The following is a 247,442-nucleotide window of genomic DNA, read 5'->3' as shown; positions in this document are numbered from 1 at the left end:
TTTTTTATTATCGGTTCTGTGAGCCCTTGGTGGGCATGGCAGGGAAAGAGATACTGCAAACCCTCCCCACCCCACCTGGGGCCAGCCAGAGGTGGCATTTAACGCTCTCCAAACCACCACCCACCACCGTTCTCCAGAACCTGTAATAACCTACTGGATTTCACCCCTGGTCCAACCCCCTGCTCACGCAGGAGACCTGAACTAGGGATACGAACCCCGAGTCGCTGACTTTTCTTTCTGATTGACAAGAGCAGCGTCTTAGCCTCTGAGCCACCTAGCCAGGCAAAAGGGATTAAAAGCCTTAAACCGGATTAAAAATGCTGCAACGGAAGTCTTAGGTCTCCTCCTTCAGTGCCGTCATAACTGAATGGTCACTAAACAAGGTCTACCCGTATGGAATAGCCTGTTAAAGGGTACCCATTCAGCCTTCCTTGCTGAAGGGGACAATCCGCATGGCTGCCAATTTCTGTGCCAGTGCTTCTCAGAGCGACCTTCCCATCATGGCCAACTTCCTGTCCATCCTTCTTAGTCATCCCCCTCAACTTCCTTGTGCAGGGACCTTCTTGGCATGGCGAGCTTCCTGTCCGGTCATTGCGGCCATCCCCTGGTTCCTTTGGGGAAAAATAATCACCATCATGGTCAACTTCCTGTCCATCCTTCTTAGTCATCCCCCCACCCCAACAATTATTGAGATTAATAGGGCAACGGGAGGCCCAGGGATGGCAATGCAGGCACAGAAGAAGGAATCCTGCTTCAAAAGCCTTAGACTGAGTTATAAAGGCCTGTGATAGCTTCAATGCTTATCGCTAAGGGACAGAAATCTGTGCCATCCTGTGGTCCAAACAGGTATAGCAGCCACAAAAAGAAATCTTTTTAATAGCATTTAAATTTATTGTTCGGTATCTTTATTATGAAAACATTATTAACATTCATAGGGCAATAGGAGGCCCATGTGCTGCAACACTATGATAGCTTCAATAGATGCAGAATTACAATCTTAAAATGCCATTGAAAAGGTTTCTTTTTGTGGCTGTAATACCTGCTTGGACCACAGGACGGCACGGTTTTCTGTCTCTTAGAAAGGCTTATCATGGCTTCCATGTCAATGCTCTGGGGAAAAAAAGAAATCAATCTTTTGGATATAGCCCAACCTACCAAAAAGAGGGATGCGGCGGCTCAAATATTCAAATAATTTAACAACCAGTTCTCTGCCCTAATGATTTCTTCCAGCAACCAGTTCACCAAACTGCTCAGAAAGTTAACAACCGGTTCTCCTTAAGTGGTGCGAACTAGCTGAATCCCACTGCTGTTAAGATGCTGAACTTGTCGATTGAAACGTCAGCAGTTCAGCGGTTCGAATCCCTAGCGCCGCATAACAGGGTAAGCTACCGTTACTTGTCTCAGCTTCTGCCAACCTAGCAGTTCAAAAGCACGTAAAAAAATGCAAATAGAAAAGTAGGAACTACCTTTGCTGGGAAGGTAACAGCATTCCGTGCGCCTTTGGCATTTAGTCATGCTGGCCACATGTCCATGGAGATGCTGGCTCTTTGGCTTTGAAACAGAGATGAGCACCGACCCCTAGAGTCAGGAATGACTAGCACATATGTGCAAGGGGAACCTTTATCTTTACCTTACCCAAAAAACGATTATAAAAGCTAGACTAGAAATAAAAATTAAAACAAGCAAGAAAATGGTAAGAGAACTTCTATCTGATCTTGACGAATATAAATCACCATGACCTGACAGATTACATCCCAGACTTCTGAATGAGCTGGCAGATGTTATCTCAGAACCACTCTACCATAGCTTTAAAAAATCCCAGAGCACCAGGAAAGTACCTGAGGATTGGAAAATGGCTGATATGGTTTCGATCTTGAAGAAAAGAAAAAAGACAAACCCAGGATGCTATAGACCAATCAGCCTATACGTCAATACCTGGGAAGATCCTAGAAAAGATAATCCAAAATTAGATCTGTGAACGTCTAGAAACAAATAAACTTACAGCTCTAGGAGTTGGCATGTGTTTGTTACAAACAGATCATGCCAATCCAATCTACTAAATAGTAGACCAGTGAAACGCTTTAGATATACTAGATATCAGTAAGGCATTTGACAAAGTAGACCACAACCTATTTCTTGGTAAACTAGAAAAATGTGGAATAACAGTACACCACCAGGTGGATTTGTAGCTGGCTGACAAACCATACTCAACGAGTAGCTCTTAATGGTACTACATCCACATGGAGAGAAGTAAGCAGTGGGGTACCACAAGGCTCCATGTTAGGTCCAGTACTATTCAATATCTCCATTAATGACCTAATTAATGGAGGGGAACTCATCAAGTTTGCAGATGACACTAAACTTGAAGGAATAGCCAACACCCCAGGAGACAAACTCAGGATCCAAAAAAATCTTGACAGACTTGAATAATGAGCCCTAGCCAACAAATTGAATTTTAATGTGGAGGAAAGGAAAGTTTTACATTTAGGTATAAACCCAAATTAGGCGAGATCTGGCTCAAAAACAGTAACTGTGAGAGGGACCCTGGAGTCATAGTGGAGGATCGCTGTGTGCAGCAGCAGTCAAAAAATCAAATTCAATCCTGGGTTGTATAAACAGAGGCATAAAATCAAAATCACGTGAAGTATTAGTGGCGCTTTATAGTAAGGCCACAATTTTGGTCACCGCACTACAAAAAAGATGTTGAGACTTTGGAAAAAATGCAGAGAAGAGCAACTAAGATTATTAAAGGCCTGAAGACTCAAACATATGAAGAATGATTGCTGGATTTTGGTTTGGCTAGTTAGAGAAAAGAAGGACTTGGGGTGTCATTACAGCAGCATTCCAGTATTTGAGGGGCTGCAACAGAAACGAGAGGGCCACTCTATTCTCCAAAGCACCAGAACGCAAGACAAGAAACAATGGATGGAAACTAATCAAGGAGAGATGCAACCTGGAATCGAGGAGAAGCTTCCTAACAGTGAGACAATTAACCAGTGGAACAGCTTGCCACCAGAAGTTGTGGGTGCTTCATCACTGGAGGTTTTTCAGAAGAGACTGGACAGCCACCTGTCTGAAATGGTTATGGTCTGCTGCTTGAGCAGGTGGCTGGACTAGAAGACCTCCAAGGTCCCTTCCAGCTCTATTCTAGTGTAATAACCTTAAAATCCCATTAAAATGGTTTCTCCCCCCTCCCCCCCCCCGCAACTTTTGGAGCTGCAATTCCTACTTTGACCAAAGGAGGACACTGTTTTCTGTCCCTTATTCAGGCCATCATAGTCATTTTTAACTCGATCTAAGGCTTTTGAAACAGATTTCCATCTTCTGTGTCTGCTCTGGAGCCCCTAGGTCTCCTGTTGCCCTATTAATACTAATGTCATTTAATAATGAAGATACAGAATAAGAAACTTAAAAATCCAATGAAAAAGGTTTATTTTGTTTTGTGGCTGCTCTTCCTGTTTTGACCACAGGGGAGCACTATTTTCTGTCCCTTAGCATTAGGGATGCTAAATGCAGTGGCTCAGTGGCCAAGACGCTGATCTTGTCGATCGAAAGGTAGGCAGTTCAGCAGTTCGAATTCCTGGTGCCGCGTAATGGGGTGAGCTCCCATTACTTGTCCCAGTTTCTGCCAAGCTAGCAGTTCAAAAGCACCTAAAAATGTAAGTAGAAAAAATAGGGACCACTTTTGGTGGGAAGGTAACAGCAAAGATGCCTTTGGCATTTAGTCATGCTGGCCACATGACCATGGAGACGTCTTTGGACAGCGCTGGCTCTTCGGCTTTGAAACGGAGATGAGCACCGCCCCCTAGAGTCGGGAATGACTAGCACATATGTGCGAGGGGAATCTTTCCCTTTACCTTTTTAGCATTAGCATTCAAGCCATCATAGGCATTTTTAACTGTGGTTAAGGCTACTGAAGCAGGTGTCCCTCTTCTGTGGCTGTGTTGCAGTCCCTTGAGCCTCCGGTTGCCCTGTTAATATTAATAACAGTAATAATAAAGATGGTGAATGATAACTGTAAAATCCCATTAAAAACTTAGAAGCAGAAGCAAGTAGATGCAGAAGCAGAAGGACAGAAGAAGACACATGGAAGCAGAAGCAGAAAAATGGAAGAAGAGAGAAGCAGAAAGACAGTCTAAGGTCCCAAAATGTACTTGAGTCACCACAATGCCAAGGAGAAAGACTCAAGACTAGGCTTGCAAAAAGAAGCAGATTTTATTTATGGCCAAAAACAAAATACTGGGTGGGACTATATCCAGAACATACAGATATAATGCAGGTGAGGAAATAAGGTCATCTTTTTATTCCCTCAGAGACATCAGCTTAGTACCCAATTCTGTCCCGCTGGCCCCTGCCCTCCTTGTAGCCCTGCATTGGATGTGCAACAAGTAGCAGGGGGCTGAGTGCCTAGCAACCCCGCTTCTTGAGATATCACCAGGGGCAGAGAGGTACAGAAAAACAAGATAACACAAAGGTGAGATCACTGGCAGAAGCAAATGGCAGAGGCAATTCTAATTCTTAGCAAAGCAATTCTTACAGAAGCAAAACAGCAAGTCAAACCAATTCTATTGACTCTACTATTATGTTCCACTAATTCTACCTGTTCTATTATTATGATGATGTCCCTTCAACAGAAACAGAAAGAACAAGAAGAACAAAGATGAATAACAGTAACAGAGTTGGAAGGGACCTTGGATGTCATCTAGTCCAATCCTTGATCATGTAGGAGACTTATACTAGGGATTTGAAGTGCCGAACTGCCAAACTTTCTGATCAACAAGCTCAGCGTCTTAGCCACTGAGCCACCTAGCCTGGTTTATGGAAGGAGAAGCAAACAAAAAAGATCAAAGCAGAAGATGAAAAGCAGAAGACAGAATCAGGAAAAGTAGGAGAAGAAAAAAGCAGCAGCTGCATGTCTATGGAGATTTACACACACACACACACACACACACACACACACACACACACACACACACACACACACACATCCAGCAGAGCTGAAAAAACTTATTGGATGAGAAGAAAAACATCTTTGAAGAAATACCAGAAAGTCCAGTTGCCTCTTGGAAAAAAAAGCACTTTTGGGACCAGCAGAAGCAAAAGAACACAGATAGAAGATAGAAGCAGAAGAAGATAGAAGCAGAAGCAGCAGATAGAAGCCAAAGCAGAAGACAGATATGGAGGAGAAGCAGAAGGAGGAATGTGCTACTGTTTGTCATGGGAAACAAAGATATTGCCTCACTCCGCTTTCCGTAGGTGATTTGAACCACGCTGATCTGGATTAAAGTTTTTTGTTCAGACGTGGCTTGCATTTAATAAAGGAACTTGTGCTGCTAAACCATCCCTTTTCTACCTGTAAAGCAGTGGTGAAATCCTACCGGCAAACTGATAGTGATAAAAGCTACCGGTTCAGGCGAACCGGTAGTAAAATAAAAAGCTACCGGTTGGTCCGAACCAATATTTCCAACAATCAACTGTGCTGTGCAATTTAAAATTGATAGAAAGCAGGAAATCGTGCTTTCTAGTGAATCTAAATTGCGCAGCACAGCTCTTTCCCCCCTCGCTGTTCTATTTACCTTCCCAAGTCTCCTTTTTCCAAGCACAGTGCACATTTGGCGCATACTGTGAATGCACACATGTGTAGCATGCATTCAGTGTGGACTGTGTATGCGCACATGCAGCTTGCATTTGGCACGCACTGCACATATGCACATAATGCACACTTGGTGTGCACCGCGCATGAGCGGGCAGCAAACTGGTGGCAAACCGGGAAAAATTTCACCACTGCTGTAAAGTTTCTGTTGAGTAGTGGGCGGAGTGAAGAGGCAGAGATCATTGTGTGACTTCAGCTCTTTTTGTTACAAGGAAACTCCAGCAAAGCCTGTCTGGCAGCTTGCCCTTTTATAGTGGCTGCCAGGCGGATTGGCCAATCAGGTTAAACTATTCTTCCTGCCTGGATGGCGGACCTGAGTAAAGCCTTCCTTTCTTCAGCTTCACTCTATGTTTACTGAGTATGCAACCGTTTCTTTCCCAACTGGATAATGGCAATGATTTCTTTCCAATGCTTTGCCTTCAGCAATGGTGCAATATAACTCAGGGGGAAAACAGGGGCCAGATTGCATGAGAATGTATCCAAGTCAGGGGTGAAATCCAGCAGGTTCTGATAGGTTCTAGAGAACCAGTAGCGGAAATTTTGAGTAGTTTGGAGAACTGGCAAATACCACCTCTGGCTGGCCCCAGAGTGGGGAGGGAATGGAGATTTTGCAGCATTCTTCCCTTGCCACACCCACCAAGCCACGCCCACCAAGCCATACCATGCCCACCAAGCCATGCTCACAGAACAGGTAGTAAAAAAATTTGGATTTCACCACTGGTCCGAGTCCCTTCCTGGAACCAAGCCTTAAACCGCTTTTCTCTTCTTGGCACCTTATTCTACACTCTCTCTGTGCTTTGGCCCAAGGGAACAGGCTTTGCGAAATAAAATTGATTCTTCCTCACTGTAATGCAGTTTGCCCAGCTCTCCTACTGTTAAAAACTTTCCTTACTCGAGAAGTAAAATGGTTCAAAATGGTTGCCTTAGACTTCTGCTCCTTCACCTCTAACCCGAAGGGTCCTTGGTGGTAGCAGGAGGTCATTTGACAGCTGCCTCTGTGGTATTTTGATCAGTCCCTCCAAATAACTCAGCGTTTTGAAGACTTACAATTATGTCTCCAGAATGAATCATAAGCGACTTTTAAGTGGCCATGTTGACTTTCAGAATTGTAGTATTTATTCTGAAGTTGTCTTGTCTTAAGATAAGGCCCTCTCCCATTCATATGGGTCAATATTAAAGGGGGGGGAATGGTATTGCCATAGGTCTATACTATAGGCCACCCAACCAAACAGAGGAAGTAGATGAACTTTTTGCTAGTCAGCTAACTAAGGTATGTAAGAAGCACATCACAGTAGTAACGGGGGATTTTAACTACCCTGACATCAACTGGGAGACAAACTTTGCACCAAGTGGAAGATCCAACAGGTTTTTAACAAACCTAGCAGAAAACTTTGTTTCCCAAAAAGTAGAGAAGGGAACAAGGGGATCAGCCATATTGGACTTAATTCTCACTAACAGAGATGAAATGATAGAAGGTGCTGAAGCTACAGGAACCTTGGGGGCAAGTGATCATGCAATACTGGAATTCAACATTATGCAAACACGTAGTAAAACAAAGTCAAACTAGAGTCTTGGACTTTAAGGGAGCTAATTTCAATAAACATAGAGAGAGTTTAAGAAGGATTCCATGGATGAGAGTCCTCAAGGGGAAAACAACTCAAGAAGCTTGGGAAATTTTGAAAAGTGAGATTATAAAAGCCCAGTCTAACACAATACCAATGAAGAAGAAAAATAATAAATCTCAAAAGAAACCAGCATGGATGCATAAAGAACTATCTGACAAATTGAAAGACAAAAAGGACAAGTATAAAAAGTGGAAAAAGGGGCAAATAACTAAGGCAGAATATCAGCAAATAGCCCGAGCCTGTAAAGATGAAGTGAGGAAAGCTAAGGCTCACAATGAACAAAGGCTAGCGACAAAAGTAAAAAATAACAAAAAAAGCTTCTTCCAACATGTTAAAAACAAGAAAAAAGTCAAGGAAACAATTGGCCCATTGCTGGGAGAAAGTGGCAAGAAGGTGACAAGCAACAGGGAGAAAGCAGATCTACTTAACTCATTTTTTGCATCTGTCTTTACACAAAAGGAAAAAACAATCCAACCTATCAAAAACAGCACCACAAAAAACAGATTAGGAACACAAGTTAAAATAGGGAAGAAAATGGTAAGTGAACACCTGTCTACCCTAGATGAGTTCAAATCACCAGGACCGGATGGATTACACCCCAAGGTTCTGAAGGAACTGGCAGACGAGATCTCAGAACCACTGAACTATATCTTTCAAAGATCCTGGAGCACAGGGGAACTGCCAGAGGACTGGAAAAGAGCTGATGTAGTTCCCATCTTCAAAAAAGGAAAAAAAAACAGATCCAGGAAACTACAGACCTATCAGCCTGACCTCAATACCGGGGAAGATTCTGGAAAAGATAATCAAGCAACGAATCACCGAACACCTAGAAGCAAACAAAGTAATAACCAAAAGCCAACATGGGTTTGTCAAAAACAGATCATGCCAGACTAATCTCATTGCATTCTTTGACAAAATGACAAAATTAGTGGACCAGAAGAATGCTGTCGATATAATTTACTTGGAGTTCAGTAAAGCATTTGATAAAGTAGACCATAACCTACTACTAGAAAAAGTAGAAAAATGTGGGTTATCACCACCAGATGGATTCATAACTGGCTGACCAACTGCACTCAACGTGTAGTCCTCAATGGAACTACATCAGGGGTGACCGGATTGGACTGGCTTGCGCGATCCGGTAGTGATGGCAGCTGCTGGTTCAGAGGACCGGTAGCAAAAATCCCTGGCCCTGCCCCCCTGCCTCTGCTGAGCCCCACCATCAGCAGAGGGTTTTTTTTTTACTTTTAAAAGAAGGTTTTGCTTCAGCTGAAGCATGCCTTTGAAAGTAAAAAAAAGCTTCTTCTTTTTTTTCATAAAAAAGTTTTACTTTTACAATCATATCAAACAGCTCATCCAATGTACAGTTATATACAATTAGTCGGGCTTGCCCAGTCACCCCCCCCTTTTTAACACTCTTCCCTCTTCTACCTTCTTCTACTTTCCAGACCTTCCTCTCCTTCTCTTATCTACATCCTCCTCCTCCACCCTACACCTTCCTTCTCCCTCTTCTACCCCCTTCCTTCCTCTTCTCCTCTTTCCTACCTCCTACTCTCTCCTCTTTTCTCCCTCCCCACCGTTCTAAAATGGTAACTGGGCAGACCCGACCCTACATTAATTATATTTATACATCTTCAATAATCCCTGAACATTAACCATCACTCCATCCTCTACCTCAACCCCCAATTCCCTCCCCTTACCCCCACCCCCACCCCGACTTCCCAGAACAAAATGCAGGGTATCAAAACTAACAATCATAATCCAAAATAATTCCTAAATTATAATCTCTAGTCACTCCACACATAATCACACTCTCAATTCCCCTCTCCTTCAGAAATATATCTAATACAAAATATTTCCTAAATTTACTCATATGCTATTCGATATTTTTTTATCTGATACTTATTTTGAATATAATCAATCCACATTTTCCATTCTAAAATATATTTTTCTTGTGTATAGTCTTTCAAGTAAGCAGAAATTTTTGCCATTTCTGCCAGATTTGATACTTTGAGTGTCCATTCTTCAATTGTAGGTAATTCTTCTTTCTTCCAATATTGAGCAATCAAAAGTCTCGCGGCTGTTATTAAGTTCAAAATCAATTTAGTCTCTATAGCTGTACAATCCATAATTATTCCTAGTAGAAAGAACTGTGGAGTAAACTTAATCTTCTTTTTCAAAATATTCTGCATGATCCACCATACTTTAATCCAAAATGCTTTAACTTTTTTACAAGTCCACCATATATGGTAATAAGTGGCATCTTCACAATCGCATCTCCAACATTTAGCCTGTACATTAGGATACATACATGACAACTTTTTGGGGTCTAAATGCCATCTATAAAACATCTTATAAAAATTTTCTCTCATATTTTGCGCTTGTGTAAATTTAACATTCCTCACCCAAATTCTTTCCCAAGTTTCCAACGTTATTGGTTGCTGAAAATTTTGTGCCCACTTAATCATACAATCCTTGTAAAAAAAAAGCTTTTGAGGATCCCGCCCCTCAGCTAAGATTGGCAGAGCCTTTAAACTGAAAAAAAAATATTAAAGGCTACTCTGGGGATCTCACCTGAGTTCCTCATCAGCAGAACCTTAAAAAACATGTTTTCTGTAGAAAACATGTAGAAAACCTCCTTTTAAGAAAGTCTAAGCCACTTACCTGATTACTGATCGACCTCATGGCTTTTTTCCCAGCCGGGAAGCCCCAGTTTCGCTTTTAGCACCAGACAGAACTAATCTAATTTAGCTAATCTATTTCATCACTGAGTGATTAATGCTGTCTGGCTTTCCTGGCTAAGGAACTCCGGGAATTGAAGTCCACAATAAAATAAAATAAAATATTTGCGCAGCTTTCTGAGATTTGGTGTGTTTCTGTAGTGTTTCACTCTAACTACACAAACACACAAAATCTCAGAAAGCTGTATGTGGTATTTTTGTGTGTGTTTGTGTGTATGTGTCAGTTGTGTTGTGTGTGTGTAAAGTGTGAAAGTTGGTTTTTGAGTTTTTGTGGCTGTGTGAAGTGTGAAGTGCAGCTGCTTTTACACTGTGTGTGAGTCAGTTGTGTTGTGTTGTGTTGTGTGTGTGTAAAGTGTGAAAGTTGGTTTTTGGTACCTCTTATTGTTTTTTATACTTTGTTTTTTATTTTTATTATTTATTGTTATTGGCCACACCCACCCACCCATCTGATCACCAAGCCACGCCCACCAATTAAGCCATGCCCACAGAACCGGTAGAGAAAATTTTTAGATTTCACCCCTGAACTACATCCACATGGAGGGAAGTATGCAGTGGAGTACCCCAAGGCTCTGTTTTAGGCCCAGTACTCTTCAACATCTCCATCAATGACTTGGACAAGGGGATAGATGGGGAACTCATCAAATTTGCAGATGACACCAAGCTGGCAGGAATAGCCAACACTCCAGAAGATAGGCTCAAGTTACAGAAAGATCTTGACAGACTTGAACATTCGGCGCTATCTAACAAAATGAAATTCAATGGTGAAAAAAGTAAGGTTCTATATTTAGGCAAAAAGAACAAAATGCACAGGTATCGTATATGTGGTACCTTGCTCAATAGTAGCAACTGTGAGACGGATCTTGGAGTCCTAGTGGACAACCATTTAGATATGAGCCAGCAGTGTGCAGCAGCTGCCAAAAAAGCCAACACAGAAATTAAATTATTATTATTATTATTATTGTTGTTGTTGTTGTTGTTATTGTTGCCACTTTATAATGCCTTGGTAAGGCCACACTTGGAATATTGCATTCAGTTTTGGTCGCCACGATGTAAAAAAGATGTTGAGACTCTAGAAAGAGTGCAGAGAAGAGCAACAAAGATGATTAGGGGACTGGAGGCTGGTGTTTCAATATCTCAGGGGCTGCCACAAAGAAGAGGGAGTCAAACTATTCTCCAAAGCACCTGAGGGTAGAACAAGAAGCAATGGGTGGAAACTAATCAAGGAGAGAAGCAACTTAGAACTAAGGAGAAATTTCCTGACAGTTAGAACAATGAATAAGTGAAACACCTTGCCTGCAGAAGTTGTAGATGCTCCAACACTGAAAATGTTAAGAAAATGTTGGATAACTATTTGTCTGAAATGGTGTAGGGTTTCCTGCCTGGGCAGGGGGTTGGACTAGAAAGCCTCCAAAGTCCCTTCCAACTCTGTTGTTGTTGTTGTTGTTGTTGTTATATGTGTAGTTTGAATGAAATTTATACAGCAAGAGGAAGTTACTTTTTATTGTTTGAAAGGTTTTCAGGGTTATTTTTGTGTTGTTGTTGTTAGTCGTGAAGTCGTGTCTGACTCAACATGACTCCATGGACAATGTTCCTCCAGGACTTCCTGTCCTCTACCATCCTCTGGAGTCCATTAAAGCTCACGGCCAACTGCTTCAGTGACTCCATGCAGCCATCTCATTCTCTGCGGTCCCCTTCTTTTGCCCCAATCGTTCCCAGCATCAGGCTCTTATCCAGTGAGTCCTTCCTTCTCATTAAGTGGCCAAAGTATTTGAGTTTCATTTCAGGATCTGGCCTTCTAAAGAGCAGTCAGGATTGATCTCCTCTAGGACTGACCGGTTTGATTGCCTTGCAGTCCAAGGGACTTGCAGGAATCTTCTCCAGCACCAGAGTTCAAAGGCCTCAATTCTTTGGCGCTCAGACTTCCTTATGGTCCAACTTTTCTTCTTCTTCTTCTTCTATTTATTTGTCACAACAATATACATAAGCATCACACAAAAAGATTATATAGTATATAAACATATATATGAGGAAATATAAGGAGGTATAAGCATATATATATATATAAGAAGAAAAAAAGAAAAAAGAAAAAAATAGGACAGGAATGGTAGGCAAGTTTGTGCTCTTATGCACGCCCCTTATGGTCCTCTTAGGAATGGGGTGAGGTCAATAGTAGAAAAGTTTTGGTTAAAGCTTTTGGGATAATGGGAAGAGACCACAGAGTCAGGTAAAGTGTTCCAAGTACTGATGATTGTGTTACAGAAGTCATATATTCTGCAATCTAGATTAAAGCAGTTAACATTAAGTTTAAGTCTATTGGTTGCTCTTGTATTATTGCAATTAAAGCTTTCACAGCCATACTTTCACAGCCATACTTTCACAAAAGTATGAAAAAAAGTATGAAAGCCATACTTTCACAGCCATACATTGCAACTGAGAAAACCATAGCCTTAACTATATGCACTTTTGTTGGCAGGGTGATATTATTTTTGTAGGATATCTAAAAAGGTAACATGGTACCCAATGAGGCACAACGTTGACTACTATGTGAGCTCAAATTAAAAAGGAAAAGTGAGACGGATGAAAAATGCTGAAACAGGGAAACTCTGATGACCTGGAACTGAGGGCCACCCTTCCCCCTGTCCTGCTATCTGTACCCTAACCCTCACCCCCATCTCTCCCAATTGAGGCTTTGGCCAAAGTCCTTGAGAAACTTCCCTTCTAAGGTGGACCTGGCTCCTCCATGGTGCTGGCTGTTGTTCTTAAAACTCGACCGTATCTGGTGAAAATTCCTAACACCCTAATCCCTCACCTACTTTGGAAGTCTTGATCTGCAGTGTGGCCATTCTCTCTCCGTTCCAAGCTCTTCCTTGGTCCTAACTCTCTTTGGTGCTGGTATGATGCCACAGCAGGCCAGATCCAAGTAGAGGTTGTTCCTGCCACTGGAGAGATGATATGACTTCCACCCAGCGGTGAAATCCAGCTGGATCTATCCAGCTCATGCAAACCAGTAGGGCCGGCGGTGGGAGGCTCCGTCCACCCACCGGGACATCATTATCTCCCGTTTTTGACCCTCTGCACATGTGCAGAAGAGGCGTGCAAGCTCACATTTCTGAACCGGTATCGAAGATAAGTGCATTTCACCACTGCTCCCACCCACCCTGTTGGATGCCACAGATGGATGGGCATCATCAGCAGTGAAATCTACTTACATTCACTACCAGTTCAGAAATGGGAGTGCACAGGAGCAAGCCACTTCTGCACATGTGCAGAGGGTAAAAAACGGGATATAATGACATCCCAGCAGGTGGGCAGAGCCCCCCGCCACAGGCACTACCGGTTCACGAGAGCCGAATAGATCTGGCCAGATTTCACCACTGGGCATCATGTGGCATTCTATGCAGGGCATCAGAAGAATGTGTTGACAGTCCCATGCCATTTTGGCTAAATGGTGCAATGGCAGGATTCCACCAATTGCTGGTCAATCCTGTACAAATGCCAGCTGAGAGCAAACCTCCAAGAAACCATTTCCGGATGGGAGGAGAGGGTTTGGGGTAAGTCTTATTGTAAACCTTAACACCCAAATAACAAATCTCCACACAGAAAGCAACTGGAAGTGTTTGGCACTTGTGTGAGGCAGAACACACTCCACACCTACACCCATCGGGTAGTGAGACAGTTTCCTAAAAGCCATCCGATGCAGCTGGGTGCCCATGATGTAATCTGAGCCTGTCTGGAGCGCGGCAGAAGCAGGGGGTGCCGGGCGCTCACCACGTGCCACCTCCGCTCTGAAGATTTGATGAAATGCCCCTATTATGATCCAGAGATCCGTGGAGCAAAGCAAGCAGACACCTGATCCTCTTGAGCCTCCCAGAGTCCAGGGCTGCAGTTCTGCCTAATCTCCGTCTCCGGCCTCTCTGGAAAGCCACCTTGGGGACCGAGGAAGCCATGGCTCACTGCGGGGGGTGCAGAAATGGGTAACAAGCAGACCATCTTCACCCAAGAACAGCTGGATGCCTATCAGGTACCCAGTTTCTTTCCATCTCTCTCTCTCTTTCTCTCTCTCTCCCTCCCTCTCTCTCCCTCTCTCTTTCTCTCTCTGTCTCTGTCTCTCTCTTCCCTCCTTCTCCCTCTCTCTCCCTCTCTCTGTCTCTATTTCTGTCTCTCTCCCCTCCCTCCCTCTGTCTCTCCCTCTCTTTCTCTCTCCCCCTCCCTCCCTCTCTCTCTCCTGCTGTGTTTTTCAGAGGGGAGGGGAGGAAAGTTGCTGCTCCTTGTGAAGGGAACTTCTTCTCAAGGTGGAGTGAACAGGGGAATTGGGAGGGCAGGTGGGCAGGGATGAGGGGGAATTTCAAGACTTCATGCAGGGAAAATGGGGGGGGGGAGAGAGGAATCCTGTCAATTGGTAATACCCTGTTTTCCCCAAAATAAGACATCCCCTGATAACAAGCCCAATTGGGCTTTTGAGCGCATAGCAATAAGGTCAAGCGCTTAGTTCAGGGTTCAAAAAAATATAAGACAGGGTCTTATTTTCAGGGAAACAAGGTAGATGATGCAAAATTGCCCAGCATCGAGGGATCCTATGCTTGCTGGCTCTCATGCTCCTGTTTCATGTTGCTTTCATCTTTCAGGATGTCACGTTTTTCACAAGGAAAGAAATCCTGAGGTGAGACCTGCGGCTGCCCTGCAAATTCCTAGACCCAAGGGGAGAAAGTTTTTTCGAAGGGTTGGGATAGAAGAGGCAGGTTTTTTTGACTTGCTCCCCCAAGTCGAAAGGAGGGGAGCCCTCTTAGTCTAGTTGTGAAGGGAAGATTGCCAAGGCTTGGCAGCTTCTCCTTAGGCTGGCACCCACACAGAGCTCAACAGGCGAACCAATAAATGCCAATGTGTATCTGTTCGGAAGGGAGCCCCCTCCAAATTCGGCATCCTTTCCTCCAAGCCAAAGTTTGCAGGATTACCACCACAGTTTAAAAGCAATGCAATGTTACAACATCGTTTTTGACCATAGATTGATTAGGCGCCCGACCCCTGCTCCCTACAAAGGCCCTCCCTTCCGTGGATCATGAGTTCTTGCAAGAGGGCAGGACCCCAGGGACATTGCTCAGGACATCCAAGGGAAGAGCGCTTTCTTTAGATGAAAGCTACTCTCCGTCACAATTTGTAGGACAAGCTGTGGCCAAGGGACGCAGCTGGGGAAAAGCCTGCCGTTCGTGAAACCTAAGCATGAGCCCGTTTTCATCTCTGGGATGGGAGCCAAGGCCATAACTGTACCATGAACAAGCCATGCATTATTGATGGGGAAAGGAGGCTCTTCGAAACATGGGCTTCCTTCTGCTCTTCCTCTAACTGACCAAGGCTGTCCAAATGAAAAGAGGGCCCTCTCCCCTCCCGCAAGAATGGCTCTGACAAAGAGGCCCCCCAAGGGAATACCTCTCCTCTTGCCAGCCTCCTATTGTAGGAAATGCCCCGTTGCTACTTTTTCGCCACTTCGGCCCAGTGGTGAAATCCAATTTTTTTTACTAATGGTTCTGTGGGCATGGCTTGGTGGGTGTGGGAGGGAAAGGAAATGGCAAAAACTCCATTCCCACCCCACTCTGGGGCCAGCCAGAGGTGGTATTTGCCGGTTTTCCAAACTACTCAAAATTTCCACTACTGATTCTCCAGAACCTGTCAGGACCTGCTGGATTTCACCCCTGCTTCGGCTCCACAAAGTCCCACATTCCAGGGACCGATAGCAAATAAAAAAAGGGAGCCCACCCCGCGAACTGTGAAAGGAAGCAACATGCTTGAATCAAAACTGAAAGCGTTTTTGGCAGCGCTAGCAGCAGCCAGGTGAGGCTGACCAAGCATTCCCTCGGACCAGCCTTGGAAACTGGAATTCATCCTTTATCCCAGGGGTCCCCAACCTGTGGGCCATGGCCCACTACTGGACCATGGCATTTTCGCAATCAGGCCATGTGAGCAGCCAGCTGGGGAGCACGCATGTGCACACGCACACAGCCCCATGCGCGCAAGGGTTGTGGGGGCTCACAGCCAGTGGTGGGATTCAGCCAGTTCGCACCACTTCGGGAGAACCGGTTGTTAACTTTCTGAGCAGTTTGGCAAACTGGCTGTTGGAAGAAATCATTAGGGCAGAGAACCGGTTGTTAAATTACTTGAATCCCACCACTGCTCACAGCCCCACTTGTGAGAGCGTCATGGGTGCTTCGGACCTCATGAGAGCATCACAGGCACTTGCGGCCCTACTCGCAGGAGCAATGGGAGAGCAGTGTTGTAACTTCGCCCCACCATTTATGTTCCTCTTCTGGGGGCAAGAAAGGGCAAAAGGAGGCACCCAGGGATGGGCTTCAAAAATTTTAGCAAGGGGTTCTCTGCCCAGTTGCTGGATGAGTGTGGCCATGGTGGGCAGGGCCTAGTTGGCCTCCTGCACCACGGCGGAGGAGGGGAATTTGGCCGAGCCTCCAGTAGGGCAAAAACAGCCTCCCCAGGTTCCGGAGGCCCTCCCAAACTTCTGGTAGGCATCCAAAACTGGCCTTGTGGGGACTCCTGGGAGGGGAGGGGAGGGGTGGGCAGAGCCAGCCAGGAGTGGAATTTGGGGGTTCTCCAAACTGCACAGAATCTTACCTAGAGGTTCTCCCGAACCCCTGCGAACCCCCAGCATCCCATCCCTGGAGGCATCCCACTCAGGCCCCACACCCGGAATTTGCAGAGCCAAAATTCAGCTTCCAAAAAATATTGTAACGGAACCATTTTTCTGGTGGCAATAAAAGTGGCCAGTTCGGAGGCAGTTCGGAGGCTATTGAATTTGTCCTTCCAGATTGACAAATGTCAATCAGTTGGGGTTTGTTTGGCTACAACTCAGTGCTTGATTTCAGACCCACCTGAGACCTTTTGAGTTGGAGAGATGGGTGGGAGAATGTCTCCTGGGTATCAGATTCAAGAGTTCATAGTGAAGGAATGTATTGACAAGTTGCATGAAATTGCATGAAGTTTTTCTTAATATGGTAATAAATCTGTTCCTGGGATGAGGGGGAGGAATCCTTCTGGGGCCATATGGGCCAAATAAATGAGATGATAATAGATGACGTAGATTGGGGGGAAAGGGCTGACAAATAAGAGCCTCAGAGCAACATCTATCGGACAAACCCAAAGGACTCCAATGTACCAATCTGGGATGCAGGATCTGATCCCATGTTGATATACCTATGGGTCTGTCATGGTGAATAGGGGAATAAAATTTTAGCTTGCATCAACAAGATACAACTCAGAGGAGGTCCCATTTTTCTCCTAGTCCAAGGGCTAAGCTGGAGAACTAAACTTCACGATGGAATATTGAGGGAATTAGGTGTACCTAGTCTAACCAAGAGGAGGACTAAGGGTGACATGATAGCAGTCTTCCAATATTTGAAGGGGGGATGTCACAGAGAGGAGAGGGGGTCAACCTATCCTCCAAAGAACTTGAGAGAAGGACAAGAGGTAATGGGTGGAGGTTTTCAAGAGAAGACGGGACAACTGTTTATCTGGTATGGTGTAAGGCAGGGGTTAGCAACTTGCAGCTCTGGAGCTGCATGTGGCTCTTTCACCCCTCTGCTGTGGCTCCCTGTCGCTCAAAATATGTGTCACAACCACCAATGTGTGACACCCACTGGCTCGTGATTTATTGAGCTTTTCAACCCCCGGTAGGCCAACCAAGGATAAATCCAAGAAAAGAAAAGTTTCAGAAGAAAACAGAATATTTAATTCAACTACATATGCTAGTTTTGTGGCCGCTCAAGAAATAGTTGGGCACAGGAAGGGTTTTGATGGCTCCTGGTGTTTTGTTTTCTGTGGGAAACGGGTCCAAATGGCTCTTTGAAATTACAGATCCCTGATATAAGGTCTCCTGTGTGAACAGAGGGCTGGATTAGAAGACTTCCAAGGTCTTCCCTTCTGGCCCTAGGACTCAATGACTCTAAGTTCACATATGTCCACACATACACACACATACACAAGCCAGATGACAGTTAAAGTGCATCCAACTGTGATTCAGGAAAATTCACTTTCATGCAAAGATGGGTTCCATCGTGGCTGATGAAGCAGCATTTTGAGGCAACAGAAAGGTGGGATACAAAGATGCCTCTGGCAGACTTCCTGAAGGAGGGTCTTAATTTAAAGAAAATGCTACATCCTGGAATTCAGAACCTGGAATAAAGTTGCAGAATAAAACTTGTGAGAAGAGCAGCAATTTAAGAGTGGATCTACTGCTCAAAGAGCCAGCTCGGCCTAGCGCTGAAGCCTCCCAGGCTAGAAACCAGGATACAGGGAGTTCTAGTCCCACTTCAGGCAGGACAGCTGGCTGGGTGACTTTGGGCCAGTCCCTCTTTCTCACCACACAGGTGGGAAAACTGGGAGAAGGAAGGAATCTACACGAGTTCCTCGCCTTGAGTGATTTATCAAAATAACACGGATGGGACAGGGGTGAAATTCAGCCGGTTTTATCTGGCTAGGGTGAACTGGTGGCAGTATTTATTTAATTAATTAATTTATTTTTGTCACACAGTATATATAAGCATAAGCATGAAATAATTATACAATATATAAGCATATATATGAGTATGAGTATGTAATAACTATATTAATTGGATATAACGAAAGGAAACAATAGTATAGGAACGGTAGGCACTCTTGTGCTCTTATGCACGCCCCTTACAGACCTCTTAGGAATGGGGTGAGGTCAATGGTAGATAGTTTTTGATTGAAGCTTTGGGGATTTTGAGAAGAGACCACAGAGTCAGGTAGTGTGTTCCAAGCATTAATAACTGTTACTGAAGTCATATTTTCTGCAATCAAGATTGGAGCGGTTAACATTAAGCTTAAATCTATTGTGTGCTTGTGTATCGTTGCAATTGAAGCTAAAGTAGTCTTTGACAGGAAGGACATTGTAATAGATGATTCTATGAGTTAAACTCAGGTCATGTCGAAGGCGGCGTAGGTAGCTGCAGGAGGCTCCGCCCGCCCATGCGGACATCATGATGACACTTTTTTGTGACAATTTTAAGCCTCTGGGTTTTGCACACGTGCAAACTGGTAAGGAAGGTAAGTGAATTTCAATCCGAGGGTGGGATATAAATGAACAAATGAACCCCAACCAGGGGTGCCAGAGCAGCCGACATCCGCAGTGTTGCTAAGCCTAAGGGTTCCCTTAGGGTGGTGATGCTTTGCAAGCCTCGTACCAGCCGGGAAGCTTCCCTGGTGCAGGGCAGCATTCCTTGGCAGCCCAAGAAGCATCCTCTCTTCTTGGCTGAAAGCAGGCGCCCCATGGCCAGGCCTGGGCCTGCCAACCAAGACGGAAACCTTTCCTCTGCTTCTTTCCTCGCAGGCTGTTTGACAAGTACCGTGACTTGGCGCCCCAGTTAGTGCCACAAGACTACACCAGGAAGCCCAGCGTGAAGCTCCCGTATGAGCTCATTGCCAGCATGCCGGAGCTCAAGGTACGGTGATGGTTGGGAGCAGGGTCTTCTCTGCAGGGAGGGTGGCCAGTTTGGGCCTGTGCATGCTGGGACACACACGTGGGGGTGGGTGGAAGGAGGCAGGACATCCAGGGCTGGTCCTGCCTGGCGGGGGGTGGGGAGGAGAACGTTTCTGCGGGCTTTAGGCCTCGGTGCCTGGATATCACCAAGGGGTTTGCAAGCAATCCCCCCCAGGAGGATTTAGAGCAGAGTGAAAGCCTCTGTGTGTGTGTGTGTGTGTGCGCGCATGTGTGTGTGTGTGTGTGTGTGTGTGCATCCGCTGCTGTGAGAAATGGAGTCCATCCCTAACCCTTAAGTCAGCCAAGACTGCAAATATCCCCTCGTGGCAGTGGTGAAATCTGAACTGGTTTGCTACCAGTTCACTGGCCGCGTGTGCGCCGTGCACCAAAAGGAGATTTGGGAAGGTAAGTAGAAGAGTGCACGGGGCGGGGGGAGTTTATCAGTTGTGGCACACAATTGTGAGAACCTTTTAAAAAACTTTTTAAAAGCATTTTTTTTACTACCGGTTCAGGCGAATAGGTAGTAAAAAATTGCTTTTAAAAAGGTTTAAAAAGGCTCTGACGATTGCGCGGCACAGCTGTGATCATCGGAGCCTCTTTTTTTTATTATTATTTTAAAGTATTTTTTACTACCTATTTGCCCAAACCGATAGTAAAAAAATGCTTAAAAAGTAAAAAAAAAAAAGTCAAACAATCAGCTGAGCGACGCATGATCGTCAGAACTTTTTAAAAACTTTTTAAAGCATTTTTAACTACTAGTTCTGGAGAACTAGTAGTAAAAAAATGCTGGGTCCACGAGGAGTTTCAGGGAAAACGGGTAGGAACTCTTCTCCTCAGGCTAGAGAAGGAGGAAGAATCACCTTCTCCTACTCTGGGCACAGAATAGCCTTGGCTTCCAGAGCTATGCAGATACTCCAACCCTGGAAGAAAAGGCAGGCAGAGGCTCCTGTCAATCGCCGCTTGGAAGGGGCTTTTGCAGTGGGGGGGTTATCTCTGGCTTCTTCCCCTCTGGAGCAATCAAAGCCAATTCTGGATTCCTTTGGCCTCGACTCAGGTTCAAAATCAACACAGGCCACTTGCGGCTAAGGGAACCAGGCATGTGGGGAGAAGGGGAGAAGGCTCAGGTAGGTGGCTGTCATCCTGCCAGCAGGAAGCGATTCTCCACGGCACTTGAGGGCAGGATCAGAAGCAATGGGTGGAAGCTCATCAGAGGGCGATTCAGCCTGGCATTCAGAAGTATTTTCCCATAGTCCATGGAATAGTTGTGGGTGCTCCATCACTGGAGGTTTTCAAGAAAAGATTGGGCCACCATTTGTCCAGGAAGCTACAAGGTCTCTCGCCTTCGGGAGGGGATCAGACTAGAAGACCTCCAAAGTCTCTTACGGGCCTATATTATGATTCTACACCTTCTCTCCCCCTCCCCTGCAGGACAATCCCTTCCGCCAGCGCATAGCCGAGGTCTTCTCTGAGGACGGGGAAGGCAACATGACCTTGGACGACTTTTTGGACATGTTCTCAGTCATGAGCGAAATGGCACCGCGTGACCTCAAGGCCTATTACGCCTTCAAAATCTATGGTGAGCAGGCAAGTGCCGGAGTGGGGAGGGGCGGGGGTGAGTGCAATCCACAGGGAGGAACCACGGGACAATCAGAGGGAGGCAGAAAGCTGCAGCTGCCGTGTTCGTCCCTCCTTTATTAGCACCACCAAGGACACTGAGGTCTCCAGCCAGGCACATTGGGCTAATGAACTAGAACTCCCGGGGCCCCTTTCTTTTCTTTGTGGGGCAGGGGGAAGGACCAGCCATTGCCAAGAGGCACACCTGCAGCAGAGGGGAAAAAAGAAGAGAGCAGGCCAGGGGTCCAAGGCTCCTTCCTTTGCCAGAAGCTACTGAGGGTTTAAGAGCAGGGTGGTAGTCACTTACCTTTGCTATCGGTTTGCAAATGTGAGCGGATGCACGGAGCGTCAAAAACAGGACATGATGATGTCTGGGTGGGTGGGCAAAGCCTCCCGCAGCTGCCGCTACAGGTTTACAGAATACCACCACTGGTTTACAGGGAAGTCATTCAGATCCCTCCACCCGCACCGGCTCCCTGTCCTCTGCCGGGAAGCTTTCAGGGCTGGGAATCCCTATGCCCTTGCACGGTGCCATTCCTAGAAGAAAGGCCTTCTTCATTCCCCCTTCCTCTTGAGCCGGCCTCATTTCCATGGGGCTGGCTGCAGAGCTGGGGAGAAGCCGGGCAGGGGCAAACTGCTGACAGGCTGAGCTGTGAGCGACCAGCCTTCCTTTTGGAGGTGCTCCATGGAGGCTCAGCTGCCCATCCCGTGTGTGTGTGTGTGTGTGTGCGCGCGCGTGTGTGTGACTGTCAATCTTTTTCTTCCAAAGCCCCTTGTTTGGGGCCGGCTGAATCTGGATCTTGGATGCTCCATCTTCCAGAGGAGAATTCCCCAACCTTTCCAGGTTGGGGGCCTGGAGCGGGGGGGGGAGGGGGTGAACTGGGGACATGAGTGGGACTATGTATGCGGGCACTGGCGCGTGCCCCAGCCATCCCACCCAGTGGCCCGGTTGCAAAAGGACCGTGGCCCAGTAGTGGGCTGCGGACCAACAGGTAAGGGCCTCCTGTTACAGATGACAGCAACAGCCCTCTCTTTCCATCCATGGAGGTCGGGGGCCAAGGGTGAGCAAAGGGAGACTCTCCTCTGGCTGTCACTAAGCGTTGCAGGGGCTCCTTCAGCAGACTTTAATGACGACAACTACATCTGCAAGTCTGACCTGGAGAAGACAGTCAACAAGCTGACCCGCAAAGAGCTGACCCCGGAGGAGGTCAGCCTGGTGTGCAACAAAGTGATCGATGAAGCTGACTTGGACAATGATGGCCGGCTCTCTCTGGAAGACTTCCAGCACATGATTGTGAGAGCGCCCGACTTCCTCAGGTCAGGGGGGTCTTCTTTCTGCACCAGCCTGTCTCTTCCCCTCCCCCCCCAGTGAGGAAGCCAGTCCTGGGCGAGACCCTCCCTTCAAACCAGCTGGGAAACCCGGCTTTCGTTGAACAACCTCCCAGAACTCCATGAAGGATTTGGCTCGGGAGGAAGCCTCGAGGGCTGCAGTGGTTTCAGGCCAGTGCCAGCTGAGCCAAAGCTTTTTTCACGGGCAAAACTGTCATACACCACACACCAGTGGTGAAATGCAATTACCTTTGCTACTGGTTCAGGCGTTAGAGCGCATGTGCCTCTTCTGCGCATGCAGAGGGTCAAAAACGGGATGTAATGACATCCTAGTGGGTGGGCAGAGCCTCCCGCCGCTGGTGCTACTAGTTCGCACGAGCCAGACAGATCCAGCCAGATTTCACCGCTGCCACACAGCGACTTCTGTGCAAAATGCTACCAACCAAGGCACTAGCAATTTCTCTCCACTCCATTTGGGGGTGGGATCCCCCTGAAGAGGCAGGAGACTAATGGGGGTTCTGGGAGGTGAAGTCCAAGGGGCTGGAAGCTGCCAGGCTGGGCAAAAGCCTGGAATAAGTGGCTTTGGGCAAAAGTTTTGTGATAGAGGTTTTGATTAACACTTCTGACTGCTCTTCTCACAGAAGCTCCCAAGTAAATTGTGGTTTGTTTGTTTGTTTGTTTAACAGCACCTTTCATATTCGAATCTGATCAGAAAACCTGACAGGCTCTCAAAATGATGAACATCATCAATATGTCTCCCCTTCTTTCCGATGCTGAGCTGAAGCTGCAGCGGGTGACACCTGCCACTCACTTGGATCCCTTTCAAGCCATCCAGACCCACATGATGGCCAGAGGGAAACAAATGCTCCAAAGAGGAGAAGGAGGACCTTCCCTCTTAAATACCAATTATGAAATGGGAATGGATAATTTTTTTAACAGTAGGAGGATGTTTGATTTTGTTTTTATAAGTCAGAATTCTTATCGATTTGCTTTGCTTGTGGAAGGAGCCAAACCATTCCAGACCTTGGGGAACCACGTCAGGGCAGCAGCAACTGCTACAGGCTGAGATCGCTCGGTGCATTATGGACTCCGGTGTATTAGGGGCAACGGTGCCAGACTCAACTCTCACACCCTGGGCTGAGCGCAGGCCATTACTGGAACTAACCAAATGACCCTGAAGTGGATGTTCCCCATTGGGGACAGGGGCAGGGTTCCTTACTGGAGATCGATTGAAGCCTCATGCCTCAGAAGAAAACTGCCAGCCCACTTCGGCTCTTCCAGGCTGTGAAATAAAGAACCTGATTGGACACTAAAAAAATCTGGGATGGTCTGCATTCAACTATATTTCATCGCATGAAAACGAAGATAAAAGTGTCCATCCTTGTTTTCAATCCTGTTCTTTTTTTTTCCCCCAATTTTTTTTAAATTTTCCATAATATTTCCAACAATTTAACCAGTGTACAATACATTCAATTATCCAACATTTATTCCTATCCATAAATTGTACTCAATCAGGCCTGCCCAATCACCACTCCCTTCCTTAAAGCTTTCTACCCTTCTCTACCTTCTTTTACTTTCTCCATCTTCCTCCACCTCACTTTCCTACTTCCTCTCCTCCTTCCCACTTCTCATTTCCACCCTTTCTGACCCTCTCACTTCCCCTCCTTCTTCTCCCCCTACTACCTACCTACCTACTTTCTTCCTTCTCTCTTCTCCTCTCTCCCTGCCCTTTCCCTTCTGGAGTGCTTGCTGAGCAGGCCCGGCTTTGCACAATTCCAACTTAATTAATTATTCAATTATTCATGTACATTGGCAAGCAATCAATTTATAATCTTCCCCCTTCCCCCCCTTTCCCCTCCCTCCCCCAAGACTTCCCAGAACAAAATACAGGGTATTGTATCTAACCAACATAATCTAAAATATAACATAAGACATAATCCTCAATCCTTTCACACCTTCCCACTATCAATTCCCTTCTTTCTTAAATTTACTAATACAAAACAAATCCTAACTTCACTCAAAAGCTAATTGGTATTTTTTAATCTGATACTTATTTTGAATATAATCAATCCACTTTCTCCATTCCAAAATATATTTTTCTTGTGTATAATCTTTCAAGTAGGCAGAAATTTTTGCCATTTCTGCTAAATTGGATACTTTACTAATCCATTCTCCAATTGTAGGTAATTCTTTCTTCCAATATTGTGCAATCAATAATCTCACGGCAGTTATTAAGTTCAAAATCAATTTAGTCTCTATAACTGTACAGTCCGAAATTATTCCTAATAAGAAAAACTGTGGAGTAAACTTAATCTTCTTTTTCAAAATATTCTGCATGATCCACCATATTTTAATCCAAAAACTTTTTTACAGGTCCACCATATATGATAATAAGTAGCATCCTCACAATCACATCTCCAACATTTTGCTTTCACATTTGGATACATACAGGACAATTTTTTCGGATCTAAATGCCACCTGTTCTTCTTTTTTGGGGGGGATGTTTTTGCATCAACTGTCCACCTTTCTTCCTAGGCCTGTGCACCTTAAAAGTCCTCCGTCCCTGTTCCCTGTCTTGAGTGATGCTCCTACCCATTTTTAAGGGATGGGGTCTCATAATGTCACCTTCCTCTTGTCCCTAACTCGCTGCATGACTGACCTAGAGGTCTTCGGTCGTCCTGAGATGTGACCCCAAACTTTCCCTAGGGACAATCTGGGATACTCCAATGAAGAACCTGAGGATGAATGACTGGGGGAGGGGGGCTCTGCACGAGTCCTGCTGGCCATCAGAACTTGTGCAGCCTCTCCCTCTGCTCACTGAGCCCGCCCGGTGGCTGTATGGCATAGACTGCAGTCTGAGTTCAAAGTAATTTACTCTTTTCTGTTAACAATGCCCTAAAGTGGGGGCTATTGTCGGCCACCAGAGATCATCTGTGCAGCATGGTCAACCGTATAACACCCCCCCCCCGGATTTTAAACCACCCTTTTAACCCAGTATCTATGCACTTGCAATCAGAATCTATCCTGGCATTTCACTTATCAACACAGAAACTGCCACCCAGAAAATTGGACACCTTTATTCATTTGTTAGCTAAACTCTGCAAAAACAACCAGAAGAGGTGGAAATGCCTGAACAAAGTGCTCAGCTCAGCATCTGCAATTTGCAGTGAGGAAGGGGAAGTCCACATGAGAGCTGACTTGGTGCCACGGAGCACCTGGTGGACAGGGAAAGTGCCAGACCAGAACCTGGGAGGTCTAGGCGCACCTGAGTCACAGGCATGGGAGTTCGCTGGGTGCCTCTGGGCCGCTCCTTCCTCGCAGAGTTTGGGTGGGGAGGGGGGAGAGGACTGAACGAGGGAGAGAAGTAGCAACAGCCATTTCTTGTTGGTTGATGTGCTTCAGTGGTGGGATTCTATCGGTTCTACCTGGTTCAAGAGAACCGGTAGCAACGGTGGGAGGCTCCACCCACCCACCCCCGGATGTCATCACGGACGCTCTGTGCATGTGCAGAGGTATCGCACGTGCTCACAATTCCGAACTGGTATCGAAGGTAGGTGAATACCATTACTGATGTGCTTGTTTTGAAAGAGTTTCTTGGATGTGCCGAGTCCATCCATAACTCAAGATTCAGAAGAATCTTGACAGATTTGGGCCCTGGGCCCAGCAGATGCAGCTGATTGGAGAGGAAAGGAAGGTCCTGCAGGAAAGCCCCCCCCCAAAATGCCTACATGCAAATTAGGGGGTGTAAGACTCAAGAGCACTAACTGCGAGTGGGGGTCTGTGCCTCACAGAGGAAAACCACTTAAGGAGGGGCCAACAATGAGCGGCAGTTACCAAACAAGCCACTGGCAGACCTGGGCTGCACCAACTGAGGAACAGAGTCGAGATTGCGAGACATAAAGATACTGCTTCATATGGCACTCGTGAAGCCATGCTTGCAATACTGCAGGCAGTTGTGGTCACCACGGTAGGAAAAAGACACAGTGACCCTAGGAAGCATAATTAACCAGGCATCTGCCTCCCAGAGCTGGAGGTTTTCAAAAATAGACTGGACAAACAGAATCAGAATAGAGCTGGAAGGGATCTTGGAGGCCTTGGAGGCCTTCTAGTCCAGCCCCCTGCTCCAGCAGGAGACTCCATATCATTTCAGACAAATGATTGTCCAGTCCCTTCTTCTTCTTTTTTTTTTATTCAAAACGTTTTACAAAAAAATTTTTCCCCCCTTTCCCCCCCAACCCCCCTCCCTTCACTAATCCCTCCCCCCTCCCCCCTGACTTCCCGGATGAAGCACAAGGTATAGTTAAAAATAAAACAAACATATGCTAAGAAAATTTTCCCCCAAAACTATTATACCAATTTTCCCTCTCTAGCTCTGACTTCCTCCTAACATAACCAAAATCCTTCAGGAGAAAAAACAAAAAAAATAATAATTAACAATTAACAGTAACAAAATATATAAATCAATAGAACAAATTAATCCTAACGTATTTAAAACCAACTAAAGCATAAAAATCCAATCCAATTCAAAGAATATCTCCCTTATAGCTTCTATAACCATATAATTTCCCCCCCAGGTCTTTCTTACATAGGCTGTTTCAAAAATATTCTATTCAAAATACAATACAACACATTATAAAATTTCAATACCGAGAATTACAGTAGCTACTCAAATTTAGTCCTTCCTCGTCAAAATCCAGTATAAATCCAAATACCTAGTCTTTTATGATAGATATAAAACATATAATCAACCCATTTCTTCCAGATCTTCCTTACATATTGTCTTTCAGGGACAGTAATATTTTTGTCTGTTAATAATTCAAAACAACCTCGTATCAAGGATAATACTTTTGTCTCTTGCCATTTTTTTTGATGCATTAATCTCTGTGTTTCCTTCATTACTCCTTTTGAAAAGTCAGTCACGATATTGCCTAATAGTTCCTTATGTCCAAAAATCCACAAATTACTACCATATATTCCATCAGTCCAAAGAGAGAATTCTTGGAAAGCATTAAGCCTATAAATTTTTTCGGTTTGGGAGACAGCCTCCTGTAACACAAATTCTGACATTTCATCCAAACTATTTAAAGGAAACTTCTTTACATCAACTTGTTTCTTCACGATCATATCTTCATATTTATCCACTTTTGTTTGTATCTCCTCCATTGCATTTAAATCCTGATCACACTGGTTAATTTCCTCCAAGCCTTGATCCAAAAAGTCCCCATTTTTTATCAGTTCGTATTTTTAAATAATTAAATACATTTTTTCTGTGTAATCCTGTATAAAGTCACGAATCCATTCTTCTGAAAGAAACTTCATGGCAAAGTTCTTGCTGAAAATCCCCTTATAAAATACTTAAACAACGTAATATAATCCAACAATCCACAATCTAACACAATAAGATGAAGTCTCCATTCAGTTTCAATTTCACAGCAAGGCTATCGGTCTATTTGCAGTTAGTCTCAAACGCCATTTTAAAAGAAGGAAAAAAATTTTTTTTTCTCTCTTTAAAAAAAGGAGGAAGTCAGGAAATCAACAATACTTGCAAACCAGTAATTGTTCACTGATGCTTCTTCCATCTGCTTATAGAAATCCACAAAAGGAATCAATTGTTAGCAGAACTTGGACACCTTCCTCTTTTCCTGCTTTTGCAGGAGACGCGCTGGATACTGGAGATAGGAGGAATTCAATGGGATTCAACCTTTCGGGACTTTGCATAACAAAAACAAAGCCCCTAGGGGAATCTACCACTCTCCCCCCTGCTCTTTCCCCTGCTCTCTCAACCAAAGAGGAAAAATTAAGTCAGGAACAGCTGTTCCTAGCTGTTTACACCGGCTTTTACCATATCCAGTGCGGAGTGCCATAAATTAGCACTCAGCGAGAAAGGTGGCGCCAATACGGAAGTCCCCTGTCCAGTCCCTTCTTAAAAACCTCCAGTGATGGAGCAACCGCAACTTCTAGTGGCAAGCAGTTCTATTGGTTAATTGCCTTTGATGTTAAGAAGTTTCTCCTCTTCTGCCTGCAACGGGGGGTTGGACTAGAAGGCCTCTGAGCAGTGGTGGGGTTCAAGTAATTTAACAACCGGTTCTCTGCCCTAATGATTTTTTCCAACAACCAGTTCACCAAACTGCTCAGAAAGTTAACAACCGGTTCTCCCGAAGTGGTGCAAACTGGCTAAATCCCACCACTGCCTCTGAGGCTCCTTCCAGCCCCAAGATCCCGTGTTGTGCCTTCAGCCGATTGATTACAAAGTCTTCACACTGCAATGGGCTTTTGGTGTGAGTTCCACAAAGAAGGAAAATGCGAGAGAGAGAGAGAGAGAGAGAGAGAGAGAGAGAGATTCCTTCCGCTCCTAGCCAGAACCTGGGTGGCACCCTGACCTGCTAAGACCTGCCTTGCTTTTCTCCAGGAATGTCAAAAATCCCTGCCCTGGGCAGGGCCAAGACTGAGGTATCCCCCAGATCCTGATCAACCTTAACATGGAATGGATTGCACGCTGGGCCTCGTGACCAAGCCCAGCCCAAGAGGGGGTAGAGAAATGCCTTTTTGGCAGCGGAGGAGAAAACCCAGCTGCTGGCATCGGAGGCAGGTCTGCCAGTGGTGGGTGGGTCCTCAGGAGGAGGAGGAGGAGGAGGAGGCTGTTCTGTGTCAAGTCAGCATTTCCCAGTGACCCTTTGAGCCCAGATCTAAGCTCCCAGTCCTCCCTAGGGAAGGACAGGCTGTTTTTCCTTCTGGAGAATCAGCAGAAGGGAACTTCCACCAGTCAGCATGAAGCTTTTGGGCACCTCCTGCGTCTTTCTTCTTGGGGTTATGATGCTCCCCAAAGCAGGTAGGTCTCGTGCCCCACCTCCCTTTGGAAGGGAGAAGTCTTGAGAGTTGTTGTGGGAGGAGGGAGACTCATCCCACAGGACCCTCAGATTAAACCTCTCTCCCTTCACCCAGAGAGAGAGGAGCCTCTGCAGGAGAAGGCAGGACTCCTGCCTCCCCCCTACACACACACACACACACACACACACACACACACACACACACACACACACACCTTTTGCCACTCCAGGGCAAGGAGGGAGAGGACTGCTGGGAAGACTCATCATCTGAAAGACCTGGGAGGGACCTTGAGCCAGGCTCCTTAAGGGAAGTTGCTGTCTTTGTTGCTGCCGATAGGACAGGTGCCCCAGATCAAGGGTGGAGGGAGAAGGGGGCAGAGGAGGGGGGGCAGAAGGGGCTGCCAAGAGATCCCATTCAGTCTCTCTGGAGGAGCAAGCCACATCTGTGGCTTTTCCCTCCCAAATGTTTTCCATGGTTTGCAAGAGAGGAACTGTGGTGCTGCCTGTGCCGAAGGGACTGGAAACGGGGGCTGGCTACCAGAAGGGAGAATTCACTGTGGAAACTTTCCATGGAATGAAGGAAAGATGAAAGGCACAGAATCGAGCTTGGACAAACATCTTGAGCAGCCCCTTCAATGCCCCTGAGGAACAAGGCACCAGATTGGTTACTGTCCAAATCCAGATGCCAATGCAGAGAAGGAAACACCTGCTGTGGCTCTTAAAGCAGCCCAACAGTTTCGCCATTATCCGCTTCAACATACTGGTTTGGTCGAATGGCGAAGCTCTCAGGCAAAATATTGGGAAACTGAGTTCAAGTCCCACCCGAAGCACGAAAGCCAGTTAGGGGCCTTTGGGCCGGGCCCTCCCTCTCAGTCTGCCGCACCCAAGGGATCCCACTCAGAACAAAGCAGGCCCTGTCCTGGCAGGGAAGATACCAGGAAGGGGAAAAAAAAACCTGTTTGCCATGTATGGGGATTATTTGCCTGTCCTTTCTTTTGCTTCAGTGTGACTAAACAAATATTGTGTCAGTCGTTTGAGGTTTTGCCAAAGTAAGAAGTGTGATCCTGTGGAGGCGAGCTCCATTTTTCCACCTCGATCCTTCGGTGTCAAGAAAGTGGGGCCCTGACCAAAGGGGAAGTTGAGACTTTCATAGAGGTTAAGGATTACAAAGTGCAGACCAGTGGTGAAATACAGCCAGTTCTATCCGGTTCAGGTGAACCAGTAGCGCTGGCGATGGGAGGCTCTACCCACACACCCAGATATCATCACATCCCATTTTTGATGCTCTGTGCATGTGCAGAGATGTTGGTCATGAGCGAAGCGACTGCGCACGCACCCTCTCATTTGTGAACCGGTAGCAAAGATAAATGGATTTCACTCCTGGTGCAAATTCCAGGAATCTGGCTGGCTGGCTTCTTTGTGGGAAACTGGGTGGGTCTTCGTCCATTTACCTAGGATCGTGTCAAAGGGCCCTTTCAGTAGGACAGCTGAGCTAGGGGCTTCCCCCTCTCCGCTTCCTGTGTACTGTGTGCCAAACTCCCGCTTTGGCAAAAAAAGGTGGCCTAAGAAGTAAGTAGAACAGAGCAGGGTGGGACAGCTGTGCTGTGCGATTTAGGTTAGCTAGAAAATAGGATTTCCTACTGTCTAGTGAATATAAATTGCACGGCACAGCTGATTGTCGCAAATACCGGTTCAGTTGAACTAGTAGCATTTCGTTACAACCGGTTTGCCCGAACTGGTAGCTTTTATTACTATTGGTAGGATTTCACCCCTGAGTGGGTGTCTGATGGGATACAAACTGATAGGTCTGGAAATAGATTCCTCCTGCTGGTAATCTTAACCAAATCCTGGGCGACAGTAGAGAACTGCCACCTCCCACATTCCTTTCATGTGTGTCAAAACCAATACCTGGAATATTATTTCGGTTCCAGGATGGAGGTGAATATGACTGAAAGGTTGCAAGGAGCAGAGAGCCAATGCCTGGAAATATTTCTCAGAAATGACCAACTGCGACCCCTGGACATAAGTCAGGTTTTTAGACTGATGATAAGAGTTATTGTTCCATGTGTCTGTTTCCCACCTAGGAGCCCAAGCCTCCTGCTCGAGTCATTGTGGGGACTTCCTAGCTGCCTGTTCATGCCATGCAACCTGTGAGAACCTGGGAAGTTGCTGTCCTGATTATTGGAACTTCTGCGTGAAGATCTCACCCTCCTCTGGCACCCTGCTTGGCGGGAAAGATTTCACTCTCCTAAATGTGACTTTTGAGACAGGCGTCCCCGTGACATGCAGGTGAGGCCAGGAAAAGCATTTCGCAGTGGGACGTCATGGGGGAAAAGTTCAGAACTTTACTTGTGCAAAAGCCACCTAGTTTTCTTATCCTTATCCTAAAAAGTTCCTTCAGCGATTCTAAGCCGGAACTGATGTCATTAATTAGAAGATACCATATTTTTCAGAATATAAGATGCACCTTTTTCCCCAAAAAAAGAGGTTGAAAATCTGGTTGCGTCTTATACTCCAAATGTAGCCCTGCCCAGCTTCTCAAACGGATATTTCAGAGGCTGAAAAAAAAATCAGAAATGGAGCTTCAGAAAAAAAGCCCCGAACAGAGCTTCAGAAGCTTTTTTTCTGAAGCTCTGTTTTGGAGGCTTTCAGAGGCAGAAAAAAAAGCAAAAAAAAGCAAGGCACAGAGCTCACAACCAAGGAACCTGTTGCTAAAATTCACCTCTGGGAACAGCTGATTGGGGGTATTCAGGGAGGCCAATCCACCTGCCAATCAGCTATTTTCTTCTTTTCCTCCCCAAAAACTAAGGCGCGTCTTATACTCCGGTGCACTCTGAAAAATACGGTTATTACTGTATTTTTTGGACTATAAGATGGACCTGACTATAAGACACACCTAAATTTAGAAGAGGAAATCAACAAAAAAAAGTTTTTGGCCTCCACGTGCCCCATTTTTGGGCCTTTTCCAGCCTTTATCAAGCCCATTTTCAAGGCTTTTTTCTCCAAATTTTCTAGGCCTTTTTTGGCTCATTTTAAAGGCTTTTTGGTCCATTTTTGAGGCTTTTTTCTGCCTGTTTTCTTTTTTCCGCCCCGAAAATGAGCCAGAAAAGCCTTGAAAATGGGCCAAAAAAGCCTCAAAAATGGGCCAAAAAAGCATAGAAAACAGGCAGAAAAAAGCCTTGAAAATGGGCTGAAAATAGGCTGGAAAAGGCCAATAAAAGGCCTGAAAAAACAGGGCGTGCTGAGGCCAAAAAATGGCTGGCGGGTGAGCAGAGCTTTGGCAATATTCAGTCTATAAGACGCACTGACATTTTCAACCCCTTTTGGGAAGAAGTTCTTGCAACTACCAGTTCGGCGAACCAGATGTAAAATTAACATCCAGTTCGCCCAAACAGGTCTGAACCAGCTGAATCCCACCCCTGCGGAGCACCCCATAATTCCAAGAGCCAGGCTATTCCTCAGCAGGATATCTATCACTGGAGGCTTTTAAGAAGAGACTGGAAAGTCACTTGTCTGAAATGGTATAGGATTGTGATGGTGAACCTATAGTATGGGTGCCATAGGTGGCATGCAGCTCTCTCTCTGCTGGCATACAAGCCATTGCCCCAGTTCAGCTCCACTGGCCAGCTGGTCTTCAGGTCTCTGTTATGTATGCGGGGGGTGGTGGTGCATGTGCAGGAGGTGTGCAAATTGTATTGTGGGGGTTCGGGTGTGCACTTACGCATGCGAGCAGGGGGCTGGACTAGTAGACCTCCAAGGTCCCTTCCAGCTCTATTCGGATTCTGATTCAAGGCTGGGAAATTACTCCTCACTTCAAGTCTGTTCCTCTTTTGGGTAAAATTTCCATTTGCTAGTTCTCTCTTCCCTCTCAATATTAACATCTTGGATGGCCTTTCTTGACCTCTTGTGGGGATCTCCCGAGATCAAGGCCAAGCCAGATCCAAAGTCCTCCTGGCGGTTGACACCTCTGAGTCGCTGCATTCGGATCCAGCTGCAGCTTCTGCCAGGTCTTCTGATCCTCAGGGCTTGGGAGGTTTTGTTTTTTGTTTTTGATGTTTTTCTTGCTTTAATTGAACCATTGTACTCAGGTATGTAAGCTATTCAGTATCGGTTGTGATTGGATCAGCAGATAAGCCTAATAAAACAATAAATGGTAACAGCTGCCAGCCCCCTCACTACCCACCCCCGCCTTGCTCCTTCCCAGGCTAGGCCCCTCCACCAAGGAACAACACCAAGTGCCAAACTGTAGGAAGAGCAACCCAGTCTGGCCTGTCTCCTTCCCAGAGGAAGGGCTGTGTCAGGTTCCAAGTAACACCCCTAATGAAATCAAACTCCAAGGCTTGCAATTCCTCAAAGCTAACTTTTATTAGAGATGTCATATTGGCACATCTAGGAAAACCTGAATCTGAGAGCTTCTGGGTTTTCTTCACCCAAAAGAAAGTTCAAGACCTTGCCCACTTCTCCCACATGTCCAGCCCTGCTCCTATCAGTTCCTTCACGTACAGAAGACAACCTCCACTTTTTTCTCAGCCCAGCTGTCGAACACATGGCCTTGAACTCTTCTGCAAAGTTTTATTATGGCTAATTCTACTTAACTCATGCAATCCCCCCTCCCAACTTCCCACGGTAGGATTGTGGCAGGCCTGGATCCTGAAGGCACCAAGGTAATATGGCTTCCAGGCCTGACAGTAACCTCCTCCTAACCACCACCACCCCCTCAAACAATCCTCCCTGGGAACCTGGCTGAAAGTGCTGGCTAGGGAAGGAGCCAAATCCCTGTAAAACAGCCAGGGGGATGCCGTGGTCCAGGGAGATGCTGCGGCTGATGGGATTGAAATCTTCAGAGCGGTTGGGCCGCTCCCCAGCCGGGGGTCATCCCAAAAGCAGGACACAGAATGGGCCTTTTAAATCATCCTAGGCACGGACGATTTAGCCAGGTGGGACCTGAACCCCTGAGTGGAGAGGTTGTCCCCGCAGACATTTCTCCCAAAGGAGCCCCAGACGAAACATGGGGCAGATCACACCCTCCTGTTGGACTCCTCCCTGGAAGGGCCCAAACTCCAAGAGGTTAAATCCCAGATCTCAATAGGAGATAAGAAATAATGTTTGGAAACTAACCAAAGAGAGAAGCAGCCTGGAATTAAGGGGAAACTTCCTAACAGTGAGGACAATGAACCTGTGGAACAGCTTGCCACCAGAAATCTTGGGCACTCCATCATTGGAGGTTTTTAAGAAGAGACTAGGTTCTCCCACTTGAGCAGGGGGATGGACTAGAAGACCTCAAAGGTCCCTTCCAGCTCTATTCTAGTCTGAGAATATATTCCGCTTCTATTCTCCTTCACCAAGAAGCCACAAATTGGCTGAAGGAGGGGTGGGGGGAGACCCTTCAGAAGTCACTGAGTGCCACCGACTAGCCGTGCTTCAGCTCCTCTGGGAAACGGCTGCCAGAGACCCTTTCAGTACATTTGGGGATGAACCTCTGAATGAGACCACAGTGGCAGGGGTGATATTCAACTTACCTGTGCTACCAGATTGCAAATGTGAGCCCTCATGTGCGATACCTCTGCGCATGCGCAGAGCATCAAAAATGGGATGTGATGACATCTGGGTGGGTGGGCGGAGCCTCCCACAGCCACTGCTACCGGTTCGCCCAAACTGGATAGAACCGGCTGAATACCACCACTGCACGGTGGCCTTTCTGACTGAACCAGGCAGGAAGAGCTAAATGCAAGGCTGCTACATCAACTGCATCAAGGTTGACGTATCAGCCTTCCATCTTTCCCAGGTCGGTAAAATTAGGACCCAGATTGTTGTGGGCAATGATGCTGATTCTCTAAACCGCTTAGAGAGGGCTCTAAAAGCACTGTGAAGCGGTATATAAGTCTAAAGGCTATTGCTATCTTGCAAATCTAAAACTGTGATCTTGCTTCCCTCTGCTGTGGGATTGGGCTCAGGAGAAGGCCGCAGTCCTTATCCAGGCTGACCCTGGCATGGTTGAAACTTAGGCTGTCAGATAGCAAAAACCCATGATGGCCAAAGCCGTAGAAATGCTCCCTCTCCCAAAGACAGGCAGAGCGGGAGGGCTCCAGACGTGGTGGGGATGGAGGGGCGGTTTGGAGAAAAGGGGCTTCTCTCTCTTATGGCACTCCAGGGAACATTCTGGGACAAGCCAAACCTGCCAGAGGGGTCCACCTGGGACCAAGAGGCTGCTGGGGCAAAACTTCAAAATACAAGGAAGAGCAGCTTTTCAATTGAGTCCTGAGGAAAAGTGCTGGAGAGAATTCAAGACTGAGGGTGTTTCAAAAATACCACAAGGCAGGAATTCTCAAACTTTGCGATGCCATGACCAACAAAAATAAGAAATGAACTTGATGTGACACCCCTTTGCATGAACACTCTCAATTACTAGATGCCCTACCAAAAATCCTAGCTAGTGCATTTGTGCTGAACCCTCCAAAAAAGGAAGAAAAGACAGGAAGGAAATAAAGCCCCACAGACTAAACTCTTGTGCAGCGCCCACCAGTGGTAGCCACCTCCAGCCAAAACCAGTCCCGGAAATTTCCTCCTTCTACTGGGTAGCTGGGAAGAAGGGATGTATTGGCAGAATCCAAAACTGGAGGCCACATCCTTCCCCAACCACCATGGAGATGGCCTTGAGGGCCCTAGGCAGCCTTCTCCGTGCTTTTGTTTTGTTGCAAAAACAAGACTTCCCGAGCTCTTGACCTCAAGGAACAGAAATTACAACATGGAAAGTTTTTGTGTCAGAAGAGCTGGATAAGAAATCAACACAGCTGCCCAGCGGTGCTGGTGGGACCATAAAATAGATGATGATGGTGATGGTGATGGTGATGATGGGAAGGAGGAGGAGGAGGAGGAGGAGGAGGAGGTGGTTGTAGGCTTATCTTTTCAGAGGTTTTACCAGTATATAAGGAACAAAAAGGTAAAGGCCAGTGTGTAGTGGAGTTTAATGTATGGCTAAAGGAGTGGTGTAAAAGGGAAGACTTTGGTTTTATTAGTCATGATGTCTGCAACTGGTCCAATGAAAAACTGTACAAAAAAGATGGATTGCATCCATCAAAAAAAGGACCGAGTTACTTAGCAATACATTCACAGATTTTCTGGATAAACATTTAAAGTGAACAGTGGGGACAGAGAATTAATTGATACAGAAAATTTCTGTCCCTAGCAATCCAAAATTAATAGGGTTATCAGTGCATGTAACATAGATGTCTGTGTGGGTAAGATTATCAGCCCTGCTATCAAGCAAAACCAAGCATTTAATAGTGAGTGCCATACCATATGCACTAGTCAAACAGGTTGCAAGAAAGTAGGGGCAGTCAGGCACATCACAGGTTATGTAGACAGTAAACACAAGGTCAATCAAAATGGACTCAAATGTCTATACACCAATGCACAGAGTATGAGGAATAAACAAGGTGATTTAGAAATTCAAGTAAATGAGGACAGATATGATATTGTTGCCATTACGAAAACTTGATGGGATGAAACCATGTCAGCCTCCTCTCTTCAATCTCCAACTATTGTTTAAGTGTTTTTATTACTTAGTAGAGTGCTTAGCTGTTTTATTACCTTGTTAAGTGTTTATGATCTTTTTCAATGTTTTATTGCTACTTTGCTGTCATGCATGATTAATGGGGTTGGGGCTCTTTAAGAGTGTCGGCTGTCATTTGAGAAGAGGAAGGACTCATAGATTCAAATTGTCAGACTTGCGAAGCCAGCAATGGACTCTGCATACCAGACCGAAAGATAACACCAGAAGAAGAACCCCACGTGACTCATAAGGGGAAAGGCATTGGCCTAGATCTGTCTGACCTTTGAAGGGAGGAGGGATGAATGAGGAGAAATGTATCTGTAAGCCACACCTAGCTTTTCTTCTATTGCAATCAGAAGTGCTCAGTAAAAGTACCTTTCTCTATAATCAAATGGAGTCAGGGTTTTCCTTTCTTGAGCATTGATCGGAGGCAATCTGACATTAAGCTAGAACTCACACTATGTCAGCCAACCAGGAACCTACTGAGGGGGCTGATAAAAAATATATACTGAGCAAGAATCCAACCCTTGAAAGCAAAGTGGGGGAGGAGGAAGGCATGACTGCAGCATTGCTCCTTTCACAGTATGAAGAGACTTCCTCCACGTGGCTGGAGAAATTACAGATAGAGGAGAGGCAAGAAGAGGCCAAATGGTTGATGGGTGTTAGCCGATTTCCAGAGCCGGGGGAGCTTCCATCTGGAGTTACAAGACGAAAGAAAAAGGAGAAACTCTCCGACTGGCAGCATGAGCAGAGAATTAAAGACGAGCTTCAAATTGCTGAGGCAGTAAGACTGTATCGAAATGCAATTGAGAGGCAAGAGGCTCATGAGAAGTATGAATTCCCTGTCCAGATTTCCTGGGGGGGGGAGAAGAAGAAGGAGCAGCATTGGGAGCCACCGGAGGGGCGGCCGATAGCGGAGAGGTTCTGGAGGAACGAGAGCAAGAAGTACGTTCCCCTGGGGCTGCAGATTCCGATGGAGACCAGAGGCCCCCTGCTGGGCAAATGTTGCCACGCAGAAGGAAAAAACCAAAATTTCCCCCAATACCCAGGAAATTTGATGGCGACCCTAAGGAACTGGCGCTATTATTTCTGGCCTTGGTAAACAATCACATGGAGGATTGGGGTGAGGACTACTGGTCAGAGGCAGCTCAAGCGAGGAGCGTGACCCAGGTCTTGGGTGGAAGGGCAGCCACCTGGTTTGTGTTCCTGCATAATGAGGACTCCCCGCTCCTGAAAAAATATAACCATTTCATGGCTGCCTTAAGAATAAGATTTGAGGACCCTCTGGTGGAGCAGAAGGCCAAGATTCGGATGAGATCCATCAGACAGGGGAGGAGACCAGTGGCCGACTATACCCAAGAGTTTCGTGATTTGGTGCCCCTCATGAGGGGGTGGTCAGAAGTGGCTCTTTTGGACATATATAAGGATGGCCTAAACGGGGATCTATACGCGCTGTGCAGGGCACGAGCTTCTCCTATGACCCTGTATGACTGGTTTACCCTGGCAGCAGAGAAGGAGATCGAGTTCGCCAAGGATTGAAACCGGAGCGAGCGCACCTGGAAGCAGAACCCAACCCAATTCCAAAAAGGTCCCCCAAGGGCTCCTGCTGCATCAGAAGGCAGGAGGCAGAAATCCACTGCATGCTTCAGATGTGGTAAGGAAGACCACAGAGCTGCCGACTGCCAACTCAAGTTGGCACCTAAGACGACCCCTGGTGGCAGAAAAGGAGCAGTAATACCAGCATTCAAGACGCGAGAGGCCGCAAAAAGGGGAGCGGATGTCATCAAGAGTGCTCCTCCCATCCAGGAAGAGCTGGGGACTCCGACCACTTCTGAGAACAGCGAGTCTACTTCCGAATCCGATGAAGATCTTCTGGTGAGTTGGAAAGGGGGCCACCTGATGATCCCAATTAAATTGCATGTCCCATCCTTGGGAGCACAGGGGGAAATGCTAGCCCTCAGGATGTACCAGGTGTGTCATCAGCCCCAAGGTGGTGGAGAGGATGGAACTAAAATTAAAAACCTTGAGTAGGCCCATCGCCTTTTGCCAGTTAGATGGGTCAGTGGCGGGGAGAGGCCCCACCCATTTTATAACGGAACCAATAGAGATTATCATAGGAGATCATTGAGAGACCCCGAACTTTATCGTGACACCGGGAATGGACCAACCAGTTTTGCTGGGACTGTCTTGGCTCTGGAAGTGGAACCCACGAATAAACTGGAAGATGGGGGTTCTGCGCTTCCGCTTCAAGTTGCAGAACGCGGGGAAAAGAGTTGCCAAAGTAGAAAAGCCTGCATCGACCAAATTATTGGGGTCTGTGACGGAGTGACTAGAGAGCAAGGAAAAGATTCCTAAAGAGTACTGGGACCAGTACTGGGAGTACATTTTGTTGCCTCCTCTTTGGAAAAAAAAATGGTTTAGTTATATATATAAAGAAGGATATATCAGCAAAATTAATTGAGGTGGATAAGCAAGGAAGATACATTGCTATTGAACTTTTGTTGGAGGGAAAGAAGACATTATTAATAGGAGTTTATGCTCCGAATCAACAACAAGAAATTTTTTTCAAGTTTTTACATAAAAGAATAGTATTTTGGGATTATAAATCATATATATTAATGGGTGATTGGAATGGTGTGTTGGATACTCAAAAAGACAAAAAAAGTTTAAGGAAGATATCAAGCCAGGCGAAATTACCAAAGGCTTTTTTTGAAATGATGGAGGACTTGGAATTAAGAGATATTTGGAGAGAACATAATACAGAAGAGAGGGATTTTACCTACTTTTCTGACAGGCACCAATCATTTTCGAGGATTGATTTTATTTTGATTACTAATGATTTGTATTCTAGAGTGAAGAAGACTAAGATTTGTTCAAGAACTCTATCTGATCATAGTCCGGTTTGATGGATTGAATTTGATTGGGAAAAGGAGGCTAGGAGATCATGGAGGTTGAATGAGAATTTGTTTAAATATGAACAAAATGTAAATGAATGTAAAAAGCAAATGAAAGAATTTTTTATTATGAATATGAAAAAAGAGACATCTATAGAGATGATTTGGGATGCCAGCAAGGCTTATATAAGAGGAAATCTTATACAAATGAATATTAAATACAAAAATAAATTGCAGAAAAAGAAAAAGGAATTGGAAGAGGAAATTAAAAAGAAAGAACAATTATTAATAAATAGCCCAGGAAATAGTAAAATAAAAGAATCAATAAATATATTAAGAGGTCAGTTTAATATGTTGATGGCAGATCAAGTAGCAATTAATTTACAATATGTAAAACATAATACGTTTAATAATGCCAATAAGCCAGGAAGATGGCTTGCCTATTTAATAAGGAAAAAACAGAAATCACGAACGATTGATAAAATAGAATATAGGGTAAGGAAGTTTATCAAAAGAACTTGATTAAAAAAGCATTTTTAGAGTATTATAGTAAGTTATATACTAGGGATATGATTGATGATACAGAGATAGAAAGATATTTACAACAACAAAATATTTGTGAGCTTAGAGAAAATCAAAGAGAAGAACTGAATCAATTAATTACTTCAGAGGAAATTTTGTTAGCAATTAAGCAACTTAAAATCGGTAAAGCACCAGGTACAGATGGTTTAACAGCTGTTTATTATAAAAATTTACAAAATGAGATGGTTGAACCACTTAAAGAGTTATTTAATAAAATTCAAATGGGAGGAGATGTTCCCCCTTCATGGAGGACAGCCTTTATTTCGTTAATACCGAAGGAAGATCGAGATGGTATTAAAGCAGAGAATTATAGGCCTATATCATGACATGACAAAATGACAAAATTAGTAGACCAGAGGAATGCTGTCGATATAATTTACTTGGACTTCAGTAAAGCATTTGATAAAGTAGACCATAACCTACTACTAGATAAAGTAGAAAAATGTGGGTTAGACAGCAGCACCACCAGATGGATTCGTAACTGGCTGACCAACCGCACTCAACGTGTAGTCCTCAACGGAACTACATCCACATGGAGGGAAGTATGCAGTGGAGTACCCCAAGGCTCTGTTTTAGGCCCAATACTCTTCAACATCTTCATCAATGACTTGGACGAGGGGATAATGGGGAACTCATCAAATTTGCAGATGACACCAAGCTGGCAGGAATAGCCAACACTCCAGAAGATAGGCTCAAATTACAGAAAGATCTTGACAAACTTGAACATTGGGCGCTATCTAACAAAATGAAATTCAACAGTGAAAAAAGTAAGATTCTACATTTAGGCAAAAAAACCAAAATGCACCAGTACCGTATATGTGGTACCTTGCTCAATAGTAGTACCTGTGAGAGGGATCTTGGAGTCCTAGTGGATAACCATTTAGATATGAGCCAGCAGTGTGCAGCAGCTGCTAAAAAAGCCAACACAGTTCTGGGCTGCATAAACAGAGGGATAAAATCAAGATCACGTGAAGTGTTAGTGCCACTTTATAATGCCTTGGTAAGGCCACACTTGGAATATTGCATCCAGTTTTGGTCTCCACGATGTAAAAAAGATGTTGAGACTCTAGAAAGAGTGCAGAGAAGAGCAACAAAGATGATTAGAGGACTGGAGGCTAAAACATATGAAGAACGGTTGCAGGAACTGGGTATGTCTAGTTTAATAAAAAGAAGGACTAGGGGAGACATGATAGCTGTGTTCCAATATCTCAGGGGTTGCCACAAAGAAGAGGGAGTCGGGCTGTTCTCCAAAGCACCTGAGGGTAGAACAAGAAGCAATGGGTGGAAACTGATCAAAGAAAGAAGCAACTTAGAACTAAGGACAAATTTCCTGACAGTTAGAACAATTAATAAGTGGAACGACTTGCCTGCAGAAGTTGTGAATGCTCCAACACTGGAAATTTTTAAGAAAATGTTGGATAACCATCTGACTGAGATGGTGTAGGGTTCCTGCCTAGGCAGGGGGTTGGACTAGAAGGCCTCCAAGGTCCCTTCCAACTCTGTTGTTATGTTATGTTATGTTATGTTATGTTATGTTATGTTATGTTATGTTATCACTTTTAAATACTGATTACAAGATATTTACCAAGATACTTGCTAATAGATTAATGCCAGTGATGAATCAAATAATTCATAATGATCAGTCAGGATTTATTAAGGGTAGGCAGATGAGATATAATGTGAGGCAAATCGTAAATTTATTTGAATATTTGGAATGAAACAACCAAGTCTCAGCGGCATTCCTTTTTTTGGATGCTGAAAAAGCTTTTGATAGATTGGATTGGCAGTTTTTGTTTAAAGTAATAGAAAAAATGCAATTTGGGGATTATTTTATCCATGCAATTAAAGCAATATATCAGAAGAAAACAGCACAAATAATAGTAAATGGTGGGTTAACAGAAACTTTTAAAATTGGGAAAGGGATGAGACAGGGATGTCCCCTGTCCCCATTACTTTTTATTTTAACTTTAGAAATTCTTCTGAATAAAATACGTGGTTCCGATCGAATAAAGGGAATTAGAGTTAAACATCAAGATTACAGATTAAGAGCTTTTGCAGATGACTTGGTTGTTACTGTATCTCAACCAATATACTCAGCTACTGGTTTAAAAGATATAATTGGTCAGTATGGCAAAGTATCTGGATTTAAGGTGAATCAGCAAAAGACAAAGATGATAACTAAAAATATGAATATACAACAAAAAGAAGAGTTAGAAAGAACTACAGGTTTTGAAATTGTTAAAAAGGTTAAATATTTAGGAATATATATTACAGCTTCAAATGTTAAATTATACAAAAATAATTATGAGGTATTGTGGCAGAAGGTATGGAAAGAAATGGAGAGTTGGAAGAAGTTACAACTATCTTTCTTGGGAAGAATAGCAGCTATAAAAATGAATGTTTTGCCCAGGTTTTTATTTTTGTTTCAAATGATACCGGTGCTTAAGAATGATATTAAATTACAGGAATGGCAAAAGGGGATTAATAAATTTGTATGGATGGGCAAAAAACCAAGAATAAAATTAAAAATAATGCAGGATACAAGGGAAAGGGGGGGTCTTAAAATGCCTAACTTAAAATTGTATTATGAAGCAGTTGTCTTATCATTAATTACTGATTGGATTAATTTAACTGAGGAAAGAATTTGGGTGAGGAATGTTAAATTTACACAAGCGCAAAATATGAGAGAAAATTTTTATAAGATGTTTTATAGATGGCATTTAGACCCCAAAAAATTGTCATGTATGTATCCTAATGTACAGACTAAATGCTGGAGATGTGATTGTGAAGATGCTACTTATTATCATATATGGTGGACTTGCAAAAAAGTTAAAGCATTTTGGATTAAAGTATGGTGGATCATGCAGAATATTTTGAAAAAGAAGATTAAGTTTACCCCGCAGTTCTTTTTACTAGGAATAATTATGGACTACACAGCCATAGAGACTAAATTGATTCTGAATTTAATAACAGCCGCAAGACTTTTGATTGCTCAATATTGGAAGAAAGAAGAATTACCTACAATTGAAGAATGGACTCTTAAAGTATCAAATCTGGCAGAAATGGCAAAAATCTCTGCTTACTTGAAAGACTATACACAAGAAAAATATATTTTAGAATGGAAAATGTGGATTGATTATATTCAAAATAAGTATCAGATAAAAAAATATCAAATAGCATATGAGTAAATTTAGGAAATAATTTGTATTAGATATATTTTTGAAGGAGAGGGGGTCTTAAAATGCCTAATTTAAAATTGTATTATGAAGCAGTTGTTTTATCATTAATTACTGATTGGTTTAATTTAACAGAGGACAGTATTATGAATATAGAAGGTTATGGTTTGTTATATGGGTGGCATGCCTATTTATTATATGATAAGAAAGTTGATAAAATATTTAAAAATAATATAATTAGAAATGCATTATTGAGGGTTTGGAGGAAATATCAATATAAATTAGATGGAATGATTCCAATATGGGCAATCCGAGACACATGATAAAAAATATAAATATATATCAAAAGATGGAGGTAGTTACCTATAAAGAACTCCTTTGTATGGAAAAGGGGGAATTACAATTAAAATCCAGAGAAAAGAAGGGGGAAGAAGGGAAAAATTATACATGGTTTCAATATGGACAATTACAAGCTAGATGGAAATTAGATCAAAAAATAGGTGTTAAGCAAACTGAGGATAATTTGTTAAAACAAATGAGAGATCAAGGTCAACAGCATATTAAGAGGTTGTATAATATATTAATAGAAATAGACTCAGAGACTGAATTGGTTAAGGATTGTATGATTAAGTGGGCACAAAATTTTCAGCGACCAGTAATGTTGGAAACTTGGGAAAGAATTTGGGTGAGGAATGTTAAATTTACACAAGTGCAAAATATGAGAGAAAATTTTTATAAGATGTTTTATAGATGGCATTTAGACCCCAAAAAGTTGTCATGTATGTATCCTAATGTACAGGCTAAATGCTGGAGATGTGATTGTGAAGATGCTACTTATTATCATATATGGTGGACTTGCAAAAAAGTTAAAGCATTTTGGATTAAAGTATGGTGGATCATGCAGAATATTTTGAAAAAGAAGATTAAGTTTACCCCGCAGTTCTTTTTACTAGGAATAATTATGGATTGTACAGCTATAGAGACTAAATTGATTCTGAATTTAATAACAGCCGCATAAGACTTTTGATTGCTCAATATTGGAAGAAAGAAGAATTACCTACAATTGAAGAATGGACTTAAAGTATCAAATCTGGCAGAAATGGCAAAAATCTCTGCTTACTTGAAAGACTATACACAAGAAAATATATTTTAGAATGGAAAATGTGGATTGATTATATTCAAAAAGTATCAGATAAAAAATATCAAATAGCATATGAGTAAATTTAGGAATAATTTGTATTAGATATATTTTTGAAGGAGAGAATTGAGAGTGTGAATAAGCTGGAGAGACTAGAGATTATAATTTAGGAATTATTTTAGATTATGATTTTTTGATACCTGCATTTTGTTCTGGGAAGTCGGGTGGGGGTGGGGAAGGGAATTGGGGTTGAGGTTAGTGATGGAGTGATGGTTAATGTACAGGATTATTGAAGATGTATAAATATAATTAATGTAGGGTCGGTCTGACCAGTTGCCATTTTAGAACGGTGGGGAGGGAAAAGAGAGAGTAGGAGGTAGGAAAGAGGAGAAGAGGAAGGAAGAGGTAGAAGAGGAGAAGAGTGTAGGGTGGAGGAGGAGAGGAGGTAGATAAGAGAAGGAGAGGAAGGTTTGGAAAGTAAAAGAAGGTAGAAGAGGAAGAAGGTTAAAAGGGGTGACAAGCCGACTAATTGTATATAACTGTACATTGGATGAATTATTTGATAAGATTGTAAAATAAAACTTTTTATAAAAAAAAAAAAAACAAAAAATATCTAAATCTTATTTTGAACCAAGCTCAGTCCTTGAGACATGATCTATTTTAAAGAACTACTGTTAGATAGCAGAATGCTCATTATCTATTTACGATGGAAGATTGATGTATTATGAGATTTCCAGCAGCAAATCTTGATTTCATAGGTGAACATGGCCATTTTAGACATCTTGGTTTGAGGACATAATGTTAGGCATGTGGTGGCATTTTGGTTCTGAGGCCAAGATGATTTAGCTGACTCTTGGTTAGCTAGAACATCTAACAAGGAGGCTTTTTGTTTCATCACTGGTGGATTTCTGATTTCCATCTGCAGCAATAACATAGATCCAGAATAATGGCGCCATAAACGCGGCGGCAGTGACAAATTGTAAGGTATTACGTTGGCTTTATCTGACCACTGTCTCATTCCTCAGGACGGATGATTCTACTTTATGTCATCTTAGCGGTCAGCAACAGGAGGATATTATTGTACCAACTATTGAAGGATTGATTTGGACCTCTTTCTGTTTCCTGGATCATCTACTAGATTTATTTCAACTATTGTGGGTTTGACATTTCAGCCCCTTTCTCCGTCTGTGATGAGGACAGGACAAGTGGCTAAGTCATCCTAGAACTGTTTAACATCTATGCTGCTTGGGATGTACACTTTCTGCTGTCTTGAACTTGACATTCTCATGAGATATTCTAACATTATAACTGCGGGTTCCTAGCAGGAATGGCCTGTTATCGATACCTATAAGGGTTTTGGGACCCAGAGAGGTGGCATGCTCAAGAAGAATGTATGGTTTTAAATAGATTTTAAAAAGGGTTTTGGGAGGACAAGACGGGTGGGGGAGAACCTGGGAGGATCCAGCCCCGCAGTTCGCTGGCATTACTACATCTGGTCTGAAGGCAGGGGAGGGGTTTGTTCCAGGACTAGAGGGTGGTTCAATCTGTACGGTAAGTGGGAGAGGCAGATATGGAGGGGGCCAGAGTTTGAGCACGTGTGATGTTAAAAGCGATCATTGCTTTAGTATGCCTGGGCGGCCATGATCCTCAGAGCCTGATCTTGATGTTATGTAATGCCCGTCCGTGGAAAGTGATCTGTGATCTTATTCAGGGGAGTCCGGACCTTATGGGCACACGGAGACCTGTTGGGGCCAGTGCCTTGATTTGCCAGGTTTCCGAGCATTCCATCAGCCGAGGCCCATAGGGTGGAGGGTGGTGTCATTAAAGAAGATGAGCTGGGCCACTGTTCCTCAGATTGCTGTGAATTTTTTTATGTGAGGTAAAATAGGAATCAGTTGGGCTTGTTGATCACGCACTGGCTCCTTGCTGCGTGACCACAGCCCTGCCCGAGCTGTGGAGTTATTTGCACTGTGTTGAGACCCCAAACTTATGTGGGGATTTCAACTGCCATCAGCTGCTTATCATCGACTGCAGCTCGAGTTCCAGGCCATGAGGCCTTGACGATAGAGTAAATGATGGCCCCACGCACATGGGGAGGCACGCTGGACCTGATTTATATCTCTGGTCAGTGGTTAAATGATCTGATACTAGACGATTTAGTAACAGAACCAATGTCATGGTCTGATCATTTTCTCCTTCGCCTAGACTTCCAACCGCCACCACCGCAGGGAGACGGAGCCTATGGTTCCCCCAGGCGCCTGATGGACCCTGAGAGGTTCCTGACGGAGCTTGGGCCATTCCTGAGGATCTGGCCCACGACTGAGGAACTAGTTGCGGCCTGGGAACAGGCCGTGCTGGGCCTGGACCGCGGCCTCTGTTTCTGACCCGCGCAGAGATCTCGACCGCCCTTGGTTCTCCGAGGCTGAGAGAGATGAAATGGAGAAGATGCCTAGAGATACTTGGAGTCCAGCTGTTGATCGACACTAGTTAGGTCCTATTCTAGGACCTACCTAGTGGCAATGAGGAGGCGGGCCCCTATGCCACCCTCATTGCGCCGGCAGATAACCGCCGCCCCCTGTGGTGACCCGCCTCCTTCATCAGGAGGTGCGGATGACCCTTGCAGGGACGCCGAGGAGTTTAGTGGTTATCTATAACAAAATCGCTCAGCGGGATGGTCTGGACCAAATTGGGATGATCCAAGCGAGAGAGGCACGCCTTGTTGAGCCTGTTTGGGATGGGTTTGACCCTGTGGCTCCCGAGGACGTGACAGGTTGTTGGGAGGCTCACCACTACATGTTTATTGGATCCGTGTCCTTCCTGGCTGGTGCTGGCTACTCAGGAGGTGACACGAGGCTGGCTCCAGAGGATTATAAATGCTTCTTTGTTGGAAGGGTTTTCCTGCCTTGAAAGAGGCGGTGGTGAGACCCTCCTTAAGAAGCCCTCTTGACCCAGCTATTTTGGGAAACTATCGTCTCCAACCTTCGCTTTGTTGCAAGGTTGTAGAGAGTGCGCCAGCTACCTGGAAGAATCCGTCTATCTAGACCTGCTCCAGTCCGCTTCCGACCCGGTTACAGCACGGAGACAGCTTTGGTCGCATTGGTGGATGATCTCTGAGGGCCAGGACAGGGGTTATTCCTCTGCCCTGGTCCTATTAGACCTCTCAGCGGCTTTTGATACCATCGACCATGGTATCTGCTGCGGCTGGGGATTGGGAGTGGGAGGCACCGCATCGGTGGTTCTCCTCCTATCTCTCGACCGTCGCAGACGGTGTTGACAGGGGGCAGAGGTCGAGGGCCCTCACTTGTGGGTGCCAGGGGGATTCTCTCGCCTTCTGTTCAACATCTACATGAAGCCGCTGGGTGAGATCATCAGTGGCTTTGGGGTGAAGTACCATCAGTACGCTGATGACACTCAGCTGTACTTCTCCACCCCAGGTCACCCCAATGAAGTTGTCGTTGTCCCGTGTTGGAAGCCGACGGGTCTGGATGGGGAGAAACAGGCTCAAGCTCAATCCTCCAAGACGGAGTGGCTGTGGATGCCGACCCGATTCAGTCAGCTGCAGCCGCAGCTGACTGTTGGAGGCAGTTATTGGCCCCAAAGGATAGGGTGCAACTTAGGTGTCCTCCTGGATGAGCGGGCTTGAAGACCATTTGACGGCCGCCTCCAGGGGGCCTTCCACCAGGTCCGCCTGGTTCGCAGTTGCGCCTTCCTTGATCGGGATGCCTTGTGCACAGTCACTCATGCACTTACCTCTCGCTGGATTATTGTAATGCTCTCACATGGGCTCCCCTAAGGTGCACCAAGGCTTCAGCTAGTCCAGAATGCAGCTGCGTGATAGAGGGAGGTCTCACTCCATGTAACACCTCCTGCAGACTGCACTGGCTGCCTGTCGCTGGTGCACTTTAAGGTTTTGGTTATGACCTTTAAAGCGCCCATGGCTTAGGGCCTGGGTACTTACGGGACCGCCTACTGTTACCATATGCCTCCCACCGACCCGCACGCCTCACAGAGAGGGACTTCTCAGGGTGCCGCCCGCCAACAATGTCGCTGGCGGCCCCAGGAAGGTCCTTCTGTGGGGCTCCACACTCTGGAACGAACTTCCCCGGTTTACGCCAAATACCTGACCTTCGAGACCTTTCGCCATGACTGAAGACATCTTTTATTCAAGGGGACTGGCTTAAATTTTATGGATTGTATAGTTTTATTATTAATTTTAAACGGGGTTTTAATTTCTATATATTTTAAAATTTTAGGCAAAGTATAATAAGTTTTTTAATTTTGCATTTTATAGATTATTGTCTTGTCTGTTTTTATCTGCCTGTACACCGCCCTGAGTCCTTTGGGAGAAGGGCGGTATAAAAATCAAATAAATGAAATGAAAATGAATGAAAGTAAAAGAAGGTAGAAGAGGGAAGAGTGTTAAAAAGGGGGGTGGTGACTGGGCAAGCCTGACTAATTATATATAACTGTACATTGAATGAGTTGTTTGACATGATTGTAAAAATAAAACTTTTTTATGAAAATAAAAGGAGTACTGGGACCTGTGGGAGGTTTTTAGCGAGAAGGCCTCGGACGTGCTACCCCTCCCCCCATAGGCCTACGGACTGTGCCATAGAAATCCTTCCAGGAGTAAAGCTCTCGAAACTGAAATCCTACCCCATGACACAAAAGGAACTAGGAGAGTTGCAGAACTTTATAGACAAGAATTTGGAGTGAGGATTCATTCAACCAAGTAGCGGCTCCAGTGATGTTCCAAGAGAAGAAAGATGGCACCTATCGTCTGATAGTGGACCACAGAAATTTAAGCAGTGTGTGAGTAGAAAACGTATACCCCATACCACTAATGAAGGATATGTTGGCCCATTTGGCAAAGGGGAAGTTCTTCACAAAATTGGACTTACGAGAAGCCTACTACAGAGTGCGCATAAAGGAAGGGGACAAGTGGAAAACTGCTTTCAATTGTCCCCTTGGCTGCTTCCAATTTCGAGTGCTCCCTTTTGGACTGCAAGGGGCCCCTGTGATGTTCATGCAATTGATAAATGAGGTGCTCCTTGAACATTTCTTTAACGGGGTTCTGGTTTATCTTAATGACATCCTTATCTACACAGAGACAATGGACGAACATGTGAAACTAGTAAGAGCAGTACTCAAAAAATTACTAGCCGCAGAACTTTATGCAAAACTGTGAATTTCATCAAATGAAAATCGATTACTTGGGATACCGTATATCCTCTGAAGGTTTGGAAATGGATCCTGCGAAAGTCCAAGCAGTACTAGAGTGGGCACCCCCTCGCACCCGCAAACAGTTGCAGAGTTTCTTGGATTTTGCCAATTTCTTTTTTTTTTCCAAATTTTTTTTATTTTCCATAATATTTCCAACAATTTAACCAGTGTACAATATATTCAATTATCCAACATTTATTCCTCCCTATAAATTGTACTCAATCGGGCCTGCCCAGTCACCACTCCCTTCCTTAAAGCTTTCTACCCTTCTCTACTTTCTCCATCTTCCTCCACCTCACTTTCCTACTTCCTCTCCTCCTTCTCACTTCCACCCTTTTTGACCCTCTCACTTCCCCTCCTTCTTCTCCCCCTACTACCTACCTACCTACTTTCTTCCTTCTCTCTTCTCCTCTCTCCCTACCCTTTCCCTTCTGGAGTGTTTGCTGAGCAGGCCCGACTTTGCACCATTCCAACTTAATTAATTCTTCAATTATTCATGTACATTGGCAATCAATCAATTTATAATTTTCCCCCTTCTCCCCCTTTCCCCTCCCCCCCAAGACTTCCCAGAACAAAATACAGGGTATTATATCTAACAAACATAATCTAAAATATAACATAAGACATAATCCTCAGTCCTTTCATACCTTCCCACTATCAATTCCCTTCTTTCTTAAATTTACTAATACAAAACAAATCCTAACTTCACTCAAAAGCTAATTGGTATTTTTTAATCTGATACTTATTTTGAATATAATCAATCCACTTTCTCCATTCCAAAATATATTTTTCTTGTGTATAATCTTTCAAGCAGGCAGAAATTTTTGCCATTTCTGCTAAATTGGATACTTTATTAGTCCATTCTCCAATTGTAGGTAAGTCTTCTTTCTTCCAATATTGTGCAATCAATAATCTCGCGGCAGTTATTATGTTCAAAATCAATTTAGTCTCTATAACTGTATACTCTGAAATTATTCCTAATAAAAAAAACTGTGGAGTAAACTTAATCTTCTTTTTCAAAATATTCTGCATGATCCACCATATTTTAATCCAAAAAGCTTTAACTTTTTTACAGGTCCACCATACATGATAATAAGTAGTATCCTCACAATCACATCTCCAACATTTTGCTTTCACATTTGGATACATACACGACAATTTTTTCGGATCTAAATGACTGCTCCTTCCTTTTAATTTCCTCTTCCACGTCCTTTCGCTTTTTCTGCAATCTATTTCTGTATTTATTATTCATATCCAATAAAATTACCCTCATATAGGCCTTACTTGCATCCCAAACTATCTCTATAGGTGTCCCCTTATCCATATTCAGAGAAAAAAAATCCTTCGTTTGTTTTTTACATTCTTTTACATTTTGTTCATATTTAAACATTTTCATTCATCCTCCACAACCTCCTGGCCTCCTTTTCTCGATCAAGTTCAATCCAAACTGGACTATGATCAGACAAAGTTCTGGAACAAATTTTAGTCTTTTTCACTCTGGAAAACAAATCATTAGTAATTAAAATAAAATCAATCCTAGAAAATGATTGGTGTCTGTCAGAAAAAAAGGTAAAATCTCGCTCTTCCTCATTACGTTCTTGCCATACATCTCTCAATTCTAAATCTTCCATCATATCAAAGAAGGCCTTTGGCAATTTGACATGACTTGAAATATCTCTAAGACTTCTTTTGTCTTTCTGAATATCCATCACTCCATTCCAATCACCCATTAATATATTAGTTTTATAATCCCAAAATGCAATTCTTTTGTGTAAAAACTTATAAAACTTCTCTTGTTGTTGATTTGGCGCATAAACTCCTATTAAAAGTATCTTTTTTCACCCCTCCAATAAGGGTTCAATGGCAATATATCTTCCTTTATTATCTGCCTCTATTAATGTTGCTGATAAATTACTCTTTATATAAACAACTAGTCCATTCTTCTTTTCTGTAGCAGATGCAACAAAATGTGTTCCCAATCTTGAATTTATCAAATATTTCTGGTCTAATGTTCTAATATGTGTTTCTTGTAAACATACAATGTCATTTTTAAATTGCTTCAAATAATGAAATATCTTTCTTCTCTTTTGTGGTGAGTTTAATCCATTAACATTCCATGATAAAAGTCTAATTGCCATTATCAGCGATCGGAAACTTTTGAAGCACCAGCCGCAAATCATATCTTTCTTTGGGCCTTGCTCCTCCCACTGTTTTTGTCTTGGCAGTAGCAGATCGAGCCTGTTGAACCTTTTCTTCTTGTTCCTTGCGTTTGGCAGCTGCTCTTGTCATCCTTGGCTTTTTTGGAATCTCTGATCCCGTCTTAGACACATCCAACACTTGTAAAAAGTTTTCTTCCATTACTATCACTTCTTTTTCTTTAATTTCACCTTCCTTTCTCCTACCATCCAGAAATGGTGGACTTCCAGCTTTAAGCACATAAGCATAAAACTCTCATGCTTTGCCAACTGTATTAAAACGATGTGCTTTCCCTTCATAGTAAACTATTATACCAGTTGGAATGTCCCATCTGTACTCAATCTAATGTTTTTTAAGTTCATTCACCAAAAAGGCAAATTCCTTCCTACCTCTCAACATTTTTGGAGGAATTTCCTTTAGTATTAAAATATCTTGACCAGCCACTTGAATCTTGTCTCCTTTAAAAGAAGCTTGTAAAATCTCATTTCTCACTGTTCTAGTAGTAAAATAAATGACAATGTCTCTCGGAAGATTTCTTTGTCTTGCTATCCAGGAATTCACATGATAAATTTTGTCAATATGAAAAGCCACATCTACTGGACAAACTGCCAAAATCTCTGCAAAGGCCTCAGAAAAAATTTGCTTCAAATTCTCTTGTTTATTCTCTTTTAGGCCCCATAATCTTAAAGCAAATTCTATGGCTCTATATTGTACCAAAACAATTTCATCATCTGCTTTATCCATTTTACTTTGAGCTTCCTCAATCTTATTTTCCAATTTTAAATTAACTTTCTTTATTTCTTCTACTTCCTCCTCCAATAAAATCACATTTGATGCCAAACCCTGTACAGCTGACACCAAACCTTCCTTAACTTCTTTATTTCCAATTTGAATTTCTAACATCTGTTTTTTCATCTCTGACATTTCTTCTGTAATTAATTTAAACTTATCTTCTATCTGAGAAGTTTGCAAATTCATAGCATCATTAAGGGATTATCTCATAAAGTCTTTCAAATTATCCTGTAATGCTTCCAAATTTAGTGATTTTGTATCCGCTGTATGTGCTGGAGAAACTCCCAGTGTAGCTGTTCCTGGGGTTTTTGTTACAGTTGTTTTTAATTGTTTTGCCGCCATCTCTTAAAAAGTTTCTCTTTAACTTAATGTTACTTATAAATCTTCTAAGTCTTTTAAAGAAACAGTCTCAATGTCTCTTCCCCCTTCTCGTTACGTTTTAAAAAGTCTCCAGCAATTCCTCAGCAATACACAGCTAGCAGTGAGAGTTCTAACACTTTTGTTTTCAGCTCGTTAACTCGTTAAAGAACAGCCGCCATTTTCACTTTGAAGTCAGCTCCAAAACTTAGAAAAAAATAACAGGGAATTGATTTATTTACTTGCTTTTGTAGTTAGAGTTCTCCCATTTCTGTTCAGTCCGGTATTTTCATCTATAAACTAAAATCGATCCCGGTGTTGGTCACGGCAATTAAATCTGCCGAAGCAGGAAAAAAGACCCGGATCTGGAGCGCTTTGGAGTTCTGAGGGAGCTTAACCCTTCGAACCCACTGGTGTCTTCCAGGGGTTCTAGGGAAGCTCTACCTCTGCCCCTTTTGCTCACCTCCTCTTCTTCGCCCGAACCGCTGGGCAGCTAATTGTCACTGTCCTAACAGTTCAACATGATCCAGAGGTTGGCAATCAGAAAGATCGCATCCATTGCCGGTGGAGCCAATCGAAAGTCTCCGGGTTTTGCCAATTTTTTTTTTTTATATATAAATAATTTTTATTTCCATTTTGCAACATCATATTTATGTACAAACTATTATCCATCATTAATCATTAAATTTTTATTTATTACTGATTCAGGCCTGCCCGATTGCCACTTCCTTTCTTCACAACCTCCCTCTCTACCCTCTACTACTTTCCCATCCATCCTCATCTCCTTCACTTTACTACTTCGTCTCCTCCTTCTCCACTCCTCCCTTCTTCCACCCTATCTAACCTTCTTATTCCCTTCCTCCTTCTCTACTCATTCCTACCTACTTTCTTCCCTCCTTCTACTCCTCTCTCCTTTTCTTCCTGAAATGGCAGTCGAGCATCCTCAATATCATTTAAAAATTTTTAATTTCATATCTTCAAAAATTACTGTACATTAATAATCAATCCATGTATCATTTCCCCCCCTCCTCCTTTCCCCCAGACTTCCCAGAGCAAATACCGGTTTTATGACCAACAATCACAAACTAACGTATACAAAATATACATAACCTCCCACCTTTAAAAATTTAAAACTTTAGATCCCCTCACAATAAAAATAAAAAGATAGGAAAGAATAATAAAAAAAAAAAGAAAAGAAGAGAAGCAATACCAACTTCACATATTACTTCTTCTTACAGTCCATTTTTAAAATTAATCCATCTTCTCAAATTCAATTTTTTTTTCCACTTGTATATTCCTTCAAATTTCATAAGTCCATTTCTCAAATTACTGTCCATCGTCTCGAGCTCAAATTTTTATCACTTATATATTTCTTCAATTGCCATAACATTTAATGTCCGTTCTTCTTACAGTCCATTTTAAAAATTAGTCCATCTTCTAAAGTTCAATTTTTTTTCAGCCATTTGTATATTCCTTCAAATTTCATAAGTCCATTTCTTAATTTACAATCCAGCTTCTCAAATTCAAATTTTCATCACTTATATATTTCTTCAATTGTCATAAGATTTAATATCCAATCTTCCAATACTACTCCATCAATCAAATATCATTTCAAATAAAATCTCTCAAATATAGTATTTCCAGCTTAACTTCATAACTTTTACTGTCTATAAACGTCATTTAAAACAAATAATCATTTAAACTACATCCACAGTATAACAGTAAGCAGTTAAAATCATTACATCCACATTATCTAAATTCATAAATTTCACTTTCCATCCTTCACAATTGAACAATATCATCCCATAAATTTATACCATACGAATAGCAAATAACAAAAATCCTATAATTTATATCCTAAACAAATCAATTCCAAAAATTAACCATAATCATCATGTTCACATCTTTTTTTTTGTTTACATTTATCTTAAACATTCCTCCCCTCTCCCATTCTATTTTCCATCATTTCCAAACCAATTAACTTAGCATCTAACAACAAAGGATTCCCACTCTTTAAAACATTAATATAAAAATGTCTCACTTTCATAACTGAATTAAGAAAATACTTTCTGCCTCTAAAATTCACTGACAAACCCATTGGGACTTCCCATCTAAAATATATCTGATGTTTCTTAAACTCATCCACTAAAAAAAGCAAATTCTCTTCTCTTTCTTAACATTTTAGGAGGAATTTCCTTCATCATTTTTATATCTTGTCCCGATATTTGGAATTTATTTTTATAAAAGGCTTGCAAAATTTCATACCTAACCTTTTTAGTTGTAAAATAAATAACCACATCCCTCGGTACTCTATTTTGTCTTGCCCACCAAGAATTAACACGATAAATTCTTTCAATATTAGTCTCAAAATCTTCTGGCTCCACACCCTTTATCTGAGCAAAGGCTTGTGTAAAAATCTCCTTTAAATTTTCCTTCCTATTTTGTTTCAACCCCCTCACCCTTATAGCATATTCCATTAATCTATATTGTAATATTACTCTTTCTTCATCTGCCTATCTACCTTGCCTGTATATCTTCCATCTTATTATCTAAGTTCCAATTGTTTTGATTTTTGAGTTCTATTTTCCTTTGGAACTCTAAATTAGCTTTATTAATTTCTGCAAGATCATCCTCCATCTGAATACAAGAGCTCAATATTTGCGCAATTGCATCCTTTACCATTTCATTTCCTCTTCTGCTCTTCCACCACTTCCTTAAAATCCAACATCTCTTTCTCTATTTCATCAAATTTTGATCTATTTCTAAAAATGACTCTCCAAAAACTCCTGTAAAGAATTTCTTAATTTTTTAATTTCTTCTTTTAATTTTGAATCTGAGCTGAAGAAATTTCAAAGTTTTAATGACTTTTGGCACTATTTGCTTAAAAGCCATTTTAAAAATAATATATATATAAGCATAATGGACCAAGAAGAAAAAAAATTCAAAAGAAAATTCAAAAACTTTTCTTCTAAATCACTATAATCCCAAAGAAGAAGAAAAATATAAATCAGATTCTGTTTCTTCCATTTAATCATTCCATATATCTTCTATTTTAAACACTAGCTGTTAGCTTTAACTCGCTTTCACACACATTCCACAAAACGCCATTTGCTTTCTTCTCTCCTATCTTCGAGCAAATATATCCTCAGGGGCTTAAAATCTTCTTACAAACAAGTGTTAAAACTCCAGTTTCTCCGTCCATGTTACAGTCCATCATAAATCAATTCCAGTGGAAATTGGACGTTTGTCCGCCATAAAGGCAGAAGCCTCAGCCAGGAGCTTATCAGGCTATGGAAGGAGAACTTTTTTTTTATTGAAAGAGTTTTAAAACAAAACATTTTCCCCTTTCCCCTCCCAAAAACCCTTCCCCTCCCTCCCCCGGCTTCCGGTCAATCACAAGGTATTGTTATACATAAACCAAACATAGAATAAAATTTCCCTTCCAATCCAAATAACCACATCCAAAGCTTTTCATCTCCCAATCCCCTCCCCATTACATAAAATAACTTCCTAATTATTCAAAGGCAATCTGATATTTCTTAATCTGATATCTGTTTTGTAGATAATCAATCCATTTTTTCCATTCAATTAAATATCTTTCCTGCGTATTGTCTTTCAAAAAAGCTGAGATTTTAGCCATCTCAGCCAAATTAGTGACTTTCAATATCCATTCTTCTATTGTAGGTACTTATTTCTTCCAGTATTGTCCAATCAACAGTCTTGCTGCTGTTATTAAATTCAGAATCAATTTAGTCTCAATCCCTGTACAATCCGTTATAATTCCCAAAAGGAAAAATTGTGGCAGGAACTTTATCTTCTTCTTCAGGACATTTTGAATAATCCACCAAATTCTTATCCAAAAGACCTTAATTTTCTTGCAAGTCCACCAAATATGAAAATATGTAGCGTCATCACAATCACACCTCCAACATTTCGCTTGGATATTAGGATACATACATGATAATTTTTGGGATCTAAGTGCCATCTATAAAACATCTTATAAAATTTTCCTTAAATTCTGTGCTTGTGTAAACTTAACATTTCTAACCCAAATTTTCTCCATGTTTCCAACATTATTGGTTCCTGAATATTCTGTGCCCATTTTATCATACAATCCTTTACCAAATCCTTTTCGAATCTATTTCAAGCAACACATTATACAATCTCTTTATATGCTCCTGGGTCTGATTTCTAATTTGCTTTATTAAATTTTCCTCCTTTGCATTATACCAATTTTTGATCTTCTTTCCATCTAGCACTTATTTGCCCATATTGAAACCAAGTATAATTCCTCCTTCTTCATTTAATACCTGTAATTTTTTAATTGCAATCTACCTCCTTCAGCATACAAAAGTTCTTTATAAGTAATCATTTCCTGTTTCTGTTCTATATTTATATTCTCTATTGCATGTCTAGGGCTCGCATATAGGAATCTTGTATTCTAATTTATAGGAATATTTTTCCAGACCAAAAGAGCACTTCTCAACACATGATTCTTAAAAGCCCTATCCACTTTTTTCATAAAATAAGTACGCATGCCATCCATATAACAAGTCATAACCTTCTATATTCAAAATTCTTTCCTCTGTTAAGTTAAACCAGTCACTTATTACTGAAAGGGCTACTGCTTCATAATATAGTTTAAAGTTAGGCATTCTTAAACCACCTCTTTCCGTGAGTCCTGTATTATTTTCATTTTAACCTCGCCTTTTACCCTGCCATATAAATTTGTTAATCCCAATCTGCCAATCTTCCAAATTTTTATCCTTTTTAATTATTGGTATCATCTGGAACAGAAACAAAAATCTAGGTAACACATTCATTTTAATAGCCGCAATCCTTCCCAATAGGGATAACTGCAATTTCTTCCAGATACTCATATCATTCTGAACTTTTGCCATAGCAAGTCATAATTATTCTTATAAAGTTTCTTGTTCGATGAGCTAATATAAACCCTAAGTATTTAACCTTTTTACTACCTCAAATCCTGTCATTTCCTCTAGTTTTGTTTCTGTTGTATAGACATATTTTTAATTATCACTTTTGTTTTATTCTGATTTATTTTAAATCCTGATACCTTTCCATATTTATCAATTACTTCCAACAAAATCTACTTGAATTTATAGGATTTGTTAACGTAACCACTACATCATCTGCAAAAGCTCTAACTTTATACTCATATTGTCTAATCTTAATTCCCTCTATTTTCGTTAATTCTCGTATTTTATCTAATAATGGTTCCAGAGTCAAAACAAACAATAATGGTGATAAGGGACATCCCTGTCTCGTTCCTTTCGCAATCTTAATAACTTCTGTCAAGCTACCATTTATTATAATCTGTGCTGTTTGTTCTCCATAAATCGCTTTAATTATTCTAACAAAACAATCTCCAAATTGCATTTTCTCTATTAATTTAAATAAAAAATCCCAATGCAATCGATCAAAGGCTTTCTCTGCATCCAAAAAAATAAGTGCTGCTGAAGTATTCTTCTTTTCCAGATATTCCAATATATTCTCCCCTTAAAAGCTTATTAGGGTGTCTCAACTTCAAACCTGAATGCTCATCTTTCCTTCTTTGCCCGAAGGAGAGAATTCCAAGCTGTCGGACCCAGATTTACGATGTCCTGACAGCTCTACTAACTAGGGAGTTAGCAGCTAAATCATAGCTGCTCTCCATGAAGCGGAGCCATACCGGAAGTCCAATGGTATGATCCAGAGGTTGGCGATCAGAAAGATCGCATCCATTGCCAGTGGAGCCAACCAAAAGTCTCCGGGTTTTGCCAATTTCTATCACCACTTCATTCCCTCGTTTGCGAACATTGCACTGCCCATCACCAATCTCCTGAAACCAAAAGGAAACACAAAGCCCAAACCATCCTTACCACTAGAATGGTCAATGGAGTGTCAAGCAGCTTTTGAAAAGTTGAAATGACCATTTGCGGCCGAACCTATCCTCAAGCACCTGACATGGAGTCCCTATTTGTGGTTCAAGCAGATGCTAGTGATGTAGCAGTGGGGGCCGTTCTACTCTAAAACAATGCTAAAGGAGAACTTCAACCTTGTGTGTACACATCTCGCAAACTCACTGAAACAAGAGTAGATGGGCCATCTGGGAGAAAGGAGCATTTGCAGTTCACTGGGCTCTCCTAACATGGAGACAATTCTTGGAGGGAGCTAAATACCCTTTTGAGGTGTGGACTGTATTGTCTTTTTTACTTCTGCCTGTACACTGCCCTGAGTCCTTCGGGAGAAGGGCGGTATAAAAATCAAATCAAATAAATAAATAAATAAATAAAATAAAAACTTAGAGGCCCTGAAAACACCCAGAAAACTATCGCCAAAGCAAGCTCGATGGGCCCAATACTTTAACCGTTTCAACTTCTCCTTGCAATACATTCCGGGGGGCAAGAACTTCCTAGCAGATGCTCTTTCCCGCTTGCCTCAATACAATAGTGCTCACACAGAAGTGGCGTGCCCTATACTCCTGGTTCAACAACTAGCAGCCCCGGCCATTACCCAAACCCAAGCTAAAACCGATGCAGCACTACCAGATGATCTCACTAAGTTACTGAAGGAAGCCTTGGAAACAGATGACTGGTTCTTAGCCCATTTGCACGAATGTACTCTGATGGACTGGCCTGGGTGGGGGCGAAACTCTATGTCCCTGCATCAGCAAGGGAGACCATACTTCAGCACTGCCATGATGCTAAAATGGCTGGACACTTTGGGTTCGTGAAAACCTTGCACCTTCTGAAAAGGCAATTCTGGTGGCCAGGACTTAAAAAGGACATTGAATCTTACACAGCAAGTTGTACTGTGTGTGCAGCAGCAAAAAGATCACCAGGGAAACCACCAGGACTGCTGCAAACAGTTGCTTGCCCAGGAGTCCCATGGAAAGAAATAGCCATGGACTTCATAATGGAATTGCCTGAAAGTGGGGGCAATACAGTAATCTGGGTAGTGATGGACTTGTTTTCCAAACAAGTGTAGTTTGTCCCGCGTCCTAAAATACCCTCAGCTAAAACTTTGGTGAAATTGTTTGTACAGCACGTCTACAGGTTACATGGAGTCCCTGAACGAATTATCTCAGACCGAGGGGTGCAATTCACTTCCCAATTCTGGAAAGAGTTTTTACGACTCCTTGGCTCCTCCCACCATCCTCAAACTAATGGATCTTGTGAACGCTCGAACTTGGTACTGGAACAATATCTCAGATGTTACATTAATTATCAACAAGATAATTGGGCAGACCTATTACCTTTTGCTGAAGTGGCCTATAATACTCGGTTCATAATAGCACAGGCTTCACTCCATTCAAGGTAGCTTCTGGTCAAGAGTTTGTCCCCATCCCAGAACTTCCCGAAGAGAAACCTTCTATTCCATCACTGGCTGAATGGATAGAGCAACTACAAAGTACCTGGAAAATAAGTCGCAAAGGTATTGATGACGCGCATCGCTCACACAAAAAACATGCTGATTAAAAAAAGGGCTCCTGAAAAGAAGTACCAAGTAGGGGACAAAGTGTATCTGTCCACCAAATATTTACAGACTACTCAAAAATCAAAGAAACTTGGACCTAAATAGATTGGACCTTTCCCCATTGTGAAAATTATCAATCCAGTAACTGTCCAACTGGAACTACCCAAAACACTGAGAAGAATTCACCCTGTTTTCCATGTTAGTTTAGTGAAACCTGAATACACATCCCCCATTAGAGCCATGTCTACTCCCCCCCCAGTACCAATTCTCATAGAAGAAGAACAACATTTTGAAGTGAAAGAAATCCTAGATTCTAGAAAACATAGAAAGAAAATCCAATATCTAGTTGCTTGGAAACATTTCCCCTTGTCCCAAGCTGAATGGGTGAACAAGGAAGATGTGCGTGCTACCAAAAAGCTAGCTCAATTCTATGAGAAATATCTTTATAAATCCTAATCTGTTTTTTAATTCTTTCCTAGGACTAACGTCCTTATTGCAGGAGGGCCAAATGTCAGCCTCTGTTCGTCAATCTCCACTATTGTTTAAGTGTTTTTATTACTTAGTACAGTGCTTAGCTGTTTTATTACCTTGTTAAGTGTTTATGACCTTTTTCAATGTTTTATTGCTACTTTGCTGTCATGCATGATTAATGGGGTTGGGGCTCTTTAAGAGTGTCGGCTGTCATTTGAGAAGAGGAAGGACTCATAGATTCAAACTGTCAGATGTGCGAAGCCAGCAACGGACTCTGCATACCAGACCGAAGGATAACACCGGAAGAAGAACCTCACGTGACTCATAAGGGGAAAGGCATTGGCCTAGATCTGTCTGACCTTTGGAGGGAGGAGGGATGAATGAGGGGAAATGTATCTGTAAGCCACACCTATTCAGTTCTAGCTTTTCTTCTATTGCAATCAGAAGTGCTCAGTAAAAGTACCTTTCTCTATAATTAAATGGAGTCAGGGTTTTCCTTTCTTGAGTAGTGATCGGAGGCAATCTGACAAATGGAACATACAGCTAGAGGGATATAAATTATTTAAAAGAAATAGACCAAATAAAAGAGGAGGTGGAGTTGCACTATATATAAGAAATAACTACATCTCTACAGAAATAGAGCACAACAATGATGAAAATTACCTTGAATGCATTTGGGTCAATATTAAAGCGGGGGGGAAATGATATTGCCATAGGTCTATACTATAGGCCACCCAACCAAACAGAGGAAGTAGATGAACTTTTTGCTAGTCAGCTAACTAAGGTATGTAGGAAGCACATCACAGTAGTAATGGGGGATTTTAACTACCCCGACCTCAATTGGGAGACAAACTCTGCACCAAGTGGAAGATCCAATAGGTTTCTAACAAACCTAGCAGACAACTTTGTTTCCCAAAAAGTAGAGAAGGGAACAAGGGGATCAGCCATATTGGACTTAATTCTCACTAACAGAGATGACTGGGATATATACGGGACCACCTGCTACCACCAGTAGCCTCCCATCGACCTGTGCGCTCTCACAGGGAGGGCCTCCTTAGGGTGCCGTCGGCCAAAAAATGTCGGCTGGTGGCCCCCAGGGGAAGAGCGTTCTCTGTGGGGGCTCCTGCCCTGTGGAATGAACTACCCGTGGGGCTACGCTTACTTCCTCATCTCCGGACCTTTAAGCGCGAGCTTAAGACTTTTTTCTTTCATCAAGCAGGGCTGGCCTAATGATAAATTTTAATTGAGGGTTTTTTAGCGGGGTTTTAGTGGGGCTATTTTATTTTATAATTTTATCTACTTATCCCCTCCAAGACAGAGTGGTGTGGGTTCCAGTGTCCCGGTACAGTCAGCTTACGCCTTCACTGACTGTTGGGGGTGAAGTATTGTCAACAATTTGTGTTCTCTCCAGCTGTCTTTAGAAGAACATTTGACGGCTGTCGCCAGGGGAGCATTTTATCAGGTTCGCCTGATTCGCCAGTTGTGCCCTCTCCTTGACCAGGACTCCTTATGCACGGTCACTCATGCCCTCGTTACTTCCCGCTTGGACTATTGCAATGCTCTCTACATGGGGCTCCTCTTGAAGAGCACCAGGAGGCTTCAGCTAGTCCAGAATGCGGCTGCGCAGGTGATAGAGGGAGCACCGAATTGCTCCCATATAACACCTATCCTGCGTGGCCTGCACTAGCTGCCGGTAGCCTTCCGGGTGCACTTCAAGGTGTTAGTGACCACCTTTAAAGCGCTCCATGGCTTAGGACCGGCATATTTATGAGACCGCCTTCTGCCACCTATAGCCTCCCAATGACCTGTGCGCTCCCCCAGAGTGGGCCTTCTCAGGGTGCCATTGACCAAACAATGTCGGTTGGTGGCCCCCAGGGGGAGGGCCTTCTCTGTGGCAGCACCGGCCCTTTGGAATGAGTTGCCTCCGGGTTTACGCCAACTCCCCGACCTCCGGACCTTCAAGCGGGAACTGAAGATTTTATTATTTCATCGGGCGGGACTAGCCTAAGTGTATTTTAAATGTATTTTAATTGTAATTTTTAGGGGTTTTATGTCGGTCTAAGACCGTTTTAGTCGATTGCCCTGTTAAATATTTGTTTTAAAATTCTTTTTAAACTTGTTATTTATTCTCTGTATTTTAATAAGTTTGTATACCATCCTGAGTCCTTCGGGAGAAGGGCGGTATAGAAATTAAATTATAAATAAAATAAATAAATAAATAAATAAATAAATTTTAAATATTCAGCTCATGGAATCAGATTTTTAAATATATATTGTATTTTAATTTTTTTGTACATTTGTTTTATCTATGCTGTACACCGCCCTGAGTCTTTGGAGAAAGACGGTATAAAAAGTTGAACAATCAATCAATCAATCAATCAATCAATCAATCAATAAAATAATAGAAGGTGCTGAAGCTACAGGAACCTTGGGGGCAAGTGATCATGCAATACTGGAATTCAACATTATGCAAACACAAGTAGTAAAACAAAGTCAAACTAGAGTCTTGGACTTTAAGGGAGCTAATTTCAATAAACTTAGAGTTTAAGAAGGATTCCATGGATGAGAGTCGTCAAGGGGAAAACAACTCAAGAAGTTTGGGAAATTTTGAAAAGTGAGATTATAAAAGCCCAGTCTAACACAATACCAATGAAGAAGAAAAATAATAAATCTCAAAAGAAACCAGCATGGATGCATAAAGAACTATCTGACAAATTGAAAGACAAAAAGGACAAGTATAAAAAGTGGAAAAAGGGGCAAATAACTAAGGCAGAATATCAGCAAATAGCCTGAGCCTGTAAAGATGAAGTGAGGAAAGCTAAGGCTCACAATGAACAAAGGCTAGAGACAAAAGTAAAAAATAACAAAAAAAAGCTTCTTCCAACATGTTAAAAACAAGAAAAAAGTCAAGGAAACAATTGGCCCATTGCTGGGAGAAAGTGGCAAGAAGGTGACAAGCAACAGGGAGAAAGCAGATCTACTTAACTCATTTTTTTGCATCTATCTTTACACAAAAGGAAAAAACAATCCAATCTATCAAAAACAGCACCACAAAAAACAGATTAGGAACACAAGTTAAAATAAGGGAAAAAATGGTAAGTGAACACCTGTCTACCCTAGACAAGTTCAAATTATTATTATTATTATTATTATTTATTGAGTCTTTATACCGCCCTTCTCCCAAAGGACTCAGGGCGGTGTACAGCCAGAAGTAAAAACATAAAATATATACAATTAAAACCACAGTTAAAACATAGCAGAATTATAAAGGCTGATAATTAAAATTAAAATTTTAAATTTTAAAATATTAACAAAACCCCAAAATTAAAATTCCACACTATTATGCCAGTCCCGCTTGAAGGAATAAATGTGTTTTAAGCTCACGACGGAAGGTCCGAAGATCAGGCACTTGTCGTAGGCCAGGGGGAAGTTCGTTCCAGAGCGTCGCCGCCCCCACAGAGAAGGCCCTACTCCTGGGGGCCGCCAGCCGACACTGTTTGGCAGACAGCACCCTGAGGAGACCCTCTCTGTGAGAGCGTACGGGTCGGTGGGAGGCAAAGGGTAACAGCAGGCAGTCTCGTAAGTACCCGGGTCCTAAGCCATGGAGTGCTTTAAAGGTGGTAACCAAAATCTTGAAGCGCACCCGAAAAACCACAAGAAGCCAGTGTAGACTACGGAGCAGTGGTGTTACATGGGAGCCTCGAACGGCTCCCGTTACCACTCGCACAGCCTCATTCTGGACTAACTGTAGTCTCCAGATGCACCTCAAGGGCAGCCCCATGTAGAGAGCATTGCAGTAATCCAACCTAGACGTAACCAGAGCGTGAGTGACCGTGCATAAGGCATCCCGGTCAAGGAAGGGACGCAACTGGCGGACCAAGCGAACTTGGTAAAAGGCCCTCCTGGAGACGGCCGCCAGATGTTCATCAAAAGACAGCCGTCCATCCAGGAGGACACCCAAGTTGTGAACCACCTCCTTTGGGGCCACTAACTCGCCCCCAACAGTCAGCTGCGGATGCAGCTGACTGTACCGGGGTGCCGGCATCCACAGCCACTCCGTCTTGGAGGGATTGAGCTTGAGTCTGTTTCTCCCCATCCAGACCCGTACAGCTTCCAAACACCGGGACAGCACTTGACCGATTGCTGGGGTGGTCCGGGTGGAAAGTACAGCTGAGTATCATCAGCGTACAGATGATAACTCACCCCAAAACCACTGATGACCTCACCCAGCGGCTTCATAGATGTTGAACAAGGTGGCGAGAATCGACCCTGAGGCACCCCACAAGTGAGGCGGCTCGAGGACCACCTCTGCCCCCTGTCAACACCGTCTGCGACCGGTCAGAGAGATAGGAGGAGAACCACCGATGCGGTGCCCCCACTCCTAATCCCTCCAACCGGCGCAGCAGGATACCATGGTCGATGGTATCAAAAGCCGCTGAGAGATCTAATAGGACCAAGGCAGAGGAGCAACCCCTGTCCCTGGCCCTCCAGAGGTCATCCACCAACGCGACCAAAGCCGTCTCCGTGCTATAACCGGGTCGGAACCGGACTGGAATGGGTCTAGATAGACTGCTTCCTCCAGGTGCCGGGGGAGCTGCCATGCAACCACAGTCTCTACAACCTTCGCCACAAAGCGAAGGTTGGAGACTGGACGGTAATTTCCCAAAATAGCTGGGTCCAGGGAAGGCTTCTTGAGGAGAGGTCTCACCACCGCCTCTTTCAAGGCGGCGGGGAAAACCCCTTCCACCAAAGAAGCATTTATAATCCCCTGGAGCCAGCCTCATGTCACTTCCTGAGCAACCAGCACTAACCAGGAAGGACACGGGTCCAGTAAACATGTAGTTGCATGTAACCTCCCCAGCAACCTGTCCACGTCACCAGGACCAGATGGATTATACCCCAAGGTTCTGAAGGAACTGGCAGACGAGATCTCAGAACCACTGAACTATATCTTTCAAAGATCCTGGAGCACCCGGGAACTGCCAGAGGATGGGAAAAGAGCTGATGTAGTTCCCATCTTCAAAAAAAGAAAAAAAAACAGATCCAGGAAACTACAGACCTATCAGCCTGACCTCAATACCAGGGAAGATTCTGGAAAAGATAATCAAGCAACAAATCACCGAACACCTAGAAGCAAACAAAGTAATAACCAAAAGCCAACATGGGTTTGTCAAAAACAGATCATGCCAGACTAATCTCATTGCATTCTTTGACAAAATGACAAAATTAATGGACGAGAAGAATGCTGTCGATATAATTTACTTGGAGTTCAGTAAAGCATTTGATAAAGTAGACCATAACCTACTACTAGATAAAGTAGAAAAATGTGGGTTAGACAGCACCACCACCAGATGGATTCGTAACTGGCTGACCAACTGCACTCAAGGTGTAGTCCTCAATGGAACGACATCCACATGGAGGGAAGTATGCAATGGAGTACCCCAAGGCTCTATTTTAGGCCCAGTACTCTTCAACATCTTCATCAATGACTTGGACAAGGGGATAGATGGGGAACTCATCAAATTTGCAGATGACACCAAGCTGGTAGGAATAGCCAACACTCCAGAAGATAGGCTCAAGTTACAGAAGGATCTTGACAGACTTGAACATTGGACGCTATCTAACAAAATGAAATTCAACAGTGAAAAAAGTAAGATTCTACATTTAGGTAAAAAAACCAAAATGCACAGGTAGGGGCCGGTTTAGCTCAGGCTGGTAAAGCCTGTTATTAAGAACACCGAGCCTGCAATTACTGCAGGTTCAAGCCCGGCCCAAGGTTGACTCAGCCTTCCATCCTTTATAAGGTAGGTAAAATGAGGACCCAGATTGTTGGGGGGGCAATAAGTTGACTTTGTAAAAATATACAAATAGAATGAGACTATTGCCTTATACACTGTAAAGCCGCCCTGAGTCTTCGGAGAAGGGTGGGGTATAAATGTAAACAAAAAAAAAAGAAAAAAAGGTACCATATATGTGGTACCTTGCTCAATAGTAGTAACTGTGAGAGGGATCTTGGAGTCCTAGTGGACAACCATTTAGATATGAGCCAGCAGTGTGCAGCAGCTGCCAAATTATAGGCTTATATCATGACATGACAAAATGACAAAATTAATAGACCAGAGGAATGCTGTCGATATAATTTACTTGGACTTCAGTAAAGCATTTGACAAACTTGAACATTGGGCGCTATCTAACAAAATGAAATTCAACAGTGAAAAAAGTAAGATTCTACATTTAGGCAAAAAAACCAAAATGCACCAGTACCGTATATGTGGTACCTTGCTCAATAGTAGTACCTGTGAGAGGGATCTTGGAGTCCTAGTGGATAACCATTTAGATATGAGCCAGCAGTGTGCAGCAGCTGCTAAAAAGCCAATTCTGCATAAACAGAGGGATAAAATCAAGATCACGTGAAGTGTTAGTGCCACTTTATAATGCCTTGGTAAGGCCACACTTGGAATATTGCATTCAGTTTTGGTCGCCATGATGTAAAAATGGTATTGAGACTCTAGAAAGAGTGCAGAGAAGAGCAACAAAGATGATTAGGGAACTGGAGGCTAAAACATATGAAGAATGTTTGCCGGAACTGGATATGTCAAGTTGAATGAAAAAAAGGACTAGGGGAGACATGATAGCAGTGTTCCAATATCTCAGGGGCTGCCACAAAGAAGAGGGAGTCAAGCTATTCTCCAAAGCACCTGAAGGCAGGACAAGAAGCAATGGTTAGAAACTAATCAAGGAGAGAAGCAACTTAGAACTAAGGAGAAATTTCCTGACAGTTAGAACAATCAATAAGTGAAACACCTTGCCTGCAGAAGTTGTGAATGCTCCAGAACTGGAAATTTTTAAGAAAATGTTGGATAGCTATTTGTCTGAAATGGTGTAGGGTTTTGTGCCTGGGCATGGGGTTGGACTAGAAGACCTCCAAGGTCCCTTCCAACTCTGTTATTAGAATAGAATAGAATAGAATTTTTTATTGGCCAAGTGTGATTGGACACACAAGGAATTTGTCTTGATGCATATGCTCTCAGTGTACATAAAAGAAAATATCAATGTCTGGAATGATGGTATTGAATGCTGAACTAAAGTCTACAAAAAGGACCCTTGCTGGTCTAACTCAAGATGTTTAGGATGTAGTGCAGAGCCATATTAACAGCATCATCTGTTGGTGCTGGTATGCAATGCAAGTCTAACAGTGGATCCTGATGGTTTTCAGGTAGGAAAGCACTAGCCTTTAGGTTTTCATGACTACAGAGGTTAAAGCAACTGGTCTGTAGTCATTCAGTTCCTTGATGGTGGGCTTCTTCAGCATGGGATGATGGTAGAGTTGAAACAGAAGGAACATAGCACATCTCTAGTGATTTATTGAAAATATGGGTGAAGATGGGGGCCTATTGGTCAGCACAGACTTTTAAGGAAGAAGGAGTTAGCTTTTCTGGGTCTGGAGCTTTTCCTGGCTTTTGTCTATGAAATAGGTCTTGCACTTCCTTTTCTGTGATCACTAGGGGTTGTGAACCCAATGAAATGGGGTCAGTTGTAGGAGGCTTGGCTGTTGTTGGTGTGTCTGAGATGGGGGTTGTGGAGATAGGTGGCTATAGTTTCCTTTCAAACCTGCAGTAAAACTCATTCAGGTCATCTGCCAGTTGTTGATTACCTTCAGCTTGGGAAGGAAGTTTGCCATAGCCAGTGATATTTTTAAGAGTTTTCCACATGTTTGCTGGTTCATTTGCTGAAAACTGATTCTTTAGCTTTTCAGAGTAGCTTCTTTTTGCTGCTCTGATCTCCCTTGTTAGTGCATTTTTGGCCTGATTGTACAGCATTTTATGACCTTTTCTGTAGGCTTCCTCTTTGGAATGTCGTAGCTGCTTAAGTTTAGGTGTGAACCAAGGTTTGTTGTTACTGTATATTCACAAGTTCCTTGTAGGTACACATAGGTCTTCACAGAAGCTGACATATGATGTTACAGTATCTGTGAGTTCATCCAGGTCTGCAGAGGTATCTTCAAAAATATTCCAATCAGTGCAGTCAAAACATGCCTGCAGCTTTAATTTTGCCTCCTCTGTCCAGGTCTTCACTGATTTAATTGTTGGTTTTGTGGTTCACCTTGTACCTGTAAGCAGGTACAAGGTGAATCATGCAATGATCAGAGTGTCCTACAGCTGCACGTTGTAAAGACCGATAAGCATCTTTTAGTGTTGTGTAGCAATGGTCTAGAGTATTCTTGCCTCTGGTGGGACAATTGATATGCTGAAAGTATTTTGGTAGCTCTTTCCTTAAGTTTGCCTTGTTTAGATCACCCAAAACAATGGCCAGTGAATTAGGGTGCTTGGCTTCAGCCTCCATGATTTGGTCAGCTAGAGTTCGTAATGCCTTGTTTACACAGGCTTGTGGTGGGACATAAACAGCAATTAGAAGAAATGAGGAAAATTCACGAGGCGAATAGTATGGTTTGCAGTTGATAATTAAAGTCTCTAAATTGTTGTCACAGAATTTGTAAATTATTTTAAAATCTTGACACCAGTTGCTGTTAATATATAGGCATAAGCCTCCTCCTTTCTTTTTACCAGATGTTTCTGTAATTCTGTCTGATCGTTCAATCTGAAACCCTGTTCAGGCTGCTATCTTCAATTGATTCATTTAACCAGGTTTCAGAGAAGCATAGGACTGCTGAATTGCGAAAATCAGAATAGTATTTGTTTAAGAGGAGTATTTCATCCATCTATCCAACATAACATTATTATGTTATGTTATTATGATGATGATGATGATGAAGAAGAAGAAGAAGAAGAAGAAGAAGAAGAAGAAGAAGAAGAAGAAGAAGAAGAAGAAGAAGAAGAAGGAGGAGGAAAAAAGTCTCCACTGACAATCAAACATGGCTTCAATGACAAAGTTGAAACTGTTTCACACTTAATATGTGACTGCAGCAAAATCGTGCAAGCTGATTAGAAAGCTAGAAATGATTGAGTTGCTAAATTAGTCCACTAGCCACTATGCAAAAAATGTATCCGAAAAATCATGGGAGCACAAAGTGGAAAAAGTTACAAAAAATGAGACGGTGAAGATCTTGTGGGACTTTCAAATACAGAAAGATCGTCATTTGGAATACAACACGCCAGACATCACGGTTGTCGAGGGCCGAAGTATACAGTTTATTGATATCACTGTACCAGGAGACGCCAGAGTCGAAGAAAAAGAACTGGAAAAAAAAATCTTGAAATATCACGATCTGGCCATCAAAACTACATGGCTATGAATGAAACATGTAACCGTGATACCCACTGTCATCAGGGCACTTGGTACCATGTCCAAGAATTTTACAAAACCACATCAAGAAATTGCAGCTTCCTGCAATCACACCAGTGGAACTGCAAAAGACTACGCTACTTGGAACAACGTACATCTTAAGAAGATACTTGGTTGATACCTAGGATCCTGGCAGCAACCCATATCAACCATTAGCACCAGTCAATTGTATTTGACACATATTTAAATGTTCAGTTGAAATACAGTTGAGAAAGTCCAAAGATATTTCACATGAAGAATCCTCCATTCCTCTACCAGCAATAAAATACCTTATGCCACCAGACTCCAAATTTTGGGCTTAAACAATTTAGAATTATGCCAACTTCAGTCTGACCTAAGCACAGTACATAAAATTATCTGCCACGACTTCCTGGTTGGCTCCGTTGGCAATGGAGGTGATCTTTCTGGTCACCAACCTCTGGATCATGTTGGACTGCTAAGACAGCGACAATCAGCTGTCCAGCAGTTCGGAAACCCCCCTCTTCGGGAGAAGAAGCGGTGGTGAGCAAAAAGAAGCAGAGGTAGAGCTTCCCTAGAGCTCCTGGAAGATACCAGGGGGCTCGAAGGGTTAAGCCCCCTCAGAACTTCAAAGTGCTCCAGATCTGAGGCTTTTTTCCTGCTCCAGCAGACCTAATTGCCGCGACCAACTTCCGGGACCAATTTTAACTTAAAGAAGATAATACCGGACTGAACAGAAACAGGAGAGCTCTAATTATAAAAGCAAGTAATCAATCAATTCCCTGTTATTTTTTTTTTAAGTTTTGGATTTGACTTCAAAGTGAAAATGGCGATCGTTCTTTAATGAGCTACAGTTGAAAACGAAAGTGTTACAATTCTCTGTTTGCTGTTTATTGCTGAAGGCCAGCTGGAAATTTTTTAAACATTGTAATGAGAAGGAGAAGAGATCGAGATATTGAGACGGATTTAAAAAAAAAAGACTTAAAAGGTTTATACGTAATATTAGCCGGGACCAATTTTAACTTAAAGAAGATAATACCGGACTGAACAGAAACAGGAAAGCTCTAATTATAAAAGCAAGTAATCAATCAATTCCCTGTTATTTTTTTAAGTTTTGGATCTGACTTCAAAGTGAAAATGGCGATCGTTCTTTAATGAGCTACAGTTGAAAACGAAAGTGTTATAAGTCTCACTGTCTGTTGTTTATTGCTGAGGCCAGCTGGAAATTTTTTAAACATTGTAATGAGAAGGAGAAGAGATACTGAGACTGGAAAAAAAAGACTTAAAAGGTTTATACGTAATATTAAGTTAAAGAGAAATTTTAAGAGATGGCAGCAAAACAATTAAAGTCAACTGCTACAAAAACTCCAGGAACATTAACACCGGGCGTCTCTCCAGCACATACAGCAGATACAAAATCACTAAATTTGGAAGCACTTCAGGATAACCTGAAAGAATTTATGAAAGAATCTCTTAACGATGCTATGAATTGGCAAACTTCCCAGATAGAGGATAAGTTTAAATTAATTACAGAAGAAATGTCAGAGATGAAAAAACAGATGTTAGAAATTCAGACTGGAAATAAAGAAGTTAAAGAAGGTTTGGTGTCAGCAGTACAGGGTCTGGCATCAAATGTGATTTTATTGGAGCAGGAAGTAGAAGAAATAAAGCTAATTTAAAATTGGAAAATGAGATTGAGGCAGTTCAAAGTAAAATGGATAAAGTTGATGATGAAATTGTTTTGGTACAATATAGAGCAATGGAACTTGCTTTACGAATCCGTGGACTAAAAGAATGTAAAAATGAGAATTTGAAGCAAATTTTTTCGGAGGCCTTTGCAGAGATTTTGGCAGTTCGGCCAGTAGATGTGGCATTTTATATTGATAAAATTTATCGTGTGAATTCCTGGATAGCAAGACAAAGAAATCTTCCCAGAGACATTGTTATTTATTTTACTACTAGAACAGTGAGAAATGAGATTTTAAAAACTTTTTTTAAAGGAGACAAGATTCAAGCAGCCGGCCAAGATATTTTAATACTAAAGGAAATTCCCCCCAAAATGTTGAGAGGTAGGAAGGATTTTGCTTTTTTGGTGAACGAACTTAAAAAACGTCAGATTGAGTATAGATGGGACATTCCAATTGGTATAATAGTTTACTATGAAGGGAAAGCACATCGTCTTAATACAGTCAGTAAAGCACAAGAGTTTTATGCTTATGTGCTTAAGGCTGGAAGTCCACCATCTCCGGATGGTAGGAGAAAGGAAGGTGAAATTAAAGAAAAAGAAGTGATAGTAATGGAAGAAGACCGTTTACAAGCGTTGGATGTGTCTAAGATGGGATCAGAGATTCCAAAAGAGCCAAGGATGACAAGAGCAGCTGTCAAACGCAAGGAACAAGAAGAAAAGGCTCAACAGGCTCAATCTGCTATTACCAAGACGGAAACAGTGGGAGGAGCAAGGCCCAAAGAAAGATATGATTTGCGGCTGGTGCTTCAAAAGTTTCCGATTGCTGATAATGGCAATTAGACTTTTATCTTGGAATGTCAATGGATTAAACTCACCACAAAAGAGAAGAAAGATATTTCATTATTTGAAGCAATTTAAAAATGACATTGTATGTTTACAAGAAACACATATTAGAACATTAGACCAGAAATATTTGATAAATTTGAAATTGGGAATACATTTTGTTGCATCTGCTACAGAAAAGAAGAATGGACTAGTTGTTTATATAAAGAGTAATTTATCTGCAACATTAATTGAAGCGGATAATCAAGGAAGATATATTGCTATTGAACTTTTATTGGAAGGGAGAAAATACTTTTAATAGGAGTTTATGCACCAAATCAACAACAAGAAAAATTTTATAAGTTTTACATAAAAGAATAACATTTTGGGATTATAAGACTTATATATTAATGGGTGATTGGAATGGAGTGATGGATACCCAGAAAGATAAAAGAAGTCTTAGAAATATTTCCAATCGTGTAAAACTGCCAAAGGCATTCTTTGATTTGATGGAAGATTTAGAATTGAGAGATGTGTGGCGAGAACGCAATGAAAAGAGAGATTTTACATTTTTTCTGACAGACATCAATCTTTTCTAGGATTGATTTCATTTTAATTACTAATGATTTGTTTTCAGAGTGAAGAAGACAAAATTTGTTCTAGAACCTTGTCTGATCATAGCCGGTATGGATTCAGTTAGATCGGGAAAAAGAGGCCAGGAGGTCGTGGAGGATGAATGAGAACTTGTTTAAATATGAACAAAATGTAAATGAATGTAAAACTCTAATGAAGGAATTTTTTTCTTTGAACATGGATAAAGGGACACCTATAGAGATAGTTTGGGACACCAGTAAAGCTTATATGAGGGGAATTTTATTAGAGATGAATAATAAATATAGAAATAGACTGCACAAAAGGCGAAAAGAACTAGAAGAGGAAATTAAAAGGAAGGAGCAGTTATTGGTAGGCAATCCAGGAGATAGTAAAACAAAAGAGTCAATAAATATATTAAGAGGTCAATTTAATATGTTAATGGCAGATCAGGTGGCAACTAATTTACAATATGTAAGACATAATTTGTTTAATAATTCTAATAAACCTGGAAGGTGGTTAGCATATTTATTAAGAAAGAAACAGAAACGACGTATAATTGATAAAATAGAATATAGAGGTAAGGAAGTATATCAGCAAAATTTGATTAAAAAAGCTTTTTTAGAATATTATACTAAGTTATATTCTAGAGATGTGATTAGTGATAAAGATATAGATAGATATTTACAGGACCACGGTATTTTAGAAATTACAGTAGATCAAAGGGAAGAGTTGAATCAATTAATTTCTTCAGAGGAAATAGTGTTTGCAATTAAGCAGCTTAAAGCGAATAAAGCACCAGGTACAGATGGCTTGACAACTACTTATTATAAAAATTTACAAAATGAGATGATTGTACCACTTAAGGAGTTATTTAACAGAATACAAAGGGGAGGAGAAGCTCCTCCTTCATGGAGGACAGCTTTGATCTCATTAATACCTAAAGAAGATCGAGATGGTGTTAAACCAGAGAATTATAGGCCAATATCGCTTTTAAATATTGATTATAAGATATTTGCTAAGATACTAGCGAATAGATTGATGCCACTGATGAATCAATTAATTCATAATGACCAATCAGGATTTATTAAGGGGAGACAGATGAGATATAATATGAGACAAATTGTAAATTTACTTGAATATTTGGAAAGAAACAGCCAGGTTTCAGCAGCATTCCTCTTTTTGGATGCCGAAAAAGCTTTTGATAGATTGGATTGGCAGATTTTGTTTAAAGTAATAGAAAAAATGCAATTTGGGGATTATTTTATTCAAGCAATTAAGGCTATATATCAAAAGCAAACAGCTCAAATAATAGTAAATGGTGGATTAACAGAATCTTTCAAGATTGAGAAAGGGACTAGACAAGGATGTCCCTTGTCACCATTATTATTCATTCTAACTTTGGAAATATTATTGAGTAAGATACGTGGTTTAGATCGAATAAAAGGAATTAGAATTAAAAATCAAGATTATAAATTAAGAGCGTTTGCAGATGATTTGGTTGTTTCTTTATCTCAACCAATACATTCAGCTGTATATTTGATGGAGACAATTGATCAGTATAGTAAGGTATCTGGGTTTAAAGTGAATCAACAGAAGACAAAATGATAATTAAAAATATGAATACACATCAGAGGAAGAATTAGAAAGAATAACTGGATATGAAGTAGTTAAAAAGGTTAAATACTTAGGAGTATACATTACAGCATCGAATGTAAAATTATATAAAAACAATTATGAGGTATTGTGGGGAAAAGTAATTAAAGAAATGGAGAAATGGAAGAAGTTACAATTATCATTGTTGGGAAGAGTGGCAGCTATAAAATGAATGTTTTGCCTAGATTTTTATTTTGTTTCAAATGATTCCAATTTTGAAGAAAGATGCAAATTTACAAGAATGGCAAAAGGATTAATAAATTTGTATGGAAGGGTAAAAACCGAGGATAAAGTTAAAATAATGCAAGACGTTAGGAAAGAGGGGTTTAAAATGCCTAATTTGAAATTGTACTATGATGCAGTTGTTTTAACTTTAATTTCTGATTGGATTAATTTAACAGAGGAAAGGATTTTGAATATAGAAGGTTATGGTTTGTTATATGGATGGCACATGTAATATATGACAAGAAAATTGATAAGACATTTAAGAATAATATGGTCAGAAGTGCGTTGTTGAGGATTTGGAAAAATATCAATATAAGTTAGATGGAAAGATACCAATATGGACCATCCCCAGACATATGATAGAGAATATAAATATATTACAAAAATGGAAGTTATCACTTACAAAGAGCTTTTGACTATGGAAAAGGGAATTACAGTTGAAATCTAGGGAGAAATTGAGGATGAAGGAAGAAATTATACATGGTTCCAGTATGGACAATAGCAATCTAGATGGAAAATAGATCAGAAAATTGGTATAAGGCAAAGTGATGATAATCTGGTAAAACAAATAAAAGATCAAGGTCAACAGCATATAAAGAGATTATATAATGTATTGGTTGAAATTGATTCAGAAATGGAGTTGGTTAAAGATTGTATGGTAAAATGGGCACAAAATTTTCAACAACCTATAATGTTAGAAACATGGGAAAAATTTGGGTGAGGAATGTTAAATTCATAAGCACAAAATTTAAGAGAAAATTTTTATAAAATGTTTTATAGATGGCATTTAGATCCTAAAAACTGTCATGTATGTATCCAAATGTGAAAGCAAAATGTTGGAGATGTGATTGTGAGGATGCTACCTATTATCATATATGGTGGACTTGCAAAAAGTTAAAGCCTTTTGGATTAAAATATGGTGGATTATGCAGAACATTTTGAAAAGAAGATCAAGTTTGTTCCACAGTTCTTTTATTAGGAATAATCTCAGATTGCACTGTTATAGAGACAAAACTGATTCTGAATTTAATAACTGCTGCAAGATTATTGATTGCACAATATTGGAAGAAAGAAGACTTACCTACAATTGGAGAATGGATTAGTAAAGTATCAAATTTAGCAGAAATGGCAAAATTTCTGCCTACTTGAAAGACTGTACACAAGAAAAATATATATTGGAATGGAGGAAGTGGATTGATTATATTCAAAATAAGTATCAGATTAAAAAATATCAATTAGTTTTTGAGTGAAGTTAGGAATTATTATGTATTAGTTTAAGAAAGAAGGGAATTGATAGTGTGATGGTGTGAAATGGAATATGTTTTATGTTATATTTTAGATTATGTTTGTTAGTTACAATACCCTGTATTCTGTTCTGGGAAGTCTCGGGGGGGGGGGGATGGAGGCGGGGAAGGGGAAGACTATAAATTGATTGGTTGCCATTGTACAGGAATAATGGTAGAATTAAACAAGTTGGAATGGTGTAATGTCGGGACTGCTCGGCAAACACTCCCGAAGGGAAAGGGTAAGGAAAGAGGAGTAAAGAAGGAAGAAAGTAGGTAGGTAGGTGGGTAGGGAGGAAAGAAGGAGGAGAAGAAAGGATAGGAGGAGGAGAAGAAGGAGAAGATAGAGGTTAGAAAGGATGGTAGTGAGAAGTGGGAAGAGGAGGAAGTAGGAAAGCGAGGAGAAGGTGGTGGGGGAAGTTTAAGAAGGATGAGAAGGGAAGAAAGGATTAAAGGGGGGAGTGGCAGTCGAGCAGCCCTGACTGAGTATAATTTGAGTATAGGACTGATTGTTGGATAAGTGATTGTATTGTACACTGGTCAAATTGTGGGAATTATTATGGAAAAATAAAAAATTTTTGCAAAAAAAATATATATATATATTATCTGCCACAATGTCCTGCATGTCAATGACTACTTCAGCTTCAACCACAAACAATACACAAGCAAATAATAGATACAAACTCATGGTAAACCGCTCCAAACTCGATTGCAGAAAATAACAGAGTGGTCAATGCCTGGAATGCACTACCTGACTCTGTGGTTTCTTCCCCAAACCTCCAAAACTTTAATCTTAAACTGTCTACTGTTGATCTCACCCCATTCCTAAGAGGTCTCTAAGGGGTGTGCATAAGTGTACCAGCGTGCCTACACTCCCTGTCCTAATATTCCTTTTTATTTTTCATACTTAACTCTTTTCATGTATTCAAATTATGTTTATACTTTTACGTTATCTTATATATGCTTGAAAAATAAGTAAATGAATGAATGACTAAAAGAGATAATAATAATAATAATAATAATAATAATAATAATAATAATAATAATAATAATAGTAGTAGTAGTAGTAGTAGTAGTAGTAGTAGTAATAATAATAATAATAATAATAATAATAATAATAATAATAATAATAATAATAATAATAATAATAATCTGCTCGCAAAATTCGCCGATACATCATGCAGTCCTAAATTCTTGGGAAGTGTTCGACTAGTGTTCTGTGATACGAAATCCAGCATAATTATCTCGTTTGCTGTGTATACTGTCATTTTGTGTAAATAATAATAATAATAATAATCTGGAAAATGGAACCGTTTATTGGAAGTGAAAACTATGGACTGGTCAACATCAAAAGAGGGATTTTCCAGGGGGATTCTTTGTCACCTCTGCTGTTCATCATTGCTATGGTTATCACCTTTAAAGCGCTCCATGGCTTAGGACTGGGTTACTTACAGGACCGCCTGCTGCTACTGGTGGCCTCCCATCGACCAGTGCGCTCCCACAGAGAGGGTCTCCTCAGGGTGCCGTCGGCCAGACAATGTTGACTGGCGACCCCCAGGGGGAGGGCCTTCTCTGCGGGGGCTCCAGCCCTCTGGAACGAGCTACCCCCAGGGATATGCCAACTCCCTGGCCTCCGGGCCTTCCAGCATGAGTTGAAGACTCTTTTATTTCATCGTGCAGGACTGGCCTAATAGTTTTTAATGAGGGTTTTTAGTAGTTTTTAGAATTTTCAGCCTATTTAAATTAATCTTTTAAATTTGTTTTTAATGTTTATATTTGTTTTTCCTAGTTGGCTGTAAACCGCCCTGAGTCCTTCGGGAGAAGGGAGGTATAGAAATTGAAATAATAATAATAAAATGATCCCCCCTGTCAACAATTTTACAGAAAACTAACCTGGGTTATCAAACTGCTAAAAATTCACAGAAAATCTCTCACATGCTGTACATGAATGACCTGAAGCTATACAGAAAATCAGAAATTGAAATCCATTCACTGACCAATACAGTTCGAGTTTTCAGCACTGACATCAGCATGGAGTTCGGCCTGGACAAATGTGCCACAGAAAGAAAGAAAGGGAAGATCATAGAAAGTGATGGAATTGAAATGCCCAATGGACAAACCATCAAGTGTAACCAACCCGAAGCCTACAAATACTTGGGCATACTGCAGCTGGACAATATCAAGCATGGGCAAGTGAAAAATGTTGTCAGCAAAGAATACATGCAAAGGGTCAGGAAACTTCTAAAAAGTAAACTGAATGGCGGTAACACCATCAAGGCTATAAACAGCTGGGCCATACTCATTATCAGATATACTGCTGGAATTGTAAACTGGACACAGGCAGAGCTGGACAGTCTGGATAGGAAAACAAGAAAACCAATGACCATACACTATGCGCTGCACCCGTGTAGTGACGTTGACAGGCTATATTTGCCCAGAAAGGTAGGTGGCAGAGGACTTTTGCAAGTGAAGCAGACAGTCGAAGAAGAGAAACATGCTCTGGCAGCTTATGTGAAAGACCATGTTGAACGAGCTTTGATGGAGGTCAACAAGAGGAAGCTGCTAAAAGTACAGCAAACCAAGTATCAATATAGGAAAACAGTGATGCAAGCTCGAGTTGACAGCTGGTGTAACAAAGCACTGCATGGACAGTTCCTTGAAAAGATCCAAGGAAAAGTAGATAAGGAAAAGACCTGGTTATGGCTGACCAATGGAACATTGAAGAAAGAAACAGAGGGTCTGATTCTTGCGGCCCAAGAACAAGCCATTAGAACAAATGTAATCAAAGTCAGAACAGAAAAATCTGCTGATGATCCCAAATGCAGACTCTGCAAAGAAGCGGATGAAACCATTGATCACATACTGAGCTGTTGTAAGACAATAGCTCAGACCAACTACAAACAACGTCACAATACAGTTGTTCAGATGGTCCACTGGAACTTGTGTCACAACTACTATCTGCCTGTAGCAAAGAACTGGTGGGATCATAAGCCTGAAAAAGTAATTGAAAATGAGCATGCAAAACTATTGTGGGATTTCCGAATACAGACTGATAAAATTTTGGAACGCAATACCCCGGATATCACGATTGTGGAAAAGAAAAAAGTGTGGATAGTCGACGTTGCTATACCTGGTGACAGCAGAATCAATGAGAAACAACTTGAAAAGGTCACCAGATATCAAGATTTGAGAACTGAATTGCAGAGACTCTGGCATAAACCAGTGCAGGGGTTCCAGTGGTACTCGGCACACTGGGAGCTGTGCCTAAAGACCTAGGCAAGCACTTAAAAACTATTGGCACTGACAAGATCACCATTGGTCAGCTGCAGAAGGCCACCTTACTGGGATCTTCTCGCATAATTTGCCAATACATCACACAGTCCTAAACGCTTGGGAAGTGTTCGACTAGTGATCTGTGATACAAAATTCAGCATAGTTATCTCGTTTGCTGTGTATACTGATGTCGTCATCATCATCATCATCATCACCATCATCATCATCATCATATGACCAAGAGCTAATGCTGAACAGGCCTTTCCATGTCAGGGTTTATTGTCTCCAGGGGAAGCGGAAACCTGGGGCTCTTGGTGGGGAAAAAGCTCCCTTGAGGGTCCCGGGGATCCCCATGGCTGGCACGACTCCCATCTTTGTAGGGAAAGACAACATAATTGTGGCATCTGAGTTTCCATTGCCAGCTGGGAGCCGGGAGTCTTTGAGAAGCAACCCTAAAGGGCAGGTGTGAAAACACTATAGACAGGTGTGAAAAAGTGGCTGCCTTTGAGAGGGGGGGCTTGTTTGGATATGCTGCCCCCTCCCAAAGGGGTCCTAGGAGAACTGTATTGCTCTCAGGACCAGAAATAAAGTTGAAATGTATCAGTCTTGTTTCTATTGTGTATTATTACATTGTATCATTGTGTTGGCTTAGGCTGCTGTTCCTTTACACCATTAGTTGTCTGAAACGATACATTCAGAAATAAGGCAGCAAGAAAAAGAAGGATAAATAGGCCACAAGCCAAACTTTTCAAGGAACAGAATAAACCCAGCAGGGTCCCAGGAAACACCTCCATACAGAAGTAAAAGAAAACACCATGGGAAGATGAGGGAACAAGGTGCGACTGGGGAGGGGAGGGAAATGCAGGTCAGATGGTCGTGGGAACACAATGCCTCCCTGGCCAGAGAAAAGATGGCTTGCATGCCAGGGTCCACCCTAAGCCTGGCCCCTTTGTGGCACCACCCCCAGTAGTAGGGGTAGGAGCCTACTGGCTTAACAACCGGTTCGCTAAGCGCGCCAGACGCATGGGCAGTTTGGAGAAAACTCACCTTGAGCCAGCAAGGAAAACAGCTGAGGAGTGGCAATCCACTCTGCCGCGCCAATCAGCTGGGCTTCGGAAACGGAAGTATAGATCAGTATAATGCAGGGATGGGTGGACCCACTTCAAAATTGGAGCGAACCGGTTTTCTCATGACTGATAGTTGGAGCTAACGATTTGCCTAAACCAGTCAAATCCCACCACTGCGGCCTGTGGCATTTGTCCTCAACCCCGGCAGGTTCGCCAGGACCACAGAGACCCAGGGATACATCGGGAAGGATGGCCGGCTGCACTGCATCTCCCCTTTGCTCTATGAAATTGGCCTGGTCAGCCTGGAAGTTTCTCTGGACGGCGGGAAGACATTTCCTTGGTCAGCATCTTGGAGTTCAGGTCAGCCGCTTCTCTTCTTTTCCTAATTTGCACGTCCTCTTCCCTCAAGCACAGAGTGAATACGATGCCTCTGTTTTCCTCCAATGACAATTGATCCAGAGCAATAGTGAAAAGCACCTTTTTCTGCTCTTAAATCACAAAACAGCCCAACAAAAAAGGTTCCGCAATGCAATGTGGGGTGAAGAGATGAAATTGGGGAAAGAGCAGCTGAACCGTGTCTCCCCCTGGCCTTTGCTGCTTCTCAGGTAGCATACGAGTGGCAGGTGGGGGTGGGGGGATAGAGATACGGCCTCCCAATTCTCCTCAGCAGAACAAAATGGGTCGGGTACCCCATGTCCCTTCTTTTAAAAAAAATGGCATGATGTGTTTAGTGGTGATAATTGTCCCACTTGTTTGGCAATGCAGGCAGTAACTAACTCACATCCTCTTTCCTTTCCAGTTCATCACAATAGGGTTCCCCCGTCAGACAAAAGCACACTGGTGAACGAAACCAAGTGGCAATACTATGGCACTCCGGGGATGAGGGGACACCTGACTGTCACCTGGAACCCTGACATGCTGAGATCCAGCCATGTTCATCTAGAAGTTTGGGGGTACAACGAGACAGGTAAGTGGCTCTCATTCCTGCACTTCCCAATGCCAGGAAGGCAACTTGGATGGAAAAGGAATGGATAAATTAACTACACAGTGTCTATGATCTGATGGTCACATTTCTAGCAGCCGTAGGAAAAGTCAGCCACCTTCTGATCTGTCTTGCGAGCTTTTGGAAAGCTCTTCGGTCAACCAAAGTTGGGGCTGCAGAAACAGCTGAGGGCCAAGGGTGTTTGCTAGGCATGTCAGTAGTCACTGACAATGTTACCCAGTTAGGGAACAAAACTCCTGCAACAGACAGCCAAACTCCACCTTGCAACCCTGAGTGAAATCTATTTTCTTTTATAGAAGCCAGCCATTTTCTGCCATCCAGCAGAATTACAGAGTTTTTGCAGTCTGGCATATATGGTAGCCAGGGACAGGTTCCAAATCCCGCCACTACTGGTTCACTCGTGCATGCATGCGGAACTTCTGCCCATGTGCAGAAGCATCCAGGTGGGTGGGTGGAGCTCAACGCCGCCGCTACCGGTTCGCCCAATCCGGTGTAAACCGCTAGCAACCCACTACCGATGGTAGCTCTAGTCTAGGTGTCAGCAATCTTAAACACTCAAAGAGCCACCAAGGTCCTAACCAGAAGCCCCCCATTCAATTCTAGAGCCGACCAGAAGTCCAGTTCCCTCACCATAGAGTCTCCTCCTAGCACAGCATCCTTTTTTCCTCTATTTGCCCTAACTGAATGCCCTATCAATTGTGGAGCTGACTGGCAACAGGGAGCCACAGCAGAGGGGGTGAAAGAGCCACATGTGGCTCCAGAGCCATAGGTTGCTGACCCCTGTCCTAGCAAAGGCAGCCCAACATGTGGTGTTAAATCTCTAGTAGAACAGAAAAAAATGGTGTCCATATGGCAAAGGATGGCTTCAGATGGACTAACTTGGGTTTCAGAGACAAAGCAAGGTTTTAAAGACTGGCATGGCTGTGGGGTCCTTCAAAATCCCCAGGTTTGCTTTTCCAAAGACGAGACGCCACCTTAGAGGAAGCATGCCACTTCTGCCCTGTTCTATGGTGTTTTCCCATGCCTGCTCTCTCAAGTCTCATGGGGCAGGAAGCTCCGATCACAGACAGGTTGTTCCACCAATCAGCCAGCCAGTGGTGGGATTCAGAAATTTTAGCAACTGGTTCTCTGGCCAGTTGCTGGATGGGTATGGCCATGGGTGGGTATGGCCTACTTGGCCTCCTGCATCATAGGGGGTGCATTTTCACCCTCCCCAGGCTCTGGAGGCTTTCCTCGAGCCTCTGAGAGGGCGAAAACAGCCTCCCCCAGGCTCCGGAGGCCTTTGAGAGGCCAGAAACAGACCAGTTTTTGGACTTCCAGAACTTCCGGAAGGCCCATTTTTTGACCTCCCCAGGCTCCAGAGGCTTTCCTCGAGCCTCCAGGAGGGCAAAAATGGCCTCCCCCAGGCTCCAGAGGCACACTGGAGGCTGCGTGGAGATTCCTGGAAGAGGTGGGTTGGGGCGGGTGGGGTCAGCCAGTCCTTGCAACTACCAGTTCGGTAAAACAGATTAAAATTAATATCCGGTTCTCCAGAACTGGTCCAAACTGGATGAATCCCACCCTTGCAGCCAGCCCATGCCATGAAAGGCTTCAGAGGTGTAACTCACACACTGAATTGCACCACGAAGCCTCCAGAAAGCCAGTCGCAGCTTGTGATCCAGGGGGTTACTTTACATGGTACCCCCAAAACTGTCTCTGTTCTGCTGCATTCTAAGCTGATTATAGACCCCCAGATGGCCTCTGACAGCTGCCCCACATAAAGCGCATTGGGGTAGCCCAACAGGGAAGGGACCAAACTGCGAGTGGCCACTATGAAGAAGGAATGGGCATCCCGAGAGCAGAGAGGAAGCCATGCAAAGGCTTCTGGGCTACGATCACCACCTGCTCAGCAAGCAGGAGTGGCAAGTCCAATAGGACCTCCAAAGCACACACTAGCTCCACCTGGAACAGGAACAAAAACACAATTCTTTACCACCAGTGGTGGCTCTGCCTTAAACGGCTACAAACTGGCATCAGCAATGGATGGAAAAGCTGCTGTTTGGCCGCAAGAGCCGTCCTGTCGAGACTCCCTCTGTCCCAGGTGCCGACAGCTGCCTGGCCTGCAGGCATCCCCACTCCAGCTATCAGCCCCAGCTGAGTTGGAAGAACCCGTCCTGTAGTAGAGGGCTATTGCCAGGCAGAGCCAAGTGTGCCAGTCTTTAGGACAGTGTCCTGCCTGCATGGAAAAGGCAGCTGCTGGGCTTGGGTTTCCAGGAGCTCCCACTGCCCCAGCTGCAGCTTTTCTTTCACCAAGAGGACATTGTGGGGAGGGGGGATGGATCCAGCAGCGTTCTCCCACAGTGGCTTGAGGTGCAGCTGGTGGGATGTTTCAAGTCTCTTCCTTCCTTCCTCCCTCTCTCCTTCCCTCCCTCCTTCCTTCCTTCCTTCCTCCCACCCTCCCTCCCTCCTTCCTTCTTCCCTTCCTCCATCCCTCATTCCCTTCCTTCCTTCCCTTGTCCAGGCAAGCCTTATTCTGACACCTGGACAGCTGAGTGGAAGTACCTCTACTCTCTGGAGCGGAACTACCCAAATACGGGACACTTCAGGTTCCTGCCTGCACCCTCTGCTCAGTACGGGGGCTGGGAAATGGGTGCGCTGAGGATTTCTGCCAACAACTCTTCCGAAGGCCAGCAGTGAGTATCCCAGGCGCTTCTGGGAAGGCACATCAGACCCTCTTGACCCCGACTGGCAAGCATGGGAAAACTGGGAGGGTGGCTACAACCGGCTGGTTGCAACAGCCTTCTGGCACAAAAGGTCCACTTTCCTTCAAGCAGCTCTCCCAAGGGTGAAATCTATTTACCTTCCCTACCAATTTGGAAGTGCATGCACTGTACAAGAATCACGTGCCTGCTTGAACCCTCTGCACATGCGCAGAAGGTAAAAAACAGATTACTTCCTGGTTAAAACCAGGAGGTAATGATGACCAGGCGGGCGGGCAGAGCCTCATGCTGACATTGCTACCAGTAAAGCTGAACCGGTCTGAACCACTAGCATTTCACCTCTGAGCTCTCCCCAGTGAGATCAGCCAATCCCACTAAGATTCCCAGTTTTTCCTGGTGAAGCAACTCGGCTTCTTTCACGCCGCTTCCCACCCAGGGCTCCCCATCCTTGTTTCACTGAATAGGGGCCTCATTTTAATGGCTTCCTGGTCTGGATCAATCCTCAACCGAGTCAGGCCCAATTAACATTTGGTTTGGAGACCTCCAAGAAATGGCAGAGCTGTCCCTAGACTGGGAACTTTAAAGGATCTGGGATAAAGACGGCACCCCTGGCAAATCCCGTCTTCTTCTCCAGAGAATTACAGGGACGACTCTGACAGTCCTGCAAGATGAGCTTGACTCAAAGGAGTGATGACTTGTGCTGTTTCCCAACACGAAATGGATTAGGCAAAGTCAAAAATGCCATTCCTTAGAAATGAGCTGTTTCCACAAGCGCAACCCAGACCAGATTTGGCTGCCCGCCTCGTGTCCTGGTAACTTTGCTGGCCCATTTGAGTCTTCTCCCTCTGGTTCTCAGAAACGTGGCTGCCATCTGGAGCACGGAGCACGCCATGGCCTGGCACCTGGAGGACTATTTCCGGAAGGACTCTGCCGCCTGGGCTGCGGCTAAGTGCCAGCAGTGGGACAGGAAGGAGGCGGACCTGCCTGGGTTCCTGGAGGAGATTCCTGACTGTCCCTGCACTTTGGCCCAAGCCCGAGCTGACTCTGGCCGCTTTCACGTAAGTCCCGGCTGCCCGGCCCAGAGGGGCTGCTTAAGACAGGGGCATTCCAGGCTGGCTGCTAAGGTGGCATCTGGTTATTCTAGACTCACACGGCATGAAAGGAACTGATGCCTTTGAAGGGCTCCAGGTCAAAGCAGAAATTTGATGGGATGATCGCCCCCCCATGCTCAAACCCTGAGAACTGTTGGGGGGGGATAGAAGGGAAGGGAGGCTTCTTAATGGTGGGGCATCCTGGCAAAAGCAGAGATGGAGAAAGCCCTGCAAAGGATCCCCTTCGGGTTGGAGGGGAAAGGCCAGACTCTCAGGGGGCTCTCCTACACCTGCTCCCCCATCTGGGAAGGCAGAGAAAACCTCTGCTCTTCTGTACCTTGGGTTACATTAGGCAGCGGCAGGACGGGGACCCGGTTGGTGAGGCTGGCTCCTTATCAGCCGAGGATCGGTTTCCTCTTGGCAACAGCCCATGTGGCTCCCTCCGCCCATCCGCACCCACTCCAGGGCATGGCATAAGAGTACAAGGTGGTCCAGAAGGGCAGAGAGTGCACTAGAACTGTCTAATCTTCCCCACTCTTGATGGGAGCAAAACAAAGGAGGGTCGCTAATCTAATCAGACGGCTTTTCCTGCCTCTCTTTGACTCGTTGCTGGCTAGGTGGCTCATTGGCTAAGACACTGAGCTTGTCGATCAGAAAGGTCAGCAGTTTGGCAGTTTGAATCTCTAGCATAGGTCTCCTGTGTGAGTAGGGGGTTGGACTAAATGACCTCCAAGGTCTCTTCTGTTACTGTTTATTTGTTTGTTTGCAACCATCCACAAGGGAAGCCGGTTTTACATGCAAGCCAGGCAAAATATGGGCAGCCCACAATGCTGCCCACCGACTGGCAGCCTGGACAGCCAATGAGTTGAGTGGAAACGGTGCAGAGCAACGCCTCCAGAGGGTTAGGCATGTGGCCACCAGAGGCTCCTATTCCTCTCCTCTTCCTCAGGCTGAGTCAGGACTGCCAAAAGGCCATGAGAGGTTTTCGGGACAGGTGGAGAGTTCACGCATCTCTCACCATTTATTTGTTTGTCATGAGGTTATGTAGCGTCACCTAACTGGCATGGGGATTGCCGCCTGCCCCAGCCTCTTGAAATCTTCACAGGGTTATGGTGGAGGAGGAGGAAGGCGTGTCAAGTGTGTTTGTTGCCTTGAGCGACTTATGAAGTAAGAAAAGTGGGATCAAAATCCAATAAAGAAACAAACTATTACTCTAAAATCATCTCCCAGACCAGAAGACAGAGGCCAAAGGGGAGGGGGCACCCCACATCAGCTGGGAGGGGCTGATTCCTATGGATTGCTCCAGCCACAGAGGGATCCATGATGACCTGCATCAGATGATAGCCAACCCTAGGGTGCATAAAGGGGGTGAGGTGGGGAGCATTGCATTGGTCGGGTGAAGCTGCCTCAAATCAGAGGGACCGGCCGAAGCCTCATCAAGGCCCTTCACTGGAGGAGGGGGAGGCAAGGGGGCACCCTGGCTGGCTCAGCACCCTCCTGGTGGTATGCTGGGCACTGCCTTGGCCCGGAGCTGCCCTAGTCTCTGCCTGCCTTCCTGCCTTGGAAAGAGCATTAGGGTTAGGTTAGGTTAGGGCAAGGGTCGGCAACCTTAAACTCTCAAAGAGCCATTTGGACCCATTTCCCACAGAAAAGAAAACACCGGGAGCCACAAAAACCTTTTGACATCTAAAATGAAGATAATGCTGCATATATTGTTTTTTACCTTTATGCTATGTATAAAAAAACTATAGTGTGTTGCATTTATGTAATCAATGAACTGCTACGGAGAAAACAATTTTTTATTTCTGCATGCAGCAAAAACATTTTGAACTCTGAAAAAAAAAGAGTCGAAAAGCTCGATGAATCATGTGTCGGCGAGTGTTGCACATTGGCGGTTGTGACGCATGTTTTGAGTGACAGGGAGCCGCAGCAGAGGGATGAAAGAGCCACACGCGGCTCCAGAACCGAGGGTTGCAGACCCCTGGGTTAGGGTTCAGTGGCAATTCCTGGCAGAAGGACTGAGCAATGCCACTTCTGGGAAAGGATGGAGGAAGAACTGCTCTCTCTCCCCTTTGGCCACAGGGTGGGTCACTCTGGAGAAGTCACCTAAGGCAGGTTGTGCCAGTTTTGCCCTGGGGAGGAAGTGGGGAGGGATTATCCAGATACTCTATCCAAAGCAGGAAAGGGCCTTCCTTGGAGGGGGAGGGGGAGGGGGAGGGTTTTCTGCCATTTCTATGTGCCGATCAAAGTGTCGGTTTTAACTTTGATGGCTTAAATCAGCCCATCCAGGATTTACTTCCCCTTCCTTGTGCCAGCTGGCTAGGTGGCTCAGCGGCTAAGATGCTGAGCTTTGTAGATCAGAAAGGTTGGTCTGGTTCGAATCCCTAGTATAGGTCTCCTGCATTGAGCTCCTGCATTGACCACATGACCTCCAAGTTCCCTTCCAACTCCATTGCCTTTTAGATTAAATAGGGTTCAGGCCACCCTGTTGCCAAACCTCTAACAAAGGCTAGCGGAGGCCAACAGATCCCATACTTGGGTTCAGCACCAGGTGCCCCTCTGCTCCTCAGCTGCCCTGTTGGAAAATGCCCTTTCCCTGTTCTGGCCTCTGGGAACCCTCCACCCCCCCCCCCCGGCTGTCTGGAGAGCGAGCGACCCCCGAACAGCCTCCAAACTTCACGGATCTGCCAATCACCCTCTGGGCTCCCTTCGGCAAAGCTTTAGCACTACTGATAGAGGCTTCAAAGATTTTAGCTGCTGAATCTTACACTGTTTGGATAGAAGTTGCGAAAGGGCAAAACTGACCAGTTTGGTCAAAGAGAGAGAGAGAGAGAAAGTTGAAGACGTTTTCAAAGACCTGGTATGGACATTCGGTGGGAATTCATAGCACAAATCAATAAAAACACATGAGATTAAAAAGACAAAAGACAAAAGACAAATGTCTAAACTTATGTCTCGATGGCAGGTTTTCTTTCTTTTTTTGCTTCATTTCATAACCAGAAAAGCCGCAGTCTTTTTCTGTCTCTCTCCTTCTCTCCCCACTCTCTTTTGACACTCTGATAGTTTGTATGTGTTGGAATCGTTTGTTTCTTGGCCTTAGGGCCCTTTTTGTATAAAGAAGAAAAGACTGCATTGATGATTCACAGTTTTGGGGAGTAAAAGGATTAAAAGGGAAGGAAAAGGGAATTTAAAGGTAAGGAGGGGGGCAGTATGATGGTAACCCCTTGACAGAAAGAAGAGTGGAAATTATCCTTTTTTTTTTTATCCTTTTCTAATCGTTGGATTCTTTACATTTTGTACTTTTCTTATGTTGCAATAGTCTACTGTGAATAACTACACAAGTTTTACAACTTTTTAGTGTTTAATCCCTTGAATGAAATCAGACCAAGCCACAGAGCCATTTTCCCAGGGATTTTGACCAAGCTCGGCCTCTTCCAATTTCAGACAGATTATGGGTGCGACATAGAGAAAGGCAGCGTCTGCACCTATCACCCTGGGGCAGTTCACTGTGTCAGAAGCGTCCAGGCCAGGTAAGGCTCTTCTGCCCTCAGCCAGGAAACAACCTACACCCCCATCCCCAAAGTCCCCCAGGATTTAGGGTGGGGCACACACAAAAATGGAAAACAATCCATGGCCCCTAAAGTATTGAAAAGGAAAACAAAACTCACTGCACCTGAGACAGCCTCTGGATGCGAGGCCTGCCCTAAGAAAAGCTGGATCTCTGGGGACCTGGATCACCTGGGGGGGGCCCAGCCATCCTCATCCTCCAAAGGCCTTCGGGCTTCCTCCGGACGAGTTCTGACCCTTTCCCCCTCCTGTTCTCCCACAGCCCCCAATACAGTGCAGGGCAGCAGTGCTGCTACAGCGATTCAGGCGCCCAGGTGCTGACGGGGGACTCCATGGGGGGCAGCACCCCAGACCGAGGCCACGACTGGGGAGCCCCTCCCTACAGGAAGCCCCCCCGCATCCCAGGCTTCTCCCACTGGTTGTTCGACGTCCTCAGCTTCTACTACTGCTGCCTCTGGTCTGACCACTGCCCCGTTTATTTCAAGCACAGGCCCTCCAGCGGCTGCCAGAGATACCGGCCGCCCCAAGCTGGTAGGTTCCCTACTTTAGGCTGCTCCCTTGGTCCAGATAGAGCTCGATTCAAGCAGGTTGCCTCTCCTGAGTTTGCACTCGATGTCAGGGTTCAGAGTACCAGTGGTGGAATTCAATTTTTTTTACTACTGGTTCTGTGGGAGTGGTTTGGTGGGCGTGGCAGGGGAAGGATACTGCAAAATCTCCATTCCCACCCCACTCTGGGGCCAGCCAGAGGTGGTATTTGCCGGTTCTCTGAACTACTCAAAATTTCCACTACCAGTTCTCTAGGACCTGTCAGAACCTGCTGAATAGCACCCCTGGTTCCGATGGATGCTGAGTTGACATTTGGACTGGGACCAACCGAGTAAGGGGAAACCCTCCCCCCATTTCTCCTTCCCGCAACCCCCCCCCCAGCAATATTGCCTGGGGTTCCTTTTAAGCTGGTTGGTTCAGCTCCATTCCTCAGTTTGCTGCCTCCACTCTTCTGACCCTTTGGGGATGAATCTTATGCCAGGGGCTTCTGGCATAAGATTAAACCCCCAGCCTCAGACTTAACAGACTTGAACTCACCTTGGAAGAAGAGAGCAAGAACAGGAGGACTACAAGCCTCGGGGAAAGAAGGCCCCAGGGAGTGGGGAGAGAGAGAGAGAAGTGGAGGGGAACAGAACTTCTTCTCTTATAAGAAAGAGGTGGCTGAGGGCAGCCCCGTCACTCTGCCCAGTTCCTGTTCCCAGTCCTGGCAGTCCCAAATCCAGTGGTGTATTAACCATTAAGCAGACTAAGCACGTGCTTAGGGCACCAGGCTCAAAGAGGGCACCACAAAGTTGAGAAAGAGTAAAAAAACAATTAAGATTTGTACAGTATGCATGAAGGAGGGGGGGGCACCAAGATTTGTCAGGGCACCAGTGAGCCTTAATCTGCCATTGCCCGAATCTCTGGGGATGTTCCCTGAAGGGGGTTGGCGAATCCTAGAGCCATGTCTGGAGAGACAGGAGTGGAGGCCAGAGTTTGGGGGGAAACGTAGCACAGGCAATCCTGAAGAAAGCCCAGCCGTTGCTTATATATCCTACATTAGGCGGCGGGGGACTCAAATTGGATGAAAGGAAAGAGCAGGGGTGAAATGCTACTGTTTTGGACAGGTTCATGCAAACCGACAGTAATAAAAGCTACCAGTTTGGGCGAACCGGTAGTTTAAAAAATGCTACCAGTTTGGACGAACCAGTATTTGTCACGATCAGCTTGCCCCATGATTTATATTCCCTAGAAAGCAGGATATCCTACTTTCTAGTGAATCTAAATTGCATGGCACAACTGTTTCCCCCCCCCCTCGCTGTTCTACTTACCTTAGAAAACGTTTCTTAAGCCCCCTTTTTCAGCACTGTGTGGTTGCACCTGCAGTGCGCATGTGCACAAAGTGCACATTTAGTGCGCACCGCACATGCGCGCACACAGCAAACTGTAGCAGACCTCAGAGGATTTCACCACTGGGAAGGAGGGAAGGCGTTCAGCCTGGCCGAGCCTTCTCTCCACTGGTCCCCAGTCAGGGGCAGAATCTGCAGCCCAGGCACACAGACCCTAGCAAGGGAGGGTGGCGGCGGGGGGGGCACTCCCTCAAACGCAGAGCTACCCTCAGGGAAGAGGCCTCATCTTCCTACTCTCTGCTTCACTTTCTTTTTTTTCCCTCAGCTTCGGCATTTGGAGACCCACACTTCATCACTTTCGATGGCCTCAATTTCACCTTCAAGGGCCTGGGTGAATATTTGCTGCTGGGATCCAAATGGACCTCCTTGAGCATCCAAGGGAGAACTCATCGGGCTCAGCTGCTGAACAGAGAGTCAGGTGCAGCTCTCCTCTTTGGCTTTTGGCCTCCTCCTCTTCCCCCCTCACCCTCTGGAGGATTCATGGGGAGGGGGTGTCACAGCCCAATGGCTGCATTAAGCTATCATCAGCTTGACTCCGCAAAGGAGCACTGGGGGGGACTCGTGTCCCACATAGAGGCCGATGTCCTAACGGTTCTAACTTCAGGACTGGGGTGGGTAGATTCCCTGGCGTCCCCTCCCCCCCACATAGCATGACCTGTCAGGGGGGGACCAAGAACCCCAACCACTCTCACTTAGCCTATGGAACAACTTTTGGTAAAAGGGGGTTTAGCTCCCAGCCAAGGGCTTCCCTCGCAACAGGCGGGGGGCATGTAGAGGGGCGTCAGTCGGCCAGGTAAAATCCAGCCAGTCTCAGGTGTGGAAGGCTGAAGGGGAAAGGAGAAACCCAGGACAAATGCGAGGTCCTAAACCCTCATCCCTTCCCAGGGACATTCCCGCTCAGATATCTTTGTCTGCATCCAAGATAGGGAGGGTGTCCTCTCTTTTCCTTCATTTTCTCCTTTCCCTCCATCCCTGCATTCATCACTTGGTCCTGGGATTGACACCTCTTCTCTACCAAGGAGGAGGAGCTGTTGGTGCTCCCTCCCACTTACACACTCGCACAGAATTCTGACCTAGGCTCCCTTAACAAGCAGGAGGCAAGCATTACTAGCAAAACCTCTTTTATTAACAGGACTGTGAATGACGTTCCTTCACAGTCAGCAAGGTTTGTCCAAACAGTTTTTCAAAGGAATATTTCTCAATTCACCTTATTGCATTTGGCAGCTTGTTTGGCAAACTGCCACGTTAATTGTTTCCAAGCGCAGTACAAGGCCAAACTTAGCACAGTCTCTCAGAGTCACGGAATGAACAAATTGTTTCCTGCAAAAGCCCACTCCCTGTTTGCTCCTCTTTTATTTCCTATGGGAGGGGCCAATTATCTCCAAGGTATGGCCTTACTCCCTGCTTTCTTAATTGTTCTTGTCATCTGGCAGCTCTGCGCATGTGTACACTGGGAATGGGCTCCAGCTGTTCCTCTGCCTCGCTGCTGCTGTCTATCTCCCTCTCTGCCTCTTGACGCAGAGCCCTCATCTGAGCTTTCCCCAGCCCTCAGGACTGGCCCAAGTTCCTCCCCAACCTCCTCACTGTCCGACTGTGCTATCAGCTCTGCTGGCCACCAGTGAGCCATAACACACGTGCACACACACACCTAAAAAGGGCCACTCCTATCCTGAGCACCAGTTTACAATTTCCCTAAAAACTTCATCAAAGGAGATCATGGGAAAGGCCTTTGGACAGAAATCTGGGGTCGGTTTCTGCTCAACACAAAAAGATCCCACCACAAAGATCAATTCCCCTTTGCTTTCTGCCATTCAGGTGAGCTCAGAGCAGTGCTGGGGGGAGGGAGGTGGAGAGTTAGAACAGAAAGGGGCCAGGGGCTCTCAACAAACCGCCCTAGCCAAAAGACTCTTACATACCAACTACTACCTTACACACACTCCCCAGGGGCATCCTAAGGGCCAAGGGAAGGGAAGTGGGATCAACCTCACCTCATCTAGTAGGGTGCCCTGCTAGCATCCCTGGTTGCAGCTCAAAAGTTCTGAATCCCACTGCTGAAACCAATTGCCATGGAATCAAAGCACAGGACCGCGCAGCCCAGATCACGTTGGTCTTCCGCTATAATCTTACTGCGACTTATCCTAAGCCAGGGATGGGGGTTGGTATAAATGGGCCAGGTTAAGTCCTTGGGAGGGGGTTGGGGGGACCCCAACTGACTTATTTGTGACTGTACTGCCGGCAGGAGCCGAAGCCAACGTGACCGGTCTGTCAGCAATCGCCATGCGGGAGAAGAACTCGGATGTGATTGAGGTTCGCATTCGAGAAAACTCCCCCGAGTTGGAGGTCCTACTGAATCAAAAGGCCCTCAATTTTTCTGAACAAACCTGGATGGACTTAAAAGGTGAGGAGGAGGAGAAGGAGGAGGAGAGGTTAAGGAGGGGGCAGTGAGAAACCTTTCCTGTCAAGGCCACCGGTAGCCATGCACTCGAGAAAATCACAGAATTGGAAGAGACATAAGAGGTCATCAGGTCAAGCATGATTTCCTTCTGGTGTTTTTCCGGGGGGGGGGGGGGCTGTTGAACTTCCTCAGGATGGACCCCTTTAAAATGTGGGAGGGATCTTCTGCTGGCAAAGAGGCCGCAGGATGAGGAAGAGGGGAGACCCTCTCCTCTCTCTCCATTTTGAATGCTCCCTTTCAGTTTCTGCTGGCTGTCCCAGCTCCAGACAGTCACTTGTCTGAGATGGTATAGGTTCTGCTTGAACAGGGGGATGGACTAGAAGACCTCCAAAGGCCCTTCATATTCTATTCTATTCTATTCTATTCTATTCTATTCTATTCTATTCTATTCTATTCTATTCTAAATGGTGACATGGAGCAGCACCACCTGGTGTCCAGAGCACAGATGATTCCCAGGCAAGTCTCCTCCCTTCCCAGTCCTTAGCCGAAGGAAGCCACAGAAGGAGCAACTAGCCTCCCTCCCTCCGTTAGGGACGAAGCCTCACTTCCATTCCACGGCTGAGGCTCAGGGGTTGCAGCGTGGAATTGGTCTCTTCCCTGGTATCCCTGGCACAAGGTCTCCCTGGAGGACCTTCTGAGGAAGGCTCCCCTTCCCCAGCTCCCCTTGGCCCATCAAACTGAAGGACAGTTCTGCTCTGACTGTGAGCTGCTTTGAGCTGCAAAATTTCATCCCTGAAATTAGGAATCATCATGTGGTTCCAGATGACTCCAAGCTAGAATCCCGGACGGCTCCAACCTGGTCAGAGAGACCCTGCAGCGGGATGCCCATCCCTGCTGAGGGGGGTGACCCAGAGCTTGCAAGCCCTCCAACTTCAGAGGGGTGGAACCAGTTCAGGCCAGTTTGGGTGAATTGATAGTAATAAAAGCTACCACTTTGGGAGAACCAATAGTAGAAAAATGCTATTGGTTCAGACAAACCGGTAGTTCAACATTCAGCTGTGCTGTGCGATTTATATTCGCTAGAAAGAAGGAAATTCTGCTTTCTAGTAAATTTAAATCGCACGGCACAGCTGTTCCCCCCCACTCCACTGTTCTGCTTACCTTAGAAAAGGCTTCTTAATCCTCGTTTTTTCAGCACGGCACGGTAGCGCCCATGGTATACCTACACGATATCAGTATCAAAGCGAACCGGTAGCAGACTTCAGTGCATTTCACCCCTGGGCAGAAGGGGATCTCAGACCCCCCCCCCCTTGGGGAGTAGTTCTGCATTCACACCAGTCACTCCAGCCAGGGTGGGTGCCATGTGATTGCCGGGGCCTCTCCGTGTCTCCCACTCCCAGGCCTCTTCCTCTATAGCAGCCCTGGGCAGAATGTGACTGTGATGTTCTCATCCGGAGCTGGCGTGGAAGTCAGTGGCCACGGAGGGAAGGTGCTGAGCCTGACTGTTCTGCTGCCGGACACCTTCCAGAACCGGACAGAAGGGCTCTTCGGGCTAATGAATGGCAGGGCACAGGACGACCTGACTCTTCCCAATGGAACAGCTCTGGATGTGGCCAGCAGCGGCCCCCAGGAGCACTTTGCCTTCGGAGCAGACTGTGAGTATGGCCCTTCTGGAGGAGGAAGAAAAAAGGGGGGCACACGGAAAGGATGGGCAGAGCTGGTCTTTGGTCCCCTGAGGAATGCAAAACAACCAGAGCCTCTGGGCATGTTATCTGCAAAAGGAAGAACATTTAAAACTGAATTTAAAAAAAAATAAAAGTATGGGAAACGTGGGCCACTTGGAAGTAAAAGAATGCGGGAGTTCTCCCCCAAATTTCTCAGGCAGTTAAAAGAAGCAGCTTCGTTAAATATTATCCTGGTTGTGCTAATATGATTCCTTCAGCTGTTAAGTGCCCGAAGGGCCCTCCATCTCAAGGAGCAATGCCTGCCCTCGTGGGTCAGAAGTCCAAGCAGGAAGGGCAGCTGCCCTTTTGCCCTACCCAGGAGAGGCTGCTAATTGGGAGCCGCTTTAAATCATGGGATGCCCCCTATTTGGTGCCAAGCTACCCTTTGGATAGCCCTTAACGGTTGATTTGTATTGTTTCATTCATGTATTTTATTTATCTGATATGGCTGTCCATCCAACGGAGGTTCTTATTAGAGGTTATGGCTTTCGCCTAGGGAGGGAAGATAGTAGTTAACCCCCACCCATTTGTCTATCTTAAACCAGGGGTCCCCAACCTGTGGGCTATAGCCCACTACCAGGCCATGGCTTTTTCTCAGCTGGGCCATGTGAGTCTCACACGAGCATCATGGGTACTCACGGCAGGGGTGAAATGCTACCGGTTTGGGGTGGTTCTTCCGAACTGGTAGTGAAAACACTACGGGTTCGCCCAAACCGATAAGTGCTTTAAAAAGTAAAAAAAAAGTTCCGAGGATCAGCTGTGACAATGAGCTGTGCTGTGCGATCCTTGGAACTTTTTTTTTTTTACTTTTTAAAGCCTTTTTATACTACCTATTGAGATGGGGTTGGGGAGTGCTGTGAAAGAAAGAAAGAAAGAAAGAAAGAAGAAAGAAAGAAAGAAAGGGAGAGAGAGAGAGGGAGGGAGGGAGGGAGGGAGGGATGGGAGAAAGAAAGAAAAAGAAAGGAAGGAAGGGAGGGAGGGAGGGAGGGAGGGAGGGAAAAAGGAGAGGAAGGAAGGACCACAAACCTGGCACTAGATGTAGCTTCAGATGATACCCTGAAAAAGCACATCAATCCAGGGCTGGAAGAGACCTGGAGGTCATCTAGTCCAAACCCCTGCTCCAGCAAGATATATTGTTAAAGTCAGTTTCTGTCTTTTGACCCCCATCACATGACTACATAGCCATGCCCACCCAGTCACATGATGCCCACCAAGCCGCACCCACCAAGCCACACCCACAGAACCAGAAGGAAAAAAATTTAGACTTCACCACTAATTCACAGCCCTATTCACACAATAGGGGCCGTGGTAGCTCAGGCTGTAGCTCAGGCTGTAAGAGCCTGTTATTAAAACACAGCAGCCTGCAATTACTGCAGGTTCAAGCCCGGCCCAAGGTTGACTCAGCCTTCCATCCTTTATAAGGTAGGTAAAATGAGGACCCAGATTGTTGGGGGGGCAATAAGTTGACTTTGTAAATATACAAATAGAATGAGACTATTGCCTTACACACTGTAAGCCGCCCTGAGTCTTCGGAGAAGGGCGGGGTATAAATGTAAAAAAAAACCAAAAAAAAACAGCAGGGGCTTGTCGTGCACACGCGTACAAAACCATCCCCTCTTTCCCCCCTCACCTCTCTGATCCAGGACACCAACCCAGACTCTGTTTTAAGCAACCCCTCAGCACTGACCGGCGTGCTCTGTGGTCGCTCAAAGGCTGTTTCAAGCTGCATCCGCACTCATTTAGCACGCAGGCTACCCATGTCAATCATCGGCTCCTAGAGACTCCTTGTTTTTAACAAATCTATCAAGGAGCCAAACAACTAACATCAATAGCCAAACAAAATGAGCACCGACGCCCCCTCACCTTCCCCTCCTCCAGAAAGCCGCTTTGGGAGAGCCCCGAAAGCTGGTTTAGAAGCGGCCCAAGAAGGGGTGAAATCTACATTACCTTCCCTACTGGTTCGGAAGTGCACGCGCCATACGGACCCTCTGCACATACGCAAACCCTTCTGCGCATGCGCAGAGGGTAAAAAACAGGTTTTAATCATGAAGTAACAACGGCTGGGTGGGTGGGTGGAGCCTCACACTGCCATTGCTACCGGTTCTCCAAACCATCCGCCACCATCGCTATCGGATCAGCCAAACCGGTCCGAACCGGTAGCATTTCACCCCTGGGCCCAAGGAAGCCAACATGAGTCACCGAGAGCTTCTGTGCTATCTTGGAAGTTTCCAATCCTCCTTCTTCAAGTCTTGGAGCGACTGTTTTCCTTTCTTCTTTTTAGGGGCAATTAGAAATGAAACATCCCTTTTCACCTATGACACCCAGTCCCTCCTGGACAACTTTGTCTATGGACCAAAGCACCACTCGTCTTTCGTGCCCCTCTTTTCTCCTCCACAAGACGCCAATGAGACCCTCATGCAGCAGGTGGCTTCCGTCTGCCAAGCCGATCCCTTCTGTCGGTTCGACATCCTGACGACTGGAGACGTTGCCATGGGAAACATCACTCGGTTGTCCCACCAGCGCTTCAGAAAACTCCAGAAGAGCTTAAAACCAGGTAAACCCCCCCCCCATAATCCTCAGCAGCACGGAAGCTTCACCTCGGCGTGTGCTGCCTGCGGTCGATGGCATTTTATGCCCAGCAGGGAATGATAATCCGAAGAACCAGCACCCACAATGATGGTCAGCTCCCTCTGCCAATCCAGCCTTCAGCTCAGTCCCATAGCATGTCCCATAGAATATTTATTTATCTATTTATTTATTTATTAAATTTTTATACCGCCCTTCTCCCAAAGGACTCAGGGCGGTTTACAGCCATGATAAAAACAACAGCAATATACACATAAAACCATAGTTTAAAAAACTTATTATACAATAAGTTTGTATAATAAACTTATACAAGTTAAAACATTTTTTAGAATAAAACCCCAAATTTTAAAATGTTAAAACATTAAAACTAATTAAAATCCTATTAAAATCCTATGCCAGTCCTGCGCGAACAAACAAATAGGTCTTCAGCTCTCGGCGGAAAGTCCGAAGGTCCGGCAGTTGCCGAAGTCCAGGGGGAAGTTCGTTCCAAATGGTGGGAGTCCCCAAAGAGAAGGCCCTCCTCCTGGGGGCCGCCAGCCGACATTGCTTGGCGGACGGCACCCTAAGGAGTCCCTCTCTGTGCAAGCGTACAGGTTGGTGGGAGGCATTCGGTAACAGCAGGCGGTCCCGTAAGTACCCTGGCCCTAAGCCATGGAGTGCTTTAAAGGTAGTCACCAACACCTTGAAGTGCACCCGAAAGACCACAGGTAGCCAGTGCAGACTGAGCAGGAGAGGTGTTACATGGGAGCAACGTGTGGCTCCCATTATCACCCGCGCAGCTGCATTCTGAACCAACTGGAGCCTCCGAGTACTCTTCAAGGGGAGCCCCATGTAGAGAGCATTACAGTAGTCCAAGCGAGAGGTAACCAGAGCATGAGTGACCGTGCATAAGGCATCCCGGTCAAGGAAGGGGCGCAACTGGCGAACCAGGCAAAAAGCCCTCCTGGCGACGGTCGTCAAATGATCTTCGAAAGACAACCGTCCATCCAGGAGGACGCCCAAGTTGCGCACCCTTTCCACTGGGGCCAATGATTCGCTCCCAACAGTCAGTCGTGGCTGCAGCTGGCTGTACCGGGGTGCCGGCATCCACAGCCACTCCATCTTGGAGGGATTGAGTTTGAGCCTGTTTCTCCCCATCCAGACCCGTACAGCTTCCAAACACCGAGACAGCACTTCGATGGCTTCGTTGGGATGGCTTGGGGTGGAAAAGTACAGCTGCGTGTCGTCAGTGTACAGTTGGTACCTCACCCCAAAGCCATTGATGATCTCACCCAGCGGCTTCATATAGATGTTGAACAGGAGAGGCGAGAGAATTGACCCCTGCGGCACCCCACATGTGAGGGGCCTCACGGTCGATCTCTGCCCTCCTGCCAACACCGTCTGCAACCGGTCAGAGAGATAGGAGGAGAACCACCGATAAACGGTGCCTCCCACTCCCAAACTCCCTAACCGGTGCAGCAGGATACCATGGTCGATGGTATCAAAAGCCGCTGAGAGGTCTAATAGGACCAGGGCAGAAGAACAACCCCTGTCCCTGGCCCTCCAGAGATCATCCACCAACGCGACCAAAGCCGTCTCCGTACTGTATCCGGGTCGGAAGCCAGACTGGAACGGGTCTAGATAGACAGATTCCTCCAGGTATTGGGGTAATTGACGTGCCATCACACTCTCAACAACCTTCACCACAAAGTGAAGGTTGGAGACAGGAGATAATTTCCTAAAACAGCCGGGTCCAGGGAGGGCTTCTTGAGGAGGGGCCTCTCCACCGCTTCTTTCAAGGCGACGGGGAAAACACCCTCCATCAGAGAAGCATTTATAATCCCCTGGAGCCAGCCTCGTGTCACCTCCTGTGTGACCAGCACCAACCAGGAGGGGCACGGGTCCAATAAACATGTGGTGGCATTCAACCGCCCCAACAACCTGTCCATGTCCTCGGGAGTCACAGGATCAAATCCATCCCAAATAGTCTCAACAAGACGTGTCTCCAGCCCCTCACCTGGATCTACCCACTGTTGATCCATTCCGTCCCGAAGCTGAACAATTTTATCGTATAGATAACCACTAAACTCCTCGGCACGGCCCTGTAAGGGGTCATCCCGCACCTCCTGATGAAGGAGGGAGCGGGTGACCCGAAACAGGGCCGCCGAGCGGTTATCTGCCGACGCAATGAGGGAGGAAACGTAGGAACGCTTCGCTTCCCTCAGTGCCACTAGGTAAGTCCTACTATAGGACTTAACTAGTGTCTGGTCAGCCTCGGAACGGCTGGATCTCCAGGCACTCTCTAGGCGTCTTCTCCGGCATTTCATCTCCCTCAGCCCCTCGGAGAACCAGGGGGCTGGTTCAGATCTGCGCTGGGTCAGAGGCCACAAAGGCACGACACGGTCTAAAGCGCCAGTCGCGGCCCGTTCCCAGGCCGCAACTAATTCCTCAGCCGTGCCGTGGGCCAGATCAGGAAATGGCCCAAGCTCCATTAGGAACCTCTCCGGGTCCATCAGGTGCCTGGGACGGAACCAGCGTGTTAGTCCCATCTCCCTGCGGTGTTGAGCGGCGGTCTGAAAGTCTAGACGAAGGAGAAAATGATCTGACCATGACAATGGCTCGGTAATTAAATCTCCTAAATCCAGATCATTTAATCACTGTCCAGAGATAAAAATCAGATCCAGTGTGCCTCTCCCCATGTGAGTAGGGCCATCAACTATTTGTGTCAGGTCCAGGGCCGTCATGGAGGCCATGAACTCCCGAGCTGCCGTTGATGACAAGCTGGTTGATGGTAAGTTAAAGTCCCCCATGACTATAAGTCTGGGGGTCTCCACCACCACCCCGGCAAGCACCTCCAGCAGCTCGGGCAGGGCTGTAGTCACGTAGCAAGGAGCCAGATACGTGATCAACAAGCCCACCTGCACCCTATGACCCCATTTCACAAAGAGGGATTCACAACCGGCTATCTGAGGCACAGTGGTCTCCCTCGGTTCCAGACTTTCCTTAATCACAACCGCCACCCCCCCACCCCTACCTTGGGCCCTCGGTTGATGGAATGCTCGGAAACCCGGTGGGCACATTTCGACAAGGGGAGTTCCCCTGTTGTGACCCAGGTTCCTGGACCCGGACTCCTGGACTCGGATGATTCAGAAAGTGAGGGAGAAGACCTGGCCAGCCCTGCTTCTCTTGAGCCCTTTCCCTCCCTGGCACCCACTCAAAGGGATGGGGAGGGGCCGGCACAGCCTGATTCCATGGAGCCTCCTTCTGATTTGGCAACGCCCCAAGAACAGTTTTGGAGCGATGCAAGGTCACGTAGACGTAATCGCCGTGCGCAGCAGCGGAAGAGTTGGGACAAAGCCAAGTCATAATTGTCATGCAGTGACATCTGCAGAGACTATAAATAGGAGGCGGGACTTCCTGGTTTTTGTCTTGGACAAAGTAATGAGTTGGCGAGCTAATGAATTGGCTGCTAACTATTTCAATGGAGGAAGAATATATTCGTGAGTAATTCTGGCCTTATCTATAATTTCCTCGTTATCTCCAGAAACTTGGCAGGCCCGTGGGTAGGCGTGGCCAGGACATGTATCTATGTAAATAAAAGGAAAAAAGGAAGGCCTCTGACGGACTCTTTGCTGGGAGTATTGGGGAAGGAAACAGAACATTTTGTCCAAGACCTGACTAAAACATCTTCCACCAAAGATGGATCAGCAGCAGGTACAGCAGCAGTTAGAGCAGCTACAAGCAGCTAATCAACAGCTCCAGCAGCAAGTGGCTCACTTGGCAGGCCAACTTGCTGCCAGGAATGTGCCTGCAGCCCCCCATCCTCCCACTCCTCCTCCTCGTCAAGTGCCCGATAACCGTGCGGATAAGTTTTCTGGGCAGCCTGAGATGTTCCCGACCTTCTTGGGACAGTGCCAGCTCTACATGGCTATGAGGCCAGAGGATTTCCCAGGCGAGGCTAAGGTGGCCTTCGTGATTAACCTTCTTTCCGGCTCGGCTGCTCGATGGGCCACGCCCTCTTGCTCCAGGACAGCCCCTGCTGGCGGACCAACAGCGTTTTGGCAGCACCTCGCACCATGTATGAGGACCCGTTCGAATGCTGGCGGCAACCAGGCGCCTTAAGGAACTCCGTCAAGGAAACGCCCCTGCAGGAGTACATCGCGAATTTCGTCTTTTGTGCCAGGACTCTGACTGGAATGATGCAGCGCTGGTGGGCCAGCGTTCAGGAGGGACTCTCAGAGGAATTGCAAGACGAGCTGGCCCGCGTGGAGGCGCCGCGGACCCTCGACAACTTGGTGCCTTTGTCTCCGCCTCGATGCCCGTCTGCAACGGCGACCGTCCCGTCGCACCCCGGGACCCGCCGTCGACATCTGCACCCCACTTCCTGCACCACCAGCACCCAGGGTCGCCCCACGTTTTGTAACCGCTGCGGAAGAGCCCATGGAGTTGGGGCGGCCAGACCTCGCCTGACAGCCCAGGAGGCGGAACCGGGCGCCAAGGGGATTGTGCCTGTACTGTGGGGAGCCCGCCACTTCGCGCTTCTTGCCCCAGAAAGCGAAGTGGGGCACGCGCCGGTCCCGAATCACAGCGTGACCAATCGGGAAGCGGGCAGGCCCGACCTCGGGAAACCCTAGGTCGGGCACGCATTAAGCCCCACTGGACGTTGCGGAAGTAGACTCTGGGCCCCTCGGCATCTGATTCTGGACACACGGATATGGTTGGGGAACCAGTCGGACGGGCTCCAGGCGCATGCGCTGGTGGACTCAGGGCCACAACAAACTTTATGGACCAGGCCTTTGTGACCCAGTTTGCGGTCCCCGTGGTTCCGGTGGACCCTCCGATGCGGGTAGAGACAATTGATGGGCGAGAACTGGTGTCCGGCCCCATTAAATTTGCCACCCAGCCTTTGCGCCTGGCTATTGGGGACCATGAGGAGGCGATCCAGTTTTATGTCACGGCGGACCTTCATTTTCCTTGGTCCTTGGGTTGGCCTGGCTTCGGACCCACGATCCTCAGGTGGCCTGGTCGCGGAACACCATCTCTTTCCCGAGTCTGCAGTGCGTCGATCACATCCGCCACACCTGTGCCGGCCAGAACGTCCCCACCGCTGCCATCACCTTGCCTCCTGAGCTGACGGACTTCGCCCGGCGTGTTCAGCGAGAAGGAGGCGGACCGACTACCCCGCATCGGCCCCTCGATTGCCCGTGGACCTTCTGCCCAACGCACCACTGCCTGTGGGACGCCTGTATTCCATGTCGGGCCGAGTTGGCGCCCTCAGGGACTTCCTGGACAAAAACCTGGCCCGAGGGTTCATCCGGCCTTCAAAGTCCCTCTCTCGGCCCCGGTCCTCTTTGTGAAGAAGACAGGGACTTGCGCCTATGCTGTGATTACCGCCGGCTAACGCCATTACGGTGCGGAATCGCTACCCCTGCCGCTCATCCGGAGCTACTGGAAAGGTTGCGGAGGCCACGATCTTCACCAAGCTCGATCTCCGGGGCCTACAACCTGGTGCGGATACGAGAAGGAGGCGAATGGAAGGCGGCATTCGGCACCGATACGGACACTACGAATACACTGTCATGCCATTTGGGTTGACCAATGCTCCCGCCGTTTTCAGCACTTCATGAGCAGCGTGTTCGAGACATGTTGGATCGGTTCGTGGTTATCTACCTCGACGACATCCTGATTTACTCGGTCCAGGAAAGCCACCTTCGACACGTCAGTCTGGTTCTGCAACGCTATGGAGCAACAACTCAATGCGGCTGGAGAAATGCGTCTTCTTCCGGACTTCCATAGAATTCCTCGGGCATATCATCTCGCCCGAGGGCATAGCCATGGACCCATGTAAAGTAGAAGCTTTGTGTAGCTGGGAAGCCCTCGTCGGGTGAAGGATGTTCAGCGCCTGCTGGGCCGCCAACTACTACCGGACCTTCATCCCGGCTTCGCCACACTGACAGCTCCACTTACCCAGCTCCTCAGGAAGAAGGTTGCATTCGGTGGGGTCCCCGCAGCAAGAAGCATTCACAGCCCTCAAGAAAGCCTTCGTCACGGAACCCGTCCTGAGGCATCCCGACCGCTCCGGCCTTTTGTGGTGGAAACAGACGCGTCAATGTGGCTCTGGGGCGGTGCTGCTACAGGCTCCGGCGAATGGTGGCACACTTTTCCCTGCGCTTACTACTCCCGGAAACTCAATCCTTCCGGCGCAACTACACTATCTGGGAAAAGAGTTGCTGGCTATCAAGGCTGCATTCGAGGCTTGGCGACACCATCTGGAGGGCCCGACATCAGGTGGAGGTCGAGCGGACCATCGGAATCTCGAGCACCTCACCACAGCTCGGAAGTTGAACCAGCGGCAGATCCGGTGGTCGTTGTTTTGCCGGTTCAACTTCCGCGTGACCTACATTCCCAGCGGTCACAACCGGAGGCGGATGCCCTGTCCCATAGCCAGAGTACCTCTGCGCCAAGGACCCCTTCCTCCACGGACAGTGCTGCGGCAGAAGCCTTGGCCGCAGCACGGAGCCAGTGGACTTGCGGGCCCAGGTGCGAGGCGCAGCGCCAGGACGCCTGGTCGCAGCAAAGGAGGCGGAGGTGGGCCCCGTCTCCTTGGACCTTGGAGGAGGACTTACTCAAGTTTGGGCGATTATATGTGCCCACAGGACCACTCCGAGCCCTCGTCATGACCCAGTGCCACGACAACCCTGCAGCAGGACATTTTGGGTTCTTCAAGACCCTCCACCTGGTGACACGGACCTTTGGTGGCCCGAGTGCGGCATGATATACATGCCTCGTGACATCCTGCGTGCCGTGCCGGCAAGCCAAGACCGCCACGGGGCCCCTCCGGCTCCTCCAGCCCTTGCCGACACCCGACAGACCCTGGGGCGATCTCTATGGACTTCCTGACAGACCTGCCGCCGTCCTCTGGGTTCACCACGGTGCTGGTGGTGGTGGACATGCTCACCAAGATGGCACACTTCATCCCATGCCGCGGACTGCCCACAGCCATAAAAGCGCCCGCCTTTCTGCAGCACATCTTCCGCCTCCATGGTCTACGGACAGGGTGGTTTCGGACCCGGAGTTCAGTTCACAGCCCGCTTCTGGAAGAGCCTGATGGCGCGTTGGAGGTGCAGGTGTGTCTGTCGTCATCGCACCATCCGGAGACCGGCGGGGTACAGAGAAGGTCATCGGTATACTGGAACAGTATCTCCGTTGCTTCATCAACCAGCAACAGGACAACTGGGCCGACTACCTGTCCCTGGCGGAGTTTGCTTTTAACAACTCTCAGCACACCTCTACTCAGATGACCCGTTCTTTGCCAATGTGGGTACCATCCGCGGCTCTTCCTCTGGCACCACGGACTCTCCTGTTCCCGAACGCAGACCTTCCTGACGGAATTGCATGCGGTCCAACAGTTGGTACGTCAGCAGCTGAATCGGGCAAGGAGGATTACAAGCGGTCCGCCGACCGCTCCCGGCGAACGCGCCCCGCTGGCAGTTGGAGACCGGGTGTGGCTCTCCACCAAACACCTCCCGTCCGACCGCCCGGTAAAGAAGTTGGACCACCGATTCATCGGCCCGTTCCTGTCGAGGCAGTCATCAACCCGGTAGCCTACCGACTGACCCTGCCACGATCCATGCGGATCCACCCGTTTTCACGGTCCCTTCTGGTTCCTGAGGCCACACGAGTCCCCTTCGTGCCCAACAGCACCGTCACTGTCGCCGAGGGCGGATCGGAGGAATCTGAAGTCCACAGCGTCACGAGACTCCCGCTGGCTGAAGGTCGTTTCCAATATTTGATCGCGTGGAAGGGATACGGGACTGATTTCTCCTGGGTAGGTGCCTCCGACGTTCATGCCCCTGACCTGGTGCAGGCCTTCCATGAGCAGAACCCAGCCCGACCGCATCCCGATCGTCAGCCCCGGGGGAAGGGCCCTGCGGTGAGGGATAGTGTTGTGACCCAGGTTCCTGGACCCGGACTCCTGGACTCGGATGATTCAGAAAGTGAGGGAGAAGACCTGGCCAGCCCTGCTTCTCTTGAGCCCTTTCCCTCCCTGGCACCCACTCAAAGGGAGGAGGAGGGGCCGGCACAGCCTGATTCCATGGAGCCTCCTTCTGATTTGGCAACGCCCCAAGAACAGTTTTGGAGCAATGCAAGGTCACGAGCGTAATCGCCGTGCGCAGCAGCGGAAGAGTTGGGACAAAGCCAAGTCATAATTGTCATGCAGTGACATCTGCAGAGACTATAAATAGGAGGCGGGACTTCCTGGTTTTTTGTCTTGGACAAAGTAATGAGTTGGCGCGAGCTAATGAATTGGCGCGAGCTAACTATTTCAATGGAGGAAAGAATATATTCGTGAGTAATTCTGGCCTTATCTATAATTTCCTCGTTATCTCCAGAAACTTGGCAGGCCCGTGGGTAGACGTGGCCAGGACATGTATCTATGTAAATAAAAGGGGAAAAAAAAGGAAGGCCTCTGACGGACTCTTTGCTGGGAGTATTGGGGGAAGGGAAACAGAACATCCCCCTTCTGTGCCCAACCAGGTCTCCGTAATGCCCATAAGGTCCGCGGATCCCTCCTGCATAAGATCGCAAAGCAGGGGGGCTTTATTGACCATGGACCGTGCATTGCACAGCATCAACCGGAGGCCCAAGCTCTGAGGATCCTGGCCGCCTGGGGAACGGGAAAAGTCTGAGGGGTCGGGGCATTTGATTGCTTTTAAACTGCGAGCACGTGCCCCCAAAGATTGATATGGCCCCTCACTTCCGCCATACCTGCCTCTCCCACTAACCAAACAGATGGAACCACCCTCATCGTCAGGAACATCACCCTCCCCCAAAACCTTCGGACCTATTAAAACTACGCCGCGAGCACGCGCAGTGACTGGCCCTCCCTCGGCGGGCTACCCCCAGCACCCGCCCTTACCCTCCCCCCCCTTAAAAATTCCCTATCTAAAAATCCCCACAGGTTCTTTCTACACACGTGCCACCTCTGTGGATCCCAAGACCCGTCATTGAGGCCGGCCCTCAGTAATGTAGGGGGCCATTCCTGCGAGGCGGGGGCACCTTGCAGGCGCAAGAGTTCAATTGAGGAATACCGCATAATAAAAATTGGCGAAATGATGGCTCCATCTCGAAATTGGCTAAAATGATAATATAAAATTAGTTCTCAGTTAAGGACGGACGTACAATAATACGATCAATGGACAGTCATGATGGTATCTCCTGGTCAATATCTGGACCAAGATCTTAATTCGGTCCAATAAATATGAGCTCTTAAGTCCAGGATGGAATAATGTAAGAGAGTCCAAAGCCAAGTCCTAAACATGGGAGAAAGGGTGGGGTTGGTGTTTCGTTTCCACCATCGATGAAATTTGCTGTCTCCCGGACAAGTCTCCCCTCGGTTCCTGATGACCCACAAAGGAGTAAAATATGGCCATAAGAATCGCAAAAGGCCAGGAAACTGTCAATGATATCACAGTGTCAGGAAAAAGAACAGGCCGGGAACAGACCAAGGTACCTCCACTGTCTTACTCTCCGCCGGCCTCAGGCAGTCCTCCAATAACAGGCTCCAAATTTGTCCAGCCCATACCAGCCAGGGGTCACTCCATCTCCACCACCAACACCCCTGGAATGTCCGGGTCCGGATTGCTCCAGAGACCAGGTCTCTCCAAGTCTCTCCAAAACCCTCCAAGAGGCCTCACAGAAAGGCAAGGCCTCCCCCAAGGGGCCGAAGGACAGGAGGAAACAGGAACGCCTAGGTAGAAGTAGAGGTCGCAACAGGCCATAGCAGGCCACAATAGGCCGCAATAGGCCGCCAGGATGAACAAAGGCCACAGAAGGATAAGTCAAGAAAACCTTCGTGGCCAAAGCCACATGGTGGAAACGGCAGAAGCAGAAGATGGAAAAAGTGGCAAAAGCTGTCCAAACGCCAAAAAACCGCTGCTGCTCCAATTCACCACTTCCCCCTCCGCTGCAGTTCGGATTCGCAGCCGAGGGAAAGGGCCCAAAACAGCATGACCAAAGTAGAAACAGGCCGGCTCACCACCCCTGCTGGCGCCACAAACATGGCTGCCGCCATCCGCCGCTCACCTTCCCAGATCCGTTCCCGGCAACCGTGGGGCTTAAGAGATCCGGAAACCTCTCCCATGGCTACCTGAAAGTTTGAATCATCAGATTGGGGCATGGGCGGCTAAGCAGGCGACCAGGGGCGCTGCCATCTCGATGGAGCCGAAAAAACTGCCGACGCCGATCCTCAGGGCACCGCCATCTTGCGCATGCGCAGAATAGAAGGGGAACTCACCAAATTTGCAGATGATACTCAGCTGGCAGGAATAGCCAATACTCTAGAAGATAAACTCAAGTTCCAGATGGATCTTGACAGACTTGAATCTAACAAAATGAAATTCAATGCAGAGAAAAGTAAAATCTTACACTTAGTAAGAAATACCAAAAGTACAAATATAGATTGGGAGAAACCAGGCTCAATAGTAGTAACTGTGAGAGGGATCTTGGAGGCTTAGTGGACAACCAGCTAAATATGAACCAGCAGTGTGCAGCGGCAGCCAAAAAAGCCAATGCAATCTTAAATTACATTAACAGAGGGATACAATCACGATCAAGGGAGGTACTAATACCACTCTATAAAGCCCTAGTAAGTACTGCATCCAGTTTTGGTCACCACACTATAAAAAAGATGTTGAGACTCTAGAAAAAGTGCAGAGAACAGCAACCAGGATGATGAGGGGACTGGAGGCTAAAACATACAAAGAAGATTACGTGAACTGGGTGTGGCTATTCTAGTGAAGAGCAGAGCCAGGGGAGACAGAATAGTTATCTTCCAATATTTGAGGGGCTGCCACAGAGGGGTCAGGCTGTTTTCCAAAGCACCTGAAGGCCAGACAAGGAATAATGGATGGAAACCGATCAAGGAGAGATTCAACCTAGAAATAAGGAGGAATTTTCTGACAGTGAGAACAATCAACCAACGGAACAGAAGTTGCCTTCAGAAGTTGTGGGAGCATCATCACTTGAGACTTTCAATAAAAGATTGGACTGCCATTTGTCAGAAATGTTGTAGGGTCTCTTGCTTGAGCAGGGTGGGCGAGGGTTGGACTAGATGACTTCCAAGGTCCCTACCATCTTTGTTAATCTGTAACAGCAATAGGGGAGGCTTCCCGCAGCCACTGAGCACCTCCGGGTCACCCTGGCTGTGTGGGAATGCCAACTCGGGTCCTGGCAGCCCAGTCGGTTGGAGTTAATTGATTATTTATTTATTTATTTATTTATTTATTTCGATTTTTATACCGCCCTTCTCCCGAAGGACTCAGGGCGGTGTACAGCCAAGTAAAAATACATTATATACAGAAATTAAAAGAAATTAAAAGAAAACATATTATAAGGTGGCCGAAAATTTAAAACAATTTAAAATCTTAAAATATAAATAACCCCGATAAAATTTTAAACCGGGATGAATGGATAAATGGCCATTCCAATCTCTTGGGGAGAGGGGGGTTGAAGCAACGGGGGGGAATTATAAGCGGCCACAACAGGTGAGGCCGTGGGTGATGCCAAGATCGTCTGCGGACAAGGAACAGCCAACCCAGCTCAGATGCCAGGTGGGTGGAGTGGCCTTGCGAAGGGCACCAATGACTCTGACATCCCCCCCAATGTACGCTCTAGAGGAGAAAGGAAGAAAAGGGCAGGAGTCCAGCTATGTGGCCCTGCTCAGCACCGCTACCCGGTCACTCCTGAAACAGCCACGGCCCCCACTTGGCAGGCTGCCCAAGCCTCAGCCACTCCCTTTGGGGGTGGGGGTGGGAGGAAAGGAGGGTTTTCTCTCTAGGCTTCGCATCTGCAACATGGTTGGCCCACTGGAAGGGGCCCCATCGATAACCCTCCTGGTGTGTTTTCTCTCCCCCATTCCAGTGGTTTCGTGCGGCTGGCTGGCTCCCCCCTCCAATGGGGAGAAGGAAGGGACCAAGTACCTAGCGGGGTCTCTACTCCACTTCCGCTGCCATCCTGGCTACAGCCTGGTGGGCTCGGTAACCAGGAGATGCCAGGAGGATGGGACCTGGTCGGGATCACCCACCAGCTGCCTCCCCAATGCAGGTAGGACATTTAAATGATTCCCTCCTTAGCCCCCCACCCCCCAACACAGAGTCAGCACTATGGATCTGGGCTTGCATGCTGGACCGAGGGGAGCAGGGACAATAGGGGAGGGGAGTCTTGTGCCGGGAAAAGGGGCTGCGCAATTAAGAGAAACTGCTGGCAGCCCTCAAGGCATCATGTCTCACCTCTGGCCCTGCAGGGAAAGAAGCCCCATTATGACCTTATGATGCACCCTCCCCTCCTTGGCTATATACCTGCAGTGGGATGGCCCACTTTAAGACAGGCACCAACACAACCCTTCTTGCGAGGCCCCGGCTCAAGGAAAGGAAGTGGGGGGACGGGACAACACAGTCTGACTTCCTTGCTTCACTTTCTCTGGGAGAGAATTATGGGGGGGAGAAGCAAGGCAATGGGGGTGGGGAGGAGGAGGAGAGATTCCAGGAAATCCCAATGACTCACAAGATTCAATTGGGGGTAGGGGTAGGATGGGAAGCTGGATTCACTTAAGAAAAGACAGGATTGTTTAACGGCTGCTGTCAAAATGGTCATAAAATTGGGGCCAATCATGGTGACTCGATATAAGATGGCATCAACCTGTGAGCAAGATTCTAGTCCTGGCCCTAGTCATAAATCAAGGACTGGCTGCAATCTGAATTTGCTGTGCTTCATCACAGCCTCTAGCTCAGGTCAGGGCTCCCCATGTACGGACCAGGGGCAACTCCCCTCCCCACAAGGTTTTTGGAGGCTGCCAAGGAAGAGCTTATGCATTGCTCATGGGCTCAGAACCTCTTGGGGGAGGGGAGAAATACCCCAACTCCCAGTTAGCAACCCCAGTATACACCCATCAAGAGGCCTGGTGAGACTGTGGCCCATCCGGGTCATGATGAAGCCAAAGCAACCCATCCATCTCCATCTTGACTGAAAGGGATCCCAACCATCTGTAGTCAATTCCCACACCAAGTTCCGGTATTTGCAATATGGCAATTACGCCTTGCGACATACCTAGGGGTCATCTAATCCAGCCCCCCACCCCCTTGCTTGGTGCAGGAATCATCTCCCGCAGTTTCTCTGCTGACGGCCTTGGCTTTTATGTCCCAGGAACCAGCCTGCCCCACTCAGCGCTTGCAATCTTGAAAGCTGCCTTCATCTTCTGGATAATCTGGTGACCCGGCTATAGAGAAGATGCTGGAAGAAGACCCTTTCTCGGCTCCCCCCTCCTCATGAAGGCTCTTCTTCCATCAGAAGAATTCCTGCTTTGAATGACCTCCTCCGGCCCACCAGCAATGAAACATCAGGCCTCATGACTAGTGGATGAGACCCGAACACCGCCTCCCACTCACTCTGGGTCCAGGCATAGGGGCTGCACAACCAGCTGGCCCTTGTGTGGGGTGGGGTGAGACCATGTCATCATCAACTTAACACACAGATCACTCGAGGCCAACTTTGTGCTCAGGGGCTCCTCCACAAAAAGACGGAAGGGCACAGATGGCCAGCCAGGCTGAGGAGATGAGGTCTCCTTGCCCAGCGGCAGCAGCATCCCATCGGCCAGTGCCTATTGGGGTCTTCTCAAGATCTGCCCCTCCTTACTTGGGGAGGGAAGGGACACCCAGAATGAGAGGATCCCAACTTTTTCCCACTTCAGAGTCCCATGCCAGGAGATTCCTTAGATCAGCACCCCCACAAACCCCAATCCGTGGACTGGCACCTGTCTGCAGCATGCCAAAAACTGGGTGGCACAAACAAGCGATGCTCCATCCATGGGATGCAGGGAGGACGCAAAACTAGCCCCCCTCCGGATTGCAGGAAAACCTCTCTCCACAGAACCAATCCCTGGTGCCCAAAAGGTTAGGGGCCACTGCCCTAAATGGCTGGTTTCACACAAGCCTCATAACCGAGTCAGGGGCGAGGGCCTTCCGCGAGATCCGAAGGTAGTCACTGGTGGGATCATGGTAGCCCTTTCTTCCTTGGTGGCTAAAATGAACACCCTGACCTCATCCAGAGCGGAGCAGTCACCCCAACTCAAGTCTTTCAGTACAGAGCCTCTGGGTGGCTCGGGGGTCCCTGTCTGCAGCCCACCACCATGAATCAGGCCTGAATTATTTGGCGGAGGCTTCCCCTGTCCTCTCCCTCTGGAGAGATAACCCTCTGTGGCTTTTCTCGTCCGTAAAAGGGATCCCTTCCCCTTCCAGCAGCCATTTCACAAAAAGAGGCAGGGTGGCTTTGAGGACCCTCACCCAATAGCCTCTGCCCGCCCCCCCACCCTCCATGGCTGTCCCAGAAGAGGAAGAAGGACACAGCAGGTAGCCTCTCCCAACTTCCACCCCACTTCCTGTTGGGGTATCTGGCACTTTCTGGAAAAGAAGGTTAAGAATCGGATACTCCCCAAAAAAGAGTGTTTCCCCACCCCCAACCCTGGGGACAGCCATACGCTTCCAAGATTACCAGGAGAAAGACGCGGCTGATGGGTTTAAATGCCTTGAGCAAACGGGATCCCTCTTCCATTCCCTCTGGCCAAGGCAGAGACCCTCCCAAATGCAGCCCCCTTGATTCTTCCTGCTTTAATCATTTCTCTCCTGGCTGCTCCCGGCTGGCTCTCTCGGCCAGGTGTGGAGACCAGGGGTGAAATGCTACCAGTCCACACCGGCTCGGGAAAACCGGTAATAATAAATGCTACCAGTTCAGGTGAACCAGTAGTAAAAAAAAAGCTACTGGTTCATCCGTATCGGTATTTTTAGCAATCAGCTGTGCCACGCGATTTAGATTTGCTACAAAGCTGGAAATCCTACTTTGTAGCAAATCTAAATCGTGCGGCACAGCTATTCCCCCCCCCCGTTCTACTTACCTTCAAATGGCTTCTTTTTCTGCGCAAAGCGTGCATTTGGTGCACACTGCACATGCACGCACACAGTGTGCATTTGGCGCACAGCGCACATGCACAGGCAGCGAACCAGTGGCAACCTGCGGAGAATTTCAACACTGGTGGGGACCCAGCAGTCCAATAAAGTGGCCCTTTGACTAAAGAGTTACAAAGCAATGACTCTTTATTGAACGCTCTTCTACAAAACACTCGGCACCAAACAACAAAGAAACGGCAGCCACAGTGGGGAAGAACATGGGACTCGTGATTCCCTCTCAATGCAGGGACCGGCAGGGCAATTGTACTGCCAATAAGAAAACCATGAGCACCTTGAAACAACAGCACGGCTGGTCGGTCATGGGGACAGCTTTCCCCCAGTCTTTCGCGTTCCTTCCAGTCCCAGCCCCCTGGGGAGGAGGGGGCCAGGAGCACACAAGTTGAAAAAAATCTTGCCCTTTTTCTTAAAGAGGCCAGGTAGGCAGTGGGAGAGGGGGAAGGAGGGGAAGGAGGAGAAGGTGGGGGAAGCAACTTTTCCTTGTTTTTCAATGCTGCCCACCTCACAACCCCTCTTTTGGGGGCTTCACTGCAGACATGCCAGCACAGATGCTGCCCCGTGTCATGTTCCACACTCTGCCAGCCAGCCAGGCAGACAGGCCCAATTCTGATTGCCTTCTGCTGGGAGCAACTATCCAAGACCCAGCCACTCCTAGGGCCTCAGAGTTCGGCCACCGCTTTCCTTTTTGGCCTCCGTGAGGTGGAAGATGGTCAAGAGACAGAGAGACTCCAGCTGACCCCCCACATCTTGTCTTCCACACAGCCTGGCCCTTTTCTGCATGGGGCAGGCATTGTGCCACCAACCTGCTTTTCTGTCCTTTTCTGCCCATCTTCTCTGGGGCTCCAGTTGATAACCTCCGCCTCCCTTGACAGCAGCCAGCCTGGCGCCCCAAGTCCTTCATGGCACAACCACTCCAAGGAGAGCCCAGGACTAATCAGGACGGGCTTTCTCCAGGCCAGCTGCTCCCCAAGGGTTCCTGTGGATTCTGGCCAAAGAGTCCGGGACAGCCTGCCTTCCCTCGTCCCTTGGGAGGCATCGCAGTGGATGGGTCTGGGCAGGGCCTACCTGTGGCTGGCCGGCACAGCTCTAAGGCCGACCTCCAGCAAATCAGTCCTCTTGGACCTGCTTGCCAACTGGATTGGCCCAACACTTCTGCTGTGAAGAGGGTCTCTTCACAGCACCTGCGAGAGACCCCCTTCCTCTTCCCTGGCTTTCCCACACAGGAGGACTCTCCTAGCCAGCTGCTCGTCATCGTCAAAGCCGATCCAGTTCAGGATGAAGAAGCTGCTCCTGGCCCATGTCAGGATTTCTCCCAGTTTTGTGCGTGGTTCATTGGATTCATGCAGCCCCCAACAGGATGCACATCGGATCTTCTCCTACAGCCAGGCTGATGGTTATTGCTGAGACCGTTTGCAGCAAATGGATCCCAGGAATACCTGATCCAGAAGCCTTGGCACCGAAGCACAAAGAGGCAGGCTAACCACAGGACAGAGCCGTAGTGAGACTGAGAGGAAGGCCTAGGAGCCCCCTGCTGTGGGCCGGGCTCCTTGCTTCCTCCCTCTGCACAGCCCACGCACGATCCACGATGATCCACGATGGGGATATGTGATGGGTCGAGATCTCTCCTCGTCCTGAGCTGGAGGAGGGGGGTGGGGAGGAGGCAGACTCTAAAGCTGGTGATGCCGGTGCTGTGGTGGGACTCCCAGTCCCGGAGCCGGCCCATCCTCAGCAGGAGGGTCAGGTGATGGAACACAAAAAAGTCCATGCTTGATGGAATGGGGGAGGGGAGACAGGGAATAGGGGGGAACCTGGGCCAGGAGATGTTTATGTGTTGCGCACCCCCAGAGACTGTTCCAACTCTTGCCGGCGCTGCTGGATCTGAAAGGGGGGGGTAAAGTAGTGGGTTAGGCTGCAGGAGCCACTGAGGCCAAGCAGAAGGGGGTTGGAAAGCCAGTCCCCTCCCCAGCTGCCTTGCCTTGCAGTAGAAGTATCTGCTCACGGCCTCCTGGGACCACGGCTGCTGGTAGAAGTCTGCCCTCCGCTCCTCTTCCGGGTTCCCTACCACGTCGGTCATGACCTGCCGAGCGAGACAAACCCCCGTAAGCAAAGCCCAAAGGCAGCTTCTTTCCAGTCACAGTTTTGACCCCCCCTCGGGCTGCCCCCTTGATCCTGGCCGTCGCTTCCCCCAAAGCTCCTGAGCAGATATCGGACCCTGCGAGTCTTCCTGGCATAAAGGGGAGGCCTTGGCCACATCAAACAACCGCTGACTATAAGGCAAATGGCACTGTTCATGACGAGGCTTGAACTGATTCAGGAAGAGGAGGTGGGATTTCAAGCAGTGTCTCAAACAGGGGAGAAATGCAGCTCACTGAAATGCACAGAAGGCATTTCAGTGGCGAAATATTGCCAGGTTCAGCCTTTGCTTGCCTACGAATTCAAGTGCCGGAAGGTCAAAGAAGGAAGGCTCTGACTGTCAGCTTTGGAAGCCATACTAGGCTGCCACTTTCTCCTCTGTGGGAAAGGAGGGGAGGGATGATTAGACAAAACATTCTTCCTGCCAGTCAAGGTCAGGCTAGGTTCGCATCTGGAGAAGGAATGGCTGGAGTGAAGCTTCGACATGGGACGGTTGAGGATTGTAACCGGCAAAGGGGTCATGAGGGTGGAGATTTTGGAGTTTGTATTATTGAGGGAGGAACCAGAATCCCCAGTTTCGGTTTTCATCCAGCTGTGCCAGTTTACCTATGCTAGTAAAAGAACTTTGAAAGAAGTTGGCTTCGAAGTCTTTTCTGCAGGAGGGGTTTTCTGGAACGCTGACTTTAAACTGAAACTGGGGATTCTGGAACGCTGACACTGACACCATGAGCCTTGTCACCACGAGCTGCACCCTTCAAACTTTTGATATGATTAAGCAGACACTGGTGCATCTACTGTGGTTCCCCGAAAATAAGACCCTGTCTTATGGAGTTTTTTTGCCACCAAAAAAGGCACCAGATCTTTATTTTCAGTGGGATGTCTTCCACTGACTCACCTCACTTGCACATGTTGCCCCCGGCCTCCTTTTAGCTGTCAGAGGCCCCCAGAAGCTTCTTCTGCGGCCTGCAAGGCTTTCCTGAAGGCCTCTGCAGCTGATAACAGAGATCTGGATTGTCAGGTGTGCAAGGACTGGCTGCAACTGTCCGAAGATAAGTAGTAGGGAAGCTCCACCACCACCCCATCCCCAGCCTCGCTTAATTTTACCTAGGCACTCTGGTGTGGGAGGGGTCTTAATTAGGGCTTATATTGGGCGCACATGTAAAATCAAGCTAGGTCTTACTTTCGAGGTAGGTTGTATTTTTTGGGGAAACGTGATAAAGTTCCCCCCCCACTTGTCCCACCTGGCCCTCCAGATGTGGAAGGGCAAAGCCCCCTCCTCCTGTCCTCATGCTGCACCCGGAGCAAAGGAAGAAGAAAAAGGAGTCTCCAGAGAGGCAGCCCAGCCCCAATGGCTGAAAGTTTGACCACAGCACCGTCGATGGCTCTTGTGGTCCCATCCCTGCTTGAAGCCTCAAACACCTAGAGCCACCGACCTTGAGATCCCTGCTCTGGGAGCGGAGGAGGTCCTGGATGTAGCCCTTGGGGTCTTTGGAGAAGCTCAGCATGAAATCTCGTTGTATCTTCAGCTGGTTGATGGACTCGATGGTTTCATGGATCTGAAGGAAGGAAGAAAGGAAGCAGAGATCCATTTCTTAGCCAACCGGCCCAGTTTCCCCAAGAAAGCGGCTGGCCTAAGCGGTGGTAGCAGGCCATCGCTGGAGAAAAAAGACATGAGGCGTCTCTTGGCATATGCCAGGATCAGCGGTTCTGTCTCTGGACAGTGGGGGCATGTCCGGGATGTCTTGGTCAAGGGGAAAAGTGTTTGTGAAAAGTAGGGCTTCCCCTCTGGTCAGTCAATCTCTGGGCAGGCCCTAAAGGCCAGGTGTGAAGTGTCTCCTCAACCTACTGCTTTGCCTTCTTCAGGGTCCCTCCCCCACTTTGGATAGTGAAGATGCTGGCCTAGAAATGGAGAGTTCTAGTCCAGCCCGAGGCATGAAAGTCGGCTCAGTGATTTTGGGCCAGTCCCTTCCTTTCAGCCCACCCACCTCACTGTTGTTGTGGGGGATGTGGGAGAAGGAAGGAGTATTAGGTATATTGGTGGCCTTTAGTGATTTATAAAGTCATAATGGCCCAGCCTAATATAATTTTATAAACCAGACATTGCTGGCTTGTCTCAGTGCCCCTTTGTACCCAGCCAGCCGCCCCCACCCACAGCAGCACCTTGTTGTCCAGGGCGGTGATCTCCTGCTGGTTGGCGGTGGAGAGCAGGAAGCTGCTCATCTGCCCTTTTAGGGGGTCTTCCACCTCCACATCAATGTCATAGCAGGCCGTCTTCTTCTGGTCATTGGGGTCCACGCTGAGGGAGGGAGGGAGCCCGAAGCATCAGCCCCCATCCTGGGGAGCCTCCCTCCCCCCAGACTCCCATTCCACCCCCACCCCACGCTGCCCAGATCAGACACCCTGTCTGCTCACAAGGGTTGTGAACCGAAAAGGATCCTCTGCCCTCCCGCTCAGCAAGCCGGGCTTCAGGGTTGCCAATTCCCTCCCCTGACTTATTTATTTATTTATTTATTTATTATTTAAATTTTTATACCGCCCTTCTCCCGAAGGACTCAGGGCGGTTCACAGCCAGGTAAAAAATACACAATGATACAGTATAAATACAATTAAAATACAATTAAAAAACTTATTAAATTGGCCAAGATTAAAAAATTTAGGATAAAAACCCATTAAAAACCCATAAATTTAAAACTAACCCAGTCCAGCGCAGATGAATAAGTGAGTTTTAAGCTCATGAAAGGTTGGAGGTCCGGAAGTTGACGGAGTCCTGGGGAGTTCGTTCCAGAGGCGGGAGCCCCCACAGAAGGCCCTTCCTGGGCGCCGCCAGACGACACTGTCGCGCCACCACGGCACCCTGAGGAGTCCCTCTCTGTGAGAGCGCACGGGTCGGTGAGAGGTATTCGGTAGCAGCAGGCGGTCCCGTAAATAGCCCGGCCCAATGCCATGGGCGCTTTGAAGCGTTCACCAACACCTTGAAGCGCGCCGGGAAGGCCGCAGGTAGCCAGTGCAGCCTGCGCAGGATAGGTGTCACATGGGAGCCACGAGGGGCTCCCTCTATCACCCGTGCAGCTGCATTCTGGACTAACTGTAGCCTCCGGATGCCCCTCAAGGGAGCCCCCACAGAGAAGGCCCTTCCTGGGCGCCGCCAGACGACACTGTCGCTACCGACGGCACCCTGAGGAGTCCCTCTCTGTGAGAGCGCACGGGTCGGTGAGAGGTATTCGGTAGCAGCAGGCGGTCCCGTAAATAGCCCGGCCCTATGCCATGGAGCGCTTTGAAGACGTTCACCAACACCTTGAAGCGCACCCGGAAGGCCACAGGTAGCCAGTGCAGCCTGCGCAGGATAGGTGTCACACGGGAGCCACGAGGGGCTGCCTCTATCACCCACGCAGCTGCATTCTGGACTAACTGCAGCCTCCGGATGCCCCTCAACGGGAGCCCGATGTAGAGAGTATTGCAGTAATCCAGACGAGACGTCACAAGGGCGTGAGTGACTGTGCACAAGGCATCCCGGTCTAGAAAGGGGCGCAACTGGCGCACCAGGCGAACCTGGTGGAAAGCTCTCCTGGAGACGGCCGTCAGGTGGTCCTCAAAAGACAGCCGTTCATCCAGGAGAACGCCCAAGTTGCGCACCCTCTCCATCGGGGCCAATGACTCGCTCCCAACAGTCAGCCGTGGACTCAGCTGACTGTGCGGGATGCCGGCATCCACAGCCACTCCGTCTTGGAGGATTGAGCTTGAGCCTGTTTCTCCCCATCCAGACCCGTCGGCTTCCAAACACTGGGACAGCACTTCGATAGCTTCATTGGGGTGGCCCGGTGTGGAAAAGTACAGCTGGGTGTCATCAGCGTACAGCTGGTACCTCACACCGAAGCCACTGATGATCTCACCCAGCGGCTTCATATAGATGTTGAACAGAAGGCGAGAGAATCGACCCTGCGGCACCCCACAAGTGAGGCGCCGCGGGACCTCTGCCCGTCAACACCGTCTGCGACGGTCGGAGAGATAGGAGGAGAACCACCGATAAACGGTGCCTCCCACTCCCAATCCTCCAACTGGCGCAGCAGGATACCATGGTCGATGGTATCGAAAGCCGCTGAGAGGTCTAATAGGACCAGGGCAGAGGAACAACCCCTATCCTGGCCTCCAGAGATCATCCACCAACGCGACCAAAGCCGTCTCAGTGCTGTAACGGGCGGAAGCCGGACTGGAGCAGGTCTAGATAGACAGTTTCCTCCAGGTGCAGGGGAAACTGATATGCCACCATACTCTCTACAACCTTCGCCGGGCGGGTTGGAGACCGACGATAATTACCTAAAACAGCGGGTCAGGAAGGCTTCTTGAGGAGGGCCTCACCACCGCCTCTTTCAAGGCGGCCGGAAAGACTCCTCCAACAAAGAAGCGCTCGTAATCCCTGGAGCCAGCCTCGTGTCACCTCCTGAGTGGCCAGCACCAGCCAGGAGGGCACGGGTCCAGTAAACACGTGGTGGCATTCAATCTACCCAGCAACCTGTCCATGTCCTCGGAGCCACAGGGTCAAACTCATCCCAGACAATATCACCAAGACCGCCCTCAGACGCCCCGTCCGAATCGCCACAATTTTGGTCCAGACCGTCCCGAAGCTGAACGATTTTATCGTATAGATAACCGTTAAACTCCTCAGCACGTCCCTGCAACGGGTCATCCCCCTCCCCCTCGGGAAGGAGGCGGGTCACCAAAAAGGGCAGCTGGGCGGTTATCTGCCGGCGCAATGAGGAGGCGTAGCGCCTCGCTTCCCTCAGTGCCACTAGGTAGGTCCTAGTATAGGATCTAACTAGTGTCCGATCAGCCTCTGAATGGCTGGACCTCCAAGAACTCTCTAGGCGTCTTCTCCGGCGTTTCATCCCCCTCAGCTCCTCGGAGAACCAAGGAGCCGGTTGGGATCTGCGCCGGGTCAGAGGCCGCAGAGGCACGACACGGTCTAAGCCCCCAGCCGCAGCCCGTCCCCAGGCTGCGGCTAGTTCCTCTGCCGTGCCGTGAGCCAGACCCTCAGGGAATGGCCCAAGCTCCGTCCGAAACCTCTCTGGGTCCATCAGGCGCCTGGGACGGTACCAACGTAGTGGTTCCGTCTCCCTGCGGTGTTGGGTAGCGGTCAGAAAGTCCAGGCGAAGGAGAGTGATCTGACCATGACAAAGGTTCTGTGACTATATCTCTCAAGTCCAGATCCTTCAACCACTGACCAGAGATGAAAATCAGGTCCAGTGTGCCTCCCGATGTGAGTGGGGCCATCCACTACTTGAGTCAGGTCCAGGGCCGTCATGGAGGCCATGAACTCCCGAGCTACTGTCGATGACGAGCCAGCAGATGGCAAGTTAAAGTCCCCATGACTAAAAGTCTGGGGTCTCCACTGCCACCCGGCAAGCACCTCCAGAAGCTCGGGCAGGGCGGCTGTCACGCAGCAAGGAGCCAGGTGCGACCAGCAAGCCCATCTGACATCTATGACCCCACCTCACAAGAGGATTCACACCCGGCAATCTGAGGTACAGTGGTCTCCTTCGCTCTAGACTCTCTTTAATAACAACCGCCACCCCCACCCCTACCCTGGGCCTCGGCTGATGGAATGCACGGAAACCCGGTGGGCACATCTCAACCAGGGCACGCCTTCAGTGCCCAACCAGGTCTCCGTAACGCCTATAATATCCGTGGCACCCCCCTGAATCAGGTCATGTATTAGGGGGGCCTTATTGGCCACGGACCGTGCGTTGCATAACATCAGGCGAAGGCCCAGGCTCTGAGGTCTTGACCATCCGGGAACGGGAGAAGTCAGGGGATCGGGCACGCGATCGCCTGTATACATCGAACGCGTGACCCCTAAACCGATGCGATCCCCCCCTTCCGCCATATCTGCCCCTCCCACTTACCGTGCAAATGGACTCACCCTCACACAAAGGAACACACTCCCCCATAACCTCCGAACCCATTTGATAGTCGCCACGAGCATGCGCTGGAACTGGTTTCCCCGACGGGCTACCCCATCACCCGCCCTATCCCTCCCCTTAAAATTCCCTTAAAATTCCCCGATAAAAAACGACTAAAAGAGTTCATTAAAAATCCCCTAAGCCTCCTAGATTTCGCATGCCATCTCTCAGGAAACATCTTTGGGGGTGCCAGAAGGACCTTCTGGCCGAGACAGAGCAAATCCCCCTTCCCATTGGAAGGGAAATGATAAATGATTCGATAAACCTGCGGCTCTTCTGCCCACCAGGAGGGAGATACCGAGGCAGAGGGACGCTTGTGCCCCGGGCTCCCCCCTCCCTAGAGCGATGGAGAATGCTGCACACACACACCCGGGCTCCATCAGGCAGCCTCTTCGGTCCCCACCACAACCTCCCCTCCTCTCTTGCTCAGCTCACCTGGGAAGGGGGGGCAACATCACCGGGGGGGGGGGACAGAAGGGATGCCCTGAATGCCGCTTTCTTTCAGGGGTGGGGTCAACCCAGGAAAGGCGCTGACCTGATGATGTGGTTGATCACAATGGGATCCGGGGGCAGCAGCAGGTTGGTCAGCCTCTGTGGGATCTCGGAGAACTTGAGCCGGGAGCAGTCAAAGATCTGGAATAGCAAACGGATAAGAACACTGGCGGCAGTGTTCACCTCAAGATGGGGGGGAAGGGGGCATCGGTTCCAGGCCCCCAGGAGGGCCACCCACGCTCAGCACCAGCTACAGGGGCAAGTAAGGTGGGCCAAGTGGGGCAGGGACAGAAATCCCTAGGGCAGAAGAGATGGCCTCGACTTCTCACCCTCCTCATATTTCTCTGGGCTTCCAGGGTAGCCTCACCATGGTTAGTCCCTGCTCTGCCAGCTCTGACAGGAAGCACCCATGGAGTGTGGTTGGCCAGAGTGCCTGGTTCCAGAGCTATTTGGCCTGGTCATGCCCTGGCTGGAAGGTGGGGCTTAAACTTTCTCCTCCTGCCTTCCTCCCTCTCTCCTCCTCTCTCTCTCCCCCCCGCCCACCCACCCTAAAACCCCAGCTCAGGGATCCAGCAGGAGAGCCAGATGAATGTCATCATCTCCAAATCGTGCCCTACTCTGTTTCTCACTGACCTGCTGGAAGTACTTGTCGCAGTTGATGTACTCCTTGTCGTGAGAGTCCTGCAGCTTGTTGGTCTTGATGTACTGCCAGAGGGCCTGGATGATGGCCGAGCGGGTCTGGGTGTGGATGCCCAGCAGGCGGGCCAGGCGAGGGTCCAGCTTGAACTGGGGAGGCTGCGGACAGAGAGCCGACCCCAAGGGTCCCCTTGGGCAACTGAGGGTCTCCTTGAAATCCAGAAGGCCGGAGGGCTTTAGGGCAACAGGCCCCCCTCCGGCCGGCCCATCCAGCAGGGCCAGCCTCTCTCGCCGGTCTTCCCAACGGGGACCCCGGGACCCCTCAGCCCCAACGGCCCGTCTGCACTCGCTCCCGGCCTTCCTCGAGGTGGCTTTCCTGGATCTGCTCAAGGCTTCCACGTACTTGTGACAAATAAAATCGGGTGTTATTACAAACAAAGTCCTTTGGCATTCTGGTCCGGCTGCAAAGGGCCCTCTGGAAATCAGCCCACGGGAATTCCATCACCGCCCCGTTGCAGGCAGCAATGATTTATTGGTGTTTTCATTTATTATATTCGGGACTGCGAGATGGACGGCATGTAAGTTGGATAAATATATAAATAAATGCTGTGTCAGAGCTTGTAGCTACCCATGTGTCCGCTGTAATTTTGGGCAGCATTGACAGTTACAACCACTCATTAAACGACATCAAGAGCAACGCTGGCTGCAAACACACGCACACACACATACACACCACTAAAAAACAAATGAATAAAAGGCTAGGCACAGCCCACCTCCCTCCCCAGGCCTGAGGGAGACAGACAGCCTTGTGGGACTCCCCAGCTCGCCAGTAACAGTGTTGGGGTCTCCCTCATTTCAGGGAGAGTCTGTCCCAGAGGGCAGGGCTGCCAGAGGGACCGCTTGCTTCCTGGGCCTGTGAGGGGGAACTGCTGGTTAGGGGGCAACCAGCAACCCCACCCACCCACCCTGCTTTGTCTACTGGGACGATGGCCAGAAACCACCAGAGGAAACAACCTGAGCGGGAAGGCGCTTCCCAGGGGGGCGACCTTGAATTATCTCCACAAGCCCAGTTGCTCACAGAGCGGCAAGTATCATATTATGCAACAGGGGCACTGCCCATCCCTAGCGTCCCCTCCCAATGCATTCTGGAGCTGCCAAGGGGGCCCCAAGGGCAGTCCCATCCATGGCAGCACACTGCAGGTGGCTGCTCGGGCAGTGACCAGGAGCCTCCCAAATAGTCCAAATGGCGCACAAGACGCACTAATAGAAACGGTCCTCATGGCTACAGCTGCCTGGGCTCTCCAGACAGGGGCTTTGAATTCAGGGAAAGGATCTCACATCACCCACTTTTCTGCTGGGGGCTGGGCACCAAGAAAGACCCCCAACAGGCTGTGGCTGAGAGAGGCCACAAAGGAGCTTCTCCAGAGGCTTCATACGGGGGAAGAGAACAGAAGGCTCACCCAAAGAAGGGGTCTACCCCTCCCCTCCAGCTCCTGGCATGGGGGTCTCTCGCAAATGCAACCAAGGCTTCCAGGCCTGAATCCACATCTTCCAGGGCTCTCTGAATCAGCAGTAGGAGCCTTTCTCCATAGCTTTCCTTAAAAAGGTTGGGTATCTTGCGCTGCCCACTCCCGGAGCTCACCGACATTTGCCAAATGGGGTCTGGTGACACTCCACCCCACCCCACCAGGCACCACACAGCTCAGTTTTCTGGTTGCTCTCCGGTGACACAGGAATAGAGGCAGGAATCTGGAGTTGGCTGCGGAGAACAGCTGCCACTTCTGGAACACGGCCGGTCCTTCCCCTTCCCCGGGCACCCGGGAAAGGCTTGGCTTTTGGGAGCGAGAGGACACCACAGCAGAGAGCAGAGACATGTGGCTGGCATGGAGCTCAACTGGAGTTGGGGTTACCACAAACTTCCCTTCTCCATATTCCCCCCCAAACTCAGCCCCCCCAAAGCCCAGCCCCAGCCCCCCTGCTTCTGAAGCCCCCTCCCCACCTGGTAATCCAGCATGAGCAGGAGGGTGCAGCGCACACTGACATCTCCCGGTCTCTTCACCTGGAAGCCGTCCGTCTCCTGGGTGGTGGGAGTCCGGTGCCACTGCCAGGAAGAGGCAAGTGGGCAGTTCTTAGAGCGGAGTTCCCCCAAACTTTCCAGGGTGGCAGCCCGGGGAGGGGATAAAGAGGGGGTGATTTTTTGGGAGGGTCGGGGGCAGGGACACGTGCCTATTGTCTGGCCACCTGAGGACATTGGCCTCAGACAATCTTGCCCGGGACACCCAGATGCCCAGGTAAAGGCATCTCTCCTCCCTTTGGAGGTCCTGCCAAGGAAGTTCCTGTCTGTGCAGAGGGCACCCAACTGGGCATCTAGTCAGGGGCAAGATTGTCCCAGGCACGTGACCACCCACCACGTGACCACCCACCTGGCCAAGAGAAGTGACCCCTCCCTCGTACACTTCATGCCGCACTCAGGTCAACCTGCTCTCCGTCAACCTACTCCCCTTCCCTTTAAACCAGATAAATGTCACCTCCTCGACCAGTCATCTCATCCACAGATACTGAACCCCATGGGTCCCTCCAAAACCCCACAGGCATCCTCCCCCACCCGTGTCCATGATGATCCTGACCGCCCACTTCACTTCCTGCAGCTTTCTGCTGGGCTTTTTCCCCTGGCAGGGGGTCCTTATGGGGCGGGCCCCCCTCCACCTCCCCTTGGTCTTCCCTTGTGCGAGAGCAGTGCTTTTGGGGGTATGAAGGATGGCCACAAAAGAAAAGAGGGGGTCACCTTATGTTTAGGAAGATGCCGGGGGAGGAGGGCAGTTTCCCTGCAACAGAGGGTCTGAGAAAGGCAGGGGGAGTCCTGCGTGGGGGGCAGTGGAGTTGCAACAGGCAGACCCAGAGCAGGGATCTCTCTGGGGTGTCTCAGGGAAGGGGGGTGGCAGAGTAACTTTCCCCCCCACAAAGGGATGAAGTAATGCAAGGGCAGACTGCTCTCCCCCACAGTCGGGCTCCACTAAATCCACCTCCATTATCCCAAGAAACACACAGCAGACTGAGGAAGAAGGGCAGCCATCCCCCCATTTCTGCCTGGGAAGGTATGGGAGGGGCAAGCCGGTTACCTCAACCAGGTGATTGTCCGGTCCGTAGAGGTCCTTGTCCAGTTCAATGACCAAACTCTTGAAAAAAGAGGAAAACTTCCGCTTCTGTTTGCTGAGCTGTGGGGAGGGGGAAGAGGGTGGGGAAAGATCCCCCATCATCAGACAAGGAACCTCCACAACCTCAGCTCTTTCCCCTCCCAGCTGCCCCATAGCCAGCAGGCGTTCACAAAGCTTCTCCCTTGTGCCAGCCGCCTTTGGGGTCACTGACTTCTGTCCCCCACTGTCCCCCCCCAGTCCTGTCTTACATCATCTAGCAGCTTCCCTTCCACCCGCAGCTCCCAGGAGGCGATGCTGCCGTCCGAATCGTCGGCATCTGACTTGGCCGGGTTGAAGGTGTTGGAGATGTAGAGGCGCAGCTTTCGCTTTTGCTGTGGCCCAAGAGAGACCCCAGTGAAAGCCCCTTGCAGGGGGTCACTTGCTTCCCGGCCTTCCCAGGCCCGGACCCCGGTCTCCCATGATGGAAGGCTCAAGCGAGGGAAACCAAAGCGACCCTCCCAGGGGTGAAATCCAGCAGGTTCTGACAGGTTCTGGAGAACCAGTAGCGGAAATGTTGACTAGTTCAGAGAACTCTGGTTGGTCCCAGAGTGTGGTGGGAATGGGGATTTTGCAGTATCCTTCCCCTGCCACGCCCACCAAGCCACACCCACAGAACTGGTAGCAAAAATAATTGAATTTCAACATTGGACCCTCCCCACAAACTCTGGCACTGAGTGGCCAGAAGGATTAGAAGCCCTGTGGGACTCCTAGAGAGAGGAACTCCCCTGATCGGGGGGGGGGAGAGTGTGGGGGCTGCTGCTCAGCCCCCCCTCCCGGAGAGGGGTCCATCCGCTCCCACCTTCATGGGCCTCTTCAGGGCCTCCTGGATGTCCACCCGCTTCCGCATGATGGTCTGGTCCAGCTTCCGCTCGAAGGCCAGCAGGTCCATGTAGGCCTGAGATTCAGGCACCAGCTCTCGGATCTGGGGGTTGGGCACAGAGTAGCTGCCACACATGGGGGGGGGGCAGAAGACCTTCCCCCCATTGTATGGAGAAGTCCCCAATCTCAGCCTTTAGATTTGCTGGGAAGGGACACCCTCTCCCTCCCCACTGGAGATGAGATCTGCTTCTACCATGGCAAAGGGGGGATCCATAGCTGAGTTCCCTGGAGGGGGCACTGGGGGAAGTAGACACCTCAAAGGAGGCCCAGGGCTCCCTCCAGGCACCACAGGGCAGCGGGAACCATTTGGGGCCAGCAGCTCTGCATTCCCCACCCAGAGGGGTCCAGCTTTTGTCTTGCTGACCTCTCCGCCTTCCCCCACCTCCACATCCCCAGATGCCTTCAGCAGCAGGGCAAGGCCCCTCCAGGAACCGCAGGTCTCCTGCCCACCGCAGAGATGGCATTTTTGCACAGGGCCTCCCCAACCCCAAAGGTGCCACCATGCCCAGTAGGGCCCTTCCTTCCTCTGCCAGAAGGAAAGCAGTGGCCCGGCGGAGGAGGGGGGCAGCCCTCCTCCTGTCCAGCTCTCCCCCCCAGGACCACCACCCTTCCTCCCCACTAGGAAGACTGTATTATCACAGCTACGCCCAGATGGGTGGGCAGGCAAGAAGGAAATGGCAGCCTCAGCCCAGCTCCTCCCCCCCCACTCCTTTCTAGCACTGATGATGTTACCTAGTTTGGTAATGAAATGTTTGCAAGAAAACAACCTAAGATCAGAGAGCATCGAGGACAATACAGTCCTCCCGCTCTTCCTCCCCTCTCCTCTTCTTCCTCCTCCCCTCAACCCTGGTGGAAGCAAGGCGGAAAGTGCCACTCACCCTTTGAGGGAGGATTTTGTCTGCCATCTTCCTCCTCTTGGCACTGTGTGAGAAGACAGAGACAGATGGCCATGGTGCCTAGCAGGCAGAGGAAGGAGCCCCCTCTCCCCGGCTGCTGAGCCTGGCCTCAGAAAGAGGCCTCCCAGAGCTTTGCCTTACAGCAGCCGCCACAGGGGAGGGGGTGGGATTGGTCCCAGGAGGGTCTTTGGGGTCTCTCCTTCTCATCCCCCCACCCAGGCTTTCACCCAGACTCCCAGGGATGGGACAAGGACACGCTCCCGGTGGGCCCACCTGGCTGCCACCCAAGGTTCACTATGTGCAGCAGCTGGGTGCCAGCTGGCACACGCCTAGTGACAGGTCGCAGGGGTTGAGAACTACGTGCCCCACCTCAAACTTCAGCCGCCTGAATGATTTTCACGGATTTAGCTGGCAGCAGAGCAGGTGCCCACTTCCTTCCTCTTCTGGGCTCTGGCAGTCCACCTCAAGCCATGTGCCACACAAAGAAATGTAGCACCCAGCCTCCACTTTTCAAGGCTGCCCCCCACCCCGGGAAACCACTTGGGAAGAGGGAGGGCTCCTGCATGGCCCCTATCTGCCCCCTCCTCCCTCCCCCGGCCATGCCAAGGGATCTCCTTCCTTCCCAGCTCTGGGCAAAGGCAGCTTGGCCGTGAGGAAAGAGCCAAAGGATGAGGATGGGGCTGGATCCACCTTGGGCCCATCACCCCTGTGGCTGCCCGCTCACCTCCGGGACCTGCTCTGCGGGGCAGCTCCCTGCGTTTGCGTCTGCTGCTGTTGCGACTGTTGTGGTTGTTGTTGCTGCGTCTGCGTCTGTGCCTGTGGTGGCTGCTGTGGCTGCGGCTGGGGGGCTGCCCTCTTGCGCGTGGGCTCCATCACTGCTTGCGGCATCCCGGGGCGCACCGAGGGACTTCCGACGTAGGGTGGGCCTGGGGGACCCATCGGGGCCCCCTGGTGGGGCATGCGAGCACCGGATGGCATCCCAGGACGCTGGAACGGAGAAGCAGAGGGGCGTCAGGGGGCACAAGGAGGAGAGTTGGGCACAGGGGCAGGGGGAGTGGGAGTGGCATGCATGGGGGAGGGGGCTAATGAAACCGGCCTCACAGCCGCACTGGCCATCCTGATGCAACCCCCTTCCTGGCCAGCCTCTTGACCTGACAGAGAGGGCAACACAGATGCCTACAGGTAGGAGGATGCCCCCTTCTGTGCCCTCAGCTACAAGATGTGCACAGCTGAGCCGGTCAGGGGTCGGAGGGGAGCCACGCAGCCGAGGCCACAGCCGGAGAGTGTCCGAACACTCCTCCCCAGGGTGGCCCACGTCTTTCACACGGGCCACACAACCAGGGTGCTCAGAGCACCACCACCCCCAGTGCCAGGGGGCAGAGGCCTCCTGCCGGATTCAGCAGAGGGAAGGAAGCTATCAAGAGCCTAAGGGTCACAAAGCTACCACCGGACAAGTCAGTCTGTGGTCAGAGCCTGGGATGAACTGGAGGGCAGTGGGGGGTGGGAATCATGAATGGCTCTGCATGCCAGGGAGAAGCGGTGGGAGGGCAGCTCCTGGGCACCAGATGGGGGGGTGGTTTTGACCTCCTTCTTGTCCCCCCCCCACCAGCCATGGCAGAGGAATGGCCAAGGAGGGGACGGCAAGGAGGGCCCCCAGGGATGAAATTAATTGGGCCAGGGGTGGGAAATGAGCCTCTGCCAGGGAGGTCTAGTGGGAATTCATTACCCAACTCAACAAAATTCCATTTGGGGAGATGAATTGAGGGAAACCGGTTGGAAAATCTGAATGAAAATTAATTGGGTTGGGGGGAATGGCAGGATGAGCTAATGGAAAAGGAAGGTGGAGGGTCTCTCAAGTGAAGCTCCGATCTCCCATGTGACTCAGCAGGCAGAAAACAGATCCCCGTCAGACCAAACTCCCAGCGAGCCACTGGCCAAAGGGCCGAACCTGGACACCTTCAAGGGATGTGGCCATCACTGCCGCTAAAAGGGACAGGCAGGAGCTGGCGGGGGTGGTGGTGGCTGAACTTTCTTCCTCACTGGGAGCCCCCTTCCCACTGGGGCTTCTCCAGAGCCAGTTAGAAGGGCAGTCTGGCCTGGGACCACCACTTTCTGGTATATTAAGTGTGAGGAGGGAATTTGCATGTGGCAGAGGGAGGGAGGGAGAAAGGATAGGAAAGGAAAGGAGAGAGGGAGGGAGGGAGGGAGGGAGGAAGGAAAGGATGGCTGGGAAGGAGGGAGTGAAGGAGGAAAGAAGGAAGGAAGGAAGGGAGAGAGGGGAGAGAGGGAGGGAGGAAGTGAAGCACACCCCCGGGAGGGGAGCCTTGCAGGAAGGAGGCACCTGAATGCTCCTGCCTAGCCCCCAAAGTGCAAAAGCCCAGACCCAAAGTGGGAGCATCATGAGGCAAAAACATCCTCCCACCCCAATTTTTCTTCAGCAGCCTCTTCCAGAAACTCTCCACCTCACTCCTGCTGCCCCCACCCTCAGCAAGACTGTTTTATGGCAGGGAGCCCCAGGGAGCCCAGCTTCTCCCAAACCCAACACCCCCACCCACCCACCCCATCCAGCCAAGCCCCTCTTCCTGACCCGGATTGGCTGCCAGTCTTCTCTCACCCCATGGGCCTGGGAGGAGAACCCCCCCAAAAGCCAGAGACCTGGGGAGAAAACCAACAGGAGGGCCAGCAAGGGGCAGCTGACAAGAGGACCTTGGGCGGAGCAGCGGGGGGTGGGGGGAGTTTGGGTGGGGGATCTGCAGATTTTTGGTAATGCTCCAAAATGGGGGGCATAGAAGCTGGCCTGGCGCAAGCAAAGGCCCTGGAGAAGAACAAACTAAGAACAATCTTCCTTTCCACCAGCAGAAAAGACAATGGAGCCCAGCTGCAGCCCAGGGAGGTCTTAGAGACAAGGACGGGATCCTCCGAGGCCGAAGATCGCAGCCCAGGAGCTGAACAGATGGGAAGGAGTAACTGTCAGGATTCCAGAAAACCGAATCCCCAGTTTCGGCTTAATGTCAGCGTTCCAGAAAACCCCTCCTGCAGAAAAGACTTCGAAGCCAACTTCTTTCAAAGTTCTTTTATTAGCATAGATAAACTGGCACAGTTGGATGAAAACCGAAACTGGGGATTCTGGTTCCTCCCTCAATAATACAAACCCCAAAATCTCCACCCTCATGACCCCTTTGCCGGTTACAATCCTCAACCGTCCCATGTTGAAGCTTCACTCCAGCCATTCCTTCTCCAGATGCAAACCTAGCCTGACCTTGACTGGCAGGAAGAATGTTGTTTTGTCTATCATCCCTCCCCTCCTTTCCCACAGAGGAGAAAGTGGCAGCCTAGTATAGCTTCCAAAGCTGACAGGAACCTTTTTTTTTTTTTTTTGTTTACATTTATACCCCACCCTTCTCCGAAGACTCAGGGCGGCTTACAGTGTATAAGGCAGCTTGCTGGGGTGGGAGGTGTCAAATGGTCCCCGACAGCCATTTTGGGAATGCAAAGTCCTTTTCTGGGGCAGCCATTTTGTGAGAGGCCCACAAAATGCAGCCAGCACCCCCACCCCGTGTGTGACCTCTAATCCAGGGCTGAAGGGGGAGACAGGAGATCTGCAAGCAAGAAGGGAAGCTGGCTGGCTGACCCCATGGGGCCGAAGATTTGGCCAGCAAGAAGCAACAGGACGGCGCCAACCCTTTCCTGTCACCCAGCAAAGCCCAGAGACCCCTGGCAGCCCCTCCTGGGCCCTCGCTTGGGAATCGCCATTGCACCACCCCCCAAGGCCTGGAGAGAGGAGCACAGCAAGCAGAAAGGACACACAAAGGGGGCTGGAAAGGAGGAGGAGGACGGGAGATCGGGTGGTAGGAAAGGCCCCAAGCTGAGCTGGGCAAAGACGCAGGACATCCTGATGTGGCTTCTCTGGACACGTCTGTTAAAAAACAGCTGCAAAAAAACGGTGGCAGAGGCAGGACGGATGCAGAGATCCGCAACAGGAGCCAGGGCAGGAATCTCCTGCTTGCTGGTTCCAAAGGAGTTGAAATCCTCTGGGTCGAGGGACTTCCGCTTCTGGTCCCAGACTGAAGCCACCCCCACACACACACTTGGAAACAAAGGAAAGCCCCTGCCAGTTGTGTGACAACTGGCCGCAGCCCAGCGGAACTATTGATGGGCAGGAAACTCAGGTGCCCATTAGACCGACTAAACCCAACCTACACCCCAGATGGGTACAAGGGTATCCAAGAAAAAACTAGGGAGATGACAGCGGGTGACCCAGTATGGGCACACAACTATAGCGAGGGCCCAACATGGTTAAAAGGGACAATTCTAGGCATAACCGGGCCGAAATCATACGTAGTAGACATGGAGGATGGCCGGGTTTGGAGACGCCACATAGACCAATTAAGAAAACGAATACCAAGTAATACAGAAACCAAACAGCCAGACCCTGACTACCAAGTTTGAATCTACAGCTGACTCAAACCCGAGGCGAGCGGAGGACTTATCTGAATCCAATAAAGTCCAGCGACGCCAACCGGTTCCTCCTGAAGACAGCAAGGACGACTCTGCCAATAATCCAGGGCCGGACGGCCCAGAGGAGGAGCTGGGAGGAACAAACAGTCCCTCCGACCAGCTCGACTCACTCCCAGAGAATGAATTGCGCAGGTCAGAAAGAGTTAGGAGACGCCCTGTCTACCTGCGTGACTACGTGGAAAAATAACATGCAAATTTTATGTAAATATGGGTACAATGCGTTCTGGGAGGGAAGGAGTGTAATGTATTTAAACTTTAGGAGGGAAGTTTGGGCGGGAACTAGCACGTTGCTGATTGGTTGAAGCCTCAGCCAAAATAGTATTTAAAGAGGGGTTCTTGCCTGTTGTTCTTTGCTGGGATCACTATAAACTAAAGAGCTGTTGTCACTCACTGGTCTCCTGCCTCTTCATTGCCCAAACCTAACAACACCGACAGGAGTGGGAGTTGCACACGATGGGCTTCTCCTTCATCTGGACACGCATCTCCCTGGGACTGGCTTGCTGCCATAAGAACTTGGATAAGAGAGAGCCAACCTAGAATTAAAGAGGAATATCCTGACAGTGAGAATGGTTGATTAGTAGAACGGCTTCTCTCCAGAAGTTGTGCGTGCTCCATCACTGGACGCTTTTTAAATTAGAGACTGGATGGCCGCTTGTCTGGAATAGTACAGGGCAGGGGGGTCAAACTCATAGCCTGTGGTATGGATGCATCACGCATTGGCCATGCCAGTGCCCGGTTTAGCGAAGTGGGGGAAAGTCTCAATATGTCACGTAACGACTCAGTGACAACCCAAGTCTGTTATAGGGGGTCTCCTGCTTGAACAGGGGGCTGGACTAGAAGACCTCTAAGATCCCTTCTAGCTGATTTCTGCTTAATTCATTAAACCTCCGAGACCCCTTCCAACTCTGCTATCATTCTGGGATCCTGCAAGGAGGCAAGGGCAGGCGCCATGGGCACCGCTGGGCCTGTACCAAAGCATCTTTTCCCACTTCAGCTGCCAAAAAAGAGGGCTTCCCTCAGATGGAGGACAAGCCAGCTGTTTCCTTCCAGGGTTTTCAAAAGCACAAAAAACAGCCAAAGAAATCGCAATCCAGAGGGGAAAAAAGGAACTCTGAACCCAATCCCTGAACCCAGCCCCTTTCCTCCGCCCGCCTTGCTCCCATCATACCCATCTGTCTGTTGCTTCTTTCCACTCCCGGCTGTTCCCTTTTTCAGGACCTTCGCCTCCTTTCCATCCGAGTGCAAACTTCTCTGCCTTCCATCCCTGTCACCTGCTCTGCATCCCGGCTCTCTCCTGGATCAAAGCAGCTCAAGGACACCCCTTTTGGGTCTGGTATGGCCCAAGACTGCCTTGCTTCTCCAATCTTTCTTTTCCCGAGTCTTCTGCTCTGCATTTAGCCAGCAGTCTGTCCCCACTGGATTCCTTGGCCCCTTAACATGCCCGACTTCCATTCCCATGTGAAACGATATGCAGAAATCTACCGTATTTTTCGGACTAGAAGACGCAACGGTGTATAAGACGCACCAACCTTTCCACCCTCTTTTGGGGGGGGGGAGTGCATCTTATGCTCCAAAATGTATGGTATTTTTAAGCGCAACCATTTTTTACTCCTTCTTCCCAACAGGCAAAAACAATTCCTGGTATCCCATGAGCCTCTGCGCCTATTAGCTCTCCTCTATCCATCTCCCAGTGGTTCATACAGAGGCCTCCTACTCTTTCATGCCCCCCCCCGGCACATCTCTCCACAACTCTTACAAATATTCTCCATCATGGATCTCCCATCGCTCTGATGCCCACCCCTGCAACAGCAGTGCAGAGCCCTGTCTACACACAAGGCACACATTCAGCCCAGAGATGGGATTCAAATCCCAGGGCTACCAGTTTGCTATCGGTAGCACATGAGTGCGCACCCTTGCTTTGCAAGTACGCAGCACTTCTGCGCATGCACAGAGCACTTTTGATGATGTTGGGGTGGATGGGTGAAGCCTCCTGCCACCGCCGCTACCAATTCGCACGAACTGGGGTGAATCAGTAGAAACCCACCCGATTCATCCCCAAGCTTTCCCCTCTTCCTTAAGCCCCCCTCCCTAAACTCATTCAATAATCAGGGGGCTCCATGCATTCCCCGGTAGGGGCTTTGCTAACCTGAGCAGCTAGCCCCACCTTCCCATCTGGACCAAGTTAAGGCTCACCTATGCACCTCTGGGCTTTCAAATCCATGAATGTGAACTGCCTTTCTTGCCCTCGGGCACGGATGGGGAGTGCGAAAATCTCTTCACACCTCACCCAACATCACTTCCCCACTTTCACCTGTTTGAACTTTAATAGAGACAAATATTGCTCGGGGGCTTCGCTGGGGTCCTTGGGGGGCTCCTTGAGTGGCGGCTGGATGCCAGGGCGGTGACGACGGCGATGGCAAGACTATCGTGGAAGACGTCCCGCATTGGCGACGGACACTGCTCTTTTCTCCTTTTGTTGGAACCCCCGTGAGAACTGGGGGGGGCGGACCATCTTAGTTCCACCCAGGATTATGCTACTGAAACTATGCACTTTTAAGACCTCTCCGTTTTCCAGCTGGAGGTTTCTGTCCAATGACTGTCGTTTGAGACTTCGACAAACCAGGATACCACCATTCTCTTTACTCTCTGATGACTTTCTCACATAATCAGCTTCTTGCACTGCGAGATGCCCCCCTCTCGCGGGTACGGCCCTTCTCTTTATCGAGGGCCTACCTCGATGACGGATTTTGGAATCCCGAGAGGTGGCATGCTTCAAAGAGAGGGCTAAGGAGGTTTTTAAATTCATGTTTTTGTAAATTTTTAGCTAATTCGAATAAGGGGTTAGGGGGTGGGGTGGGTGGGGGGGCATGCCCACAGGGGATTAGGCTAGTCCCTTCTAAGGTTCACGATCTGGAGGTCTGTAAATTGGAGGTTTTGGAGGAGGTTAAGGCTCGACCATGTATGGGTACTTCCATCTGCACGGTTCAAGGGAGGGGCAGGTATGGCGGAAGCAGGGGCCAGTATCAGGTTCGGGGAGTGCGCCCTCGCTGTTTAAAAGTGATACCGCACTCCGGGCCCCTAGGCTTGACTCAGGTCCCGAGTGGTTATATCCCCCGGAACCTGGACCTTCGGCTGATGCTATGTAATGCTAGGTCCGTCATGAATAAGGCCCCCCTCATATTCGATCTTATTCAAGAGGGGGGAGCGGACCTAATGGGCATTACGGAGACCTGGCTAGGCACAGGGGGGGGGTTCCCCTCACCGAAATGTGCCCGCCGGGTTTCCGTGCATTCCATCAGCCGAGGGCCCAGGGTAGGGGTGGGGGAGTAGCGGTTGTTATTAACGAGAGTCTGGCTCCGAGGGAGGTCACTGTCCCGCAGATAAACGGTTGTGAAACCCTCTTCGTGAGGTGGGGCCGGGGGGTGCAGGTGGGCTTGCTGATCACGTACCTGGCTCCTTGCTACGTGACGGCAGCCCTGCCCGAGCTGCTGGAGATGATAGCCGGGACGGCGGTTGAGACCCCCAGGCTTATGGTCATGGGGGATTTCAACTTGCCGTCGGCGGGCGATTCGTCAATGGCAGCTCGGGAGTTCATGGCTTCCATGACGGCCTTGGACCTGACCCAGGTAGTTACGGTCCCCACCCACGTCGGGGGTAACACACTGGATTTGATTTTTGTCTCGGGACAGTGGCTAAATGATCTGGAGTTAGGGGGACTAATATCTCAACCCTTGTCATGGTCTGATCATTTGCTCCTTCAGCTAGACTTTCGGACCGCTGCACCTCACCGCAGGGAGACGGAACCGGTTCAATGGTTCCGTCCCAGGCGCCTGATGGACCCTGAGAGGTTTCTGACGGAGCTTGGGCCATTTCCGAGGGAGTTAGCCCACGGCTCGGCTGAGGAGCTGGCGGCCGCCTGGGATGAGGCGGCCGCTGGAGCCTTGGACCGCGTCGTGCCTTTGCGGCTTCTGACCCGGCGACGAACTCGACCAGCTCCCTGGTATAACGAGGAGCTGAGAGAGATGAAGCGCCGGAAAAGAAGCCTAGAGAGCGCCTGGAGGTCCAGCCGCTCCGAACCAGACCGAACACTAGTGAGGTCATATATTCAGACCTATCTAGTGGCGATCAGGGTGGCGAAACATAACTATTTCTCCGCACTCATCGCATCGGCAGATAATCGCCCAGCCACCCTGTTTAGGGTGACCCGCTCCCTGCTTAGGCAGGAGGCTCGGGAGGACCCCTTACAGGGACGTGCTGAGGATTTTGTTCAATATCTGTCTGATAAAATCGCTCTGATTCGGGATGGCTTGGACACTGATTGGATAGATTCAGGTGGGATGGCGGAGGCGAGTCTTGAGAATGTTATCTGGGATGAGTTCGACCCTGTGACTCCTGAGGACATGGACAGGTTGTTGGGTAGGCTGAACTCCACCACATGTTTATTGGACCCGTGTCCCTCCTGGATGGTGCTGGCCACCCGGGAGGTTACACGAGGCTGGCTCCAGGAAGTTACCAACGCTTCTTTGTTGGAGGGTGCTTTCCCTGCCGCTTTGAAAGAGGCGGTGGTGAGGCCCCTCCTTAAGAAGCCCTCCCTGGACCCGGCTATTTTAGCGAACTATCGTCCAGTCTCCAACCTTCGCTTTTTAGCGAAGGTTGTTGAGAGTGTGGTGGCATATCAGCTTCCTCAGCACCTGGAGGAATCTGTCTATCTGGACCCGTTCCAGTCCGGTTTCAGGCCCGGTTACAGCACCGAGACGGCTTTGGTCGCGTTGGTGGATGACCTCTGGAGAGCCCGGGACAGGGGTTGTTCCTCTGTCCTGGTCCTTTTAGATCTCTCAGCGGCTTTTGATACCATCGACCATGGTATCCTGCTGCGACGGTTGGAGGGATTGGGGGTGGGAGGCACCGTTTATCGGTGGTTCTCCTCCTATCTCTCTGACCGTTCGCAGACGGTGTTGGCAGGGGGGCAGAGATCGGCCCCGAGGCGCCTCACTTGTGGGGTGCCTCAGGGGTCTGTTCTCTCGCCTCTCCTGTTCAACATCTACATGAAGCCGCTGGGTGAGGTTATCCGTGGGTTCGGGGTGGATTATCATCTGTACGCTGATGATACGCAGCTGTACATTTCCACCCCGAACCACCCCAACGAAGCTGTCGAGGTGATGGGCCGGTGCCTTGAGGCCGTGCGGGTCTGGATGGGGAGGAACAGGCTCCAACTCAACCCTTCCAAGACAGAGTGGCTGTGGGTACCGGCGTCCCGGTACAGTCAGCTTACACCATCGCTGACTGTGGGGGAGGAAGTACTGACCCCCAGGGAGGGAGTGCGCAACTTAGGCGTTCTCCTGGACGATCGGCTGTCCTTAGAGAACCATTTGACAGCCGTCGCCAGGGGAGCATTCTATCAGGTCCATCTGATTCGCCAGTTGCGCCCCTTCCTTGACCGTGACGCCTTGCGCACAGTCACTCACGCCCTCGTCACTTCCCGCCTGGACTATTGCAATGCTCTCTACATGGGGCTCCCCTTGAAGAGCACCCGGAGGCTCCAGTTAGTCCAGAATGCGGCCGCGCGGGTGATAGAGGGAGCACCGCGTTGCTCCCATATAACACCTATCCTGCGCGGCCTGCACTGGCTACCGGTAGTCTTTCGGGTGCAATTCAAGGTTTTGGTGACCACCTTTAAAGCGCTCCATGGCTTAGGACCGGGATACCTTCGAGACCGCCTTCTGCCGCCGATTGCCTCCCAACGACCTGTGCGCTCCCACAGAGTGGGCCTCCTCAGGGTGCCGTCGACCAAACAATGTAGGTTGGCGGCCCCCAGGGGGAGGGCCTTCTCTGTGGCGGCACCAGCCCTGTGGAACGAGCTCCCTCCAGGATTACGACAACTACCCGACCTCCGGACCTTCAGACGGGAACTGAAGACTTTATTGTTTCAGCGTGCAGGACTAGCCTAAGATAAAAGGTTTTAGCATATTTTAATGGGGTTTTTATAGGTTTTTTATTTTTTAGTGATCAGGCCATGATATTATCTAGTTTTAATTGGGTTTTAATGTTTATTTATTGTACTGTTTTAATATGCCTGTGAACCGCCCTGAGTCCTACGGGAGATGGTGCGGTATATAAGTTCGATTAATAAATAAATAAATAAATAATAAATAAATATTGGCTAAGGAAGTGCCAACTCCTTGGCTCAGGAAGTGGAGAAAATATTGGTATAGGAGCCAGAGGGGAGACAAGTGGGCCGGCCCCACAGCTCTGAAAAATCACACAGGAGCATTTGGAAGGGGAACGAAAATGGGGGCGGGACCCAGCAGTGCCTGGCGCTGCCAAAGAGACATCCAGCAGAGAAGCATAACTCTGAATTATCTCCGTGGAGTTGCATTTCAAGAGTTGCATTTCAAGACAGGAAGAAGAAGAAAAAAAGAAGAAAGAGAAGGAGGAGGAGGAAGGGTTATGGGGTCCTGGGTGCTCTCTGAGCTGGGTGGTTTCCTGGCAGATGGTTCATTACCAAACTAGGTAACAACATCAGTGCAAGAAAGGTATGGGGTTTGTGGAGGAGGAGGAGAGGGGAGGAAGAAGAGGAGGAGGGGGAGGGGGAGGAGAAAAGAAGGGATGAAGTGGAAAACAGAAAATGCAGCAGAGAGAATACTAACCTTTCTCCCTCCATTCACAATGGAGGTGCTGCAACTTGTCCCTTTTAAGGTAGTCCCCAGGAGGGAATGGGATGGGGTTGGGGAAGCAGCTGGAATGGAGCCATTTTTGTGAAAGGCATGAAAATAGGGAAGGGGATTTTCCTGCCTGTCATCCATTCCTCAATCTCAGCATAGACTGAGGGAAGGATGGTAAACAGGAATATTCCACTTCCCATTTTCTTCCCATTCGTGACAAGGAGTGGCTGGGAGGGGAGGGGCCGGTGAGGAGTTCCTCGATGTGAGTGATGTCTAGTTGGCCACGCCCACCCAGTCACATGACCTCCCCCCAACATCCATGCCCACGGAACTGGTAGGGGAAATTTTTTAATTTTACCCCTGGGCAGAAGCAATCCCTCGAAGCCGACTGGAATCATGTGGCAGTGAGGACACAAGAGCATCACAAAAAACCTGTGTCCACTCTCAAGCGCATTTTGTTACCAATCGTAACTGCCGGAGGCCCTTCTACGGACGCCCCAGGCAGTGGTGGGATTCAAATAATTTAACAATCGGTTCTCTGCCCTAATGATTTCTTCCAACAACCAGTTCACCAAACTGGTCAGAAAGTTAACAACTGGTTCTCCCGAAGTGGTGCAAACTGGCTGAATCCCACCTCTGGCTGCAAGGACAGCAAATTGCCACAGTCCAGTTGTGAGGTATTTAGGGCATGGCTGACCACCTGAAAGTTCGTCTCGTCCAGTGGTGGTATTGAGCTGGTTCTATCTGATACAGGCTAACAAGTAGCGGCAGTTGTGGGAGGTTCCACCCACCTGCTCAGACATAATCACGTCCCGTTTTTGATGTTCTGCGCACATGCAGGTCCTGTGCATGCGCAGAGGTTTTGCACGTGAGGAAAACGAGCAGAGACATGTGTAAGCTCACATTTGCAAACCGGCAGCGAAGGTAAGTGAATACTATCCCTGACCTCATTACAGAAAAGGCACAACTGGCACCACACAAGAACAACCTGCCACAGAGAGGAGGGGGGGTGTCAGGCTGTTTTCCAAAGCACCTGAAGGCCAGACAAGGAACAATGGATGGAAACTGATCAAGGAGAGGTTCAACTAGAAATAAGGAGAACTTTTCTGACAGAAATCAGAAGTCGCCTTTAGAAGTTGTGGGAGCTTAATCACTGGAGGCTTTCCAAAAGAGATTGAACTGCCATTTATCACAAATGATGTAGGGTCTCCTGCTTGGGCGGCGGGGGGGGCGGGGTTGGACTAGATGACCTGCAAGGTCCCTTCCAACTCTGTTAATCTGTATCTGTAGAGCCTCCTGACCACGCCTATTCTTTAAGCAGCAGCTGTAGTCCAGGAGGCCCCCAGGTTGCACACTTCCTCCTCTTTGGGGCAGCCCTGAAGTAGTGGAAGACCACTATTTATTTATTTATTTATTTATTTATTTATTTACATTTATATCCCCCCCTTCTCCAAAGACTCAGGGCGGCTTACATTGTGTAAGGCAATTATCTCATCCTATTTGTATATTTATATACAAAGTCAACTTATTGCCCCCCCAACAATCTGGGTCCTCATTTTACCTACCTTATAGAGGATGGAAGGCTGAGTCAACCTTGTCTATCTATCCTGTCCCCTCTGTGCCTTTATTTCATTAAACTAGATACCCCCAATTCCTGCAACCCTTCTTTGTATGTTTTAGCTTCCCCACCAGCCAGCAGACAGTCTCGTGGCCTCTCCCACCTACCTACCCACCTACTCCCAGCAAGGAATGGGTCACCCTAAGCAGGTACAACCGGGCCAGGGGTGAAATTCAGCAGGTTCTGACAGGTTCTGGAGAACCAGCAGTGAAAATTTTGAGTTGTTCGGAGAACTGGCAAATACCAACTCTGGCTGGCCCCAAAGTGGGGTAGGAATGGAGATTTTGCAATATCCTTCCCCTGCCATGCCCACAGAACCGGTATTAAAAATAATTTGAATTCCACCACTGAACCAGGCCATAGGTCACCTGAGACGGGCTTGTCAAAGACGCCCGTCTCCCTGCGGGGGAGCGTGGCACCGCAAGTTGAAGGGCAAGCAAACCCGTCCATGGCTACAGATCGATGGTCACATCCGCTAACGCCACATCACATCGGAAGGACCCCGAGACAGAGACCAGATTTAACATGGAAGTAGATTCCCTCCACACGTCATCTATGGCCTCTTTGCTTCCCCTCCCTAGCCGATGCAGACCCTTGGGGGGACCTATTTCCAGGAGAGGAAACCCCCCTTCTGGGCTCACCCAAGTTTCAGGAATGCCCCCCAGGTCAGTGCCCTCATTCATAACCAAGTATGGATGAAGGCAGCCTTGTTACCTCTGGAACTGGCCTTTGATGGCAACTGCCAGAGCCCGGGACCACCAAGAACCCTAACGGATTAACAGAGTTGGAGGAAGGGACCCCTCCCTAAGCAAGTTGCCTGATCCAGAGGATGGATCCCCAGGGCAAGATTTGTCTCTAACAACTTCCCAGTGGCTTTCCCTCAAACGGCAGGTGTTCCCCCTCCCCCCGACTTGACTAAACGCCCCCAAGTCTGGCATTTATATAAAATGGCATATAAGTCTCAGTGCTCAGGCAACAAGGAAGCAGGACAGCCTCGTGGCTCCTTCCCGATGGCGGTTGCACTGCACAAAACCGGAGGTGGATATTTTGGGTCTTCTTGGAGAAGGTTTTTTTTTTTGAAAAGTGTCCCTCAGCCACCCCTCCCCCTGATCTGTCTTCCAAACCGGAGGTTTAACTCCACGTCTTCAGATTTGCTTTTGTCTTTCATCTGAGGAAAGAGCACTGAAGGGGCCTTTGATGAATTGATGAATCAGAATAGAGCTGGAAGGGACCTTAGAGGTCTTCTAGTCCAGCCCCCAGCTCAAAGGGGAGACCCTGTACCATTTCAGACAAGTGGCCATCCAGTTTCTTCTTAAAAACCTCCAGTGATGGAGCGCCCACACCTGGTAGCAAGCGGTTCCACTGGTTAATTGTCCTCACTGTCAGGATGCTGAGAACAAAAGCCACTGGATACCCTCCACAAAGGGCAGGCAGAGTGCCCCACCACCCTCCAGATGGGTAGCTAGCAGGAAAACCACACAGCCAGACCTCAAACAAAGAAGCAGGTCCAGTCGCCCCACGCTCCACTCCAGACCCCGTTTGGGCCTCTGGCCTGGCCCCTTCTCCCAAGGGACAGATAGCTCCGCTTGGTTTGGCCAGCTTCTTCCCTCCTTCGTTCCGGAGCCCAACTGGGTGTCACCCAGGTGACAGGCAGCCTTCACCCCCCCTTCTCTCCCCCACCCACGCACTGTCCCTGCCTGCAGCTGGAGGGTGGGTGGGTAACCAAGCTGGGCCATGCTCTAGGGACCTTGCTCCACTCCCCATCCCCATGGCTGGCTGGCAGCTGTGCAGGGGGCCACTGGGCTGGGAGGTGGGGGAGACAGCATTGGGGGAGCCAACACAACCCTCTTCCCAGAGCGCACACCTGCTGCTGTTACTAACCCTTCCCCCCTTTCCATCCGCTAGCAATGGGACCCCATGTCCCGTCTAACTGGCCCAGGATGTTCCTTGGCCACATCTCTGGCACTGCGCATGCAGCTGACTTGGGTCCACCTGTTGCTGCCCGTTGTTGTTCCCTCCCAAGGAAGCTCAGCTGCTTCCCATCAATCACAGTCCGACAGAGCCTGATCAAAAAATGGTCTCTTGGTTTCTGCCCTGTTTTGTGGGCCCCTGGGAATAAGAGCTGCCCAAGGGAGCCTCTGGGGCTTCGGCTGGGTTCAGAAGGGTGAGCTGTCCGAGGAGGAGGGGGGATCGGGGTGCTGGGGAGCTGAGAGGAAAGGGAACACCTCCCACCGCCCCCACACCCCGAGGAAGGAAGAAGGGCCCCAGCTGGAAAGGAGGGCAACCACTTCAGGGGGCATGAGGCCTCCGGCAGACGGGATGACAGGCAGAGTGGAGGAACTGGCTGAACCATGTTCTGCTCCGGCCTTCTCACTTCTTGGCCATCAATCCAGCGTACAGAATGACGGGTTGTGATATCGGACACCAGGATAAATTCCCACACCGGCAGCCAGTCTGGTAGCTTCCCTCCCTGCATGGGGGTCAAGCAAAGCTTGGATGGTTATCCCTTGCCAGACTGAGGTCTGGATCTGTGGCCTGAGTGGCCGGGTGGACTGCTGGACACAATGGCCAAATCGAGGCACCTGCGAGAGCCTCAGATCACCCCATCCAGGCATGGGATGGGGGGGAACTTTGTAAGCAAGAAAAGCAATCAGCAAGTGGGGTGACCAAGGAGACAGATGGGGAACCTGTTACCGGAAGAGATGCTCCTCTTGGGTGGGCAAAAGGGCAAAACAGCCCCTAGGATGTTCAACACAGAGTTTGTAGCAAAATCAACTGCCTGCGAAGGGTCCTGGGTTTGGGGCTGAAAGGCGAAAACAGAAGTAGTACACTTCGTCCCATAATTGGGTAGACCAATTATGATAGACCAGTCTCACCAGAAAAAACCCTTAGTCCCTAGGATGCTGTTTGCATGGGTGTGTTGGGGGGGGCAGGTCCTTTCAGCCCTCCAGCTGGGCTCCAAATGATGCTTCATGAAGTGGGACAAAGCAGGCAACCTACCAACTTCTCTGTCAGTATGAAATAAATCATTTGACGTGAACAAGGGTCTCAAGTCAGCGAACCCCAATCTTTTGCAGGGCGGGGACCTGTTCTGTGAAGAGAGGTTTTTCCCACAGATTGGAGGGGATGTGGTTTGGAGCGCTGCCGGGATGCTTGTTTATACTGGCTGATTTCTGGCACACCACGGACTGGAGCCTGTCCACGGACTGGAGGCGTGGGGGTTTGGGGACCCTGGTGTAATGCACAGAAACAAAGCCTGTGATAGGCCAGAGCAGCCCTAAACTTCCTCTGTTTTACAGGCTGTTCAGAAGAAGGCTGGAGGTGGCACATGCCGTGATCTCAGCCCGGCTTCACCAAGGCTTCACCATGATCCTTTGATTGGCTAGAAGGCAAAACATTGACTACAGGAGGTTGCAGTCCCAACTCAACTGACTCATCCACGGGGAGAGCACAGCATCTTTAGAAATCACCTGGGTAAATGGGTAGTTGGGGACAGTGACCCCAGTCGCTCCCAGCGGCTACCTGGCCAAGCAGCAACTTAGGAGCTCCTCAGCCCTGCGACGTCCAGGGCTGGCAGATTGGAAGACAGAGGCTGCATCCTATGCCACAGACCCAGAGAATGTCACCAAGCTGCAATGGGGATGCTTTGCAAAACCTTGCTCTGCATGGACCAGGCCGTGGTTACTTTAATACGATCTCTGCAATTATAGTGTTGCTGTTATTGTTTGGGTGCAATTACTATGGCCATGGGTGTTCGTAGCCGGCAGGTTTCAAAGCTGCCATACAGAAGCCGAAGGATGCAGAGCAATAGTGGGTTTCTACCGCTTCGCCCCGTAGAAGTGCCACTCATGAGCGAACCAAGTGCAAGCATGCATGCTCCCGATTCCGAACCAGTAGCGAAGGTAAGTGGAACCCACTACTGGTGCAGAGATTCTCCAGCCCAGAGGTTCTAGTTGCAGCCCTTCTCCATCGGGCTACACAGCCCCCCCACAAAAAAAATCTGGCTGTCTTCTTCTCCTGGGTTTTTTAAATGAGGGAGGAAGACTAAGAACCAGCCTCTGGGGGTGGGGGAGTGAATCAGGCAAGCAAATGCCCCCAGGGTTTGCTGTGGACTGCCCAACAACTTCCTCCTTCTCTTCCTCCTCCTCCGTCTCCACCTTTCTTCCTCGACTGTCCCACCCTAAGGTGATGAGAGCCAAGAAGAAACTTCACTCAGCAGGACGCAGAGAGTTTGGCACAAATTCAGTGCCAACTGCAACTTTGGGAGCGATGGCGTCTCGGAAGCTGCCATTGGAACTCCTCCTCTTTCATTTTTGATTTTTAAAAAAAGGTTTGAAAGCCCTTAAAGGAACCAGGCCAGGCCTTCCTCCTGGGACTCCCCAAGAACGGAGCAGTTTGGGAGGAAGAGATAACTCCGATCCCACCACAGGACAGAAAAAAGCCATGGCAACATACTATATATATATATATCCTTTTCAGCTCCACTCCATTCCAAGCTGCTTCTACCCTGTTTCCCCTAAAATAAAACATCCCCTGATAATAAGCCCAATTGGGCTTTTGAGCGCATGTGCTAAAATAAGCCCCCCCCTGAAAATAAGCCCTCCCCAAAAATACTTAACCGCACATGCAGCGGGTCCCCGCCATTTCCTCTGGTTAGGGTTAGGGAGACAGGTAAGACAGCAAGAGGAGCCCCATCTTGCTCCATGCGCCCCAAAGTAATAAGACCTCCCTGAAAATAAGGCCAAGCGTTTATTTCGGGGTTCAAAAAAATATAAGACAGGGTCTTCTTTTTGATAGAAACACACTAGAAAGGCTCCATTCAGGCCCTGCAAAGTTAAAGGGCTCCCTTTGCTTTGATTTAATGCCTTAGGAGGTCTTCCCATCTGGATACCATCTAACACAGGGGCCCACAACCTTTGGGGCAGAGCCCACTACCAGGCTGGGCCACCTGAGTGACCAGCTGGGGCACCAGCACAGCCCTCCACCTGTGAGAGTCATGGAGGGGTCTCACAGGAGTATCACGGGCACTCAGGACCCCACACATACAAATGCTCGTGGCCACACTCACATGGGTGCTCACGCACACACCTGCCTCTTCCACAAAATAATCCCCTCTTTTCCCTTCCCCCCTCCCCTCCAGGCCACTTGGGGAACTCTGTGCTAAGAGATACAGCTCTGCAGGCCCTCCTGGCCCCAGAAGGGCTTCAGGGAACGGTGCAACCAAGCCCCAAAGATGCTGCTGCCAGCCGGGTCCACCAGCTGGGGCTGCAGCAGGGGATGGAGAGGGCTGGAGTGGGGTGAGCAAAGAGCACCCCTCTGCTCCCCGCCCCAGGGCAAACCCTACTCCAGGCACCAGGCCTGCGCATCCTGCTTCCGATTAAGTTGCTTCCTGTGATCAGAACTGCCCCCTTTCCGCCCATAGGCAGTGGGCACAAGTCTCCCCAAACCCTTCAGGACGTCAGCCAACTTTCAGCACTGACCAGCTGCTGGCCTCAGTGGCCAGACTCCTGGGCAGCCGCCAAGACAAAACAAATGCCCAATTCCAGGTGCCAACCCATGCTGCATTGGGGTCCTCTGCCCCCTGGATTCCAGAGGGCCCATCTATTTGCCCCCAGCGTCCTTTGGCAGCTGTGGTGGAACTCGGGGCCCCATGGTGGCACTGACAAGAAGAACCAGGCAAAGAGAGGGAAGGTTTCGGCAGGGCCACATGGGCTAAGGCAGCAGGCAGTAGACAGGGGTCGCCCGCAGGGGCAGAGCAGGGCCACCTTCGGAAGGGCTCCCCCAGGGTGCAGCTGGACTTTTCGCTTGAGGTGCCCCCGCCAGTTCTGCTCCCTTTCCACCTGGCATCCCCTCTGCTCCAGCAGGAAAGTGCCCAGCTGGCACCTGGTGACCCCAAGAGGAACGGCGGGTGGGAAACCTCGACCCTCCCCCCCACCATCCGGGAAGGAGTCTGACGGGGGGGGGGAAGCAAAACCTTCCCGGCACGCCCCCCCAGGTTACGCACCTGCTCCCCAAGCCTATGCTGGGGGCAGAGGGGCGGTGACCCTTCCCCCACCCTCCGCCCTACCCTCCGGCCGGGTCGCTCGCATCTCCCGCCACTCCCCAGGCCGCTTCCCGCCGCCCCGAGTCCGTTAACTTTCCCTACTCACCACCCCATGGACTAGAAACTCGAAAAGTTTGCTTTTGGTGGCCTTCCGCGCGCCCCCGGTGACTTCCTCGGCGGCCATGGGATTCGCTCCGCTTCTCCCCGCCCGGCCCGGCCGTCCCCCGGCCGCCTTCCTTTCTTCCCCGTTTCCTCCTCGGCCGTTTCTCCCCCTCGCTCCAGCCGAGCCCTTAGCTGGGCGCTCCACTCGCACTTCTAACAGCGCCGCCGGCCGAGCGCGGGGAAAAGGGGCCCCGGCAGGGCGGGCGCGACGGCCCACGGCGGCGGCAGCCCAGTGCCTTCCTCCGCGGACAAGGCGGGTCCGTCGGGAGCGCCGCGGGCGGAGGGAGGGCAGCCGAGGCCCAAGGAAGACGAGGAGACGGCGACCGCGGAGCCTGGCCGTCGCCTCGCCGGCAACTCCGTCTGCCCGTCCTTCCCCGGACACGCAAGGACTGCCTGCCCGCCGTCGCGCCCCTCCCTCCGCCGCTTCCGGGCCTCATCCTTCAGCACACTGGCTGGCCGCCCGGACTCCCGGCGAGGCCGGGCAGCTGCCGCTCTCCGTCCTGGGGCGACGGACGGGGAAGAGGCCGCGGTCACCCGAAAGAGCCGAGCTGGCATCCGCCACCCGCCCGCTGTCCCGCGTAACGCGGAAGCAGCGACACCCACCCCACCCCCGGCCCGAGCCCAGGCGGTGGCCCCGCGGGAGCCAGGAGGAGGAAGAGGAGGGAGTGGAGGAGACGCCCTCTGCGTCCGCTCCCGCACCTTGCCCTGCCGCCGGTGGCCGGAGCGCGGAAACGTACGCCGGCATCTCGGAGCACGCATCGCCCTGGCAACAGAGGCAGCGTTGCCAGGTAACGGGCAGGCGGGGTACCCAAGGCCAGTGAACTCTCGGCGCTATCAGCTCCCGGGACAGCGGGCGGAGAGCTACTTCTTGCCGGACGGGGTGGGGGGTGGGGGTGGGCGGCTTCTCCCGCCGAGGCGGAGGGACCCCAGGAGGGCCGAGGCCAGGGAGGGAATCCCCCTCGCGCCCCCCCCTTCGGCTCAAGTTCGTTTGGGGAGGGACCAAGCGGAGGGGAGGGAGCGGGGGGGGCTGACCCCCACTCACTGGGCTCCTTCCGACATCGCCCCTCTGATTGGCCCGCCCCGTTACCGGGCTCCCGCGGTGGAGAGGGAGCAAGGCAGGCGCATGCGCAGTGCCGACGCTTTCTTTCCCCCCTCCCCCCCCATTCTTCTGAAGGTCAGCGGAGCGGACTAAGGGAAAAAGGGGACGGGTGGTAACTACTTCGTAGCCGGCGGGGAGGCTTTAGTTTGCCCCTTCCTCTTCGCCCTGGCCAGCCCCAGGCGTGGCCATTGGCACCCCACCCTTCGGGCAACCTGTGCTGCGTCTCGCGACTTTGCCCTGCAGGGCGCGATGCCAGCCCCACGACTCTGTCCAAGCCCACCCCCACCCACCCCCTGACTCTCTGGGAGGCAAGTAGCCGGTTCCTGGTCAGTTCCCGGTCGCCACATCTCTGGGTGGGGAGGGCAGCCCCCTCCCACGGATGGAAGCGTGGCCTCGGTCCCTCCTGCCCCCCCCCACCAGGTGGCCATGTTCTCCTCCACTGCCACCACCATGGGTGCCCACCCTCAGGGCCATCTGCGTCGAGAATCATTGGACGTATCGCCACCACACCCTTTCAGTCTCCGCTTATTGGGGGACCGACCACTTGGTCTGGATGCACCAGGAAGGCAGCATCTCCCCCCTCCCTTACCCCCCCCAATTGGCAGGCCAACTTTGGCTCCCTTTGCTGTCCACTGATGCCTCGGGCCTCCAGTTCTGAGTTGCTGCTTAGGAGATGGAATCCAGGAAAGGTTGCCATCCCGGCGTGTCCCCCTCGCTCCCCCACCCATCTGAGCAGAGCCCAAAGGAAGGGAAGTGATGCTTCTGGCATAGACCCATAGAACCACCGGTGCAGACACCCACCCATGCCGCCAGCCCACTGGAGCAGAAAAGGAAGGGCTCCCCTAAGTCTTCGCCAGATGTGATGAAGACATCTGTTGGTCCTGCAAAGCTCTCTGTCAAAGTGGCTCCAGTTCCGCCAAGTGTCCTGGGTCAAGAAAATCCCCGCCTAGTTAAGAGTCTGCAGTGGAGAAGGAGGATGCCTGCGTTCTCTAGTGGGGGCTCTCCCCGTAGCCCTCCCCTCTGAAAGCATAACCCATTCAGTCCAATGGAGAAGCAGGGATTTTGCTCCCAGCCCTGGTGGTCTTTCCAGTGGGGCAGCCCCAAAATATCCAGGGTCCAGGGGCCACAAGACGGGCAGATTCCCACTCAGAGTTGCTCTGGGGCCCAGCCATGCCAAGGCTGTTGGACCGGTGCAGGGATGGCATCAGGGACAAATTGTCCCCAAAGTGCTTTTTTTTCAAGAGGCTTCCATTTCCCCACCCCCCTCCAGTCAGAGTTGAAGATGCTTCTTGGATGAGAAGCGAAATGTCTTCAAAGAAAACCCAGAAAGTCCAGCTGCCTCTTGAAAAAAAAGCACCTTTGGGACAAGGTGGCCCTGGACTGAGAATTTCATGTCATAGACATCGGTGACCAAGTGGGCCAGAGCTTCTGCTTTCTGCATATACAGTAGTCTTTGCTTGGGGGTGGGGCAGCCCCTACCCTCTCTCTAGGCTTAACCCAGGAAGCACCAATCTGCAGTTAAACAGCAAAGGGGAGCAGAGAAAGGGGTGGGTGGGATTTCCTCCTGCCAGAGAGGTGCCAGTTGGAGCACCTGGCCTCCCCCACCCACCCCACCCTAAGACAAGGGGCCTCTTTCGAATGGTGGAGCCAGTGGCAGGTTGGCAGGCCTGGCCAAGCAAGAACTCCTGCCATCTACTAGGAGCAACCCTGTTGGAGAAGATTTCATGCCAACCAATTTGCCAAGACCAACCCGATTCGGGAATGGATGTTACTGCAGTTCTGGCCCAAGGATTAAGCCCCGTGAGCCCTGGTTTCTCAGGGGCCCCAGAGAAGCCTGGGACCTAACAGTAAGGTCAGAAATTCAACAGACGATGGGACAAACCTGGCAATGGGACCAATGGATGCCCCTTCCCCCTCAGGATCCTCAGTGGCTGGAGCAGAGCCCCAAACCCAGAAAGACCCACCTAGGCACCTTAGTCTATGCAGAAGACCAAGGAGGTGTCCTTCAAGGGAGGCCCGAATCCTACTTTCCATGCTGAGTCACAAAAGACAGACACCTGAAAGGGTGGGGCGGGGGGGGACAACAAACAGCCGAGAGGTTGCCATGCTTCCTGTGGATCTGGGGGTTATAATGCAGCAACCCCTGGAGAGACAAAGGTCATCAAGCCCATCTCTTCTCTAGGCCGGCCAGTTGTCCCAGGGCAGCAACCAGCTATGGGCCAGGAAGTCCTCCCCACTGCAAAAGCAAAGCTTAGGGGGGCCTCCTGCTCTGAAGGTCAAGAGTAGCAGGGATCCTACACCCAGACCCATAACCTTGGAAGGGGGCGGCCTGGCACTGAGGCACAAGACCCTTCGAAGGCCAAGGAATGCCATAAGGCTCAGGTAGGGCTAGACCCCACAGCTTCCGAGGAGCCCCCTCGGAGGGAACACCTTTGCCGGCTGCCAAGGCCAGCTTGAGACACACACACACACACACACACACATACACCTGGCTAAATTACTTGTCCAAGGGATCAGCCAACTGGTGGAAGGGCGGGGGGAGGTCAGAGACTTTGGCCTGTGGGCCCCGGCTATGAAGATCAAATGCCACTCCTGGCAGGTCAGAACACCCCCCCCCCAACATCCTCAGGAACTGGGTTAAACTCTCAGCACATGCCTACACACACACTCAATGATACCCCCCAAGCAGGCAGGACAGGCCTTGGCAGAGGCCAGAGGTTTGAAAGCCCAGCCCAGGGGGAATAGCTGACCCAGACCTGCCTCTGCCTCTAGTGGGGAGGGGGGCTTGGCCTGGAGTAGCAATTGGGGTTAGGGTCTCAGAACCCCCACATTCTTTTAAAAAAAAAAAAAAGACCAAGGGGGTGACCTCTATCCATGTATATTAGAAATTAAAAAGTGAGCGTGGTTAAAATATTGAATTGACTTTGTTTGTGGACACATTGAAAGGTTCTTAGGAACCCCCCCTCCCAGGAGACCACCACAGGTGGAGAACTGCAGGCTTTGAGGATGCTGGATCAGGGGCCCATCTGCCCCACCCCACCCCTGGCCTGTTTTGTGGTGGGAGGGGGAGATTGGAGCTCCTTTATTCCTCTTTGGGTGCCCCTTCCCCTACCCCACCCCACCCCAGATCTGACTCCCAGAGGCTGCCAGTCTCCCATCATGGGATCTGTCCTCACTTTTCGGGGGTGGAGGGGTCGGCCCAGGACTAGGAACTCTGCCTCGCTCGTCCTGGAACAGAAAAGGGGCCTTTGGAGGTGTCACAAGAGTGAACCAGCGTAGGATCAGATGGGTTGGGCAGAAATAGATTTCCCGGAAAGCTCTCCCCCAGCCCCGCACACACACCACAGTTTTCCTGAGCCATACCCTGAAAGTGGGAGCGAGCGGAATGGGGCCAGATGTAGACCCACCCACCCAGGTGATGGGCTTAAGGAAGGGAAGCCTCCCCCTCCTGACAACCCCCCCTTTCTCTCTGCTGGAGGCTGCCAAGGGAGAAGGCCAGCTGGGCTGATCCCAAACTGCCTCCTAGGAGCAGCTCCTACAACAGGGCCTTCGTCCCCCACCCCAACTACCCTCCAAAAGGCCTGCACTGCAGGCAAGGGGGACGAGGGAGTCCCAGAGAGCCAAGAGGGCTCTGTTCCAAGGATGGAGGGGCTTCTGCCCCCCACTCCCCCAGCCAGGTTGGACCTCCCTCCCTTTTCTAAGGGAGATTTCAGAGAAAAGGGAGGCAAATCCTGTCCCTGGACAAGCCCCCCCCCTATTGTTTCAGCCACCCAACAGACAACAAGTAGAGCATGAGACATGCCCCGCCCCACCCCCCATCCCGCAGGAGATCCACATTCCCCAACCTTTTATTTTGGCCCCGTGGCAAAAGCCCCCAGACTCTCTCAGTCATCAAAACCCCCAGGGCCACCAAAAAAGGACCGGTCCTTCGCTACCAATGGCACCACACAGAAGTTCAGCAGGAGGCGTGGCCAAGGGCTCTCTCCTTACCCTTGGTAACCCACCGGATCCCTTCTTGGCCTCCAGCCATGGGGGAGGGGAGGTAGCCCCGGGCTCTGGGTTTCCTCCAAGTGCCACAGATCCCTCTCTCCTCTACCCAGCCCTCTTCTTTGGAGGCATTGTCCCTCAGAGTGCTCACTCCTGTCCCAGCTGCTGGGAAGACCTGGGAATGCCACTGCACCTCTTGATGTGCATAGGGGGGGGGGCAGCAAAGGCTGTACAAACTCCCAAGGGGAGGAAGGGATCGGGCAACTGCTGCACAGGCTGTCCCTCAAAGGTGCCATCCTGCTCAGGTGGGGAAGATGGAAGTCGAGAGTCACTGAGGTCCCTAAAAGAAAAGGGTGAGGGGATGCTAGATGAATAAACCTTGGGGGGGGAGGCAGGGGCCATTTCCCTCCTCCCCAACACACACACAATTCGGCTTTAAAGTGGCCATTTGCAGAGGACAAGCCAGCAGAAGCCCCCTCCCCACGGCATTTAACCCCTTCAGGGCCTGAGGCACAACATGACCAGACATCTGTCCATCTGTGCCTTCCCGTCTCAGAAGGGCCCCTGTCAGTGGACACACCACTTGATATATCATGTGCGCTACCACATGCTGTGCTACCCCTTTAAATTACATCCTTTTACCCTGTCAATCGTGTTGGGAGGATCAAGGATTTAAAAAGTGGCTGACCAATTTATGGATTCAAGAGCATCTGTGGGGACCGGTTCACCCTTCCCCCCCCCCGCCCCACAGCTGGCTGCCAAGGACACCAAGGCCGAGAGTGGATCCCATCACCAATCCAGGGGCCTTTGGTCCATTCTAGCAAAGTCTCAGGCAATGCTCTTTGGAGACCTCACCCCCACCCCACAACCAGCCCATCTGCCTGCTGGAGTTCTTTCTTCCAAACCCAGGAATCTCCCAAAGGAACATTGGGGGCTGGCAAAGATAGGTGAGCCCCACTGAAATCTCTGAAAATCTGACAGGAGGTGGGTGGATGTCTTGGGACATGGTGCTTCTCCTGTGGCCAGCTGACTCCGGGCAGTTCTGATGAAGGACAGAGAGCCCATCAGGGTGGGTAACACAGGCCTTACAGGACCTTTTCGCATCAGCAGAAAATGATAATGAGATGTGAAGATGGAAGCCTCTCTTGTCTGGACTGATGACCCAGGGGGAGTAATGATAGCTGGATGCTACCTTCTAGGTCACACTCCACCCCAGACCAGTCGGTGGGCTAAGGCTGTCCTGAGGTCCTGTTGCTGTTGCCGTCGAGGCGGCAGAGAGTGCCCCAACCCCCTGTGTGGAACAGCCCATGACCACCTGGCCCAGCCGCAGGCCTTTCCAAGGGGGTGGGGGGCGCGGGTCAGCTGCAGATCTGACCAAGAGCATCCTTGCCCCCCTCCCACCCGTGAGCAGCGGGCGGAAAAAGGCGAGGCAGCCCTGTGAACCATCCCCACCCACCTAGTCTCAGGTCTGGGGTGGGTGGCTTCGGGGCTAGAATAAGAGGAAAGGTGCGTGGCCTTTTGTTTCGGCGGGAGAGAAGCGCGATTCTTCTCTCTGGCTGTGGCCCGAGCTAGGCGGGGTCCAAACGGCTAAGGCGGAGCTCTCCGCCTGGGAGGGTCCCCGGCTTTGAACCTCCCCGTCCCCTCTGGGCTCCGCGGCGCTGGCCAGAAGGGCTTCCCGGTGCTGCTCGCTGGCCCATCCCTCGGTGCCAGCTTCTCCGAGTCTTTCGGCTGATACCAGCTCCCGGGGGGTGAGGCAGCCGCCCTCCCCCGGCCGACTCCGGGGGTTTCCCGGGAAGAAGCATCCCCTCACTTACCCTGCCGCGGCTGTTGCTGCTGCTGTTGCGGCGGCGGCGGGGCTGCTGCAGCCCCCTCCCGGCCTCAGCCCAGCGCTCCTCCGGCTCTTGAGTGCCTCTCAGGCCGGCCACGGAAGTGCCAGTCGCCCGCCGGACTCCGCCAACCGGTCCTCGGGCGCTGGGTAGGTGGGCTCCGCCGCCAGGTTGCCAACGCGCCTCCCCGGAAGCCGGAGCCCTTCAGCCAGCAGCGGGTTCCCCTGGCCGTTCAGGCAGACAAAGAGCTCCGCAGCTCCGCCAGGCTGCCAAGCGCCACCGCCGGTTCCTTGCCCGCCTTTCCCAATGCTGCTGCTACGCCGCCGCCGCCGGAGTTTCCATGGGAACCGTATAATGCCATCCCCGTTGCTGGGGAGATGCAGCCTGGCACGGCCCGCCGGAGCCTTCTGAATTTGGAGGATCCCGCAAAAACCCAGGAGGAGGAGGGGGGCAGTGAGGGAGAGGCGTTGCAAGCTCTAGCTGCGCACGCACGCACGCACACACACAGAGAGACAAACACACAAATACAGAGAGAGAGAGAGAGAGAGAAACGCATGCCCGTCGTTCTCACTGAGCCCCTGTGGCAAAGGATGCCCTGGAAAGACGGCCGCTATTGGCATCCGCCTCCCACAGGGCCAGCCGGGATGAAGGAAGCAAACGGGACCTTGCAGGGAGTGTGTGTGTGGTGGGGAGTGTGTAAGGGCACCGTGTGTGGAAACCAGGCACACACTTGGCTGGGGAAGCCATGCCCGGCTCCGGAGGGCAACCCAAACAGCCCCACTGAAATAAACAGAGAACCCACTTTGGGGCTTGTGCCTGGGACTCTCCTCCCAAGCCAGCGCTGAACGAGAAAGAGGAGAAGAGAGTGGGGAAAAAGAATAGGAGGCCCCCTCCCCATCTTGAGGCTGAATGCCAACAGAAAATTTCTGAATGCCAACAGAAAAAAACTCATTACCTGACTCCATAGTCTCTACTCAAAATCCCAAAATCTTCAACCAAAAGCTGTCTACTATTGACCTCACCCCATTCCTAAGAGGACTATAAGGGGCGTGCTTAAGAGCACAAAAGTGCCTACCATTCCTGTCCTATTGTTTTCTTTCATTATATCCAATTAATATAGTTGATGCATATTTTTAATTATATATATATATATTTTCTTCAAGATATGCTGTTTTATCTATACATTTGTTTATGTATACTGTTGTGACAAAAAGAAATAAAAAGAAAAAAGAAAAAAAAGAAAAAAGAAAAAAGAAAAAAGAAAAGATCTGGGCTTGGTCTCTCCTAGCAGAAGGCACCTAAATGAAGGGCCCAGCCCCCACCGAAGCCCCCGCCCCCCACCATGTGGAGAAGCCTCCTGGGCTGCGGCGCTGGCCAGAAGGGCTTCCCGGTGCTGCTCGCTGGCCCATCCCTCGGTGCCAGCTTCTCCGAGTCTTTCGGCTGATACCAGCTCCCGGGGGGTGAGGCAGCCGCCCTCCCCCGGCCGACTCCGGGGGTTTCCCGGAAGAAGCATCCTCACTTACCCTGCCGCGGCTGTTGCTGCTGTTGCGGCGGCGGCGGGGCTGCTGCAGCCCCCTCCCGGCCTCAGCCCAGCGCTCCTCCGGCTCTTGAGTGCCTCTCAGGCCGGCCACGGAAGTGCCAGTCGCCCGCCGGACTCCGCCAACCGGTCCTCGGGCGCTGGGTAGGTGGCTCCGCCGCCAGGTTGCCAACGCGCCTCCCGGAAGCCGGAGCCCTTCAGCCAGCAGCGGGTTCCCCTGGCCGTTCAGGCAGACAAAGAGCTCCGCAGCTCCGCCAGGCTGCCAAGCGCCACCGCCGGTTCCTTGCCCGCCTTTCCCAATGCTGCTGCTACGCCGCCGCCGCCGGAGTTTCCATGGGAACCGTATAATGCCATCCCGTTGCTGGGGAGATGCAGCCTGGCACGGCCCGCCGGAGCCTTCTGAATTTGGAGGATCCGCAAAACCCAGGAGGAGGAGGGGCAGTGAGGGAGAGGCGTTGCAAGCTCTAGCTGCGCACGCACGCACGCACACACACAGAGACAAACACACAAATACAGAGAGAGAGAGAGAGAAACGCATGCCCGTCGTTCTCACTGAGCCCCTGTGGCAAAGGATGCCCTGGAAAGACGGCCGCTATTGGCATCCGCCTCCCACAGGGCCAGCCGGGATGAAGGAAGCAAACGGGACCTTGCAGGGAGTGTGTGTGTGGTGGGGAGTGTGTAAGGGCACCGTGTGTGGAAACCAGGCACACACTTGGCTGGGGAAGCCATGCCCGGCTCCGGAGGGCAACCCAAACAGCCCCACTGAAATAAACAGAGAACCCACTTTGGGGCTTGTGCCTGGGACTCTCCTCCCAAGCCAGCGCTGAACGAGAAAGAGGAGAAGAGAGTGGGGAAAAAGAATAGGAGGCCCCCTCCCCATCTTGAGGCTGAATGCCAACAGAAAATTTCTGAATGCCAACAGAAAAAAACTCATTACCTGACTCCATAGTCTCTACTCAAAATCCCAAAATCTTCAACCAAAAGCTGTCTACTATTGACCTCACCCCATTCCTAAGAGGACTATAAGGGGCGTGCTTAAGAGCACAAAAGTGCCTACCATTCCTGTCCTATTGTTTTCTTTCATTATATCCAATTAATATAGTTGATGCATATTTTTAATTATATATATATATATATTCTTCAAGATATGCTGTTTTATCTATACATTTGTTTATGTATACTGTTGTGACAAAAAGAAATAAAAAGAAAAAAAAGAAAAAAGAAAAAAGAAAAGATCTGGGCTTGGTCTCTCCTAGCAGAAGGCACCTAAATGAAGGGCCCAGCCCCCACCGAAGCCCCCGCCCCCCACCATGTGGAGAAGCCTCCTGGGCTGCTGGAGCCCACTCCCCACCCAGCCAGAGAATCCATTCTGTTGCCCTGCCCTACTATGCTTCAGTTTTTGAAACCCGATGTCACAAAGGATGCCAGGTTTAAGAATGTTATCCAGCCTCACCACCCACCATCTCCAAGGCTGAAGGAATTCAGCCCCTCTAGCCATTCTTGGGGAGTCTCAGCTGCGCCCCACCCCCAGTCCTTTTCAAACTCAGGAGGAGGATGGGGCAGCGGCGGTGGAGGAGGGGGGGAATGACACACAGGCGGACTCTGAACAAACCAGGATATAAAGGGAACACTCGGTAACCCTGATCTGAAATTTATACCTCCGTGGATGAAGCTAGAATTACTTTCTAAAAATTACTTTTGAAGTCACGAAAGGTTGCTGGCTGAATTTGGCCATCTGTACCAAAACCAATTTCACAAGTGTTATAATTCTTGAGCCAGGTGGGGAACTCGGGCCCTTGTACATCCGAGTATCTGCATTTGCAACTGCTCCATTTGGTTTTCTTTCATCCAGCCCAGTTCCGCTAACCCAGGGTCAGCAACCTACGGCTCTAGAGCCGCATGTGGCTCTTTCACCCCTCTGCTGCGGCTCTGTTACTCAAAATATGTGTCACTCCCACCAATGTGTGACACCCACCAGCACATGATTTATTGAGTTTTTCAACCCCTGGTAGGCCAACCATGGATACATCCAAGACAAGTAAAGTTTCTGAAGAAAACAGACCATTTAATTCAACTACATATGCTAGTTTTGTGGCCGCTCAAGAAATAGTCAGGCATGGGAAGGGTATTGTGATTCCCGGTGTTTTCTTTTCTTTCGGAAATGGGTCTAAATGACTCTTCGGGTGTTTAAGGTTGCAGATCCCTGCGCTAACCTAACAAAATCATTTTTTCTCCTAAGTGTTGGTTGTCCCACCTCATTCTGCCTGACCAGCCAGTCAGGCAAACATTCTCAGTTCTCGCCCCCCCCCCAAATCAGAAATTGAAATACTGATCCGAGTGGCTCGCCTCGTGATCCTCTCTCCACTTTGATTCAGAACCACCAAGGAAAATTTATTTATTTATTTATTTATTTATTATTCACATTTTTATACAGCCCTTCTCCGAAGACTCAGGGCAGTGTACAGCAAATAAAACGACAATAATACAAAAAACCATTTAAAATACCATAACAAAGTTAAAAATCTAATTAAACTGCTATATACTTAAAACTATTAGATAAAAATACAAAGATAAAACCCCTGTTAAAAGCCCGCTAAAATCCCCAATTATTATTTTTTTTTTTTGCAAATTTTTTTTATTTTTCCATAATAATTCCCACAATCTGACCAGTGTACAATACAATCACTTATTTTATTATTATTTATTATTTTATTATTGGATAAAATCCCCAATTATTAAAATCAATCAATCAGGCCAGCCCCGCTTGATGAAAAAAGAAAGTCTTGAGCTCGTGTTTGAAGGTCCGAAGATCAGGGAGAAGACGGAGTCCCAACGGCAGCTCATTCCACAGAGCCGGGGTCCCCACAGAGAACACTCTTCCCCTGGGGGCCGCCAGGTGACATTGGTTGGCTGACGGCACCCTAAGGAGGCCCTCCCTGTGAAAGCGCACTGGACGCACTGGACAATGGGAGGGAACCGGCGGCAGCAGGCGGTCCCATAAATATCCCGGTCCGATGCCATGGAGCGCTTTAAAGGTGATAACCAACACCTTGAAGCGCACCTGGAAGACCACCGGCAACCAATGCAGCCCGCGCAGGAGAGGTGTTACATGGGAGCTACGAGGAGTTCCCTCAATCCCCCGCGCGGCCGCATTCTGTACCAGTTGGAGCTTTCGGATGCTCTTCAAGGGGAGTCCCATGTAGAGAGCATTGCAGTAATCTCTTTGGTTCGGTGTTTTTTTTTTAAATCTTTTTAGCCAAGCCCCAGAGAGCCATTTTGGAGTAGAGATTAAGCCAGCATGCCAGAATCTAGGAGGTTGCAAGTTCTAATCCAGCCGTAAACCAGTCAATCCTCTCAGCCCTGGATAGGAGGCAATGGCACCAGGCCAGGAAGCATCCAGGCACCCACCAGCAGGCAGAAGCCGGCACAATGGGGTACACCTGAAAGAAGATAAAAGCATTCTGGACTCTCCTATCCCCCCCCCTCTTCCTTTCTTTTCTCTGAAAGTGGGACAGTTTTCAAGCAGCCCGCTAAAAGCAGGGTTTTATGGCAGCCATGACACTGTGTAACCACCTAATTCCACCTAATTTCTAATTAGGAAAGTTACCTCATCAAAAAAATTAAGGCCTGTTCCATTACTCTCTTCCTGAACTGCTTAGACCAGGGCTCCAACCTGTTGGGATGCGGCCCAGCCACACAAGCATCGTCATGGACTCTCATGGCCTCAGGCGAGTGGGGCCATGAGTGCCCGCAACAACACTTGTGTTTGTGGGACTGTGAGCGTCCCCCCTAAATTCCTCTCCCAGGGTCGGCACTCTTGGCCAGTTCATTTTGCCACCACTAAAGTAAGGAGTGGGGGGGGGCAGGAGAAAGAGGTGCCACTGCTTTGAGCCTCAAAATTCACGGCCAGGATGCCACCTCCCTCCTGCTCCTCACCATCTACAAATCACTGCCCCACGTCTCCTGGGCCAAGCAAGAAGGGCCAGGGTCCCCCCAAAAAGGCTTCTTGGACCAGAGACCCCAACGGGGCCCCCGAGGGCCAAGCAGAGGGCAGCAGGCAGTCCGGCCATCCATTCTCCAAGAAGCGGGGACTTTTCTGCCAGATGAATAGACGCCCGCTCTTCCCCAATGTCCAACTGGGTTTTGCTCTCAGCTGGGTTTTGCCCGCCACGGCTAGGCAGAACGAGCCTCGGAAATATTCTGGGTGGGCACATGGGAAACCCCCCTCCCCAAAGGCAAGCAAAGGCCTTTTGAGAGAGATGCCGCAGAAGACCCAAAGTCCGTGGGGATGACGGAGGCCACAAGATCCTGTGGTCAACGCCAGGATGGCGGTGCATCTCCTCAGCAGTTGCACCCACTAGCAAAGGGGGGAGAGGGCGCCTGGTCTGGGGAGAAGCCCAGAGGGAAGGGGAGATTGTGTTAGCATATCTGGCCTGGTCCAGGCAGACCCCTCATTTATTTGTTTATTAGAAAATTGATATTGCCGTCTCTATTCGCCCATGGCGACTCAAGGCAGCTTACAGGGCTATAAAAGCATCATATGTAAAAAAAAAAAAAAAAATGAATAAAATGAAGTAATCAAAGAATAAATTAATAAAATAATATAACCAACACCTCACACAAGCTAACAAATGGGCTCTGGGTTCCCCACACCCTCCCACAGCTCGGGGTGGCAGTTTGGGGTGGCAGTTTCTGTGGGGGCGGGAGAAGCAAGACAGCTATCTTCACTCGCTCCTCAGGGACCCCAAGGGAAGCATGGCCTAGTGCCCGGTCCATTCCTACTTTGCGCCCCCCTTCTCCCCTCTCCTCATCATGCTGACAGCTTGGAGGACGTGGCCTAGGAAGAGAGAAAGGAACCCTGAAGGGATCAAGGAGATGGACCCAGATGGGAGACAGTTCTGACCTCAAGGAATTCTGGCAAGCCAGTTATTCCCAGCTGAGGGGCTTGAGGCTGAAGCCCCCATCCTCAAAAGGGGAGGAAGACCCAGCAGACCATGTTGCGCCATCTATGCTGGGCAAGCTCCCCTCATGAATGGCACCGTTTGGGGGGAGGGGGGTGACATGGCGATTCTCTTTTCTTTCATGTACACTAAGAGCATATGCACCAAGACAAATTCCTTGTGTGTCCAATCAGACTTGGCCAATAAAAAATTCTATTCTATTCTATTCTATTCTATTCTATTCTATTCTATTCAATACAGAAAGGCGTGGAGAAGGCCTGGCTCAGCAGGAGCACGTGAAGGGATCCAAGTCTCATTGCTGACCACAAACTGAACAGCACGAAAACTGCTAAAAATGTCAAAATTAGATTGGGGGGGGGGCAGAACTGGAGACCTGAGACCAACCTTGGGAAGCCCACTCTACTCCCATCGGGAGAACCAGGATCCCATGAATTTAAAAAAGGACAGCAGCAAAACAAGGTTAAAAGGCGGCTAGCAAGATGGTGGGATTGGGAACCAGAGACAAAGAGGAGCAGCCAAAGAATCAGAGGCGATTTAAGCTCCAGAAATAAAGGACCATCTTCCTTCAGTCAGAATCGGAATCGGAATCGAGCTGGAAGGGACCTTGGAGGTCTTCTAGTCCAGCCCCATTTAAGGAGACCCTATACAATTTCAGGCAAGTGGCCATCCAGTCTCTTCTTAAAAACCTCCAGGGATGAAGCACCCACAACTTCTGGTGGCAAGCTGTTCCACTGGTTAATTGTCTTCACTGGTTAATTGTCTTTCAAATGCTCTACCATCATTCCAGTGCTGAAGAAGCCCACCATCAAGGAACTGAATGACTACAGACCAGTTGCTTTAACATCTGTAGTCATGAAAACCTTTGAAAGGCTAGTGCTTTCGGCTTCCGGTGGCGCCACCTTCTTCGCTGAGTTCCTAATTAAGGAGCTCCGTACTGAACTTCGTAAAAGCCAGGAAAACGCCGGCTTTAATCTCCTTCCCTGGATGAAAGGGAAAGATAAGAGCTGCGGGGGTGTGGTAGACCTCCCCAGGGGCTTTGTTTTTAATTAAGCAGAGCCCTGAGGGTTGAGAGTCCCATAAATAATCCTGCCAAGCTCCGATTTCAGTGCGTGCCTGCAAAAGCAGGAAAAGAAGAAAGTGTCCATCTCTGCTAATTGTCTTATCTTTATGGATTTCTATAAGCAGACGGAATGAGCACGAGTGAACAACTACTGGATTGCAAGTATTTTTGATTTCCTGACTTCTACCCTTTTAAAAAGAGAAACTTTTTTTTCTTTGTTTCAACTGACTCTTTAAGATGGCGCCTGAAAGGGAGTGAAAGTGAAGAATGGAATTCTAAACAGCCTGTGTAACTAAGAAGCTAAGAAATGTTATGTGTGGATTCTAATGAAGTGAAGTGAGCTCTCCTATACTTAAAGGGGAAAAGAGAAGTTTCTAGACTTATATTTTGTGAATTTTAAAAACTGAAATGGCTACTAAACTACCAGATCAAAAGTACTTAATAAACTCAAAGTTAGGTAAACATTTTGTTGCTTCTGCTTTGGACAAAAAACATGGCATAGTGAAAGGTAAAGAGATATATCAACAGGATAAAATTAAAAAGGCATTCTCAGAATTTTACACTGCTCTATATGCAAAAGACAAAATATCGAATAGGGACATTTATGATTATTTGAAAGATTATAAGATTAATATTCTAACATTAGAACAGAGGGAGGAGCTGAATCGGCCGATAGCTACTGGAGAAATAGTGGAGGTAATTACACAATTAAAAATGGGGAAAACCCCGGGTACAGATGGTCTTACAGCAAGTTATTATAAAAAAATACAGGATGAAATATTAGGCCCACTTAAAGAATTATTTAATCAGATACAATTAGGAGTGGGAATACCCCCGTCATGGAAAACATCTTTTATTTCACTGATACCAAAAGAGGAGCAAGATTGCTCTAAACCTGGTAACTACAGGCCGATTTCACTTTTAAATAATGATTATAAGATTTTTGTAAAAATAATAGCAAATAGATTAATGTTAGTTTTACAACAAAGAATTCATACTGATCAATCTGGTTTTATAAAAGGGAGGCAGTAATAGAGAAAATGCAATTTGGAGATTGTTTTGTTAGAATAATTAAAGCGATTTATGGAGAGCAAACAGCTCAGATTATAATAAATGGTAGTTTGACAGAAGTTATTAAGATTGCGAAAGGAACGAGACAGGGATGTCCTTTATCACCACTATTGTTTGTTTTGACTCTGGAACCATTATTAGATAAAATACAAGAATTAACGAAAATAGAGGGAATTAAGATTAGACAATATGAGTACAAAGTTAGAGCTTTTGCAGATGATGTAGTGGTTACCTTAACAAATCCTATAAATTCAAGTAGATTTTTGTTGGGAGTAATTGATAAATATGGAAAGGTATCAGGATTTAAAATAAATCAGAATAAAACAAAAGTGATAATTAAAAATATGTCTATACAACAGAAACAAAAGCTAGAGAAAATGACAGGATTTGAGGTGGTAAAAAAGGTTAAATATTTAGGGATTTATATTAGCTCATCGAACAAGAAACTTTATAAGAATAATTATGACTTGCTATGGCACAAAGTTCAGAATGATATGAATGTTTGGAAAAAATTGCAGTTGTCGCTATTGGGAAGGATTGCGGCTATTAAAATGAATGTGTTACCTAGATTTTTGTTTCTGTTCCAGATGATACCAATAATTAAAAAGGATAAAAATTTGGAAGATTGGCAGATTGGGATTAATAAATTTATATGGCAGGGTAAAAAGGCGAGGGTTAAAATGAAAATAATACAGGACTCACGGGAAAGAGGTGGCTTAAAAATGCCTAACTTTAAGCTATATTATGAAGCAGTAGCCCTTTCAGTAATAAGTGACTGGTTTAATTTAACGGAGGAAAGAATTTTGAATATAGAAGGTTATGACTTGTTATATGGATGGCATGCGTATTTATTTTATGAAAAAAAAGTGGATAGGGCTTTTAAGAATCATGTGTTGAGAAGTGCTCTTTTGCGAGTCTGGAAAAAATATTCTTATAAATTAGATTACAAGATTCCTATATGGGCGAGCCCCAGACATGCAATAGAGAATATAAATATAGAACAGAAACAGGAAATGATTACTTATAAAGAACTTTTGTATGCTGAAGGAGGTAGATTGCAATTAAAATCATTACAGGTATTAAATGAAGAAGGGAGGAATTATACTTGGTTTCAATATGGGCAAATAAGTGCTAGATGGAAAGAAGATCAAAAAATTGGTATAATGCAAAGGGAGGAAAATTTAATAAAGCAAATTAGTAATCAGACCCAGGAGCATATAAAGAGATTGTATAATGTGTTGCTTGAAATAGATTTGGAAAAGGATTTGGTAAAGGATTGTATGATAAAATGGGCACAGAATATTCAGGAACCAATAATGTTGGAAACATGGGAGAAAATTTGGGTTAGAAATGTTAAGTTTACACAAGCACAGAATTTAAGGGAAAATTTTTATAAGATGTTTTATAGATGGCACTTAGATCCCAAAAAATTATCACGTATGTATCCTAATATCCAAGCGAAATGTTGGAGGTGTGATTGTGATGACGCTACATATTTTCATATTTGGTGGACTTGCAAGAAAATTAAGGCCTTTTGGATAAGAATTTGGTGGATTATTCAAAATGTACTGAAGAAGAAGATAAAGTTCCTGCCACAATTTTTCCTTTTGGGAATTATAACGGATTGTACAGGGATTGAGACTAAACTGATTCTGAATTTAATAACAGCAGCAAGACTGTTGATTGGACAATACTGGAAGAAGGAAGAGGTACCTACAATAGAAGAATGGATACTGAAAGTCATTAATTTGGCTGAGATGGCTAAAATCTCAGCTTTTTTAAAAGACAATACGCAGGAAAGATATTTAATTGAATGGAAAAAATGGATTGATTATCTACAAAACAGATATCAGATTAAGAAATATCAGATTGCCTTTGAATAATTAGAAAGTTATTTTATTTAATGGGGAGGGGGTTGGGAGATGAAAAGCTTTGGATGAGGTTAATTGGATTGGAAGGGAAAATTTTATTCTATGTTTGGTTTATGTATAACAATACCTTGTGATTGACCCGGGAAGCCGGGGGGGGGGGGGAAGGGAGGGGGGAAGGGGGTTTTCTGGGAGGGAGGGGGAAAAAAGGGGCGAAAATGTCTTTGTTTTTTTTAAAAACTTTTTCAATTAAAAAAAAAAACATGGCATAGTGGTTTATTTGAGAAAAGATATACCAGCCAAGTTAATAGAGGCAGATATTCACGGAAGATATATTGCTATTGAACTTACAATAGAAACAAAAAAGACCCTTTTGTTTGGTATATATGCACCCAATCAGCAACAAGAAAAATTTTATAGAATGTTGTATGATAAGTTGATTCTATGGGATTATAAATCGTGTATTATATTGGGAGATTGGAATGGAGTAATAGATACACGAAAGGACAAGAGAACTTTTTCTAAGAAGATACCTGCACATGCAAAGCTGCCTAAATCCTTTTTTGACATGATAGAAGATTTTGAGTTGAGAGATGTATGGAGACTGCGGAATTTGGAGGAAAGAGACTATACTTTTTTCTCTGATAGGCATCAATCCTTCTCACGTATTGATTTTATTTTAATTTCTAACGACTTGCTTTTTAAGGTGAAGAAAACTAAGATATTTCCAAGATGTTTGTCTGATCATAGAACTGTTTGGATGGAATTGCAATATGGAAAAGAAGGTAGAAGAACTTGGAGATTAAATGAAAATTTGTTTAGATATCAGGATAATGTAATTCAATGTAAAAAGCAGATGAAAGAATTTTTTGATTATAATTTGAATAACGAAACATCGATAGAAATGGTTTGGGACGCCAGTAAAGCTTTTATGAGAGGTGTATTAATATATATATTAATAATAGACAGAGAAATAAGCAACAAAGACAGCGTAGGTATTTAGAAGAGGAAATTTATAAGAAACAACAATTATTAATACATAACCTGCATGATCAAAAACTTAAAGATGCAAAAAAATTATTACAGAATCAATTTAATATGTTTTTGTAATAAGTGTAAGATAAGAAAGATAAGAATCTTGAGGAATGGCAGAAGGGAATTAATAAATTTATATGGGAAGGTAAAAAAGCTAGGGTTAAAATGAAAATAATTCAAGATTCCCGGGAAAGGGGAGGTTTAAAAATGCCCAATTTTAAATTATACTATGAAGCAGCTGCTCTCTCTGTAATAAGTGATTGGTTTAATTTAATGGAGGAAAGAATTTTGAATATAGAAGGTTATGACTTGCTATATGGATGGCATGCATATTTAATTTATGACAAAAAGGTGGATAAGGCCTTTAAAAATCATGTGTTAAGAACTGCTCTTCTGCGTGTTTGGAAAAAATACAAACTAAATTATAAGGTTCCTATATGGGCAAGTCCTAGACATACAATAGAGAATATAAATATAGAACAGAATCAGGAAATGATTACATATAAAGATCTTTTGTATACTGAAAGAGGTAATTTGCAATTAAAATCTCTGCACTTACTAAAAGAAGAAGGGAAAAATTATACTTGGTTTCAATATGAGCAACTACGTGCTAGATGGAAGGAAGATCAGAAAATTGGTATAGAGCAGAACGAGGGGAATTTGATAAAGCAAATTAGAAATCAGTCTCAGGAGCATATAAAGAGATTGTATAATGTGTTTCTTGAAATAGATTCTGAAAGGGACTTGGTAAAGGACTGTATGATAAAGTGGGCACAAAATTTTCAGGAGCCAATATTATTGGAAACTTGGGAAAAAATTTGGGTTAGAAATGTTAAATTCATGCAGGCACAGAATCTGAGGGAAAATTTTTATAAAATGTTTTATAGATGGCACTTAGATCCTAAGAAATTATTGTGTATGTATCCAGATATGCAAGCAAAATGTTGGAGATGTAATTGTGATGACGCAACGTATTTTCATATTTGGTGGACTTGTAAGGATATAAAGGCCTTTTGGATAAAAATTTGGTGGATTTTACAAAATGTTTTGAAAAAGAAGATAAAGTTCCTGCCGCAATTTTTTTTGTTGGGAATTATTACGGACTGTACAGTAATTGAGACTAAATTGATTTTAAATCTAATAACAGCAGCAAGATTACTAATAGGACAATACTGGAAGAAAAAAGAAGTACCTGCAATAGAAGAATGGATATTGAAAGTTGCCAATTTGGCTGAGATGGCGAAGATATCAGCCTTTTTGAAAGACAATACGCAAGAAAGATACTTAAAGGAATGGGAAAAATGGATTGACTATATTCAAAGTAGATATCAGACTAAGAGTTATCAGACTATTTTTGAATGATTATGATGTATTATTTTTGATTGTTTTCGGGGGAAGTTAGGAATTGATGATTGTAGGGGTATAATTAAGTTGGGACGAAAAATTTTTAGCATATGTTTGTTTTATTTTTAACTATACCTTGTGCTCGTTCCGGGAAGTCCGGGGGGGAGAGGGGGGTTGTGAAGGGAGGGGGGAGGGGACGTGGGGGGAAAGGGGGAATTTTTTTTCCTGTAAAACCTTTTGAATAAAAAAAGAAAGAAAGGCTAGTGCTTTCCTACTTGAAAACCATCACGGATCCGCTGTTAGACCCCTTGCAATTTGCATACCGAGCAAATAGATCAACAGATGATGCTGTTAATATGGCTCTGCACTACATCCTACAGCATCTTGAGTCTCCAAAGACCTATGCAAGGGTCCTTTTTGTAGACTTTAGTTCAGCATTCAATACCATCGTTCCAGACATTCTTCTAACTAAGCTAAACCAGCTACAGGTACCGGAACAGACTTGTAAGTGGATCACAAGCTTCCTAACAAACAGGAAGCAGCAGGTGAAGCTAAGCAAGATCACATCAAATACCTGTACAATTAGCACAGGGCCCCCCCAAGGCTGTGTGCTCTCCCCACTTCTCTTCTCTCTGTATACCAATGACTGCATCTCCAATGATCCATCTATTAAGCTACTGAAGTTCACAGATGACACAACAGTGATTGGTCTCATTCGAGACAATGACGAATCCGCATATAGACGAGAGGTCAAACGACTAGCTTTGTGGTGCAACCAAAACAATCTGGAACTGAACACACTCAAAACCATAGAAATGGTGGTAGACTTTAGGAGAAACCCTTCCATACTTCCACCTCTCACAATACTAGACAACACAGTATCAACGGTAGAAACCTTCAAATTTCTAGGTTCAATCATATCGCAAATGGACAGCTAACATCAAAAACATCATTAAAAAAGGACAACAAAGAATGTTCTTTCTGCGCCAACTCAGTAAGCTCAAACTGCCCAAGGAGCTGCTGATTCAGTTCTACAGAGGAATTATTGAGTCTGTCATTTGCACCTCTATAACTGTCTGGTTCGGTTCTGCAACCCAACAAAAAACGCAGACTTCAGAGGATAATTAGAACTGCAGAAAAAATAATTGCTACCAACCTGCCTTCCACTGAGGACCTGTATACTGCACGAATCAAGAAGAGGGCCGTGAAAATATTTACAGACCCCTCGCATCCTGGACATAAACTGTTTCAACTCCTACCTTCAAAACGACGCTATAGAGCCCTGCACACCAGAACAACTAGACTCAAGGACAGTTTTTTCCCGAATGCCATCACTCTGCTAAACAAATAATTCCTTCAACACTGTCAAACTATTTACTGAATCTGCACTACTATTAATCTTCTCATAGTTTCCATCACCAATCTCTTTCCATTTATGACTGTATGACTGTAACTTGTTGCTGCAATCCTTATGATTTATATTGATATATTGACCATCAATTGTGTTGTAAATGTTGTACCTTGATGAACGTATCTTTTCTTTTATGTAAACTAAGAGCATATGCACCAAGACAAATTCCTTGTGTGTCCAATCACACTTGGCCAATAAAAATTCTATTCTATTCTATTCTATTCTATTCTGTCAGGAAGTTTCTCCTTCATTCCAGATTGCTTCTCTCTTTGGTTAGTTTCTATCCATTGTTTCTTATTTTGCCTTCTGGTGCTTTGGAAAATAAGTGGACCCCCTCCTCTTTGGAGCAGCCCCTCAGATACTGGAAGACTGCTCTCATATTTCCCCCCCCCCCCAATCCTTCTTTTCCTTTTTCACTCAAATGATTAGAAAAGAAAGCCTAGGGACTTCAACCTGACCGATGGAGCCAAACCAGATGACACATTAGGACCGGATAGCAAGAGTGGGAACGCAGGGGAGCTTGCTTCCTTTCCCAAAAGATCTTCACAAAGACATCCCCCTTCCCCCCCACAACTGCCTGACAGCTTTGACAAACCCTGCCCCCCAAAGAGACTAAATGACCTTTGAGGTGCCTACTCTTGCAGTGGCTGGATCTGGACCTGGGGGGGAGACGCACTTAGGCACCGATACAATGAAGGAGCCACGTCATTAACCTGGGGATGGGTCTAGCAAGCCAGGCAGGGGACCGAGGGAAGCCTCCCTCCACCCCTACCCCCGATCACGTTCAGCAGAGAAACAGCCAAGGGAGGGGAAACCCCGGTGATCAAAGCCACAGGGCATTTGGGGAGCTGGAGTCCCCCAGCAATCCGGGAGAGGAAGGAAGGGGCTTCGATAAGGCTATCTGTGACCCACAGGGATCGGGGGGGGGACACATTGGGGGACCCGGCCGTTTTTTGTACCCTCCCCAGCGACCGAAAAACTTTATACCCACTTTTCCCAAGTTTGGGGAGAAACGCTTGGCCGGTTTTGCCCAGCCAGAGGGGGGGGACCGGAGGGGGGGCTCAGAAAAACACCTCCTGCGCTGCCCCCACCTCCCCCCCCAGTGTAAAGGAGCTGAAAGGGGTTCAGAGGGAAGGCAGGAATCGGGGCTGCAAAGGAGCCCCTAGGTGGCTCAGTGGCTAAGACGCTGAGCTTGTTGATCAGAAAGGTCGGCGATTCGAATCCCTAGTATAGGTCTCCTGCGTGAGCAGGGGGGTTAGACTAGATGACCTCCAAGGTCCCTTCCAACTCTGTTACTGTTACTTCGAGCCTCGCAAGGGAAGTCTTACAAGGCTCAAATCTCAAATCTCAACCAGCAAATGCTCAGTCTTACATATTGGAAAAAAGAACCCAAACACTAAGTACAAACTTGATGGACATTACCTTACAGATAACCCCCACCCTGTTAAAGACCTCGGAGTTTTCATATCAAATGATCTAAGTGCCAAATCCCACTGCAACTACATCGCCAAAAAGGCTCTAAGAGTTGTAAACCTAATCTTGCGTAGCTTTTCCAAAAACACTACACTACTAACCAGAGCATATTTGCTAGACCAATTCTTTTTTTTTTTATTGAAAAAGTTTTACAAAAACAAAAACAATTTTTTTAACAAGTATTCTCTCCCCCCCCCCCCAGTCTTCCCAGAACAAAATACAGGTTATAAAATCTAACAATCAAACTAAAATACCACAAATACCATAACCCATAGTCTCTCCTCTCCCTTTGCTTCCTTTTTTATTTATTTATTTTTATTTATAATTAAATTTCTATACCGCCCTTCTCCCGAAGGACTCAGGGCGGTGTACAGCCTTATTTAAAACACATAAAAGACACAATATAAATCACAAATTTAAAATGCATTTAAAACGAAATATTTAACAGGCCTAATTAACTAAAACGGTCATAGACCGATATAAAACCTTTAAAATTTAAAATTATAAATAAATTAATACATTAATAAATTAAATTTAAATTAAAAACACTTAGGCTAGTCCCGCCCGATTGAATAATAGGGTCTTCAGTTCCCGTTTGAAGGTTCGGAGGTCGGGGAGTTGGCGTAGCCCCGGAGGTAACTCGTTCCATAGGGTCGGTGCTGCCACAGAGAAGGCTCTCCCCCTGGGGGCCGCCAATCGACATTGTTTGATCGACAGCACCCTGAGCAGGCCCACTCTTTGGGAGCGCACAGGTCGTTGGGAGGCTATCGGTGGCAGAAGGCGGTCTCGTAGATAGCCCGGTCCTAAGCCATGGAGCACTTTGAAGGCGAGCACTAACACCTTGAATTGCACCCAGAAGGCTACCGGCAGCCAGTGCAGGCCATGCAGGATAGGTATTATATGGGAGCAACATGGTGCTCCCACTATTACCCACGCAGCCACATTCTGGACTAGCTGGAGCCTCCCGGTGCTCTTCAAGGGGAGCCCCATGTAGAGAGTATTGCAATAGTCCAAGCGAGAGGTAACGAGGGTGTGAGTGACCGTGCATAAGGAGTCCTGGTCAAGAAAGGGGCGCAACTGGCGCATCAGGCGAACCTGATAAAATGCTCCCCTGGCGACGGCCGTCAGGTGTTCATCTAGGGACAGCCGATCATCCAGGAGAACGCCCAAGTTGCTCACCCTTCCCCTGGGGTTCAGAACTTCATCCCCCACAGTTAGCAAAGGCGTAAGCTGACTGTACCAGGACGCCGGAACCCACAGCCACTCTGTCTTGGTGGGGTTGAGGTGGAGCCTGTTCCTCCCCATCCAGACCCGAACGCCCTCAAGACACCAGTCCATCACCTCGAGAGCTTTGCTGGGGTGGTTCGGGGTGGAAATGTACAGCTGAATATCATCAGCGTACAGATGATAATTCACCCCGAAACCACGGACAACCTCACCCAGCAGCTTCATATAGATGTTGAACAGGAGAGGCGAGAGAACTGACCCCTGAGGCACCCCACAAGTGAGGCACCTAGAGGTCGATCTCTGCCCCCCTGCCAACACCGTCTGCGAATGGTCAGAGAGATAGGATGAGAACCACCGATAAACGGTGCCTCCCACCCCCAATCCCTCCAACCGCCGCAGCAGGATACCATGGTCGATGGTATCAAAAGCCACCAAGAGATCTAACAGGACCAGGACAGAGGAACATCCCCTGTCCCGAGCCCCCCAGAGGTCATCCACCAATGCGACCAAAGCCGTCTCGGTGCTGTATCCAGGTCTGAAGCCGGACTGGAACGGGTCTAGAAAGACAGTTTCCTCCAGGTATTGGGGAAGCTGATATACCACCACACTCTCAACAACCTTCGCCAGAAAGCGAAGGTTGGAGACTGGACAATAGTTCGCCAATACAGCTGGGTCCAAGGATGGCTTCTTGAGGAGGGGCCTCACCACCGCCTCTTTCAAGGCAGTGGGAAAAATGCCCTCCAACAAGGAAGCATTGGTAATTCCCAGGAGCCAGCCTCGTGTCACCTCCCATGTGGCCAGTACCAACCAGGAGGGACACGGTTCCAATAAACATGTGGTGGGGTTCAGCCTAGCCAACAACCTGCCCATGTCATCAGGGGTCACAGGATCAAACTCAGCCCAGGTAATATCCACAAGACTCGTCCCCGTCCCCTCACCCGAATCTATCCAATCAGTGTCCAGTCCATCCCGGATCTAAGCGATTTTATTGGACAGATACTGTACAAAATCCTCAGCACGTCCCTGCAAGGGGTCTTCCTGAGCCTCCTGCAAAAGCAGGGAGCAGGTCACCCTAAACAAGGTAGCTGGGCGGTTATCTGCCGATGCGATAAGAGCGGAGAAATAGTTATGTTTCGCCGTTCTTATTGCCACTAGATAGGTCTGAATATGAGACCTAACTAGTGTTCGATCGGATTCGGTGCGGCTGGACCTCCAGGCACTCTCTAGGCGTCTTTTCCGGCGCTTCATCTCCCTCAGCTCCTCGTAATACCAAGGAGCTGGGCGAGTTCAGCACCGGGTCAGAGGCCGCAAAGGCACGACGCGGTCCAAAGTCCCAGCGGCCGCCCCCTCCCAGGCGGCCACCAGTTCTTCGACCGAGTCGTGGGCTAATTCCCCAGGAAACAGCCCAAGCTCCGTCAGGAACCTCTCAGGGTCCATCAGGCGCCTGGGACAGAACCATCAAACCGGCTCCGGCTCCCTGTGGTGGGGTGCAGCGGTTCGAAAGTCTAGCTGAAGGCGTAAATGATCTGACCATGACAAGGGTTTAACAATTAATTCTCCTAAATCCAGATCATTAAGCCACTGTCCTGAGACGAAAATCAAGTCCAGAGTGTTACCCCCAGTGTGGGTGGGACCATTAACTACCTGGGTCAGGTCCAAGGCCGCCAAAGAAGCCATGAACTCCCGAACTGCCGTTGATGATTCGCCCACCGACGGCAGGTTGAAATCCCCCATAACCATAAGTCTGGGGGTCTCAACCGCCATCCCGGCTATCATCTCCGACAACTCGGGCAGGGTTGCTGCCATGCAGCAAGGAGCCAGGTACGTAACCAGCATGCCCACCTGTACCCCACGGCCCTACTTTACCAGAAGGGTTTCACAACTGTCTATCTGCAGGACAGTGACCTCCCTCGGTTCTAGACCTTCATGGATAACCGCTACCCCCCACCCCTACCCTGGGCCTGTTGTGTCTCGTCCGATCACACCTCAGCCGGGGTCTTCTTATCTGCTTCCGAACACGGAGGAATGTCCTATTATGCCTCCCGGCCCCAGCCCTGGCTCCATGCCCAGACAGGCTGAAGAGGAAGAAATACCTCCAGCCCCCAGCTCTGGCTCCATGCCCAGGCAAACGGAGCAACTAGACCCCTCCCCCTCCTCCACAGCATGTGAGCCTGAGGGAGGTCAATTACCAACAGCTGCCGACTGGAGTGACCTCGATCAGAAGACTTGATAGGCTGAGGCAACAGAAGGAAGGAGGGCAGGCCTGGATAAGTGCTGAGTCATGGAGCCACACCCCATGGCCTATATAAAGGATCTGCTTTCTAGCATTCTCTGAGTCAGGCAAAGTCTAAACATATCTTGCTGAAGTCACTTTCTGGTCTCCTGCCTGCCCTGAGGACTTTGCTAGGACTTTGGCAGAGCTGCAGAGGCACGCCTGATTCGGATTTCCCTGACCCGGCCGTCAGCGGAGGAGTGGGACACGACATCTTGCCTGACTCCCACACATCTACACCACAAGATGGATCAGCAACAGCTGACGCTGATTGTGTAGCAGCTACAAGCAGATAACCAGCAACTGCAACAGCAAGTCGCCCAGCTGACTGCTCAACTGGCTGCTGGGAATGCCCCAGCAGTCCAACCTCCTCCTCCTCCTCCTCCTCCTCAGCGCCACAGCCCGGTACCGGTGCCGGAGAAGTTCTCCGGATGGATGGAGATGTTCCCGGCCTTCATGGCCCAGTGCCAGACCTACATGGCAATGCGGCCGGGGGACTTTCCAGATGACCGGACCAGGGTGGCCGTCGTGATGAACCTGTTGTCTGGCCAGGCTACTCAGTGGGCCACGCCTTTGGTGCTCAGGGACAGCCCCTTGCTGGCGGACTACCAGGGGTTCTGGGGGCAACTACGCCTAATGTATGAGGACCCCGTGCGGGCCCAGACGGCCGCTTGGCGCCTAGGAGAGATTCAACAAGGGCCCCGCCCCCTCCGGGAGTACATCGCTGAATTCCAGTTGCCGTGCCACAATTCGGACTGGAACGACACGGCACTGGCGGACGCGTTCAAGAGGGGCCTTTCGGAAGAGCTCCAGGATGAGCTGGCTCGGGTGGAGGCGCCACGGACCCTCGTTGACCTGGTGCCCCTCTGCCTGCGCCTCGACACCCATCTCCAGCAATGCCCATCCTGTCGCCGCCAGCAACCGTCAAAGACCGTCGCACTCCCTCGACCCATGCCGCCCCCGCCCCGGGCCGCCCCGCGCTTCGTGGCTGCCGCCGAGGAAGTTAGGAGCGGCCAGGCCTCGCCTGATGGCCCAGGAGCGGAGCTGGCCCAGGAGCAGAGCCGGAGGCGCCAAGGGGGGCTGTGTTTGTACTGTGGGGAGCCCGGCCATTTCACTGCCGCATGCCCCAGGAAGCGCAGCGGAGCACGTGCGCCCGTCCCCGAATCCCAGCCTGGCCAGTCGGGAAACATGGGGCAGGCCCGGCCTCGGGGAAACCTTAGGCCGGGCATGGATCAAGCCCCCACCAGACATGGCCGACGTGGACCCCGGCCCCCCTCAGCACCTGATTTTAGACACCCGGGTGTGGGTGGGTGACCGGCCAGAGGGGATCCCGGCGCACGCGCTGGTGGATTCGGGGGCCACCACGAACTTTATGGACCGGGCCTTCGTGGACCATTTTGGGGTCCCCTTGGTACCAGTGGACCCTCCGATTAGCATTGAGACCATCGACAGGAGGGAGCTGGTGGCTGGACCCATTAACTTCGCCACGCAGCCCTTGCGCCTCACCATCGGGGACCACGAGGAGGCGATTCGCTTCTATGTGACGGCGGACCTCCACTTCCCGGTGATCCTCGGACTGGCCTGGCTGCAGACTCACGACCCTCAGGTGGCCTGGTCGCAGAACGCCATCTCGTTTCCCAGCCTGCAGTGTGTCGATCACATCCGCTACACCTGCGCCGGCCAGGACGTCTTCACCCCGGCCGTCGCCGTGCCCCCTGAGCTGCAGGACTTCGCTGACATCTTCAGCGAAAAGGAGGCGGACCGCTTGCCCCCGCACCGGCCCTACGACTGCCCCGTGGACCTGCAGCCCGGCGCCCCGCTGCCAACAGGACGCCTGTATTCCATGTCCGAGCCCGAGTTGGCCGCCCTCAGGGACTTTCTGGACAAAAATCTGGCCCGAGGGTTCATCCGGCCTTCCAAGTCCCCTCTGTCAGCCCCGGTGTCAAGGTTCCAGAAATACCTCTTCTGCGTAAAAGAAACTCAGAGACATTTCTTTTCCAGAGTTCTTTACTAGCATGAGGAGACTGGCACACGATGAGTGCAATTCCAAAACTGAAGTTCCGGATTCTTTTCCCCAGTTATACAAACCCCAAGAGTCCCACCCCTGACCCTTTGATGGTCACATGGTCCCACGTTCTCTGTCATTGAATATCTTCTTCCTCTTCCTGCAGATGTGAACCCCATCCGACCTTGACCGTGAAGAATGTTACCATACCTCAGTCCTCCCCTCAGGGAAAAATGTCAGCGTCTGAACCCTAAAGTTATGGTTTCCAGGCCTGACAGCGCCCCTCTTGGAAAAATATATCCCAGGAGAAAACAAAGAGTCGATAGAAGAGTGTCAGTGGTCCACACTTCCTTCTACCTCCTCTCTCCAAGGCGTTTCTTAGGTTTGTCAGGAAAGTGTCGTGAAATTGTTTAATCAAATTGTCCGCATTTGCTTTCAACCCCAAGTAGATTCAGATAATGGATATCCCTTCCAGTGGACTAAATATTGCAATTGACCTCTATAGTCTAGAGTCAAGGATTTTCTTGATTTCATAGTGGGTTTCACCTTGGATTATCAAGGGTGGTGACGGCAGGTTGAGGTCTCAGACCAGACTGTCTAGCAGGTTTTAATAAGCTGGTATGGAATACTGTATTTTCCCAACATTCGAGGGAGCTTGGGTTGGATGGTACAGGATTAATAATTTTACAATGGGAAAAGGACCCAAAATTTTGGACGAATTTTCTGCATATAATCTTAGATACTTAGTAGACAAAGACTTTATCTCCAATGCGAAAAGGGGTTGAAGGACGGTGTTTGTCAGCTTGGGCTTGTTCGAGCTGTCACAGCTAAGGCCTTTTTTGTGTTTTCCCAACCTTTCTTCAACGAATTCATCCAGTCCGTTAGGGAAACCGAAGTGGGGGGTTGCACGGGGAGTTCAGGCATTGGAACGAAGTCCATGCCGCTGGTTACTTGAAAAGGGGTTTCTCAGGTCCCAATCCAGTGACTCTCCCGATTCTCCAGGTTTTACTGTCCTCCAGTGAGGTTGAGAAAAGGGAGGGGGCTCTCCATTCCGCCCCGGGGAAATGTTTTCTCCCGACTGGCAGCTTACCCATGAATCAGTCTCCTTGGGCCGTGCTCCAAGCTGAAAAGCAGGCTCTACCACTTCGGGGCTTCGAGTCCCCTTCTCCGATGGGAAATAGGTGACTTCAATTAAATCGTCAGATTCATGTTCCATTTTCCTTCTACCAACTTGCTGCCTTCCATCTTCACTGGGTCTTTGCACGCTGGAGGTTAGGAGACTGGGGCCCAACATCTAACGGGCTCTGAGGTAGGAGAGGCCCAGCAAGTTGAGTTTTGGAATAATGTCAAGGTTCCAGAAATACCTCTTCTGTAAGAAACTCAGAGACATTTCTTTTCAGAGTTCTTTACTAGCATGAGGAGACTGGCACACGATGAGTGCAATTCCAAAACTGAAGTTCAATTCTTTTCCCAGTTATACAAACCCCAAGAGTCCCTGACCCTGATGGTCACATGGTCCCCGTTCTCCAGTCCATTGAATATCTTCTTGCCACTCTTCCTGCAGATGAACCCCATCCGACCTTGACCGTCTGAAGAATGTTACCATACCTCAGCTCCCTCCTTCTCAGGGAAAAATGTGGCAGCGTCTGAAACCTAAAGTCTAATATGGTTTGCACCGGTCCTCTTCGTGAAAAGAAGACAGGATTTGCCTGTGTTGCGACTAGCCGGCTGCCATCACGGTGTGGAATCGCTACCTGCCGCTCATCCCGGGCTGATGGAGGCTGAGGCCTCCATCTTTAAGCTCGATCTCCGGGGCCTACAACCTGGTGCGGATGCGTGAAGGGGCAGTGGAAGGCGGCATTCAGCACCGGTATGGACACTCTGAGTAACGGTCATGCCGTTGGGCTAACACCCGCCGTCTTCAACATTTTATGAGCGATGTGTTCCGGGACATGTTGGATCGGTTCGTGATCTACCTGAGCGACATCCTGGTCTACTCGGTCAGGAAAGTGTCGGAAATTGTTTAATCAAATTGTCGCATTTCTTTTCCAACTGACCCGTAGATTCAGATAATGGATATCCTTCAGTGGACTAAATATTGTAATTGACCTCTATATAGTCTAGAGTCAAATTTTCTTGATTTCATAGTGGGTTTCACCTTGGATTATCAAGGGTGGTGGGGAGCGGCAGGTTGAGGTCTCAGACCAGACTGTCTAGCAGGTTTTAATAAGCTGGTATGGAATACGGGTGTATTTTCCCAACATTCGAGGAGCTTGAGTTGGATGGTAGCAGGATTAATAATTTTATGGAAAGGACCCAAAATTTTGGACCTGAGGTATCCTTAATCTTAGATACTTAGTAGACAAAGACTTTATCTCCAATGCGAAAAGGGGTTGAAGCTTTGTCAGCAGGCTTTGTAATTTCGATGTCACAGCTAAGGCCTTTTGTGTTTTCCCAACCTTTCTTCAACAATTCATCCAGTCCGTTAGAAACCAGTGGGGGTTGAGAGTTCAGGCATTGGGCAAGTCCATACTGGTTATGAAAAGGGTTCTCAGGTCCCAATCCAGTGACTCTGATTCTCAGGTTTACTGTCCTCAGTGAGGTTGAGAGAAAGGAGGGCTCTCCATTCCGGGAAATGTTTTCTCCGACTGGCAGCTTACCCATGAATCAGTCTCCTTGGGCGTGCTCCAAGCTGAAAAGCAGGCTCTACCACTTGGCTTGAGTCCCCTTCTCCGATGGGAAATAGGTGACTTCAATCGTCAGATTCATGTTGGTGCCTTCTCGCTTTCAACTTGCTGTTCCATCTTCACTGGGTCACCGCCGTGGAGGTTGCGGAGACTGGGGCTACACCCTCTAACGGGCCCCTCTGAGTAGGAGGGGTACCGTTAGCAAAAAGTTATGAGTTTTGGAATAATGTCAAGGTTCCAGAAATACCTCTTCTGTAAAAGAAACTCAGAGACATTTCTTTTCCAGAGTTCTTACTAGCATGAGGAGACTGGCACGATGAGTGCAATTCCAAAACTGAAGTTCGGATTCTTTTCCCAGTTATACAAACCCAGTCCCACCCCTGACCCTTTGATGGTCACATGGTCCCCGTTCTCCCAGTCCATTGAATATCTTCTTGCCACTCTTCCTGCAGATGTGAACCCCATCCGACCTTGACCGGAAGAATGTTACCACCTCAGCTCCCTCCTTCTCAGGAAAAATGTGGCGTCTGAAACCTAAAGTCTAATATGGTTTCCAGGCCACCGTTCGTGAAAAAAAGACAGGGATTTGCCTGTGTTGCGACTACCGCCGGCTGAGCATCACGGTGTGGAATCGCTACCCCCGCTCATCCGGAGCTGATGGGCTGCAGGCCTCCATCTTTACCAAGCTCGATCTCCGGAGGCCTACAACCTGGTGCGGATGCGTGAAGGGCAGTGGAAGGCGGCATTCAGCAGTATGGACACTCAGTACGGTCATGCGTTGCTGACCAACACCCGCCGTCTTCCAACATTTTATGAACGATGTGTTCCGGGACATGTTGGATCGGTTCGTGGTGATCTACCTGAACGACATCCTGGTCTACTTCCGGTCCAGGGAAAGTCACCTCTGGCACCTCCGCCTGGTCCTGCAAGCGCCTGCGGGAGCACCAGCTCTACGCCAAGCTGGAGAAGTGCTTTTTCCTCCGGACATCCATCTAGTTCCTCGGGCACATCCTCTCACCGAGGGATATGGACCACGCAAGGTGGAGGCCCTGAGCAGCTGGGAAGCCCGCGTGGTGAAGGATGTCCAGCGGCTGCTGGCCAATTACTATCAGACCTTCATCCCGGGCCACGCTGCTCCGCTCCCAGCTCCTCCAGAAGAAGGTCCTGTTCGGTGGGGTCCCCACAGGAGGAAGCCTTCACGGCTCTCAAAAAGGCTTTAAATCACGGAGCCCATCCTGACATCCCGAACCGCGGCTGTTCGTGGTGAGCGGACACCTCAACATCGCCTCGGGCGGTGCTACAGGCCCCAGCGGATGGCGGCACTCTTTTCCCTGCACGTACTACTCGGAGCTCAACCTTCCGGCGCAACTATACCATCTGGGAAAAGGAGTTGCTGGCTATCAAGGCGCGTTCGAGGCGTGGCGGCACCACCTGGAGGGGCCCGGCATCAGGTGGAGGTCGACAGACCGCCACCTCGAACATCTCGGCTCGGAATTGAACCAGCGGCAGATCCAGTGGTCGCTGTTCTTGCCGGTTCAACTTCTGCGTAACCTATCCCCAGCAGCCACAACGAGGCGGGCCTGTCCATAAGCAGTACCTGGCGCCCAAGACCCTCTTCCTCCACGGACAGTACTGCGAGCCGCCGCCCGGAACCAGTGGACTTACGGGCCCGGGTGCGAGGCGCAGCCCAAGGCGCCTGGTCTCAGCGGCGTGGAGGCCCCACGTCTCCGTGGACATTGGAAGGCACGTACTCAAGTTCCGGGTGGTTGTATGTCGCAGGACGCTCCGGTCCCTCGTCCTGGCCCAGTGCCACGACAACCCTGCCACGGGCCATTTCAGGTTTTCAAGACTCTCAACCTGGTGGCAGACCTTCTGGTGGCCCGGCTGCATGATCCATGCCTATGTGGCGTCCTGCCATGCCGGCAAGCCAAGGCACAGGCCTCGGTCTCCTCCAGCCCTTGCCGACTCCTGACAGACCCTGGCGATTTCCATGGACTTCCTGGCGGACCTGCCGCTGTCCTCGGGGTTCACCACGGTGCTGGTGGTGGACATGCTCACCAAGATGGCACACTTCATCCCGTGCGGGCTGCCCACCGCCACCAAGGCAGCCCGTCTCTTCTTGCAGCACGTCTTCCGCCTCCACGGTCTGCCGGACAGGGTGGTGTTGGACCGTGGGCGCAGTTCACGGCTCGCTTTGGAAGAGCTGATGGCGCATTGGAGGTGCAGGTGTGCCTGTCGTCGCACCATCCGGAGACCGGCGGCGGAGAAGGTCATCGGCATCCTGGAGCAGTACCTCCGGTGCTTTGTGAACCAACAGCAGGACAACTGGGCGATTACCTGTCCCTGGCGGAGTTCGCTTCAACAACTCCCAACACCTCCACCCAGACCACCCCGTTCCTGGCCAACTTGGGGTACCATCCGGCTCTTCCTCTGCGCCCCGGACTCCCGGTTCCCGAGACACAGTCCTTTCTCCGAGTTGCAGCGGTCCAGCAGATGGTGCGGCAGCTGAATCGGGCGAAGGAGGACTACAAGCGGTCACCGATCGTTCCCGATGGGCAACGCCCCACTGGTGGTCGGAGACCCGTGTGGCTCTCACAGCATCTCCGTCCGACCGGCGAAGAAACTGGACCACGGTTCATCGGTCCATTCCCGTAGGCGGTCATCAATCCGTGGCCTACCGGCTGGCCCTGCGCATTCCATGCGGATCCATCCTCACCGGTCCTTGCTGGTCCCTGAGGCCGTCTCCCCTCAGGCGCCTGGCACCGCCCGGCGCTGTCGGCGAGATGGGCGGAGATGCAGTGCAGCATCGCGACTCCCGCTGGCTGAAGGGGCACTTCCAATACCTGGTTGCGTGGCAAGGGTAGGGGACTGAGTTCACCTGGGTCGACGCCTCCGACGTCCACGCCCCGGACCTGGTGCAGGCCTTCCACGAGCAGAACCCGGCCCGACCGCATCCTGATCGTCAGCCCCGGGGGAAGGGCCCTGTGGTGAGGGATAGTGTTGTGTCATCCGATCTCACCTCAGCCGGGGTCTTCTTATCTGCTTCCAAACATGGAGGAATGTCCTAGTATGCCTCCCGGCCCCAGCCCTGGCTCCATGCCCAGACAGGCTGAAGAGGAGGAAGTATCTCCAGCCCCCAGCTCTGGCTCCATGCCCAGGCAACAAGCTAGACCCTCCCCCTCCTCCACAGCATGTGTGCCTGAGGGAGGTCAATTACCAACAGCTGCCGACTGGAGTAACCCTCGCATCAGAAGACTTGATAGGCGGAGGCAACAGAAGGAAGGGAGGGGCAGGCCTGGATAAGTGCTGAGTCATGGAGCCACACCCCATGGCCTATATAAAGGATCTGCTTTCTGGCATTCTCTGAGTCAGGCAAAGTCTAAACATATCTTGCTGAAGTCACTTTCTGGTCTCCTGCCTGCCCTGAGGACTTTGCTAGGACTTTGGCAGAGCTGCAGAGGCACGCCTGATTCAGATTTCCCTGACCCGGCCATCAGCGGAGGAGTGGGACACGACAGGGCCCTCGGTTGATGGAATGCCTGGAAACCTGGTGGGCATATTAACTCCCCTTTCTCATTTAAACTAATACATTAATATAATACAATTCCCAGATTCACTCATAAGCTATTTGATACTTTTTAGCCTGATACTTATTTTGGATGTAGTCAATCCAGCTTTTCCATTCCAATATATATCTTTCATGGATTACTGCCTTGTTGTGGCGAAGGGGCTTGCGTAGCTCAATGAAGCTATGAGCTATGCCGTGCAGGGACACCCAAGACGGACAGGTCATAGCAGAGAGTTCTGACAAAACGTAACCCACTGGAGAAGGAAATGGCAACCCACTCCAGTATCTTTGCCATGAAAACCCCATGGATAGTACAAAAAGGAAAAAAGATATGACGCTGGAAGATGAGCCCCTCAGATCGGAAGGTGTCCAATATGCTACTGGGGAAGAGCAGAGGGCTAGTACTAGTAGCGCCAGAAAGAATGAAGCGACTAGGCCAAAGCCGAAAGGACGCTTAGCTGTGGATGTATCTGGTAGTGAAAGGAAAGTCCGATGCTGTAAAGATTTTTTCTCCATAGGAACCTGGAATGTAAGATCCATGAATCAAGGCAAGCTGGATGTGGTCAAACAAGAGATGACAAGACTGAACATCGACATCTTAGGAATCAGCGAACTAAAGTGGACAGGAATGGGTGAATTTAAGATAACCGGAATAACAGGCAAGTATGGCCTTGGAGTACAAAATAAAGCAGGACACAGGCTGATAGAATTCTGTCAAGACAATACGATGGTCATAGCAAACACTCTTTTCCAACAACCTAAGAGACGACTCTACACATGGACATCACCAGATGGTCAACACAGAAATCAGATTGACTCTGTGCTCTGCAGCCAAAGATGGAGAAGCTCTATACAGTCAGTAAAAACAAGACCAGGAGCTGACTGTGGCTCAGATCATGAGCTGCTTCTTGCAAAATTTAGGCTTAAACTAAAGAAAGTAGGAAAAAGCATCAGGCCATGCAGGTATGAACTAAATCATATCCCTGATGAATATACAGTAGAGGTGACAAATAGATTTAAAGAATTAGATCTGTTAGACAGAGTGCCTGATGAACTATGGACGGAGGTTCGCAACATTGTACAAGAGGTAGCAACTAAAACCATTCCAAAGAAAAAGAAATGCAAGAAAGCAAAATGGCTGTCTGAGGAAGCTCTGCAAATAGCTGAGGAAAGAAGGGAAGCGAAAGGGAAGGGAGAAAGAGAAAGATACACTCAGTTGAATGCAGAATTCCAGAGAATAGCTAGAAGAGATAAGAATGCATTCTTAAATGAACAAAGAAATAGAAGAAAACAATAGAATAGGGAGGACCAGAGATCTATTCAAGAAAATTGGAGATATGAAGGGAACATTTCATGCAAAGGTGGGCATGATAAAGGACCAAAATGGCAGGGGCCTAACAGAGGCAGGAGAGATGAAGAAGAGGTGGCAAAATTACACGGAAGAACTATACAAGAATGAGCTTAACATCCCTGATAACCACGATGGGGTGATCACTAACCTTGAGCCAGACATCCTAGAATGTGAAATCAAATGGGCCTTAGGAAATCTGAGCAACAACAAAGCTAGTAGAGGAGACAGTATTCCAGCTGAGCTATTCAAAATCTTAAAAGACAACGCAGTAAAAGTGCTACACCCAATTTGCCAGCAAATTTGGAAAACTCAACAATGGCCACAGGATTGGAAAAGGTCAGTTTACATTCCAATTCCAAAGAAAGGCAATGCCAAAGAATGTTCAAACTATCGCACCATTGCACTCATTTCACATGCTATAAGGTTATGCTTAAAATCCTACAAGCTAGGCTCCAGCAATATGTGGATCGAGAACTACCAGAAGTAAAATTAGTAAATCTCAAAGTCTCAAAAAGTCTCCAATTAAAGTTGTAAAATAAAAACTTTCACCTTGCCTCCTCTGGAAAGCTTCTATTCAGCTAAAATCCACAAAGACAAACATCTACTTCTCACAAGCAGCCACTTCCTTTCAGACGCCATTTCTTCCTTCACTAAGTTCAAGTAAAAGTTTTCCCTTTAAAGAGATGGGAAGTCAGCTCTCTTCTTGCTTCCCAGTAATCGATCGCTTGTATTTGTCCCGTCTGCGAAGTTATTCAAAACGGAATCAATTGAGCAGAGCGGAACCTCTTGTCCTGCTTAATTGGGAAGCCGAGTCTGGAGGGGCTGGGTTATGCAGCCCGAGACTCTGCATAGAAAGCAGAGCCCTGGGGCAATCAAAATGCTGGCTAATTCTCTTCACCCAGAAAAGCTTTGAAGCTGGCTAACAGTCGTCTCCCGCTGTTTCACCAGCTTTACAGAATCTCAGTTGACGCATTCCAGGCGCCCTTCTCAAAACGAACCACCAAATTAAATTAAATGGCAAACCACCAAAAGCTTCATGACGAGAAGTCTGAAACTAATTTAGAAGATATATTAAAGGAACAGAACAGAGTTTCTGAAGAGTTTAAAGAAATTATGAATAATATTCATGGTGTGAAGGATCAACTTAGGGAAGAAATTAAAGAGACTAATAAAAATTAGAGAAGATTTATTGATGGTTTTCAAGGTTTGGCAAAAAATTTGGAAGTAATGGAGGAAAGGAAGTAATTAGTCAAGCAAATCAGTATTTGGATAATAAAGTTGGAGCTTCAAAATAAAGTGGATAAAATGAGGATCATGTGGTGGTATTGCAATATAGAGCGTTAGAAGGCTTTGAGAATTAGGGGTCTTCAAGAAAAGGAAGAAGATCAAAAAGTTATATCAGAAGCAGGCTGAAATGTTAGGCATGGACCCTCAGAAGTTGATTTTCAAATTGATAAGGCATACATTAATTCTGGGTAGCAAGAAAAGCTTCCAAGAGATATTGTAATTTATTTTTTAACTTCTACAATAAGAAATCAGATTTTGCAAGCTACATACCAAAAGAAATTGCAAATAGCAGAACAGGAGGTGTTGGTTTTGAAAGAGATCCCTGCTAAAATGTTAAAGGATAGAAGGGATTTTAGGTTTTTTACACAAGAGCTTAAGAAGCATCAGATTCAATATAGATGGGAGGTTCCAATTGGTTTAACAGTATTTTTTCAAGGCAGGAGATATCGAATTGATACTGAATTGAAAGCAAAAGATTTTCTTTTTAATGTATTGAAAGTGGATGTAGAAACAGTGGATAAAAGTCTTCAAGAGAAACAGAGTGGGGAAGCTGAAACTGCACCTGTGATATCAGTCCCTCAAGAACAATCTCAGGAACAAAGAGTGACAAGGGGAGCTATTAGGCGTGGAGATGGAGGAACGACTTCAAAGACAAGAATGGATTCTACTGAAGCTGTGGGAGGAGCCGAAGAGTGAGGGTCTTCAGCTAATTGCTCAGAAGCTTCAAGAGGCCAGAGATGGCAAATAAATTTTTGACATGGAATGTTAATGGTTTAAATTCAGCACAGAAAAGAAGAAAAATATTCCATTATTTGAAACAATTTAAAAATGATGTGATATGTTTGCAAGAGACACATATAAAATTATCAGATCAGAAATATTTGATTAATTCGAAATTAGGTAAACATTTTGTTTCTTCTGCTCGAATAAGAAAAATGGTATAGTTATATATTTGAAGAAAAATATATCAAGTAAATTAATTGAAACGGACATTCAAGGAAGATATATTGCTATTGAATTGATTTTAGAAGGAAAAAGACTTTTTAATATATGCACCTAATCAACAACAAGAAAAATTTTATAAATTGTTACATGAAAATTGACTTTTGGGACTATAAAACATTTATTATATTAGGGATTGGAATGGTGTAATGGACATTAGAAAAGATAAAAGAACTCTTTCTAAGAAAATTCCTATGCATGCAAAATTGCCTAAATCTTTTTTTGATTTGATGGAAGATTTTGAGTTGAAAGATATATGGAGAAGGCAGAATTTTTGATGATAGAGATTATACTTATTTTTCGGATAGGCATCAATCTTTTCACGTATTGATTTTATATTAATTACCAATGACTTGCTTTCTAGGGTTAGGAAAACAAAGATATTTCCAAGGTGTTTAACTGATCATAGTCCGGTATGGATGGAGTTGCAATATGAAGGTGGAAGAAGATCATGGAGAATAAATGAAAATTTGTTTAGATATGAGGATAATGTAAATCAATGTAAAAACAAATGAAAGAATTTTTGATTATAATTTGGGAAAGGAACTTGATAGAAATGGTGTGGGATGAGCAAGGCCTTTATGAGAGGAAACTTGATATACATTAATAGTAGACAGAGGAGAAAACTACAAAAACAGCGTAGGGATTTAGAAGGAAACTCAGAGGAAACATCAATTATTGGTACATAATCCACATGATTTAAAAACTATTGAGGCGATAAAGATATTACAGAGCCAATTTAATATGATAATGGCAGACCAGGTGGCAACCAATATACAATATGCTAAACATAATACTTTTTGTAATGCCAATAAATCAGGAGGTGGTTGGCTTATATGTTAAGGAAAAGACAGAAAGCACGTACTATTGAAGGAATTGAATACAAGGGTAAAGTGCGATTTCAACAGGATAAAATTAAAAAAGCTTTCTTGGAATATTATACAAATTTATATGCCAGAGATACAATATTGAATATGGATATTGATAAATATTTGAAAGAATATAAGGTTAAAGGTTTAACTAATGAACAAAGGGAAGAGTTGAATCGGCCTATAACTTCTGAGGAAATTATTTTAATAAAGCAATTAAAAATAGGAAATCCCGGCACAGATGGACTTACAGCAATATATTATAAAAGTTACAGGATGAGATAGTTGGTCCACTTATGGAGTTATTTAATCAGATATTGATGGGAGGAGGTACCACCATCATGGAGGACTACTTTTATTTCATTGATACCAAAAGAGGATCAGGATTGTACTAAGCCTGGGAATTATAGACCAATTTCTCTCTTGAATAATGATTATAAGATTTTGCAAAAATAATGGCAAATAGGTTAATGGAAATTGTACAACAAAGGATCACACTGACCAGTCTGGTTTTATAAAAGGGAGACAAATGAGGAATAACGTTAGGCAGATAGTGAATTTATTGGAATATTTGGAAAAGAAAATCAGATTCCGCAGCGTTATATTCTTGGATGCAGAGAAAGCTTTTGATCGTTGCATTGGGAATTTTATTTAAATTAACAGACAAAATGCAATTTGGAAATGGTTTTATCAAATACTTAGGGCAATTTATGGAGAGCAAACAGCTCAGATAATAATTAATGGTAGTTTGACAGATAGTTTTAAAATTGCGAAAGGAACAAGGCAGGTGTCCTTTATCACCTTTATTGTTTATTTTATCTTTGGAACCTTTATTGGATAAGATAAGAGAGTTAAGGGAGATAGAGGTATTAGAATTAGAAGATATGAATATAAAGTCAGAGCATTTGCAGATGATTTGGTTGTTATGTTGACTCAGCCTATAAATTCAGTGTATATTTGTTGGAAGTAATTAATCAATATGGAAGGGTCTCAGGGTTTAAAGTGAATCAAAATAAAACAAAAGTGTTAACCAAAAATATGATTAAGAACCAGAAAGAAAACTAGAGGAAATAACAGGATTTGAAATTGTAAAAAGGTTAAATATTTAGGAGTCTTTCTTACTTCATCAAATGGAAATTGTATAAGAATAATTATGATGTGTTATGGAAAAAATTCAGAAGGAAATGAATACTTGGAAAAATTACAATTATCTTTGTTAGGAGAATAGCAGCTATAAAATGAATGTTTTGCCTAAATTCTTGTTCTTGTTTCAGATGATACCAATAATTAAGAAAGATAAAATTTGGAAGTAATGGAGGAAAGGAAGTAATTAGTCAAGCAAATCAGTATTTGAAATAAAGTTGGAGAGCTCAAAATAAAGTGGATAAAATGAGATCATGTGGTGGTATTGCAATATAGAGATTGGAGAAGGCAGAATTAGGGGTCTTCAAGAAAAGGAAGAAGATCAAAAAGTTATATCAGAAGCAGGCTGAAATGTTAGGCATGGACCCTCAGAAGTTGATTTTCAAATTGATAAGGCATACATTAATTCTGGGTAGCAAGAAAAGCTTCCAAGAGACATTGTAATTTATTTTTAACTTCTACAATAAGAAATCAGATTTTGCTACATACAGAAATTGCAAAATAGGGAACAGGAGGTGTTGGTTGAAAGAGATCCTGCAAAATGTTAAAGGATAGAAGGATTTTATTTTTTACACAAGAGCTTAAGAAGATTCAATATAGATGGAGGTTCCAATTGGTTTAACAGTATTTTTCAAGCAGGAGATATCAATTGATACTGCTGAAAGCAAAAGATTTTCTTTTTAATGTATTGAAAGTGGATGTAGAAACAGTGGATAAAAGCTTCAAGAGAAACAGAGTGGGGAAGCTGAAACTGCACTGTGATATCATCTCAAGAACAACTCAAGAACAAAGAGTGACAAGGGAGCTATTAGCAAGGAGATGGAGGAACCAAAGACAAGAATGATTCTACAAAGCTGTGGAGGAGCTGTCAAGAGTGAGTTTTCAGCTGCAAAGCTTCAAGAGGCCAGAGATGGCAACAAATTTTGACATGGAATGTTAATGGTTTAAATTCAGCACAGAAAAGAAGAAAAATATTCATTATTTGAAACAATTTAAAAATGATGTGATATGTTTGCAAGAGACACATATAAAATGATCAGAAATATCTGATTAATTCAAATTAGGTAAACATTTTGTTTCTTCAATAAGAAAATGGTATAGTTATATATTTGAAGAAAAATATATCAAGTAAATTAATTGAAACGGATATTCAAGGAAGATATATCTATTGAATTGATTTTAGAAGGAAAAAGACACTTTGATTGGTATATATGCACCTAATCAACAACAAGAAAAATTTTATAATTGTTACATGAAAATTGACTTTTGGGACTATAAAACATTTATTATATTAATTGAATGGTGTAATGGATAAAAGATAAAAGAACTCTTTCTAAGAAAATTCTCATGCAAAATTGCTAAATCTTTTTTGATTTGATGGAAGATTTTGAGAAAGATATATGGAGAAGGCAGAATTTTGAGATAGAGATTACTTATTTTTCGGATAGGCATCAATCTTTTCACGTATTGATTTTATATTAATTACAATGACTTGCTTTCTAGGGTTAGAAAAAAAGATATTTCCAAGGTGTTTAACTGATCATAGTCCGTATGGATGGAGTTGCAATATGAAGGTAAGAAGATCATGGAGAATAAATGAAAATTTGTTTAGATATGAGGATAATGTAAATCAATGTAAAAACAAATGAAAGAATTTTTGATTATAATTTGAAAGGAACTGATAGAAATGGTGGATGGCAAGGCCTTTATGAGAGGAAATTGATATACATTAATAGTAGAGAAAGAAAATACAAAAAAAAAGCAATTTAGAAGAGGAAATTCAGAGAAACAACAATTATTGGTACATAATCCACATGATTTAAAAACTATTGAGGCATAAAGATATTACAGAGTCAATTTAATATGTTAATGGCAGATCAGGTGGCACCAATACAATATAAACATAATACTTTTGTAAAAATCAAGGTGGCTTTATATGTTAAGGAAAAGACAGAGCACGTATCTATTGAAGAATTGAATACAAGGGTAAAGTAATTTCAACAGGATAAAATTAAAAAGCTTTCTTGGAATATTATACAAATTTATATGCCAGAGATACAATATTGAATATGGATATTAAATATTTGAAAGAATATAAGGTTAAAGGTTTAACTAATGAACAAAGGGAAGAGTTGAATTATAACTTGAGAAATTATTTGATAAAGCAATTAAAAATAGGGAAACCCGAACAGATGGACTTACAGCAATATATTATAAAAATTACAGGATGAGATAGTTGGTCCACTTATGGAGTTATTTAATCAGATATTGAGGGAGGAGGAGTACCACCATCATGGAGGACTACTTTTATTTCATTGATACCAAAAGAGGATCAGGATTGTACTAAGCCTGGGAATTATAGACCATCTTGAATAATGATTATAAGATTTTTAAAAATAATGGCAAATAGGTTAATGGAAATTGTACAACAAAGGATTCACACTGACCAGTCTGGTTTTATAAAAGGGAGACAAATGAGGAATAATGTTAGGCAGATAGTGAATATATTGGAATATTTGGAAAAGAAATCAGATTCCGCATTTATATTTTTGGATGCAGAGAAAGCTTTTGATCGTTGCATTGGGAATTTTATTTAAATTAACAGACAAAATGCAATTTGGAAATGGTTTTATCTAATACTTAGAATTTATTTAAAACAGCTCAGATAATAATTGGTAGTTTGACAGATAGTTTTAAATTGAAACAGGTGTCCTTTATCACCTTATTGTTTATATCTTTGGAACCTTTATTGGATAAGATAAGAGAGTTAAGAGATAGAGGTATTAGAATTAGAAGATGAATATAAAGTCAGAGCATTTGCAGATGATTGTTATGTTGACTCAGCCTATAAATTCAGTATTTGTTTAATCAATATGGAAGGTCTCAGGTTTAAAGTGAATCAAAATAAAAAGTGTAACCAAAAATATGATTAAGAACCAGAAAGAAAACTAGAGGAAATAACAGGATTTGAAATTGTAAAAAGGTTAAATATTTAGGAGTCTTTCTTACATCATCAAATGGAAATTGTATAAGAATAATTATGATGTGTTATGGAAAAAAAATTCAGAAGGAAATGAATACTGGAAAAATTACAATTATCTTTGTTGGAGAATAGCAGCTATAAAATGAATGTTTTGCCTAAATTTTGTTCTGTTTCAGATGATACCAATAATTAAGAAAGATAAAATTTGGATGAATGGCAGATTGGAATTAATAAATTTATATGGGAAGGAAAAAGCGAGTCAAAATGAAAATAATGCAAGATACACGGGAAGAGGAGGATTAAAAATGCCTAATTTAAAACTGTATTATGAAGCAGTTGTTCTTTCGGTAATAAGTGATTGGTTTAATTTGACGGAGGAAAGGATTTTGAATATAGAAGGTTATGATTTATTATATGGTTGGCATGCATATTTATTGTATGATAAGAAAGTAGATAAAGCTTTTAAGAATCATGTGTTGAGAATTTCTCTTCTGCGTGTCTGGAAAAAATATTATAAGTTAAATTATAAAATTCCTATATGGGCAAGTCCTCAGCACGCAGTAGAGAATATAAATATAGAACAGGAACAAGAAATGATTACTTATAAAGATCTTTCATACAATGAGAGGAAATTGATACATTAATAGTAGACAGAGGAGAAATACAAAAACATAGATTTAGAAGAGAAATTAGAGGAAACAACAATTATTGGTACATAATCCACATGATTTAAAAACTATTGAGGCGATAAAGATTACAGAGTCAATTTAATATGTTAATGGCAGATCAGGTGGCAACAATATACAATATGCTAAACATAATACTTTTGTAATGCCAATAAATCAGGGAGGTGGTTTTATATGTTAAGGAAAAGACAGAAAGCACGATTTATTGAAGAATTGAATACAAGGGTAAAGGCGATTTCAACAGGATAAAATTAAAAAGCTTTCTTGGAATATTATACAAATTTATACCAGAGATACAATATTGAATATGGATATTGATAAATATTTGAAAGAATATAAGGTTAAAGGTTTAACTAATGAACAAAGGGAAGAGTTGAATCGCCTATAACTTGAGAAATTATTTGTAATAAAGCAAAATAGGAAACCCCGGCACAGATGGACTTACAGCAATATATTAAAAAGTTACAGGATGAGATAGTTGGTCCACTTATGGAGTTATTTAATCAGATATTGAGGAGGAGGAGTACCACCATCATGGAGGACTACTTTTATTTCATTGATACCAAAAGAGGATCAGGATTGTACTAAGCCTGAATTATAGACCACCTCTTGAATAATGATTATAAGATTTTGCAAAAATAATGGCAAATAGGTTAATGGAAATTGTACAACAAAGGATTCATACTGACCAGTCTGGTTTTAAAAGGGAGACAAATGAGGAATAATTAGGCAGATAGTGAATTTATTGGAATATTTGGAAAAGAAATCAGATTCCGCAGCGTTATATTTTTGGATGCAGAGAAAGCTTTTGATCGTTGCATTGGGAATTTTATTTAAATTAACAGACAAAATGCAATTTGGAAATGGTTTTATAATAATATAGGGCAATTTATGGAGAGCAAACAGCTCAGATAATAATTAATGGTAGTTTGACAGATAGTTTTAAAATTGAAAGGAACAAGGCATGTCCTTTATCACCTTTATTGTTTATTTTATCTTTGGAACCTTTATTGGATAAGATAAGAGAGTTAAGGGAGATAGAGGTAGATTAGAAGACATGAATATAAAGTCAGAGCATTTGCAGATGATTTGGTTGTTATGTTGACTCAGCCTATAAATTCAGTGTATATTTGTTGGAAGTAATTAATCAATATGGAAGGGTCTCAGGGTTTAAAGTGAATCAAAATAAAACAAAAGTGTTAACCAAAATATGATTAAGAACCAGAAAGAAAACTAGAGGAAATAACAGGATTTTGAAATTGTAAAAAGGTTAAATATTTAGAGTCTTTCTTACTCATCAAATGGAAATTGTATAAGAATAATTATGATGTGTTATGGAAAATTCAGAAGGAAATGAATACTGGAAAAATTACAATTATCTTTGTTAGAGAATATAAAATGAATGTTTTGCCTAAATTTTGTTCTTGTTTCAGATGATACCAATAATTAAGAAAGATAAAATTTGGATGAATGGCAGATTGGAATTAATAAATTTATATGGGAAGGAAAAGAGAGTCAAAATGAAAATAATGCAAGATACGGAAAGAGGAGGATTAAAATGCCTAATTTAAAATTGTATTATGAAGCAGTTGTTCTTCTTTAAGTGATTGGTTTAATTTGACGGAGGAAAGGATTTTGAATATAGAAGGTTATGATTTATTATATGGTTGGCATGCATATTTATTGTATGATAAGAAAGTAGATAAAGCTTTTAAGAATCATGTGTTGAGAATTTCTCATGCGTCTGGAAAAATATTATTAACAAATTACAAAATTCTATATCATGTCCTGGCACAGTAGAGAATATAAATATAGAACAGGAACAAGAAATGATTACTTATAAAGATCTTTTATACAATGAGAGGAAATTTACAATTAAAATCTTTGGACATTAAAAGAAGAAGGAGGAATTATACTTGGTTTCAATATGGACAGTTAAAGGCTAGATGGAAAGAAGATCAGAAAATTGGTATCATTCAAAATGAAGAAAATTTGGTTAAACAAATTAGAAATCAAACTCAGGGGCATATAAAGAGATTGTATACTGTGTTGATAGAAATAGATTCTGAAAGAGATTTAATAAAGGATTGTATGATAAAATGGGCACAGAATATTCAAGAACCAATAATGTTGGAAACATGGGAAAAATTTGTTAGAAATGTTAAATTTACAAGCGAGAATTTAAGGGAAAAATTTTTATAAGATGTTTTATAGATGGCATTTAGATCCTAAGAAATTATCATATGTATCCAGATATGAAATGTTGGAGATGTAATTGTGATGATGCTACATATTTTCATGTATGGTGGACTTGTAAGAAAATTAAGTCTTTCTGGATAAGAATCTGGTGGATTATGCAGAATGTTTTGAAGAAGAAGATAAAGTTCCTAATAATTTTTCCTTTTGGGAATAACAACGACTGTACAGTGATTGAGACTAAGTTGATTTTGAACTTAATAACAGCAGAAGACTGTTGATTGGACAATATTGGAAGAAAAAGAATTACCCACAATAGAAGAATGGATATTGAAAGTTTCCAATTTGGCTGAGATGGCTAAAATCTCAGCCTTCTGAAAGACAGTACTCAAGAAAATATTTAAATGAATGGAAGAACTGGATTGATTATATTCAAAATAGATATCAGATTAAAAATTTCATTGCTTTTGAATGAAGGATGTTATTTTGATTTTAATGGAAGAAGTCAGGTTATGTGAGAGAAAGATATAATTGTGTTAGATTTTAAAATTTAATGTAAGGAATGTTTTGTTTAAGGAACTATACTCAGTTTGCTCCAAAGTCCAAGAGGAGGGGGAGGGAAAAATTTAATTGTTGTAAAACTATTTTAATGAGAGAACTACCAGAAGTACAGGCAGGATTTCAGAGGCAGAGGAACTAGAGATCAAATTGCCAACATACGCTGGATCATGGAGAAAGCTAGGAGTTCCAGAAAACATCTACTTCTGCTTCATTAACTATGCTAAAGCCTTTGATTGTGTGGATCACAACAAATTGTGGCAAGTTCTTAACAAGATGGGTCTACCAGACCATCTTATTTGTCTCTTGATAAACCTATATGCAGGCCAAGAAGCAACAGTGAGAACTGGACACGGAACCACTGATTGGTTCAAAATTGGGAAAGGAGTCCGCAAGGCTGTATACTATCACCCTGCCTATTTAACTTATATGCAGAACACATCATGAGAAAGGTGGGCTAGATGAATCAAAATTGGAATTAAGATTGCCGGAAGAAATATCAACAACCTCAGATATGCAGATGATACCACTCTAATGGCAGAAAGCGAAGAGGAACTAAAGAGTCTCTTGATGCGGTGAAGGAGGAGAGTGCAAAGTTGGCTTGAAACTCAACATTAAGAAAACTAAAATCATGGCATCCGTCCTTTCAATTCCTGGCAGATAGATGGTGAAGAAATGGAGGTAGTGACAGATTTTATTTTCCTGGGCTCCAAGATCACCGCAGATGGGGACTGCAGCCAAGAAATTAAAAGACGCTTGCTCCTGGGAGGAAAGCTATGGCAAATCTAGACAGCCTACTAAAAGCAGAGACATCACCTGCCAACAAAAGATAGTCAAAGCTATGGTTTTCCCAGTTGCAATGTATGGCTGTGAAGGTTGGACCATAAGAAAGGCTGAGAATTGAGGCCTTTGAACTCTGGTGCTGGAAGACTCCTCAGTCCCTTGACTGCAAGGCAAACAAACAAGTCAGTTCTAGAGATCAACCCTGACTGCTTTTAGAAGGCCAGATCCTGAAGATGAAACTGAAATACTTTGGCCACCTAATGAGAAAGAAGGACTCACTGAGAGAGAGCTAATGCTGGAAAGATTGAGGCAAAAGAAGAAGGGATGACAGAGAATCCAGGGTTGGATGGAGTCACTGAAGCAGAAGCATGAGGATGGTAGAGGACAGGAAGGCCTGAGGAATGTTGTCCATATTTTTGCTGGGTCGGACATTTTATACTTTGCAACTAACAACAAATATATCTTTCTTTAGAATATTCAAATACCAGAAATTTAAAATTTCTGCCAAGTTCTATACTTAAGTATCCATTCTTCAATTGAAGCAATTCGTTTTTCCAATATTCAACCAATCTTGCAGCTGTTATTAAAAAATCAATTTAGTCTCTATTACCACATTCAGAATCATCCCAATAAAAAGAAACTTTTTTATTTTTATTTTAATATATCCTTCAAGACTCAGGGCAGCTTACACTATGTTAGCAATAGTCTTCATTTTATTTGTATATTTATATACAAAGTCAACTTATTGCCCCCAACAATCTGGGTCCTTATTTTACCTACCTTATAAAGGATGGAAGGCTGAGTCAACCTTGGGCCTGGTGGAACTAGAACCTGCAGTAATTGCAGGCAGCTGCTGTTAATAATAGACTGCATTAGCCACAAATTTTATCTTCTTTTTAAGAATATTCTGCATAATCCACCAAATTTTTATCCAAAATGCTTTGATTTTCTTACAAGTCCACCATACATGATAATAAGTAGCATCCTCACAATCACATCTCCAACATTTAGCTTGCATATTCGGATACATACATGCCAATTTTTTAGGGTCTAAATGCCATCTATAAAACATTTTATAAAAATTTTGTCTTAAATTTTGTGCTTGTGTAAATTTAATATTTCTAACCCAATTTTTCCCCCACATTTCCAACATTATTATTATTTAAATTTAAATTTATTATAGGTTGCTGAATGTTTTGCGCCCATTTTATCAGACAATCCTTAACTAATTCCATTTCTAAATCTATTTCTATCAATACATTATACAACCTCTTAATATGCAATTGACTTTAATCTCTAATTTGTTTTACCAAATTTTCCTCGTTTTGCATAATACCCATTTTCTGGTCTATTCTCCATCTGGCTTGTAACTGTCCATACTGAAACCATGTATAATTTATCCCTTCTTCTCTCATTTTATTTAAAGATTTTAATTGTAATTCACCCTTTTCTACAATAAGAAGTTCCTTATAGGTAACCAGTTTTTGTTCTATATTTATATTCTCTATTATATGTCCAGGAATTGCCCGTATTGGAATCTTATAATCTAACTTGTATTGATATTTCTTCCACACCTTATTCTTATTTCTAAGAATATGGCTTTTAAAAATCTATCCACTTTCTTGTCATATAATAAATAGGCATGCCATCCATCTAACAAATCATAACCTTCTATATTCAAGATTCTTTGCTTTGTTAGATTAAACCAGTCACTAATTAATGAGAGAACAACTGCTTCATAATACAATTTCAAATTAGGCATTTTTAAACCCCCTCTTTCATGTATATCTTGCATTATTTTTAACTTTATTCTCGGATTTTTACCCATCCAAACAAAATTACTAATCCCTTTTTGCCATTCCTGTAAGTTTGCATCCTTTTTAAGTACTGGTATCATTTGGAACAAAAATAGAAACCTAGGCAAAGCATTCATTTTTATTGTTGCTATTCTTCCCAACAAAGATAATTGTAACTTCTTCCAATTCTCCATTTCTTTAATTACTTTCTGCCATAATACTTTATAATTATTTTTATATAATTTCACATTCGAAGCTGTAATATATACTCCTAAATATTTAATCTTCTTTACTATTTCATATCCAGTTACCCTTTCTAATTCTTCTTTTTGTTGTATATTCATATTTTTAGTTATCATCTTTGTATTGTTGATTTATTTTAAATCCAGATATTTTACCATATGTGGCTTTTCTCCCCAGCCTCCAGAGATCGGGCAATCACAGACGGATAAAACAAGTCATCCTCACATAACTATAGACAACCTTTATTAAGATTATTATGGATTCAGAAAGGGAGGTTATATTAGCATATTAACATGTGAACACGTGACTGCAAGCATACACAAGCCTATGATTTAGAAAGCTCAAATTTTGGGAGGAGTTTTACCATGAGGTGGCTCTTGTTTCTGCTTATTGTCTTTGGTACAGTTGCATATTGTACAATATGGTTATGCACAGCTGAGCAAGATGAATATTTTGTGCAAAGCAGTTTTATCATGTCCGTGTTTCGGACAGGCTTTGTAGTTATATTTTAAGCCAACAGCAAGTGTGGATACATTTCTACGGAATGCTCAAATGTAGCGAGACATGGAAACATCACAGTTATGGTTATGTGGTAGGAACAGGGTATGCAGAAATACACATACAATGGAAACTTTGTCTGCTTGCTACTTTTACTTGTACATGATCCAATTCTTAGAAGAATCTACATCTACAAGTTTATGTTGTTTATCTAAGAGATTATATGGCTAATGCAAAGCAAAATTATCTGACCATTGCCATAGTGATTCCCAACAACCATACTGATCAATTATCTCCTTTAATTAAATGGCTGAATTTGTAGGTTGAGATAAAGCTTTAATTGCAATAATACTAGAGCAACTAATAGATTTAAACTTAATGTCAACCGCTTTAATCTAGATTGCAGAAAATATGACTTCTGTAACAGAATCATCAGTGCTTGGAATACTTTACCTGACTCTGTTGTCTCTTCCCACAATCCTAAAAGTTTTGTCCAAAAAAGATTGGGCCTACCGCTCCTGTCCTATTGTTTCCTTTCGTTGTATCAAATTAATATAGTAATTGCATACTTTTGCTTATATATATGCTTATATGATGTGTTATTGTCTTATGTTGATGCTTATGTATACTGTCGGGACAAAATAAAATAAAATAAAAAATAAAGTCCGGAGCGAAGGGGAGGAAGGAGGCGGGGATACGAGTGTTGGGGGCAAGTGTGGGTGTCCAACCTAGGCGGGCGGGTGGCGGTCCCTCGCCGAGGGGCGGGGCGGAGCGGGGCGGGGCTGGACCCCCCCCCCCACTGGAGGCTCGCAGCAGCCCCAACATGCAGCCCGCATGCACACTCCCTCCTCGCTCTCCTGGGGCCGGACTCTATTTCCCAGCCTACTCCGTGGCCTCCTCTCGTTCCCTACGTACTTCTCGCGAGAGCGGGGCTCTTCTCTCCCGGCCGGCCTCAGGCGGGACCCTCCCCCGGCGGCGGGTGACGTTTCGCACGGGGATTGGGCGGCGAGGTGGCGTGGGCGGGGCGGGCGCACGCGGCCGCAGCTGTTCCGCCGAGGGAGGGCAGGCAGGAAGCCGGATCGGAAGAAGGAGAAGCCGCCGCCGTTGCCGCGATGCCGTCCGACCTGGCCAAGAAGAAGGCGGCCAAGAAGAAGGAGGCGGCCCGCAGGAAGGAGGCCGGCAAGAGCAGGCCCAGGCTCGGCAGGGGGCCCGGCGAGGAGGACGAGGGAGGCGGAGGAGGGGAGGCCAACGGGCGCCCGGAAGAGCCCGGTAGGGAGGGAGGGAGAGGTGGGGGTGGGGGAAGGGAGGGAGGGAGCGGCGATGGGATGGCTGAGCCGTGGCTTCTCCCGGCAGAGCTGGACGAGGCTTCGAGAGCGCTGGAGGCCTTTGAGCTGAAGAAGGCGGCCGCCCGGGCGGTGACGGGGGCCCTGGCCTCGCACCCCAACAGCACCGACGTCCACGTGATCAGCCTCTCGCTCACCTTCCACGGCCAGGAGTTGCTCAGCGACACCCGGCTGGAGCTCAACTCCGGCCGCCGCTACGGCCTCATTGGCCTCAACGGCACTGGTGAGTCTCCCTGGCCGCGAAACCAAGGGGTGCGCTGGGACCGGGGCTGGGGCTGCTGCAGCAACTGCTCCCGCTTCTCTCTCTCTCTCTGTGCCTGTAGGCAAGTCCATGCTGCTGTCGGCCATCGGGAAGCGGGAGGTGCCCATCCCGGAGCATATCGACATCTACCACCTGACACGGGAGATGCCGCCCAGCGAGAAGACGCCGCTGCAGTGCGTGATGGAGGTGGACACCGAGCGGGCCATGCTGGAGCGGGAGGCCGAGCGCCTGGCTCACGAGGACGGTAAGGCTCGGGGCTCAGTCAGTGGGCTCTTTGGAGGGGCCAGAGCCCCCGGACTCTTGACTCACAGTGCCCTTCCTCCTCCTCTCCCCGCAGCCGAATGCGAGAAGCTGATGGAGCTGTATGAGCGACTGGAGGAGCTGGACGCCGACAAGGCGGAGGCACGAGCCTCCCGCATCCTGCATGGCCTGGGCTTCACCCCTGCCATGCAGAGGAAGAGCCTGAAAGACTTCAGCGGTGGCTGGCGGATGCGGGTGGCACTTGCCAGGTGGGTTTGGTGCCAGGTGCCCCCTCCCACACTCCGGGAAGCCCCGGCTGGCCTTCCTCTCCCTCTTTCCCGTTTCCCTGACGGGACTTTCTCTGTAGGGCCCTCTTCATCCGGCCCTTCATGCTGCTGCTGGACGAGCCCACCAACCACCTCGACCTGGATGCCTGCGTCTGGCTGGAGGAAGAGCTGAAAACGTGAGCTGGGGAATTCCGGTGGGTGGGATTTGCCATTTTGGAGGAGGGGAGGATGCTTCGGCCGGGGGACGAGGTAGCCTATGGCTTTCTTGTTGCAGGTTCAAGCGCATTCTGGTCCTGATCTCGCATTCCCAGGACTTCCTGAATGGCGTCTGCACCAACATCATCCACCTGCACAACCGCAAACTCAAATACTACACAGTAAGGAAGGGGTGGGGTGGGGCAGACTCATGCCCGGCTGGCTCTTCCTTATCCCAAGCATTGCCCTCGCGAAAGGGCAGGGAGGAGGGGCCTGTTTTCGGTCGCAGGACACACTTCACCCCCCCTCCCTCACGTCTTCCTCCCTGCAGGGCAACTACGATCAATACGTCAAGACCCGAGTGGAACTGGAGGAGAACCAGATGAAACGGTTCCACTGGGAGCAAGATCAGATCACCCACATGAAGGTAACCGGCCTGGCTTCTTCCAAGGTGCAGGACTTTTGGGGTTCGTCCGGGCTCTGCCCTGGTGGCGTCTGGCCCCTCAAACTTTTGCCTCCTTGTAGAATTACATCGCCCGCTTCGGACATGGCAGCGCCAAGTTAGCCCGCCAGGCTCAGAGCAAAGAAAAGACCCTCCAAAAGATGATGGCCTCTGGACTGACCGAACGCGTCATCAACGATAAGGTTAGGGTTAGCGGGCGGGATAGGGGTCTGGACAGCCCCAAATGCAAAAGGAAAGAAGTGCCAAGATGGCCGTGCTCCTCCTCCTCTTCCTGTCTCCCCAGACCCTCTCCTTCTACTTCCCCTCCTGTGGAAAGATCCCGCCTCCTGTCATCATGGTGCAGAATGTGAGCTTCCGCTACAGCAAAGATGGGGTGAGTTGGTGGAAGAGAGGGAGGAGGAAGAGGAAGAGGAGGAAAGACAGGATAGCGAGCCTCTCTTGATGGCTTCTCTCCAGCACTGGATCTACAACAACCTGGAATTTGGCATTGACCTGGACACGCGGGTGGCTTTGGTGGGGCCCAACGGGGCCGGGAAGTCCACGCTGCTCAAACTCCTTACCGGAGAGGTAATTACCCCCCTCCACACACACACACATACCCTGCGGTGTTTCTGGTGGGTGGCCGAGCTCTTCCTTTCTACAGCCACTTCAACTGCCTCTTCCTTTCCAGCTGCTCCCGACGGATGGCATGATCCGGAAGCACTCGCACGTCAAGATAGGCCGCTACCACCAGGTGGAGTTGGGGTGCTCCCAGGAGGCCCTTCTGGGTTTGGAGGGTCACTCTGGGTGATGGTATTAGGGACTCTCCCGTTCCTGGTAGCCAGGCCTCGTGCTGTAGAGACCCCCAGGATAGGCTATTCAGAGGTGGGGGAAGGGAAGCCTCTTATTCTAACAGGGCCCTCTCCCCACCCCAGCACCTGCAAGAGCAGCTGGACCTGGATCTCTCTCCGCTGGAGTACATGCTGAGGTGTTACCCCGAGATCAAGGAGAAGGAGGAGATGCGGAAGATCATCGGCCGCTACGGGCTGACTGGGAAGCAGCAGGTGTGGGGGGAGGTGGCTTCCGTCCGTTCTGCCTAGGGAGTGGGGGTTGGGGGGAATGCCAGGTGGGGTCTCCCCTCAGCCTGGAAGGAAGGTGCTGAGCAGGCCTGGATGTCCCACTTGGCTCCATCGGTGACAGGCAGGCTTCCAGCCACAGATCCTACCCTCTTGGGGAGGTGGGGGGAGGGCAGGATCTGGGGATGGAAGCAGCAGCCATGTCAGTCTCAAAACAAGCAGTTTTGTTGGTTTATTCAATTTATATCCCCTGTTTTTCCCACAAGGCAACTCGGGGAAGGCAGGCCTCCACCTCCCCTCCTTTGGTTCCCCGTTTAACTTGGTTCCTGTGGATCGCAACCCACAGCCTGGGGTTCCTTCCCAGCCACACTCAGCCAGGCTTCCACGAACTAAGTGGCTCAGTGGCTAAGACGCTGAGCTTATCAATCAGAAAGATCAGCGATTTGAATCCCTAGTATAGGTTTCCTTTGTGAGCAGGGGGTTGGACTAGATGACCTCCAAGGTCCCTTCCAACTCTGTTAATGTTACCTTGAGAGGCTGTTTAACAAACTGACTGGTTCTCTGCAAAGCTCCTCTGGCCAACCCAGAATTTTTCCTTTGGCCTCTCCTGCCTGGATCTTGGAACGTTATGATTTTCCCCGATGGGCAGTGGCAGCTGGAGAAGGATGGCTTCTGACCCAATCGGTGGCCTTTCCCTCCTGGAAGCTGGCTGTCTTCCTCCGTGTGGTGAGATGGGGCCTTGTTTCCCCCTTGGCAGGTCAGCCCCATCCGGAACCTGTCCGATGGTCAGAAGTGCCGCGTGTGCTTCGCGTGGCTGGCGTGGCAGAACCCCCACATGCTCTTCCTGGATGAGCCCACCAACCACCTGGACATTGAGACCATCGACGCCCTGGCCGACGCCATCAACGACTTCGAAGGGGGCATGATGCTGGTCAGCCATGACTTCCGCCTCATCCAGCAGGTGCGTCCCTGGGGGGCTGCCTAGAGAGGGGGGGTCGTGGGAGATCCTCCTCCTACGACGCATCTCATCCCCCCTGGCGTGCCGTTATTGGCAAAGGAAGAGTTGCTCCAGGGGTCTTCTGGGTGCAAATTCAGCCCTTGGGGACACAGGAAGGGGGTCCCGGGAAGCCGATCCCGGCAAACCATTTCCAGGAAAGGTGTGGCCATAATCGTGGATGGTTCAGCAAATGTCCCCAAGCTCAACGGCCGTTGCCTTGACCCAGTTCCAATGCCCTCCCAGCCTGTCGCTACACCACGGCCTACAGGTTGGGGACCTCTGGTATAGAATAGGGGTAGTCCTCACATACTGACAGTCTGAAGTAAGATCAGAAACTCTGACCGTGTTTAGCAACCCCTTTGCTTAACAACCAAATTGCCCTTTGTGGCTGCTCAAACGGGGCCACCCCCACCCCACCCTGTAACAGTTTTTAAGGAGTTGGAATTCCTTGTGTGTAAAGTGAAAACTTTCGGAGCTTCTCCTGGCAAGGCGAAGGGCCCCTGGAGACCTTCCCACCAATGTAGGACGACGCCAAGGTCCCATTGGGGGTTTTACAATAAATGCAGGTGTCTCCTTCGCACAACAAATCAGATTTGCCAGCCATGATTGTATAGCCAGGTTTGAACCTGGTTAAGGAAACCTTGGCTTAGCCTCAGTGTGAATATCGCTCCCATACTGAAGGTGGCAGCTTGTCCAGCTTTGACGGACAGAGACCGGGGTGTGCGTACGTGTGTGTGTGTGTGTGTGTGTGGCCCTTGGCATCCTTGCTAGGCAGAGATGTTTTGTATCTCCTCCCCCTTCCTCCCTCCTCTTCCTTCTGTCTTTATCCCCCTCCTTTTCTTCTGTTTCTCCTCCCTCTTCCTCCTCCTCCTCTTTTTCCGGCTCTTCCCCCCTTCTTCCTCCTCCTCCTTTAACAGATTAACATTGGAAGGGACCTTATAGGTCATCTAGTCCAACCCCTATCCCCCGTTCAAGCAGGAGACCCTACACCATTTCTGACAAATGGCAATCCAATCTTTTCTTGAAAGTCTCAAGTGATGAAGCTCCCACGACTTCCAAAGGAAACTTTCAAAGGCAACCACCCAGTATTCCTTGTCTGGCCTTCCGGTGCTTTGGAAAACAGCTTGACCCCTTTCTCTCTCTGGCAGCCCCTCAAGTATCGGAAGATGGCTATCGTGTCTCCCCTGGTCCTTCTCTTCACTAGACTAGCCACACCCAGTTCACGTAACCGTTCTTCATATGATTTAGCCTCCAGTCCCCTCATCATCCTGGTTGCTCTTCTCTGCACTCTTTCTGGAGTCTCCACATCTTTTTTATAGTGTGGTGACCAAAACTGGATGCAGTACTCTAGGTGTGGTCTTAGTAGGGCTTTTTTAAAAAAAGTTTTTTATTTTCCATAATAATTCCAACAATTTGACCAGTGTACAGTACAATCACTTATCCAACAACCGATCCTATACTCAAATTATGCTCAATCGGGCCTGCTCGGTCGCCACTCCCTTCCTTAATCTTTTCTACCCTTCTCATCCTTCTTCTACTTTCCCCACCATCCTCCTCCTCACTTTCCTCCTTCCCCTCCTCCTTCCCACTTCTCCCTTCCATCCTTTCTAACCCTCTATCTTCCCCTCCTCCTTCTCCTCCTTCTCCTCCTATCCTTTCTTCCCCCTCCCTTCTTTCCTACCTACCTGCCTACCTACTTTCTTCCTTCTCTCTCCTTACCCTTTCCCTTCCAGAGTGGCTACCGAGCAGCCCCGACTTTACACCATTCCAATTTATTTAATTCTACCATTATTCCTGTACAATGGCAATCAATCAATTTATAATCTTCCCCCTTCCCCCCACATTTCCCCTCCCTCCTCCCCCCCCCCGAGACTTCCCAGAACAGAATACAGGGTATAGTATCTAACAAACATAATCTAAAATATAACATAAAACATAATCCATTTCACACCATCACACTATCAATTCCTTTCTTTCTTAAACTCTAATACATAGCAAATCCTAGTTTCACTCAAAAACTAATTGGTATTTTTTAATCTGATACTTATTTGAATATAATTGATCCACTTTTTCCATTCCAAAATATATTTTTCTTGTGTATAGTCTTTCAAGTAGGCAGAAATTTTTGCCATTTCTGCTAAATTTGATACTTTACTAATCCGTTCTCCAATTGTAGGTAAGTCTTCTTTTTTCCAATATTGTGCAATCAATAGTCTTGCAGCAGTTATTAAATTCAAAATCAATTTTGTCTCTATAACAGTGCAATCGGGAATTATTCCTAATAAAAAGAACCGTGGAACAAACTTGATCTTCTTTTTCAAAATATTCTGCATAATCCACCATATTTTAGTCCAAAAAGCTTTAACTTTTTTGCAAGTCCACCATATATGATAATAAGTAGCATCCTCACAATCACCTCTCCAACATTTTGCTTTCACATTTGGATATATACACGACAGTTTTTTCGGATCTTAGTGCCATCTATAAAACATTTTATAAAAATTTTCTCTTAAATTTTGTGCTTGCATGAATTTAACATTCCTCACCCAAATTTTTTCCAATGTTTCTAACATTATAGGTTGTTGAAAATTTTGTGCCCATCTTACCATATAATCTTTAACCAACTCTATTTCTGAATCAATTTCTACCAATATGTTATATAATCTCTTTATATGCTGTTGACCTTGATCTTTTATTTGTTTTACCAAGTTATCACTTTGCCTAATACCAATTTTCTGATCTATTTTCCATCTAGATTACAATTGTCCATACTGGAACCACGTATAGTTTCTCCCTTCATCCCTCAATTTCTCCCTAGATTTTAATTGTAATTCCCCCTCTTCCATAATCAAAAGCTCTTTGTAAGTAATAATCTCCATTTTTTGTAATATATTTATATTCTCTATAATATGTCTGGGTATAGCCCATATTGGTATCTTACCATCTAACTTAGATTGATATTTTTTCCAAACCCTCAACAAAGCACTTCTAACCATATTTTTCTTAAATATCTTATCAAATTTTTTGTCATATAATACATATGCATGCCAACCATCTAACAAACCATAACCTTCTATATTCAAAACCCTTTCCTCTGTTAAATTAATCCAATCAGAAATTAAAGATAAAGCAACTGCATCATAATACAATTTCAAATTAGTCATTTTTAAACCTCCTCTTTCCCTAATGTCTTGCATTATTTTTAACTTTATTCTCGGTTTTTTACCGTTCCATACAAAATTACTAATCCCTTTTTGCCGTTCCTGTAAATTTGCATCTTTCTTCGATATTGGAATCATTTGAAACAAAAATAAAAATCTAGGCAAAACATTCATTTTTATAGCTGCCACTCTTCCCAACAATGATAATTGTAACTTCTTCCAATTCTCCATTTCTTTAATTACTTTTCCCCACAATACCTCATAGTTATTTTTATATAATTTTACATTCGATGCTGTAATATATACTCCTAGATATTTGATCTTTTTAACTACTTCATATCCAGTTATTCTTTCTAGTTCTTCTTTCTGATGTGTATTCATATTTTTAATTATCATTTTTATCTTCTGTTGATTCACTTTAAACCCAGATACCTTACTATACTGATCAATTGTCTCCTTTAGATATACGGCTGAATGTATTGGTTGAGATAAAGTAACAACCAGGTCATTTGCAAACGCTCTTAACTTATAATGTTGATTTTTAATTCTAATTCTTTTATTCGATCTAAACCACGTATATTGCTGAATAATATTTCCAAAGTTAAAATTAATAATAACGGTGACAAGGGACATCCTTGTCTAGTCCCTTTCTCAATCTTGAAGGATTCTGTTAATCCACCATTTACTATTATTTGTGCTGTTTGCTTTCGATATATAGCCTTAATTGCTTGAATAAAATAATCCCCAAATTGCATTTTTTCTATTACTTTAAACAAAAACTGCCAATCCAATCTCTCAAAAGCTTTTTCCGCGTCCAAAAAGAAGAGTGCTGCTGAGACCTGGCTGTTTCTTTCCAAATATTCAAGTAAATTTACAATTTGTCTCATATCTCGTCTGCCTCCCCTTGATAAATCCTGTTTGATCATTGTGTATTATTTGAGTCATCAGTGGCATCAATCTATTTGCTAATATCTTAGCAAATATCTTATAATCAGTATTTAAAAGTGATATTGGCCTATAATTCTCTGGTTTAACACCATCTCGATCTTCTTTAGGTATTAATGAAATAAAAGCTGTCCTCCATGAGGGAGGAGCTTCTCCTCCCCTTTGTATTCTATTAAATAACTCCTTAAGTGGTTCAATCATCTCATTTTGTAAATTTTTATAATAAGTAGTTGTCAAACCATCTGTACCTGGTGCTTTATTCGCTTTAAGCTGCTTAATTGCAAACACTATTTCCTCTGAAGTAATAAATTGGTTCAACTCTTCCCTTTGATCTGCTGTAATTTCTAAGATACCTTGGTCTTGTAAATATCTATCTATATCTTTATCATTAATCACATCTCTAGCATATAACTATTATAATATTCAAAAAGGCTTTTTTAATCAAGTTTTGCTGATATACTTCCTTACCTCTATATTCTATTTTATCAATTATACGTTGTTTCTGTTTCTTTCTTAATAAATATGCTAACCACCTTCCAGGTTTGTTAGCATTATTAAACAAGTTATGCTTTGCATATTGTAAATTAGTTGCCACTGATCTGCCATTAACATATTAAATTGACCTCTTAATATATTGACTCTTTTATTTTACTATCTCCTGGATTACATACCAATAACTGCTCTTTCCTTTTAATTTCCTCTTCTAATTCCTTTCGCTTTTTCTGCAATCTATTTCTGTATTTATTATTCATATGCTACCTCCCTTGATCTTGATTGTATCCCTCTGTTAATGCAATTTAAGATTGCATTGGCTTTTTTGGCTGCCGCTGCACACTGCTGGCTCATATTTAGCTGGTTGTCCACTAAGCCTCCAAGATCCCTCTCACAGTCACTGCTGTTAAGTCTGGTTTCCCCCCTTTTATATGTGTACTTTTGGTTTTTCTTACATAAGTATAGGACCTTACTTTTCTCTGTGTTGAATTTCATTTTATTAGATAGGGCCCAGGGTTCAAGTCTATCAAGATCTATCTGGATCTTCAGCCTAGGGTGTTAGCTATTCTTGCCAGCTTCCTCTTTTTCCACCCCCTTCCCTTCCCCTTCTTCCTCCTTCCCATCTTCCTTTCCCCAACCCTCACAGAGGCCTCCTCCCCTCTTTTCCCCCAGGTGGCCCAGGAGATCTGGGTATGTGAGAAGAAGACCATCACCAAGTGGCCTGGAGACATCCTTTCTTATAAGGAGCATCTCAAGTCCAAGATGCTGGTGGACGAAGAGCCTCAACTCACCAAGAAGATGCACAACGTTTGAGCAGCACCCCTCTGCCCCCCAGGAGGGAATGGGGTTGGGGGCAGCCCGCTCTGCTCCCTGGGACCCTGGTACCAGCCTCCCCAAGGGAAGGTGGGCAAGGTTGCCTCCCTCCTGCTGCATCCGGCCTCCCCTCAGCTTCTTTCTGCCGCTGCCTGCAGCCTTGGCGGGGACCGCAAAAAACTGGCTTCCTGCTTCAGATCCACCACTCCAGAGCCTCCATTTCTTTTTCATGATTATTTATTAGTGTAATTGCATTCCTGCCTGAGAAGTATCAGCCAATAAAGAGAGGGGAGCTTCATGCTTTCGCCTGCTTCTTTTGGGGGGAGGGGGCAGGGCGATGTGGGGCTTTGGCTGTCCAGATTTGGTCTGCCCTTCCACCAGGGTGGATCCGTTTCCTCGGTGACAGGATCTGTAGCTGCCCAGCAGGCGGTGGCACATGGTTCCCCTTCTCCACGAGAGGAACAGGGTGTGTGGAAGGGCTGCTGGGGGTGATGGGAGAATTGAAGCCCATCCATCTTAAAAATTGCTGAGGTTGGGCCAGTGGCGGGATTCTACCCAGTTCAGGCAAACTGGTGGGGGCAGGAAGCTCCGCACACCTGGCCGGATGTCATCACGGACGCGCTCCGCACATTGGGAGAGGTGACGTGCACACTCACATTTCCGAACTGGTAGCAAAGGTAAGTGAATACCATTACTGAGTTGGATGGGGGTGGCTGGAGCAGCCCCCCCTTTTTCCCAATAGCCTCAAAAGTCCAGAGTTGGCGGCTGATCCCATCCACTCCCATACAATGGGGTGAAGAGCATGGGGAGGGCCCCCGTTTTGGCTGGGACCTATCCTGGGGTGGTCCTTGTGGCCTCCCCTCAGCCAGTTCTTCCTGAAATAAAGGGGGTTCCATCCAGGAGCAAAAGGGGAGCTCACCCTCCATACAGATGAGGGCCGGTTTTGAATGTGGCCGCTCCCAAGAGGGTCCGTTTTCACGTTGGGCTCTACAGCTGCAGGGGTTTGGGGGGTCTCTCCATAATCAGCCTCTGATGCAGCTCACAGGGCTGGGCGCCCCCAAACACGCACAAGCTCATCCGGTGGTTGCAATGGCCAGTACCATTTTTGGAGTACCTAGCAGAAATATCCTTGCTTGGTCATCGGAAGCAGGGACAGCCTGCCCCAGCCAGCCTTTGGGGTCTGTGGAGCTATTGAGACCTCGAGGCCTGAGCCAGCTCTCCACCATCGGTCGGCCCCAATCCCTTTGCAAAGGTGGCCCAACTACACACTACAGACTTTGGTCTCCAAAAACACCTTTCCAGCATGATGCCCTTACCTGACGATACCCACTGGACCTGGGCCTTCAAATAACCTCCCTCTTTGGCCCTCATAGCAGCCCCAAACCGGTGGCTTCATCCTTGCACACATTCTCGCTTTGAGGCAGAACCAGAATTGGAATAGAGCTGGAAGGGACCTTGGAGGCCATCTAGTCCAACCTCCTGCTCAAGCAGGAAACCATATACAATTTGAGACAAGTGGCTGTCCAGTCTCTTTCAAAACCTCCAGGGATGAAGCAGCTACAACTTTTGGTGGCAAGCTGTTCCGCTGGTCAATTGTCCTTGTTAGGAAGTTTCTCCTCAATTCCAAGTTGCTTCTCTCCTTGCTTACTTTCCCATCCGTTGCTTCTCGTCCTGCCCTAAGCATGAATATTTATTCGTTTGACTTCTGTTCTGCCTTTTTTCCGAAGGATCCCTCTCCCCCCACTCTTGTACAGTGGGTTGGACTGAGAGGGAGCCCCCAGCTCACCAAGCTGCCTTCCCTGTCTCAGGCTGGGACGGGGACCAGGCTTCTGTCTCCCAGCATGGCGGAACTGCGTTATCATAGTGGGGGGGGGGGATGTCACTTGCTAGCCCCCCCTTCCCCCTGCATGTAAACCAGACTTATGTCAGTTGAGTTGAACATGGGGGAAAACAGCTGCGAAACTAGTGAATTGTGGCAAATAAAAACCTAACCACTGTACACCTTAGTATAGGTAGTCCTTGACTTATAACAATTCATTTAGTGACCGAAGTTATAACGGTGCTGGGAGAAAAAGGACCATTTTCCACACTTTATGACCTCTGCCACATCCCCACAGCCATGCTTGACAACTGACTCAGATTTACAGCGGTCCTCAGTGTTCCGACGTCACATTATCCCCCTTTTGAGACCTGCCGACCGGCAGAATCAATGGAGGAAGCCAGATTTGCTTACTGACCAAATGCGGTGAGGAAAGTCGCACGACGGGGCAAAACTCACAGAACAAATTTCTCGCTCAGCAACGGAATTGTGGTCGTAAGTCGAGGACTACCTATGCTGAACAACGGGAGCCTTGCTTTGGCCCCCTTACCCTAAGGAAGGGTGTGTGTGGCCATATCCTGCTAGAGAGCCCTCAGAGTAACCCCCGTTCTTTCAACCAATTGGGCCAATTTTGAATTAGATTTTTAATAGTGTTCTTAACGTTTGTTTCTGTGCGATTTTATCTTGGCTGTAAACCGCCCTGAGTCTTCGGAGAAGGGCAATATAGAAATGTGATAAATAAACCATCAACTTCTGGAGGCCACTCCTGGTCTTCCGATTGTTCTAGGTTGCTTCTCTCCTGGATGGGATTCCACCTGCTGCTTCTCGTCCTGCCGTCACTGGTCTGGTGGTCTTTGCCATTATTCTTTGTCTCGTTCTTTGCACTGCACTCTGGTTTCCCATTACTAAAAGTTTCTAAATCATTTGCATTTTGAGCTATTAGACTTACCAACACAGCACAAATAATGAATGTTTCTGCTTCTCGGCTCAAAACCAGGCCTCTATATCCATGTCATCTATCTATCTATCATGTCTCTATTATGTCTGTCTATCTACCTACCTATCTAAACCCAGTGGTGAAATCCACTTACCTTCGCTACCAGTATGGGAGCTCCCTAACCCTCTTCTGCACACGTGCAGAGGGTCAAAAATAGGATGTAATGATGCCCGGGTGGGTGGAGCCTCCCGCCACCAGCGCTACCAGTTCGCGTGAGCTTGATAGATCCAGCCGGATTTCACCGCTGTATCTACCTAACTACCTACAGCATCTATCTAAAATTTATTTGCTGCCCATCTTACGGATAAAGTGACTCTTCCTTTCCTCAATCTATATTCAGCACAAAAGTGGGATATGTGAGTAGAGGTCTCCTTGCTCTCTTTGGCAGGCCTGGAGACAATCTGTTACATTCTGTCCACATTACAGATACAGTAGTTGTTCCGGCTTTAGCAACTCCAGTGGGGGACCGGCCACTAGCTGCTAAGTCCCCTGGTTTCTAAGCAGGTTGTGACCACGCTGGGACCCTGACCTCACTTCAGGGGTGGGTTCTATTTTTTTTTACTACTGGTTCTGTAGGTGTGGCTTATTTTGTGGGTGTGGCTTGATGGTCATGTGACAGTGGGTGTGGCTTGATGGTCATATGACTGGGTAGGCATGGCCAACTCAATGTCTTTCATGTCAAGGGATACCTCGCCTGGCCCCTCCCCTCCCAGCCATTCCTTGTCACACCGAGCCTCAACGTATCTATAGTTCTGCAAAAATGTTGTTCACCTTTTTGCAACTTTATTATCTACATACTATAGATCAGGGGTCTCCAAACGTGGCCACTTTAAGACTTACGGACTTCAACTCCCAGAATTTCTCAGCCAGCTTTGCTGTCTTAAAGTCTTAAAGTGGCCAAGGTTAGAGACCTCTGCTATAAATGCACTTTCATGGACCACTGAAAGGAGGAAATGGCTCACATGCTTTGCCCAAGAGTGTGATAGGCTATAGGCTTTTAAGGGGCTGCTAGAAATAAGGAGGAGGGGGCAAAGTATTTTCCAAAGCACCAGAAGGCAAAACAAGAAGCAATGGATGGAAACTCAACAAAGAGAGAAGCAACCTAAAACTAAGAACAAACTTCCTGACAGTGTGAACCTATATAGGTTTCAGTCATAATTTCACATATAAAATAGCCATTCATGTAATAAGGGTCCTTGAGTGGCTCAGACTGCTAAGACAGTCTGTTATTAACAGCAGCTGCTTGCAATTACTGCAGGTTCAAGCCTCACCAGGCCCAAGGTTGACTCAGCCTTCCATCCTTTATAAGGTAGGTAAAATGAGGACCCAGATTGTTGGGGGCAATAAGTTGACTTTGTATACAATATACAAATGGATGAAGACTATTGCTTGACATAGTGTAAGCCGCCCTGAGTCTTCGGAGAAGGGCGGATACAAATGCAAATTAAAAAAAAATACAACCTGCATATTGCTCAAAACAATCATTAGTATTATGGCTGATGTTTGACAGCAAGCCTAAAATCCCCATTCCCTCCACACTCCAGGGGAAGGTTACTTCAAAATCCCTATTTCCTCCCCACCCCACTAATTTGTTCTGGGAAGGAATCAAACACCCCCCCTCTTCATTTCCCAAATAAAATATCCCAGATAATTAAGGAACAATCAAGCTGCTAGCAAGAAACCTGCCTGGAATTCCACATTCCTGCCGCTGCATAAAGGAAACTTTGTAAGCAGAAAACAGCATGCTTAGAGATCATAGAAAGTAGAAGCTGGAAGTTCGGCTCCATTTACAAGCAGGCAGAAAACTCATTCAAGACAGGATATTTATAATGGAAATCGTCCAAACCTTTTTAGAAACACAAAGCCCATGTTGCACAAACCCCAAAACTTCAAAAACATTGAACCATATAAGAATTCCTCCTCTTATCCAATTTGTTGTTCAGCTGACCCAGAAAGGAGCTTCCAGCTCTGTCAATTTAAAATGACAGCGTTTCTTTCCCCGCCTTCTTTGCCAAGCGATCTCTTGGCTGAGAAGCAAGCCGATCAGTTGGGAGGCTTCTTGGCTTCTCAAGTTAAAGGAACAGTGTCTTGTTTTTTCTCTCTCTCTTCTTTGACAAGTGAGTCTTGATTTTTTCCTTCTAGCCAATCAATAGATTGGGGGTGGGGCCAGGCAGAATTTTTACTACCGGTTCTCCGAACTACTCAAAATGTTTACTACCGGTTCTTGCAAACTGGGGAGAACCAGTAGCAACCCACTACTGCCTCACTTCCCCTTCAGTTGTTAAGCAAAGCATCAAGTGACCAGACCTCATTGTTTGTTTCTGCTTTCTCTGTTAATCCTCCTAATACCACTGAAGGTATTTCCATAACCAGGAAGCATCTGATGGCTTTCAGCATCAGCAGAAAGGACCAGACCTTGTTTATCTTTCTCTCTCTCTCTCTCTCTCCCACACACACGGCTGTCATCTGATTTGATATTGTGCGAAGCCCAACCCCCACCCTTAGAAGAATGAGATACTTTGGAAAATATGAAAAAAGGCAGAATATTACATTTCCCCAAAAGAGAAACTGTGTGTTTAAAGGCAGAAAGCATAAGAACGCTGGTGTGCCTACCACCCCTGTCCTAATGTTCCCTTTAATTGTATTCATTTTATGGATTCAATTCATGCTTATACTAGAATAGAATAGAATAGAATAGAATAGAATAGAATAGAATAGAATAGAATAGAATAGAATAGAATAGAATAGAATAGAATGTATTGGCCAAGTGTGATTGGACACACAAGGAATTTGTCTTGGTGCAGATGCTCTCAGTGTACACAAAAGAAAAGATACCTTCATTAAGGTACAACATTTACAACACAATTGATGGTCATAGGGTATAATTTAACACTTAATGATACAACACTTAATGATAAGCATAGGGTACAAATAAGCAATCAGGAACAATCAATATCAGTATAAATCACAAGGATTACCAGCAACAAAGTTACAGTCATACAGTCATAAGTGGAAAGAGATTGGTGATGAGAACAATGAGAAGATTAATAGTAGTGGAGATTTAGTAAATAGTTTGACAGTGTTGAGGGAATTATTCGTTTAGCAGAGTGATGGCCTTCGGGGGGGGGGAAACTGTTTTTTGTTCTGGTGTGCAGTGCTCTATAAGCGTTGTTTTGAGGGTAGCAGTTGAAACAGTTTATGTCCAGGATGTGAGGGGTCTGTAAATATTTTCACCACCCTCTTCTTGATTCGTGCAGTAGATTCGTACAGGTCCTCAATGGAAGGCAGGTTGGTAGCAATTATTTTTTCTGCAGTTCTAATTATCCTCTGAAGTCTGTGTCTTTCTTGTTGGGTTGCAGAACCAAACCAGACAGTTATAGAGGTGCAAATGACAGACTCAATAATTCCTCTGTAGAACTGGATCAGCAGCTCCTTGGGCAGTTTGAGCTTCCTGAGTTGGCGCAGAAAGAACATTCTTTGTTGTCCTTTTTTGATGACATTGTTGATGTTAGCTGTCCATTTTAGATCTTGTGATATGGTAGAAGCTAGAAATTTGAAGGTTTCTACTGTTGATACTTCTGTTGTTTAGTATTGTGAGAGGAGGAAGTATGGAAGGGTTTCTCCTAAAGTCTATCACCATTTTTACAGTTTTGAGTGTGTTCAGTTGCAGATTGTTTCGGTCGCACCACAAAGCTAGTCGTTGATCTCTTGTCTATATGCGGATTCGTCATTGTCTCGAATGAGACCAATCACTGTTGTGTCATCTGCGAACTTCAGTAGTTTAACAGATGGATTGTTGGAGATGCAGTCACTGGTATAAAGAGAGAAGAGAAGTGGGGAGAGCACAAAGCCTGGGGGGGGAGCTGTGCTAATTGTACAGGTATCTGATAGAATAGAATAGAATAGAATAGAATAGAATAGAATAGAATAGAATAGAATAGAATAGAATAGAATAGAATAGAATAGAATAGAATTTTATTGGCCAAGTGTGATTGGACACACAAGGAATTTGTCTTGGTGCATATGCTCTCATGTACATAAAAGAAAAGATACGTTCATCAAGGTACAACATTTACAACACAATTGATGGTCAATATATCAATATAAATCATAAGGATTGCCAGCAACAAGTTATAGTCATACAGTCATAAGTGGAAAGAGATTGGTGATGGGAACTATGGGAAGATTAATAGTAGTGCAGATTCAGTAAATAGTTTGACAGTGTTGATGGAATTATTTGTTTAGCAGAGTGATGGCCTTCGGGAAAAAACTGTTCTTGTGTCTAGTTGTTCTGGTGTGCAGTGCTCTATAGCGTCGTTTTGAGGGTAGGAGTTGAAACAGTTTATGATGTGATCCTGCTTAGCTTCACCTGCTGCTTCCTGTTTGTTAGGAAGCTTGTGATCCACTTACAAGTCTGTTCAGGTAACTGTAGCTGGTTTAGCTTAGTTAGAAGAATGTCTGGAATGATGGTATTGAATGCTGAACTAAAGTCTACAAAGAGGACCCTTGCATAAGTCTTTGGAGATTCAAGATGTTGTAGGATGTAGTGCAGAGCCATATTAACAGCATCATCTTTTGATCTATTTGCTCGGTATGCAAATTGCAAGGGGTCTAACAGCGGATTCGTGATGTTTTTCCAAGTATGAAAGCACCAGTCCTTCAAAGGTTTTCATAACTACAGATGTTAAAGCAACTGGTCTGTAGTCATTCAGTTCCTTGAGGGTGGGCTTCTTCAGCACTGGGATTATGGTAGAGTGTTTGAAGCATATATATAATGCTTCAAATATTGAAGCATATATATTATCTAATACATACTCAACAATAAATAAAAAAATAAAATAAAGCAGACTCTGTTTTTCTTAATCTCCCTCCCCCCCCCAGCAGATATTAGAGGAGATCAACCTTGACTGCTCTTTAGAAGGCCAGATCCTGAAGATGAAACTCAAATACTTTGGCTACCTAATGAGAAGGAAGGACTCACTGGAGAAGAGCCTAATGCTGGGAACGATTGAGGGCAAAAGAAGAAGGGGACCGCAGAGAACCAGGTGGCTGGCTAGAGTCACTGAAGCAGTTTGTGTGAGCATCAATGGACTTCAGAGGATGGTAGAGGACAGGAGGAACTTTGTCCTTGGGGTCACAACTAACAACAACAAGATATTTTGTGCCCATTAAGATGATTAGGCCAGTCTATCTACACAAAAGACCTTCAGCTGCAGGGTTGGGTGGGTGGATTGGAGGTGATAGGATTAAGACCAGGAAGTGATCCTTCAGGGCACAATAGGATTAACCCACTACCATTTAGAAGAAGACCCAGAGCTCTCTACATTGCACAATCTCCTAAGGGCATTTCAGACATTGCATAACACCCCACCCCCCACCCCCAGAACAGTCCAAACCTCCAAGTCACAGAAACCTAATAAAGGTCCATCCACTCATTTAACCAGTTGTTCAGCTGGCCCAGAATTCCATGTTCTGCTTCATCAATCAACCATTTTTCTAACCTGCCCACCCGTCTTTCCAGCGTTTTCTTTTCTCCCAGCTTGGAACTGAACCGGATGGATATTTCTTCCAACAATGTGGCACTTTGACCCTTTCTTTGTCCTGATGTACTGGTTGACTTCTTCAGGTCTACTAACCCAGGGCTCTTTTCCAAATTTGCTGCCTTAGACAACCTCTTCTGTGGCCTTCCGTATTAGATTTCTTTCTTTATTTCTGTACGTGTCCCACCAATTCCAGAAAGCTTTCCAACTGAGTGGTGGAGGTGTTAGTTGTGAAGTCCTGTCCAACCCATCATGACCCCATGGACAATGTTCCTCCAGGCCTTCCTATCCTCTACCATCCCCCGGAGACCATTGAAGCTCACGCCAATTGCTTCAGTGACTCCATGCAGCCATCTCATTCTCTGCGGTCCCCTTCTTTTGCCCCCAATCGTTCCCAGCACCAGGCTCTTATCCAGTGAGTCCTTCCTTCTCATTAGGTGGCCAAAGTATTTGAGTTTCATCTTCAGGATCTGGCCTTCTAAAGAGCAGTCAGGATTGATCTCCTCTAGGACTGACAGGTTTGATCGCCTTGCAGTTCAAGAGACTCGCAGGAGTCTTCTCCGGCACCAGAGTTCAAAGGCCTCAATTCTTTGACGCTCAGTCCAACTTAGTAAGGACTATCAATCTAACCTCCCTCTTCTCTCACTGGAGATTCTTAGAATTGGGAAATATTTGTAAAAGGTATTTTGGATGTTGCCACCTCTCAGCAGAATAACCGAGCTGAAAAGGACCTCGGAGGCCTTCTAGTCCAACCCCTTGCTCAAGCAGGAAACCAGCCAGACGAATGAAGAAATGGCTGCCCAGTCTTTTCTTCAAAACTTCTAGTGTTGGAGCATCCACAACTTCTGGAGGGAAGCCCTTCCATACTGATTAATTGTTCTCACTGTCAGGAAAGTTCTCCTTAGTTCTAAGTTGCTTCTCTCCTTGATAGGTTCCTGCCCATTATTTCTTTTACCCATTGAAAAGGAGGCACAGCTGCTCTGGAAGATGCTGCTCCCCACCCCCGCTAAACAGGAGCAATGCAAACTGCATGGACAAAGTGACTGGCATCTGGGGCACCCTTCCCTCCCTCCGGCACTCACCCCCCTCGCCCCTTGAACCCCTTCTTCCAGGTGACACCAACCCTCTTCCTCGCCCCCAAGCAACCAGCAAAAAAGCCAAACCAGGGGTGAAATCCAGCAGCTTCTGACAGGTTCTGGAGAACCAGTAGCGGAAATTTTGAATAGTTCGGAGGATGGGCAAATACCACCAGCCCCAGTGTGTGTGTGGGGGGGAAAATGTGGATTTTGCAGTATCCTTCCCCTGCCACACCCACCAAACCATGCTCACAGAATCAGTAGTAAACAATTTGGATTTCATCACTGAGCCCAAAGGACTTGGGATGGGGCGGGGGTGGGGGGGATGCCCTATTTCGAACCCAACAGCACACAGAGGACAGGTCTCACTCCAGCCCGAGCCTGTAAAGATGAAGTGAGGAAAGCTAAGGCTCACAATGAACAAAGGCTAGCGACAAAAGTAAAAAATAACAAAAAAAGCTTCTTCCAACATGTTAAAAACAAGAAAAAAGTCAAGGAAACAATTGGCCCATTGCTGGGAGAAAGTGGCAAGAAGATGACAAGCAACAGGGAGAAAGCAGATCTACTTAACTCATATTTTGCACCTGTCTTTACACAAAAGGAAAAAACAATCCAACCTATCAAAAACAGCACTACAAAAAACAGATTAGAAACACAAGTTAGAATAGGGAAGAAAATGGTAAGTGAACACCTGTCTACCCTAGACGAGTTCAAATCACCAGGACCGGATGGATTACACCCCAAGGTTCTGAAGGAACTGGCAGACGTGATCTCAGAACCACTGAACTATATCTTTCAAAGATCCTGGAGCACCCGGGAACTGCCAGAGGACGGGAAATGAACTGATGTAGTTCCCATCTTCAAAAAAGGAAAAAAAACAGACCCAGGAAACTACAGACCTATCAGCCTGACCTCAATACCGGGGAAGATTCTGGAAAAGATAATCAAGCAACGAATCACCAAACACCTAGAAGCAAACAAAGTAATAACCAAAAGCCAACATGGGTTTGTCAAAAACAGATCATGCCAGACTAATCTTATTGCATTCTTTGACAAAATGACAAAATTAGTAGACCAGAGGAATGCTGTCGATATAATTTACTTGGACTTCAGTAAAGCATTTGATAAAGTAGACCATAATCTACTACTAGATAACGTAGAAAAATGAAGGTTAGACAGCACCACCACCAGATGGATTCGTAACTGGCTGACCAACGCACTCAACGTGTAGTCCTCAACGGAACTACATCCACATGGAGGGAAGTATGCAGTGGAGTACCCCAAGGCTCTGTTTTAGGCCCAGTACTCTTCAACATCTTCATCAATGACTTGGACGAGGGGATAGATGGGGAACTCATCAAATTTGCAGATGACACCAAGCTGGCAGGAATAGCCAACACTCCAGAAGATAGGCTCAAGTTACAGAAAGATCTTGACAGACTTGAACATTGGGCGCTATCTAACAAAATGAAATTCAACAGTGAAAAAAGTAAGGTTCTACATTTAGGCAAAAAAACAAAATGCACAGGTACCGTATATGTGGTACCTTGCTCAATAGTAGTACCTGTGAGAGGGATCTTGGAGTCCTAGTGGATAACCATTTAGATATGAGCCAGCAGTGTGCAGCAGCTGCTAAAAAAGCCAACACAGTTCTGGGCTGCATAAACAGAGGGATAGAATCAAGATCACGTGAAATGTTAGTGCCACTTTATAATGCCTTGGTAAGGCCACACTTGGAATATTGCATCCAGTTTTGGTCGCCACGATGTAAAAAAGATGTTGAGACTCTAGAAAGAGTGCAGAGAAGAGCAACAAAGATGATTAGGGGACTGGAGGCTAAAACATATGAAGAACGGTTGCAGGAACTGGGTATGTCTAGTTTAAAAAGAAGGACTAGGGGAGACATGATAGCTGTGTTCCAATATCTCAGGGGTTGCCACAAAGAAGAGGGAGTCGGGCTGTTCTCCAAAGCACCTGAGGGTAGAACAAGAAGCAATGGGTGGAAACTGATCAAAGAAAGAAGCAACTTAGAACTAAGGAGAAATTTCCTGACAGTTAGAACAATTAATAAGTGGAACGACTTGCCTGCAGAAGTTGTGAATGCTCCAACACTGGAAATTTTTAAGAAAATGTTGGATAACCATCTGACTGAGATGGTGTAGGGTTCCTGCCTGGGCAGGGGGTTGGACTAGAAGGCCTCCAAGGTCCCTTCAACTCTGTTGTTATGTTATCTTTCAAACAGACGGCTGGTCTTCCCTGACCGGGCAATCCTGTGTTTGAAGCCCATCTTGCTGGATCTGCAGCCCACTTCTCATCCGGGCGACTCAGTGCAGCTGGTGGTAAGGGGTAGAGCTGGCATTGGGGCCAGTGCAGCTGGAAGTGGGGGTAGAGCTGGAGTTGGGGGCCAGTGCAGCTGGAAGTGGGGGTAGAGCTGGTGTTGAGACCGGAGCAGCTGGAGGGAGTGGGGCACGGCAGGTTTCGCGTGCTAGGAACTCCCGCCCGCGGCCACTAACATTCCTGTCGCCCTCCGGGTTCAACCGTCTCTATGGGAACCGGAGGAGGGGAGACAATGCTGGTGGGCGGGCTTACACTCCCACATGCGAAGCGCCGGGCCTGGGATCCAGGACCAGGATCATGGCAGTAATCCAGGCGAGGCGTCACAAGGCGTGAGTGACCGTGCATAGGGCATCCCGGTCTAGAAAGGCGCAACTGGCGCACCAGGCGAACCTGGTGGAAAGCTCTCCTGGAGCGGCCGTCAGGTGTTCATCAAAGACAGCCGTTCATCCAGGAGAACGCCCAAATTGCGCACCCTCTCCATCGGGGCCAATGACTCGCTCCCGACAGTCAGCCGTGGACTCAGCTGACTGTACCGGGATGCCGGCATCCACCGCCACTCTTGTCTTGGAGGATTGAGCTTGAGCCTGTTTCTCCCCATCCAGACCCGTCGGCTTCCAAACACCGGGACAGCACTTGATAGCTTCATTGGGGTGGCCGGTGTGGAAAAGTACAGCTGAGTGTCATCAGCGTACAGCTGGTACCTCACACGAAACCACTGATGATCTCACCCAGCGGCTTCATATAGATGTTGAACAGAAGGCGAGAGAGACCCCTCGGCACCCACAAGTGAGGCGCCCGGGGTGACCTCTGCCCCGTCAACACCGTCTGCGACGGTCGGAGAGATAGGAGGAGAACCACCGATAGCGGTGCCTCCACTCCCAATCCCCAACCGGCGCAGCAGGATACCATGGTCGATGGTATCAAAAGCCGCTGAGAGGTCTAATAGGACCAGGGCAGAGGAACAACCCTATCCCTGGCCCTCCAGAGATCATCCACCAACGCGACCAAAAGCCGCTCAGTGCTGTAACCGGGCCGGACCGGACTGGAGCAGGTCTAGATAGACAGTTTCCTCCAGGTGCAGGGAAACTGATATGCCACCATACTCTCTACAACCTTCGCATGAGCGGGTTGGAGACGACGATAATTACCTAAAACAGCGGGTCCAGGAAGGCTTCTTGAGGAGGGCCTCACCGCCTCTTTCAAGGCGGCGGAAGACTCCCTCCAACAAGGCATCGTAATCCCTGGAGCCAGCCTCGTGTCACCTCCGTGGCCAGCACCAGCCAGGAGGGCACGGGTCCAGTAAACACGTGGTGGCATTCAGTCTACCCAGCAACCTGTCCATGTCCTCAGTCACAGGGTCAAACTCATCCCAGACAACATCACCAAGACCGCCTCAGACGCCCCATCCGAATCGCCACAATTTTGGTCCAGACCGTCCCTTAAGCTGAGCGATTTTATCGTATAGATAACCGTTAAACTCCTCAGCACGTCCTGCAGCAGGTCATCCCGCTCCCCTGGTGAAGGAGGGAGCGGGTCACCCTGGGGCAGCTGGGCGGTTATCTGCCGGCGCAATGAGGAGGAGGCGTAGCAACGCCGCTTCCTCAGTGCCACTAGGTAGGTCCTAGTATAGGATCTAACTAGTGTCGATCAACCTCTGAGCGGCTGGACCTCCAGGAACTCTCTAGGCGTCTTCTCCGGCGTTTCATCCCCTCAGCTCCTCGGAGAACCAAGGGCGGTTGGGATCTGCGCGGGTCAGAAGCAAAACGACACGGTCTAAGGCCCCAGCCGCAGCCCGTTCCCAGGCTGCAGCTAGTTCCTCTGCCGTGCCGTGAGCCAGACCCTCAGGAAGTGGCCCAAGCTCCGTCTGAAACCTCTCTGGGTCCATCAGGCGCCTGGGGCGGTACCAAGCATGGTTCCGTCTCCCTGCGGTGTTGGGTGTGTCAGAAAGTCCAGGCGAAGGAGAGGATCTGACCATGACAAAGGTTCAATGACTATTTCCTTTAAGTCCAGATCTCTCAACCACTGACCAGAGACAAAAATCAGGTCCAGTGTGCCTCCCCCGATGTGAGTGGGGCCATCCACTACTTGAGTCAGGTCCAAGGCCGTCATGGAAGCCAAGAACTCCCGAGCTACCGTCGATGACGAGCCGGCAGATGGCAGATTAAAGTCCCCCATGACTAAAAGTCTGGGGGTCTCCACTGCCACCCCGGCAAGCACCTCTAGAAGCTCGGGCAGGGCAGCTGTCACGCAGCAAGGAGCCAGGTACGCGACCAGCAAGCCCAACTGACATCTGACCCCACCTCACAAGAGGGATTCACACCCGGCAATCTGAGGTACAGTGGTCTCCCTCGGCTCTAGACTCTCTTTAATAACAACCGCCACCCCTCCACCCCTACCCTGGGCCCTCGGCTGATGGAATGCACGGAAACCCGGTGGGCACATCTCGACCAGGGGCACGCCCCCTTCAGTACCCAACCAGGTCTCCGTAACGCCTATAATATCCGTGGCACCCCCCTGAATCAGATCATATATTAGGGGGGCCTTATTGGCCACGGACCGTGCGTTGCATAATAATAATAAATAATAATAATAATAATAAAATGAAATTCAACAGTGAAAAAAGTAAGATTCTACTTTTAGGCAAAAAAAAAAACAAAATGCACAGGTACCGTATATGTGGTATCTTGCTCAATAGTAGTAACTGTGAGAGGGATCTTGGAGTCCTAGTGGATAACCATTTAGATATGAGCCAGCAGTGTGCAGCAGCTGCTAAAAAAGCCAACACAGTTCTGGGCTGCATAAACAGAGGGATAAAATCAAGATCACGTGAAATGTTAGTGCCACTTTATAATGCCTTGGTAAGGCCACACTTGGAATATTGCATCCAGTTTTGGTCGCCACGATGTAAAAAAGATGCTGAGACTCTAGAAAGAGTGCAGAGAAGAGCAACAAAGATGATTAGAGGACTGGAGGCTAAAACATATGAAGAACGGTTGCAGGAACTGGGTATGTCTAGTTTAATAAAAAGAAGGACTAGGGGAGACATGATAGCTGTGTTCCAATATCTCAGGGGTTGCCACAAAGAAGAGGGAGTCGGGCTGTTCTCCAAAGCACCTGAGGGTAGAACAAGAAGCAATGGGTGGAAACTGATCAAAGAAAGAAGCAACTTAGAACTAAGGAGAAATTTCCTGACAGTTAGAACAATTAATAAGTGGAACGACTTGCCTGCAGAAGTTGTGAATGCTCCAATACTGGAAATTTTTAAGAAAATGTTGGATAACCATCTGACTGAGATGGTGTAGGGTTCCTGCCTAGGCAGGGGGTTGGACTAGAAGGCCTCCAAGGTCCCTTCCAACTCTGTTGTTATGTTATCTTTCAAACAGACGGCTGGTCTTCCCTGACCGGGCAATCCCGGTGTTTGAAGCCCATCTTGCTGGATCTGCAGCCCACTTCTCATCCGGGCGACTCAGTGCAGCTGGTGGTAAGGGGGGTAGAGCTGGCATTGGGGCCAGTGCAGCTGGAAGTGGGGGGTAGAGCTGGCATTGGGGCCAGTGCAGCTGGAAGTGGGGGGGGGTAGAGCTGGTGTTGGAGACCGGAGCAGCTGGAGGGAGTGGGGCACGGCAGGTTTCGCGTGCTTGGAACTCCCGCCCGCGGCCACTAACATTCCTGTCGCCCCTCCGGGTTCAACCGTCTCTATGGGAACCGGAGGAGGGGGAGACAATGCTGGTGGGCGGGGCTTACACTCCCACATGCGAAGCGCCGGGCTCGGGATCCAGGACCAGGATCATGGCTAGCAGGTGGGTGAGAAGGCGCCTCCCTGCGCTGAGGGTGGGGGGGTAGAGGGAGGGAGGACCCCTGCGGGGACTGGAAAGGGAGTGTTCGGTGCAAGCGACTGCAGGGCCTTTTCCCCCGCTCCCGCCCCCCCCGGTCCACGCCAGCCGGCTTCCCACCGCCCACCTGGGCGCCTCTTGTCCGTCCGCAGCACTTACGGGAAGCTGTGGCAGGAATCGCGGCGGATCCTGAAGGAGCTGTTGGATCAGGAGCTGTCCGCCGAGCCCAGGAAGCCCGAGAAGAACCGGACCGTTTTCTGGCACCGGCTGGCCACCCTCTTCCTGCGCTACGTGCAGGTGGCGCGGCGGCTGGAAGCTTGCTACGACCAGATGGTCCATCCGCAGAAGCGCCTGGCGCTGCGGCCGCTGCTGGACAGCGTGCTGGGACGCATCCTGGAGCTGAAGCAGGAGCTGGTGGAGCTGGACCTCTCTGAGTACCACTATATGGACCACGTGCTGGAGGAGCTCAAGCTGACGCCGGTCAGTCAATCAAGGGCCAGAGGGAACCGTACCCCACTCTCCGCCCCCCTGTCCTGGAACCGACCCCAAGCAAGACCAGCAACCGAGCGCGCAGCTCTTATTTGCGCGGCGGCGGGGCGCCTGCTGCTCCCCCTCGCGCAAATGGAGCGCGGAGCCATTCACCGTCCCCCTCAATTCCTCCTCCACCCCAACTCGAACGTTTGGGGACCGCTGCCCACTGTTTTAATGAAGTTCATTTCAGATTAACAGAGGTGGAAGGGACCTTGGAGGTCATCTAGTCCAACCCGCCCAAGCAGGAGACCCTATGCTATTTCTGACAGAGGCCAGGCTGCTTGCTAAATTGGTTAACCCGTTCTCATTCTCAGCCAGGAGACTATGGAAGGAAGGGGACTTCTCTCCCCACCTGCCGTTCCCAGAAGGGAAGACGTCCACCATTCACGCAGATACAGATACAGAGTTGGAAGGGATCGTGATAGCAGTGGTGGAATTCAATTTTTTTACTACCGGTTCTGTGGACGTGGCTTGGTGGGCATGGTGAGGCTTGGTGGGTGTGGCAGGGGAAGGATATTGCAAAATCCCCATTCCCACCATACTCTGGGACCAGCCAGAGGTGGTATTTGCCAGTTCTCAGAACTACTCAAAATTTCTACCAGTTCTCCAGAACCTGTCAGAACCTGCTGAATAGCGTCTCTGCCTTATAACCCCTCCCCCCACCCCCTGCCACCCACGCAGGAGACCTTACACCATTTCTGACAAATGGCAGTCCAGTGCAGTCTCCAGTGATGAAGCTCCCACAACTTCTGAAGGCAACTTCTGTTCCATGGGTTGATTATTCTCACTGTCAGAAAGTTCCTCCTCATTTCTAGATTGAATCTCTCCTCAGTCATTTTCCATCCATTATTCCTCATCTGGCCTTCAGGTGTTTTGATAAAATAGCTTGATCCCTTCCACTCGGTGGCAACCCCTCAAATATTGGAAGACTGCTATCATGTCTTCCCTGATCCTTCTCTTTACAAGACTAGCCATGCCCATTTCCTGCAACCGTTCATCATATGTTTGAGCCTTGGTTCGGCTGACAAGATTTTGCAGTATCCTTCCTCTGCCACACCCACCAAGCCACGCCCACAGAGCGGGTAGTAAAAAAAATTTGACTTCCACCACTCATCAGTGCCCCTCCTCCCTTCTACAATTCCTTGCAGAAATAAAACAATATTTATTCATTTCGCAATGCAGAGGCTGCCTATGTTCTTAGCAGCTCTAGGGGGAGTTTAGGACGGATAACAGCAGAGGGAGACCCAAGACAAATAGCCAACCAGAACAACCACACACACTCCGGGTCCTTTCAACGGGCATAACAATGCAACAAATGTCACCCACACACGCACCCTTTGCACAGTAGAGAATCCGGGACGGAGGCCTGCAGGCCATGCTCGGTCCGACTCCCCTCTGAGCCGAAATGGAACCAAGGCCCACCCCAAATCTCAAGGCCGGCCAACCGGCTGACAGAGCCTCTCTCGGGGTTCGTTCTCAGTCAAGTTTCCCCAAATGTTTTGCAAGCAAGAGACTCTACTGAGGGTCACATTTGGAACAAGGAGACCCCCTTTCTGATGATTCAGAACCTCCTCAGTTAATCCAGCTTTTGGAAGGGGAAGGGCAGGGATCAGCATGACAGGAAGTGAGCACCCAGCGTTTGGTCTGGATTGTCAGCAGGTTGCAAATCTGGAGAGCCTACAACGAAGTATTTGTGATTTTACGCTTTAAAATGTGTTATTTTGCTATTTCAATTTAAAGACTTCTTGAAGGACAGGATATAGCAATAGCGCCTTAGACTTCCTGCCTAAGCAGAGGGTTCCTGCCTGAGCAGGGGGGTTGGACTAGAAGACCAACAAGGGTTTGTCGAAAACAGATCATGCCAGACTAATCTCATTGCATTCTTTGACAAAATGACAAAATTAGTAGACCAGAGGAATGCTGTCGATATAATTTACTTGGACTTCAGTAAAGCATTTGATAAAGTAGACCATAACCTACTACTAGATAAAGTAGAAAAATGTGGGTTAGACAGCACCACCACCAGATGGATTCGTAACTGGCTGACCAACCGCACTCAACGTGTAGTCCTCAACGGAACTACATCCACATGGAGGGAAGTATGCAGTGGAGTACCCCAAGGCTCTGTTTTAGGCCCAGTACTCTTCAACATCTTCATCAATGACTTGGACGAGGGGATAGATGGGGAACTCATCAAATTTGCAGATGACACCAAGCTGGCAGGAATAGCCAACACTCCAGAAGATAGGCTCAAGTTACAGAAAGATCTTGACAGACTTGAACATTGGGCGCTATCTAACAAAATGAAATTCAACAGTGAAAAAAGTAAGGTTCTACATTTAGGCAAAAACAAAATGCATAGGTACCATATATGTGGTACCTTGCTCAATAGTAGTAACTGTGAGAGGGATCTTGGAGTCCTAGTGGACAACCATTTAGATATGAGCCAGCAGTGTGCAGCAGCTGCCAAAAAAGCCAACACAGTTCTGGGCTGCATAAACAGAGGGATAGAATCAAGATCACGTGAAGTGTTAATACCACTTTATAATGCCTTGGTAAGGCCACACGTGGAATACTGCATTCAGTTTTGGTCGCCACGATGTAAAAAAGATGCTGAGACTCTAGAAAGAGTGCAGAGAAGAGCAACAAAGATGATTAGGGGACTGGAGGCTAAAACATATGAAGAACAGTTGCAGGAACTGGGAATGTCTAGTTTAATAAAAAGAAGGACTAGGGGAGACATGATAGCAGTCTTCCAATATCTCAGGGGTTGCCACAAAGAAGAGGGAGTCAGGCTGTTCTCCAAAGCACCTGAGGGTAGAACAAGAAGCAATGGGTGGAAACTAATCAAAGAAAGAAGCAACGTAGAACTAAGGAGAAATTTCTTGACAGTTAGAACAATTAATAAGTGGAACAACTTGCCTGTAGAAGTTGTAAAAGTTGGAAATTTTTAAGAAAATGTTGGATAACCATCTGTCTGAGATGGTGTAGGGTTTCCTGCCTGGGCAGGGGTTGGACTAGAAGGCCTCCAAGGTCCCTTCCAACTGTTGTTATTATTATTATTATTACTTCCAAGGGCCCTTCCAACTCTTATTCTATTCTAGTATATACCACTTCACGGTCCTTTACAGCCCTCTCCAGGGTTGAGCTTCAAAAATTTTACCAAGGGGTACTCTGCTCGGTTGCTGGGTGGGCGTGACCATAGTGGCCTAGTCAGCCTCCTGCACCATGGTGGGGGGGTCTTTTTTTCCCTCCCCGGAGTTTCAGAGGCTCTCCTCGAACCTCCGGGAGGGTGAAAACAGCTTTCCCAAGCTCCGGAGGCCTGGCCTTCCCGAACTTCTGGTAGGCCTGTTTTTTGCCCTCCCTGAGCCTCCGTACACACCCTGAATTTATCTGCATCCCAAACCGGCCATGTGAGGACTCCTGGGCAGGGGGGAGGGGCCAGCCAGGAGTGGGATTTGGGGGTTCTCCAAACTGCACAGAATCTTAGCTAGAGGTTCTCCCGAACCCCCAGCAGCCCACCCCTGGCCCTCTCTAAACGATTTACAGTCAGCCTCTTGCCCCCAACTGGAGTCCTTATTTTGCGGACCTCGGAAGGATGGAAGGCTTGAGTCACCTTTGAGCTGGTGAGAATCAAACTGCGGTCTGCAGAATTAGCCTGCAATACTGCATTCTCACCACTGGGCCACCACGGCTCATATAGTTTGTATGAACAATACAAAAGACAACAACAAATGGGTGGGGGAAGGAAGGAAAAACTCCAGCCAAAGCCACACACCCACTCCCAATGTTTACGAAGGGGCTGCCCTCCTTCTCCCAAAGAACTGGGCACTCCATACTTTGATTGATGGTTCAACCACCCCACCCCTCACTCCTTTTTGGCGGGACAGTTCTGGCATGGCTTTCAAGCTCCCATGGGCTCCTTCTTCTCCACCAGGCCGAGATGGAGGTTCCGATTCCCAAGTACTTCATGAGGGAGCGGGCCAAGGTCCTGCAAGAGCGTCAGGAGGTGCTGGCGGGGCTCCTGGCCCGCATGGAGCCCTCCAAGGCCATCCCTGTGAGTGCCCAGATCCTCCCACTCCTTCCCCGGACTGCCCCCCCCCATGGCCTTCCTCGGCCCCTCAGCTGAGCAGCTTCTTCACTCCTCCCAGTCCCCCCACTCTCTGATTCTGAGAGATGAGGCGGTGAGGCTCATCCAAATGGCAGAGCGGATGCGCCAGGGCCGCCTCCGGGCCCACTTCATGGCTGAGATCCGGAGGGACGAAGAGCGCGAGCGGAAGATCAGGGAGGGAGGCCCAGATGAATCCAACCGGGACATGGCTGCCATCTGCATCCAGAAGGTAAGGACCACTTTGGGCCCTTCAGCCCCTCCCTCACATGGCATCGCCTCCCGTCCAAAAAAGCTTCATTGCTTCTAACCTTCCATAGATCTCTCAAAACATGGAAGCCCCCTCCCGCCTTCCCCCAGATGCATGAACTAGGGAGGCAACTCCCTTAACAGAATAACTTCTGTTATTCCCATTTGTGAGTTTGTGGAGATTTGTATTGGTGTAGTTTGATTGGCCAGAGTCCCCTCCCTTGTGAGACAGTGGGTTCTCTAAATGAGATCCCTCGATCCATCAATAAATAATTGAGCTTTCTCGGGTATCAAGGGCTTTGCTCTGCCCTAGGCATTTCTGGTTGGCCTCACAGCCAACCAGAGTGAAAAGTGGGGGCGGGGGTTCCAGCTGTTTTAGCCAAGTTCTCAGCCTTTAAGCAGGAGAACTGCTTTGGGGGCACATCTGTGGAGTGAATAGAGCCCTGCCCACCAGAATGGCAGAGGTCTACCGCAGCCTCCGGTTCCAGCCCTCAGCCAAATTCCTGGGGACCCGAGAGAGCCGGTGAGTCTCCTCGAATCCCTCTTATAGGTCTCCTGCATGAGCAGGAGGTGGACTAGATGACCTTCAGGGTCCCTTTCAACTCTGTTACTGTTGTTGTTATTTTATTTACCCAAAATGACAGTATACACAGCAAACGAGATAATTATGCTGGATTTGGTATCACAGATCACTTGTTGTTGTTGTTGTTGTTATTATTACCGTCTCCACCACGGCTGTCCACGAACCTTGCTAGGATTGGGGTGCGGGGAGGTCTGAGTTTAGGGGTCTCCCGGCACCCGAGAGGGCAGAGCTGGTGACGCGGCACTGGCCGCCCGAGCGCAAATGCCACTTTTCTGGATGGTTCAAGGCTTCGAGGAGAGTTTCTGGGGGTCCCCCCAGAGGCGCGGAACAAGCCCCGTTTCTCCCCCCGCCCCCCAGATCTGGAAAGGCCACGTGCAGCGACGGCTCACCAGGATGGCGCGCAAGGCCGAGATGGCTTTCATCGGCATGGTGAGCGCAACGCCCGGCGGGCAGCACAGGAAAGAAGCCGGGCGGCAGGCGTGGGGAAAAAGCGGGGACAGGGTGCGGGGCTCAGGACTAGCCGCGCAAGGCGGAACGTCCGCATCGCGCGGAGCCACCCGGGCGCGCCACTTGCGGTCCGCATCCCGAGCCGAGGCGGCCGGCCGGCAGCCCTTCCGCGCGCTCCCCGAGCGGTCCGCCGCCGCCTCCCACCGCCCCTCTCCCATTAGCGAGTGTTTAGTTCAGCGTTTTAAATAATTGTGTCCCCGGAATGATATTTAAAATCCATTTGGGGCGCAATGAGGCGGGAAAGTGTCTGAGCGCCGCGGCCGCTGCCGGGCAGGGAAGCGCCGGGCGGGCATATTAGAAACTCATTACGGGGTAATTTACGCCTGGCGCCCGGCTCCCACTTCATTTCTCCTAATGGCCTCTCCGGAGTCCGGACGCCCCCACGCCCCCACCCGCGTCTGGCCCGTCCCGCCCGCAGGAGTTGGAGCCGCACCTCGCCGGCCCCTCGCCGGCCACGATCCGCGCCCAACTGGGCGAAGAGTTGCGCCGGATGCGCCAGGCGGACTACGAGGCCGAGTACCGCGAGGCGCAGGAGCGCATCCGAGACGCCCTCCTGGAGCTGGAGGGGCCCAACTTGCGCGAGCAGCTGCGCGAACAGCTCCGCCAGTGGTTCATCGAGTGCCGGTGAGAGGGCGAGACGGGGGTGGTGGTGGCGCGGCATGGAAGGGGTCCCTTCCCGCTCGTCGGGGCTCTCCAGCCAAAAAAAAGAGGTCTGGCCAGCAGTCACGAAGGCGCTCTGTCCCTCCCTCCCTCCCCCCTCTCTTTCTTTCTTTCTCTCTCCCTCTCTCCCTCCCTTCCATCCTTCCATCCTTCCTCCCTTTCCTCTTCCTTTATTTATTTATTGAATTTATATTGCCACCTATTTGCCCATGGCAACTCCCTCCCTCTCTCCTTCCTTCCTTCCTTCCTTCCTTCCTTCCTTCCTTCCTTCCTTCCTTCCTTCCTTCCTTCCCTGCCCGCTGATGCCTGGAGCCTCAGCCTTCATCCTGCTTCCCGCAGTGACCTGACTGGCCATTTCCCCGACTACCCAGAGGAGGAAATTGGGGGCTGTGAGGTCCTTTTTGCCCAGAAAACTCCTGAAGAGGTAAGGACCCCAGGGGTGGGGAAGTGGCTCTGGGGATGACAAGGCCATTGCTGCTCCTCCTTGCCTGGCTGAGAGCCCTCTCCCCGTCTCCAGGTGAGGGCTGAGCTGGATCTGGCAGAGAACAAGATGGACTCCAAGAAGGAGAAGGAGCCAAAAGAAAAGACGGAGAAGGAGCTGAAAGAAAAGGAGGAAGAGAGCAAGAAAGGGAAGGGGAAGGAGAAAGAGAAGGAAAAGAGATTGGTGAGGTGGGGGCCTTGGCCGGCCTACTCCCCCCCTTTGGAGAGGCAGCCCCTTGAGGGGCAGCACTAAGGGGTCTGGCACTTCTCTCCAGGAGGAAGAGGAAGGGCTGAAGCTGGCTCCTTCCAAGTTCCTGCCCACCATCAATCAGGGATTCCTGCGGTACACAGGTGAGCAGGAAGGGGTGACTGGGGACAGATGGGGTTGTCTCATTCCCCCCCCCCAGAATTTCTCTGAAAGGCCACACTTGGAGATGCAGGTGGCAGGTGGGCATCTCTGCCCATGGCGGGGCAAAGGCCCTCCATCTCTTGCTTCCATTGGCTGCTCTTGGGCTGCCAGGGAAGCCCAGCAGCAACAGGGGCGGGGGGGGGAGATGGGGGTTTGCCAGTATGTCAGGTCCAAGCTCCCTTCCCAGTTGGGGAGGGGGCTCATAGGCTGCAGGCTTGCCCAGGCCCTTCGTCCCTTCCTTAGGCTGCTGGGGCGAGAATGACGAAGCCATCAACTTCGAGCAGCGCTACCAGCCGGATCTGATCAGGGTGCAGAAGAGGAGAGAGATGGAGACTGAGATCCGGCTCCAGGTGGGCAGCAGGGGGGGGGAGGCCAGGCTGGACATTGGTTGGGCAGCAGCTGGAGAGGCATCATTGGGGCGGAGAGGGAGAGAGAAGGAAAGAGAGGAGAGTTTGAGGAGAGACAGGGGGAGGGAAAGAGGAGGGAGAGGGAAAGAGAGGGAGAGGAGAAAGAGAGGGAGAGAAGGAGAAAGAGGGAGAAGTGGAGGAAGAGAGGAAGAGAGGAGAGGAGAAATAGAGAGAGAGAGATGAGAAAGAGAAGGAGAGAGAAGAGAGGGGGAGAGGGGGGGAGAGAAAGAAGGAGACAGAAAGGAGGGAGAGAGGGAGAGAGATGCCAACTTCCTGTCTTTCCCCCCAGGTGGACGAACTAATGCGGGAGGAGCTTCGGCACCTGCGTCTGGCAATTGACCAGGAGGAGACAAGGACTCAGAAGGGCCCCAAGAAGGGCCCCAAGGTCAGGTCAGGGGGAGCGTGGGGGAGGGGGGACCCCAAAGCCCATCCACCACCCTTGGTTGATAGAAAACGTTCCCTTTCTCGAAGCAGACAAAGAAAGGAAAGAAAGAGAAGGACCTGACGCCAGAGAGGTACTCTTCCCCTCTCCTGCCCCAAAGATTTCCTGAAAGGCCTGGGACGGCATGTTTGTGTGTGGGGGGGGGAGCACCCTGCATCATCCCGCAGCCTGTCTTTCACGCCACTCGATCTGCAGCTTGTCATCATCCCCCTCCAAGAAAAGGGTCCTGGGCCATCCATTAGGACTCCAGCCAGGCTGCCCCACGCCAAGAATGTGTAAAGATTCGGCTTCTCGCCTCACCGGATAACATTCTGCGCCTCTGATGGAGCACCGTGTCATCTCCCAGCCCATGGGGCATAATAGCTTTCTCAGAAAATGGGTTTTTGATGCTTTTGCCACAGAAAAATAATAGGGCTGACCCCCTCCACGGCACCCCTTCCTCTCTGCTGTGCCCTGAAACCTGCAACATTTGGAAACTTCGGATCGTTTTACGAAGACATTTTTAAAGTGCCAAATGCAGAACAGATCGTGGGGAGACCTCAGGGGGGCAGGGGGTTATCTCCTATCTTAGGATCACTTATCTTTCTTGCTAACCCTTTCCCCAGAGATCTTCACAGAGACCTCCTCTCCACATACGACAGGATTTAGCAAACTCCTCCTTCTGTGGTTGAAGAGATACACTTGTGAACCTGGATCTGGGCATGGGGGGGAGGGGGCAGCATGTAGGCACCACTACAATGGAGGAGAACCAGCCATGTGTTGTTGCCTGCCAGCGGATCTGACATCCGATTGGGACAGTGAGGAGGTTGGGAGGAACATGGGCCAGTCCTGGAGTCTGGGGAAGGCTCTGATGAGGGCTCTGTGTCAGAGGCAGAGAGGGGGCCAGGGCCGTCTGACACTTGTCAGCTGCCTTCAGAATTGGACATCAGTGAGGCAGAAGAACAGCTGGATCCTGTTCCCAGTCTGCACATGCACAGAGCTGCCAGGAGAAGGGAACAACTAAGGAACAAGGGTCGATTCAGGAGTAAAGCCACAGGTGGACGGTGAATGGCCCCTGCCATAGGGAATAAAGAGGAGCGAAGGGGAGGGGAGTTTGCAGGAGACAATTAGCTCATTTGGGTGAAGAGCTGTTCCTGTCTTCTTGCCAAGTATTGTTAGTTACAGTGTGGAGTCTGAAAGATATCAGCCTGGCCGCTCTCCAAGCCTGATAAAAGTTGGTAATTGTGAACTATCTTGAAAGGCTGTGGGAGAGGAAAGACTTTGCTGGAGAGGAATTCACTGTTAATTAAATAAAAAGTTTTATTGGGATGAGGACCCAGCTTCGTGCTGCTGGGGGTGAGCAAGGTTCAGAAGAGACAAAACAAGACTCCGGTGATCAAAGCAACTCAGCAGAGAGGATCCAAAATTCTGGGAAGTGGGGTAGCAGCTTAGGAAACACCCCCCCCCCATGCATGCAAAGAAGCTAAAAGGGGTGCAGACAGAAAATGGGACTCGGGGCTTTAGTTCCCCAGCAAGGAGCTGATTTCTGCAAAGAGGAAAACCAGGAAAAGCCCCAGAGTCATTGAAGCAGCCAGGTCCTTGGAAGGGAAGCTCCGACCAAAAAGCATTTCTACAACAGGAGGAAGAGGAAGGAGACAGAAGGTTTGCAGGAAGGGAGGCCAGGACTGGGGAGAGGATAAAGCTCCCCAACTCCCCCTCTGCTCCTGCCCCCTCCCACAAAGGAGCTGGGTTCGAGGGGACTTAAGGCAGGGATGAAATGCTCTGAGGTCTGCTACTGGTTCGCTTTGCTACTGGTTTGCTGCGCACGCGCATGCACGGTGCATGCCAAATTCGCTCTTCACACACATGCGCACTGCAGATGCTACCATGGAGTGCTGAAAAGGAGGCTTAAGAAGCCTTCTCTAAGATTAATAGAACAGCGGGGGTGGGGGGGGAGGGAATAGTTGTGCTGCGCAACTTAGATTCGATAGAAAGCAGGAATATAAATTGCGCGGCACAGCTGATTGTCAGAAATATCAGTTTGTCCGAACTGGTAGCATTTTTTACTACTGGATTGCCTGAATCGGTAGCTTTTATTATTATTGGTTCAGGCGAACCGGTGCGAACCAGTAGCAGTTCACCCCCTGGACTTAAGAAGGAGAGATGGGTGGGGAGGTCATGGCTACCAGGACTGAGTCTCCCATCTGAAGAAGCTTCCTGATGCTACCTTGGAGCCCCTTTGGGCAGTTTTGGAGGTCCCACGGAGGACAAGAGATGCCACCAGGGGCCTGGAGAAGGCCTTTGGCCTTCAAAAAAGGAGGGGGAAAAGGGGGCCTGGGCAACCCCGGGACCTGGCAGGAGTCCAGAGCAGCTTCTCACGCCCCTGCAAAGGAGAGGAACCTTGAGCGAGGAAGCGGTGACTTGGCAGGAGCCTTCCCGGGTGTCCCCCCCCCCCACTTCTTTTCAACAGAGTAAGACCCATCAGCAAAGGTCTCTTCAGGTCCGGAAGGCTGGCAGGAGGGGGAGGAGAAGGAGCCCATTTCAGCTGCAAGGAAGCAGGTTTGATGCTGGAAAACATCCCTGGCGGTCACCCATGAAATAGGCTTCCCTGGCAGTGCTGGGTCTCCTGGGCCAGAGGTGAGCAAGAGGCTGGGTGGCTCATCACGGAGGCCGGACGGTTCTGTAGAAAGAGCAGGGGTGAAGGCAGCGGTGTCTGAAAACAGCTTCTCTGCAGTCAGCCAGAATTACAACGAGAGCAACGGAAGCACTAAAGTGGGGCCCACATGGAAATCTTGGGCACCATGGACCACGTGTGAATCGCTTCTCACACTAGGGACCAAAAAGACCCCGAGGAGGCATTCTGGCCGTGACTGTTCTGAAATGGGAATTGGTTGACCTCAGGATGGGATGGTTGTTGGCCCAGAGATTTCTCCTAAAGGACATCGTTCTCAAACAGCAATTTTGCATTATGTGTTCTTGTTCCTACAAAAGTGTGGACTGTTTACATTAATTTTAAGTAACAAATAATTGCTATGGTTGTGTGATCTTATTCCCCAAATACTTGCCTTGTGTGGAAGGGATTTGGGTGGATGGCCCCTCTGGAGCCTCCCCCACATCTTTCCCCACTGTCTGGGATTGCAAAGGTTTCAGGTACCCACCCTAGCAAGCCCAGCAGTCCTCTGATACCCTCTGAAGCTTCCAGTTGCCTCCGTTCAGAGCCTCTGCTTGCCCCACTCCCCATCAGCTCCAGGGGTTCTTTGCTGGGCTGAGTGTGGGGATCCCCTTGCTTAGGCCCTTTCTTCACCCTGGGGGCCTTCCCTGGGGGTAGTCTGAGGCTGCAGCAGCACCCAAGGGGCCCTCTTGTTTCTCCTCCAGGACCATTGATTCTCTTTACGAAGAACTGGTGTTCCAGGGCATTATTAAGAAGTCCTCGAAGGTGCAGCTGGCCGATTACTCAGGTCAGTGGCCATCCCGATCCCTCTCCTGCTCAGAAGCCTCCCACCCAGTGGTTGAGAACCTTGCCAGGAAGCAGGCCATAAAGTTCTCTCGCTCTGTGGCTGACACAAAAGCAGAGGCTATGGAACATGGGTGGCACGGCCACGTTCCCCTCATTTCTCATCCTCGGTCTGGTTCAGCTGCCCCCTGGGGGTTGGGGGTCCATGGGGGCTTCCCTGATGCCCCTCATGCAGAAGCTGGAATGCCTCTTGGGCAGATGTACCACTGGCCGATGCCTCGCTGGAGATGCCCCTCCCGTTGCTGGTCCCAGATGTCTGCCTGCTGAGGCTATTTGGGAGGCTTGGTTCTGATATTTGGGGGTACTGGTTGTCCATCAAGCACACTTCCATGGTGGTGTCTGCTTCAGGTGTCCTTGTAAACTTCCACTCTTTGTCTCACCACTCAGCAGCCAGAATGCCGCTGTCACCCAAACAGGAACTGGAGCTCAGATGGTAGAGAAGTTTTCTTCATCCTGTGTCCCCACCCCCACCCCCCGTGGAGCCACCTGGGCTTAGCTTCAAGTGCCAGCTGCAGCTCTGGCATGAGCCCCTTAAAGTGGGCATGAGGGCTCAGGCAGCCCCTTCATCCCGGGTAACAAATGGTCAAACTTATGCTGAACAATCCAGGTTAAGGTTTCTGGCTGTCCCAGCTTGCCCATTACCCTGAACCGTGGGAGGCAGTGAGTGGATAAACCCTGCCGTCCTTAGCCAGATCTAGCCCTCTGAAGGTGTGTGGGGGGAGGCTCTGTTGCAGAGGGTGGAGGCTCAAGGTCAGCCCAGGGCAGGGGGCTCCAGCAGGCCCATCTCAGCAGTCTTTTGCTTCAAGGAAAGGAAGGTGCCGGGACGGCTTCAACCAGCAGCCCTCCAGATGCAGCCTTTTCCTGGAGGGGTCCTGCAAAGGAAGAGCAGTGAGGAAGGACCCTTTGCCCGGTGCTTGGCATTGCTCCCAAATTCTTTCTGCCCTGGGTTTCAATTTCAATCCTTAGCCTCCTTAGCACGCATGTCTGTGAACGTCCCTCTCCTTTGTTGCTCTGCAGATACCTCGCTCATTCTGTGAAGTGCCGGGAGTCTGCATCCGGTGGCACAGAGAGTCAGTCATACTGGTCCAGAGTGACATTCCCCTGAACCTGAAACCTCTCCAGCCCCATTGGGAAGGCTGTCTCCCCCTGTGGAGGCAGCTTTGAGCCTGGGTCCCAGAAAGGGCCTGTGGGGTGCCCACATCCTCCCCATCACCCCTATCCCATCCTGTTGAGATTCAGTCCTGCACAGTTCCTATTGGCTACTAGCAGCTTAGCTGGCCCCCCTCGGTTGGGACCCCTGTCAGCCCTCAGTCCCCTGCGTTGGAGTCCTTCAAAAGAACCTCCAGACGGCCTTCTGCACTCAGCTTTGGCTTTCCCCTGCAGGGGACTTCTGCTACCTGGGAACTTTCTTGCGCCAGAAGGACATTGAGCCCGTTCCCTCCATGCTAGACGTCAGGCAGAACATTGTCCTCTATGCTATCCTTCCTCTGGGTAAGCCAGCAGCCTTCCCTCCAGCCTTAGGGGCTGCCTGGGGTCAGCCTGGTGCCTTTGGGCCCCTGGAATTATTGAGTCTGTCATTTGCACCTCTATAACTGTCTGGTTCGGTTCTGCAACCCAACAAGAAAAACACAGACTTCAGAGGATAATTAGAACTGCAGAAAAAATAATTGCTACCAACCTGCCTTCCATTGAGGACCTGTATACTGCACGAATCAAGAAGAGGGCCGTGAAAATATTTGCAGATCCCTCACATCCTGGACATAAACTGTTTCAACTCCTACCCTCAAAACGACGCTATAGAGCACTGCACACCAGAACAACTAGACACAAGAACAGTTTTTTCCCGAAGGCCATCACTCTGCTAAACAAATCATTCCCTCAACACTGTCAGACTATTTACTGAATCTGCACTACTATTACTATTAAGTTTCATAGTTCCCATCACCAATCTCTTTCCACTTATGACTGTATGACTATAACTTGTTGCTGGCAATCCTTATGATTTATATTGATATATTGACCATCAATTGTGTTGTAAATGTTGTACCTTGATGAACGTATCTTTTCTTTTATGTACACTGAGAGCATATGCACCAAGACAAATTCCTTGTGTGTCCAATCACACATGGCCAATAAAATTCTATTCTATTCTATTCTATTCTGTCCTACTCCAACCTTCCTCTCTCTCCCTCCCCCTTCACCAGGTTCCCAGACAATGCATGAATTGGCACCCCAGGTGAGGTCCATCCTCCTGGCCGGCCCGCCAGGCACAGGGAAGAAGATGCTGGTCCACGCTGTCTGCACTGAAACTGGGGCCAACCTTTTCGATCTTTCGCCAGACAACCTGGCCGGCAAGTATCCGGGCAAGGCTGGCCTCCAGATGCTCATCCACCTGGTGTTCAAGGTAAAGAGCCAGAGGCGGCTTGCAGGGAGAAGCTGAAGCCCCTAGTGAGCAGCGGGGAAATGCCCTTTGCCAAGGGGGGAGGGGGAAGGAGGTCTCCCCTCTTTTCTCTTCTGGAGAGGCTGGCTGGGGAAGAGCAGCTGGAGGGCCCAGAGCCTCTATGGTTCCAGTCTGCCTTTCCCCATCCCACCACCCACACTCTGAATTCTGGGACAGTCTGGAGGGAGCAAGCAAGGCAGAGCCATTGCCCCTGGCCGGACAAGCCAGCCTGCCTTCCTTCCTTCCTTCCTTCCTTCCTTCCTTCCTTCCTTCCTTCCTTCCTTCCTTCCTTCCTTCCTTCCTTCTTTCCTCCCTCCCTCCCTCCCTCCCCCACTTTCTCCCTCTTTTCTTCCTTTCCTTCCTTCTTTCTGCCTTTCCCCATTCTGCAGCCTCCTCCAGAGAGAGGAAAGAGAGGGAGGGAGGGGTCTTCTTTCCAACTTGACTCCTGCTTCTTCAGACTTCCTCCCTCACCCTTCCGGAGCACAGGTGGCCCGCGTTTTGCAGCCCTCCGTGATCTGGGTCGGGGGTGCGGAGAAGATGTTTTATAAGAAGATCCCCAAAGAGGAGAAGGACGTAAGTAGGGCCAGAGTGGGGGGGGGGCTTGCCTCTTCCAGTGATGTCTGGGGTCTTCTGCTCGAGCAGGGGGCTGAATGTGATGACCTCCAAGGTCCCTTCCAAGTCTATTCTATTCAAATTCTATTGATTTTCCTCTGGGTGCCCAAGAGGCCCTTGGCTGGCAGCTGGCAGAGGGTCGGGCTCAGAAATGCCAGTTCCCAACCCCCTCCTGGCTGAATCTGGTCCTGGTACTCCTGGCTGGATCCTGATCTGGGGGGGGGCTGTCTCCTGCCCACAGTTGGATCCCAAACGGCTGAAGAGGGACTTGCCCAGAGCCCTGAAGCTGCTGAAAGCCGAGGACCGTGTGCTGCTCATGGGTACCACCAGCAGACCATACCTGGCCGACCCCAAGGCCATCGGCAAGGCCTATGAGAGGCTCCTGCTCATTCCCCAGCCTGACTACGCTGCTCGCTATGGTGAGGGAGGGAGAAGGGGCCACTCCTCTGCTGGGGTGTATGTGTGGCCGGGGAGACCCCTTCGGAAAGGGACAGGAGAGGGGCTGCACTGCAGGGTGCGTGGGAGAGGCCTCCTGCCTGCCTCCTCTTCTCCCTTCTAGCACTGATGATGTTACTTAGATGGGTCATGAAACATCTGTAAGAAAACCACTTGGCTCAGAGAGCATCCAGGTCCTCCTCCTCCTCCTCCTGCAGAAGCCTCCCCAGGACCCCGGTGCTTGGGAGACCGCAGCATTGCCCCCCCCCTTCATCCCCGCCTCCCCTCTCCCTCCACAGTTACGTGGCAGTGGCTGATCCAGAGGCACGGCGGGGAGGTCAGCAGCAGCCTCGACCTGAGCGCCCTGGCGAAGGTGTCAGATGGCTACAGCCAAGCCAGCCTGGAGCAGGCCGTGAAGCTGGTGTTGACCGAGCGGCGCCTCATGCAACTGCCCAAGAAGCCCCTCTTGGCCGCAGAGCTACTGCAGATGCTGGGCAGGACGGACCCCATCTACCCCGAGGAGTTGGGACTGTTGCAGGTACCCCCTCCCTTCCCCCTCCGTGGGCCTTTCCTAAAGGGAAGCGTTATCTGGGGGGCCTGTTAGAGTGCAGCATTGCAAGCTGATTCTGCCAACAGCTGGCAGTTCGATCTCCACCGGCTCAAGGTCGACTTAGCCTTCCATCCTTCCGGGGTTGGCAAAATGAGGACCCAGATGGAGCTCTTTGGAACTTCTTCTGCCTGGTCCTCTTTGTGCCCCGCTTCACCCCACTTTTGGAGGGGGTCACTGTCGCCTTCCTTCTTTCTCCACCAGCCTCTCCTCTCAGAGCAAAAGTCAGGGTACAGGGGGCAGACCAGGGGTGCCTCACCCAGTTCACCTCTATAAAGCCAGCAGTGACAGCCTTTCCCCGTCCCCCCACAGGGCAGAGACGGCAGCGGGGAAGGCCAAGAGGGGCCCTTCCAGCCACCCAGTGAGTGAAGATGACTTTTGGTGTTTTCCAACAGGACTGGTATGTCAAAACTCCTCTGGGCAGAAGGAAGCTGGAGGAGGCAGAGAATGTCCCAGCGGCTGTGGGCCAGGAGAAGCCAGGGCAGAAGAAGTGAAGACCCCACCTGGCAGCCACATGGGCACAATCCTATGGAGGGCAAAGGGGTCTTTGCATTCATGTTACATTAAGAATGACCCTGGCATGATGCCCAGGACGAGGAACCCAGCCCGGCCTTTGTCCCTGCTGCTGTGGTGGTTTGTGGGGTGGGGAAGGGAAACCTCTTGGGGGAGTCCAAAATGCCAATGGCCTCACGGCCCTCTTGAGCTGAGGGGGCACGGAGGGTAGGTATGGGAAAAAAGGAATTGCTCTCCACATATGACACCCCACCCAAAATCCAGCGTTTCCCCCTTGTGGCTCGACTGTAAAGCCACCAAATCTCTTGGCCCCACTTGGATTTGGGTGAAAGTGGGGGAGAGTAGTTCATTCAGAAATGGGCAGGGGGAGGCAGCCTGCTAATTAAGGCCCCTGCTTGTTGTGACTCATAGCCCTTGATGGGGGTCACCTTCCTCCCAAGATCCAGGCAGACACAATGGAGCAGATCCTGTTTTGGTGGGGAGGGGGCTCTGAGGGAAGCGGCAGCAGTTAAGCAGCCAAGGGCAAAGGGAGTCCATAGACTGGATCCGGCCTCCCCACTTCCCGCCAGCCCCTCCACAGCTACTGGACAGGAGGCCTGGCTGGGGGGGGGGGATTCACAGCAGGATCCACTAACCCCTGCCAGTCTGCATGTGGGCAGGACCAGGACCCAGCTGCAGCAACCGTCCAGGATGGCTGGCAGGGGTGGGGGGAGGATCATCTGCGTGGGCCTCACAAGCAACCTTTGGGTGGGCCAAGAAAACCCTTCACTGGAGCCCCATCCAACCCTGAATCCAAGCCCCCTTCCCATTGGAACATCGGAAGCCTTTCTCCCCCCTGCCTGTCAGGACCCCAAGGGTGGAGGCCTTGGAAACCTGCCGAGCTCATATCCAAGCATTGCCCTCCACAGCTGCCCAGCCCGTGGGAAAAGGGTCCCGGGCAACAGTTTTCCCCTTGCACACGGTGCCATTGGCAACCCGGAAGGATCTGGCTGAGAAGGGTCTGTCTGGCGCTGCCAATTCTTGGCCGGGAGATTCAGGATTCAGGGCCTCTGTGGCTCAGACTGGTAAGACAGTCTGTTATTAAAACACAGCTGCCTGCAATTACTGCAGGTTCTAGTCCCACCAGGCCCAAGGTTGACTCAGCCTTTCATCCTTTATAAGGTAGGTAAAATGAGGACCCAGATTGTTGGGGGCAATAAGTTGATTTTGTATATAAATATACAAATAGGATGAAGACTATTGCTAACATAGTGTAAGCCGCCCTGAGTCTTTGGAGAAGGGCGGGATATAAATGCAAATTTTTTAAAAAAATTCTGCCTCTTGTGCCAGCGGAAGGCTCAATTAGCCCAAGGACTCTGGCCAGCTCCTCCTGGATGGCCCCCCCGCCCCCCTCCTCAGAAATGGCGTCCTGCACTTGAAGAGATGCCACCTCAGGGACCCGGAGTCCTGCCTTCCCAGTGGCTGTGCCCCTTTCTAGAGAATGCAGCCAGTGCTCTCTCCCAGCCCAAGGTCATCGTAACACCTGGCGTGACCTTCCAGACAGCAAGGGGTCTTTCTGCCCTGCCACAAGAGCCTCACCCCACCCCGAAAGCAAGCTGGGAGAGCCTGCTTGGGCAGCTTTTGCCCTGGCATATGGATGAGACCTCTGCCGTCTGCTCCCACAGGACTGGACATTGTTCCAGGAATGGCTGCATCGCTGGGCCTGGAGGAGACCCCAGAAATGTTGGACGAAGGACCAGCTGGTCAATTTCAGTGTGGTGAAGGGTGATATGACGGAGCTCCCCAAGGGTGCTGGACTCATCTGCATGGAATTTCCCTCTGCTTGTTTCCTTCTCTTTAAACCAGAGAGTTTTGAGGGAGGGGGACAATTTCCCAATGGTTTTTTGGGGAGTGGGAGAAATTTAGAGACTTTTCTAACTGAACTGACTTAATTGGATTTAGAGACTGCAGGGTCCTGAGTGGTGTAACACAAACTACAATTGAACAACATAAGGGGCAGGGAAATGTGGTTAGCCTCCCCTCCCTTCCCTCACAGGGCAGCTCTTGTCAGTTGCTCCACTGCATAAAAGAGAGAGAGAGAGAGATGAGCTTCAGGGGTGGATTCTACTTACCTTTACTACAGGTTTGCAACGGGGCCATGCACATCCTTCTGCGCTTGCGTAGAAGCTTCCTGTCAATGTCCAGATCACTGGGCGGAGCTTCCTGCCAGTTTTACTACCGATTCTTGCGAACTGGTCCGAATAGGGGGCAACCCACCAAAAACAGCAGGTCAAACTTTATTAGCAGCCCAAAAAACGACATCAGAAAAATGGGTAAGCCAGGCATGGAACCATTGCAAAGCCAATCCAGGCCAAGATGGGGCCCGTGGCTGCAGGTCCCTTCAGCAAAATATCCAACGGGAATCATCATCATCTTTTAACAACCTCATAAAATCCCTTGCATCGGGGTGGAGTCGGAGCAGCTGAATGGAGCTGAGTTTTTCCTGGCCGGTGGCCCTTCCTGTCGCCCGTGAGGAGTTTTGTTCAGCTGATATATCCTCATTGTGGCCAGAGAGAGAAAGATCTGCCTCTACCTAGGATCAAACTCGCAACCTCCTGATTGTGAGATGAGAACTTCACCTCTAGGCCACCACATCAAAAAATATCCAATGGGAATATTCTAGGAAAATGTGTCATTGACAAATGTTGATTATTATTATTATTATTATTTATTAAACTTTTATACCGCCCTTCTCCCGAAGGACTCAGGGCGGTGTACAGCCAAGATAAAAAACAATAAATATACAAAGTTAAAAATCAATTTAAAATACCTATTCAATAGTGGCCGAATTAAAACCGTCGAATTGACCAACCTAAAATACCCCATATAAAATTACAGAAAATATAAAAAATTTAAAATTTAGAAATTTAGAAATTTAAAAATCTAAAAAATCAGTCCAGTCCCGCTTGGATGAATAAATAAGTTTTTAATTCCCGACGAAAGGTCCGAAGGTCAGATATTTGGCGCAAACCGGGGGGAAGGTCGTTCCAGAGAGTGGGAGCTCCAACAGAAGGCTCTTCCTGGGGCCGCCAGCCGGCACTGCTTGGCGGACGGCACCCTGAGAAGACCCTCTCTGTGAGAGCGTACGGGTCGATGGGAGGCATAAGGTAACAGCAGGCAGTCCCGTAAGTACCCGGGCCCTAAGCCATGGAGCGCTTTAAAGGTGGTAACCAAAACCTTGAAGCGCACCCGAAAGACCACAGGCAGCCAGTGCACACTGCGCAGGAGTGGTGTTACCCGGGAGCAATGTGGTGCTCCCTCTATAACCCGCGCAGCTGCATTCTGGACTAGCTGAAGTCTCCGGGTGGACCTCAGAGGTAGCCCCATGTAGAGAGCATTGCAATAATCCAGGCGAGAAGTGACGAGAGCGTGAGTGACCGTGCATAAGGCATCCCGGTCCAGAAAGGGGCGCAACTGGCACACCAGGCGGACCTGGTGAAAAGCTCTCCTGGAGACGGCCGCCACATGGTCTTCAAACGACAGCCGTCCATCCAGGAGAACGCCCAGGTTGCGCACCCCTTCCGTCAGGGCCAATGCCCCCCCCCCACCAGTCAGCTGGGGGTGCAGCTGACTGTACCGAGATGCCGGCATCCACAGCCACTCCGTCTTGGATGGATTGAGTCTGAGTCTGTTTCTCCCCATCCAGACCCGTACGGCCTCCAAACAACGGGACAGCACTTCGACAGCTTCGCTGGGGTGGCCTGGGGTGGAAAAGTACAGCTGAGTATCATCAGCGTACAGATGATAACTCACCCCAAAGCCACTGATGACCTCGCCCAACGGCTTCATATAGATGTTGAACAGGAGAGGCGAGAGAATCGCCCCCTGCGGCACCCCACAAGTGAGGTGCCTCGGGGTCGATCTCTGCCCTCCTGTCAACACCGTCTGCGACCGGTCAGAGAGGTCGGAGGAGAACCACCGATAAACGGTGCCTCCCACTCCCAACCCCTCCAACCGGCGCAGCAAGATACCATGGTCGATAGTATCACAAGCCGATGAGAGATCTAACAGGACCAAGGCAGAGGAGCAACCCCTGTCCAGAGGTCATCCACCAACGCGACCGAAGCTGTCTCCGTGCTGTGCCCGGGCCGGAAGCCGGACTGGAACGGGTCTAGATAGACAGCTTCCTCCAGGTACTGAGGAAACTGCCACGCCACCACACTCTCTACAACCTTCGCAATAAAGCGAAGGTTGGAGACTGGACGGTAATTACCCAAAATAGCTGGGTCCAGGGAAGGCTTCTTGAGGAGGGGTCTCACCACCGCCTCTTTCAAGGCGGCGGGGAAGATCCCCTCCATCAAAGAAGCATTTATAATCCCCTGGAGCCAGCCTCGTGTCACCTCCTGTGTGGCCAGCACCAGCCAGGAGGGGCACGGGTCCAGTAAACATGTAGTGGCATGCAGCCTCCCCAGCAGCCTGTCCACGTCCTCGGGAGCCACAGAATCAAACTCATCCCAAACAACATCAACAAGACGCGCCTCAGTCATCTCACCCGGATCATCACAATCTTGGTCCAAAGTATCCCGAAGCTGAGCAATTTTATCGTATAGATAACCGTTAAACTCCTCGGCACGTCCCTGTAAGGGGTCATCCCGCTCCCCCTGGTGAAGGAGGGAACGGGTTACCCGAAACAGGGCGGCCGGGCGGTTATCTGCCGACGCAATGAGGAAGCGTAGGAGCACCTCGCCACCCTCAGTGCCACTAGGTAGGTCCTTGAAAAAGACCTAACTAGTGTCCGATCAGCGTCGGAACGGCTGGACCGCCAAACACTCTCTAGGCGTCTTCTCCGGCGTTTCATCTCTCTCAGCTCCTCAGAGAACCAGGGAGCTAATTGAGATCTGCGCCGGGTCAGAGGCCGCAAAGGCACGACACGGTCCAAAGCCCCAGCCGCGGCCTGTTCCCAGGCCACAACTAGTTCTTCAGTCGTGCCGTGGGCAAGATCCTCAGGAAACGGCCCAAGCTCCGTCTGGAACCTCTCAGGGTCCATCAGGCGCCTGGGACGGAACCAATGTATTGGTTCCGTCTCCCTGCGGTGGTGAGTAGCGGTCTGAAAGTCTAGGCGGAGGAGAAAATGATCTGACCATGACACCGGTAACGTCACTAAATCTCTTACTACCAGATCATTAAACCACTGTCCAGAGATATAAATCAGGTCCAGCGCGGATCCCCCCGTGTGGGTAGGGCCATCAGTTATTTGAACCAGGTCCAAGGCCGTCATGGAGGCCTGGAACTCCTGAACCACTGAAGACGACAAGCCGGCCGATGGCAGGTTGAAGTCCCCCATGACCAAAAGTCTGGGGATCTCCACCGCCACCCCGGCTAGCACCTCCAGCAGCTCAGGCAGGGCTGTAGTCACGTAGCAAGGAGCCAGGTACGCGATCAACAGACCCATCTGATTTTTATGGCCCCACTTCACAAGAAGGGATTCACAGCCGGCTATCTGAGGCACAGTGGACTCTCTCGGCTCCAGACCCTCTTTCATAACAACCGCCACCCCTCCACCCCTACCCTGGGCCCTCGGTTGATGGAATGCTCGGAAACCTGGAGGGCACAGTTCAACTAGGGGCACACCCCCTTCTGCGCCCAACCAGGTCTCCGTAATGCCCATAAAGTCCATGGATTCCCCCTGAATAAGGTCACAAATCAGGGGGGCTTTGTTAACCACGGACCGGGCATTACATAACATCAACCGGAGGCCCGGGCTCTGAGGATCCTGACCTACCGGGGAACGGGAAAAGACTGGGGGGCCGGAGCACGTGATCGCTTTTAAACAGCGAGCACGAGCTCCCAGAATGCGATATGGCCCCTTGCTTCCGCCATATCTGCCCCTCCCACTTACCGTACAGATGGAACCAACATGCTGTAGGGCAGAGTTCCCAAACTTTCCTGGCTGGTGGCCCAGAGCAGGAAGGGGAGGAGGAGGGAAAGGGTGGATAGTTTTGCGAGAGAGGCAGGTGTTTGTATGCGTGCTGGGTACGTACATGCCTGTCAGGTGAGTGGGGTCACGAATGCCCATCACGCTGGCATTGGGCCCCGTTGCCCACAAAACTTGCACGAGTGGGGCCGTGAGCCACTTGCATGGCCCAGTTTGCACCAAGGCCGTGGCCCAGTAGTGGGCTGTGGCACACAGGTTGGAGACCCCTCCTCTAGTGGACTCTGCGCTGAACAGCGGATGCATTAGCAGGAGGCCTGGTGGCGCAGTGGTTAGAGTGCAGCCTATTGCCAGGAGTTCAATCCTGATCGGCTCAGAGTTGACCCAGCCTTCTGTCCTTCCAAGGTCAATAAAATGAGGACCCAGATGAATAGCACAATAGAATAGAATAGAACAGAAGCTGGAAGGGACCTTAAAGTGTTTTAATTTTTGTGCAATTGTGTTTTTATCTGGCTATAAACCTCCCTGAGTCCTTTGGGAGAAGGGCGGTACATAAATTTAATAAATAAATAAATAAAAAATTAGAGGTTTTCTAGTCCAGCCGCCCTGCTGAAGCAGAAGAAGCTATACCATCTCAGACAAGTAACTATTTAGATTGTTGGGGACAAGAGGCTGACTCTGTAAACCACTCAGAGCGGGCTGTAAAGCACTGCGAAGCAGTGTTTAAGTCTAAGGTTAACAGTAACAGATTTGGAAGGGACCTTGAAGGTCATCTAGTCCAACTCCCTGTTGACACAGGAGACCTGTACTCAAGATTCGAACAGCCGAACTGCTGCCTTTTCTGATCGACAAGCTCAGCGTCTTAACCACTGAGCCACCTAGTCAGGCATGCCATGGCTATTGTCTTAGGTACCTCCCAATTTCGGTTGTGTAATCCACGAGATCGAATCAGGCCTTTGCTTTCAAGGCACTTACAAATCCATTTGTGAGCTGAGTTAGAATCTTCCCAGGTGTTGATAACAGATCCTCAGGGACGGTGGCCTGCAGGGGTCCCCCCCCCCAGGCTGATTAGAAGGCCCTCTGCACATGCCTGGAAGCGCTTGTGATTTCCCATGCTCTCCACTTGTCAGTTGAGCTCCACAGAGTAAGAGATCAACAGAGATGGAAGGGACCTTGTAGGGTGTCAAACTCCATTTCATTGAGGACCGTATTATGGTTGTATTTGACATCGGGGGTGTGTGTGTGGCCAGCTCGAAGACACTATTGTTGGGGGCACTTATGGTGGCCAAGTGCTAAGGCAGGACTTCCCTCAGACCCTCCCTCTTCCCCTCTAATTATTATCTCCTTCCTTCCTTTCTTCTTTTTCCTTCTTCTTCCTTTCTTCTTCCTTTGCCTCTCACCTTATTTTTCCTTCCTTGCTCTCTTCCCATCTTCTTTTTCTTTGTCTTCCCTCTTTCCCTTCCTGTCCCTTCTTTTTTTTTTTCATAAAAAAGTTTTATTTTTACAATCATGTCAAACAACTCATCCAATGTACAGTTATATACAATTAGTCGGGCTTGCCCAGTCACCACCCCCCTTTTTAACACTCTTCCCTCTTCTACCTTCTTTTACTTTCCAGACCTTCCTCTCCTTCTCTTATCTACATCCTCTCCTCCCTCCACCCTACACCTTCCTTCTCCCTCTTCTACCCCTCTTCCTTCCTCTTCTCCTCTTTCCTACCTCCTACTCTCTCTTTTCTCCCTCCCCACCGTTCTAAAATGGTAACTGGGCAGACCCGACCCTACATTAATTATATTTATACATCTTCAATAATCCCTGTACATTAACCATCACTCCATCTCTAGCCTCAACCCCCCAATTCCCCTCCCCCTTACCCCCCACCCCGACTTCCCAGAACAAAATGCAGGGTATCAAAACTAACAATCATAATCTAAAATAATTCCTAAATTATAATCTCTAGTCACTCCACACTTAATCACACTCTCAATTCCCCTCTCCTTCAGAAATATATCTAATACAAAATATTTCCTAAATTTACTCATATGCTATTCGATATTTTTTTATCTGATACTTATTTTGAATATAATCAATCCACATTTTCCATTCTAAAATATATTTTTCTTGTGTATAGTCTTTCAAGTAAGCAGAGATTTTTGCCATTTCTGCCAGATTTGATACTTTGAGTGTCCATTCTTCAATTGTAGGTAATTCTTCTTTCTTCCAATATTGAGCAATCAAAAGTCTTGCGGCTGTTATTAAGTTCAAAATCAATTTAGTCTCTATAGCTGTACAATCCATAATTATTCCTAGTAGAAAGAACTGCGGGGTAAACTTAATCTTCTTTTCAAAATATTCTGCATGATCCACCATACTTTAATCCAAAATGCTTTAACTTTTTACAAGTCCACCATATATGGTAATAAGTGGCATCTTCACAATCGCATCTCCAACATTTAGCCTGTACATTAGGATACATACATGACAACTTTTGGGGTCTAAATGCCATCTATAAAACATCTTATAAAAATTTTCTCTCATATTTTGCGCTTGTGTAAATTTAACATTCCTCACCCAAATTCTTTCCCAAGTTTCCAACATTATTGGTTGCTGAAAATTTTGTGCCCACTTAATCATACAATCCTTAACCAATTCAGTCTCTGAGTCTATTTCTACTAATACATTATACAACCTCTTAATATGCTGTTGGCCTTGATCTCTCATTTGTTTTAACAAATTATCCTCAGTTTGCTTAACACCTATTTTTTGATCTAATTTCCATCTAGCTTGTAATTGTCCATATTGGAACCATGTATAATTTTTCCCTTCTTCCCCCATCTTTTCTCTGGATTTTAATTGTAATTCCCCCTTTTCCATACAAAGAAGTTCTTTATAGGTAACTACCTCCATCTTTTGATATATATTTATATTTTCTATCATGTGTCTCAGGATTGCCCATATTGGAATCTTTCCATCTAATTTATATTGATATTTCCTCCAGACCCTCAATAATGCATTTCTAATTATATTATTTTTAAATATTTTATCTACTTTCTTATCATATAATAAATAGGCATGCCACCCATATAACAAACCATAACCTTCTATATTCAAAACTCTTTCCTCAGTTAAATTAATCCAGTCAGTAATTAATGATAAGACAACTGCTTCATAATACAATT

The 247,442-nt window shown here is 47.9% G+C and overlaps 5 protein-coding genes across 13 annotated transcripts; 4 read left to right on the top strand and 1 right to left on the bottom strand.

Moving 5' to 3' along the window:
• The first annotated feature begins 13,926 nt into the window (after nt 1–13,926).
• On the top strand, nt 13,927–23,199 carry CIB3 (calcium and integrin binding family member 3). 2 transcript variants are annotated; one of them, XM_058179409.1, is made up of 6 exons: nt 13,927–14,037; nt 14,642–14,676; nt 19,369–19,480; nt 20,947–21,094; nt 22,254–22,449; nt 23,148–23,199. In XM_058179409.1, the coding sequence occupies exons 1-6, from the start codon at nt 13,987–13,989 to the stop codon at nt 23,167–23,169; spliced, it is 564 nt and encodes a 187-aa protein (XP_058035392.1). In that variant the 5' UTR covers nt 13,927–13,986; the 3' UTR covers nt 23,170–23,199. The 2 variants fall into 2 exon arrangements, with proteins under 2 accessions (XP_058035392.1, XP_058035393.1); XM_058179410.1 differs by lacking the exons at nt 14,642–14,676; nt 19,369–19,480 and having other exon boundaries at nt 13,987–14,037.
• A 5,857-nt stretch (nt 23,200–29,056) lies between these two features.
• On the top strand, nt 29,057–113,085 carry SUSD2 (sushi domain containing 2). 4 transcript variants are annotated; one of them, XM_058179308.1, is made up of 14 exons: nt 29,057–29,290; nt 31,373–31,577; nt 81,174–81,373; nt 81,813–81,980; nt 84,517–84,688; nt 85,572–85,773; nt 89,251–89,336; nt 89,864–89,904; nt 91,573–91,725; nt 93,547–93,705; nt 95,103–95,357; nt 97,708–97,980; nt 109,914–110,096; nt 111,144–113,085. In XM_058179308.1, the coding sequence occupies exons 1-14, from the start codon at nt 29,230–29,232 to the stop codon at nt 111,260–111,262; spliced, it is 2,277 nt and encodes a 758-aa protein (XP_058035291.1). In that variant the 5' UTR covers nt 29,057–29,229; the 3' UTR covers nt 111,263–113,085. The 4 variants fall into 4 exon arrangements, with proteins under 4 accessions (XP_058035291.1, XP_058035288.1, XP_058035289.1 ...); XM_058179305.1 differs by having other exon boundaries at nt 89,636–89,904; nt 111,144–113,084; XM_058179306.1 differs by having other exon boundaries at nt 29,058–29,290; nt 81,222–81,373; nt 89,636–89,904; nt 111,144–113,082.
• A 34-nt stretch (nt 113,086–113,119) lies between these two features.
• Nucleotides 113,120–153,233, bottom strand: SMARCD3 (SWI/SNF related, matrix associated, actin dependent regulator of chromatin, subfamily d, member 3). 4 transcript variants are annotated; one of them, XM_058179340.1, is made up of 14 exons: nt 146,143–146,382; nt 132,105–132,246; nt 127,920–128,182; nt 127,178–127,220; nt 126,220–126,342; nt 125,630–125,752; nt 125,346–125,441; nt 124,226–124,327; nt 122,224–122,628; nt 121,634–121,731; nt 117,302–117,437; nt 116,575–116,697; nt 114,984–115,085; nt 113,120–114,886 (listed from the first exon to the last, which is right to left on the bottom strand). In XM_058179340.1, exons 3-14 carry the CDS (start codon nt 128,171–128,173, stop codon nt 114,833–114,835), a joined length of 1,659 nt encoding a protein of 552 aa, XP_058035323.1. In that variant the 5' UTR covers nt 128,174–128,182; nt 132,105–132,246; nt 146,143–146,382; the 3' UTR covers nt 113,120–114,832. The 4 variants fall into 4 exon arrangements, with proteins under 4 accessions (XP_058035323.1, XP_058035324.1, XP_058035322.1 ...); XM_058179341.1 differs by lacking the exons at nt 132,105–132,246; nt 146,143–146,382 and adding an exon at nt 153,099–153,233; XM_058179339.1 differs by lacking the exon at nt 132,105–132,246.
• A 43,817-nt stretch (nt 153,234–197,050) lies between these two features.
• On the top strand, nt 197,051–206,424 carry ABCF2 (ATP binding cassette subfamily F member 2). Of its 2 annotated transcripts, XM_058179334.1 has the most exons (14): nt 197,053–197,293; nt 197,378–197,590; nt 197,691–197,873; nt 197,967–198,138; nt 198,237–198,332; nt 198,431–198,533; nt 198,683–198,778; nt 198,877–198,996; nt 199,098–199,187; nt 199,271–199,381; nt 199,485–199,547; nt 199,729–199,857; nt 200,627–200,830; nt 206,137–206,424. In XM_058179334.1, exons 1-14 carry the CDS (start codon nt 197,137–197,139, stop codon nt 206,275–206,277), a joined length of 1,878 nt encoding a protein of 625 aa, XP_058035317.1. In that variant the 5' UTR covers nt 197,053–197,136; the 3' UTR covers nt 206,278–206,424. The 2 variants fall into 2 exon arrangements, with proteins under 2 accessions (XP_058035316.1, XP_058035317.1); XM_058179333.1 differs by having other exon boundaries at nt 197,051–197,590.
• A 15,342-nt stretch (nt 206,425–221,766) lies between these two features.
• On the top strand, nt 221,767–240,120 carry LOC131198301 (IQ and AAA domain-containing protein 1-like). The gene is made up of 21 exons (XM_058182789.1): nt 221,767–221,847; nt 221,985–222,356; nt 226,345–226,464; nt 226,559–226,747; nt 227,705–227,979; nt 228,224–228,478; nt 228,854–228,938; nt 229,032–229,178; nt 229,270–229,345; nt 229,647–229,753; nt 230,100–230,210; nt 230,282–230,325; nt 233,607–233,689; nt 235,129–235,236; nt 235,950–236,149; nt 236,672–236,758; nt 237,039–237,216; nt 237,532–237,770; nt 238,235–238,329; nt 239,199–239,350; nt 240,017–240,120. Exons 1-21 carry the CDS (start codon nt 221,767–221,769, stop codon nt 240,118–240,120), a joined length of 3,108 nt encoding a protein of 1,035 aa, XP_058038772.1.
• Nucleotides 240,121–247,442: the final 7,322 nt, after the last annotated feature.

The sequence above is a fragment of the Ahaetulla prasina genome, chromosome 4, assembly GCF_028640845.1.
Source record: "Ahaetulla prasina isolate Xishuangbanna chromosome 4, ASM2864084v1, whole genome shotgun sequence".
Classification (NCBI taxonomy): domain Eukaryota; kingdom Metazoa; phylum Chordata; class Lepidosauria; order Squamata; family Colubridae; genus Ahaetulla; species Ahaetulla prasina.
This window is presented reverse-complemented; position numbering and strand designations above follow the sequence as displayed.

Bases quoted from the DNA above. Each gene is read 5' to 3' on its own strand.
- SMARCD3 (XM_058179339.1), bottom strand. From the start codon at position 146,220: ATGGCCGCCGAGGAAGTCACCGGGGGCGCGCGGAAGGCCACCAAAAGC. The intron at 124,328-125,345 runs GTAACCGGCTTG...TCTTCCTGGCAG, and splicing joins CGGACAATCACCTGGTTGAG to TGGCACCGGACTCCCACCAC. The intron at 115,086-116,574 runs GTCGGTGGCTCT...CTCGCTCGGCAG, and splicing joins CCCAGAGCAGGGATCTCAAG to GTCATGACCGACGTGGTAGG.
- CIB3 (XM_058179409.1), top strand. From the start codon at position 13,987: ATGGGTAACAAGCAGACCATCTTCACCCAAGAACAGCTGGATGCCTAT. The intron at 14,038-14,641 runs GTACCCAGTTTC...TTCATCTTTCAG, and splicing joins AACAGCTGGATGCCTATCAG to GATGTCACGTTTTTCACAAG. The intron at 21,095-22,253 runs GTGAGCAGGCAA...CTCCTTCAGCAG, and splicing joins TTACGCCTTCAAAATCTATG to ACTTTAATGACGACAACTAC.
- ABCF2 (XM_058179333.1), top strand. From the start codon at position 197,137: ATGCCGTCCGACCTGGCCAAGAAGAAGGCGGCCAAGAAGAAGGAGGCG. The intron at 198,779-198,876 runs GTAACCGGCCTG...GCCTCCTTGTAG, and splicing joins ATCAGATCACCCACATGAAG to AATTACATCGCCCGCTTCGG. The intron at 199,858-200,626 runs GTGTGGGGGGAG...CCCCCTTGGCAG, and splicing joins GGCTGACTGGGAAGCAGCAG to GTCAGCCCCATCCGGAACCT.
- LOC131198301 (XM_058182789.1), top strand. From the start codon at position 221,767: ATGCTGGTGGGCGGGGCTTACACTCCCACATGCGAAGCGCCGGGCTCG. The intron at 237,771-238,234 runs GTACCCCCTCCC...GTTTTCCAACAG, and splicing joins AGGAGTTGGGACTGTTGCAG to GACTGGTATGTCAAAACTCC. The intron at 239,351-240,016 runs GTCTGTCTGGCG...CTGCTCCCACAG, and splicing joins GAAGGATCTGGCTGAGAAGG to GACTGGACATTGTTCCAGGA.
- SUSD2 (XM_058179305.1), top strand. From the start codon at position 29,230: ATGAAGCTTTTGGGCACCTCCTGCGTCTTTCTTCTTGGGGTTATGATG. The intron at 29,291-31,372 runs GTAGGTCTCGTG...TTTCCCACCTAG, and splicing joins TATGATGCTCCCCAAAGCAG to GAGCCCAAGCCTCCTGCTCG. The intron at 91,726-93,546 runs GTGCAGCTCTCC...TACTGCCGGCAG, and splicing joins GCTGCTGAACAGAGAGTCAG to GAGCCGAAGCCAACGTGACC.